General features: G+C 35.4%; 3 long non-coding RNA genes and 1 pseudogene across 4 annotated transcripts; 1 reads left to right on the top strand and 3 right to left on the bottom strand.

Moving 5' to 3' along the window:
* Positions 1-965, bottom strand: part of LOC141519958 (obg-like ATPase 1 pseudogene) — a 1,187-nt pseudogene extending 222 nt beyond the window's left edge.
* A 22,116-nt stretch (positions 966-23,081) lies between these two features.
* On the bottom strand, positions 23,082-28,230 carry LOC141519959 (uncharacterized). Its single transcript, XR_012477484.1, has 3 exons — positions 27,803-28,230; positions 26,174-26,265; positions 23,082-23,247 (listed from the first exon to the last, which is right to left on the bottom strand). It is a non-coding gene; the product is annotated as an uncharacterized LOC141519959 (long non-coding RNA).
* A 13,798-nt stretch (positions 28,231-42,028) lies between these two features.
* Positions 42,029-53,295, top strand: LOC141519960 (uncharacterized). Of its 2 annotated transcripts, none has more exons than XR_012477485.1 (3): positions 42,029-42,135; positions 43,037-43,099; positions 52,322-53,295. It is a non-coding gene; the product is annotated as an uncharacterized LOC141519960 (long non-coding RNA). The 2 variants fall into 2 exon arrangements; XR_012477486.1 differs by lacking the exon at positions 52,322-53,295 and adding an exon at positions 43,273-43,904.
* A 15,887-nt stretch (positions 53,296-69,182) lies between these two features.
* On the bottom strand, positions 69,183-177,127 carry LOC141519961 (uncharacterized). The gene is made up of 3 exons (XR_012477487.1): positions 176,820-177,127; positions 160,147-160,363; positions 69,183-69,609 (listed from the first exon to the last, which is right to left on the bottom strand). It is a non-coding gene; the product is annotated as an uncharacterized LOC141519961 (long non-coding RNA).
* Positions 177,128-239,835: the final 62,708 nt, after the last annotated feature.

Genomic DNA, 239,835 nt, shown 5'->3' on the forward strand with positions numbered 1-239,835 from the left:
TGGTCCATGCACCTACTTCATCTGGGCCTGCAGTGAAAAAGTATTCTAGTTGGAGAGCTGCATATCCAGCCTTAATGATCTTTGGCAAAGCACTTTGTGTCACGTTCTCTTCCAGATACTTCTGTTTCTCCTCTGCACTCATTTCTTGCAACTTGAGTTCCAAGGCCCCACTAAAAGGAATGACCAAGGCACCTGGGTCATGCTTGTCTACCCACTCTTTAATTTTTATCAACCATTTGTTTTTCTTTCTAATGTAGTCCTTTTCTGAAAGGTTAACCAAGTAGATCATTGGTTTTGATGTCAGAAACAAGTGTTTATTCAACACTTCAATCTCTTTGTCATTCCAATCATGATAGAAGTGTACAGGTTTCTTTTCATCTATAACCCAAGTTTTTATTTTGCACATTGTATCGTATTCAGGTTTTAATTTCTTGTCTCCTCCTCTCACAGCAACCTTTTCTAGTTTATCTACTATGGGCATAATCATTTCCTCATCTTTAAGTCAAAGCTCTTCATGTATTATTTCTATGTCTCGAACAGGATCCACACTTCCTTCAATGTGAGTGATTTCATCATCTTCAAATGATTGCATTAGATGAAAGATTCCATCGCAGGTGCTTATATGAGACAAAAAGGCATTTCCTAGTCCCTGTCCAGCATGAGCTCCTTTCACAAGGCCAGCAGTATCGACTACATTCAAAAAAGGCTGGAATTTTGCTTGGAGGTTTGTGATATTGGCACAAAAAATCAAATCTATCATCTGGTACAGGTACTCGACTCTCATTAGGATCAATAGTGCAGAATGGGAAATTTTCTGCTGCTGCCTGACTCTTTGTTAGAACATTGAAGAATGTAGATTTCCCAACATTTGGTAATCCAACAATACCAATTTTCAATGAAGTCCCAAATCTTCCAATGATTGGATATGGTTTAATTCCATTACCACCCTTTTTGGGGGGCATCTTGCTGAGGCGATGGCTGTGACACAGATCCCTGGCGTGTGGGGAGATGGCAGCTGATGGGAGCGAGAGGAAGGCAGAGCGGAGCATATTTCATCTATTTTACTAAAAATTTCTCAATTATTTTTTAATCTGGTCCAGACCCACATAGGTGGTTGGGGACCTCTGCTGTAAGGTCCCTTCCAGCTTTGAGAGTATATTCATTGCTTTCCATTAGTGAGAACAACCCCACTAATTCAGACTTAGTAATAATCTATCTAAAGCAGTGAAAAAAGTCTGAATCACAAAATAAATTTTTCTTAGGTTTTTGCAAGGCAATGGGGTTAAGTGACTTGTCCAAGGTCACACAGCTAGGTAATTAGTAAGTGTCCGAAGCTGGATTTGAACTCAGGTCCTCCTGACTCCAGGGCTGGTGCTCTATTCACTGCACCACCTAGCTGCCCCCAAATAATTTTTTTAAAAAAGGATTCAATTGTATTAGTTTCCAGTGTATTCAACAAATAAATTAGGCTGTATTATTTAATGGAACTCATTAGAGTACCCATTTAAATGAAAAGTAAGCATGTTTTATAATTTATGAATTAATGTTCCTATAATTTTTAAAATAAAATTTATTATTCCTGAAGTATTTTCATCATTCCCTCTATAATCTTATTTATTCTATTAACTTTTATTTCCTAGAATTGAACTATCTGCTACAGTACAGAGGAACTGAACTTTGTATGAGAGGAAGGAATAGTCACACTGATGTATGGTTCTGTAAGTCATTCAAGTAAATATCACCAGTTATTTCAACTCTCTGGGCTTTTCTTCATCTATTAAATGAGAGAATTGGACAGGGTGGGTTCAAATTCAATTTAATTTAACAGATGTTTATCAAGTCCTATGTATGAAGTACTATACTAGATAATAGAATTGTCCAATGCTAACACTCTGTATAGAAGTAAAAGAAAACCAATACTACAAAGTTTAAAATTATCACAATTTTCAAATAAGTTGAGTTCAAATCAATAAGATTTTGTTTACTATTTTTCTAAAGAAACAAATAGAACATGATAGATCATTTCACTTGCATTTACTAAGTACCTTCTGTATGTATGATACTTTTACTTCCATCCGTATTACATTTCTAGGTAGTATAAGACCCGTCAATCATTTTGTGAAATTATTTTGGGCATGTCCCCTCTTTACTATTGTCTTAAAGGCAGCCTGGAAAGTTGAAATTGGCTTTCAGCTCTATGGAGACCTATCTTTAATTGAAGCCACAGAATATTCTTTATTTTTCCTTTATATCATGGCCCTTGCCTGATTAGAGTCTTCATTGTGCTTTTGTCTGTGCTCTAGAATGCAAGCTCTGGCATGCATTGATTTGTGGGAAATAAAAACATTCCATTTAAGCTATGAAAGGAAACCATATGTTATAAGACATGGTGACTAACTGGGCAGCTAAATGAAGAGAATGGACTTCTGTAAGAGAATGAGAATATTTGTGATTGCTATAGGGAAGGCAAATAGGTGAATCCTATTATCTGGGAGCAAGGAAAAATCTACCTCCAACTTGGTAAGAGGAGAAAAAAATGGCAAGAGACCGGCCCTAGGAAAATACTGGATCAGTACTTACAAAGAATAAACCATTTTTAAAAATACCTTCCTTTAAATGAGAAACCTCTGGTTTCTGGATAAGAGATCACTTTGGTATCTTTTCAAGAACAACAATGCTTCAAGCTTCCTTATCTCAGTTTACTTTTTTTTTAAAAAATAGGGTTAATGCCTATCATTTAGATTTTTTTTTTTTGTGCAAATCACATGTAAAATTTGCCAAAGTATGATGGGCATGTAAGGTGCCATCTTTTGTTGTTGTTCAGGCATTTTTTGTTGTTGTTGTATTTGACTCTGTGATCCATATGGGATTTTCTTGGTAAAATTACTGGAGTATTTGCCATTTCCTTCTCCAACTCATCTTACAGATGAGATTTAGGCAAACAAGATTAAGTGATTTGCCCAGGATCATGCAGCTAGGAAGTGTCTGAGATTAGATTTGACCTTGGGAAGATGAGTCTTCCTGACTCCAGACCCTCTAGTAGCCTGAGGGTATCATTACTTTAACTTATTCAGCTGATCAGAAAGGCATAATATGGGGAGATGACTTTAAGAATTAAAAAGGACAGAGTTCAAATCTCATCTCTGACACCTCTTGGTTCTGTCATCCTAGGCAAGTCAGTTAATTTCTCAGTATTCTAAGCGACTTTCTTAGAATATAACTTCCACATTTCTAGAAAGTTCCCTCATCTAGTAGTTCCCTGTTCCTACTGAGGAAAACATCTTTATACTAGGTAATTTGGTTTCAGTATATTTTGGTTTCAGGACAATACCAGTTTTACTGAAAGGTTAATGCATATGCATAACTAGTCTTTTCTTCCTTACTGGGATAAAGCATTGTTTGTATCATAAAACCAAAAAAAAAAAAAAATCCCTGTTGACTGATAAAAAGTTTGAAGTGACTGATTGAAACCCTCTTTTATAAGGGTCAACTTTGCCTTTTCCTTTTCCAAATCATCCTCTACACAGTCACCAAAATGATATTCTAAAACCTAGATATGACTATGTCACTCTTCTACTCAAACTTCTTCAGTGGCTCCATTATCTCTAGGATAAAAGGGTACAAAATATCCTTGAAGGGCTTTTAAAACTCTCCAAAGTGTGGTTTCACCTACCTTTGAATCTTATTTTATATTACTCCCCTTTATATGTTCTTCATTCCAATCAAACTGGGCTACTACTATTTCCTGTATTTGATAGCCCATCTCCAACACTTGTATGTTTGCACAAGCTGACTGCTATGTTAGGATTGTGTTCCCTCCCTACACTTTAAAGTATTTAATTTCTTTTAAAGGATTGTGTTAAGATTCCACATTCTACATAAGACCTTTCCTGACATCACCATTTCCCCAGGTTACAATTGCTTTCTACCCCTTAAAATGGCATTGTATGCACTTTGTGTTTACTTATCTCTATACAAGTCATATCTCCCTACCCCCTTCCCCAATAACATACAAACTCCTTGAAAGTCAGGGATATTTCATTTTTTTTCCCTTTGTATCTGAAGTATCTAGCATAGTGCCAAGCAATAGTAGGTTTTTAATAAATGTTTGTTGAATTGAATCGAGCTGAATGCCATTAGGATTTCCAAAATAGGGAGTGCTAATTTTGATTGCTTCCTAACTTGGAATTATCTTTAACTCTCCACTCTCTCTCACAATAAAAATCTAATTAGTTGCCCATTTTGTCAATTCTAGTTCTACAACATCTCTCTGTTGCCTCTTCTCTATATAAATGACCATCACTCTAGTCTGAATACATTATCTACTGCCTGCAATAAAGCAATGATCTCCTAATTGGATATCTGGCTTCTGGTCCCTTCCTTCCTTCAATCCATCCTCCATACAAATGCCAAAATAATCTGCTTAAATCAAAAATCTAATGATGGCACTCTTCAAGAATCCTCAGAAGCTCCCTATTGCTTGGGATAAAACACAACTTACTCAGCTGGCATTTAAACCCATACAAAATTCAAGTGCACCCTTTCTTTTCTTTGTATTTAATTTTTCTTGTTTATTATGAACTTGAACATTTTGATATTCAAAGAAGAAAAAAATTGTACACAAAGCTGTAAATTTCTGTTACTTTTGGTTTTTACAAGTGCATATTAAATTTAACCTGCTCTGTTTATCTCTATTCCTTCCTAAACTTCCTTCTTTTTGCTGAATATTTCAAAAATATTTTAGTGATGGCCTTATTGATAGTCTCATTTTTTCTTTTTCTTTTTTTCATCTCTATTACTGTTCACCAACTCCCCACCCCCTACCCCAATGCCAATTCTCCCTTAATAAATAAATATCATCAAAAAGAAAAAACCTCTCTGACCGCTCTGGAGCATGTTCCAGTTTGTATCTCTCATCCATCATCTCAGTGCCAAGAAGTAAGGCATGTTGTATACTCTGTCTTTTTCTGAAGCTGATTAGTCACTGAAGCAATTAGGGTTCTAATTTTTTCAATGTTGTTTTCCTTTATATTGTTATGGTCATTTTAAAAATGGCTCTGACAGGGGAGGCTAGGTGGCACAGTGGATAGAGCACCAGTCCTGGAGTCAGGAGTGCCTGAGTTCAAATCCAGCCTCAGACACTTAATAATTACCTAGCTGTGTGGCCTTGGGCAAGCGACTTAACCCCATTGCCTTGCAAAAAAAAAAATTATTTTAGGGACAGCTAGGTGGCACAATGGATAAATCACCAGCCCTGGAGTCAGGAGTACCTGGGTTCAAATCCGGTCTCAGACACTTAATAACTACCTAGCCATGTGGCCTTGGGCAAGCCACTTAACCCCATTGCCTAGCAAACACCTAGAAAAAAAAATGGCTCTGGCTCTCTTGTTCTTATTTCTTTGAACTTGTCATTTTCACCATTTCTTACATCCAAATAATATTTCTTTATTTTCATATTCTACAATTTGTTGTCCAATTGATGGACACACACTTGTTTCCAATCCTTTGCTACAACAAGGAGTGCTGTTATACATCTTTTTATGCATGCTGGGTCTTTCTCACTATCTTTTACCTCTTTGGGACTATATGCCAGATAGTCAGTGAATTAACATTTATGAAGCACTGTACAACATGAAGATGATACAAGAAAGGCAAAAAAGAATCCCTGTTCTCTACAAGTTCACAGTCTAGGAATAATATTTGTAGGTATTCAAGTTTAGGTGGTCCAGTGGATAGATTACTGACCTTGTCAAAAGTTTGAATCCTGTGCAGACACTTGCCACTTACTAGCTGTGTGACCTTGAATAAGTCACTTTATCCTCATTGCCTTGCCTCCTGGGCCATCTCCAGTCATCCTGATTCATATCTGACCACTGGATCCAGATGGTTCTGGAGGAGACAATGAGACTGGTGATTTAACACGGCCTCTCTCACTCAGATCCAATTCATGTGCTTGTCATGACATCACCTCCCTGATGTCATGAAATTCTTGGAAAATGAAGGACAAACTATTCATTTAGTGAAGGGGGAATGGAAAGGGTCTTAGTTTTTCCTAATGATTATATTAATTCACTAGTGTGTCTGTCTTTCCATAGTCCAAACAACAATCATCGCTTTCCTATTTTTTTGTTGTTTGAAATATTTTTTCCCTTTGGTTGTTACTGGTTTCCCTTTCCACACTCTTCCTCCCCTCCACCCTCAAGATTCTCCTTTACTCATTTTTCATGCTAACCAAACTTATTTATAAGTTTATCTTTGAATCTGACATTCCTTTTCTAGGTTCCATGCCTTCTCTTTGGTTCTTCCCTCATGTGTTCTCCCTCCTCACTTTTGCCTTATTGGGATATCTTGAATCTTTCAAAACTCACCTCAGGTCCTGTACCTACCACTTCCCACCCACCTCAATGGTTAGTGCTCTCTCTCCAACTGCTCCCTCATAGCAAATCATCATCATCATCATCATCTTTTTGTATTTCCTTATATGTTTTGATGGGGTTTTTTTTTTGTTGTTGTTCTTTCTTGAAGAAGATCAAGACATCAGGGAAGTGATGCCATGACAAGCACATGAATTAGATCTGAGTGAGAGGGGCTGTGCTAAGTCATCAGTCTCACTGTCTCCTCCAAAATCATCTGGATCCAGTGGTCAGATATGAATTAGGACTACTGGAGATGGCCCTGGAGGCAAGGCAGTCAGGGTTAAGTGACTTGCTCAAAGTCACACAGCTAGTAGGTATCAAATGTCAGAGGCTGAAATCCAATTCCTGTCTTCCTGACTCCAAGACCAGAGACCTATCTACTGTATATCTACCTGCCCTTTCCTTTATAAACCCCCAGTAAAAGATAAGTTCCTGGAAGGCAGTGATGCAGGGGAAAGATGAAGAGAATTGTGAATGTAGAAACTGTGTGGAGATGTAAATTGATTACCACCTACTCTTGAGATGTAAATTGACTGCATGGAAAAGATATAGAGAATTATGATTGTAACGGAAACAAAATTTGTAATCTTAAAGGCTGCTTATCTTGTCAAATTGGATGGAGATCGCTTAATGTAAAATTTGTGTGCTGATCTCCTTAGGCTTCACCTTCTACCTAATTCAAGGTCCAGTAAGGGGAAGGTAGTTCACCTTTTGCCCTCTGGATGAGAGGCAAGACATAAAAACCTGGGTTGAATTCTGCTCAGGGCCATCAGTCTTCTCTGACCTGCTGGTCCAGATGCTTGGCTGTTCTCTCTCTCTCTCTCTCTCTCTCTCTCTCTCTCTCTCTCTCTCTCTCTCTCTCTCTCTCTACCTACCTACCTATCCCTTCCTATGTGTTGTAACTTCTTTTAATAAATTTTTGTTTTATTTTCATACTTACTTTCCTGAGTCTGAATAATGATTCCCATGGGCAGAACTGAATTGAAGTAGCCAGGGACTACAGACATATTGTCTTTATATCTCTAGTGTCCTAGGCTTTGCACATAGTCATCTTTTCATAATGTCTTTCCTTTCCTTTCCTTTCCTTTCCTTTCCTTTCCTTTCCTTTCCTTTCCTTTCCTTTCCTTTCCTTTCCTTTCCTTTCCTTTCCTTTCCTTTCCTTTCCTTTCCTTTCCTTTCCTTTCCTTTCTTCCTTTCCTTTCCTTTCCTTTCCTTTCCTTTCCTTTCCTTTCCTTTCCTTTCCTTTCCTTTCCTTTCCTTTCCTTTCCTTTCCTTTCCTTTCCTTTCCTTTCCTTTCCTTTCCTTTCCTTTCCTTTCCTTTCCTTTCCTTTCCTTTCCTTTTTTCTCCTCTTTTTCTCTTTCTCTTCCTTCCTTCCTTCCTCCCTTTCTTTCTTTCTTTCTTTCTTTCTTTCTTTCTTTCTTTCTTTCTTTCTTTCTTTCTTTCTTTCTTTCTTTCTTTTTCTCTCCTTCCTCTTTCCCTTCCTTCCTTTTTTCTTTTTAGACTTAAAACCTTAATAACAATTGTTTGTGAATCTGAAGGTTCATTTGAACTTTGGAGCTCAGCAGGCACAGTGTTATTTGGTCATGCTTCACTTGGTAAACTGGGTAGAAAAATGCACCAAACAAGGAAAGATCTTTGTAATAATTGTAATGTCAACGTTTGAATGCACTGCCACTGGTCTGACAACCTGGGTTTCTAAAAGACACGTAATTATGCTGGTGTCGGTACAAATAAAAAAGGGGGCACGGAATGTCTCGGTCTCTGGTCTTTAAAAATTGCCATTAAAAAAATCATACTTTATTTTAATTCAAGGACATTTTTATACCTCAGTAATAAATTACCATTTCAAAAGTACTTTAACCTGCTGAGATGGTTCATTCCACTAATATGGGCAACACCATGGCCTCGAATAATTAGTGTAAATTGCCTTTGAATAATACAGAGCTGGGAACAACGTTAACTTGCTAGTTCTTAATGCTCCTTGCAATACAGGATGAAGAGTCCTTAATGGGGCCTGGAAAAACAACTAATACCTATAAATCAAAGAAGAAAAGCCGTTTTTTTGATGCATTTGTGTGAGAGTGTGAGTTTTAAACTAAATTGTTAACACTCCTCCCTGCTGAGGGTCATGGATTAGCTAGGGTGGGAGATTCTTTAAGCATCTTTCACACTGACCAGAGGAGGTAGGGGGTTTCAAATACAAGTGTTTTCTTAACCCTAATCCCTACCTCCCTGACCAGTCTAACTCCTCTGAATTTCTCTCTAATTAGGTGAAGAATTAGGAGGTGGATAAATGTGTTTGAGGATGAGGATGGAGTGATTAGCTTTACTGCAGGCATGATAGTGATTTTTAGGCACTGCTGCATTTGTTTCAGGCAAATAACTTCCCCCCTTCAACCCCCCCCCCAACCCCCATAGCCTAGTGTCCTGGAAGTATGTATTTAGAGGCTGCAGCAATCCCCTCAGAGGGGAACCAGGGAAGGGAGGGGGAAGGGTATTGACTAAATATTTTCACCTTCCTCTGTTCTTATTCAATTTTTCCCCTAGTTTATTCAGTATGTAACTTATAGAGCAGCTTTCCAATCCCACCCCTTACAATGTCCTGGTTATTATAATTATTTGTGCAATCTAAACAGAATCTAATAACCTAATCTAAAAATGTATTCTCATGCAAATGATCCTTTCAGGTAGAGGGAAAAAGGACACATTTCTTAGGAACTATCTGAGATAAAGCCATTTTGACGCATTTTCTGCATATGAATAGATACTGCTTATAACTTTTTTTTTGAAAAGACATTCTTTACTGAAGCATAATTTTAAATTTTAAATCATTTTAAACACTTCTTGAATAGCCTGGTACACTGGTGACATTGCCAACTGTTGCAGGAGATGACAGGCTCTCCAAGGCCACTTTGTCACCCAAATTAGATTCTGTCCAAATAATTAAGAAACAAAGAGAAAACTATGTCTTGCTTTTGACCTTCATCTGGCCAGGGAGAGGTCTGGTGTTCAAAGTTTTCTCTTGACTTTGTCATGTTACCTTAATTTGGACCTCAAGGCCAGAGTAGCTATGTGCATTTTGGCTTTGCTCAGTTTATCCAAGGAGCTCAGTTTATTGAGATAAGCACACTTTGAGACCCAGTCCTGTGGTTGCCTTTCAATGTCTCTTTTCTTAATCTTGTCTCTCTCTCCTTAAACTGAAGCATATCTCTCTTGGATTGTAACCTGTCTTCCTTTTTCCAGTATTACATTCCTCCATAAATTAACTTGCCTAGGTTGCTCTATTTATTTTCCCCTAACATACAGATTGGATTGGGTCTCTCCTCTACATTTCTACCACATAAAATCCCAAATCCTTAATTTGACATTTGAGGGACTCCATGATCTAGCCACAATTAGTCCTTATTCTCCAAACTAGTTCTTTACTTCCCTTCTATAGATTTTTTTGATCAGACTATTCTCTCCACTTAAAATGCTCCCCCTCTCCCTATTTCCCCCTTCAAGGTTCAGCCCAAACATCACCTCTAGGAGCTCTCTTCCACCTCCCCAAGACTCAATGCCTCAAGGGCAAGTTAATGATTATTTTTCAAATTAATTCAACAAATTTTTTTTGGAGTATTACCATATGACCATCCTGCACTGCCTTTTGGGAGTGATGGTACAAGATGAAATATAAAAACCTACTTTCCTCACAATAATCTGTGAGGCAGGTAGGTGTGCAAAAATTATTACCCTCATTTTATAGCTAAGAAAAAGAGGTAGCAAGGAGTTATAGATAATGTAGGGACCTGGTCATATTTATTTAGGAAGATTTGGGTTCAAGTTCCATCTCTGAAATACATTGGTTATGTGACTTTGGGAAAAATCACTAAATTTCTCAGTGACCCTAGACAACTCTCTATTACTATAAATTGCAGAATGAGTGCCAATCTGTATTGATATGTTTCCTTTGGGAATTCCCAATACAAATGTGGTACAAAAACAAAAGATGAAGAAACTGATGCTTAGGAAGTAAAGTGACTTGCCTTTGATCAGACAGCTAAATACAAGGGAAAGTTTTTTTGAAAGAGAGGTCTTCTGACTCTAAATTCAATCCTCTGTCCACTATATCACCTTGCCCTGCTGAAGTTTAGAGTTTAGTAAGGGAGGTCAGACAGGAATATAAATAAGGGTTATATAAAATATGTAGAAGAGATAGGTGGTATAATGATTAGAGGATCTACTTCTCATCTAGAAAGACCTGACTCAAATGATGACTGTATTTTTTTTAGTCATTTATATTTATGTCCAATTTTTCATGATCCCTTTTGAGAGTTTTCTTGGCAGAGATACCAGAGTGATTTGCCATTTTCTTCTCCAGTTCATTTTACAGAGGGGGAACTGAGGCAAACTGGGTTAAGTGACTTGCTCAGGGTTATACTGTTAGTAATTGTCTGAGATCGTACTTGAACTCAGGTCTTCTGACTCCAGTTCCTTCCTGCACTCTATCCCATATGGCTATATAACCATGGGGAAATAATTTAGCTCTCAGTGTCTAGGAAATGCTCAAAGGTTATAAATTACAGATACATCTCTCCATCTGCATTAGTAGAAGAATTTCACATAGGGACTTCTTACCCTAATGAAATGCCAGTTTTGTAGAGTTTGGAGGAATAGTTTGCAGGAATATTTGAAAGGAAGAGGTTCCTTTTTGGGGAGGAGGTATAGGAGATCTGGAAATCTTCTTAGGAAGGTAGCGTTTGATATAGAATAGAAAACCTGAAAGAAAAAGAACATGAATATTTATAACTAACATTTATTGAGTTGCAACCACATTTGTTGGAGGAAAGTTAAAATAAAGACAAACTCTTTTAAGTAGCTTCTGCCCTTGTAGGAGAGACAAGACAACAACAAAGGTAACTTTATACACAAGAGGGCAGCTAGAGCACTTAGTATAGAGTCAGAAAGACCTGTGTTCAAATCCAGTTCAAATCCATTTACTATATGACCCTGAGCAAGTCACTTCATTCAGTTTGCTTCAGTTTCCTCCTCTGTAAAGTGAACTGGAGAAGGAAATGGTAAACCACTCTGGTATCTCTGCTAAGAAAACCCTAAATGGGGTGAAGAAGAGTCAGGCATGAGGGAAACAACTGAACGATAATAAACAACATGCCTGATATTATTTGGCAAAGCCTTTTAGAGAGTTACAACATACAATATTAGGTGATCTGACATGGGAAGGTTAAGTGGAGGAGATGACATTTGAGCTAGGCTCAAATGAATAAAAGTTAATGTGATTCCATTCTCTTCTTAAAGGGTCCCTAAAGGTCTAAGAGAACAGCATCTTTTTACTTTCTCAAGGCGGAAAATACTGAGGACAGTGATCAAATTTTGAAGTTTTTGGAATTAGTTTTCTCTGGGGAGTGGGGGAGAGAAGAAGCCACCCCTGACTCTGTAAAAAGGACTTTATGATTTTTTTAAAGTGACTCAGAGAGATGTGATTCAGTGAGTGACTTTGTCCAGTCTAAATCCAGGCTCCCCATTTCTGGACTTAACGTGTAGGTACATGAACAGACAGCTAGCCCAAGAATAGGCTTTGATGTAACACTTTTCCCTCTAGAGGGCATAGCCACCTTTATTTACAAATGCATTTTTCAACTGAGTTAATTGTTCTTTTCCACCTCTACTAATATGGCAATACTACATAATACCCAATTACACTCTACAAGACAATCACACTATATTAGCCAGGATTATGTTGTCTCCTGATCTTATCAGCTTTGTCCCTAAACTACAGAAAAGATCTAAAACAGGCTGTTTATTTGGCTTGGACAAACCTACCTCCCCAACTTCCCCCCCACCCCATCATTCATCACAGTCATCCAGTTTGCAGTTAACACACTGAGTGAAGCACAGGGTTAGCAGGCTAAGCGCACATACACAACTAACAGGCTATTTCTGGATAGTGTCCTTGCTTTATCTTTATAAATAAGCTTTATCATCTTTATTGCCAGAGGAGAATTTTTTGTGCTAAGAACATCTTCCCCATCCCAGAAACAAGAAACAGATGATATAACCTGAGGATTGCTTTTGTTTGTTTATTTATTTTAGTTTCGTTAACATGATAATCCAGGAACAATTTTCTTACCAACTACTTTGTGAAGCAAATACTCATGTGTTTTAATAGAAACAATTTAAAAGAGTATCTTAGGGAAGGTCCATGACTCTTTTTGCTAAAGTTTTACCTATGACAACATATTAGAATGGGGAAGTTTTTTTGTTGAGCCTAATGGAAGCCCTTGATTCAGTTGAACCCACTCAGATGAGATTAATTGTAATTGAATTTGGAACTAAAATTTACTATATCCAACACTAGATTGTTCCACATTTGTTAATTCCTACTTTTATATTCATTAATTCTTGTAGTCAAATTCCATGATTTCTTTGGTTTAGGGAATCACCTTGCTGTGTGTGTGTTTGTGTGTGTGTGTGTGTGTGTGTGTGTGTGTGTGTGAAACTAACCTCCAATTCAATTTCATGATTCACCTGTATCTATGACCAATAAGTCCTAGAGAATTAGTTACTGAAACACCAAGATGTTAAATGATCTGCCTGGCATGAGATGAGAATCAAAATTCGAATCCAGATCTTTTTCACTCCTAGGCTAATCCTTTAACCTCCAGAAGAATATTCTTTTTTTTTTTTTTTTTTTTTTTTTTAGGTTTTTGCAAGGCAAATGGGGTTAAGTGGCTTGCCCAAGGCCACACAGCTAGGTAATTATTAAGTGTCTGAGACCTGATTTGAACTCAGGTACTCCTGACTCCAGGGCCAGTGCTTTATCTACTGTGCCACCTACCCTCCCCCAGAAGAATATTCTTTAGAAAAAAATTATTGTTTTTAACATCTTCCCTTTTTTTAAAGAACACATGAAAATTAATAGGAAGTCAGATTATTATCAATATTTTAAAAATAGACACACATGAAAGAATACAAATGATTTTCAACTTTTGTTTAATTGCACAGCATAGTGGGAAGCCCCATCAGCAAATGGGAAATAGCATAACTTTTGAAAGCAGAAATCCATTATGGTATTTATGGTCAAAATCTGATATGATCAAATATTAGGTCCCCCAGTAGAAATGTCTGAGTGTCATGAAGTAAACTTGATAATTGTGGAAATACGTTTAACACAGCCAAAGAGAATAGCAAACCAGGAGATTAACATTTCTGTTATATAATTACAAGTTCAAGGGGTACAGCTTCTTATCATCTTGGACTAAGTATAGAAAGTCGAAGTGATCCTCTTTAATTTGTAATTATTTTACTGAAATAGTAGGTCTACCAGTCTGATTCTTCCCCTTCTATGCTAGGAGACATTGGTATGCAGGATCCATGCTTGAAGCAATGGTACACTATCAGAGAAGGGCATGTTTGATTATTCCTTAAAACCAACTAAGAGAAGTTAATCTCATTGAACTTCTTTTTATTCAACAAAAGAGTTAGATGTTTCCAAGTCTAATGTGACTATAATGTTCATTAAATGGACTTCTTTACACCTTTAAATGGATTAACTGCACATCTTTACAGTCTAATTATTATACACATCATTCAAAAAATATATCACAGATCTAATAGGGTCTGATAAAAGCCCTTTCCTTTCACAACTATGGAAAAGAACACTGCCTTAAATGAATGTGATCTTCATCTGGCTTACTTTTTTTTCCCTTCAAAAGGGCATATGTGGCTGTAGAGGGGGAAAGAAGGTAAAGCACTGAACCTGGGAAATTTTTCTGACCTCATCATTTGATTTTAGAGATTTAGTATCCAACTCCTGCTGGTGTCTTCTCCTCCTCACATCCTTGTGCCAGGTACATGGCAGGTTACTCCCATCCTGATCAAGCCGGTTAATGACTTCATCCTGTCTGAAACATCACTTAGTCAGATAAGAGATAAGTTATGAGCTGCCCTAATTTAGTCTCAAGGCTTTAGGGGTAAAGCCCTTTACTCCTTGTTCCTTTGCTTAGACTTTCCCTGAAAGTGTGTGGAATGGCTCTCCTTCACCTAGGCTTGAAACTACCTTTTGAGGAGATAGATGTCTAAGACCAATGTCCTAGTTATAAAGAACATAGGGAAACAAGAACTGAGTTTTCTTTGAACATGTTGGGATGCCCCATTCTGATTCCTGTCTCTTTTATAAGGTTAAATGATTTCTCTATGACAAGAAATGTGATAGAATCATGTTTTGAATCCACATTTACTGATTCCAAACCTATCCCATAATTTTCCACCAAAAGTTTTTCTCTCTTCTGCAAGTGGCAGCATTAAACTTGAGAGGCTGTGCCAAACTCCCTATATTGTTCAGAAGTACTAGACACTACCTGGCTCAAACAGATTTGAAGTACCTTAAGCAATTGTCAGGACTGTTCTCTCCTCAGAATCTTTATCTTCAAGGCTCAAAGCCTTCCTTTATTCTCTTCAGTTATTGGTGTTAAATCTAGCCTCAGCAAGTCAGAACTCAAACAAATGTTAATCTACCAATCTTTTTTTAAAAATCATTTGCAGTTTAAAAATTTGTAGTTAGCTTCTGCACCCTGTGATATAACCAGGGTAAGGAAAGACAGAAAAAGGGAACCCTCAGGGGAAGATCCAAAGAATAAGTACTAAGATAGTATGGGGACTTTAGCTCATCCTCTGACAGTTTACCTCATTCCCCAGTCCCTCATGTGGGAGACAAAGTGAGGATGCCTATATAAAACTGTGATATCAGCAAAGTGTACTTGTCTCCTCCCATGTTTTGTTTTGCTCCTGATATATACTTCCTTACGTGAACAAGATTCAGTGTTCCATTCTTGGCCTCAAGTAGCTGTCATCTCAGTTAAGCTGTTACCAGCTAATAACAGTTTGTGGTCTATCTCCTCCCAGAGGGATTTGTTTTTCAAAAAAAAAAAAAAAAGAATACCAGATATCAAAAAGCTAGTTGTATTACCATGATCAAAATCTCTAAATTGAATAAGATTATATGAGACCATCTTCTGGTTCTCTTCCATCTCTAACAACTTTTGATCTTTTTAGCATGATAGAAAGTGCTAACAAGAAATTAAAGAGACTACAAAAGAGGAAAATACATTCAAGGTTAAAAGAGAAGGAACCTCATGGCAGCCTTGTGGTATCACACTTCCAGAATTGGGTCCACTCATTCTGCTTCACAAGCAATGTTAGCTTTTCTAGAAGAGGTAAGAAATTCCTGCCAATTATAGGGTAATTAAAACTGAGAAAGATGCTAGTCATGGGAGGTTCTGTCTTCTTCTAAATACCTCAAACTATTCTTTATGCTATAGGTACTAGATTCAGAGTTTCTACAGACTATATTCATCTGATGACCAACCCTGCTTGATATGGAGTTAAATATCAAGTTAAGAATTGTATTGTGTGGTCGACAGTCCTTTGCATACTCAAAAGGGGGAATGCACTATGCATTTCCTAGAAGTATTGTGTTTGATTCAACTTCTATACTCTCAGGAGACTTCCCAACTTCTACACTTCTCAAGGGACCAGGAAAGTGGCTTACATGCAGCTACTAAATAGATATTTTGTTTTTTTCACTTTGTTTTCTTGTTATAATGTACTGTTTATTTGCTTATTTCATATATATATATATAATCTGCTACTATGGAGAACTGAATACATTATGCCAAAAATCATTTGATTAAGACTCAATATATATGCAGGTGAAGGAGGGAGCTGAGTCTGCCAATTCATGGGGACTCCACTATATTGTTTAGATAATTTTGATAATCCACATATACCATATACACATGACTCTTTCTTACCACTGAATTGTGATGACTTTGGAAGAGAGAGTGAGGCCAATGACTTTGTACACATGAATCAAAAGACATCATCATACTATTAAAGTGATGTTGTTTTTGGTCTTCTTCAATAATGAAGGACAAGAACCAACCCTTCAACCAACCAATCAACTCCAAGGTACGTTATCATATAAAGAGAAGTAGAAATGCTAGAGAGAATAACTGTCTGTGAACCATAATGAGCTTGGACTTCTTCAGCATTTCCAACCAACAGAGCAGATGAAGGTAACTGGCAATGACAGTGTGGTCTACTCAGCTAGGTCCTCCTGTTAAATAGAATCAGGATAGTGGCTAGCAGTGCCACCTGGTGGTCAAATGATCTATAATGCCTACATTTAAGAGACAGAAATGAAGTCAAGAGTAGGGAAAATGAGTAGTGTGGTTGATATTTGAGGAAAGAAGCATCAAAGATCTGGATCTAAGCTCTATTTCTACTACTTATTAGTCAATTCAATCTTGAGCATATCATTCAATAATTCTCACCATTGTATTCCTGTTTTCATCTCTAAAATGGAGATAGTAATATATGATCACATTTGTCAACATAATATCCTATTCTCTATAAAATACTTTCTTTATAATTATCTTCTGAAGTGTGTCCTTTTATGTATATATCAAATATTACTTTGAAGCAAGAAGTAGTATTCCATCTTACATAATGGAAAATCAAGATTCATAGAGATGATTTACTTAAGATCACACTGATTATAAAGTGGTAAGTTGACACTTGAACTCAGTTCTTTTAAATCAGAGTCATAATTCTTGACCTTCTAAGTCTAGAACTTTTTCTTGATGTCATGGGATAATTGTGAGGATCAAATAAAGCAATATGCAAAATGCTTTGTATATAGAAAGGGAAGCAAGAATGACAACCATTAAACAGAGTAATTATTGTTTACTTCAACTACTAGTCAGTCATTTTGTACATATATGAGGTTAGTACTTTCTAATTCTGAGTCATTAGAGAAGGGAAGGGAAGAGAAAGGAAGGTTTCCCTGAGTTAGCACTCCCCTGCTCATAGTTTGAAGCTATATAACATAGTTTGAGGTCACAATCTATCCCTTAACACTTTTGGTTTCCCTCACCACAATCTGTGGGGTTGTGGCAGGGGAAGGAAGAAATCATTAAGAAATAGTCAGTTGCATTGAGATCTTCCAAGGTGCCAAATATTATTTAGTTAAATCATTTCAAATCAGTGTTGATGTAAATTACCCAATAAGCAGTTGTACCATAAAACCGAGAAATGCTCCATTAAGAATTCATGTGAACCAGAGAGCCACAAGACTCTTTTAAAAAGCCAGGAAAATATCCCCATTGTACAATTAACCAAGGTATCATATTAAAACAAATATTAGCTCTTTATTGTACACCAGGTACTTTACACCAGTCTCCACAAATATGCCAGACTAATAAATTTCAAATGAAAAAGTAATTGGGTTTCCTTTGTGAATCATAAAGGTTAAGAGTATTTGGCTAAGTAGCATCAGGGAATACACTTTAAATTCTTTTCAAATAATATTTTCTTTGAGTCATATCCTGGTCTTGGATAAATTCTACATACCCACTTATCACAAATGTACATGGCAAAAGATGATTTATGTGTATGGAGAATGCATATAGTAGGCTTTGTTCTACATAGCATGGTGGCAAGCAAAATTTTACTCTAGAGAAATTAAAAACTTTCCCAAAGGAATAAGTTATCCTGATTCAGTCATCTTTCTCAGTTATCATACCCAATTAATTGCCAAATCCATTAAAAACAAAGGGCATAATGGATTATCAGGAGTAGGGAAGTCAGGAAGATTTGGATTTAAATCTCTGCTTCAATCACTATTTGCCATCTGACCCTGGGTATTAATTTCCCCAAGATTTAGTTTTTTCATCTGTAAAATGGGAATGATAATTCCTGGAGCACTTCCTTTTCAGAGTTGTAAGATTCAAGTGAGATGATATATTTCAAATGCTTAAAGTATTATATGAGCATCAGTTCTTATTATTCTATTTCAATGTTATTTCTTTTTTATGTCTAAAATAAATTTATTTATTTTTGAATTTTATAATTTTCCCCCAAATCTCACTTCCCCACTCCCCACAAAAGGCAGTCTGTTAGTCTTTACCTCATGTTATTTCTTAAACTCGCTGCCTTTTTTCCATCTACAAGATACAATACTAATTCAGACCTTTATCACCTAAACTATGGTAACAATATTCAAACTCCCTGCTCCCAGTCTTTCCTTTCATCAATGTATAGTTACTTAAATAATATCCAAGGTCAACCATGTTATTCCTTCTGAAAAAAAAATCTTAAGTTGCTCTTTATTGCCTCTAAAAATTGTGTACTGACTTAGTCTAGAAGATAAGGGCCTTGACAATTTGTCTTATTCTTGTTTTCCTAGCTTTAATTTGTATAAGTGTTAAGATGCAATCTATAACAGGATATTTACCTGTGAAAACCTGCCTATTACTTTATCAGATTTTCATAAAAATGACCTACACATAGATGATTTAAAAAAATTGGTGGGAATGCTAAAGTAGTCATATGGATCAATAGTTATAAATATCCTTGGATTATCTTCTTGGGGCAAAAATATCTTCTAATTGTGTGACATCTCCTTTTCCTTCAGATATAGAGTCTCCTCCAACATAGACTTACTTTGCTTTCTTTGGTGCTATTCTTACTTCCTTATAGAACTCACTAATGACTGTGATGCTAGAATTCAAATTTAATTAATATTATCTTGATAGATTTTTATATATTTTTTTGGGTTTCTTTACAGATGATCTGGTTTAACAGTATTTAGGTAAAGTCTCACAGTAAACTTTTTTCAAAATCTCTTTTCCCCTCCAATTTTTGCTTCTCTAGGAACTGATATTGATAACAATCTTCCACCATCCTCCTTTGTAAGATTTTACAAAAGTGATTTTTATTTTATACTGACGTTGCCCTCATCCACCATACTTCTCTGTTTGACAAGATGTCAAATATTTTGTTGACTTAGGACAGGGGCCGCAGTACCGTATAAGACCCTTGAAATCGTTTGGTCTGGCATTGCCACAACAACTGCAAACAGAACTTGAAAGTAAATAAATCTATCAACTTTTTAAGGATGAATTAATTAAATGTTTGGCCAAATAAAGCAGGCTAATTTTAAGTTGATAATTTTGTATGGCCAGTGAATGATGTTATAAATATCCAAATAGGCTTTGGCAGAAAATAGTTTCTCCACCCCTGACTTATTTGATTCTGGACTTTAGAGGCCTCCTTCCTTGCTTTACTAAGCTTCCATAGGAAATGATACTCCATGGAGATGTTCATTCATTCATTCATCCATTTCCCATTTTTTAAACTCATTAGCCCATTTATGAGTCAGGTAGGAATTATTTTGTCTGAGAACTTTTTCTGAGACACACACACACACACACACACACACACACACATCATAAACATATTTACTTTTGAAAGCTATTGTTAAAAGAAATCTAACTGCAAAATTTACAGCAAGAGAATTTGTGCCTTCTAATTTGTCCATCTGTTGTGCTCAATTCCTCACACTCAATCCAGTCAATAAGTATTTATTATGCACTCACTATATGTTTCCTTTTTTAATTTTACCTTTATTTGTTCTTTAATGTGTCATGGATTTGTTCTTTGCTCTGACAAGTTAATGATATAATTGTTCATTTCCTCTTTACTAAGATATAATACATTTTCTGTTTTGTGATATTGTTATTCAATTGGTATACCATGCCTTCTAATTCTTTTCTTGAATTGTTCATGAGATATAGGTAGAGCTTGAAATTAGGAAGTTCTGGATCTTTATAAGCCTCTTGATTTTCTTGACCCTGAGTCCTATTGTCTAACATATCTCTTGCTTTCCTGGATAGTTATGAAAGGAAAAAACAAGTCTAACCCCAAAATATATAAGAAGGAAATTTGTATTCTTAAATTTAATCATGTCATATTTTTAATTCAATAAATTCAACAAACCAAAAGATATTTATGTGTTCTAAGCATCAATGAGGAACCAGGTAGGGTCAATAAAGCATAGTAGATAGAGAACTGGCCTTGGAGACAGAAAGACCTCCAATTTCAAGCCTTATCTATGCATAAATTTACTATTTGATTCCAGACAAGTCTTCTAATCTCTCAGTCCTCTAGGCAATTCTTTAAGATTTTAACCTTCAGAGAAAATGAGTGTTCTGCACTGAGCTCTACCTATCCAATGAAATCATAGGTCTGGTTTGCTAAGCAGAGCAGGCCCTGCCTTCAAGGAATTTAACTTTATCGAGAAAGGCCTTATGCATGTTTACAGAAAGGTCCTAGGCAGCTGGGATTCAACTAGGGATTCTAAAAACTAGAGGTGAGCTCAGAGTACATGTCAGTTAGGGAGAATGGCCTTCATAAAGATACAAAGACAGAAGATAAAATATTGCATGCAAAGAATAATCAAATGACCAATTTGGCTGTACTGTAGAGTGAATGAAGGGAAATAATATATAATAATCCTAGAAAGATAGCATTGTCAGGCCAGATTGGGAAGGGCTTTAAATGAGAGCAGACTCTGTGCTTTCTTCTAGAAGCAATAGGGAGCCATTGAAATTTATTGATCAGGGGTCAATATGTCCTTCAGGAAAATGACTTTTGTAGTCAATATGGAGGAGGACCTTTGGAGAGAGGTTTGAGGTGGGAAGCTAATTAATAGGTTATTAGTCAATCAGTGGGGAGAGGGAGAGTAAGAAGCCGTAGATGATTTCAAGATTTTGAATCAAGGTGCCTGGAAGGAAGATCATATTTATGACATAAGAATGTTGGATTTTGATGGAAAAAAATTAGCACTGTTTTGTACCACTAAGAGGTAAAATGGACAAGACTGGGCAATTATTTGGGCATATAAGATAAGGGAGAGTTTTCAATCTGGATGCCTAAAAAGATTTGTTAAGTGTTTATTATGTGCAAAGTAATGTGGGATATGTAAAGTGAAACATAGTACTTGCCTACAATACATTCATTATAGAATATCATAGTATCTTTTTTTTTTTACTTTAGGGTTTTTTGTTTTTTTTGTTTTTGGCAAGGCAAATGGGGTTAAAGTGGCTTGCCCAAGGCCACACAGCTAGGTAATTATTAAGTGTCTGAGACCAGATTTGAACCCAGGTACTCCTGACTCTAGGGCCTGTGCTTTATCCACTGTACCACCTAGCCACCCTATAATATCATAGTATCTTAAGAGCTAGAATGGAACTTGATAATTATCTAATCCTTCCCTCATTTACAAGTGAAGAAACTGAGGCCTCCAAAAGATAAAATGATTGCCCAAAGTCAACTAGAAAATTGATGGAAGAGCTGGGACTCTAACTTCAATATCCACTCTCATAGTATAGCATCCCCCACCACCCCCTATACTATGTTGACATGCACAAATATTACCACAAAATAGAATGTGAGAAGTGTGTGGTGGAATATGCTGTTAACAATGTGCTGAGAGATCTAGGAAGGAAAAGATCTTATCTGGAGAGACTAAAGCAAACTTTTTACTTAGCAAACTTAGCACTGGATCTAGTCCCTGAAAAATGGGTACAATTTTAAAAGGGAGGGGGGAGAGAGATGGGAAATATATTCTCAATAATGTTTGTGACGATGGCTGCCATATTTATTGCTCAGCAAAAAACAGAGATTATTGCTTCAAGACTTTTCTTTAACAAGGCTTTCTGTGGTGTCAGTGTTTAGCATTCTAACATTTATTTGATTTGTAAAAATCTGTAAGCTTTTATTTACATGTGTCCAGAGACCATTGTCAGCTTCTGGATGCTTGGGGGAAAAAATGGCAAAATGCACTTTAAGGAAGTTACTTTTTGGATAATTAACATGTGGAAACCATACTATACAGTATGTGAAAATGATAAGTTCACATTGAATTTCCAGAGGGTGGAGGCTTATATTTCATGCAGTAAGACCGTGACAACTCCAGTTGACGGAATAAATGGGATCATTATATTTCAGTCTCCAAGTAATTATCAGAAATGAAGCTTTGTGAATTCTTTCCTAATGGGGCCACCTGCCACCGTCCCTGCCTCGCTTCCATAATAGCATTTTGTTTCTGAAGATTTTGATCTAGTTTTTGCTCTTCCAATTGTTCTGGACTTAGTTTCTCTCTCTCTCTCTCTCTCTCTCTCTCTCTTTCCCCCACCCCCACCCCATCTTGCTATAATGAAGAGATGACTGGGTGCCTGGGTTCCCCACCCTTTTGTTGATGGGGAAGCTGTGTGTCCAGAGGGCCTATGGCAGGTATGTAAAGTGGTACAAAAACCAGGTGTTCAACCATAATTATTTGCTTATTGGCAGGCTTGATTGCTGAAACATCCGTTGTTGCGATTTGACAGTGATTTACTCCGGGGACCACCCCCCTCCCTCCCCTCCCCACCCCAGCCCCCCCAGCTCCCCCCCACCCCCTGCTGCCAGCTGCTCCGGACCTGTGCAGGCTGAGCTGGGCCGACTCCCGAGGCCGGCCGGCCCTTGGCTGCTCAGCCCGCGTTGTTGATTTGTTCATGGACTTTTGGGGTGACGAAGCCCCTCCAGAAGCCCTCTGTGGCCCGGCCAGCCCAGGAAGCCAGGCCCAAACCTCATCCAGCAAGCCCAGCTTCTTTCCTCCGAGTCTTTTTGGAACGAGCTGGTGTTTCATTATAGAACTCGTTTTTCCCACCCATTCCATGGACAGAGTCATTTCCTGAGCACCTACTTTGGGCAAAGGCATTGCTATATCAGAGGACCCCAAACTAGCCCAATCCCCCCCCCCCCCCATCTAAGTCCGACTCCAGAGGCCATTGATTCTTCGATGGATCCCTTTGAGGAGAATACACTTCTTTCTCTTCTTTGGAGAGTAAAAAGGATTATGTCGGATGCTTCTAAATAACACGCATTCTTTCTGAGACTTGGATGACCCTCCGGATATTTTCTGCCTGGTTTGTCACAACGATAATGGATCTGTTTTAATAGACAAAGCTCTGGATGAGCAGAGGAGCCACAAATAAGGACCTAATTTAATAAAGACTCTCATTAACTCCTGCGTATTGTTTCACTTCCCCCATCCCCAGCCCCAGCCCCAGCCCCAATCACCTTGAAAGACAGTCATCTAAGTAGGGATGTGAAAAGTAATTAACAGAAGTGGGGGCTTAGAGGGAAAGGGGCAAAATAAGAACATTTTAGTCTAAGTCTACAGTGTCACAAATGTTTGGTGAATGCAAAAACTTTCCTTCTTCAGGTAATCACAGTCCAGTCAACCTGATCCCGTGGTAAACATTTTGGAAAATGTTAACTAAATAAAAAAATCAAAACCAAACAAACAGAAAAGCAAACAAAAACCTAAATAAAAATAAAAACAAATAAAAAAATCTTCCCACCAAAAGAAACGCTTCTGTTTTGCATCAGTAATAAATGAGATGCCTGAAATATTAAATCAATGACCAAAAGCAGAAATTAGAGTGCATGAAAATTCACCCACCTAAAACCAAAACATTGAACAGATAAGAGGGGAACAAACAAATAAATAAATAAAACCCATTAGAATTGCTCTCTACCATTTCTCTGCTCATTCCCTGCTATTGGGGGGAAAGTCACACTTTAATGGTTTTCCTGCTTGAAGTCCTATCTTCTCAAACATTTCCTAAGTGTCCAGATAGATCTGCTCTATCGTCCTCAGTGAGGCCCAGTTTGACAGTGCACAGGAACATCAGTTCCGGAAGCAGCTGAACTGAGAGCCTTTCATTTTAATGCAGCAGATGATTTGATTCTGACCACAGCCCCCCAAATTGACACCTGTTGAAATAACATTGGAACCACATTTGTAACTAATCTCAACTGAGATGTCAACTCAATTAATATTACAATATGACTACCCACCAGACAATGTTGACGCAGAGCTGATGTTCCCAGTCAAGTCTGGGCTTGTTGTCGGTTACCTGACAAGCCCGGGAAAAATTAATACTAAATATAAGGTAATTTAATTAACTCCTCCTTTCCCAGAAGGCACACCCAAGTGCTTTGGCTGCCCAGAGGCCTTCTAGCAAACAGAGGACTGTTTTACCTTGTGTCAGTAAACACTTAATGTGATGATATTATATAGGTTTTAATGGACATTGTATAGCTAAAGCTGTTTGATATCCTTTCCTCACTAAATCTAAGAGTACATATTATTTTTCTGGTCTCTTAAAAATAGAATGAATACAAGTAAATTTCTATAGGAAATCTATCAAGGCCAAGGAAGTTTCAGGAAATAAATATATCTCTTGGCTTTTAAAATAATCTTGAGAGAAAGAAAAAAGGGTATGTGAATATTCAAAAGGGCAGAAACATATTTTGGGAAATAATTTCAATATAAAGTGTTTTTTTGTCACTGCTTGACTTCAGAACTGACTTGTCATCACTCTTTCAGGTCTTCTCAAAAAGGCAATTCTTTCCAAAAAAAACTCCTCTTTTCCTCCCAACTTTTATCTCAGCAAAAGCCTGTCCAGGAGTTCACAGGAGGCAACTTGGCAGATCTCCCTAATTGGGCATCAGTATGTTTAATTATCCTTGACTAATTTTCACCTTCTCACTTTTAGTCAATAATATGGACCTGTGGCAACAGATTACTAAAGTCCTTGGCTGTCAGCTAGAGCAAAACATGGACAAGTTCTCAAAGGCTAAAAGAACTAAGGATAATTTTAGTAATGTGATGCTCTGGATGTGTCAGAAGATATACTCTTTAAGTTGTTTGTCTATAGTAGGAATGGGTTTGCATCAAACTATGATCTATTCCCTCAACTGATTCCTATTTGGTATGACCAATGGTATGACAGTAGGCATGTAACTCCTGACCACTGGAACATTGTTTTCCCTGGTTCAAAATCACTTGAATTCTTCCATCACAACATGGTAGCCCTATTATATTAGAGCACCTCTCAGATTATTGCCAGCTCTGCCTTTGATTAACTTGGTGGTATTGGTAGCTGAGTTACTTCTCTGAGTCTAGGTTTCATATCTGTACCTTGAAAAGATTAAACAAGACAATCTCCAAATTCCTTGCATTAACTCTTTGATTCAAATGAATCTTGGTTCTTTTTATCACCTTTTAAAAACTACTAAATATCAGAATAATCTTCCCCAAATACTTAGTGAAGGGATATTTAGAAATATTCCCTATATTCCTTACATAAGAGTCAGATTGATCTCTGGATGAATAGATAGATAACAATAGAACTACTCTTGACCTCAAGCTTCATTTCTTGTGTCAGGAGAAGATGGAAAAGCAAATTTGCCAATGGTTAATCGTCTGTCTCCTACACACACAGAGCCATGGAGAGTGTCTATGGTTCTCTCAAAGCCAAGTGGAAAGCTCTTCAACAGTTCATATGTTTCCAGCTAAATTCCTACTGAATTAGTGAACTTTATTTCTTAGAATTGACTTGTGGTTTCAGCTGAAAAATGGATTCTGAAAAGGACTTTATGGAATCTTCTCTAAAAATGGCTAAAGACATCTGAAGTCTGCAGAAAACAATCAGTAACTGTCAAGAAAAAGGTAGTTTAAGGCCATGTTCCATTCTTTTAACTAAAGTTCAAACCAATACCACTGATGTGGGCATTACTTCTTTAACATCATTCAAGAAAGTTTATACAGAAGTGGAATAAAAAGCAAGTCTGAATATGTTTAATGTTACCATCTTGGATGACTTCTTAGAACAGTGGGTCAGGCCTGAGATGGCAAAATCCTAGCCGCTACTAACTACCACCACCACCATCCCCTCTGAAAACACTTCCCATACATCCTTTTAAAGAAGAGACCCAGGCTTGAGAAAGAGGGGAGGGGTAGAGACTTCCTTCTCCTCAGCCCAAAGCTCCTTCTTTGATCTTGAATTTTGTGAAAAAGGCTCACATTTTTTAATATCATAGAGAAGGTACTTCAGAAGAACAAGGTGAAGCAGTGGTGCCCAGAGGACAGTCAGTTCTCTCCATTCAGTGGCAAGTCTGCAAGGGTACAATGAAATTATTCAAGGTATGAATGCCAATGGAAAAAAAAATCAGAATTTCTGAAGGAGCTTGATTTGATTTATGTTGCCCACAGAGGAGCCAACTAACTGGGGACAGATGCTGATTAATCTTTTCATAGCAGAATTCTGATCATGTCATCTCCTGCTCATAAACCTTAAATGACCTCCTCTTGACCCAGAATTACCATATCTCTCATTACTCCCAATCAGGAATTCTATGTTCTAGTTGAATTATAGCACTCACTGTCCTGAGACCCAAGGGAATTTTTTTTAGCTCTGTATGTTTGCTGATATTTTTACAGTGGCTAAAGTGACCACCCTTTTCCCACCTCTCCCCAGCATCCAACTTAAGTTTAGCCAATTACTATCTTATCCTTCAAAATCCAGCTCAAATGTTAACTCTTTCCTTAAACTTTCTTATGCCCTCCCATAACTGAAAATGTCTTTTCACTTGTTTAAACTTGGGTACACCTCTTGTTACTATTTCACATCATACCTTGTGATTTAGTTGTATGCATATCATCTCCCATACTAGACCATAAACTCCCTAAGGGCAGAGACCATGACTTCTTTTGCTTTTTCTCTCTCTCTCACACACCCATGGAACCCAATGTTGGGGCACACAATAGATACTAAGTAAATGTTTGTTAAAGGGGAAAAATATATGAATGAATGGAGTCAAAGCTTAAAAATATATACATATACAGGAAAAGAATTTCTGAATTATCATGCATGGTATGAATTCATTTCACCTTGAATGTTTTCAAGGAAACCTGTGGTTCTGTGATGCTGTGCAACATTATTGAATCACAGTCATGACCCAATAAGATGCAGGGAAGTACCTTCTGTATGGAGCTGGTCACTTTCCTTAACCATCCAGGAAGGTGAAAGAATTATGACATCCTTTTCTAGAAAAGGGACCCTTTTGGGCTCTTTATTCCTATATAGCCCTCCATCTTGTAAATTAATCTAGTTTTCTTGGAATAGCTATGCTCAAAAGTCATGGGCTTATTACATCTTTTGGGGTGAGTCAGAAGAGAGACAAGACCACCAGCCTTTGGGTGTTTACTTCTTTGCATGACTTTCAGACGACAAGAAATAGAAAGTGGCAGTTACTGAGAAGCCAGGGTGCCTTTGATTCAAAAGGGAATGTTGTGGAAAATCTATTTTAAAACTCTATGTGGGGAGGAAGAGGCAAAGAGGGGAGCCAGAAACTGGCATGTTGTGACAATTAGACCACCTAACAATAGGCTGCCTCTATCCTTTAGAGGATGGCACCGTGAGCTTATGATGAATGACAACAGCTGGCAGATAGGTGCACAGTTTTTCAAAGGGGGAAAAAAAATCTAATTTGTAAACAATCAACATCTTAACAAGCTATAAACAGCCCATCCTGACTCCTAGCAGATTTACTGATGCTTGAGTGACTAAAAATCACAATGTTTTTCCAAACCCACTTCATTAATTTGTGGCCTGGTATTCATTAGGACAACAAGCCTCAGGGGGCTACTTACAACTTCGCTTCCATCATAATGATGATGGCCTGGGGTCCACTGATGCTTCTAGGTGGGTGCAGTCCCTGGGACACCCAAGCTCAAGAGCAGCTTCCTTCCATTCTCATTGTTGCCAACCCTGCTTGTGACTTAAAGAGAAAGAAATTTAAAAAGAAATATTTTTTCCCTAAGAAAAATTTTGCTTTTTCAAAAATAACTGATCATTTATCACTCATCCCGGATGAGCGATTGCCATTACATTCTGGATGGATGCCTCTTCTCCATTGCCCCCTCCCCCCGAGGGAAATCAAGAAAAACAAGATTCTACTTGTCTGGGCCCACAGAGACTCTGAGGAATAACTGCGATCCTCACAATGAGCGGCAGCAACAGCCCCATATACAGTACTGTAAATACAAACCCTTTCTGCCGAGTGGCAAAGAATAATGAAGTAATTAGGTGAGCCATTATCAGCACCTGTGACTCTGATTGGTACAAGCACGTTTTGGCGCTTTCTTATTATTAGGCTGGCCGCAACAATAAACACATTTTTGAAGTTACATAACTTCCCTCCTTCCTGCCCAACCTCCCTTTCTGAACTGCTTCAGTAGCCGTTCAAAGAAAACCGGTGGCTGGCGACAAGAGTTAAGCTTGTAAATGGCACCTTTGGCTGGGTGTCTGAAAGCCCGCTGCCCTGGGTTATTCTGGGCAGCCTGGTGGCAACAGAACTTGGGTCAATTAGATTCCCTCTCTCCCATCCATTAGGGTTAATGCACTTTTAATTAGCACTTGATTTGCAGCCGATGAGGTACCATTTAACGTGCCATTTATAGACTCGAAACCCTTTAATGTCCCAAATATAGACACCAAACCACAAGACTGCTCGGAATGTGAGACAAATGAGGGGATGGAAGCTTTCCAGGGCAGCTTGTTGTTGGGTTCTAAATAACAACGGGTGTTGAGAATCTCAACCTGATTCATTACTACCTGTGTGTCTGACTTTGCCATCTAGAAGATTGTTCAAAATCTCTCTAATTCATCTTTAGATTTCTGTGGAAAGACAGGAGCCTCTCTCTCTCTCTCTTCTTTGAGGAAGGATCAGACAATTAACCATTATTGATTACTGGGCAGTCACCTTGTGCTTAGTAAGCATGATGCCAAACCCAGGTTTGGGGTGAGATGCAGTTAGAAGATATGACCTCTACTCTTAAATCCCATTTCAATTAAGGAGAGGTTATTATCCCTTAAGGAAGGTTCAAAACTATGTTCTACCAGAGGGGAGAAGCAAATACTCCCAGTAATAAAACAAAACAAATTAAATGTGAGACTGATTTTAAGAAAAATAGCAGGGTTTATCTTCATACTGGGGTGTTAACATACAAAAGTCCTACATAGTTCATCTTAAATATAACTCTAATGCTTCATGCCTGGTGGCTGAGTCCATCCAACATGAGCCAGTGTTTTTTGGACTGGCCAGCAGGCATGCTGGAGCTTTCCTCAATGCTGACTTCAATCAACAACAATCTCTAAGCTGCCCTTTGTGGGCAACATTTCCTGTTTATTCAGGTGACCATTGTCTATCAATGCCTTTAAAACTATGTTCTTGTGAGCATTCTGCCAAAAGATTCTAGGGTTTTTACAGATTTAAACTGGTCAGGGAGGATGATTTATTTTTCAAACATTTGATTTTGATGATATTATTTGGTGGTATAGGTTTAGCTAGCTTTCATATATGTAAACCAGTGGTGACATATAATACTAATTAAAAAAACAACACTAAACTCACTTCATAGTGTTTTTCATGTTGCAAAGAGTTCAACATGCTCACAAAAAAACCCTGTAAGGTGAATCCACATTTTATAGATAGGGAAACTGAGGTTCAGAAAGATAAGTGACTTGTCCAGGCTTACACTGGCAGTAAGTGTGTGAAGTATGATTTTTCCTGACTCTAAGTCTAGGTCTCTAAACAATTAGGAAGTTATTATTGCTGCTCAGTTTTAGCATCCTAGCTGACTCTTTGTTATCCCATTTGAAATTTTCTTGACAAAGATACTGGAGTAGTTTGTCATTTCCTTCTCCAACTCATTTTACAAATGAGGAAACTGAGGTAAAGAGGGTTAAGTCCAGGACACATCTAGTAAGTGTCTGAGGTTAAATTTAAACTGGGGTCTTCCTGATTCCAGGCTTGCAAATCTATCCACTGTGTTACCTAGGAAGTTAATCCAACCAATTAATCAAATATTTTGTGTAATATGCAGTGAAATAAACTGAACTAGTTAAGGCAGCTAAGTAATGCAGCCTATGATTAGGAGGACCTGAATTAAAATCAAAACTCAGTTACTATTCAGTCAGCTAGTAACTCAAATTTTTATCTGCCTTAGTTTCTTCAACTGCAAATGGGATAATAACACACACACTATTGCTGTGATGATCAAATGAGATATCTGTAAGCTCTTGGCACATAATAGGCATTATACAAGTATTTACTCCCCTCCCCAACTAGTATTCAGAAAATATGGGGTCTAATCCCCTCTACCACTAATCATTTGGTTGTGTTGCCTTGTACAAGTCACTTTCTGGCTCTGGATCTCTGATTCTTGATTTGTAAAAGAATGAAAATATCAAATGAACTCCAAAGATCACTTTCAGATCTGAAAGCTGGACCTGAAGTACCACAAAGGCAATGGGCACTGGGGAAGAATACATATACATATTAGCTTTCTAGAACCTTACAGGCTAATTGTAGGGTCAAGATGTGAAGCACATGATCTAAATGCATGAAAAGTTATCCAACAGAATCCAGTCTGGACAATATACGCTATAGAAACACAGAGGAAGGAGATATCACTGAGAGTCAGGGTATTTAGGAAAGGTTTTCTGAGACAGTTCAGTGAAAAAAATAAGTTCTAACTCATTCAATTAAATATATTTCAAAAATTTCATTTAAAGATTTATTTGAGGAAAAGATAAAAAAGAAAAGCTCAAATGGAAGATAACTGAATAGAAGCTAATTAATCGCAATATATGTAACTGATGTTCCTCTACTCCAAAAACCTTCAATATTATAACTAGGGTGGGATGAATGGAGCTTTATCCCAGAGTATAAAAATTAAGAGTGTTGAAAGTATTGAAATTCCTTCTTTAGATAGACAGAATCATTGAGCTTAGCACTTAATAAGAATAATTAGTTAAGAAGAAAACTTTAGTATTCTTTTTTATTTTCCTCTTCTCCCCCTCCCAGCCTAGGTGAGCTTCCCAGGGAACTGGCCTCACTCACCTTGTTCCCCCTCCTCTCTTCTACCCCTCCCCCTGCCCAAGTATCCTGTGTCCCTATGGCTTCTGTTTCCTTTTCACTAGGCCTCTTTGAATATAGAGCTTTTCGCCCCAAGGTTCAAGATCTCTCCTACCCTCTACCCCAAGTGGATTTATCTTTAAATAGATTTGAAGACATTTTTCATACTGTTCGTTGCAGGTTCACTTTATGATACTTTGCCATTCATTCGTAGTAAAGGCACGAGAAGGATTTTGGGAAATCTACAAAGTTTAAATTCCTTCCTATCTCAGTGTGCATGGCAGTGAATATTTGGTCTTCCAGGCTTTGCCTCCAAAACCTTCAGCTGGTTTCTTATTCAACTGCACAGTCACTGCATAGATAAATATTTTGGAGTGTGTACCCACTTTGAAAATACAACTTATTACAGAAAACAGAAAGATGACTTTCTGCAGACACTTAAATACTTAGGCAACCGTCAGTTCTAAATGTTCACAGAACAGGTTCCTTTGTTACAGAGCAGCTGGCCTGTTTATGTTCCTCGATTCTGGACAATGTGCTTCCTTGGGCACCCCTTGAGCAAGTTCCAGTGACTACAGCTGTAAGTTTGCGTTGTTTGACTCAATAAGTGATTTCCCAAATACAATAATTGGCTTTTTTATTGAGAGTCTCTTCTTTAAAAATATTTTTAAAAAAGGAAATCAATACTTGGAAACACCTTAAAAGCACTCAAAGCAATCAACTGTAGGTTAAGGCCATAGGAGTGAAAGTGTTTGAACTGGATCTAATATTCTTTCTGCCTCTCAGTTGACAGATTGACATTAGTTCAAAGGAAAACAGGAAAACCTTTTTAGCTTTGCCATTTTCAGGGGACAAAAGCTCAGATTTATTTTTTTTAAAGCCTGTATAGAGAAATGGACCCTTTATAGGCTTTTATTAACATTCTAACCTAATTCACTGTCTTGAATTGTTATAAAATAACCATGAAAGCAATGATTTTCAAGCAATACATAAAATTATGAAGAAAAAAGGAAATGTACAGAAAGAAACTGATAGAGAAATTAATTTTTCCCTGTTTCTTAGATTCCTATGCAATTGATTTGGATTCATTTTGCTTCATTCAACTGTTGAGCATTTAATGACTTTAACCCCTGATCTACTGTACTAAGCCCTTATTTTAAAAAAGAATAAAATGCATTTTTCAAAGTTTATTCTCCAATAAATGCTGTCGCTCCCTTCCAATCATGCTGCTATTTTCTATATGCACACTAACTAAAATACTTATTGCCTTGTGATTTTTTTTTGAAGGAAGAAAGTAACTTTCTCTACTGGCTTTGGGTGACTTCATTCCATTTTTATATATTGTTGTTCATTTTCTTTTTATTAGAACGTACAACCAAGAAATGAGGGAGTTAAAAATAAGTGAGTCCTAAGTATGAAATACAATCAATCCTGCCTCTCCCCACACCCCCAACCCCAAAGGGCTCCTGCCAGATACTGCTCATGGAGGGATGAGTTTGCTGTATGCACCCCCTTCCCTTCCAAAGGTGGGGTCCCCTCGAGGACAGCCTGCTCCCCCGGGGCAAGCTCGGCCATCCCCGCTGCTCAGTTCGGCGCAGGGCCGCACCGAGGGTGCCATCGGATGGGAAGGCGAGCCGCGGGCATCCTCGCCGGTCCTACCTGTCGGCGCCCGGTGCCAGCCCGCGGGCCGGCAGGCTCTCCGCGTCTCGGCGGCTTCCCAGCTCGCCCGGGCGCCAGCTCCCGGCCCCGGCTCCCGGGCGCCTCCCGCCGCGCGCACTCCGCCGCAGAGCCGGGCTGGAGGATGCCCAGCCGCGCGCACTCGCCTTGGGGCGAGCCTCTCAAATTCGAATCTGGAGAACAGCTTCCAAATCCCCTTTTCCTGGGAGTTTCATGCCGATCCACTAGATGGCGGTTGACACCCATTTGTGCTCCTTGCTTGATGGCAACCTGAACTTGGGGTCCACATTTGAATGAAGCTCTCTTAAGAGATCTTCCCTGTTAGGATGCTGCTGTAGTTGTAGTCTTTGGTTTACAAAAGAATGAAACCACATAGAACCCTGTGCCTTTATTTATCTTTTCCCAGAACTGTGGGCCAGAGGGTTGAATTTGAAGAAAGAAAGGGTCCATTTTATCATAAAAGGGTCATGGGACAGATTATCTAGTTAAACCTCATTTGGCTGATAAGAAAACTGAGCATCAGAAAGGGGGGAGAGACTTGCCTAAAATCATCTGGCCTGTAAGTAGAAGAGATGGGATTCTAATGATTTGGGGAGGGGTATTATTAAAAATGTAAACCTCATAGAAAAATTCATGCACAGCATCTCAGTAAGGGGCCCTTTGAGGTTGGGGTTGTTTGGGAGAGGTAGGATTGATTGTATTACATGCTAAGGACATACATAAACTGTGTAATGTTTAGGAAGTTTTTGAACAAAGTCAGCGATTAATTTAAACTTAAAAAAATAAGGAACCAAATTTTAGCAGCAATTTTAGTCATGTGTGTAAAAATGCTGAAGAATTCATTTTAGCAACATAAAAGATACAAGTCATTGGAAAATAAGTAAGTTTATGCCATTTCATACAACTTTTTCACCACTATAAACATATCATCATCCAATATGCCTCTGGACAAGTTTTGAAATTTTGGAATTCACTTCCTGGGAAATTCACTTACAGAGGTGCTGGGTCTCATCTTCCTCACCTAAAATAAAGGGGTTGGACTAGATAGTTTTGAAAATTTCTTCCAACTCTGATTCAGTCTCAAATTCTTTTATTCCAGGAGATGTAAAACATTTTGTATCAAAGGAATTAATTGTCTTGAATGATGCCATAGAATTCATAACTGAAGAGATAACCTAATGATAATTTGAAATATGCTCAAATAAAGATTCTTCAATGTCCCCTATTTGCTCCAAAAATATATCGGTGAAATCTTTCTAGAAGAAAGGTAAAATAGTGACTAGAATTAGGAAGACTGTTAAAATGCCACCTCTGATTCATCCTAGCTATGTGACTGTGGGCAAATCACTTCTCAGGGTTCTAAGTCACTCCCTAAGAGTACAAGTTAAGGAAGTGCTACTACCCTGCATTGGTGGGAAAGGAGGTCCCTTTTGCCAGAGAAACCACAAATCTGAACCAAAATCAAATCAAATCTTTGAAGCAGTACTTTCTGAAGATTCCATTTTGTGAATGGAGTTTTTTTTAATAGGATTCTACCTTAAAACCTTATGGGAGGGGGAGGCTAGGTGGTGCAGTGGATAAAGCACTGGCCCTGGAGTCAGGAGTACCTGGGTTCAAATCCGATCTCAGACACTTAATAATTACCTAGCTGTGTGGCCTTGGGCAAGTCACTTAACCCCATTTGCCTTGAAAAAAACCTAAAAAAAACCTTATGGGAAGAGGAAGAGTGATATAGGTATGTACAAGGTGATGGGCAACCTGGAGATTTAGTAGAAAGAGAGCTGTATAGTCATAGGAGCTGGGTTCAAATCCTAACTTGGATACTCATTTCCTATATAACTTGAAGTAAATCACTCCATTTCTTTAAGTATCAGTTTTCTCAAGAGTGACATAGAGTTTTCTGATTAGTTGATCCTAAATTCCCTCTCCAAATTCTCTGACTCTGATGTGATTTAAATACTCATGTTGTCAGTTCCTACTTGTAAGATCTTGACAAGACCTTTCTCAATCTCATTATCTTTATTTGTAAAATGAAATTTTTTTTACTAAATCAGGGACGTCAAATAGAAATAAATATGGGGCCACTGAATTGTAAATTATTTAAAAATAATAAATTGTTAGTAATCATAACTTGGGGCTACACATTGACAGAAAACTACATATTAACAATATGTTTTATTGTATTTTTACTTATTTTTTTGGCAAATAGTTCACAATTAATTTTTTTTTGCTTTTTTTTTTGCAAGGCAATGGGGTTAAGTGACTTTCCCAAGGTCACACAGCTAGATAATTTTTAAGTGTCTGAGACCAAATTTGCACTCAGATCCTCCTGACTCCAGGGCCAGTGCTCCACCTGGCTGCCCCCCCCCCCCCCCCCCCCGCAATTGTCTTTTAATCTGGTTCTGACTGAGTGTTGCCCCTGGTTTGATATTTATGGACAAGATGATTTGCCAAGGTACTTTCAAGCTCTAATATTCTTTATTCAAAATCTAGTAGTATACAAATTCTATCCTCTAGCATTCAAAGTTATTTTTTTTCTTTTTTCAGTCACTATTTTGGATAAATCTCCCAAAGCTATTCTTTTTCTTTTTTTGCTGCCACTACTTCAGATAAAGGGTAAATGGTTTCTGTCATCTTTAAAATGACTGGTTGTGCTCTTAAAAATAAGAATCAGCTCCACTAATTTCAGGTAATAACATTTCCAGGTAATTTTAGGTAAAAAAAAAAGCAAGGGAAATGTCCCATTTATTCAGGAAATTGTGTGGTAAACTGATGGGGTAAGAGGGAGAAAAGGAGATTGCTTAAAAAACAGTCCATCCTATTAAGTTGTTTGTATTCAACTTGTTGGAAAAACTGTAGTTGGGTCCTTTGAAAGGTGATCTTTCAAGCAGCATAATTTTAAGAAAAACAATTTTCTTTGAAACAACAAATCTTTGAGCAACAGTAACATACTTAGGGAGCTAGAATGTCAAATTCCTTTTTTTGCATCTTAGCTGAAAGTTTAAGTCATTTAAAGAGGTGAGTCTGGTTAGTCAGTGTAGGCAATCCCTAGCCAGTCTGGTAATCAGGACTCTTCATGAAAAGATCGGAGGAGTGACATCAGATGTCAGTGAAATAGTTCAGAATGCTCAGGGAGAGACAGTTACCTTCTCAACAGCAGCACTACTACCAACAGCAGTAATAACGACAAAAGAAAAACCCCAACAAATCTATCATTTAAAATACCATATAGTTGAAAAGATAAAGCTGGATGAGATAGTTTACAACAGTCAAGAAGAAATTTAGCAGTCCATGGACTGTGCAAATTGTCTGTTAAGTGGCTCTTTATGGTTGAGTAGAATCCATGAGGGTTTTATCTTGAATTTTTATCAAACAGCATTCAGCAGTAACTGGTTGCCCGAGAATCTAATTTAAAAAAAAAATTCTATGTTGTGTTCGTATCTTTTCAGGACATACAATTGAAGCTTTGGTCCATTAAACCAAGCTACCTGAACAGCAGCAGGCATTGTTTCAGAGTTTGTGTTAGGTCTAAAAATAAAGGGGAAAAAACACTTTCAAGATTTTGTCTAATTTTTTTTAAAGGAATCACAACTTCCTAAATTGTTTATCATTTTTTTCATGGAGGTCTGCAATCAGTTTGAGAGACAACCATTAGAAATGTCATTGCAATTTCCTCTAGGGCCACCACCCCATTTGGATGAAGTGGTCACATTCAGAAAACTCGGGCCAGGAGATTAAAGGCATTAGCTGCAGCATTGCTACTATGGGTGCATTCCTCTCTAGATTAAATTTAAACATAATAGCTAACATTCAAGTACAGATCTGGGAGCCTGTTTAATCTCTAAAAACATATAATAATAATAATAATAATAATAATAATTTAATAAGCATTTATTCATCACCTACTATGGTTGAGATGGTGTTAGGCTCTGTGAGCTACAAAGACAAACCAAATCTTTATCCTCAAGGAGCTAATTTTCTTGTTGTATGTGAGAGAAGGGGGATAGGATACAGTGTATACATACATGCATACATATATATATATATGTAACAAGCAAAAAGTAAAATGGGATTCTGCTTCTGGAGCAGTAACTTCTGATCCATTAAACACAGTTTAATTTCAGGTTTTTTTCCCCAAAAATTCCCTCCAAAAGCATGTATTATTATATTCTTTCTACTTCTTATCTTAAAGGCATATTAAAACCCAGTTTAAAATTACAGACTCTCAGATACTTAAAATTAGAAGGGTCTTTAGAAATCATCTGGTTCAAACTCTTCATTTTACAAATGAAGAAACTCATGATAAGAAGGCATTTGACTAGATAGTTGGTTTGAGAAAGTGTGGATAGAATACCAGTACTGAAGTTAGAAGAACATCACTTCAGATGCTTACTACCTTACTTCAGACACGAGACCCTGTATAAGTCACTTAACCCTATTTACCTCAGTTCCTCATTTGTAAAATGAGCTGGAGAAGGAAATGGCAAACCCAATTCAAAATCTTTACCAAGAAAACCCCAGTGGGGGGCACAATGAAAAAAAATGTCTGAATATGCATACATAGGTAGAGAATATTCTTTCTAGATTCAAAGGATTTGCCCTCAAATTCTGCCACTGATAGTTACTACCAAAGTGACCTTGGTCAAATTGAGCCTCAGTATTCTTAAAATGAAGAATTTTTCTAAGGAATCTCTGAGGTCTTGCTTAAGCTCTAGCTCTATGACTCCAAGTAGTATACAGGAAAGGAAACCTTGGTCACAAATTTTTCTTATTGCCATCATTTCTACTATTGAGATATTCTTTCTTTCTCAGATTCAGAGATTTAGATTTGAAAGGGTCCTTGGGGCAGCTAGGTGGCACAGTGGATAGAGCATCAGCCCTGAAGTCAGGAGTACCTGAGTTCAAATAGACCTCAGACACTTAATAATTACCTAGCTGTGTGGCCTTGGGCAAGCCACTTAACTGCATTTGCCTTGCAAAAAAAAAAAGGTCCTTGAAGTAATTTAGACTAGGAGGGATAGTTCTGTCACTTGCTCACAGTCACACATGATAGTTCAGCATAGAATATGGATTCAAACTCAGAACTGAAACTTAGAGATCTAGGATACTTTCTACTGAATAATGTTGCCTTTGTGGTCAATGTGGTGCAGAAGAAAAAATTCAAATTAGCATAGAGATCTGGGTTCTAATCTTTAATCCTCTCCCCAACTGTATAAATTTACAGAAGTGACAATTGTTCTTTTGTTTTTTCTAAATAGATTTTTCTTAATATCTTTTGTTCTTACATTAGTTAGTTCCCTTATGTGTGAACTATAGGAAAAATTAAAGCTATTCTTCAAATTCTAAATAAATGCAAATTGTCTCTGTAATGAGAAAGCTGAACTACCAGATCTCTACAGCATTCTGAGCCTAGAATCTTTTGGGCCTCTAGATAGTTATGTTTTCCTGTCTTCAGGTTTCCTAGAAATTGAAATACCCTTAGGAAGGCTCATATTTGAAAGTTTTAATAGCTAACTTCTTAGTAGAATTTAGTTAGCAATTAGATAAGAGCAAGCAAGGTCCAAGAAAACAGGACCTCAGGATGGGAACTGGATAAAATCTGGGAACTTTTGGGTTCATGATGATGACCTTGTAGTAAATCATAAGTTTAAGACTTTTCCTCCTAATTCTAATCTCAGTTAAAAATACATGAAGGTTCAAAAGGAAAAAAATGGGGAGGGAGGGGTGCTACCAGTTCATTTAAGTTTTGTAAGTATTTATTTAATGATTATTTTATGCCAAACACTAGGCTAGGAGTTGGGAAAACTCTTCAATAACACCCAAACCAGTCCTTACTTTGAAAGAACTTTCATGCTATTGGTGAAAAACAAGTATCCAGATATATTAATACAAAAACCAAATACAAAATAATTTAGAGGGAGAGAAAAATACTGACAATAGTGGAAATAGGGGAAGGCCCATGAGTTGTACTTGGAAGGAAGCTAGGAATTCTATAAGGTGAGGAAAAGGGGGAATAGTTTAGACATGGCAGGACATCTTGAAGAAAGATATAAAAGAGGAGATAGAGCATCAAATAAGGGGATCAGCACAGTAGGCCAAGAAGAGGCATAAAAATGTGTCTCTGTTAGCAAATCCATCAATCAATAGATCAGCAAACCTACAAAGGTGAGGCAAAGGAGAAAGCAGACAGGCCTGGAAGTCAAAAGAAAGAGGTTTTAGTCTGAAGTTCTGCTACTAATAAGTTGTCTGATTTGGGACAAATCCCTTCCTCTCTCTGTTTCCACTCATAAAATAAGAGGGATGGGGGGGGGGGTTGGGCAATCTGATCCTTAAGGTCTCTTCTGGCTCTAATATTCCTTTGGTGACTTTCTGATTTATTAAGCAGTGATTATGAACAAGAGGCTCTGCTAAATGTGTGTGCATGTGGACTTTGTATTTATTCAGTTCATATTCTGATATATGTTTACGTCTCCTTCTTATAGAATGGAAACAAGCGCCTTGAGAAGAGCTACTGCCATATTGGCTTTAGACTACTCAGAGCCAAACAAACTCCCTAGCATAAGTAGACACCCAATAAATACTTGGTGATGGTTTGATGGAAGAGACAGGTTTTTCTCTCAACCATCACACAGGCTCTTTGTGGAGACAAGATGCAGGTGAGGTGACACATGAAAAGACTTTTCTGGGTCCTGTGAGTGGTATAGGTGCTCCAGGTCAGAGGAGGGAGTAATCACTGTGGGTTGGGGTGATGGGGGAGTCTTTATGAAGAGATGAGACTTGAGCTGGGCTTTGAAGTTTCCCTTAACGAGGAAAATTCATTGTCTTGCCCCCACCCCCACTCCCTGTCCTTTGCAGTATTGGGAGCAGGATTCCAAATCCATCTATTTGGGCTTAGCTGAGACATAAAACATATTGTTTAAGGCTTGGATGGCTGGAATGGGAGGGCAGCGAGGGGGCTAGATTTATTTCTGCATCCTGTCTCAGGAGCTGGTACTTTCAAATTTGAAGTGAAACTTTCAGATCTACCCAGCTGTCCCCAAAGAGCTGTTAAGTGCTCTGAGAAGCCAGGAAGGGGGACGCCACAATGGCCATGTATCCAGCTGCTGCGTTAGGGAACAGCTGAACTTCAAAAGAAGAATGGGGTCTACACATGGACAGCTGGTTATGTGTGTGGGTGTAGTGGGGGGCACAGATTAGGGGAGGGAAGCTGGTTGAGGAGCATCGTGAAGAGAAACAGGGGAACGCAGAAGAGAGATATGGAAGGAGATGAAAGTATCTTGTAGTTGTCATCAAAGAGCTTGTTTGTGTCATCAGAGAACAGTGGGATTTGTGGGCTGGGGGGCGCGCTGAAGAAAGACTTGTTTTTAAAGTAATATGTTCTGAATTTAAAAATTAATACTAATGTAAAATTTTCCTGATAATACCTTGGGTATCCATATAGAGAAATGGTGTACTTGGTTGAAATTCTCTTGTGGACTACCATATAGACTAGGATAGTGGCAAGAATATTGGCCCTCAAGTCAGAGACCCTGAGTTCAAATCCCACCTCTGATGTTTACTAGCCATATGACTCTGGGCTGGGGTTTCCTCATCTCTAAAATGAAGAAGCTGGATTAGATGGTCTTGGAGATATCATTCCACTCTCGAGCTATGCCACTATGTGATTGTCCCTATTTTTTCTGGAAATAATAAGCAATACTCTTACTACTCCATTGGCTTGCTTTGTGGGACAATTTCAACTATTATTCATCTAAGAGTCAGGTATTTTAGGGAGTCTGGCAAGAAGTAAGGGTGACCATCAAACAAGAGGAAATTTACTGATTTGGGAAATAAATGTATTATGAATGTCAGCAGGACATTGAGTGGAAGATCACAAAGCTATATCTTAACCTGTTCAGATAAAAAGATGTTATCAGGAGGAATACCTTTTAAAAAAGGTCAAACAAGTAGGTGAAGGGGAAAGGAATAAACAGGTATTAAGCACCTATTATGTTTACTGTGTGGAGTGCTTTACAAATATTATCTCATTGGATACTTACAACAACCCTGCCAGGGACATATTGTAACTCCTAGGTTATAGTTGAGGAAACTGAGGCAAACAAATTTTAAGATACTTGTCCTGCATCACACAGCTAGTCAGTATTTGAAGTAACATTTGAACCCTGGTCTTCCGACTCCAGGTCTAGGACTGTTCCCTAATTGCCTAGAATTGTAGAAAGGGAAAAGTGGATTAACAAAAATCTCCTGAACAATTAAAAAACTCAAACCAGACACCAAAGTCTACCATGTGGACAAGGGAACAAGGGAAAAATTGGATGGAGCTGATAAAGACAACTGAATTTCCATCACTGAAGCTATTCAGTGCTCAGAGGAACCTCTTCAGTTCAGGTTACTTAGAAATAATGAACTTGGCACTAATAACATACATGGGAATGGGTTAAGTGACCCCAGTCAATGTTCCTTCTAGGCCAAATGATTCTATAATGATTGACCCAGGTGGCCAAGCAAATGTCTCAGAGGATGAAAGGCCATTTTAAACTGTATTCCAAGACTTCAGCTGCCAGCAGTGCTTTGTCAGTATTTGGACCATTTTCAAGTCATTTTCTGTAGTCAAGGACTGTGGCAGGAAGGGCTATCCAGGAGCCAGCTCAGGTCAACTAAAGTCAGAGGCTGAGAATGGAAAACTCCCTAGCCAAACTCAAGGTACAGTGGTGGTGGTGGTAGTGTTGGAGAGGGGTTGTAGTTAGAGCAAGGATCTGTTCCTAAGGATCCCTGGGAGTTTTCTGATGATCCTCAACCCTAGAAAACATTGTCCACATTTTATAGGAGGAGAAAGGCATTTCTTTGATTTTTTGAGTTTTGTTTCATTTGGTTTGCCAAGGGTGGGAGAGTGTGTCAATTGTAGGAGATCTAACCCTCTTTCCTTTTTCAATGATTTAGACCAAGTCTAAAGTCATCCTGATCCCCTCATTTAACGAAGTGCTTTCTGATCCCAGTGTCTTAACAGCATAACAATACCTGAGAAATTTTTACATTCTGAGCAGCATTCCCATTTTCTTCCCTTTCTCTGTGATCTCTCTCTCTCTTCTCTCTCTCTCTCTCTCTCTGTCTCTCTCTCTCTCTCTCCACACACACACACACACACACACACATACACACAAACACGTGTGTGCATTGAGAAGGTAGGATTTCCTCTTTCTCCATCTTTGAGGGCTAATATAGAGGCCTCCCAGAAAAACAGAAGTGAGAGCTGCTCAGAGATCTTAGAGACCAGCTGGTGCAAGAGATTAAATGACAGAGTAGGGCACTGGACTGCTGACTTGATCTGGTGGAAAGATAATTGCAAGAAGAGTCAGAGGAGCGGGATTTACATTTTACTTCGGTCAGGTAAATCATATAACCTTGGGTCAATCACTTTCCTGGGCTTCAGATGAGGTAAGACTTGATGGACCTCTGAGGTTCCTTCTAACTTTAAACCAATAACCCAGTGACATCTGACTGAAAATCTAAATGAGATACCTAAATGATACTTATATATTGGAGACTGGATTGGCATTAAATAAACCAAGGTTGTGAGAGGGTCTAAAACATTGGGGTGATTAGAGTGATAACAAAGACAGAGATCAAGAAACAAGCAAGTACAGGAAGGACTTTCAGATTGATTGTCTAGTTATCTATGCCTGTGTATATTGCTTCTGAATTTTCTCTTTTATCATATAAATCAATCTTGAAAAATACACCTGTAGAGTTTGTGACAGAGGAGAGATAGGGAAGAAGGGCCAGTTGCTTAGAGTTTTAAGCATCTCATGGAGATAAGAATTTAGGGGTTCAGGTCTAGGAATAAGTGAAAAAATTCCCTTGATTGCTAGAGGTTTAGTAAACAGAAGGCTCTGTGCACTGGAACTAGGATTAAGATACTTAAAGATTTTCGATAGGAGCCCAGGCTGTGGGAACAGGGTTTGATTGTTTTTTGACCTGTACTCTAGCAGTCTTCGTCATAGGCAGGGAAGTTAGTGTTGGGGAAAGAAAGACCAAAAAAAAAAGTGAGCAAATATTTCTTATTTAGGATTGCACACTACAGAGTCAGTCAGAGATATCACATCATTTTACTTTTGGAAATTTGTAAATCCAATCCCATTTTGTCATGCCTCATTAAGACATCTTCAGAAAGAGAAGGGAGCTTGGTTAAGGTTACAGTACTAATCAGGGATGAGCTGAGTTGGCTGCCAGGGAATATTTTGCTCTTTTAAGGCCTACCTTATTTACTATCTCTCAGTGTCATTTGCAGGACCATCTGTGGGCAGACTGATGAGAGATTACAGAAAAAAGAAAGGAAGATGGATGGTAGAAGGTAATCTCTCTCTCTCTCTCTCTCTCTCTCTCTCTCTCTCTCTCTCTCTTCCTCTCCTTTCCCCAACCCCTCTCTCTTTCTTTCACACATAACACTCACACATACACACACACACACACATATACACATACACATATTTTTCTAATCATTCTTCTTTTCTTATAATATCAAAGAATTTAGAGCTGGAAGGAACCTTAAGGATCATCTAACGTCCTTTTCATTCTGGATGAGGCAATTGAAGTTGTCTTTCCCAAGGTCACACAGATTGTAAGTTATTGTTGTTTTTTCTTCATCTTCAAAGAGGACCAAAGACATCACAGGGTGATGTCTTGACTGGTGAGTGAATTGGATTGAACTAAGGCAGAGCTGCACAAAGTCATCAGTTTTACTCTCTCTTCCAGAGTCCTGGTAATCCAATGGCAAGCCAAAGTCAAACAATTGGAGATGGTCCTGGATGCATCTTGCTGTCTTGGATGCTTGTCTAAGTTGTAAATGTGTCATAGCACCCACTTCAATTGATTTCATGGTCGTTGGAACAAATTGTTCCCATCTATCCATTCTTTTGGAGGAAGTTTTCACATTCTTGTGTTAGACATCTCCCTAACTCACCAATCAGTGAGGGTTTGAGGTCTGTCAAAGGGGATTCACACCTGGATCACCTTTAACTCCAAATCCACTTCCATCCACTCTCCTTCCCCACTCACAAACCCCAATATCTCTCATTATATTTGTGTGTAAAAAAAGCTAGAATAAAGATATTTTTTGATCACTGAGGGTTTTTAAAAATACAATTTTGTTTAATAAACTGGGCAATAATTTTAGAGGCATAAGACACTCTAAAAATAACACGGACTTAAAGAAGTTGTAGTTACTTAACTGCCTACTGTGTTATTGAAGGTCAAGGCCAGACCTATCAGAATCACTCCCATAGTCTGTTTTATAATTACAGGCTTTCTACTTCATTTCCTATCTCGAAGGAGCCAAGCCTGGCTTTAAATTGAGCATCACTGCTCTATTATTTGAGTTCCTTTACATCACTATAAATGACCAGCTACACTTGATTCGAGCTGTCCAAATATTCCCTAACTCTGTAATGTCCACAGAGACGGCTAGTCAGTCACAGAGCTGACAAGGTAAACAGAGCCGAGGGGGCCGGCAACCTTAGACTATTTAGTAGGAAGACTAACTGAAGAGTGATGACCCACTTCAAAGTAATAGGCTGGGGACGACATGTTCAAATAGGATGTTATCATCAAAGTCTCTATTACCTCCTCCTTGATGATTCTCACCCTCAAAGTTCAGTTTTCACAGCTTACCTTTCTCATAAATAAAGGTCTGTCTTTGATGATTAAAAAACAATCATTGTGAAAATGCATGTTGTACAGGAGAGAAATAAAGTTGTGGTCAGAAGTAAATACAGAAGTGATTTGGCTCAAGAGTAATATGAGGACTCAAGTGAAATGCTTGGCAAAAATTCTCTCCAGTGATAAGAACAAGGCCCCTCTTCCCTGGTAGGACAGCTTCTGAATTTTCACAGATCTTCCACATATGTTATCTCATTAGCTTCTCACAACAATCCCGTGAAGTCCGTAAAAGAAGGAAAATGATTACCATTTTATAGATAAGGAAAAACTGCTGGAATAATCATCGAACATCTGAAAATTGTCCTCATTTTCTATGGCTTACAAAATATTATTGTTATAACTCTGTATCAAGAAGTCATGTTACAGTTTTCTAGTTCTTGGTAGACATTTAATGATTGGTCACTGATTGTTTTTGTTGTATTTTATAATTTGTTGTTTTTAGGAGGGATCTAGGGACCTAGTCAATTCAGGGAATTTTGAATTTTTGACTAGTGCAGATTAGCAAACTGAAAACAATTCTCAATTTGATCATATTAAGAGAGTTGCTTGCAGGTAACTGAGAGGTGAATTGATTTACTCAGCCAAGTTCACACAGCCGATGTGTATCAGAGGTCAGACTTTGATTTTCCAAACTCCAAGACTATATTATCTTTTGCTGCCTCTATAAAGTTGTTAAGGCAGCCAATTAATTTGATAGTAGGAAATAATGGTGCTAGCTTCTACATATATTGTGCTTTAAGGCTTCTAAAATATTTTTAATAGAATGCAAGCTCCTTGAGGTTGGGGACAGTTTGGATCTTGCCATATTGCTTGTTGAACTTTTAGTTTTTTCATTTGTCATTCAACTTTCCATTTTTATGTGTTCTTTCCCTGAAAGGAGGGACTCACATTTTTTTTTCTGCTTGTGTGCCTAGTTTCTAGCATGTGAAGCACTTCTTAACAAAATGCCTTTTTGCTCATTTATTCATTCATTGTTCACTCAAAGAGGCTGAGTAACTTATAAGTAACACAAGACTTATTAGTAGAAGAGTTGAGTCTTGAATGATGCTCTTTTAATTCTTAAGTTAATGCCTTTACAATATGCATCATAATACGCAAAGCTCAGAAGACTCAATAAATTCATAATATGAACTTGATATGTTTGTATTTTATAGAAAATATATTGGGGCAAACACTAGACAATAAGTCAATGTACCTGGGTTTGAATTCTGCTTCTGATATTCATTATCTATGTGAACATGAGTTCTCTAGAAACATCAGATTTTGCTTTATTACTATAAAATTTGTCATCCTAATAATCAAAAACAACAACAAATCAACAAGCCAATGCATGACTTGCCTCTTGGCGAACACATTTTCAGCATTTCTGAGAATCTGTCATCTAGAAGGAAACTCTTCTGATTTCTATAACCCTGCCAGAATTGACCATAAGAATATTTGGTTGGAATCAATAAAAATATGTGGATTTACAACTTTTCCACCTCCCCCCCTTCAAAAATACCACACCATTCCTCCCCCCAACTCATGAATCATCTTTTGAAAGTCTTGAACTGTCTTCTGATTCATCATCTGGCCCCAAGCTGGTGAAACAGAGTTTGCTCTTTGAGTTTCTGATTCCTTTTGCACTGTGGAAGCATTCAGACCTGACAGCATTTCTTCTACCTGCTTTTGCATGTATGGCGCCCTGGAACATTGGAGTGGGTCTTGGCAGCTAATAATGATGACATGAGATAGGGTTCATCCTGACCTCAGAGGACAGAGAAAGTTCATCTCAGCTGCATTTCTCCCCAGCTGCAGCAGAATCAGACGTGACTGAAAGGTCTGGTGAGTCCTGTTCTTGACTGCAGCTTGGAAAGAATCAAAGAATCTCTGAATTAGAAGGGTCCTCAGAGGCCATGTAGCTCAATCTGTACCTGATCATGCATTCCTTCTACAAAATACCTGACAAGTGACCTCTTGAAGACTTCCATGAAAGGAGAACTCTTGAGAAAGTCATGTCAAGAATTCTGCAAAGACCAGGACCTATAAGCTATGGCAGATGGAATCAGACCAACTGATTTTATTGTGTGGATAACATAATACGTCTTCTAATATCTTCTTAAATATAGTCACCTAAGAAAGGGGATAGGTATGTTATAAGGGGCATTCCTTTCATTTATGGATCAGGCTAGATGGTTTCAGAAGTTCCATATAACTCAGATTCTTTTGAACAAAGACTGTTATTCAGATACTATTATGTCTTTCACAGAAGATTCTAATAGGAAAGGAAGAAATCAAAAAGATTAATTTGGCATAATATTGAATATATAAAGATCACACAATGCATACTAATTGTCCATGTGACACTGATTAGGAAATTTCTACATGGAGATTGAACTCTCTTCAAACCTTGCTAGTGAAAACTGCTCTTTTCTAAAGTTTTCTATTACTCGAGGGAGTAAAACCATCCTGAAGCTCACAATTTCAGTGTCATATTTACCTTCTCAATCTCACTCACCCCCATGTATCCTCTTCCTCTCTCCATAGCATGTCTTTCACATCTTACACAACCATCACTTTGGTACTCTATTCCAAATCCTCATCACCTTTCACCTGAATTATTTCAATGGAACCCTAATTGGTCTCCTGTACTCCATCTTTTATTTCTTCACAACCACCAGAGATTTCTATATAGTTCAGGGGTGATGATAACACTCTATTCCCTGTTCTCCCCTAACATTGGACAAATTCCAGTGTCCTCTTCTGACCACTAGGATCAAGGACATATACTTTTGGCTTTTAAACCTCCTAACACTTGATCCAATGACTTTTATAACCCAATTACACATTATTTGGACAGCTGAATAGTACAGTGAATAAAGCACTGAGTTCAGAACCACAAAGACTCATCTTCCTAAGTTAACATCTGATCTTAGACACTTACTAGCTGTGTGACACTGGGCAAGTCCATAATCCTATTTACCTCAGTTCCTCATCTGGAAAATGAACTAGAGAAGGAAATGGCAAGCCTACAAATGGCGGGGGGGGGAGAGAGAGAGAGAGAGAGAGAGAGAGAGAGAGAGAGAGAGAGAGAGAGAAAGAAAGAGAGAAGGAAGCATTCCAGCAACAAAAATACACTGAGGTATGTTTATGAGAGAAATGAGGCAAGAACAGACAGTTTGGGACCAGATAGTGAAGGAGGATACTGAATGCCAGGTTGTCTGAATTTTATTCTTTTGGAAAAGAACTATCAAAAATTTTTGATTAGGGACATAAAGTGATATTTTAAGATCAGTCTATTAATGGGTACAGATCCATGCATTTTCTAGTATTCAGTTTTATCTTGTTAGGTTTCCTCTATGAGACTTACCTTACTAAATATTGACTGAGGAAAACTCTCTTCTCTAGTCAGTGGTTAGCAGAGAACTATTGGACCCATAGCCATTTATTTCTGTTCCCCTATGCTGAGGAAGAGTTGGGGTTGATATTTCCAATCATCATGGGCTACCAGCTACCAGCTACCAAGAGTGGCTACAGTATCATTGTCTGTAGGTATGACATAAGAATCACTTCTATTTCTTTAGCCTTTTGAGATTGCCAAAATGCTTTTCTTCTATCAACTCTGTGAGGTAACATAGGATAGTTGAAGGATCACTAAACTTGGACCTGGGCTTGAATTATGGGCTCTGACTCTCATTAGAAATGTGACCTTGGACAAGACCCCTTTTCCTCTCTACCTCAGTTTCCTCCTATGTAAGTAAAATAAAAGGAGGGGATTAAATGATCTCTGATGTAATTTGCAGTCTACTTTTTTCCCATTTCAATTTAAGACCTAATTATTTTATCAGATACTGGGTTGCCAAAAATTGATATATTCAGTAAAATGTAAACTCCTTGAAGATAGGGACTGTTTCATTTCTGTCTTTGAGGTCCTAATACTTAACAGCAGAACAGATTCTTAATAAATACTTGATGAATTGAACTGAATTATAACTATCCTTTCCTGTTCCCTCCTCCTTCACTATTTTTTTAATGAATTGCTAGCACCAGAAAGTCTTGATCTTTTACTAGCTCAGTTCCTTTTTCCACCCACCCCTACCCCCCAACCCCCAGGCTGTCCCAAAATTGGGTATTGAGAAAAACTTTCAGGACATTGTTGCCTCAGAGGGACAAAGCAGACTGTTCTTCCCACAGCTACTAACCATAAAATTAAGAGGAGCCTGACAATTAATTTTGTTTGCCTGACTTTAAATCTATTAACAGCAAAATGCCTGTTTAAATCATTCTTTTGTAAGCATATTTGTAAATAATACTTTAAAACACTTCATCTGATGACACTTCACTGTAGCTGAAAGTTACCAGACTGAAGATGTGATTTATGTTTTGACAGCATTTAGGTAACTATTTACCCCCCAACAATAGAAACAGCAATTGACAAAATTAAAAAAAAGAACGCAGCCCAACAAAAATTAATTTGCACCAGATTTAATAGCTTCTCGAGGCAGATCCAGTCCCTCCTGAATAATGAAGTGCATTCTGCTTGTGGTGTAGTGGAAAGGCCAATGAACTGAGGAATTAGGATACCACAATTCTTATACCAGTTTGCCCCTTTTTGGACCTGTTTCCTCATCCAAGAAATAAGGGGGGGGGGGAACTGGATTACCTCTACATTCTCTTTCTGTTCTGAGATTCTATGAACATCCAGATCCCCAAATATCTACAGACAGACCTGGGTATGTGGGGGTGGGGTGGGGGTGAGGAAGGCCACATAAATAAATGGAAATTTCTAACAGGGACATGAGGATTTTCTTTTTCATTTTTTAAAAAACTGGAATAAGGCACGAGTATAAATTCCAAAAAGAGCAATTTATTTAAGTCTATCATTTTTTGGCAACACAATAGAACGCACATTGGGATGAACAGCAACAAATCACTTCGCTCCCCACTGTCTGTTTGCTCCACCATATGTTGTGGAGAATACAATTCACATGCTGAAGTTTTGCCTCCTTTCAATGTGAGAAAGCATATTGTGATATCAGCAGCCTGGTCACAGAGCCAACATTTAGTAGGGAGGTGGGGACTGAGTGGGGTTGGGGGGGGAGTAGGGAAAAAGAGGAAGCAAATAGTAGAGGGTCGAATAACTCTCCCGTAGGAACTGAATTCAGAGCAGGGAGTTGTTTGGTGATGCTTAGGTAAATATGGGCCCCACAGACAAGTCACTCATCAGCACTTCACATAATACATAGGTGCTTGTTGGATGAATGAATGGATGTAGGATGAATGGATGAGCAGTAAGATCTAGGCTTCATTCTAGCAGGCATCCTTCTCTAATCATTTATTTCCTTTTCCCAATGGAAATAGTATCATTTCTTTTTTTTTGTTATTTTGAATTTACATCCACATATTAACTCTCATGATGCACAGGACTTTGAAGAAGATAAAAGTCTGTTTTACCTGTGATTCCTGGAGTAGCAAAGAATTCTCTGATTTGAGAAGGCTGAGGTTCAAGCCTGGCTTCTGATACATGCTCACTGAATGGTCACAGGAAAATAACTTAGTCTCTCAGTATTCCTGGGAAATTATTTAAGACAAAGTCTCTATCAAGAGAGGGGATTGTCATAGTGGGAATTTGGGACATTGATGAAATCAAGGGTGCAGGTTCAACAACTCTTCCTATTCTCACCCCATCCTAACTCTTTCATACCCAAAGATGACATCATTGATTATCATTAGGAAATGAACTTGACATTGATTTTCTAGTTAAGATCTAAATAAGTTAGAAAATGGATGGAGGGGGTGGCTAGGTGGTGCAGTGGATAGAGCACCGGCCCTAGAGTCAGGAGTACCTGAGTTCAAATCTGGCTTCAGACACTTAATAATTACCTGTGTGGCCTTGGGCAAGCCACTTAACCCCACTGCCTTGCAAAAACCTTAAAAAAAAAAGAAAATGGATGGAGATGTGTCATATAATTATTATAGAGAGCTAATGGACAAGAAAACTCAACCAATTCAGGTCAGCATCTGCCCTGCAACTTATCGTCTTAGAGATTTTCCTAGAAAAAGGGAAAGTTAACTAACTTTCTCAGGGTCACACAATTAGTATGAGTCAGAAGTATGATTTAACCCAGTTTTCCCAGACATTGAAGCTAACTCTTCATGCCCTAATCACATTGCATCCTTACAAGTCAATATATATATATATATATATATATATATATATATATATATATTCAAAAAGTCATGTAATATTACAATTGGTTGGGGCCATCGTGACCACCTGTTATTTTATATAAGAGGAAACTTACCCTTGGAACAGTTAAAAGACTTGACTAAGGTTACACAGGTAGTGGCAAAACCAGGATTAGTGACATGGTCTACTGATTCTTAAGTCCAATGAACTTTCTATTCTTCCCCAGTTTAACAGTACAACTGTCCTGGGGCATTCATGGCCAGTAGAAAAAAGAGATGGGAGATAGGGCAAAAGAGGGTGGAGAAGTAATTAATGTGCAAGGCCAAGATGCAGATTATGATTGGAAATTTTTATGGGTTGTTAGGCAGCAAGGTTTGCTTAGGGAAGTTAATATTAAGTCTGTTGCAAATTAATTTTGGTTGGTCTACATTTTCTTTTTCAATTTTTCCATTGCATTTATATAGAATTTATATAGTCTCCTAACTTCAAGCTCAGTGATGTTTTCACTAACCAATATTGTCTCTCACTTACCTGGTCCTCTTAGAATTGATGGATTACTTTTTGTAAAGTTGTTGGCAATGGTTGGTCACAGATTAGATTAACTCCTATGTACCTATTCCTCCATTTTAATTTTAAAGGTACATTTTAATCATGGCTCCCTATCTGGCAACATTAAGAGGTGCATATTAGTATAATAACTAAACTCATAATTTTAATTCATTACCATTATACTAAAGGACTGACCCAGACCACAGGCATGTTTTATATATATATATATATATATATATATATATATATATATTTATATACATATATATATCATACATACTTTCTTTCATTCTTAAAATGATTAGAAGAAATTCTCTGTGGAATTTCTTTTATGAATTCCCTCTCATGTATATGGTACAAATATTCCTGAAAGAAAATAATGCATTTTGGAGGCATTGTACACCTATTTTGAAATCCCATCAGCGAACAAGAAAATTTCTGTGCTTTTATTCATTAACAAATATTTATTAAGCATATGCATGGTGAATAGTGAACTGGCCTCAGAACCAGAAGATCTGACTCATACCTTGACTCATATCCTGGGAAAGTCATGCAATGTCTTAGTTCTTTAGGCATCACCCTGGAACTTTTGAGTTGCAGAGAAGATTCTAAGGTCTTTATTGGTAGCTTTCTATACCAATGACATCCCTATCCCCATGTGGAATACAACAGAAAAAAATGTGACCCCCACTTTTGAGGAGCTTACAATTTAGTAGGTGGAATTGGTTACCCAAATACAAAGAATGTGAAGAAAGTGTATGACTTTAAATTGGAAGGAAAATAAATGCATAACAATATCAAGTCTAATCATTTTCAAGTTTTCTCAGGGAAAATTTTGGGTTCTTTGCTACTCTAAGAATTACAGGTAAAACAGAATTTTGATGTCTAGCCCTAGGCTGTGAATCCAACTGCTTGGTTCAATTAAACCAAACAGATGTGGGGGAAAAAGTGAGACTGGGACTTGGAATATAATTCTAAATGAGCTTTTTGGGGTTTTTTTCCTTTCTATTACAGATTTTAGACTAAGCCCTCTTATTGCCTAAAATCTGCAACTTGATACTAGGAGCTTGTCAAAATTAAGTGCGTGCTTTATGAGTTTACATTTTTACAGTCTAACTGTTTTTCTTTGATATTTGACAGGGACGAAGGTTCCCATGTCATCTGGCCTTGAAGTATCTTTAGAACTTTCTCCGGACCAATTTGCCTGAGCCCAAGGTTGCAGTGAATTATACGATCTTCAATCTGCCTGCCCAGCCTGCTTGCCCTTGGGCCCACACTTGAGGGCTAACACCTGTTAGCTGGACAGACCAATTAATAAAAAAAAAATTCAGTAAGCTGCCAAAAATCAAAGGTAAAGGATAAAAATATAATTTTAGCTTTTGAGCTCCCAGAAGTGACCTTTGACTCCCAATGCCTGTGTGGCAGGAGAGACAGGTTTTCTAGATTCCTTCTCTCAAGATGCTTCTCTTGATGTTGCCAAATAGGGAGCCATGATTCAAATGTACCTATTCCCCCATCATCGCACTCATGCATAATTGCTCACACTGATATCCAACTGAGATATTCCCTGAAAACAAAACAGAACAAAAAAAAGTCAAAATTGCCAATTTCCACAACACACCCCTCCCCCCTTTAAAATTGTAATTGGAAGCTCTCAAATAACACGACAGTGCATCACTTGTAAGATCAAATGCTATTTCCTTTAAGAGGTGGCAGTTGGGGTTTCCAGTTGATGATTATAATTTGGCATTTGTTTCAAAATATGTCTGTACATTAAATAGATAACTGTGAACTTCAAAGAACTAAACACCAATTGTGAGCTGGGGCTCGGCCACACATAGAGCTCGGCTCCTCTCCCCATTCCTTTGGTAGCCGAGACAAGGTCACTGATCAGGGTAATTTGTAGGAAAAGTCAATTTCTCAAGTACCCGAAGCAGGTGTTGGGCCACTCTGTGACAATTTACTGAATCCAAATTGAGGAAGTTGAATAGAGCAAAGGTTGTGACCCAGAGGAAGAAAGAAGGAAAGCAAATCTCTTTGACTGTATTTTTAACTCCTTTTCAACTGAGCCATCCTCATCAAATTGGGGCTGCTAATGCTCCCCAAATAAATAAATGAAGAACAGAATGTCTGCCTCAGATCGCTGACTTTACCTGATTTCTTTGACCAAAACTGAAGGTTTCATGATTCTTTCTTAGGAATGCAGTTAAAAAATAAGACAAGTTTACAGGAGCTAAAGCGTATCTCCTGCAGATGAGTGCTTTGGTGCAAAATCAAACCCAGGTGTTGAAACGTTGCTGTGTGTGTGTGTGTGTGTGTGTGTGTGTGTGTGTGTGTGTGTGTGTGTGTTTAAGACATGCAAATTTCAATCTAAATTGGTATATTCTCCCACAGTTGTGGAGAATATAGAAAAAAGTGTCAAACTGTTAGGAAAGGAAGAAATAATAAGAAACACTAGAAACCTCAAGGGGGAAAGGAAAGGGGTGAAAAAGGGAGTCCGTGTTCTCTAGTTGAGGGTCACCCAATTCACCAGCGTGTTGTGGCCAAAGCTTTGAACTAGAGCTGTAACATTTCCTAGGCTTGTGATCTTGAGTGGGTGCCATTCAAATCAGTTCAACAGACACTTATACCTATGATGGGCTAGGCATTATGTTTGACCTGGTCAGTCTCTTTCTCCTAGGAGTTAGTCCCAATTCTAAATATAAAGTAATTCTTTTGAAGGGAAGTGGGAGTGGGAAGGGATGAGAAGTAACAAGTGAAGGATCAAGATAAAAGGTAAAGAAATAATATTTAAGTCTAGTAGGTTAACCTCCCTGGACTTTAGTTTTCTATTGCGTAAAAGGGCAGTAAATTTGCAATATTGTAGTACAGAAAATGTCTTGTGCATAGTTCAGCCGTACATGAGTGCTATTATTAGAATTTTGCTTCAACTTCATTGTAGGGAGATCCAAGGAAGGAATCTCTATGAAAGTAAGTCAACTACTATAATGGCTCTGATATGTTAAGTGATTTGCCGTGTCACACAGCTCTCAGGTGTAAGAGATTAGACCTGGACTGAGGTCTTCCTACTTTAAAGGTTGACCCTCTATCACATGATTTGACCTCTCAAGCTATTTGATAATTCATCAGGCAGAAAATATTTTTTTCCTCATTCCATGGCTTCCTTCAGATCTGAGCTAAAATCTTTTTTCTACAAAGAAGTCTTTCTTGATCTTACTTAATGCTAATACTTCATTGTTGCTTTACTTATCCTGTCTATGTATATGTGCATAAATATATATAGGTATATTTTTCCTTCCTTGTACACAATTATTTCATGTTGTCTCCCCTATTAGACTGTGAGGTCTTTGAGGCTATGGTTCAACCTTTCTCTGTCTCCAGATATGAGGTGAGCACTTCATAAATTGACTGCTTATTGACTGACTCTCTTGCCCATCAAATAATCTTGTATGTACTTCTCTGTAGATGTTTTAAAATTCTCATATAAAAGCTAGTGAGTTCATTTAGAGAATTATAATGTGTTGTTACCTTTTAATGGGGATATAAGGAAAGGCAAAAGACAATCCTTGCCCTCAAGAAGCTCACAGTCTAATTGGGGAGACAAAATGCCATCAACTATTTTTGAACAAGACATAAATAAAATAGTTGAAAATCAACAGAGGTGGGGCGGCTAGGTGGTGTAGTGGATAAAGCACAGGCCCTGGAGTCAGGAGTACCTGGGTTCAAATCCTGTCTCAGACACTTAATAATTACCTAGCTGTGTGGCCTTGGGCAAGCCACTTAACCCCGTTTGCCTTACAAAAAAAAAGTCAACAGAAGGAAAGCACTAGAGATAAGGAAGATCAGGGATCAGCTTCCCTTAGAAAAGGAGATTTTAGCTAGATCTTAAGGAGAGTCAGGTAAGCCAAGAGGCAGAGATGAAGAAGAAGAATGTCCCAAGTCTGGAGATGGAGTGTGTGTGAATAGGAAACATTGGGTGGCTGGCTTAAAAGAGAAGTTAGCACTTCAGCTGAGTCTTGGAGGAAGAGAAGGATCCTGAGAGACTGAAAAGAGTGGGAGGAGTATACATGAGGAAAAATGGGCAAATACATAGAAACAGGAAGAAGGAATGTTGAGTTTCAGGAACCTCTTATGGTATCTTCACTTGGAATGGAGAGTGTATGGAGGGGAATGATGTAAACCAAGACAGCAAAGGAGGTTGGAGTCAGACTATAGAGAACTTTAAGATATAGGTCATAAACAAAGATAAAGAGTGGGAAAGGACTTTAGAGGTCATTGAGTTCAGCCATACCAATCCAATCCAATCCAATAAACATTTACTAAGCAGTATCTACTGTACATTAGATCCGGTGCTAAGCACTCACTTTACAGGTTGAGAGATGCCAGATGCATCAAACATTTAGTAAATAGGTGAGGCACTATTTGAACTGAGGACTTCCTGACTGCAAACTCACCTAGCTTTATCCACTATACCAAGTCTAGGTTGAAGAACAGTTAGAAGACACAGTGGATAGAGTGCTGACTCTGAAGTCAGGAGGATCAGAGTTCAAATTTACCCTCAGACATTTTCTATTTGATTAATGCCTTCTGAGAAGGAGTCTACACTCTTCTCCAGACTGTCACTAGTCTCATATCACCAAATGCCTGCTAGTCGTTTAGATGTTTCTTTAACACCTCAAACTCAGCATGACCAAAATATGAAATCATCTGTCCCAGAGACTCATTCCTTACTCCAAAACTAATGTTGAAAGCAAAATTGTCCTCATAGTCACCCAGAGGCATAACTTTGGAAAGATCCTTGACTCTCCCCTCTTCTTAACCTTCCTCCTCCCCTTCCATGTCTATTTACATGATTTCACATCCTCCTTCTTCTCTCCATTCCTATCACTACTCCTTAGTTCAGGTTTTCTTCACCTCCTACCTCAACTCTGCTCATCTTCGTAGGATTCATATTTATAACTAGAACAGAAAATAAGGATAAGTAGTACCAAACCCTCATTTTATAAATAAGGATAGTAAGCTCCAGAGAAAGAAAGGTACAAGCTCTCATTAAATCTCTACACTAAGTTCTTTACCAATTTTATCTCGTTTGATCTTCACCACAACCCTGGGAGGTAGGGATTATTATTATTATTAAACCCATGTTACAATTAAGGAAATTGAAGTGACTTGTCCAGATTAACTGACTTGCCTAGAATCACATAGCTAGTAAACATTTCATGTTGGATTTGATCTCAGGGTCTTCTCAGCTCCAGCCCCAGTATTCTATCTAATCTGTCACCTAAAATGTCTTAAAGTGAAATGACTAGCCCAAAGAATCACAAAGAATCAGCTGTAGAGGTAGTATTTGAACCCAGGGTTTCTGACTAAATCTACTCATGATGCTTTTACTAATATTAATTAACACTTATTAAGAGTCAGTGAATAAACATTTTTTTTAGGTTTTTCAGGGCAAATGGGGTTAAGTGGCTTGCGCAAGGTCACACAGCTAGATAATTATTAAGTGTCTGAGGTTGGATTTGAACTCAGGTACTCCTGACTCCGGGGCTGGTGCTCTATCCACTGCACTACCTAGCCACCCCAATAAACATTTTTTAAAGAGCCTCTAGTGTGCCAAGCGCTAGACAGGCAAAGAAAGGGTTCCTGACCTCAAAATGGGGGAGACAACATGTAAAGAAATTGTATGTTCCATATTTACAATGTAGACAGGAGCTAACCAGCTAAGAATCTCAGAAGTGATGCTTTAAGGGGAGAGAGATGGAGAAATAGAGCCCGTCAAAGACCTCTAGCAGGAAGCTAGATTTAGGTTGAGTGTACAAATGTTTTATTAGTATCTTCAGACTTTAGAGTCAGCACTCCATCCACTGTGCCATCTAGCTGCTCTCCATCCTAGACTTGGCATAGTGGATAGAGCTAGGTGAGCATGCAGTCATGAAGGCCTGAGTTCAAATTTTGCCTCACCTATTTACTAAATGTATGAAACTGGGCAAGTCATTTGACATCTCTCAGGCTGTAAAGCTAACATATGGAAGATATTGATTAGTGTTTATTGAATTAAATTGAATTGGTATGGTTGGACTCATTGACCTCTAAGGTCCCACTCTTTATCTTTGTGTAAAATAAAATACATAGGATTACAAAGGAAACCAATTGTATTGAAACATAGTAATCAATTTTTTTTAATATTCCACATATCTCAAGTTAACTCCCCCCCACCCCTCTTTTGTATGGTTTCTTGAAATTTTCTTTGGATTTGACATATGGGGAGGACAGTGACAAATACATTAGACTTGGACTGATGGCCTTCATTTTGTCCTGCCCTTTAATTGAATATGCCAGATTTCCTAGTTTCATTTCTCTTTGGAGCACGCTCCTGGCTCATCCATCTTGCTAAAAACACTTTACATTTTTGCAAGTCTAGCTCATGTTCTGCCTCCTCCCATAAAGCCTACTCTGATTCTCCCCTCCTTTCTTCTTTCTCCTCCTCCCTCCTTTAAAAATACTAAAGTATTTTTTGGACAAAGTTTTCTTGACCAACCTGGATTTCTTCATAATCTCAACAGCATTTACTTTATGTTGCAGTTATTTGTGTACATGGTATATCCCCTCTAATTTTACTGAATTTGATTGACATGTGAGGGGTGCGATGAACAACCTCCTGTCAGTCATCAACAAGCACTGATCAAAAGCTTACCAGGTTCTGGTAAGTTAGGGAAGGGGAGGAAATGAAAAGAGACTAAAGGCTTTTTGTCCCTGCCTCAAGGCACTACATTCAAATGAGGAAGGAAAAGAAATAACTAGGAATATGCAAGCACTGCCTCCCGCCCCCCCCCCCCCCCCCCCCCCCCCCCCCAGGAGTAGATTTCGGAAAGGCTTTCTTGTGCAAAGAGAGATTTGAGCCAAACAAACTAGGGGTCAGTGGTGAGGAGAGGGAGAACATTCTAAGACTGGGGAGCAACCAGTATAAAGAAGTCAGGAGATGACATGTAAAATTCACCAGTCTAGCTGAATTGGAGATTTTATAGAAAGGAGTGGAATGAAAGAAGACTGGATATACAAGAAGAAGTTGCTATTCCACCATAGAATTCACTCCTCACTTTTCATCTTTGAAGCCAGGTAGTGTAGACTAATGCCAAGACCACTGGATTCATGGTAATAGGAGTTGACTTTGATTCCAAGCTTTGTCACTTTGCTACTTATCTATAGAAATTTTTATTTCTAAAGATTTATATTTATGCATCACAAATAAGATTGTGTGAAAAATATTTTAAAATCTCTTAAGTGCCACATAAATGAAAATGGTTCTGTTCCTTTCCCCAAAATTTTTCAGCGTTTATATATTTTAACATGCTTTCCAATTGAGAGCCACTGGCTTTTTTGATTTAGTATTGCAACCCTATTTGTAAAATTTTTTATATATATACTCCCAAAAAGTATGTATTTACTTATTTCTTACCTAAATAAATTATTATTGTGCTAATAAATTATTCATGTTAAAAACACAAAAAAGTAGAAATGAAAAAAGATAATTAGATGAACTGTTTTATGTGTTAATGGTTCAACACATCTTTTTTGCTCTTACTAAAATGTTATCAAAGATTTTTAATGAGAGCAATATCCTTATTTTTGAAAATCTTTAATACTTTTGACATGGAAATTCAGAGTCTGGTTCTGTTTGTTTTATTTTAATGTTTGGTTTTAATGGCTATCAGTATTGAAAAGATATTTCACAAACTCACACAACTCGAAACGGAAGAAAGTACATTACTAGTCGAACTTACTGAATCATGCTGACTCTTTGATCTTATCAACTAGTTATATAGTTGAAGTTTGGTTAATGAGTTTCCATTTTACCTGATATCAATTGTTCCTGAAAACTAATCAAAATGTGTTGTTGTTTTATATTTTATTTCATTTTATTATTATTTTTTTGCAAGGCAATGGGGTTAAGTGGCTTGCCCAAGGCCACACAGCTAGGCAATTATTAAGTGTCTGAGGCCAGATTTGAACTCAGGTCCTCCTGACTCCGGGGCCGGTGCTCTATCCACTGCGCCACCTAGCTACCCATGTGTTTGTATACTTTCAAATAATGGGTTCAAAACCACTTGAAACTCTTAATGTAGAATATTTTAAAGCAGGTTAGACAATTATATTTCTATGCTTTCTTTAAATGTGCTAATGAAAGACTGTTGTAGAAGCACAGGAAAAAAGATAGAGTGACTATTCAGGAGAGAAACCCAGGGTTCCTGACTCTAAATCTACTAATGATGTTTTTACTAATATTAACATTTATTAAGAGTCAGTAAATAAACATTTTTTAAAGAGCATCTAGGATGCCAAGTTCACCTATCCTCTGTTAAATTCTTCAGAAGGGGCGGCTAGGTGTCACAGTGGTTAGAGCACCGGCCCCGGAGTCAGGAGGACCTGAATTCAAATGTGACCTCAGACACTTAATAATTACCTAGCTGTGTGACATTGGGCAAGTCATTCTTAACCCTATTGCCTTAAATAAATAAAACATAAAAAAAATAATTCTTCAGAAGTCAGGAAGGATAAGGCTATCAGATCTATAAAGAGATCATAGCCAACTTTGAAGAGAACAGTTCCAGTGGATTTAAGAATCAAGACTATTAAGAACTTGGGTTGTTGGGAAGTATAGTGGAAATAGATTTGGGGCAAAGGACAATGTCATAAGATATGCGATTTATATTGAATCCCATTCACATCTGCTTATCTTGTGCTCCTCATTTGCTCTTTTGAACCAAAAGAAAGAAAAATGGGGAGTTGGTCACTTTAAGGACCATAAGACACCATTTGCTAAGGGGCAAGTGGGATAGTCAGAGGTGATCTGGAGGAGATGGGGGCCAGGGGGTTAGCCTGCTGTGGCTACTATGCTCTGCCTGGTTTGAGAGTAAGTTAAAGATCAAGTTAAAACTAGTCTAATGGGCCCAATTTGGGGGGAAGGGAAGAAAGAGACCAGATTGTAGAGTCATGGAAGACAAATTATAGAAGGGAACAGAGTGGGAGACCATTGAGTCATGACAGGTGAAGGTGTGGTGTGGGGTGGCGTATTAGAAACAAGCCCAGGATTTGCTGTTAAGTGACCCATGTTCCTACCCACTGTTTAGTCAAATCAAGGTTCTACTTTTGAGACCACTGGTCTTGGGCATAATATATTGGACTAACTCCTTATATTTGAGTCTTCCTAGGCTCCTAAAGTCATTTATTTCCAAGTATTGATTAATTCGTCTTTACCTACTTTAGTTAGAGTAGTATCTATTACTTGAATCTGTTATGGCATCATCCAAATCAAATTGTGATGGTATCAAAAAATATAATACATTTTCAGTTATGTCTAAAAGTCAAGAAGTTAGAATCCATCCAATATCAATATTTATTTTGCTGAAACTAAAGCTAAAATCCCTCTCTTTATTATCATCAGAGTCTTGTTGAAAATTCTGCAGGAAAACAAAATGCTTATCCCAAATTGCTCAGATTCAATTAGTCTGAGTCATCTTGGAATTTAAATGAGTCTACAGATAAAGATATTTGCTTTCTGTAATTTTTAATTGTAAGATGTTATTATTTTTGCTTCTCAGAATGTATCATCTGCTTAAAATCCAATAAAAACAATATAGTTGCAAGACTGTTAAAGAATTGTCCATTTATGCTTCCATTCTTTGTCTCTTGAAGCCTGGAAGCAATCAATAAAAGGAACTAGGAAAGGTTATAGGAATGTCTTTTAAAAAAATAAAAAACAAGGGAAACATATCTTAGACGTGCATGTGGACTTGAGTTGATTAGCCAGACAAATAAACAAACATGGTCAAACACACAAATAAAAGTCTCCACACCTGCAGGAATGTGAGATATGTTTAAGGAGGCTTCATCTCTAGGAAAACGGCACTGATTCACTTTTCAACACTGGTGGCTGGTCTCCAAATGCAGCTGGTGACATTATTTAGCCTCCAGCTAGGTCAAAGCATGGCAGAACATGAACAGAGGAAGAATTGTTTCTTCTTTCAGAGTGAAAACATGGTCAAATGTGATCTGATCTCCAGCTGCAGCACTGCCCATGTACTGATTATTGGGCTAAGGAAAGCTTTCCTCGAAAGATATTGTCCACTGCTCATTTGCCCACCTTCCTTCCATGAACTTACTTTAAAAAAAAAAACCCACATTATCCTGCCCTTATTAAAACAATTCAATGTTATGAAGAGGCTGAATGGATGGAAGGTACATCAAGAATGCAAAACTCTAGGATTTGTGTGAAAATCCTTAAATAAAAAAATGATTAGGCTTTGTCAGAGGCGCCACCAACTGGAGCCAAAAGCTAGATGAGGGATATGATTAATGAATTATAATGTCAATTCATTGAGCCATGACATTAGTATAACACTCATGTAAGCAGGAACTAATTATATGTGGAAATAATCATTCAAACCAAGAAAGGCATTTCCTATCCATTAGAAAATATCAGCCAGAATTCTGAATACAAAGCTTCTAATACTATTGGCTGAGACACATTGATTCACTACTAAGATGATTTGTTTGGATGTGTTAAATGTTGGGGAGCACTGAACTTTGAACTATGGTGTGATCAGAGATCTTGCTTTCATGATAAAGAAAATACTATAGCATTCCAAGTTATTATAATTTCACATATGCGATTCTGAAACCTCATTCGTTTTTGTGTTTTTTCTAATAACCCAAGTTGAATTTGATTACCATAAAAGATTTTTTTAAAAAGATGCTTATCTAGGTTTTAGGAAAAGGGGGAAAAACAACATAGTCATTATTGTTCATTTATTTTCCTTATTGAGCTAATTTAATTATCATATAGACACAAACATTAGCTTCAGTACTGGGCTCCTCACATCTGTTAGTAAAGATTTGATTAGGGCTACACAAATGTGCTAGATTATACTATCTAGTTGGTGAAATTCAAGCCACCTGGATATTTTAGCAACATCAATAAGAATAATTCTCTTTTTCAAAATCAGTAAATCCAAGCTATATTAAAAAGAATTAATTAATGAGGGCCAGATAGGCAAAACAAACATTTGACAATGAATCATATTATCAAAGGTTTTGTGGGAGATCCCTCTCAGCTTATGTTTAGATGTCAAATTATATTACCAAAACTAAACAATCTGTTAAAATGTCTTAATGCAATAAGTCTCTTACACCTTACATTTTTCTAAACATCTTTACTTGCTAAGTTATGCACTATTTAATAACATAATTATTAAACATAAAATTAAACTATGAGACTAACAACATTATAAGGAGACTATTTCCACCAGAATTTCCTTAGATATTATTCTAGGATCAAGTGTTTTTTTTTTGAGAAGTGAGAATTTGATGGGGGGGCTGTTGGGGAGTTTGTGTGGAAGAAAAGAATATGATGAGAAGACTATCTTTAAAGTTAACTAAGTATGAAAATATGGCATCAAGAATAAAACATAATTCCCTTATGAAAGACTGCAAGAATTTACTGCATGCTACTGAATATGTATTTAATTCATGTATATATATATATATATGTATATATATATATATATATGTTCCTAAGAGTTTTTTGGAAGATGAATCATGCATGCAAAATAGACTTTAAGTTGCTTTTCTAATTATATGAAAAAAAATTAATTTTTAAAAATTGGTTCCCAATTCTCTCCCTCCCTTCTTCCCCTCATCCCTCCCTGACAAGGCAAGTAATTTGATGTTTTATATGTATATATATATATATATATGTATATATATATATAAATTCAGTCATGTAAGACATATCTCCATGTGACTCATATTGTGGAAGAAAGCACAGCAAAAAATCCCCTCTTAAAATTAAGTAAAAATAGTGTACTTCAATTTTCCTTCAGAATCCATTAGCTCTTTCTCTCAAGATGAATAGAGGAATAACATTTTTCATCATAGGTCCTTTGTATCACTGAGAATAGTCAAGTTATCATTCAGCATTGCTGTTACTGTGTTCAATGTTCTGTTCACTTCACTTTGCATTAGTTCAAGTAAGTCTTTCCAAGTATTTTCTGTAATCTGCCTGCTCATTATTTCTTATAACACAATAATATTCTATCACAACCATATACCATAACTTGTTCATTCATTCCTTAATTGATGGAAATTCCCTCAATTTCCAATTATTTGGCACCTCAAAAAGAGCTGCTATAAATATTTTTGTATATGGTCCTTTTCCATTTTGTTTTTATGTCTTTGGGAGACAGACCTAGAAGTGGTATTACTTGGTCAAAGGGTGTTTTAGATGAGGCAGCGAAGTTTAAAAGAGGGGAAGCATTCAAAATTATAGGTAGATAAAAGGCAGAATCACAATTTATTGTACTGAAGTGCACTGGAAAGTTGCAAACAAAGCACCACATAAGATGTAAAGAGGAAGAACTTCTGGCCAAAGGGTTCATGAGAGAAAATTTCATGAAGACCACATTTGAGCTATTCCTTGAAGGATAGTAGCATTACAATCAGGAGTGTGCTGGAGACAGTTCCAATTGACTCGAGAGCCAAGAACTGATCACTAAATTTTCAGTGTAAGCATTTATACCTCAGACATCAGGAAACATTTTAAATTGGTGTTTGGTTTGCTATTTTGATGATTGTCGAGATTTAAAAAAATAATGGAGAAAATGTTAATGAGACAGATTAAATGTAAAAGTAAATCCTGTATAATTTACTTCCCTAGCCCACTGTTAAACATTTACCATGCAAAGGCAGGGGGGGAAAATTCTCTCCAGACATAAGGGACAGTAAAATCATATACACAGAGATAAGAAAGAGTAGGGTGACTTCAAGAAATGTTAGTACTTTAGTTCTACAGAATTCAGAATTGTAGAATATATGAAAGGGGAGTAGGATGAAATAAGACTGTATGAAAAATGTGGTTAAGTTTGAAAAATAATGAAATAAATATTCCATTTATATCATTGTCTGAGAATTAAATCTTATCTTGATTTATAATGTTTCACCTTTCCCAGTACACTGAGCAAACCACTGATCTTAATCTTCTAGGGAATATGTTTAACAAATGGACTTTGTTCAAATACCAATATTGGGCATTTATGTGACCAATACTGATTTCCTTTTGCTTTCCCCCCACCACATTATTATTTTTAATGAGAATGATAGAAATAAGTTCCTCCAAAAATACAGAAACGGAAAAATCAGGTCTGTATCTATCTCCAGCAACTAACATACCCTTCTAAAGGGTTCATAAATGAAAAGGCTTTGTAATCAGTGCTCTACAACTGCAAAGGACAACCATTGACAGTCCAGAGAGACATGATTGATGAAAGGGAATTGGATGTTTGAGCCAAAATGGACCATCATTAACTAGCTGAACCGAATAAATGAAATCGGGGATGCAAAGGGGCAGTGGGGCACATTCTTTAAAATGTGGACCCAACTTTCAGGATGTGTGTTAGTGAAAAGGAAAAAAAAAAGCCATTACCTAATGGCTCCCAGCTTGGAAAGGTGAAATAACCCTCACTATATTTCCCCGTCAGCAGCTCTGTGTTTAGGTTGATTGGCACCCTCCACACACAATATGCTGGGTTTGCAACTTTATGTCAGCCATGAATTCTCAGGTCCCAAGTTAAAAAAATTTCCTTAACAAATAAATGTAGAAGAAAATTCTGATATAGTCAACCTATTTTAAGGAGGGGAGGGGTGGGGCCTCAGATTACCAGTAAATTTTTATATAATATTTCCTCTATTGGGCTTCAAGATATGAATGAGATTGTATATGTGTGTGGATATGTATAGCATAGTATAAATCTTGTTTTATCCTTAACCTCTCTTGGTCTTAGTTTCCTCATCTGTAAAATGGAGAGTTGGATTTGTTAACCTCTAAATCTCTAATTCTTTGATCCTATTCCCTTGAGATGAAGATACCTTTAAGATTTGTTCAAAGACTTTTAAATTGGCCTTTTAAAAATATGCCAAATCAGTATATTCTTGATGAAGTTGTCAGTTGCTCGACTACAATAATTATTGATTAGAGAATTTACAGAATTTACATCGCCACCAAAAAATCCACACATGATTCATTGAAATGGAAAGCCTTTGTCAAATTCAGCCAATAACATTTCAAAAGGGAAGCAAAAGAGGGGGGGAGAGTGAGTGAGTGAGTGAGAGATTATTATTTTAGGTCAAGGATAACAAAAGTATGAATGATTCAGATGATCACCTTCTGAACTTTTGTCAGGAAGGCTTGAGCTGTAGGACAACGTAAAGTCTTAACTAGAACATGTGCAGGTGGCCAATTCTCAGCTTTAAACATCTTGAAACATTTCACTGCTGAGCAAATGGACTCACTATGTCTGAGAGAGAGAGAGAGAGAGAGAGAGAGAGAGAGAGAATGCTGGCAGGGTAGGAGGGGTGGTGGAGGTAGCATTAGGGAAGTACAGAGGATAAGAGTAAAGGCATAAATTCAAGAATAAGTCTGAACCCCTAAAAGGTTAGGATTACAGCATCTCATCATCTCTCTAATAAACTCTGATTCAGTAGTTTCCTCCTAAAATTTAAGCTATCAAATAAGGTTAGCACAGATATTAAATATTGCTTCCCATATATTCTTGATGTAATAATTTTAAGGGATTGGGGTTACTATGGAGACCCCAGAACTAATGGATAAATTTTCCTTTGGTAACCATTCCTCTGATATCTAGTTTCTCCTTATTTAAACCAGATGACAGACACACAGTCCACTCTCAGACCTTTACTTAAAGGTTTTTCAGTTACTAGAACCTACCAGAACTTTCTAACAGATATGAGTTTTTTCAGAATCTTGGGTCTCCTCTGCACCATGATGTAACATTAGAGGAAGATTTTAGCAAAGGTTGTTTTTTCTTGAAGGTAGAAAATAATGTTTTACCTCTCTATAGTATTGCATTTTTTCAAAGTGCTTTACAATGTGTCATTTCCTATAGTATTTATGGCAAGCCTGTGAAATAAGCAAAACAGGTAGTATTGGTACTAATTTACAAAAGAGGAAACTGAGGCTCATAGCTATACTATGACTGCCTAAAGGTAAATAACTAGATAATGTTGGATCAGGGACTCAAACTTGGAATTCAGATCTCTCTCTCTCTCTCTCTCTCTCTCTCTCTCTCTCTCTCTCTCTCTCTCTCTCCATAAACATATATACATATATCTGTGTAGTATTAAGGAATGATTAGCAAATTCAAGAATTAGCATTCTGTGTATGGCTCTGTTGTGAAGGATAAATATTTGTCAGCTCAAATAAGATACTAAGCATCAATTAACTGATTAGTTGATCAACTGAAAGAATGAGATGATTAATCTGCAGAAGAAAGAATACTATTTGAAAGGTTGTTACATGGAAGCATTGATTGTGTCAATGTGAAACTATTGACTAAGCCTCCATCACTGCTTGTAAAACGTGTTAAATTCCTACACATTTGTTTTGTAGTACTACTGGAAATAATAAGAGAAATGCAAATTAAAACAATTCTGAGATTTCACCTCACACTCAGCAAATTGACAATGATGAAAGACAGAAATAGTCAATGTTGGAAGGGCCGCAAGAAGACATACGTGCACACTAATACATTGTTGATAGAGCTGCAAACTAGTTGGAATTATGTGAGAAAAGTCACAAAATTATTCATATTCTTTGACCTAGAGTTCCTGTTACTGGGAACCTTCTACAAGAAATATAACATCATTGGCATCAATGACTACCTTATCAAATTTGCAGATGACAAGTTGGGAAGGATAGCTAACATACCAGATGAAAATTCAAAGAGATTTTGATAGGTTAGAGTATTGAGATAAATCTAATAAGATGCAATTCAATAAGGACAAATATAAATTCTTATACTTGGGCTCAAATAGACTTTCCTAGTATAGGAATCAAGGCATGGCTAGGCAAAATTTTGTCTATTAAAACTCAATATGAGTCATCAGAGTGATATGGAAGTGGATGTGGTGTGGAGTGTCCTAATTTTACTTTGACTTGAATGATAAGAAAAATAACTTTTAAGAATGAGAAGGTGATAGTCCCATACTGATCAGACCATGTCTGAGGAATTATATTAAGTTTGGGGTACCATTATATAAGGACATTAAAAAGATGAAGAGCATCTATTCAAAATGATGATAATTTAAAGATGTTATAAAGGACCTTGGGTTCATATTTTATGAAGATCAATTGAAAAACTGGGGGGAATGATCAGTCTGAAGAAAAGACAGAGAAGAAAAGGTGATAAGTATTTGAAGGACTAACACACAAAAGGATCATAGAATTAGAGCTATAATGAACTTGTGAGGTTGACAAACCTCCTTTTCTCGTCTCCTTTCCCTACCTTTGCAATTTTATAGGTGATGAAACTCAGGAATTAGACTTGTTCTGTTTGTTCCCAGAGATAATAACTAAGAGTATTTGGTAGAAGTTGTAAAAATGAATTTAGCCTTAATACTGGAAAAAATCTTCCTAAAAATTAATTACTCAAAATAGAAATGGGCTACTTGGGGAAGCCAGGTGGCATGGTAGAGTAGCGACCCTGGAGTCAGGAGGACCTGAGTTCAAATCCATCTCAGAAACTTAATACTTACTTTACTGTGAGATCTTGGACAAGTCACTTTTTTTATAAGAATTATCTAAACCAAGAGCAACCTATACCTATGCAATTGATTTTGAAGCTGATTTTTCAAATCCATGTCAACCTTTACATTGATCTTTCTTGAATTTTATCTTCCTCCAATAACATCCTATCTTGATGTCTCATGATTTTATAGAAGTAATCCTGGTTTCTCAAAGAATATGTTAACGAACAGAAACAAATTCTGGCTTTAAGTTTGGTCTTGGTGATGGATTGTAATTCATTTGTTGTCCAAGGACCAACCCCAGCTAAATTCAGAGAGATTCATCTCTGGTGTGACCATGGAGAGATGGATTTTTCAGTCATAGCAACTCTCAAAAAACAACTTCTAAATAATTGAAGGCTTTTAATCTGTTTCACTGCCATGGATCACATTACAAAGTTGTAAAATACAAACTTTATCTCATTAGTTGTAGTCGTTTGCTGTTTTTGAACTCTGAGTCAATCATCCAAAATATTACCTATCTTTCCTAGGTTTATGTCAATCTCAAATTGGATAAAATGCTTTCATCTTATTATCACAGCTTAAGACAAATTTACAAAAGCATGTGAATTCTTCCTATTCTGCTTTCACTTAATTCTAGTAAATAAAAGATTGATGAAGGGCATACAGATATCAGAACTTTCGTAAACTGACTCATACAAAATATATACAAAGAGAAGTTTCCAGGACAAACCTGGACCTCGATAAACCAATTAATCCTTAAGGCTGGAGGATAGAACACACTATTTTATATTTATTTGTCCAATACATAGCCCTTATTTGATCTTTTGCAATAAATGTTTGAAGGACAAGTACATGGGTAAGCAAATGATTTTGGATAAGCACACGATTCCACCTCTACTTGATCTACATTGCGATCAGTCGCTGACCATATACTGAATGAAACAAAAACTTAAGTTAAAGAATAACTGGCCATAAAGAAAGAATTAAAAGTTACATTGAATGCTTTGAGAAACTGGAATCTATTTCCTTTTGAGAGAAAATGGTATTTAATTCACTGCCAGGAGTTACAAACTTCTACTTCCAGTGTTTGTGCTGATTTAGATAGCCTAATTGAAATCAGTTCAATGAATACACAGATTACAAAACTCAGTGTTACTTTTAAATGTCTGGGTCTCCTTCGGTACCTGCCACTGGTTGCGTGTGTAAACATTTACTTTTTGGTATTACTATTATTAATGTATAACATTTCAGATGTTTCTTTCCATAGTGGAGTCACAAGTATTGATTTATCCATCATAGTTGTTTTGTAATATTGTTCTATGTTAATATTTTCCTTTGCCATATAAGGAAATTCAACAAACTAATGACAAGTGTACAGATAGGAATTCATCTGTGACTCTTGGGGAAATTATGTTAATAAGTTTCATAAAGATAGAGTTGATTTGAATCTTTTAACCCATCTTGTCCAATCCACTCATTTTATGAAAGATACTGAGGCCCATATGGGAGAAGTACCTTATTCAACCTCAGACTGACCAAATATCCAATACAAATTTACTGTGATTATTGTAGACCATCAGATCTCTTTGTAGACTACTTAGCACTTAGTAGTCTATTACATGGGATATCATGTTATCTATATTTGCTAAATAGATGACATTGGCCAAAAAGCGGATCAGAGATTGAGCAAGAATGTTTTAATACAATTCCTCCCCATTCCTTGAAGAACCAGTCAAATCATGTGCCCAGTAGATGAACATCTGCTGTGAAGGGACAAGCTCCATCTTTTTCTTGCTTTACAGAACTCTTTCAGGTCCCTTGCCCAGGCTCTGTGAGGAAGATAGATAGCAATAATTAGCCCCATTTTGTAAGTGATGAAATGAATTCAGAGAGATGAAGTAATTTACTTAGAATTACTTGATTTAGAAAGAGGTAAACACAATTTTTCTGATTGTCTAGTTCTATTTCTACCATATAACAAGATTTTCATTTGGGTTAGCAATCAATAGATTGGGAGGTGAACCACTACTGCTTAAACATGAAGGCATGATTGAAAACCACTATTTTTTCATTTCCACCATTCTTTTTTTTCACCCTCATCTTTCCTCAACACCATGGTGAGGTGTATGACATGATATAACATAACATGATATATGATATAATAAATATAATTCTATGTAATAAAATATAACATACCATAATATAATATAATATAATATAATATAATATAATATAATATAATATAATATGTGATATAATAGAACATGACTGACAAGATATGATATGCTAAAATATAGAAATAATACTTATTAAAGTAGAAATCAGAAGACCTTGATTAAATACAAAGAAACACACAAAATTTCAACTGTTAGAAGAGGAATGTATTTGAGCATATGACTTGTAGTATGTTATTATGATGTACACCAATAAATTAATGCAAACTATTTTAAAATTGCCTTTTACTAGGTGGGTATCTCCACACTCCTAATAACTTGTTGCCTCATCAATAAAATGGGAGTAATAATACATATAGAAGTATTAAAGCTAAAAAGGTCCTTGGAGGTCATGTGATCAGAGCATTTATTTTGTACCTTCCTCAAAGTACTATAGAATTGTGTTATGATTGTTAATATATAAGACAGCTGATGGTGCAATCAATATAGCTCTGGGCCAGAAGTCAGGAAATTTGACTCAGATATTCAGCTAGCTATGTGATCCTAGATAAGTCACTGAATCTCTTTCTCAGCTTTCTTAACTGCAAAATGGGACTAATAAAAGCACCTCCCTCCCAGAATTGTGATGAGGCTGAAATGAGATGTTTATCAAGTACTTAACACAATCCTTGGAGCATGGTAGGCACTTAATAGAGACTTTTCCCCTTGTCATCCATTCTCCCCCTTAATGATTATAATGTTCTGTATTTAGAAGAGGGGATGGGTAATGCCTACTCCATAGTGACGACTAAGTTGGGTTTGTTGTTTGGTTTTCTAAAGTGATGAATTAATAATAACACTGAACCATGTTGGAAGAGCACACATGCATCTGAAAGTGGTGTGGGTGATAGAAAATGCCATCAGTTCATTTATTCAAGATCAAATTCATACATTCAAAATATAAAGAATATCATAAGATTCCTCATAGAACCTGAGACATACTTTTCAAGAGGATTAATGTACAAAAGTCAGATAATCCTCCTGGGTTGGATAAATAGATCTTATAGAAATTCCTGTGGCACATTCTCCATGAAGAATTTCTTGAAAATTAAATTAGCAATAAAATGAGCTTTCCTTGAGGTAAATTGAAGTTGGTTTTTTTTGACAAGCTGTTTTCAACTATCCTAATCCTAATCGGATAGGCTGGCAAACCCCATTGAAATACAAGAGACTTTCAAACCTTGCATCAGGGTTGAGGGGAATCTATGTCTAGGTAGACGGCTAAGAGAGTGAAGAAATGAAGACACAGTTTTTATAGAGACCTCATCCAAGCTCAAATCAGGAAGCAAGTCTAGAAAGAGAACTAAAGTTGAAGAAAAATGTCCCCTTGCCCCTTTCTTCAACACAGAGGTAGAAAACTATGGCTGTGGAATGTTGCATATAAAGTCAGACAAATGGAAAGTTGATTGTATGAAAAACATGTCGGGTTCTATGAATTGCTTTTTTTCCTTGTTTTTTTTTTTAGTTTTGGTTAAAGGGAGAGGTCATTGAAATGGGGAAAAGGTATATTCAGAAACAAATGTAATATATAAAGCAAAAATATGATAAAAAGATACATTTTTCTAGAAATCTAAAAGTATAAAAAAAAGGTTCAAGGAAATTCTAGTGCTTCAGCAGAATAAAAGTTGCATGAATTGGTGATTGTAACAAAGAACCATTGGTAAGGAGGGGAGTAGTTGAGATGAATGGAAAGATCAGACTATCCTCCCCAGCAAACACAAACTATCGAGGGACCCTCCTCTCTGATTATGCAGTCGCAAAACCGAGCTGCCTGTATCAATGATCGTCTTCAGGGCCATGACCTAGCTCAGGGGACATTATGGGTAGGAATAGGCTATGCTTGAAATTTCTTCTCTGCTACAAAAATATTGGGCCTGGCCAAGGTCAACATCAACTTCTCCCTCTCCCTCAGGTACTAGGACTATCTGAGCCCGGGAGTGAATCACCAAACTGTGCAAATATTTTACTTTCATATATCATCTGTAGCAAGTGTAATACAGAGATTTAAAGGTAAATAGCTGGAGAAATTGCAGTTGTGTTAACTGAATGACATTCCTATCATCTCAAATCAAACCCTGAAGTATACAATCAAAAGCAAATACTAGCTACAGGCAAAGCCCTTTCTGAAGGGTCTTTCAAAATATGTAGCCACAGATCCACTTTGGATCTTCAAATAAGTGAATGAAAAAATAAAATAAAATAAAATCAGTTATCCTGAGAGTCAAAGATGTCACTGAAACACATATTTTCTCATCACTGGCAAAGAAGCCAGAATGTATGTATGAGGAATTAATATACTTTTCTTTTGGAGCAAGGAAAAGAGGATATTCTAATAACAGAGAAACCCAGAGCTACTGAAAGGATGTGAGTTCAAGTTTTCATTTCATTTCAGTCCCACTTAATGAATAGTTGGGATTGTCATTTCTTGAAATAGAATAAAATATCAAGGCTGAAAACATTCAGTCTGATACCCTGATTTTACAAAGGAAGAAACACTTTCTCAAGGTCATAAACAAATTAGTAGAAGAACTAGGGTTAGAGCTCAGGTCTATTCTCCACATTGTCACATGTCAGATTTTCTTCTATAATGCTGAGGAAGGATAACAGGTCTGGGCTCCAGAAGCAAAAGCCTACCAAGTCTCAGATTGAGATAAGAAGAAATACCCCCTTTTCCTCTACTGCCACTCTCAAATACATACATCAACAAAAATCCACAAAAGCCAAGTCAGTTATAAGAAAGAATAAATACTAAGAAGAGTAAACTAGGAATTAGGAGTGCTAGAACCACTGGCAATAAAAGGCTGAAGATCCTCTTCTTATGGAAACATAAGATCTGGAATAGTTTGAAATGTATTGGGTTGAACTGTTGAATTATGGAGATCATCCTGAACTTTTGTATTTCACCTTGAGGCTTCTGCCCTGAGTAGGTTTTAATTAGAAGATCTTCAATGAAGGTAAGTTATGGGACTAAGAACTAGATTTTGTCCCAAAGAGATGAATAATCATAACCATTCAGTATGATTCCATTCAACAGACAACTATTATAAAAGACTCTGTTAAGCAGTGAGGATACAAAGATAAAACAAAAGCACTGAAGATAAAACAAAAACTAAGGTAGTCAATATTGTTTTGTTTGTTTTTATCTTTATATCCTTAAAGATGGGGGGGATGGGAGGGATCTAGGGAATGGAGAAATGAGATAAACAACATTTAAATTAATACAATATATGATGAGGAAGCAAAAAAGTACCAACATCTAGGGGAGTGAGAAAAGACTTCTGTAGGAGGTGTCTGGAGGGTGAAGAAAGGCTTCCTTTAGGGGATAGCATCTGAGTTCAGGTTAGAAGGAAATTAAGAATTCAAAGAGGCAGAGCTCTGGTAGAAGTATATTCTAGACTTATAAGATCTCATTTGCAAAAGCACTAAAGCATAAGAAATTCCCAATTCAGGAATAGATTGGGAGGTCAGTTTTGTTGGAAGGGGAGTAGTGGAAAATGAGTCTGGAAAGGTAGACAGGAACTAGATTGCAGGGAGATATAAATTCCATATGTCTAAGAGGGAATAGAGTTACTGGAGATTTTGGAGCAGGGGAGTGATTAGGCCATACCTGTAGTTAAGAAAGATTATTTTGGCATCATTGGGGAGAATAGATTGGTGAGAAAAGAGACTGGAAGTCAATTCAATTGGGAGGCTATTGAAACAGTTTGAACTCAAATGTAATAAGAATAAATAAATAAAATAAAAAATTTTAAATTATTACTGCTTTCTTTGCTATAGTTTAGATTAGAGGGAAGGGAGAAACTGAAAGTAGGTGGTGGTCAGGTGAATGAACAAAAAGAGAAAGTTTGGAGAAAGAGATAGAATCTACAAAACTTGTGAACTGAATGAATGTGGCAACAGACTTCAAAGAAAGAACTGAGCAAGAGTCTGAGACAACTCAAGCAACCAGAAGGATGATGATTCTTTCAAAAGAAGCAGGACAATGTGGATATGGGGGTGGGTTTAATGGGAAAAATATGAATAGATTCTAGATGTTGAATTTTAGAAGCATTTGGAGATGTCCAATGGAGATAGCTCAAAAGGTAATTAATTTGGGATTGAGATTAGGAGAGATTTAGGCAGGATATTTAGACCTAGAAGTCATCTATGAAGAGCCTGAAAAAATTTTTTAAGAGACAAAAACTGATATGAGATAATAACTGAACAACAATTCAAGAAATTCACCAAGTAGGAGAATGTGGATGAAGAGAAAAAGGTCGTGGTCATTAGGGAAATCCCACAGATAGACATGGATAATATAGAAAACAAGACTGAGAACAGAAGAATAATACCAGGAAAACTAAGGAAAGAGAGACTATTCAGGAATAAAGGTTTAAAAAAGGATGAAGAGTGAGAAAAGGATTTAGCAGTGAGGAGATCTTGAATGGATTTGGAGTGAACAATTTCAGTTGAGTTATAAAATTGGAGCTACATTGAAGGGATTGAGAAGTCAATAGAAATAGAGTAAAGGATTGTAAATTGCTGTTTCGTAGGAAGGGAGAAGGTACTGTTTTACACCGAGTGAGATCTGATATGTCTAACACAACCCCTCAGAATCCCTAAGTAGCCTAAGTACTTGGCTCCCTCTTTTGCTCTTTGGGAGGATTGGATTTAGGGGAGAAAGTCCAAGGGAAGAGGTTAGAACTTATGATAGCCCACTCTAACTCTAATTTGATGCCTTGTCTGATACCACATTAATTTGTTGTGAACTGTTATGGTATTGCACCACTGAGGTTCAGTTGGTTCTCTGGTTCTGGTCCAACTCTGGCCTAGACCCATCTTCTCCCTGCCTCTCATCCATCACAGGGGGAGGTTCTGATTAGCTAGAATGCAAGTCTTCCAGGTAGACCTTTTTCTGTGCCCAGGAACCTAGATATCCCAACTGAGGAGGTTTAAACATTCTCCTTAAACAACAATCCTCATTCTCCTTTCTGGAACTGGTTCTGATGGGCAGTTCTCACCATGGTGAAGGCAAAGTGGCCTGAAATAAGAGAAAATACATGAATTTTGCTTCTCCAACTCCTGATGGAACCTATAGTGTTTGCTGAACCGTCTTACACCCCCAGCTTCTTGTGACACCAATTTGATCCCTCCTTCTTATCTCTTTTTACTTTTCTTTCTCCCTTCTCCCCTTCTAATCACAAACCAAATCTTATTGATTTTATATAACCTCGTAGATCTTGTCCCCTCCTTTACAATTCCATCATAATCACCTTAAATCAGCTTCTAATTGACTCTTACCTAAACTACTGCAATAATTAAATCCTCTATTTGCTTCTGATTTCTTCTTTTTTCATGTTCCCACAATGAGGAATCCCATTTCCTTCCTCATAAGCCAGTGGACAACATATAGACCTGGGTACTTGTTGGTGGAAGAGGAGTAGAAAATAAAGAATGGTACTGATGATCAATTTTGTTTGCTTCAGGTGTTACACCCACAGAAAGGCTCTGGAGCAGTTCCCTAGGTGGACTTGTTATGCCAGGGACTCTAACAGTGCTGATGTTGTTGTACAGTCATGATTCTTCATAGCCCTGAGGATCATAAGGCCTTCCACCCTCCACAATCTCCTGAAGTCAGTCCAAGCTCATGCTTGTTGCTTCCATGACCCTATCTATCCATCTTATCCTCTGCCATCCCCTTCTGCTTTTGCCCAGTAAGTAGAGTGAAAAAAAAAAATCTCTGCGCCATGTTGGATATGTTTGGGAACTGTGAGAGATGATTACATCTTTCAGCTGAGTAAACAATCCTCTGATGCTAGTCCATCCCTTTCTTTAGTACCTTGAAGAGATCATCCCATTTATATTTGAAGTCCCTGGCCCGGAGCTTTCAAAAGTCCTAAGACAGAAATGCAAAGCTTACTTCCTTTTCATTCTTTCCTTTTTCTTGGCAAAGCCCCTTCCAGTGGCTCCAGATCCAAACAGGAAAGATGAAAGCCCTTCAGATGCTCTTACACAATAATCCTCTCATTCATGAGCTTAAAAATTCATCACCCTTTCCTATCCTAGATTTGTGACAATCCAGAATGACTCATTAGTGACAAGTATAACCTTCTCTGGAGCCTGAAAACTATAACACAACTATCCTTTTAAACTGGGGACACAGAAGACCTGGTCTAAGGGATCACATCTAAGACATTGCAAAAGAAGACAGTTTCTTATTCGTGATGTGATTTTTTTAGAAGACATTGCCAGTCAGGTAAGTTACTTAGCTATGATTAAACAAATAAGATTTTGTTCATTTCAGTAGATGAAAATATTAATAACTTTATACATTTTTTCTCTCACCAGGAAAAAACCTCACCCTCAATGTATATTAGATAATGAAAACAAACAGAAAACTCATAACAATATTTTCTTTTGTACATTACTATATCCTCACCTAAACTGTAATCACAAGCTGGTACTTGCCTACATCTATCTAATAATTTTCTTTTGGAATTGCACAAGTCACTTTTACTGAGCAATTCTTCTTACTCAGAAGAAAATCAAAACAAGGTGTTCTCTCTTACAGACTTAAATCAGATCTATAATGCACTTGCATTCTGTAATGCTGAACTGGTCTTAAGGTGGCAAGCTCATTTTGTTCCCATCAATTTCTCAAGCAGATAATCTTCTCACCTATTTAAACATTAAAGGAAGAAAGAAAAAGGAAGGATATGCATTTCTTCTAAGTATCATATATTCTGAGACATTTCATTTCATATGCTGGAAACACAACAGTCTTTCCACAGAAGGACTTGAGTAATGATAATGATATCTTGAGTATATGTATATGTATATGTATATATATATATACATATACATACACATATATGTAAATCCATTTAATGGTTAGAGATGCATTATATTTAATCTAACAAATATTTGAATGCTTAATTGTACAAGAGCCTAGGATGGGTACTGTTGTGATTTAAGGGAATAGTAAGACCTATAGTCATAGAGATCTCGCTCACAACTTAGTGTTTGAATGGTGCCCTGAAGAATGGATGGGATTTCTATAGAGGGAAAGGATATTCTAGGAAGTAGAACGCAAAAACACAAAGGCTTCAAGATATTTGGTTAGCATTAAGTAGTTTGGTATCATGTAAGCATATATGCTGGTATAAAAATGGGAAAGTTGGAAAGTTAAGTTGAAGCCAAATCATGAGAAAGCTAAAGACTGGACTTTATTCAATAAAAGGAAGTCACTAAAGATTATCAATTGGAGCTATACCTTTAGATTTTTTGATAGAAGTATGTAAAATGGATCAAATTGGGCAGAGATTGAAGTCAGGAATACTATTGCTATAGTCTAGAAAAGAAGTGACAAGGGCTTAAAGGCAGCAAACTCAGTAAAATGTAAAAGATATTAAATTTATTTTTTAGATTAAAATATTATTTGGACTCATTTGTGCCCTTTTCTCGATCTCTATCACATCTTGAAGATTGGGACTATGTTCTGGTCTTTCTTTTTCTCCCTAAGACTTAATACAATATTTATTAATCACTGGATAATTGACTTAAGGTGCTTATAATTAATATCATAGTGCAGTCAAAATACTAGAAAAAAGGTAGGGACTCTTCTGAGCTCTCTCTCAAATTTCTCTCCAAACAACTTTAATATAACAACATAAAATAAATTCTGGAGCAGCAGACCTTACAAAAGGATGGGGTGACATAATTTTCCAGCCTAGGACAATTTAGAAGATTGGCAGGAAAGTTCTATTGTACTGAGGTGGGAGTGGAGTGCAATCCAACCTAGATGGACTTGCCCCAGCAAACCAGTTAGCAGGCCTTGGAGACCACTGAGTTAGAAATAGTAGCACCTAGAGCTCTCATCCTAGACAGTAAAGGATGGGTTAGAAGGTTAGAACTAGTTAGGAGGAGATTTTAAGGGTCCCTTTGTTGACACTGAGTTGCATTGACCATATGTAGGTAGATCTGGGGGGGTTTAGTTCTAGGACAAAAGCAGAGCAGTTTTTGCATACTAGAGTTTGTGGTGGCAGGGGAGTTGGGAACCTGGTCATAATTTCAGGTGGAAAAGAATGTTTGTGATCACAGATAAACTGAAAACTTATAGAACTCCAGAACTAACTCTGAAAATATTATCAAAAAACCTAAAGCTTGGGACAATGTCCCCTTCCATCCCAAGAGCAGAGGCCAACTTAAATTTAAAGTTAAAAATTAAGAAATAAGCTAGAAAAATGAGCAATCAATAAAAAAGAACTTGACCACAGAAAGTTAACATGTTGAGAGGGCAGATCAATACACAAACTCTGAAGAAGACAAGTCAAAACTGCTGTATCCAAATTCTCAAGTAAAAAATGTGAATTGGTCTCAGGTACAAAAAGAATCTCCAGGAAAGTTCAAAAAGGTTTCTAAAAATCAAATAAGAGAAGTGGAATAAAAAATGGGAAGAGAAGTTAATATGATGTAAAAAAATCATGAGACAAGAGTCAATAACTTAAGATACTAAAGAAAATAATACCTTCCAAAAAACAGAAAAAGTCAAATGGTAAAAAAAGGCACAGAAATCCACTAATCCTTATAAAGGAGAACTGGCCAAATGGAAAAGAAGATCTAAAAGTTCATTAAAGAAAATAATTCCTTAAAAATTAAAATTGGGCATCTGGCAGCTAATGGTTCCATAGACATAAAGAAATAATAAAACAAAATGAAAATTATGAAAAAAAATAGAAGACAATGTGAAATGTCTCGTAAAAATAACTGATTTGGAAACTACATGGAGGAGATATAATTTAAGGTAATTATTGAAGCTTTTACACTGCAGGGAAGAGATGGAAGAGGAGAGGGAGAGCATTTATTTTCATCAGAACCGTCTCAGAGAAGGGATAATATATGCAATCAATTGGGTACAGAAAGATATTTTTGCCTTACAGTTAAGTAGCAACCATGATCAAAAAAGAACCTGCAAATCATCTTTAAAGAAATTATTAAGGAAAACTCTCCTATTCTGGAACCAAAGAGTAAAATAGAAATAGAATCTACTTATCATCTCCTGAAAAGATTTCAAAATGACAGTTCATAAGAATATTATTGACAGATGTCAGAGTTCCCAGGTCTAGGGGAAAAGATTGCAAATAACCAGAAAGAAACAAATCAAAATTTATGAGGCACATTCAGGGAATCACAAGATTTAACAACTTCTATGTTAAAATATCAGATGACTTGCAAAATGATATTCTGGAGGGCAAAACTAAATAATCCCTTAGAAGAAAAATTGATATATAATGAAATTGAGGATTTTCAAATATTCCTGATGAAAAAGACTGAATGAATAAAAAAATCTGACTTTAATAGAAAATTCAAGAGAAGCATAAAAAAGGTAAAAAGAAGATATCATAAAGCATTCAATAAGGTCAAGTTTTTTGTATTCCTATGGGTAGATGATATTTTTAACTCCTAAAATCTTTTCTTATTATTAGGGCAGTTAGAAGAAGACATAGACAGAGGGCACAGGTGTGAGTTGACCATAATAGAAGAATAACAAAAAAATTAAGGGATAAGAAAGAGAAATGCACCAGGAGAAGAGGGGAAAGAGAGATAGAAGGGGAGTAAATTAACATAAAAAAGGAAGAAAAGAACTTCTACATTGGAGGCGAAGATGGAAGTGGAGGGAGAGGGTACTTGAATCTTATTCTAATCAGAATTGGCTCAAAGATGGAATAATATATATATATATGTATATATATATATATATATATGTATGTATATACAATCAACTGGGTATAGAAAGTTATCTCACTCTCCAGTAAAGTATCAGGGAAAGGAGGAAAAAAAGGGGAGAGTTATTGGAAGGGAGAGCAGATTGGGAAAGGCAGTAGTCAAAAATCACTTTTGAGGACAGAGAAGGTAAGAGGACAGAGAGAAGGATAAAGAGGGAAAAATTAGGATGGAGTTAGCAATCATAATTGAAAAAAAATTTACAGCAAGTTTCTCTGATAAGATCCTCATTCCTTGGGGCAGCTTGTGGGAGCATCAAGCCCTGGAGTCAGTAGGGCCTGAGTTCAAATGTGATGTCAGATACTTGATACTTACTAGCTGTTTAGCCTTGGGAAAGTCACTTAATCCTATTGATTCACAAAAAGAAACAAACAAAAAAGATCCTCATTTCTCAAATGTATAGAGAACCGAGACAAATTGATAAGAATACCAATCTGTAGGAGGCCGCCCCACAGCATACCTACTGGCCTTGCAGGACATGAGATGAAGTCCCATAGAGCAAACTCCAGGATATAGGCCAAGGCAAACCTTGGTCGCCTCAAATCCTCGGCCACAAGGAAACTGGGAGGCGCCCCCATATCTACCCCCCATATCTACCTATCTACTTCCCTATTTCACCGGTCCCTCACTTGACAAATTTCTGCATAGAGAGTCGACAAAGGCAATGCAAGAGGCTCAGGCCAATCTGATATAGGCCTCAGGAGATCCTCCCATACCCTGCTTCCGCATATAGAATATAGCAGATAAGCTTACATATGCAGAAATAAATTGGGCTTGCCCCCTCATCGCCTGTGTGAGTTGTCTTTCTTCGGCAGTCCCCGATGGTCCACAGAGGGAAGAGCCCTGCCCGACAACACCAATCATTCTCCATTGATGGTCAAAATGTATGACAGAAAAGGAAAATGAGAAATGTTGGAGAGGATGTGGCAAAATTGAGAAACTAATGCACTGCTGGTTGAGGTGGGAAATGATTCGACCATTCTGGAAAGCAAGCTAGAACTAGGATCAAAAGAATATATACTTCTACTGGGTCTGTCTACCAAAAAAAATTTTTTAAAGGAAAAAGACTCATATGTACAAAAATATTTATAGCAGCTTTTTTTTGTGTTGACAAAGAACTGGAAATTGAGGGGTTGCTCATCAATTGGGGAATGACTGGACAAGTTGTGATATATGATTGTGATAGGATACAACTGGATTATAAGAAGTTTTAAGCAGGCTATGTTTGGAAAAACCTGGAAAGACTTACATGAAATGATGCAAAGTGAAATGAGCGGAAACACAATAACATTGTACTCACTAACAACTTTATTGTAAGATTCAACAACTTTGAATTCTCAGCAATACTATGATTTAAGACAATTCCAAAGAACTTTGTGACTGAAAAATGCTATTCATTTCCAGAGAAGATGGAAATTGCATGCATTCTTTTATTAAAAAACTTTCTTTAATTGTCTTGGTCTGTTTCCTTTCACAACATGACTAATATGAAAATATTTTGCATGACTATATATATGTATAATCGATATCAAATTACTTGCATTGTCAATGAGGTGGTAGGGGAGGAAAGAAAGGAAAGAATATAGAACTCAAAATTTTAAATGAATGTTAAAGATAGTTTTTATATCTAATTCTGAAAAAATAAAATTTTAAATTTTAAAAACAAAAATTAAAAAAATTAATATCAAGTTTATTTTTTCATTTCAATAAATATTAAGAAATGTATGGGTAGAGTATGCTAGGCCTTATTTGTGCAAATGCTGAATTTGAGGTTCTGGAAGAATATTTAAATGGAGATACTCAATAAGGGACTGTAGATAAAAATGACTTTAGTGTTATAGATTGTAGAATAAACCTCATAGATTCGATATCTGAAGCTGAGGAATGAGAGAGAGAGAGAGAGAGAGAGAGAGAGAGAGAGAGAGAGAGAGAGAGAGAGAGAGAGATGATGATGATGATGATGATGAGAGGGGAGGAAAGCCAAGTATTGAAGACTGAAGATTGGAAAATGCCTACAATCAAAATAAGGGAGTAGGTTGAGATACTAGAAAATGAGACAGGAGGGTCCTGTGCCACAGAAGCCATTGGAAGAGATAATTTTAGGAAGGCGACAGTGGTTAGTGTCAAAGTACAGAGGTTAAGGAGAATGAGGATTGAGAAAATATTATAATAATGCAATTTATTTATATCAATGATCAGTTAATATCAATTGATATCAATTAATAATTATATATTATGATCGTTGATATGATTATTATATGATCAGTGAGAACCTTTAGAAGAGCAGTTTCAATAGAGTGGTAGGAGGAGATACATTCCAAGGGGTTGAGGCACAATAGTAGAAATAGCAACTTAAGTAATCTTTTAGAGATGTTTATTAGTGAAAGGAGAGAGTTTAAGGGGTGGTCAAAAAAAAGAGTATGTGCAGAGATGAAGGATAAGGAACCAATACAAATGGAGAATTTAAAGAGGAAAGAGGAGAAGATAATGATGGTCTGAGAACCTGAAGGGAATCAAGGACACAGGTAAATGACTACTCCTTCCTTTGAAGCCAGAGGAAGGGAGAAGATAGATGAAAACACAGGGAAATAGCTTCTAGGTACATCTTTTATGATTTCTTCTATGTGTAATTGCATTAATATCTATTTACTCTTTTTAACCTATCAGGATACAGCTCCTAGTCTTTTTCCTCTTCTCCATCTTAGAAAATGCTCAACGCATGTAAATATATGTTAAACTAAATTTCACAAACTATTTAAAAAACCACTTTTGCAACTCTGAACCCAACAAATACTAACTAGTATAAGCATTTTCAATAGACAAACTAGAACAGGAGAAAAAATGAAGATGAGTATCTATATTACATATAGTTTGCATTCATTTTTACATGTATAATCAAATTCAATTTGTAACTTTCACAGGTATCTTAATTGGATTTCCTCTTGACCTTCTTTCTGTTCTTTTCTGCTTGTTCTATTTAAAAAATGTTTTCCCAATCAATTTTTCTTTCTTTTTCTGTTAACCATTGCACTAACTCCTCTCTCCTTGTTAATACCACATTGAGGAAAAAAAATAGAAAAACAAAACCTTTGTAACAGATATGTATAATTCAGAATACATATTCCCACATTTTTGTGTTCAGAATTGTACATCTCATGCTGCATTCTTGAACCCTTCACCTCTCTGTAAGGAAGTGAGTAGCATATTTCACCACTAGTTCTTTGAAATTGTGGTTTATTATCACATTCATCTGTGCTTTTAAATTTTTCAAAGTTGCTTTTCTTGACAATATTGTTTTTATTATATAAATTATTCTCCTCGTTCTGTTCTCTTCATTCTGTATCAATTGATACAGCCTTGCCAAGTGCCTCTAAACCATTTTCCCCCTTTAGTCTTATGATACTATATAGAATTAAAATAAAGAAACTGAAAAGAATCTTATTTTGCTTCAGTTAAAATAAAAAAGGTAGGCATAGCAATCATGATCTCAAAGTTAAAACAAAAATAGTCAATCAAAAATGGTAAGAAGTGAAATTACTTCTTGCTAAAAGGTATCACAGTCAATGAAATAATATCCAAACCAAACATATGCACACCAAAAAGCATAGCAACTAAATTCTTAAACAAAGAGTTTAATGAGTTACAGGAGAAAATAGTAAAACTATACAAGAAGGAGACCCCAACTTTCTCCTCTCAGAGGAAATCTAATCATAAAATTTGTATGAAGGAATATAAAGAGATTAATAGAATTTTGTAAAGGTTAGATTTGCTAAACTACTGGTGAAAATTGAATGGGAAAAATAAGGAGCATGCCTTTCCTCCATTGTATATGGCACCTTCACAAAAATTGAGCACGTATTAGGGCATAAAAACCTCACAGACAAATGAAGGGAAAGGAGAAATATTAAACATACCCTTTTTAGACCATGGTTCAATAAAATTATATTCACTAAAGAGCCACTGAAGCAACTGATGAAGAGCTAATTGGAAACTAAATAATCTGACTCTAAAGAATGAGTGAGTCAAGAAATATATGAGATAGTACAAGAAAACTTATGGGATGTAACTAAAGAAGTAGTAGGGAAAATTTTATACCTCTAAATATGTATATCAATAAGGGAAAAAAGCAGATCAATGACTTAGGCGTGAAATTAAAAAAACTAGAAAGTAATTAAAACCCCCAATTGAATACTAAAATGGAAAGTCTGGAAAACAAAGGAGAGATTAATACAAATGAAGTTAAAAAAATCAAACTAATAAATAAAACTAGAAGTTGGTTTTATGAAAAACCAATAAAATGGATAAACCATTGTTTGCCCTCTGTACATTATTCATTTCTGATTTCAAGAAATATGGGTCTTTTTATTTCATTATGATTTTCAGAGAGTCCAATCATTCTTAAATTACTTCTCCTTGACTTTTTCCTCAGCTCAGTTGTTTTTGATAGTTGATAACTATCATTTCTTCTATTTTTTCAGGCTTTTGATTGTGTTTTAATAATTCTCATTGTCTTACAGAGTAACTGAGTTTCTATTTGCTCTGATTTAATCTTTAAGGAGCACATTACTTGAGTAAAATTTACTACATTTTTTGCTGCTATTTATTATCCTGCTAATTCTTCTCTTCAAAACTCTTATAATTTCTTTTTAAAAATTTCATACTGGGGCAACTAGGAGGTGCTGTGGATAGAGTACCTGCCTTGGAGTCAGTAGGAACTGAGTTCAAATCCAGACTCAGACACTTAATAATTACTTAGCTATGTGACCTTGGGCCAGTCACTTAATTCCATTGCCTTGCTAAACATTTATACTTCATTTATCCCAGAGATCTTATAATCTTGGAGCTCAGTTCATACTTTTTTAATTCTATAAGACTCCTTTATAGTTATTCTCAACTTCTGAGTATATCTCTTGGATATATATTTATCCATACATTTTTATCTTGATTTTCTGTTTTCTTCTGTTTGCATCTTTAGCCTTTATTATTTATATGAGAACAGGGTAATATTCTATCTCCTTTTGTATTTTTGAGTAGAATAGTTAGGTCCCATTTGATTCTTACCTTGATCACCTCATCTCCTGCCACTGACTTCCATTCCCCTAATATGTCTGATCTTAAAAGTGCTGGTTGGTTTCAGAGTCTATCATCCTAGATTAGAGTTTTCAGGACACCCTGGAATATCTCAGGTCATCTTGCTGCAAATTTCTATCACCTCTAGATTATTATCATGCTACTACTGTCTGTCCCATCCCCATATTAGTAGACAGAATGGTTAGTATTAGAGTTTTCTGATGTTTCTGGGACATCTCAGACTGTGGCTTGCTTTTCCATTCATATAAATTGTGTTAGAGTTTGAAGTACCCTTGAAGAGTCTCTGGTTAAGGAACTGGTCTTTGGTTTACTTACCCATGTTCACAATTGTTTCTTTGATGGGTAGGGTCCCTCTCAGGAGACTTCTTGTGGTATATGTGCAGTCCTGGATTAAAGCTTTTTCTTTGGATTTCTTGATCAATATTCATCCTGGTGATATTTTTAGAACTTTTCTGGATTATATTGTCAGGGAGCTGGTCTCTTTTATGATCTTTTGTGCAGCTATCTTAACCATAAGTATTGTCCTCTTTTTCAATAATAATATTTTACTAAAACTGCTATATGGTGAGACATCCTCAGTCTTTGAAGAACTAAAGATAAAAATCTCACAAAGAGCAATTGAGAGGTCCCTGGAAGGTATTAGCAGAATCTGAATTTTAACCAAAGAGGAACTTCAAAGAAGAATAGGTGGGAGTAAGGAACATTGTCAAGCAATTCTATGTTAGAAAGAAAAAAATGGTCTGGTGAAATGTTGAGTGAGTAAGGGATAACAGTTATACAGTCAGAATGTACTCCCTTTAACTTTGTATTGTTGAAAGTTGACCTGTTATGTTAAATACTTGAGAGAACGTAGACAAGATTTACACAGGATGGGCAAGAATGGATGGGGCACAGTCTATATTATTGGAGATAACTTCTTTGTTGTTGAGACCAATATTTTTCTAATAACATTGTTTAAATAATAGAATATCATTAGGTATAGGGGAAAGGAATATAGGTGGCACCAGTAGGCTGCAACACATTAGCAACCAAAAATTTTCATCAAAGATATAATTAGAAAACTGGTGGAATAAATGTGGTAAGAATGAGTGATGGGCAGTCCACATACTTTGTTAAAGTCTACCCAATGTCAAGAAAATTGGAGGAATATCTCTAGAATATCAGATAGATGTGTTATCTTGCAGAAGAATATGGACCAGAATCACAGAATATGGGAACACAGGTGTGAGATTTAATTATCTTCATTGGAAAAGGTACCCACTCAATTAAATCACATATCCAATGGTGTATCAAACTAACCATGTTGTTTTAATACCAATATCCAGAGCAATCAGAGTACTTAATATTTCTCTTCTTTCTGCTCCACTTAGGATGAGATGGTACTGATGAGAAGACCAAGGAACTACTCTCAATATAGACTTTTCAATACATCAGAAATAGCATAAGCTTATTATCATTATCATTATCATTATTATTCTAGACCAATGATTGATGAATGGAATTCCCAATGAGGAAACACTATTCAATTGACAATTATTCTGCAATTTTCAGCATAAAGTCAGTTAATAAGCATTTATTTAGAGCCTACTCTGAGCCAGACACTATACTAAGAAAGAAAAAAAAAGATTGTTTTCAAGGAGATGATGATTTAATGGAGTCTCACTGAGAGTTTAAATGACTTGCCCAGGGACATAGCATCAATATATCTTCACGGTGAGACCGGCAGCAATGCACAAAGGAAAGAGCAGAGGCTCTAGGTTCTACAAGACAAATTCAAATCCTATCTCTGCTGTTACCTATGTGACCTTGAGTAATTCACTTGACTTTTCCTGGGCTGAAATTTCCTCATTTTAGGAGGTTTGGATTAGATGACTTCTGACATCCCTTCTAGCTAGATCCATGGACTTTGACCAGGAATTTCCTGCCTACTTTTTTCAACTCTAAAATTCTAAAATTCTCGATTTTTTAAAAGCATGTCACCTTCTAACTATAAAACATTCTATAAATACAATAAGGTATTACCATTATCTTTATACAGAACTGAATTCTGTTCCCAACATTTTGAAGATCAGAATGGTCTGAGGCTGAGTTTCAAGTTATTTCTTACTATTCCTTCAAGGAAATTTGGACAGGGTCATATTTTGAACATATGTATAAAACAGCATTCCATAATTGATTTATTAACATATGAGGTCATGTTTATGATTTCTTTCTGAAAAATTTAAAAGCAAACTATAACTGCATAATCCTATAAAATCTATTCATCACAAACCTGCTTCAAAAGTTCATAAAGAGCACCAAAAGGGCCAGCATATTGTATTTAGTTACGGTTGAAACCTCTGCTCTCAAGGATAAATGAATACGATTTGTATTTGCTATGGATAAGGCTCTGGTTTATTCACATTGTATTACATCTCAGGAGAGCATTTGCTAAACAAGTCCAAATGGCAAAGAATGAGAGATCTAAAAAGAAATGCAAACATCACTTTTTTTTCTTAGTCTGGATGAGACAGGAATGATTTTTAAAATCCTTCAGAAAAATACTACATCTTCAAATGCTAAAAAAAAAAAAGCCTTGGAATTTCTACAAGTTAACTCCCCTCCCACTCCATTCATCTTTAAACATTCAACCATTCCTTGTAATTAAAAAAAGGAAAGAAGGAAAGTGAGGTCTTTGGCTTGCTAAATCCCTCTAATTTAGACTTCATGGATCTTTATATTCCTATAACTTACTTATCATCATCTCCTGCTGATTTTGGTGGTTAGGCCATTGTACACTGGGGAAGGTTGAGAGACCCTAATATTCACCCGGGTTGACCCCTGTGGATGTGACTTGGGGGGGATTCCATCAAGGCTCCCCAGCCTAGAGGACATTTTTCCCCTTTTATTTTCTAATGTCTAAAATGGATTTAGTGGATTTGAAGATGACCATAATATTTACACTAAAATGTACATGATTGATAGAATATCTTTCTTAGAAATGAATTGTGTGGTTCAGCAATTTATTAGTTGCATCCTCTGTATCATAAATTATGCTAGGCATTATAAGACAAAGATAAAAAATCCCTGACAACATGAAACTTAATATTCAGTAGATTTCACTTGGGAAAAGAATATAAAGCAGAGAGCAGAATCAGGATTCAAACCCATTGCCTCTGATTTTAGTGCAGATGTTTTCCTACAATACTCATATTACTTCTTCCCAGGCACTGAAAACAAGTGCTTTGTAAATCAATAAAACCCTATAGGACCATGAGTTTCTATTATTATTCCCTTGATGGTTACAATATTCTAATTCAGTCTAGAAATGTTTTGGAAGAAAGGAGATTTATGGGTCTCAATCTCCTACATTGTATTCCCTAATATTTGATCTTCCTTTCTGAAGAAGATTGTAGATGACACATTTGAAGGACATTCTTTTGCTGCAAGACATGAGAATCTTAGAAATTAAGTCCTCACTCCTCTTATCCTGGTGGAAATCAATTGCTGTGGTCTTTAGTTTGAATTGCATATGCTGGCTGCCTTTAAAGGGAAGACCCCAAATTTGAATATTTATTACAACAAAGTATAATTAGAGAACCAGTGACATGATGGGGTGATATTTTGACTTATGTGAAAATTAGATTTAAGAGAGGCAGAGTAGCATAAAATCATCAGTCTTACTCTCTCTTCCAGAATCATGGAAGTCCAGTGGCAAGAAAACAATCAGGATGATGGGTGATGGCTCAGGACACAGCTGATATCTCTGTTATCTTCAATGTCTGACCAAATTCTAAGCAACCCACAATGCTGTTTCGGTCACCTTCATGTCCTTTGCAACAGATTGCTTTCATCTGCCTATTCAACAGTAAATTAGTGCTTGAAAGGAAGTTCCATTTAGGAATCCTAGGCTACATAAATACATATATACACCTATAGAGAGATACATATATGCATATGGGTATGTATAAATACATGTATATAAAATATACATATATACATGCATATATATATATTTACACACAAGTGTGTGTGTGTGTGTGTATGTGTAACAACTGTTATTTTAGAGATCAAGGAGCTTAGTAAAACCAGGTATTTCATATCATGAATTACAAAAATTTGTGATTGTATATATATAGACATTTGATTGCCTTGTAAAAATTTCATTGGTATGGGACATCCACAACATGGAATATCCCTCTTCTGATGCACATTACCAATTTTCCCAGAACTTACACTTTGAAAACATTGTTTGGAGCACATTTAATTCATTTGACCTTGTCATGCAACTAGTAAGGGCAAAGTAAACTAGAATTTGAACACAGGTCTTCCTGACCTCCTGGTAGATACTTTGACTAGTATAGTTTGTTCTCTCTTACATAAAATAATAAGAATATATATACAGAGACCCACAGAAAGTTAATATCAAAATGACCCTTAGGGATCATCTAATCTCTATTATTCAGAGAAAGAAAATGCGATGTAGAGAAGTGACTTACAGCCCAAGATCATTTGGTGAATTAAGGAAAAAGCTAGAGTCTGAAGTCTGAACTAACTTCTTGAACCATAACTTCTGACTACAAGATGAAGCCTCTTATCTTTCCTTTCCCTTTTTTCTTTTTTTTTAGTTTTTTGATTTCTTTATTATTTTTTTCCAATTACATTTCAAGATAGTTTTCAACATGTATCCATTTGCAAGTTTATGAATTCCAACTCTGATTTTTCTTTACATTGCTCCTTTTCACTCTGCCTCTGATAATTTCTTTTTCTAAAAACATTTATTTATTTATTTAAAATTTTACAATTTTCCTCCTAATCTCACTTCCCTCCTCCCATCCCCCACAAAAGGCAGTCTGTTAGTCTTTACATTGTTTCCATGGTATACATTAATCTAAGTTGAATATGATGAGAGAGAAATCATGATAATTAATTTCTGATTAGCCTACATATAGCTTGCTTTGTTTATGTTTGCATATTGTCTTCCCAATTAAATTATAAACTCCTCAAGGGCAGGGATGGTGTTCTGCTTTTTTTTGCATATTCTGTTCTAAACAAAGTGTTTAATAAAGTAAGAGTTTAATAAATACTTATTGACTGATTGATGTGTGAGTGTGATAGCTAAAGTCACCAAGATATCCAAATGTGCATGTAGCCCAAAAGAGATAGCAAAGTATTTTATAGAATTTATAGAATTTTTTATTTTCCTTTTCATATAATCAGTGTTATCATTGCCAATATAAAGAGACAGTGTGGTACATGGAAAGAGCACTAACTTTGTAGTCGTAGGACATGGATTCAAAGCTTAACTCTTGAAAATGAGTGACTTTAGTTGCTTTATTCTCAGGACAATAGTATGTTATTGTTATAGGGAAGAGTTCAAAGTAGATGATACCAAGGGTCTGCTACTTTCCAGCAAAAAGAAGCCTAAAAAATTAACACTGCAATCCTTGTGTACTAACCAGGACTCAGAGGTTCAGCATGTAAGCAGCATCAATGAGAGTGAAGCTAGTTAATAATATCTTAAAATGTTAAGGAAGTTGAATTCTAAGTAAGAGTTTCATCTACCAGGAAAAATTTCACTTTCCAGAAACCCCAGATTTGACTAAAATGAACAGGAAAGATTTTGGCAAAATCCAACAAAAATCTAGAAACTAGAAAGATGAAAGGCCTCAAAATCAGCTATTAGAGGGAAAAAAAGATGAAAATTGGTCATTTTAGCAGTGAAATGAGAGAAACAAAGAAAAAGAAAAAAATGATGGAGGTTAGGGAAAAGAGAACAAAGAAGGGGATATAATGACTGAAATGGGAAAATTGGCAAATTTTCATCCAGTGGGTATTCTAAAAGTAAGATTAGCAGAGGTTTTTTTGTTTGTTTGTTTTGTTTTGTTTTTAGGTTTTTGCAAGGCAAATAGGGTTAAGTGGCTTGCCTAAGGCCACACAGCTAGGCAATTAAGTGTCTGAGGCCAGGTTTGAACTCAGGTACTCCTGACTCCAGGGCCAGTGCTCTATCCACTGTGTCACCTAGCTGCCCTAGAACAGCTTTTATTGCTATCCTTCAGTTGTTTCAGTCATCTCCAACTCTTCATGACCCCATTTTGAATTTCCTTGACAAAGATACTAGAATGGTTTGTCATTTCCTTCTTTGGTTTAATTTACAGATGAGGAAATTGAGACTAAATGAATTTTTTCAATCTTGCACTGTTGGCAAGTGTCTGAGGTCAAATTTGAACTCAGATCTTCCTGACTCCAGGTAGGGCTTAGGTTGGCCCTTGGGGTCACATTCTACAAATGGGAGGGTCAAAAGTGATATTCATTGGGAAGAAAATGGGAGAAACTCTGTGTATACATGTGTGTATATGTGTGTGTGTGTGTGTGTGTGTGTGTGTGTGTGTATACTGCATCCAAGATATTTTTTAAAATTATCAATCTGAGAGCCATGCTGCAAAACTGAAGAAATTAACCCAATTTAAAACAATCTGTGTTCTACAAGCTTAATGGGAGAAATGAGGGGGGGCAGGGGTGAGGGCAGAGATAAAAAAGGGGAAGTAGGAGAAAAATCAACTATCCAAGGGAGCTTTATGAATAATCCCCAAGAGCATTCAAAAATGCATTCGACAGAAGAAACACAACTTACAAGGATTTAAAGAGCTTTATAACACAAACCATGAAATCTGGACTATGGAACCATTCCTGAGTCAATAGAATCCTACCAAATAAATAACTCTAAAAAATAAGTCCTACAGCAGAACCAAAAGATAGTTTTTAAAAAAACAAGTAACAACATATTTCATCACTGCCTCAACTCCCTTGACTCCCAGTTTTGATTCTAAATATTTCCACTGCCAAAATGTCCCAGAGTATCATATACTCTAGAAGTCAGGGACTGTCTTTTTTCTCTTTTTGTATTAATCTCAGTACTTAGCACAGTGCCTAGAACATGATAGGCATTGAATAAATATGTATTAAATGAATAGACAAAATTGTACATTCTTCCCTATTGTATGCATCATTTAGATCTTTCCCAGACTCCTGCAAAGGTAACTCTTGGGAACTGAAACAATAACTATCAATTGATCCCAAATGATCAAGGAACTTTGTCCAGAATAATATATGATTATAGATCCAAAAGATGAGCAGAAAGGCAGTTTTAGGATTAGATAATATGCTGGAGAGTGGGAATGAAGATTATTGGACAGCAGAGGAAAGTAAATGAAGGAATAAAACATACCCTCTTTGAAGACTAGAATAAGTTGGAGTTGGTCTGTGGCAAAACAGTCTGGCAAAAAATAGTGAGCACATAGAAAAGACTGATATTTAATGAAGTCACCTACCCATCATCTCCAGTTTCTTTAAAGAAGACTTTGTTTCTTAGTGTTTTACAGCATCCAATTTACATTGCTTTGTTGTTCTCTCAATTTATAGTTAAATTTATTTTGTATAGTTTTTTTTTTCTGGTGCTGTTTACCTTACTTTGCATTTTCTTTTGCACCTCACTTCTCTGCATTAGTCTTATTCATTATTTTTTTTTTTTTAGTTTTTGCAAGGCAATGGGGTTAAGTGGCTTGCCCAAGGCCACACAGCTAGGTTGTTATTAAGTGTCTGTGGTCAGATTTGAACTCAGGTACTCCTGACTCCAAGGCTGGTGCTTTATCAACTGCGCCACATAGCCTTATTCATTATTTCCACTTCTTTCATTCAGCACAATATTTTTGGCCAATTCCCAATGAATGGGCATCCACTTTGGGCCTACAAAAAAATACTACTTTAAACACACACAAACACACACACACACACACACAGACACAAAACAGAGCAGGCAAAATCTAAAAGCACTTATTTGCAAGGCTGTATTAGAGTTAAATTCCAGGGAACTATAGATATTTTCCTTGGTGTGGAAAGAAAACATATTATTTTATGTTTTCCTTACTGAAATTCTATTAAAAATGAATATGAATCTTATGGGAATTTAAGCTTTGCACACTGCCAAAACCATTTATAAAGTTGGGATGCTTTTAATATCCCCTCGAAGGCACAATTAGGACTTGGAAAGATCACTGAAAGTTGAAATCAAAATATTACATTTTTTCTTTTTCTCTACCCCCAGACTTCTTCAAGTCTGTTTCTGAGAGTCTGAAAATCTTATTTGAATTCATCTAAAGTTTGTTCAATTTAATCATGTTGAAGTCAGCCTACAAGGTCTCCCTCTATATCTCTTTTTCAAGCCCAGTCATAGCTGACCAATAGGAGCCAGTTTTAGATTATGTCTTCCCCCTTAAAGTGACTTAAAAGGAAGTTCCTCCAAATGAGGAAGGAGTTGAAAATTTATACAAACTTCAAGAAATCTGGAATTAGAGAAATTCAGCTGACTGAGCCTATAGAATAAAAATGAACTGTTTGATAAATCTAAGCAGCAGAAAATGCTGACAAATGGTGTCTTTGTACAAGAGACATTAACACTCTTGACTGTGAAGGTGAAAAATTGAACAGATGGCAGCTCTAGATGCAAGGCATACATTCTTTATTTCTACTTGTGTTTTTCTTAAACTTTTATTTTAAATTTGGTGCTAAGAACAAAAAAGTGTGCTGATAGCACCAGTTAAGGATGTGCTCATGCAGGCTTCTCCCTATGAGTCTATTAATATGGTTCTAATTCAGCTCTGAAGAGCCAGTCCTCTTCAAGTTCCCAGGCCTTTCCTGAGGATTGGTAAAAGTCAGTGAAGATTCCAAGATGAAGCAGGGCAGAAAAATATATAGTTTTGCATCAACAAATTCTGATTCTAGTTCTATGTGCTTCAAAATAGAAATCCAAGCCAGGTCTTCCCTTTTTATATACACTTTGATTATCATCATTCATAATTATGTACTGAGTATGTGTGGGAAAGGCTATGGACTACACAAAGAAATATACTCATCATAATGGTAGTCCGGATCTTGTTACATATGAAGAATAATCTATGAAGGTAATGGAGGAATCATTGAGTTATCTAAAGTTCTTAAATCTGACAAGTAAAAGGTTTATAAGATCATCAATTTAGGGCTACAGAAGACCATGGAGGTCATAAACTCAAAATCTCTCAGTTCAGAGATGAGGAAACAGAAATTTAGAGAAGGTTGGTAACCTACCAAGGTCAAACAAGTTGTTAAGTAGGGCCAGGATCCTCAACCCCAAATCCTACACTTGTTCCATTGTACATTAGCCATATTTTAGTCAATTGATTGAAGTTGAAGGGTTAAAGAAGCTTTCATGTAGAAATTTTTGAAAATTCACAAATTCCATTCCCTTGTGTTCTGTACTGTAATTAAGTTACTCATCTGACCATTTTCTTTTGGATTGCTGCTCAGCTGATATCTTTTCATTTGTATGTCCTTTCTCTTTCCAACTGTAATGCAAACTCCTTGAAGAACTGCTTAACTGTTATTTTTTCATTTGTATGTCCTTTCTCTGTCCAACTATAATGCAAACTACTTGAGGGCAACAAACCAACACTGTCTTGGGTATCTAACCCAGCACTTTGGTTGCTATTCAAGACTTATTCACATGTCCATATAATAGTTTATAATTTGATACCAAGAAAACTATATGAGCAATTGAACTTTGCACATGCCATCCTTCATCCTAAGGTCTGGAATGCTTCTTCCTCATCTGCTTAAGATTTCAAGACTTAACTCACATGCTATCTTCTCCATTAAGCCTTCTGTGATCTGCCATGTTTGTTTGAGCACTTTATTTCTCTTCCTCCCTCCCTCCTCTCTATCTCTGTCTCTCCTTCTCTTTGTCTTCCTCTCTCTCTCTCTCTCTCTCTCTCTCTCTCTCTCTCTCTCTCTCTCTCTCTCTTCCCTGTCTCCCTCCCATTCCTCCTCCTCTGTCTCTCCTTTCTTTGGAACACCTGTCATCCTTCCTCTCTCTCTCTCTCTTTCTCTTTCTCCTGCCTACCTTATGTTTACTTATCTGGGTATGTGCTTACACACACACACACACACACACACACACACACACACACACACACACACACACACATACTGTACCCCTCCTCTATTAAAGTAAAAGTTCTTGAAGAAAGGAATTTCTTCATTTTTGTCTCAGTATCCCCAGGGTCTAGGATACTACCTTGCCTTATATATGACAAGATTTCCATAAATATTTGTTGAATTAGGTTGAGTCTAGAGAGGGGGGGATAGTTTTAATTTAAAAGGCTTTTGTTTTGTAGCAAAACAAAATAAAATCATTTGGAAGGATAAGTAGCCCCCAGTTGATATTTACAATTGCAAATCTCTACATTTTTGGTAATAGTCTGGCATGTGGGATGCCCCCCCCCTTTTCCTTTCTGTTGGCTTCAAAAAATTCTTTTCTCTTTTTTTTAGTTTTTTTTTTTTTTTTGCAAGGCAATGGGGTTAAGTGGCTTGCCCAAGGCCATGCAGCTAGGTAATTATTATTAAGTGTCTGAGACCGGTTTTGAACCCAGGTACTCCTGACTCCAGGGCCAGTGCTTTATCCACTATGCCACCTAGCTGCCCCTCTTTTCTCTTTTTTGGGGGGAGTGGGGTAAGATTGGTGGTCCAGAATTACAATTCAGCTTTCTCTCTAGGGATGGAAACTTCTTCTACCAATGCATGTCCATAGTTCATCCATAATTCATTTATGTAGCAAACGAGATATACATATACATATATATATATATATATATATGCACCATAAATCAGGCACTCTAAGAACTATATGAAAATTGTCTAATTTTATCTTCACAATAATCCTGTAAGGTAAGTTCTATACTATTTCCTCTTTACATCAGAGGAAACTGAGGCAAACAGTGGTTAAGAGACTTGCTCAAGGTGACTCAGTGTTTTAGCCCAGATATGAAATCAGGTCTTCCTTCCTGACTCCAGGTTCAGCTCTCCAACCACTGCCCCATCTAGGTGCTTGTGACATAAAGAAGTATAGTGATTGACTCATGGTCACAAAGCCAGTTGGTGTTGGTGGTTGGATTTAAATTCTGTTCTCCCTGACCACAAGGCAAGCTCTCTATCCACTAAGTCTTGTTGCCTTTCTCAGAATATATCTTCTTTCACCTAATCTAGAACTTTCTGCAGAAGTGCTCAATCCATTGGCTCTCCTACCTCAATCTCCATTAAGATGGCCACTATCTTCTACCCCATTTGCACTGGGATTTTTAAGGGAAAAAAACAACTTTTTTTTTTTAAAGTTTCTTTTTCCTTTTTTTAGAAGGCATTTTCTGTGACTTGACTAAACAGGGTCTGGGTCTCTGAGCAGAATGTCGGCTTTTCAAAGCTTAAATTATAACCATCGTCCCTAAGCTGCATGTTTGTTGTAAATACTTTGGAAAAACCCCTCGAAACATTTAATTCCTGGAATGAGATGTTCCTGGGGAGTACACCAACATTACATGTCACTGAAACCTTTTATTAAAACAAGGCGGTTGTTAGCATGTACTGGTAATGATCAAGCTTGTGGGCATTTTAAATTAGAGCTCAGAAGTTAAATACACACAAGGCTTTGGGGTTTGGTTTGCGATCTGCTTCAACAAAGTCTTCACCTTGTAGCTTTTTTGTTAGTTTGTTTTATTTTGTTTTGTTTGTTATAGCTCCAGTTACTTCAGTTCTTAATTGTGAGACTAACTCACTGTTTTCAGTATGGTTTAAAAACTATGTTAACACATGATTTTCTTCATGGGGCAGTTGCGACTCCTTACCATAAGGTGTCTTGAAAGTGTTCTTGGGTCGGCCAGTACCACAGTGACCCTAGCAGATGTACTGTGTGGGGGGGTAGGGGGTAGGGGGTAGTGGGGTAAGGGAATGAGGGAAGGGGAGAGAAAAGAGAAGAAGAAAGAAGGGAAAGGGAGCCCTAGATTTCTTCTTAAGGTGGTTTTCATTGCCCTCTGTAATGCCTGGTTGAACACTTCTTCAGAGACCCCACCCTGCCTCCTCCAGCTCTTTCATCCTTTTCTCCTATCTCTAAGTCTTAAATAACAGATAAGTAAGATGCTAGAAGGAGAGGAAAGAGAGGAAACTAGTCAAATTAAGTTCTTTTTTTTCACATGCCCTTCCCTTATAATCATTTACGCAACTAATATATGTCAGACACTGTGCCAGGTAAAGCGATACAAAAAGAAATATTAAATAGTTTTGTCCTCAAAGACTCCCAGGCAGCAGATGTTTGCCCTCAACTCCATCTCCTCCATATGCCCCACCACACACACACACACACACACACACACACACACACACACACACAGCTCATATACATACACATGTGCAGACAAAATTATACACACCTGCATTCTTACACACACACATAAACATTCTTTAAGCCTCAGTACTTTGTGTTTTGTACAGTTACAAGGAAATTACAATGTAACACTTATGATGTGCATTACAGTCATCTCGGCTTATGTTCTATTTCCCTATTAAAATATAAACTTCACAAGGGCATCTCTTCTAAACTCAACTTTTCCTCTTACCTTGCTCAGCAAAGTATAATGGTTATAAGGTAGACCTTGAGTAGAGAAGACCTAAATTCGAATCCAATCTCTGTTTAATATTAAGTTTGTGACTATAGACTAGTCTCTCAGTTTTAATTTTCTAGTCCATGGGGCAAATTTCACTAGATTGTTGTGAAGTTCAAATGAGATGATATGCATAAAATTCTTTGTAAACTTCAAAATGCTCTCTAAATATTGATTAATCATTCAGTCATGCCTGACTCTTCATGACCCCTAGCACCATACTGTCCAGGGAGTTTTCTTGGCAAAAATGCTGAAGTGCTTTGCCATTTTCTTCTCCTGTAGATTAAGGCAAAGAGAGGTTAAGTTAGTTACTTAGGATCACATAGTCAATAAGTATCAAGGTTCAGATTTGAACTCAGGTCTTCCTGATTCTGGTGCTCTATCCACTGAGTCATCTAGCTGCCCATTGCCTCCTCTTTAACTGACTTCCATCAACTCAGGATATAACTTTTAAGCACTTTCTAACTCCAAGATGCAATATTCTAGGACCTAGTTACTCTCAACTTGAGTTTTATGGGCATTGCACAGATAAATAAATATATAATAACTTCAAGAGAGAAAGAGAACACTAATCAAGGTGATTAGGAAAAACTCATGTCACAAGAAATGCTGGAAATGGGGTATGAGGGAAATGAAGGACTCTAAGAGGTAGCAGTGAAGAGGGAGTACATTCCAGACCTAGGGGACCATGGATACAAAAGCATGGGGATGATACAGGGTCACATTTGGAGAATTGCTAATAGACCAGTTTAAGGGAAATGGAGAATATATGAATGGGAGCAATATGAAATAAGACTGGAAAGGTAGGTGGGAATGAGAATACAGACCTAGCATTAGAAGCAAACCAACTTCTCTGGTCTGTCACACTTTACAGAAGAGGAAACCAAGGCACCCACCACAGTGACTTGCCTTGGGCTACACAGTTAATTAACATCAGAACTGGGATTCAGGCCCAATTCTTCTGATTCCAAATTCTGCGCTCTTTCTTAGAAGATCTTAGTTGACAGGCTGGAGATTTTTTATATTATCCTAGAGATAATGGTAAGCCACTAAAGATTTTTAAGTTGAGAAATAACATGGTTATATTTGTACCATTGGAATAATAATGTTATCCTCAAATGGAGAGTGAATTGGAGACTGTAGGGGTTGTCCTTCTAGGTGGAAGTATACAACCCAATTAGGGATCTATTGAAATAGCCTGTGCAGTGGGGCACAGTGGATAGGGCACCAGCCCTGGAGTCAGGAGTACCTGAGTTCAAATCCGACCTCAGACACTTAATAATTAACTGTGTGGCCTTGCGCAAGTCACTTAACCCCATTACCTTGCAAAAAAGAAAGAAAAAAGAAATAGCCTGTGCAAGGGCCCAAACTAGGGTCAAAACTACTAGTAGAGAAAAGGGGAGGTGTTATGGAAGTAGGCAAAAATTGTAAACTGCTTGGCCAATGTCACTATCAAGATTAACCTCAAAAACAATAATTAAGCAAATGAATGGCAGAAGGTATCTTGGTATATATAGCACAAAAAACTGGATTAGCCTCCATTCTAAGTGGTACATTTTTCTTTTATGTAACTGTCATGCTCATGACATACATGTTTTTTTTTCCTTCCAAAGATACTTTTCCTTACTTACACTGGGGTTCTGCTTTGTCACCATTTGTGTGGCCTATTTCATAGCTGTGTCCTTTTGTTTAGGAAACAGCTGAAAGATTCTCAAACTGAAGAATAAGGCATTAAGCACAGAGACTTGGAATGACCTTTTCTCCTTGAAGAGACTGGGTTTTCCTGTTTGGCCCCTGAAGTTTCTCCAACTAGAATCTTTCATCTACCCTACTATAGGAGTCCCTTAAAGTTCTCTGCAGCTCTGAAATCTTGCTCTTTACAGAACAAGATCCTATAACACTAAACAATAGAAATTCTGTCCCTTGGGATCTCATCTTCCAGCAAAGCTCCCTTGAGAACATAGGAATCCAAATACAAACTACACTAGGGCAAAAAGGAACAAGGTCCCTATATTTTCACAAAATTTGAAGATAGTTTGTAAAAATCATGTGGTCCAACTCACTCATTTTCCTCATGAAAAAATTCAAAGTCCAAAGATATTAAATTACTTGTCTAAGATCACACAGGTATAAAAGGACAGAGGCAGGATTTTTACTCATACTCTCAATTCCAGAAGCAGTATTCTTTCCCCTAGGTTTCCGAAGGGAGAAACCTAGGTAAAATTGTAATTCATTAGAAGGGATGTGAGATAACAAATTTTCTCATTTGCACTATGACAGTGGGTGAAAGCCAGAGTCTTTATGCTAAATAGTTGTGGGTTTTTTCCACTAAATTATCTCATGTAATAATTCTTAGTAAAGCCTCCAATATATACAAATATGTCTCATACCTAGCAAATATTTTTAAATGTCCTCTCAATTTCAAAGTGTAAGTCAAATCTCTAAAACATGATTTTATAACCAATGGTTAGTACAAATGTTTTGATAACCTAATTAATTCCTTATAAACAGAAATCAATATCTTTCTAAATTTCTACTAAAAGATCATATATTACCAAACCATGTAGGTATCTCTAGTTCAATATAACAGGGACACAATATTTTCAGTTCCAGTCACAAGAAATGCTTTAATTTATCCTATGAATGGTAAACAGGTTATTTTTTAAAAATCAACTTTAAGGAATATAACTGCTTAATTAAAGAATTTATAAATTATCAGAGCAGCATGAGATCTTATTTGAGATCCACATTATAGGTAAGAAACAAAGATCCAAAGGTGAAGTAACTGATTCAAGTTTGCGAAGCAAGGAAACAAAAGATGCAGTTGTTAGAGCTTTTGAGTTGGACTCGGGAAGATTGATACAGGCTGTGTGACCCTGAGCAAGTTATTTAATATCTAGGTGCCTCAGTTTCTTCAACTGTAAGTAAGAGATTATAATAGCGCCTGCCTCCCAGGGTTATTGTGAAGATCAAATGACAACTCTAAGTTAGAATTCTTAAAGTGCTGTTTTATAAATTTATTGCTGGCTGTTATTATTTTGGGTAACTAGCTGTCACAGTGGACCTGGAATCAGAAAGTACAAATCTGACCTCAAGCACTTACTGACTGTGTAACCCCAGACAAATTACTTAACTCTGATTGACTTAGTTTCCTCTTCTATAAGATAGACTGGAGAAGGAAATGGCAAATAACTCCAGTATTGTTTTTGCCAAGAATACCCCAAATAAGGTGACAGAGAGTCAGACACAACTGAACAACATTATTATTGTTATTATTACTATTATCAACAGCGGTAGTAGTTTTAGTAGAGATGGTGTCAAAGGAAAACCTCAAAGTCAGGTCCCCAGTATCTTTGTCCCAGCATAATACTTTTCAAAATGGCTCTTTAAAAACTGACTTCATTTTAATTATGAACAAAGTTCACTGATAGAAACATAGCCAGTAATAATGTTGCTAACAGGAAGTATTGGCCTCCTAGTTTATTGTACTAATAATAAAAGGAATAAGTTGGGTTATTGAATTAGGTTTTAATCATAAATAATGTGAGCTCTTATCTCTATACTTATTGCTTTGGTGTGGGAATAAAAGAATTTGTTCTAAGTGCAATTTATGCTGTATAGTGATTATTTCTTTTACTTTCTCCTTTTGAGGGGAGTGAGGAGTCATAGAAACCCTAGAATCAAAGGTGAATTTATATTAAGTCATTGTAAATGGCAATCCCAATTTGCCTAGGGAAAACCAAGATGACAGGTAAAGGTCATTGATTTTGGTATTGTATCCTCCATCAAGTATTGCCTTATTGACCATTGTACTAGACTAGGGCAATTTTGTCTGGTATAATTTGGGGATTTTTTGCATTTGAAGGATTCCATTGCCAGAATTCTACTTCCACCTAGAATTCTCATTCTTGGACACCTTGGTCCAAAAGGATCCATTAGGGAAAAAAATTAACATTTTTCCTCTCTTTTATTTTAGATTTATATTGGATAGTCTGTTTTCAGTGTGACCATACCTATGAAATTACTTATTAATTGTTGCCTTTGTTTAGTCTTACTGATTGATATTCATATGTATATACTTTTGTCATTTTGTTTTTATTGTCACTTATTAGACCTGCTGATATTACTCTTACTTGTTTGTTGTCATACAATGTGTTCTGTGTGTAATTTAAATCTTTAGTCACTGAACCCGTTGGTCAAGGCATGGTTTGCATCATGTTATATCTATTGTATACACTTCTGATGTAGTTTTTCACTCCAAGGTGAATACCTGTAATATTTAATTAATTACTCTTATTCTGTTATATATCAAAATTTATTTTATTTATTATTATTTGTTATTAATTTTATAATATCTTGTAGTATTCCAAATATCAAACTTTTACAAGCTGATGAAATGTTCACAGGGACTCAGAAATTTTCCAGGCCAAAATTGTTTGAGTTTTCAATTGAAAGGTGATAGTCCTCCAGTGGACCCCAAGTGCCCAGCCTATACATTTTGGGAGCTGGTTTGAGATTAGATGAGAAACTCATGGTTAGGTTGTTTCCATTTTTTCCCCTTTTATTAATTGCTTGGGTTTTTTTTCCTTCCCCTTCCTCCACTTTTTTTGCTTGAGTTGGGATAACACTCATGAAGTACTAGGCAAACAATAAACTGGAAAAATGATTGGTAAAAATATTCTTTGTTTGTTGAATCTGCATAACTCTGTAATTGGGGATGCTTGGATTTCATTGAATATTTTTAAAAATAAGGAACTGGGAAAGACATTAAAAAAGAAAAATGCTTCAGCTTCCTTAGGACCCTAGAGAACTGTTTTGAAATGAAGGTATGGATAATGAGTTCAAAATATAACCTTCCAGATCCTGAGGACAGCAAATATTTTAATAGGAAAAAATGTGGTACCCCCTTAGAGTATACTGCATTGACATTCCATTCAAGGGCACAAATTGCCTACTCTTTTTTAGAGCAAGTGTAGTTCCTAACAACATCTTGTTGGTCATGATGCCTGAGAGGCTTGTACTTTGTTAAGACCAAAGGGGATTCTCTTGCTGGTGACTTTCAAGCATAAGAACCGGTCTAGGCTGTCTGGAGAGTTGGGTTAGATAAAAGTAGATCAGTCTGCCATCCTTACCATATCCAAAGTTCCATTCTCTTTCTATTGTGTCTTTTTTGTGTATGGTCTTGTGGGATCTCAAAAAGAAAATAGTATCTTCCCTCTTTTTCTGACACCAGAGAAGCAGGAAAGAGAGAATAAACTGAAAACTGGTGGGAGTGGACTAGGAGAAGAGCTAATTGCCACTGGAGCTGTTGTTTTGGCAGTCATAGCAGGAGATACCAGCACAGAAAAGCACTTGACTGTTTGAGTAGACAATTCCAATGTGGGGAATGGTCTTTAGACACCAGCATCCAGGAAAATCAAATCATAGAACCAGAGGGACTTTAGAAATTATCTAGTCTAAATATTTGATTAGAATGTCTTCCACAATATATCCAACATGGATTGGATCTCTAATGAAGAATCCCCTACCTCACAATGTAGCCCACCTAGCTGCCTCCATAGAAAATGCTGGGAAGGTGATTCATCACTAATTTAATAGTTATGTAGATTCTCTGGGACAGCAAGAGTGACTTGTCCATAGTCACCAAACCAATAGATAACAGAGGCAGGTTTTGAATATAGGCATTCCCATCTACAAGACCCACCTTTTATTTGCTAAATCATACTACTTCTTATTCTAATCCATATTTCATTTGAAAATTTGTGAATAACATTGTGGATCACACCAGCTAACTTCAATTACCCAGATCTAGAAAAAAGAGGCAACCATAGTAGAATGAGGTACTAGATAAGAACTGAGTTTGAATTCTAACTTTGTTACCCTGGGCAAGTTTTTTTAATCATCTATAAGCATATGCTTCATCTCACTGCCCATCTCTATATCATGCCTCCTTTCCTCTAGTCTTCACCAGTACTCCTAACTCAAGCTTCAACCACTGAACCCTAGGCTCTACATCTTTTCTTACTTATTTAAGGCAATGGGGACAAGAGTGACTTGCCCAAGATCACACAGCTAGGCAATTATTAAGTGTCTGAGGCTGGATGTGAACTCAGGACCTCCTGACTCCAAGGCCAGTGCTCCATCTATTATGCTACCTTAGGTTCTACATTTTGCTCTCTCTTAGAGCTTACACCATTCTAGTCTAGATCCCCATTATACTGCTCTTCTCCTCTTTCCTCCTCTTTCAACTCTATCTCTATCGAATCAATAATAATCTGATCATTCCTGGAAAGGACTTCTGAATCAACTGCCTGAAGATTCCAATCACCATTCCCTAGGACTTCTTGATTCAAAGTAATTCGCCCTGGTCACCATTCCCTATAGATGTGTTTTTCTCCATTAGAATACAAGCTCCGTGTGGGCAGGAACTGGTTTTGTTTTAGTTCATTGCTCATCTTTTTATTTCCAATGATAGTATAATGCATGGGACACCATAAGTAGTTTTGTTCGTTTTTTGTTCTATTCTCTGTATTTCTTGTCCCATTGTTCAGACTATTTAATTATATTCAATTTTTAGCATCACATTTTAAGAAGGAAGCTTAAAAGTCAAAGTGTTCCAATAAGAGAGACCAGGACAATAAATGCTCTTAAGATCATCTCATATAAGGATTGGTTGGGGAATTTGGATTCTTTAACTTAGAGAAGAAAAGTATTAGAGTTTTAACAGTTGTTTACAAGTGCTTAAAATGCTGTCATCTGGAAGAGAGATTAGAGTTGTGCCTGGCCCCAGAGAGTAGAACTAGAAGCAGGGTAAGTTATTGAGAAGTAGATTTAAATGATATAAAGAAAAACTTCCTAATAATTAGAACTCTCCTGTGGTGGGATTCAGTTGGTTCACACCAGTTGGGCAGAACCAATCCCTAATTTTATATTGAGTTAGGAGAACCAGTTGTTAAAGTGGCACTTGTAATCAGGTTCTCCCTAAGGCGGGGTACCTAGGCAGTCACCAAATGTGGAAATCATAAATTTGCATTCTTACTCTTTCTTAAACATTCATTTGCACAACAGGGTTTTCTAAGCACCTGTAATAATGTTCATTCCTTCCATAGGGAAAAAAAAATGATAGAACTATACATGTAATATTTATTTATTCATTTCTTAAAGCTCATTATGCCTTTGATGAAACACTACATTTTAATTCTCTTATTTTTGTTACTTCAATAAACATATAACATAAAGAGAAAAAGTGCCAAACAACTGGGGATGAGAAGCTGTCATTTGTTTCTGCTCTATGTTACATCCAAAATTTCCCTAGGATATTATGAGTGCACTAGTGTTCCCTGAACGGTGAAAACAATAGGAAGCTGGGACACAATGAACCAATAGGAATATAGATTTCAAGGATTATTTTATCTTCCATTTCAGAAGTCATGGAAGTAAAAGAAAAAAAGAGTTAGAATGGGTAGAATGAGTTTTGGTTCTATATATATTCCAATGTTGGCTGCTATGGTCACATGGCTACTTTCACTCCATAAAGATATATTTGATTACTGTGAGGAATATAATCTAGTTTTGTGTACCTCTTTTATTGTTCTTATTTGAGTATTAAATGCATGAAATATTAAACTACCTTCTGCTTAAAATGATCATTAGGTCAGAGAGCCAGTTGTTAATTTATTTGGCTCTCACCACTGAAACTATCCAAAAGGAGATTAGGTTGCCTAGGAGATAGTAAATTCAGCTTTCATAGAGGATCTTCCATATAGATTGTCATAAATGTCATAGAGAAGGTTCTGGTTCTAGTGTAGCTCTGTGTCTAGGGTTCTATGAACTTGTTTTAGATTTCTATATACATACATATATATATATATGTGTGTGTGTGTGTATATTTATGTGTGTATGTATTTATATGTTTATACACAATACACTCATATATCTACATATAAGTGATAATGCACATATAACAAGCAAAGTGATTTCTTTAAGGTTACAAAACTACTAAATAAATGGCAAAATGTAAATTTGAAACTAGATCTAACTTCATATTCACTGCTCTTTTTACCAGTATGGTTCTTAAGAAAATTCCCTTAAATTATTTTCAGTATTGATGATGTCAAAGCTAGCAGGAAAACAAAATTATTTTTCCAAGTAAAATCTAACCTTCTGTGGTACACCTGTTTTCTAAATCTGACCAGTTTAAATTGAATTGGAATTGATCATTACTCCCTAGTCCTTTGCAACTGGGGACCTGACAAAGAAGGAAGCAGTTTTTTATAATGTGTTGCAGCATTGTAGCTCCTAGAAGGCACTTTTTCCTATCAGGAATCTTGGTTAAGATTAGTTATAGATCATTTTGTAGCTCTTATAAAGTGTAACCTTTAAGTATTTTCCCCAAATGAATGTTTCTTAATACTCTAGATCATAATCTGAAGCTGTCAGGAGTTGGTTTTTCCATTCTGTTGGTAGGTTTTTATGTTGCTAAGAATATAACATTGGATTGATTGGACTCATTTTCTTTCAAATGTTCAGAATTCACTAATTCTTCTTCCAATCAAGAATTAAACTGGCAAGTGAGTAGTTAGGAAAGTTGGCTACACATCTGTAATTCTCAAAAGTCTGTGTACAAGAGAGCTCCCTCTCCCTTCTAGTCAGATGGTTTCATTTAAGAACCAAAGGGTCAAGGGTCCTAGCATGACCTCATCAAATTAGGCCCAACTGAGAGAGGTGTTTAGCACAACAGAAAGGAAATAATCTGAAGGACATTAAATGCAAATGAAATTGCCATCTGCAAACTTCAAAAAACACCTGATCTAAGAAAAATAAATCTCCCACTTAAAGATAAATCTGAAACCTTGCCCCCTCCCCTCTTGCTCCAGATAGACACAGAAGTTTATTCGTGAATCCGGGCTATTAATAGTAGAATCACAGAATTCAGAACTGATAGAATTCAGTTAGTCTGTTCCCTTTATTTCAGTAGAAACAGAGAAGTAAAATCAGCAAAGTTGCTAAGCTAGTTTATGGCAGAGCTGGCATAGCCACTCTTGATATCCCTGCTCTATGAACAGTACCATATTCATTTCTCTGCATCTCCTCTAATACATCAGGCTAATTCCCTACTCTATGATACCCCTTCCCCTAACCAAAACCTATTTACATTAAATATTCCTTTTTTCTAATTTCTTCTTTGTTTCTTTCTTCTTTGAACAAACTTAATGATCAAACACAAAATTCTAATATACAAAAAACAAAAATAAAATATAAAACCATTAACTTTTACTATGTAGAGTCAGTTAAAGTGAATATTGAATTGCTCGAACAAGATTTAACAAAATTGGTATGTTTGCATTCGCTTCCAAACTTTTTTTGATGTCTCCTTTGCATTTTATACAAATATACCAATATGCTAAATTATTATTTTTAACTCTGCCCCAATCCCTAATTCATACCTTCCCCTCAAACATACCTCTTTTATAACAAACAAATTTAGTCACACAAAAAATTCAACACATTGGCCATATCTGAAATATATGCCTCATTCTTTAACTCTAATTCATCATACCTACTAAGGAGAGATGTTTAAACAGTAATCTCTTGAAGCTGTGATACATTGACTTGAATTCCAAAGACTTTCAGAAGTTATTTTCCTTTATTTTATTATAGTCATGTAAACTATGTCTTTGTTCTGGTGGAACAGGGGATAGAATACTGTCCTTGGAGTCAGAAGGACTGGTGTTTGTATCCAGTCTCAGATACTCGCCATATTCTAGCTGTATGACCTTGGGCAAGTAACTTAACCTTGATTGCCTTGAATCCAGGATCATCTCCATTTGTCCTGATTCATATCTAGCCACTGGACCCAGATGGCTCTGGAGGAGAAAGTAAGGCTGATGACTTAGTCTAGCCCCACCTCACTCAAATCTAATTCATGTGCTTGTCATGGAATAGCCTCCCTGGCATCATGTTTTTCTTTGAGAATGAAGGACAAACATCAACATCATGTCTTGGTTTACTTGTTCCATTATGCATCAGTTCATACACATCTTCCTAAGTTGCCCTGAGTTTCTTATATTCACTATTTCCTACAGTGCTATAATATTCTCTTGTTACAAGATATTAAAATTTGTTTAGTAATTCCTAATTTGACAGATACCCACTTTGTTTCTTCATCTTTGCCACCACAAAAAAGTTCTGCTACAAATATTCTTTTGTAAATGATTCTGGGTCCTTCTCTTTCTTCTTGTCCTTTTTGAACAACTAGTCTTAGTACTGTTAGATCAAAGGATATACAGCTTGGTGGTTTTTGGAGTATAGTTCTATATAGTTTTCCAGAATAATTGGATTAATTCACATCAATAATATATTAATCATGCCTATCCTCTCCAAACCCTTTCTATGTCTTCTTTTTTTCCTATTTACTAATCTTATAGAAGTTAAATGAAACTTCAAAGTTGCTTAAATGTGCATTTCTCATTGTATTAGTGATTTATAGCATTTCTTCATATGACCACTGACATTTTGCATTTCTTTTTTTCCCCTAGGTGAAAAATGGAAGAATTATCATTATGTAGCTTTGTCCCTTTCATTTCCAATCTTTACAGTACTTTCTTGAAGTTTCTTTTTGTTACAAGGTAATTTGTAAAAAGGAGTATTAAAAACCTCCACTTTTCAAAGAAAAAGTCAGCAGGTGGTGCTTAGGGGGAGAGACTCACTGTCCAAGCCCTAGGGTAAGGAAGAGGTAAAGAAATTTAATCACCCTAGTTTAGTTGTGAGCAACTAGGGTCATTGGTTGGGATGGTCTTGACAACTACTTTCACTCCATTTGAATGTTCTATAAGTCTAATAAACAAAAACTCAAAATAGTATTTTTTTCCAATTACCTGTAAAGATAATTTTTAACAAGATACCCTAGCCTCATTCTGAAAGAGCAGTAACACTTTTCTGAGCCAGTTGAGACTGCAAAGCTGCCTGCAATTATGTAAACGGTATTGGAAGAGAGTGATGGTAGAGTGATAGTCTCCTGGCCTCAGTGAGAGACATGAGACAACATCAAGTCACTTAAGGCATGAAGAAATAGAACACCACAGGGACCTAAAAGCAACAACAAATGTCCCAAATAGGAGCAGAGAGATTGGTACAGTTCTGGTGCCTAAGGTCCAGAGCAGAACTGAGAACCAGAGCTCATCCAGACCTTTACTGTGAATCATATAGATGATAGAGATTGCAAGGGAAGGTAGATTAATTTCTTAAATTCCTGTAGCTATCCCAAGTCATTTCCTTATTTGGTAGAGAAACTGGATACTTACTGGATAAAATGGGATCCATGAGAGGGAAGAGTTTCTTAATTATTGAAGGATTTGAATATGAATTTTTTAATCTTGTTTTATATTCCATTCCTTGGTAGCCTCAGTAATTTATGGGGGAAGTAAAGATCCCTAGGTAAAAGTTCAAACAAGTCAGATTCAGATATTCCCAAGACAGGGACATGTTTCACAGAGTATTAAATATTGAGACGTTCCTAAAATTGATCTGGGTTCTATATGATTTTAGAACTTTGCTAATTGGCCAAGTAGCTGACTAGAAAATATGAAGGTAAAAGAGGGAAAGTTGAAATGTAACCCTAATCCTTTGCTTTCAGATTATTTCAACTGGTTTTAGATACTATCTATTTCAGAAGCAAAGAATGAAAAATTTAAGATTATGAGTCCATGCCCTTTACACATGAGATTTGGTCAATTCCTGTGATACCAGGAACAAAGGCAGTATTTCTTTGTGTGTGTGTGTGTGTGTGTGTGTGTGTGTGTGTGTGTGTGTACATATATATAAATATATATATATATGTATACACATATATATTCTTTTTTTTAGAAATAGTATTTTTTTCAATTACCTGTAAAGATAATTTTTAACATGCATTTTTTTAAAGTTTTTTTGCAAGGCAATGGAGTTAAGTGGCTTGCCCAAGGCTACATGGCTAGGTAATTATTAAGTGTCTGAGGTCGGATTTGGACTCAAATACTCCTGACTCCAAGGCCAGTGCTCTATCCACTGTGTCACCTAGCCACCTCAACATGCATTTTTTTAAAATAAAATTTTAAGTTCCATATCTAAGATAGTAAGCAATTTGATATAGGCTATATTTGTATCTCCATATTAATCATGTTGTAAAAGAAGAAATATTTTGCAAAATGGAAATAAAAATATGAAAAAATAAAGTCAAAATAGAATGTCTCATTCTGCATTCAGATTCCATCAGTTCTTTCTCTGGATGAGGATACCATTTTCCATCATGAATCTTTCGTACTTGTCTTGGATCCTTTTGGTCCTAAGAAGAGCTGAGTCATTCATAGTTGATCATGACACAATGTTGCTGAGACTGTATAACATGTTTTCCTCGTTCTGCTCATTTCACTGAATCAGTTCATGTTAGTTTTTCCAGGTTTTTGTGAAATCTGCCTGCTTGACTTTTGTTATAGCCCAATATTATTCCATTACATTCATATGCAACAACTTGTTTAGCCATTCCCCATTTGATGGACATCTCCTCAATTTCCAATTCTTAGCCCTCACAAAAAGAGCTGCTATGAATATTTTTCTACATGTTGGTCCTTTCCCTTTTGTATGATCACAAAGGCAGTATTTCTAATGATTGACAGGAAAGGGGGATATGGAGAGAATAATGCCTCAGAACTGGGAATGCATTGTGATTTCTGATCCACAATATTGCTTCCATTCAATATTCTCTCTTGAAATGAGAAAGGCATTGTAAAAAAAAAGAAAAGACGGGATAAAACACGCAAAGTTCAAAGTTAATAGAAATTAGATAGCAGAGGGCACTCAAACTAATACTTCAGAAACTTTACCTTTAAATGAAGGAGAAGAAGAAGACAGAACAAGGGCATATCTCAAAAAATAAAATATAAAATTAGAAAAGTCTGGAAAGGAAGAGAAATAATGAGGTCAAAGAGAACTTCTTTAAAATAATTCATTAGAAGAAAACAATAGGAAAAAGAAGAAAATGGAGAAGGAAGATTTTGAAACACATGCTTAAGTAGATAGGGAAAAAGAAGGGACAGTAGGAGAGTAGATAAGAGAGAAAATAGATAATAGAGAAATTAGCAACCAGTAAATTCAAAGAACTTGGGATATGTTAGAAGATGAGAGTAAATGAGGGGGTACCTTTGGGAAGTGTTTAAGCATAACAATAATGTAAATAAAACAAAATCTGAGACAGAATACTGATTTAAGACTTTAAGATGTCCATATTGAGAAATAAAAGAAGAAATTCAGTGGAGAGTGCAACTTTCAACTCCTGTTGCTCCTTTTTCTGTTTACTTCAGAACTTCAGAGGGAAAATAAAGAGTGAAAAAAATTTCTACATTTCTCCATCTGACTGAATATTTTCCATCTTGTGCTGAACTTTCTTCAGCTCTAGCTCCAACATCTTATGAGGAATGGCAATGGACATTTTCACACCTGTTCATACCCTACACATACTAATGATTCTGAACTCTTCATACAAAAATCTCTCCTCATTCTCTATGACCTGATTCCTTATTTCCACCTCCTAAATCTTCCCACCCGCAAAATGATTATTTTTTTTTCTTTATTCCCCATTTGAAGTTCATTTTATTCATCTCTATGACCCAATCAAAATACTGGTAGCTGTTGTCTACAGACTTCCAGGTCACTTTCCTTTCCTCAATGAATGTGGTACCTAGTCCACACTTTTTCTTTGCTCCTCCACTCCTGCCCTCATGTTAGAATACTTCAGCAAACATTGACTCTGCCTCAAGCACCCTAACTGCTCAATTTTTCAACCTTCTTACTTACAAGTTACCCCTCCTCCCCACCTTAATCTCACACAAAGATGGTCACATCTTTGATTTTGCAATCACCCCAAAACATACCACCTCTATGTTCAGAGACTCCCAAATCCACTCATCTGATTTTTCACCTTTCCTTCTACTTTTCCATCCAAACCCATTCACACTATAACCTCCAATTCCTTGACTCCTCGGTTTTTCTCCAAGATCATCATTTCTACACTAATTACTCTCTTCTTTTCCCCCATTTTAACCCCTTGATGAACCAGGTCAAATCCACAATAACTCTTCTCTTGAGTCCCTAGCTTCCTTATCATTGAACTCTGCTAGTCCTCAGCCTTGGGTGACTCCCACTATCTTCTGCCTTTGCTCCTACACATACTCTATTGAATGAAGGTGGAGAATATCATGCAAACATTCTAATAGGATACATTTCAAAATTATTTTACACAATCTCACCTGGATCTCACTGATCTAAGGTAATCCTGCTATACTTCCCTTATTAGCTTTTAGCCCATAGCAGCTCTTCCAAACCTTTTAATCTCTCCCTAAACCTCACATGGTTCCCTTCCCCTTATTATCTCAGCTAAGAACTTTGCCTGATTATAGGAAATGATAAGCAAGGTGTTTTTCAGAAAAACCTGGAAAAACTTACATGAACTGATGCAGAGTGAAGCGAGCAAAACAAAGAGAACATTGCATAAATTAACAGGAGTGTTACACAAAGATCAACTGTGGATGACTTAGTTAATCTCAGCAATACAATGATCTAAGATAATTATAAAGGATGTATGATGAAAAATGCTATTCTCTCCAGAGAAAGGACTGATGGAGTCTGAATTCACACTAAAGTAAACTTTTTTGAAAAAAAAATCTTTCTTTTTTATTGTTTTCTTTCACAACATAATTAGTATAGAAATAAGTTTTGCCTGCCTGCACATGTTTAACCTTTATCAAATTGTTTGTTGTCTCATTGAGGGTAAAGAGAGGAAGAAAGGAAAGCACTTGGAACTCAAAATTTAAAAAAAATTGTTAAAATTGTTTTTTTAATTTAAAATTAGAAAAAATAAAATAAAGCATATATATTGCCATATATTTTACTGAAGGATTGAGACTGTTTACCATGAGCTCTCCCTCCTCTTTCTCATCTCCTATGACTTAGGATGCCTTCTGCCACTATCTCCTTTTTCATACCTGTCTCATGAAAAAGTGGACTTGCTTTTTATCAAGACTAACACCTCTACTGCATAAACAACTTCATTCAATCTCATCTCAGTTATCTAGCTTCTTACTTCATAATTTCTCTGAAATGAGCTCTCTCCAAAATTACCAATGATCTCCAGATTATCAAATCTAATGATCTTTTCTAAATCATCACTCTTTGTAATCTTTAACACTGATCACCCTCTTCTTAGTTTCTCTTATGTTTGGGGAAATCACTCTTTCTAGGATCTCCTGAAACTTTTCCTTCTCAATGTTCTTTGCTGAATCCTCATCCTGATCACACCTTCCAAGTATAGGTGTCTCACAGGGTTCTCTCCTGGGTCCCTTTCTCCCTCTCTACTACTTTACTGGGTGATCTCACCAGTTCTTGTGATTTAATTATCATCTCTCTACTACGGATTCTCAAATCTATTCTGCTCTAACCACATGACTGACCTCCAATCTATCTTGTATCCTGAATTGCCTTTCATACTTCTTGAGTTAGATGTAGCCATCTTAAGACTCGGTATGTTTCAAAACTGAATTCATTAACTTTTTCTCAAACTCTTCGCATCTTAACTTCCCTATACCTAACAGTATTTTGTTTTGTTTTGTTTTTTTCAAGGCAATGGGGTTAAGTGACTTGCCCAAGGTCACACAGCTAGGCAATTATTAAGTGTCTGAGGTTGTATTTGAACTCAGGTCCTCCTGACTCCAGGGCTGGTGCTCTATCCATTGTGCCACCTAGTTGCCCCTTAACTTTCCTATACCTAAATGTCATTCCTGATGCCTCTATATCTCTCAGATTTTGTATACAATTTGATGTCAAAATCTGTGAATTTCACCTTTTCAACATGTCAAATATGCCCTTCTCTTTTTTGATCCTGCTAGAATTCTGGTGCATTTGTTTTTTTGCCTAGAATATTGTAATATCCTATTGGTAGGTTTGCCTGCCTCAAGTCTCTCCCCACTCCAATCCATTCATTATTCAGCTAACAAAGTTATTTTCCTAAAGCACAGATCTGATCATGTAATTCCCCTATTCAATAACTCTACTGGTTCCCTTTTCTCCAGGAGCAAAATATAAAATCCTCAGTTTGGCATTTGAAGTCCCTGTATTCTAGCCTTTCCCCCCTATTTTTCCAGTTTTCTTTTTTCCATTAAATTTATTTTATTCTGAACTTAATTGAAACCAGTATTTTTATATCAAAATTTTCATATCAAAATCTATTATGTACATCTTGCTATTCCTTTTAAATATATAATAAAGTGGTCATGCAATTCCCCCCCACTTTTTTCTCTCCCCTCTCCTCCCTACCAAGATATAGCTACCATTAAGCATAAATATGCATATATGTGTATATACATTTACATATATTTTAATATATGTAAACCATTCTATACAACTACTTATCAGTTCTTTCTCTGGATACAGACAATATTTTCCTTCACATGTCTTTTTTTAATTTGGGTATCTATAATAGTAAAAAATACTCATTCACTCAAAGTTGTTCTCAAAAAAATATTGCTGTTAATGTATACAACATTCTCTGAATACTGTATTCAATGGTTCTGATCATTTGATCATTCAATGGAATGATCATTTAATTCTTCATTATTTCATGCAAGTCTATTTATGTTTTTCTAAGCTTTTTCTTTCCAGTTTTCTTATGCCTTACTCTATGTCATGTACTTTTTGAGTACTTTAGTTTCCCTGGCCTTACTTTTCTATGAACAATACACTCTATCTCTTGACTCTGGGCATTTTCTCTGGATGTCCCACATGCTTAGAATATTCTCCTTTCTCATTCTCCCTCCTCATCTCCACCTTCTGTCTTCCTTGGTTTCCTTTAAGTTCTAATTAAATCCATCTTCTTTAGGAGGTCCTCTAGTTCTTTCTTCTTTTAACTACTTTTTATTACTTCTGTATATAGCTTCTTTGCATATATTTATGCTGATTCTCCCAATTGGATTGTGATCTTTTACATGGAATGAACTACCTTTTGCCTTTCTGTATCCCCAGAGCTTAGCATAGTGCTTGGAACAAAGTAGGTTCTTAGTAAATGTTTACAGACTGGATAAAAGGGAATAAAAATCACCATAAAAAGAAACAAATGGAGAAAAATATATGTCTGCTATTCCTAACTTTAAATGTGAATGGATCAAACAATCCAATAAAATGAAAAAAATCATAGAATAGATATAAAGAATATAGATATAAAGAATTTGTATATAAACCAACGCAAAAATAAAAATATACAGAATCATAATAAAGGATTGTAATAAAATTTATTATTAAGGGAATAATCATTTTAAGTGCCTACTATATGCCAGACATTATGCTAAAGGCTTTACAGTCATTATCTCATTTGATCCTCACAACAATCCAGTAAGGTAGGTACTTTTATTATTCTAGTTTTAGAGTTGAGGAAATTGAGGAAGATAGAAGATAAGTGACTTCATTAGAATTACTTAGTAAGTACTGAGGTGAGATTTGAACTCAGATCTTCCCAACTTGAGCAATCTATCCCCTGAGCCACTTAATTGCAAGAGCAGTAATTGTTCTACCAGATAAAGGAAAAATAAAAATTGATAATATCAAAATAGACAAAAAGGAAAGTCATATTTTTCTAAAAGAAACCCTAGACAATAAAGAACTTTAAGTATAAAAGAAATATTTTTCTTATGTCACTTCCATTCATCAAGTAAAATAATTGAATTACAAAAGACATAGACAGTAATATAAAAATGATAGACAAGTTCATCTTTCTCAAAGTGGGACAAAACATAAAAGAAAGAGTAAACAAAAAGGGAAAATACAATCCTGGAAAAAAATTATAGGTTAAAACATTTGTGATATCTCCTGAATGTGAATGCTAAAGAAAGACTATATATTTCTCAGAAACATAGGGTGACTTCATAAAAATTCATCAAGTGTTAATGTGAAGAAAAATTATAAATATAAAATACCAATGTAGAAATAATGAATACATTTTTATAGATGATAATTCATTAAAATAGAGACCAATTCAGAGAATAGGAGCAAAGGATACTGACAAAAAATGTAAACATAACATGATACTTTGATTAATGAGTGGGTAAAAAAACCCAACTAAGAAATAATTAAATGCAATAAAAGAAAGTGATAACTTTGAGGATATATAACAAAAATTCCCAGGGTACTAAAACAGTTCTCAGGGGAAAAAATCATTTCTCTAGAAAAAATAATAAAGTAGAAAAGAAGATTAATGGATTGAATATATAATTTTAAGAATTAGAAAATTGACAAAAGCATCCAGAATTGAATAAATAAAAATGAAATGAGAAATAGTTAAATGAGAAATAAAAAGACTAAAGATTGATAAACAAAACTTGAATCTACTTTTTTTGAAGAAAAAACAAAATCAATGAACTTCCAACTCATGTAATCAAAAAAGGAAAATAAAATTAGCAAAATAAAATTGAATTAAACAAAACCATAAAAAATGAGAATTGTCAGAATCTATTATACACAGTAAGATTCCAGAATATTTGGGAAATTAAAAGAAATATACCATTAATTTAATTTGTTTTAAATTTAATATGATAGAAAATAAAAATGTTAAATTATATAATTTCATAAAATTAAAACTAGTTTTAAATGAACTGCCAAAGGAGAGAAAATCTGATATTTAATTAAATGTTTACAGAGTAATGAATACTTCTTCTTACATATATAGTTCCCCAAAATTCAGAAATTCACTAGAGAGCTTTTGAGTAGACAAAGTCTGAATATTTCAATTTGGGGGAAGGGAAGATAAAACATGAAAAAAGAGCTTTATACCAATGAATATAGACTATAATTTTTAAATAAATTCCTAGAAAAAAGATTATAAAAATATTTAGAAAATTATTGACTTTTAACAAGTCATATTTTTATCAGAAATACAAGAATGAATCAACATTAGGAAAACAAGCAACATCATTAATCATATTAAATACAAAATAATCTAAAAAGCATGTTATTGTATCTATAAATGCAGGAAAAGTCTTTGACAAAACAAAACATATACTAAAAAAAAATCCAAAGCATAAAAGGGCCATTTGTAATATAGAAAAAAACACATATTTTTAAAATATCATCAGTCAGCATTTTTTGCTATGAAAAAAACCCCCAAAACTTTCCTAATATTTACATGAATTAAGCAAAACTATAATTCTTCCTATTGTTATTTGAAATAGTGCTAGAAATGCTAAGGATATAAATAAGAGATAAGAAGATATAAAAGATAAGAAACAAGGGATAAGAAGCATAAATCAAGGCAAAGGGGCAGCTAGGTGGGACACTGGATAGTTAGGAGGACTTGAATTCAAATCCAGCCTCAGACACTTACTAGTTGTGTGACTCTGAGCAAATTACTTCACTCCAATTGCCTCACAAAAGAAAATAAATAAATATGGGTGAATAGGATATAAACTTAGCCCTACTTCTTTATAGCATGATGTTTTTTCTAGAAAACCCTAGAAAAGCAGTAAAGAGAAAGGGAATAAGCAAATACAAAGCACCTATTATGTGCTAATCACTATGTTGTTTTTTAATAAATATTATCTCATTTAATTCTCACAGCGACCCTGTGAGGGAGGTACTATTTTTATCCTCATTTTACAGATGAGGAAACTGAGGTAAACCGAGATTGAGATACCTGGAGAAGGTCATGCAGTGTCTGCCAAAATTGAATAAACATATGAAAGATTTTGTAAGTCACTCATAAGAAGAGAACTATACATTAAAACAATTCATTATTGATCTTGCAACTAGGAAATTATCAAAGGAAACAAAAGATGGGAACAACAAATATTTGAGTGACCATGGAAAATAGGCAGATTAATATGCTATTGATGCTAAACTAATTTGAGATTATGCTAAGACAATAAATCAAATGTCTATACTTTCTGACTCTGCATAGACTCCAAGAAGGTCAAAAAGGAAAAGATCCTCTGTTTGTGTGTGTGTGTGTGTGTGTGTGTGTGTGTGTGTGTGTGGTTTCTTTCTCATTAGAATATAAATTCCTTGAAGGTAGGGATGATTTTGATTTTTTTTCTTTGTATCTCCAGCATCAGTGCCTGAACATAGTTAATACCTAATAAATGCTTGCTGATTGACTAGGTTCTTTTCAAAGCTTTGTTCCCCCTCATAACCTCTTTTTTATTCTTTGTTGTTTATAATTTGTTGGAATTCCAAGAAAAGGAGAGAAAGACACTGAGCAATTTAAGATGTTTGGTAACAAAAGACAGGTGTTAAGAGGAAAAACAGTTAGAGAGAATGCTACTTAGATTCCTTGTGAAGTCTCCAGGTCCACTGGGATCAGCATATTGTGCATTTAGGCTTATAGATGAAGCAACCTGAAATCTTTTTCTTTAAAAGCTGTATCATGAGATATGCTTAGTTATGCCACAGGCCAATGAAGAAAAACAAAGCACAAAGATACCCTCTGACAGCTCCATCAATGATGTAAAAATAATGAACTCCCAATATTGAAATACAGCATATTTTCTTTTTAGCAAAGTTGTAGCTGAAATATGCAAAAAAGAAATCTGGTCTCCAAGGGACTACTGGTCTATAGTCAAGTATTTTCAGTCTCAAAGCATTTTTTATGTATTAGTAGATAAGCAAAGACAGGAAAAATATGAAGATTGGACCTAAGTTGCATGGGAATTTGACATCTATTATTGTATTTTGGTTTTGTGGTTGGGAAACTAAAGCATACCTCTTGATGCCTGGAACTCCAGAAAACTCCTTGGAGCTAATGATGATTCAGGATAGCTTCATCAGCTTGTTGATCACTAAGAGAGGAGGAGGTGGATTTCGGCATGAAGCCCAACTGTCATCTATTTTCGTTTTGAGATGACAACACTTCATCAATCTCATGACATCTTAGAAAATGGTCAATCACCTCCCTTTCTTGGAACTGGTCGGCAAACAACAAGCCAGAGGCATTTGTTAGCAGTGAAAAAGAAGTTGGTGCAGGTAGCAAGGGATTTATAGATTTGAGTACAGCAACACAGGCTGTTGGGGCTCACATCTGGCCACAAGATGCTTTTAAACAGTTTGTTGGATGAAAAGGGCTTGGTCCAAAGAGGTCATGGTAGGTTCAGTGGTACAACAAAGGGTGAATACTATAGTGAAAGTCAATAAAATGCTATCCTTGCTTCTTGTTTCCTTGAAAGGAAAGAAGGAAACTTGTAAGCTTGTAAGGATGTCCATATATGTAATGTATATGTAATATATCTATATATATTATATATACAACAAGGTCATTTAAAGGTTAGTAGATTCTTAGACGGCCCCAAATTCAGTAAATTTCTTTTTTCAGACAATATAAAAAAGGAAAAGTTTGTATAATGACACAGACATAATAAAAAGGAATCAGAAATAGGGAAAGTCATGTCATTCAAATTCTAAAGAGCCCTCATTTAACATCACTGAATTAAATGAGATATGTAAAATCACTTGAATATTGCTTAGTTTCATAATGCATGGTGATTTTTTCTTTTTTTATTATTAATTAATAAAACAAGAATTTCCATAACATATTATGATAAAAAGGATGATTGCACATGAAAGTGCAAATACACTGTGCATAATTTGATATTCCTTTGAAATGTGTAACAAAATTGTCATTTAAATTTCCTCTTTCCTACCCTCCCCCCTCTTCCCTAGAGATTGCTACCATCAGAAAACACAAAACACAAACATAGATATATATGTACATATATAACACATATAAAATTATTCTATACATATTTTTGCTTTTTTAGCATTCTTTAAAAATAATTTGGGATGCTGAACAAGATGAACAGAACCAGAACATTGTTCACCCTAACAGCAACATGGGGGTGATGACCAACCTTAATGAACTTGCTCATTCCATCAGAGCAATAATCAGGGACAATTTCAGGGTGTTTGTTATGGAGAATACCATCTGTATCCAGAAAAAGAACTGTGGGGTTTAAACAAAAGCCAAAGATTATTACTTTCAATTTAAAAAAAAAATTCTCTTATGTACTACATAATTTTCCTATTTCTAATATTTTATTTCTTCCTCAAGGATATGTTTTTTCTCTCAACACTTTCAAATTTGATCAATGCATAGCATGAAAAAATAATAATTTGAGTGTTTATAATATTCAAAATAATCTTTCAAAGTTGTTCTTAAAGCAGTATTACCATTTTTATATATAATGTCCTCTAGATTCTGTTCATTTTACTCTTCATTATTTCATGCAAGTCTTTCCATGTTTTTTCTAAAATTCATTTCTTAAAACTAAAATGATAAAAGAGAAAGTGACAAATGTTGGAGGGGATGTGGAAAAATTGGGACACTAATTCATAATAGATGGAATTATGGACTGATCCAACCATTTTGGGAGCATTCTGAAATTGTTAAATTAAAGAAATATTAAACTATCCTTTGACCCAGCAATACCATTATTTAGTCTATTTCTGAAGATAATTAGGGGAAAAGGAAAAGAACCTATATATTCCAAAATGATTAAAACAGCTCTCTTTATGGTGGCAAAGAACTGGAAAGTACAAGAATGCCCATCAATTGAGGAATGGCTAAACTATGAATAGTGATTTGAACCTTTTTATAAAAGTTGAGAAAGACTGAAGATTGTGGAAATTAAATTGTGAAATTAAAATGTGACTTGGTAGTCAAATTTATTAGTAAACAACCAATTTTGTTTCCTTTGAATCTGATGTTTCTTTCATATATTACTTTTTTGTTGTGTGGATCAAAATAGTAAGAGAGAGAGACAGAGGCAGAGACAGACAGAGACAGAGAGACACACAGAAAGAGAGAGAGAGAGAGAGAGAGAGAGAGAGAGAATGTGTGTGTGTCAGAAAGAGAGAGTCAGAGAGACAGAGACAGAAACAGATAGATACAGAGACAGAGAAAATGAGCTTCACTATGCTAATAGAGAGAGGCACTATAGTATAGTTGGAAAATCAACACTGGGCTTGGAATTGAAGACATGGATTCAAGTCTAGACTTAGTCACTTACTATATAATCTTAGGCAAAAACTACATTCTAGTCATTTTCCAATGAGGATACTGTTGAACTCTATAAACCCTCTGGTCATTTTTGAGCTCTAATCCACAATGATTCCTCTGAAGTCTATTATTCTATGATGTTCTTAACTCAAATCTGCTTTAGCTATTTGGGAAAATCCAGAGAATATTTCCCAGTACATCATTTAGAGTTTGAGAGATTCCAGAGAAACTCTTTATTCTATGTAAATGTTGTAGTAGCCGCCACATCTAATAAAATTTCTGCCAACAAAATACTTCATAGATGAAAGTAATAACAAAATGGCCTAGAAATAGGAAGATGTTAATGGAATCTTTTGGCTATGGAATGTAAACTTTCTTGCCTTTGAATCTCTAGGGCCTAGTACATAATAGTTGTTCAGTTGACACAACTCTTTGTGAGCCCCATGTGGAGGTCACAAACTATTAGTATGGTTTCCCATTTCCTTCTCCAGCTAGGTCTTCCTGACCCAATGCCCAAATGCTTTGTCTACTGCATGCCCTAGTTGTATTTTTCCTGATAATGCTCTCCCATATTGACCTTTCCTGGGGCTGATCTACCTTGCTGATTGAGGAACTCTCACTACCCTTTAGCTTTAGCTACTCAACTCCATCATCTTCCTTCAATGTCTTGTATGTAGGTCACTGCCACTACTCCCCACCTTTCCACTCCTTGCTCTGAGAACAATAATCACATCAATATTCCCATTACTTCTGAACAATGAGGCATTCACTGAGACTTTTAGGGTTGTAGTTCCTAAGCATTGGATTGGAGCTAGGAAGTTGTTCCTGGTGTTCAGTCTTGTCCAACCAATGTTACCCCATTTCAGGAAGATGTGTCCTCCTGATTCCAGGACCAGCACTCTATTTACCATATTACTTGGCTGCCTGGAGTTAGGAAGATTTGTATTCAAGTGTGGCCTCAAATGTTTACTAGCTGTGTGACCCTAGGCTTGTCACTTAAGTTTTATCTGCCTCAGTTTCTTCATCTGAAAAATAGGTATAATGATAGCACCTACCTCCCAAGATTATTGTGGGAATAAAATGAGATTATATCTGTAAAAGCACTTTGTAAACCTTAAATGTTAGTTAGCTATTGTTATTCTAGGTAGATTAGCAACTGATTATCCTAAGGCTCCACTCATTATTTCTAACTTTACACTTCCTTCACTGGTCAAGACTCATCTGTATGAAAGCTTCGTGAGGGTAGAGACTATTCCTTTTGTAAATGCATCTCTGGTACCCATCAGAGTGATCCACACATGTGTATTTTCATTCATTCAATGCTAATATTTGGAGTTCAAGTTCTATTGTTTGGGAATGTTGAGATAAGGTGAAATTCATAAGTGGATTAGATGTGAACGACTTAGCAAAAAAGAGAAGTTTGCTGTTTCCTGGTGTTTGTAATTTTACAGATATTTCTAGGACTGTTTTCCCCCCTTGGATTTTTTATGGTATGCTCCTGGTATTACAGCATTTATGAATTATCTCATTCAATCCAATCCATCCAACAAGCATGAATTAAGCACTTTCTATATGGATGTAGCTAGGTGGTTGAGTGGATAGAGCACTGAGCTTGGAGGCAGGAAGATCTGAATTTAAATCTGGTTTTAGATACTAGCTGAGCAATGGCAAACCACTCCAGTATCTTTGCCAAGAAAGCCATATAATGGAATCAGTAAGGATCAGACACATCTGAACAACAACAACAATAATATGCAAGGGATGGTATTAGGCTCTGGAACTTCAAAGATAATATGAAAAATGGTACCTGTCCTCAAGGACCAGATATGACTAAGTGCGTAGAGGAACTCAAACTTGCAGCAATTTTCCCACCACATACCATTGTAAAGAATGTTCCCACTAGAATCGTTTTTCAGCAAACTTGATAAATGTTTTTAGCAAAGCATTACTTTATTCCCCAACTTTGAGGTGGGAGCATTAAGTGTCACAGTATGAAACACATTGTTAATTAAAGCAAAAGTATGATTCATGAAAGCCAAGACACCCACACTAAGACACCAGAATACTGGAAGCTTTGTGCTAGACAATGTTTTGTTGTCGCCTTCTCCGATAACATACTTTAGAAAATAGATACTTGTTTTGTATATAAGGACATTGGTATAGTACAAGAGCAGTGAACTTGTAGTCAGAAAAACCTTGGTTCAAATTTCATTTCAACCACTTTTTTGTGACCCTGGGCAAATGATTTAATCGCTTTGTACTTCAGTTCTCTCTTGTGTAAAATGAGGGCAATAGATTTGATGACTTCAAGGTCAGTCAATCCAAGTCAGTCAAACATATACCTCAGGTACTATCTTAAGTACTAGAAATTCAGAAGGAAGGTTTTAAAAGAATATTTTCCAAAAAATTCACATCCTAATGCAGAAGGCAAAAATACTACCAAGATAAAAAACATTTTTAGTTGTTCTTTTCCGGTTTTTTAAAAAACCTGTCCAATTCATTGATTTGCTCTGTTGATGCAAGCATTTAGAGATAAAATTTTCCACTGTTTACTGCTCTTACTGTATCCCATAGGCTACTGTGTAGTAAAAAATTACAGACTTATTGATTTTAGAAAAACATGAATAGATTTGCCTAAAATAGTGAAATAAATGAATAGAACCAAGAAAATGTTATATTCAGTAAAAGTAGTAGTTTTAAGAACAACTTTCAATGACTAGGCCATTTTGACTATTATGAATATTCAAATTAACTACAAAGGATGTATGAAAGAAGATACTATTTGCATCCAGAGAAAGAACTAATAGAATTATATATATATATATATATATATATATATATATATATAAATTATATATATATATGGAATGACTTTACAAACACACACATAGCTGTGTCTGATGGTTGCCATCTCTAGGGTAGAGGTAGAGGGGAACAGAAGAAGAGAAAAGGGAAAAAAAGAAATTTTCTTGATAAATTTATTATAAGTTAAAAGGAATAACAAAAAATAAATAATAGATTTGCAGTTTCACGTGCAATTACCTTTTATTATTCTGTTATGTTATGGAAATGCTTGTTTTATTTCATAATTTAAATTAATTTCATAAAATAAAAATAACTTTTTTTTTTAAAAAAAGATACAAAGATACAAAGCATTAATAGAAGAGAATAGCAGGAGAGAAAATATTAGTAGCTAGGGTGACCAAAAAAGACTCTGGCAAAAAGTAGTATTTGAATTGAGTCTTTTTTTAAAAATTTATTTTTATTAAAGATATTATTTGAGTTTTACAATTTTCCCCCCAATCTTGCTTCCCTCCCCCCGCCCCACCCCCATGGAAAGCACTCTTGTCAGTCTTTACTTTGTTTCCATGTTGTACCTTGATCCAAATTGGGTGTGATAAGAGAGAAATCATATCCTTAAAGAAGAGAAGAGAAGTCTGAGAGGTAACAAGATCAGACAATAAGATATCTGTTTTTTTTTTCTAAATTAAAGGGAATAATCCTTGCACTTTGTTCAAACTCCACAGCTCCTTATCTGGATACAGATGGCACTCTCCTTTGCAGACAGCCCCAAATTGTTCCCAATTGTTGCACTGATGGAATGAGCAAGTCCTTCAAGGCTAAACATCACTCCCATGTTGCTGTTAGGGTGTACAGTGTTTTTCTGGTTCTGCTCATCTCACTCAGCATCAGTTTATGCAAATCCCTCCAGGCTTCCCTGAATTCCCATCCCTCCTGGTTTCTAATAGAACAACAGTGTTCCATACATATACCACAATTTGCTAAGCCATTCCCCAATTGAAGGACATTTACTGGATTTCCAATTCTTTGCCACCACAAACAGGCTGCTATAAATAGTTTTGTACAAGTAATGTTTTTACCCTTTTTCATCATCTCTTCAGGGTATAGACCCAGTAGTGGTATTGCTGGGTCAAAGGATATGCACATTTTTGTTGCCCTTTGGGCATAGTTCCAAATAGCTCTCCAGAAGGGTTGGATGAGTTCACAGCTCCACCAACAGTGTAGTAGTATCCCAGATTTCCCACAACCCTTCCAACAATGATCATTATCCTTCCTGGTCATATTGGCCAATCTGAGAGGTGTGAGGTGGTACCTCAGAGAAGCTTTAATTTGCATTTCTCTAATAATTAATGATTTAGAGCATTTTTTCATATGGCTATGGATTGCTATGATCTCCTCATCTGAAAATTGCCTTTGCATATCCTTTGACCATTTGTCAATTGGGGAATGTCTTTTTGTTTTAAAAATATGACTCAGTTCTCTGTATACTTTAGAAATGAGTCCTTTGTCAGAATCATTAGTTGTAAAGTTTGTTTCCCAATTTACTACATTTCTTTTGATCTTGGTTACATTGGTTTTATCTGTGCAAAAGCCTTTTAATTTAATGTAATTGAAATCATCTAATTGGCTTTTGGTAATGTTCTCCAACTCTTCCTTAGTCATTAACTGCTCCCCTTTCCATAGATCTCAGAGGTAGACTAGTCCTTGATCTTCTAATTTGCTTATAGTATTGTTTTTTATGTCTAAGTCCTGTAACCATTTGGATCTTATCTTGGTAAAGGGTGTGAGGTGTTGGTCTAATCTAAGTTTCTACCATACTAACTTCCAATTATCCCAGCAGTTTTTATCAAAGAGGGAGGTTTTTATCCCAGTGGCCTGACTCTTTGGGTTTATCAAACAGCAGATTACTATAATCCTCTCCTGCTGTTACACCTAGTCTATTCCACTGGTCCACCAAACTGTTTCTTAGCTAGTACCAAACAGTTTTGATGACTGATGCTTTATACTATAATTTTAGATCAGGTAGGCCTAAGCCACCTTCTTTTGCACTTTTTTTCATTAAGTTCCTGGAAGTTCTTGACTTTTTATTTCTCCATATGAATTTACTTACAATTTTTTTCTAACTTGTTAAAGTAGTTTTTTGGAATTTTGATTGGTAGGGCACTAAACAGATAGTTTAGTTTTGGTAGAATTGTCATTTTTATTATATTAGCTCTACCTATCCATGAGCAGTTGATATTTGCCCAGTTATTTAAATCTGATTTAATTTGTGTGAGAAGTGTTTTATATTTTTTTTCAAAAAGATTCTGAGTCTGTCTTGGCAAATAGACTCCCAAATATTTTATATTGTCTGAGGTTACTTTGAATGGGATTTCTCTTTCTAGCTCTTCCTGCTGTTTCTTGCTAGACATATATAGAAAAGTTGAGGATTTATGAGGGTTTATTGTATAACCTGCAACTTTGCTAAAATTGCTAATTGTTTCCAGTATTTTTTTGGATGATTTCTTGGGATCCCCGAGTAGGCCACATTGTCATCTGCAAAGAGTGAGAGTTTTGTCTCTTCCTTCCCAATTCTAATTCCTTCAATTTCTTTTTCTTCTCTAATTTCTGATGCTAACATTTTTAATACAGTATTGAATAGTAGTGGTGATAATGGGCACCCTTGTTTCACCCCTGATCTTATTGGGAATGCCTCTAGCCTCTCCCCATTGAATATAATGCTTGCTGATGGTTTCAAATAGATACTGCTAATTATTTTAAGGAACAGTCCATTTATTCCTACACTCTCTAGTGTTTTTAATAGGAATGGATGCTTTATTTTGTCAAAAGCTTTTTCAGCATCTATTGATATGATCATATGATTTCTGATAGGTTTGTTGTTAATATAATTGAGTATACCAACAGTTTTCCTGATATGGAACCAACCCTGCATTCCTGGAATAAATCTTACTTGATCATAATGTATTATCCTAGTAATGACTTGTTGTAATCATTTTGCTAAACTTTTATTTAGGATTTTTGCATCTATATTCATTAGGGAAATAGTTCTATAATTTTCTTTCTCTGTTTAAACTCTTCCTTGTTTAGGTAACAGTACCATATCGGCTTCATAGAAAGAGTTAGGCAGAGTTCCATCTTTCCCTATTTTTCCAAAGAGTTTATATAGTATTGGAACCAATTGTTCCTTAAATGTTTGGTAGAATTCACTTGTGAATCCATCAGGCCCTGGAGATTTTTTTTAGGGAGTTCAATAATGGCTTGTTGAATTTCTTTTTCTGAGATAGGGTTGTTTAGGTTTTAATCTCTTCTTCATTTAACCTGGGCAACTTATATTTTTATAAATATTCATCCATTTCACTTAGATTATCAAATTTATTGGCATAGAGTTGGGCAAAATAATTTTGAATTATTACTTTAATTTCCTCCTCACTAGTGGTGAGTTCACCTTTCTCCTTTATGATACTAGCAACTTGGTTTTCTTCTTTCTTTTTTAAAATCAAATTGACCAAAGGTTTATCAATTTTATTGGTTTTTTCATAATACCAACTTTTGGTTTTATTTATTAATTCAATAGTTTTTTTGCTTTCAATTTTATTAATTTCTCCTTTGATTTTTAAAATTTCTAATTTGGTATTTGATTAGGGATTTTTGATTTGTTCTTTCTCTAATTTTTTTAGTTGCATGTTTAGTTCATTGATTTCCTCTTTCTCCAATTTATTCATATAAGCATTTAGAGCTATAATATATCCCCTGAGAGTCGCTTTGAATGAATCCCATAGGTTCTGGTATGTTGTTTCATTATTATCATTATCTAAGATAAAATGGTTAATTCTTTCTATAATTTGTTTTTTGGTCCACTCATTTTTTAAAATGAGGTTATTCAGTTTCCAATTTGTTCTGGGTCTATATCTCCTTGGCCCAGTATTGCATATGACTTTTATTGCATTGTGATCTGAGAAAGATGTATTCACTATTTCTGCCTTTCTGCAGTTGATCATTAGGTTTTTATGTCCTAGTACATGGTCAATTTTTGTATAAGTTCCATGTACTACAGAGAAAAAGGTATATTCTTTTCTATCCCCATTCAGTTTCCTCCATAAGTCTCCCGTATCTAATTTTTCTAACAATCTATTTACCTCCCTAATTTCTTTCTTGTTTGTTTTATGATTTGATTTATCTAGATCTGATAGAGGGAGGTTGAGGTCTCCCACTAGTAGAGTTTTGCTGTCTATGTCTTCCTGTAATCCTTTCAGCTTCTCCTCTAAGAATTTGGGTGCTGTCCCACTGGGTGCATATATATTCAATATTGAAATGACTTTGTTGTCTATGTACCTTTTAGGAGAATAAAGTTTCCTTCCTTATCTCTTTTAACGCTATCTATTTTTGCTGCTGCTTTGTCTGAGATAAGGATTGCTACCCCTGCCTTTTTTACTTCATCTGAAGCAAAATATATTTTGCTCCAACCTTTTACCTTTACTCTATATGTATCTCTCTGCTTTAAATGAGTTTCTTGTAAGCAGCATATTGTAGGATTCTGGTTTTTAATCCACTCTGTCATTTGCTTACGTTTTAAGGGAGAGTTCATTCCATTCACATTCAAGGTTGTGATTATTAATTCTTTATTGCCCTCTGTGCTATCTTCCCTCTGTTTGTATTTTTCCCCATCCCCCCCTTTATTCATATTCCCCTGTATTTTGTTTCTGAATACAACCCTCTTCAGTGTGTTTGCCCTCCTATATCACACCCTCCCTTTTCTTTCCCCTTTCCCTTTTTCCCCTTTTCCTTTCCCTTCCTTTTATTATTTCCCCCCTTTTCCCTCATTCCCCTTCCCTTTCTCCATCCTCCCTTCCCCTTTTCCCCTTTCAATACTTCAAACGTTAGATATTTCATAAGTTACCTGAGTATGTGTATGTTGACTTTAAGCCAAGTCTGTTGAGAAGATAATTCAGGTGTTTCTCTTCTGCTCCCTTCATCCCCTGTATTACCATAGGATTTTTGTATCTCTTAGTGTAATGAGATTTATCCCATTCAATCCCCTCCCTCCACCAGTCTCTTTCCTGTCTCCCTTTTTAAGGAGGTAGTGTTTTTTTAGATCATTCTAAGTCATAGAAAATTCTGAGTATCTGTCCCTTCTAGTTCAGTATATTCTATTGAATAGAGTCAAAATTCCTGAGAGTTATTAGAGTTTTTCTCCCAAGTGGCGTTAAAGCCAGTTACATCCCTTTAGATAGCAGTCTCATGGATAGGTCATGAATGTCCATCATTTCTGGCTAGGTGTATTCTCTCTATTAGAGTTACAATTCTCAAGATTTATGAGAATCTTCTTTCCCCCATGCTGGGATATAGCCAGTTTCAACTTACTGGATTGTATTTTTTTTTCTTTTACCACCCTCTTCCCTTTTGTTTTTTACCTTTTCATGTGTCTCTTGGAACCTCCTGTTTGATGTCCAAATTTTTTGTTTAACTCTGGTCTTTTCATCAGAAATTTTTGGAATTTTTCCATTTCGTTAAATGTCCATCTTTTTCCCTGTTAGAGAAGGCTCAGCTTTGCAGGAAAGTAAATTCTTGGCTGCATTCCAAGCTCCCTTGCTCTTTGAAATATCTTGTCCCAGGCCCTTCAGTCCCTTAATGTTGATGCAGCCAGGTCCTGTGTGATCCTTACTGTGGCTCCTTGATATTTAAATTGTTTCTTTCTGGCCGCTTACACGATTTTCTCTTTTATCTGATTGTTCTGGAGTTTGGCCACAACATTCCTTGGTGTTTTCATTTTAGGATCTTTTTCTAGTGGGGATCGATGTACTCTTTCAATAACTACTTTGCCCTCCGATTCCATGATATCAGAGCAGTTTTCCTTCACTAGATCCTGTAATATTAAGTCCAGGCTTTTTTTCTCTTCAATGTTTTCAGGAAGTCCTATAATTTTCAGTTTGCTCCTCCTCGATCTGTTCTCGAGGTCAGTGGTTTTGTTGATGAGGTATTTTACATTTGCTTCTATTTTTTCTATTTTTTGATTTTGTTTAACTGACTCTTGCTGTCTCATGGAGTCATTAGTTTCTGTAGACTCCATTCTTTTTTGGGGGAAGAAGTTTTCTTCATTAACCTTTTGCAACTCCTTTTCCAATTGGTCAATTCTACTTTTGAAAGAGCTTTCCATTTGACCAATTGAGGTTTTGAGAGAATTAATTTCTTTTTTCATTTGCTCATTTGAGGATCTGAGAGAATTATTCTCATTTTGTATTGGTCCAATTGATGATCTGAGAGATTTATTCTCCTTTTGTATTTGTCCAGTTGTACTTTCTAAGGTTTTGTTTCCTTGTTGCAGGGTATTAATTGTCTCTCCCAAATTTTTAAGCTCCTTCCTCATTTCTTCAAGGAATTCTTTCTGTGCTGGAGACCAGATTGTATTCTCCCCAGAGGTTCCAGGGCTCTCTGAGTTAGGGTCTTTCCCTTCCAGGAATTTTTCTATGGATCCACCTTTCTGCTGACCCTTCTTCATTTTGCTAAGACCTTGAGTAAGGGGGGTGGGGCTAGTTCACTGGGGCTTGGGAATCGCTAAAGGCTTTACTCACTGAGTGCAGTTCCTCTGGCTGGCCAGCAGGAGGTGTTGGTTTCTTTCTTTGGAGTGTTTGTGACCTTGACTGAGGTCTCCCTTTGCTTGAAGGGAGGGGTTGGATCTATTGAATTGTTTTGTCTTCAATCAATGGTGGGCTTTACCCTGGCCTGAGGTCATTCTTCAGCTAGGCTCGTTCTTCTGCTCACACACCTGGGTCTGAGGCAGAAGTAGTTTGCATTTGTTTGTTTGGGAGGAGGTTTGAGTTGTAATGGGACCAGAGGAGCCCAGGATGGTGTCCACAGCTCTCCTGTACCAGAACTCTCCCCCCAGCCCCGTCCCCAAGCTCCAGGGGGACAGCACCAACACCAGCACCTCTGCTCCCCCGCAGACCCAAGCCCCTGTCGTCCAGCCCCACCCCTGATCCAGCAGGTCCAGCTCTTGGGCCCTCAGACTCCCGGCTCCAATTCAGCTGTTAATCTGGCTGATCCGGGGCTGATCCTCCCTCTGAGCCCAGACTCACCCGCCCGAATTAGGCCAAAGCTGCTGCTGGAGACAAATCCTGAGGTAGATGTTCTTTCTCCTGGCTTTTCTTTCTGGGCTTTGTGGGTTAGGGTTAGGGGGATTTCTTTTAAGAGATTTGTTTCATGTGATAGATGGGGAAGAGATCAGGAGACTTTAGAACTGTGCCTGTCTTTTCTCCACCATCTTGGCCAGAACTGGAATTGAGTCATGAAGGAAGTCAAGGAAGAATCCATTTACTAAGGTTGAGGAGGGAAGAGTAGAGTATTTCAGGTATGACAAAGAGTCAGTAAAAATCATAGAGATTAGAGATCAAATTTTAAGTTCCAGGAATAGCAACTAGGTCAGTAAAACCAGGATTGTAGAGAAGTAAAGTGTGAGAAGGTAGAAAGGAGTAAGATTATGAAAAGCTCTAAATGCTCAACAAAAGACATTATATTTGATCACAAATAAAATGAAGTCAGTAAAGTTTGATACATAAGGACTAAAACAGTCAACTAGAAAGATGATGGATTAGAGTGGGGAGAGAGTTGAGTCAGGGAGACCAGTTAGAAGGCTATTGCATCAGTCCAAGTGAGAGAGGCAATGAAGTCCTAAAATAGGATGATAGCTATATGAATTGAGGGAAGGGGATATTTACAAAAGTTGTCATAAAGGTAAAAAGGAAATAAATAAATAAAAATATGGCAATGAACTAAATATATGGGATGAGTGAAAATGTGAGGAGTTGAAGTTGAAACAGAGATTGAAAGCCTGACTGTCCAAGAGTATGGTAATGCCTTTGATAGCAATAGTAAAGTTGAGAGGAAGGGAAGGGTATATGAAGAAAGATAAATTATTGGGATTAAGATGCCTATAGAATCCAGGTTAAGATGTTGCAAAGGGAACTGGTAATGTAGTTCTGTAGTTTAGGAGAGAGACCAGGATTGGAAGTAAGTGGAATACAAATACTTCACTTATCACAAGGTAATAATAGGAGTAGGTAAAGAACCAGAAGATGTAAAACTATCTGAATGAATTACTATTTCAACCTCATATATGCCCTATTGTTTGATAAGTAAGAACTCATAAAAATTAGGATAGAAATAGATGCTGTTTCATAATAAAACTGTGAGCAGAAACTTTCACTACTCAGAATACAACAAAAAAAATGGAAAACCTTGCTAACAGAACAATCTCTTAATTAACAATCATTCATTAATCTCTATCTATGTGCTAGGTGCTGGTAAATGGGATAATATTTATTAAATATTTTCTAATCTTTTGTTGCTGTTGTTGAGTCATTTTCAGTCATCTCTGATACCCTATTTTTTTTGGCAAAGGTACTGGAAAGATTTGCTATTTCCTTCTCTGGTTCATTTTACTTATGAGGAAAATGAGGCAAAAAGGATTACGTGATTTGCCCATGGTCATGTAGGTAATAAATATCTGAAGTCAGATTTGAAGTCAGAAAGATTCATTTTCTTGACTCTAGGTCTTGTTACTATATCTACTGTACCACTAATTTCCTTTCAAGACTTAGCACTATTTGATTCTTAGAATCATGTCCTTCCCTTTAATGGATTTTCATTGTACTGGGGAATAGAAAATGTTCAAATACATATAAATTTAAAAATCTTATATGTGACCATGATCAGGTAGGATTTGTACCAGGTAGGCAGGGATGGTTCAATATTATGAAAAAACTCAACATAATTGAATGTATCAATAACAAAACCAACAGAAATCATATGATTATTTAATAGATGCTGAAAAAGCCTTTGACAAAATATATCAATTCCTATTAAAAACATAGAGAGTATAGAATGAATGGAGTTTTCCTTAAAATAATAAACAGTATCTAAAACCATCATCAAATATTATATGTAATGGGTATAAACAAGAAGCATTTTCAATAAGATCAAGGGTGAAACAAAGATGCCATTATCACTATTACTATTTACTATGGTATTAGAAATGTTAGCTTTATGTCTCTGAAGTACCACCTCACTCCTCTCAGATTGGTCAATATGACCAGAAAGGTCATATGAGCAATGTCGGAAAGGACATGGGAAATCTGGGACACTGAAACCTTGTTGGTGCAGCTGGGAACTCATCCAATCTTTCTGGAGAGCAATTTGGAATTAAGCCCTAAGGGCAATAAAAATGTGCATACCTTTGATCCAGCAATACTACTCCTGGGTCCTAACCCTGAAAAGATAATGAAAAAGGATAAAAACATCACTTGGCAGAACCAGAAGAGCATTGTACACTCTAACAGGAACATGGAGGTGATGATCAACCTTGATGGACTTGCTCATTTCATCAGAGCAAAAATCAAGGACAAGTTATGGTATCTGCGATGGAGAATGCCATCTGTATCCCGAGAAAGAACTGTGGAGTTAAAACAAAGACTTTGGTCTTGACTTTCACTTGGTCTTTGACTACTACCTTCAATTTAAAAAAAAGTTGTCTTATGTACTGTATAATTTTGCTACCTCTAGTACTTTATTTTTTCCTCAAGGATGTTATTTTTCTCCTAATACATTCGATTTTGATCACTGTATCACATGGAATCAATGTAATGATGATCAGACTGTCTTCCATGGGGGGTTGGGGGAGGGAAGGGAGGGTGGGGGAAAATTGTAAAATTCAAAACCTTGCAAAAATTGATAGATAGAAACTACTATTGTATATAATTAGAAAATGAATAAAATATTTATTTAAAAAGTTAGCTTTAGCAATAAGAGAAGAAAAAGAAATTGAAGGAATTAGAATTGGCAATGAGGAAGCAAAGCTTTCTCTTTGCAGATGATATTGACTTGAGACTTGAGAAAGTCATCTTAAAAACTACTTGAAATAATTAACAACTTTAGCAAAGTAGCAGGATATAAAGTAAACCATATATATATATATATATATATATATATATATATATATATATATATATATATATATATGTGTGTTGTGTCATTGGCATTTCTATATATGAACAGCAAAGCCCAAGGGCAAGAGATATAGGCTCTTTTCCTTTTTGTTTTTCATCTCTTTTGAAATAAAAACCTAAGTAGTAGCATTGCAAAGTCAAAGGGTTTACAGTCCTGTGGGCAATCATTCTACTGAATGATTGAATCCATGCCCAACTCCACCAGCAATGCATTAACATCTCATTTACCTACATCCCTCCAACATTTGTCATTTTCCTTTACTGTTCTATTAGTCAATCTAATAGGTAACAACTCAGAATTGTTTTAATATGCATTTCTCCAATCAATATTGAGTTAGAACATATTTTTAATATGGCTACAGATAGCATTCTTGTCTGAAAACTGTTCATATCTTTTGATAATTTATCATTTGGGGAATGGCTTTTATTTTTATAAATTTTAATCAGTTCTCTGTTTGAGAAATTAGACTTTTATCAGAGAAATGTGCTTCAAGATTTTTTTCACAGTTACTATTCTTAATTTTATTTACCCCTATCCTATCCCCCATCCCTATTTATTCTATTCTCTTTCACCCTGTTCCTCCTTAAGAGTTGCTTCTTACTAGCAGTCCCTCCCCCAATCTGCCCTCCTTTCTACCACCACCCCCTTTTTCTTATCCATTTCCCTTCCTATTTCTCTGTAGAAGATAGTTTTCTATACCCAATTTCTATACCCAATATTATTCTCTCTTTAAGTCAGTTCTGATAAGAGTAAGATATACTCACCTCTCCTCACCAAATCCCTCTTCTACTCCACTGTAAAATTTTTTCTTGTCTCTCTTATGTGAGATAATCCACCCTAATCTAATATCCCCTTTCCCTTTCTCTCAGAACATTCCTTTCTCAACCTTTGTTTCTTAAGATATCATTCCTTCATATTCAATATTTGTGCCATATATACTCCTTAATAATGAGAAAGTTCATATGAATTTTCAGTATTATTTTCTCATGTAAGAACAAAAAGAGGGGTAGCTAGGTGGTGCAGTGGATAGAGCACCAGCCCTGGAATCAGGAGTACCTGAGTTCAAATCCAGCCTCAGACACTTAATAATTACCTACCTGTGTGGCCTTGGACAAGTCACTTAACCCCATTGCCTTGCAAAAATTTTTTAAAAAGAATAAAAACAATTCAACATCATTAAGTTCCTTATGATTACCCTTTCCTGTTTACCTTTTTAATGCTTCACTTGAGTCTCATATTTGAAGATCAAATTTTCAGTTCAGATCTGGTATTTTCATCAGTAAAGTTTGAAAGTCCCCCTTTTCAATGGATGTCCATAGTTTGCCCTGAAAGAATATGCTCAATTTTGCTGGGTAGTTGATTCTTTGTTGTAATCCAAGCTATTTTGTCTTCCAGAATATCATATTCTTTAACGTGGAAGTTGCTAAATCTTATGTATCCTGACTGTGGCTCCAAGATATTTGAATTGTTTCTTTCTGGTTACTTGTAATATTTTGTCCTTGACCTGGAAGTTCTGGAATTTGGTTATAACATTCTTTGGAGTTTTCATTTTGGAATCTCTTTCAGCAGGTTATTGGTGGATTCTTTCAATTTCTATTTACTTTTGGTTCTAGACTATCAAGATGTTTTGCCTTGATAATTTCTTTAAAGATGATGTCTAAGCTTATTTTTTATCATGGCTTTCAGGGAGTCCAATAATTTTTAAATTATCTCCCCTGGTTCAATTTTCCAGATTAGTTGTTTTTCCAGTGAGAGATTTCACTTTGTCTTCTATTTTTTCATGCTTTTGGTTTTTATGATTACTTGAAATCTCACAAAATCATTGGTTTGCATTTGTCCAATTCTAATTTTTAAGGGATTATGTTCTTCTGCGAACTTTTGTACTTCTTTTTTCCAATTGATCAAGTTTACTATTTTTTTAAAATTTTTATTAAAGATATTATTTGAGTTTTACAGTTTTCCCCCACTCTTGCTTCCCTCTCCCCCACCCCCAACCGCAGATAGCACTCCGTCAGTCTTTACTTTGTTTCCATGTTGTACCTCGATCCAAATTGGGTGTGATGAAAGAGAAATCATATCCTTAAAGAGAACAGAATTCTCAGAGGTAACCAGATCAAACCATAAGACATCTGGGTTTTTTTTCTGAATTAAAGGGAATAGTCCTTGTACTTTGTTCAAACTCCACAGCTCCTTATCTGGACACAGATGGCACTCTCCTTTGCAGACATCCAAAAATTGTTCCCAATTGTTGCGCTGATGGAATGAGCAAGTCCTTCAAGGTTGAACATCACTCCCATGTTGCTGTTAGGGTGTACAGTATTTTTCTGGTTCTGCTCATCTCACTCAGCATCTGTTCATGCAAATCCCTCCAGGTTTCCCCAAAATCCCATCCCTCCTGGTTTCTAATAGAACAATAGTGTTCCATGACATACATATACCACAGTTTGCTAAACCATTCCCCAATTGAAGGACATTTACTGGATTTCCAATTCTCTGCCACCACAAACAGGGCTGCTATAAATATTTTTGTACAAGTAATGTTTTTACCCTTTTTCCTCATCTCTTCAGGGTATAGACCCAGTAGTGGTATTGCATGGGTCAAAGGGTATGCACATTTTTGTTGCCCTTTGGGCATAGTTCCAAATAGCTCTCCAGAAGGGTTGGATGAGTTCACAGCTCCACCAACAGTGTAATAGTGTCCCAGATTTCCCACATCCCTTCCAATAATGATGATTATCCTTCCTGGTCATATTGGCCAATCTGAGAGGTGTGAGGTGGTACCTCAGAGAAGCTTTAATTTGCATTTCTCTAATAATTAATGATTTAGAGCATTTTTTCATATGGCTATGGATTGCTTTGATCTCCTTATCTGTAAATTGCCTTTGCATATCCTTTGACCATTTGTCAATTGCAGAATGGCTTTTTGTTTTAAAAATATGACTCAGTTCTCTGTATATTTTAGAAATGAGTCCTTTGTCAGAATCATTAGTTGTAAAGATTGTTTTCCAATTTACTACTTTTCTTTTGATCTTGATTACATTGGTTTTATCTGTGCAAAAACTTTTTAATTTAATGTAGTCAAAATCATCTAATTGGTTTTTAGTGATGTTCTCCAACACTTCCATAGTCATAAACTGTTCCCCTTTCCATAGATCTGACAGGTAGATTAGTCCTTGATCTTCTCATTTGCTTATAGTATTGCTTTTTATGTCTATGTCCTGTAACCATTTGGATCTTATCTTGGTAAAGGGTGTGAGGTGTTGGTCTAATCTAAGTTTCTTCCATACTAACTTCCAATTATCCCAGCAGTTTTTATCAAAGAGGGAGTTTTTATCCGGGTGGCCTGACTCTTTGGCTTTATCAAACAGCAGCTTACTATAATCCTCTCCTGCTTTTACACCTAGTCTATTCCACTGGTCCACCACTCTATTTCTTAGCCAATACGAAACAGTTTTGATGACTGATGCTTTATAATATAATTTTAGATCGGGTAGTGCTAAGCCACCTTCGTTTGCATTTTTTTTCATTAAGCTCCTGGCAATTCTTGACTTTTTATTTCTCCATATGAATTTACTTACAATTTTTTCTAGGTCGTTAAAGTAATTTTTTGGAATTTTGATTGGTAGGGAACTAAACAGATAGTTTAGTTTTGGTAGAATTGTCATTTTTATTATATTAGCTCTACCTATCCATGAGCAGTTGATATTTGCCCAGTTATTTAAATCTGATTTAATTTGTGTGAGAAGTGTTTTATAATTGTTTTCAAAAAGATTGTGAGTCTGTCTTGGCAAATAGACTACCAAGTATTTTACACTGTCTGAGGTTACTTTTAATGGAATTTCTATTTCTAGCTCTTCCTGCTGTTTCTTGCTAGTCATATATAGGAAAGTTGAGGATTTATGGGGGTTTATTTTATAACCTGCAACTTTGCTAAAATTGCTAATTGTTTCCAGTAGTTTTTTAGATGATTTCTTGGGATTCTCTAGGTAGACCATCATGTCATCTATGAATAGTGAGAGTTTTGTCTCTTCCTTCCCAATTCTTATTCCTTCAATTTCTTTTACTTCTCTAATTGCTGATGCTAACATTTCTAATACAATATTGAATAGTAGTGGTGATAATGGGCACCCTTGTTTAACCCCTGATCTTATTGGGAATGCCTCTAGCCTCTCCCCATTGAATATAATGCTTGTTGATGGTTTCAGATTGATACTGCTAATTATTTTAAGGAACAGTCCATTTATTCCTACACTCTCTAGTGTTTTTAATAGGAATGGATGCTGTATTTTGTCAAAAGCTTTTTCAGCATCTATTGATATGATCATATGGTTTCTGATAGGTTTGTTATTGATATAATTGAGTATACTAACAGTTTTCCTAATATTGAACCAACCCTGCATTCCTGGAATAAATCCTACTTGATCATAATGTATTATCCTAGTGATGACTTGTTGTAGTCCTTTTGCTAAGATTTTATTTAGAATATTTGCATCTATATTCATCAGGGAAATAGGTCTATAATTTTCTTTCTCTGTTTTAACTCTTCCTGGTTTAGGTAGCAGTACCATATTGGTTTCATAGAAAGAGTTAGGCAGAGTTCCATCTTTCCCTATTTTTCCAAAGAGTTTATATAGGATTGGAACCAATTGTTCCTTAAATGTTTGGTAGAATTCACCTGTGAATCCATCAGGCTCTGGAGATTTTTTTTAGGGAGTTCACTAATGGCTTGTTGAATTTCTTTTTCTGAGATAGGGTTGTTCAGGTATTTAATCTCTTCTTCATTTAACCTGGGCAACTTATATTTTTGTAAATATTCATCCATTTCACTTAGATTATCAAATTTATTGGCATAAAGTTGGGCAAAATAATTTCGAATTATTACTTTAATTTCCTCCTCATTAGTGGTGAGTTCACCTTTTTCATTTATAATACTAGCAATTTGGTTTTCTTCTTTCTTTTTTGAAATCAAATTGACCAGAGGTTTATCAATTTTATTGGTTTTTTTCATAATACCAACTTTTGGTTTTCTTTATTAATTCAATAGGTTTTTTGCTTTCTATTTTATTAATTTCTCCTTTGATTTTTAAAATGTCTAATTTGGTATTTGGGGATTTTTGATTTGTTCTTTCTCTAATTTTTTTAGTTGCATGTTTAGTTCATTGATTTCCTCTTTCTCCAATTTATTCATATAAGCATTTAGAGCTATAATAGATCCCCTGAGAGTTGCTTTGAATGAATCCCATAGGTTTTGGTATGTTGTTTCATTATTATCATTATCTAGGATAAAATGGTTAATTCCTACTATAATTTGTTTTTTGGTCCACTCATTTTTTAAGATGAGGTTATTCAGTTTCCAATTTGTTCTGGGTCTATATCTCCTTGGCCCAGTATTGCATATGACTTTTATTGCATTGTGATCTGAGAAAGATGTATTCACTATTTCTGCCTTTCTGCAGTTGATCATTAGGTTTTTATGTCCTAGTACATGATCAATTTTTGTATAAGTTCCATGTACTGAAGAGAAAAAGGTATATTCCTTCCTATCCCCATTCAGTTTCCTCCATAAGTCTACCATATCTAATTTTTCTAACAATCTATTTACCTCCCTAATTTCTTTCTTGTTTGTTTTATGATTTGATTTATCTAGATCTGATAGCGGGAGGTTGAGGTCTCCTACTAGTAGAGTTTTGCTGTCTATGTCTTCCTGTAATCCTTTCAGCTTCTCCTCTAAGAATTTGGGTGCTCTCCCACTGGGTGCATATATATTCAATATTGAAATGACTTTATTGTCTATGGTACCTTTTAGGAGGATAAAGTTTCTTTCCTTATCTCTTTTAACGCTATCTATTTTTGCTGCTGCTTTGTCTGAGATAAGGATTGCTACCCCTGCTTTTTTTTTACTTCATCTGAAGCAAAATATATTTTGCTCCAACCTTTTACATTTACTCTATATGTATCTCTCTGCTTCAAATGAGTTTCTTGTAAGCAGCATATTGTAGGATTCTGGTTTTTAATCCACTCTGCTATTTGCTTACGTTTTAAGGGAGAGTTCATCCCATTCATATTCAAGGTTATGATTACTAATTCTTTATTGCCCTCTGTGCTATCTTCCCTCCGTTTGTATTTTTCCCCCTTTCCCCCCTTTTTTCCATATTCCCCAGTATTTTGTTTTTGAATACCACCCCCTTCAGTGTGTTTGCCCTCCTATATCACACCCTCCCCTTTCTTTCCCCTTTCCCTGTTCCCTTCCCTTCTTTTTGTTATTTCCCCTTATTTCCTCCACTCCCCTTCCCTTTCTCTGTCCCCCTCCCCTTTTCCCCTTTTACTTCTTGAAAGGTTAGATGTTTTATAAGTTAACTGAGTATGTGTAGGTTGACTTTAAGCCAAGTCTGATGAGAAGAAGATTCAGGTGTTTCTCCTCTACTCCCTTCTTCCCCTCTATTACCGTAGGTTTTTTGTACCTCTTAGTGTAGTGAGATTTGTCCCATTCAATCCCCTCCCTCCTCCTGTCTCTTTCCTGTCCCCCTTTTTAGATCATTCTATCTAAGTCATAGAAAATTCTGAGTGTGTCCCTTCTAGTTCAGTATATTCTGTTGAATAGAGTCCAAATTCCTGAGAGTTTTTAGAGTCTTTCTCCCCAGTGGAGTTAAAGCCAGTTACACCCCATTAGATATCAGTCTCATGGATAGGTCATGGATGTCCATCATTTCTGGCTAGGTAAATTCTCTCTGTTAGAGTTACCTTTCTCAGGATTTATGAGAGTCTCTACTTCCCGCCCCCCACCCCCCATGCTGGGATATAGCCAGTTTGAATTTGCTGGATTGCAATTTTTTCCTTTTACCGCCCCCCCCCCTTTTTTTACCTTTTCATGTGTCTCTTGAACCTCCTGTTTGATATCTAAATTTTCTGTTTAGCTCTGGTCTTTTCATCAGAAATTTTTGGAATTCTTCCATTTTGTTAAATGCCCATCTTTTTCCCTGGAAGAGAAGGCTCAGCTTTGCAGGAAAGTAGATTCTTGGCTGCATTCCAAGCTCCCATGCTCTGCTAAATATCTCGTTCCAGGCCCTTCGATCCCTTAAAGTTGATGCAGCCAGGTCCTGCATGATCCTTACTGTGGCCCCTTGATATTTAAATTGTTTCTTTCTGGCTGCTTGCAGGATTTTCTCTTTTATCTGATAGTTCTGGAGTTTGGCCACAACATTCCTTGGTGTTTTCCTTTTATGATCTTTTTCTGGTGGGGATCGATGTACTCTTTCAATAACTACTTTGCCCTCTGATTCCATGATGTCAGGGCAGTTTTCTATCACTAGATCCTGTAATATTAAGTCCAGGCTTTTTTTCTCTTCAATGTTTTCAGGAAGTCCTATAATTTTCAGGTTTCCCCTCCTTGATCTATTCTCGAGGTCAGTGGTTTTGTTGATGAGGTATTTCACATTTCCTTCTATTTTTTCTATTTTTTGATTTTAACTGACTCTTGCTGTCTCATAGAGTCATTAGTTTCTGTAGACTCCATTATTTTTTGGCGGGAGGAGTTTTCTTCATTAACCTTTTCCAATTGGTCAATTCTACTTTTGAAAGAGCTTTCCATTTGACCAATTGAGGTTTTGAGAGAATTAATTTCTTTTTTCATTTGCTCATTTGAGGATCTGAGAGAATTATTCTCATTTTGTAATTGTCCAATTGATTATCTGAGAGATTTATTCTCCTTTTGTGTTTTTCCAATTGTACTTTCTAAGGTTTTGTTTTCTTGTTGCAATGTATTAATTGTCTCCCCCAAATTTTCCAGTTGATTTTTAAACTCCTTCCTTATTTCTTCAAGGAAGTCTTTCTGTGCTGGAGACCAGATTGTATTCTCCTCAGATGTTCCAGGTCTCTCTGGGTTGGGGTCTTTCCCTTCCAGGAATTTTTCTATGGATCCTCCTTTCTGCTGACCCTTCTTCATTATGCTAAGACCTTGAGTTGGGTGGGGCTGGTTCACCTGGGCTTGGGATCTCTAAAGGCTTTACTGAGTGCAGTTTCTCGGACTGGCCAGTAGGAGGTGCTGGTTGCCCTCTCTGGGTTGTCTGTGACCTTGGTTGTGAGGCCTTCTCCCTTTGCTTGAGGGAGAGAATTCGAGCTATGGAATTCTTTTGCCTTCAATCAATGGTGGGCTTTACCCTGGCCTGAGGTTATTCCTCAGCTGGGCTGGTTCTTTTGCTCACACACCTGGGCCTGAGGCAGAAATAATTTGCATTTGTTTGGGAGGAGGCCTCAGTGCAATGGAGGCTTGGGCTCAGAGTTTCTCAGACCTGAGGAGCCCAGGGATGGTGTTCACCGCCGTCCTGCACCAGACCTCTCCCCGCAGCCCCTTCCCCAAGCTCCAGGGGGACAGCACCAACACCAGCGCCTCTGCTTTCCTGCGGACCCAAGCCCCCTTCGTCCAGCCCCACCCCTGATCCAGCAGGTCCGCCTCTCGGGCCCTCAGACTCCCGGTTCCGATTCAGCTGTTGGTCTGGCTGATCTTCCCTGGGAGCTGAGACTCACCTGATGGTACTCAGCTAAGGCTGCTGTGGGAGACAAATCCTGAGGTAGATTTTCCTCTCCTGGCTTTTCTTTCTGGGTTTCCTGGTTCGGATTTCTTTTAAGAGGTTTGTTTCATGTGATAGATGGGGAAGATATCAGGAGACTTTAGAACTGTGCCTGTCTTCTCTCCGCCATCTTGTCCAGAAGTCAAGTTTACTATTTAAGGAATATTTGTCTTCAGTGAATTTTGTTTGTGTGTGTGTGTGTGTGTGTGTGTTTACTAGTCTTTCTCGTCTGTGACTGCCACAAACACTCTTTTCTGCCTTGGAACTGTGTGGAAGGTTGCAACTTCTCTTCAGTCACAAGTTCTGGTGTTCCAGTGCTCCTCCTCTCCCTGGGACTGCAACCCACGACTATGACTCAAATCTGAGTATGGGCAAAACAACAGTCCAGCCTCAGTGATAGCAAAGAGATCCTGGTAATCTCCTTCTGATTTGCTTATCGTTTGTAGGCTGAGAACTCTGAAAGCAGTTGCTAATTCAGTAGCTCCCAAGACCTGCTTCTGATTTGCTGGGGTCGGACTGTGTGACCTATTCTGGACTGGAATCCACTCTCCCCTAGTAATACAGACTATTCCTGCTGACCTTCTAAGTTGTCTTTTGTATCTGTGGATTGAGAGTCTGGAATCCTCCACTGCTACCACCAATATATTGACCTCCCTACCTATTCCTGGATTTCTGGGGCAGATCTGTGCCTCTCACTCTGGTGCAGTGGACCTTTCCTGCCAATCTTCTAAATTTTCTTGGGCAGGAACATTGTTTTACTCCTCTTTTGTGGCTTCTAACACTCTAGAATTTGTTTGGAGTCATTATTTAAAGGTATTTGGAGGAGTTTGGGAGAGCTCAGAAGAATCCCTGCCTTTACACCACCACATTGGTCTCACCAAACTTTTCTTATTCTAGTTTTATTTTTTTCATCATTTTTCTTAGACATTAGTATAGTTCACAGTCTTCAACAATCTGTCCTTGTAAAGGTTTTACAGACAAGTTTATGTTCTAAAGCTGTGCTCTTTCTGATAGACATGTAAATCAAATTTTTGTTTTTGAAGGTACTTTTAAAGTTCTTTTGGTTTACTCATTATGTCAACTAGTTTAAGTTGGTTTAATTTCTTTTTTCTGGTATATTGTCATTTTATTCATTCATTCATTCATTTGTTTGTTTGTTTGTTTATTGGGTTTTTGCAAGGCAAATGGGGTTAAGTGGCTTGCCCAAGGCCACACAACTAGGTAATTATTAAGTGTCTGAGACCGGATTTGAACCCAGGTACTCCTGACTCCAGGGCCGGTGCTTTATCCACTGCGCCACCTAGCTGCCCCTATTTATTTTCTTAAATATTTCCCAATTACATTTTTATTTTTTAAATTTATTCATTTATTTTGAATTTTACAGTTTTTCCCCTAATCTCACTTCCCTCTCCCCACCCCCACAGAAGATAGTCTATTAGTCTTTACACTGTTTCCATGGTATACATTGCTCTAAGTTGAATGTGATGAGAGATAAATCATATCCTTAAGGAAAAAAAATAAAGTATAAGAGATAGCAAAATTACATTCTAAGGTAACTTTTTTAATTAATTTTTTTTTCTAATTTGAAGGTAATAGTCTTTGGTCTTTGTTCAAACTTCACAATTCTTTCTCTGGATACAGATGGTATTCTCCATTGCAATACTCCAAAATTGTGCCTGATTGTTGCACTGTTGGAATGAGCAAGTCCATTAAGGTTCACCATCACCTACATGTTGCTGTTAGGGTGTACATTGTTCTGGTTCTGCTCATCTCACTCAACATCAGTTCATGCAAATCCTTCAAGGCTTCCCTGAATTCCCATCCCTCCTGTTTTCTAATAGAATAATAGTGTTCCATCACAAACATATACCAGAGTTTATTAAGCCATTCCCCAACTGATGGACTCAGTTTCCAATTCTTCGCCACCACAAACAGTGTTGCTATGAATATTTTTGTACAAGTGATGTTTTTACCCTTTTTCATGATCTCTTCAGGGTATAGACCCAGTAGTGGTATTGCTCGATTGAAGGGTATGTACATTTTTATTGCCCTTTGGGTGTAATTCCAAATTGCTCTCCAGAAAGGTTGGATAAGTTCACAGCTCCACCAATAATGTATTAGTGTCCCAGATTTTCCATATCACTTCCAACATTGATCATTGTCCTTTCTGGTCATATTGGCCAGTCTGAGGAATGTGAAGTGGTACCACAGAGATGCTTTAATTTGCATTTCTCCAATAAGTAGTGATTTTGAGCAATTTTTCATATGACTATGAATTGCTTTAATTTCCTGTTGGTTTAATTTCTTTATGAAAATAGTTTAATGGATGTCAATCATTTCTTTTGTCCATGTACTAACCAAAAGCATTTAAATATATGAGATTGGATTAATTATATTATATTTTTCCATTTTTTTCTAACACATTAATAGTAATCTTTGCTTACTACATATATTTACATATACAGTTAATTCAGGAAGAACTTCCACATGAGCAATAACTCATTTAATGTACAATCTCTTCATTTTCAGTGCGGGGGGGGAAGAGCTGTTATTCTGTGTTTACTGTATTCATTGCCTTTTGGTTCTTCTCTCAATTAGTCCAATATGTGAAGGTTTTTCTTAACATTGACAGTAAACTGCAAATTCTACTAGTTACTTCTAATAAGGAGAATTTATGGACAGGATAGTCATTCAGTGCAACATCTTTTTCTTTTCTGTCTTCAGCCATCTACTCTAGGAACCTTCTATCTACTAACCCAATCCCAATTTCCTACCTGCAGCAGAGAGGAGGTTGAAGTCATTAAGGAATTTTACAGTTTCACAAAGGAAACTATACTCTACTATTACTCAATTCTGGACCCGACTCACTGCTAATTGGAACTATATCTATATAATGATGGAGAAGTTCTATAGATTGTCCAACTAGTTGCCCAATAATCTGGGCAGTAGAAAGTCTCATTCTTTGTTGTGGTCGGTTTTTCTTTATAGATTATGAAACCAAATTGTTTTTAATTGTGAGAGGTCCTACCCATGAGGCTCTACAATGTTTAGGGATGTGAAACAGCGAACACATCATATGCAAAAAGGAGCAACTGTAGGACCTCACTTTCTCTAGGTGTGAGTCATGGAATGCTATCTCCACAAAATTGAAAAATGGATATATTCCAAAGTGGATCAAAGAAGGACATGGTAATTATGAGGTGGTAACAATTCTTTGTAAACAAGGAATTATAGAGTACCAAAGTAAGGCACGTCAACAAATATATATATATATATATATATATATATATATATATATATATATATATATATATTCAAAAAAGGAAATGGATTGGTTATTTGTCAAAAATTAGGAATAAACTATGGATAATCCATTTATCACAGTGGTAAATTTTCAGTGTCAAAAATTGAAGAAAGGCACATTGAATGAATATATTATGGTGAACTTATGAGAAGAGAGAGACAGGAGTCCCATAGGCCTGGAGGAGTTATGATTTATATCAATGAAGTGAATATATGCTTTGGAGAGATAGTTTATTTAAATTTTTGAGTTCTTAAAAGCAATGAAACTGACTGCTGGAAGTGTTGTGGAGAAAAAGATATGTTCATTTGTTGCTGGTAGAAATAGAAGCTATAAAATCTCTCTAGAGAACAGTTTCACTCTTCTAAAATAATTCTACCCATTGACCCCATAATTCCATTGTTGGGAATATGCTCTGAAAATGTTATTAAAATATTTTTAAAAATTCACTTCACAGACTTTCAAAACAGAATGATGACCCCATTAGCTCCCATGGGTTTAATTATCATAGTTAGGTAGATGAGTCTTAAATCTATATTTCTAACCCTAATCTCTTTCATGATATCCAGTTTTGCATAAGTAACTTTTATGTAGACACTTCAAATTGGAGTAAATAGGGACTCAACATGTCTGAACATTACTCTCCCTCCCCCCCCCCCCAAAAAAAATCTACCTTTCTTGCAAAATTCTCTATTTGTCTTAAAGGTATCATTATCCTTCCAGTTACCCAGATTTGAAATGTTGGTGTTATCCTCAACTTCTCATTGTGATTCATTCTACATGTCTTCTTAATAGCCAAACCTAAATATACATGCCTCCACAATATCTCTTGCGTCCATCTTCTTTTCTTACTATTAACAAAATAATGACCCTCATCACCTCTCTCCTGAACTAGTATAATAACTTTCTGATTAGTTTTGCTATTTTAAGTTCTCTCCCTTTCTAATTCATTCTTCACATTTCTGCCAAACTGATTTTCCTAAAATAAATTTTTACTATATCACTATTCTATTTACTATATCAGTATTTTAAACTTGTAGCAGCTCCCTATTTTCTTTAAAGTAAAATATAAATTCCTCTATTTAAAGGCCTTTCAGTTTGGCCTGCCCAATCTTATTGTATCACTCCCTAGCTCTACCCATGCACACTATGGTACAGTATAACTGACTTTATTATCCTTCAACTCTCCATCTTTCACTGTTTTTTTAAATTGTGTCTGGAATACACTCCCTCCTCACCTCCATCTCTCAGAATCCCTAGTTCCTTCATGTCTCAACTAAACTGATACCTTCTACATGAGCTTTTCCTCATCCTCTCAGCTCTTGCTGCCTCCCTCCCAAACATTTTGTACATAGTCTTGTATATACTTTATATGTGATTAGTATATGTACATTTTGTATATATTAATTTTGTATATAATTTTTATATTCTGTATATTTTTATATATTATATATATATAATTTTCATATATATACATTCATACACACTCACATGCATGTTGCCTCCCCCTACTTGACCTCAAGCTCCTTGAAGGCAGGGGCCACTTTTGTCTCTATATCACATCATAGGTGTACCTTCCTCAGTCTCCAAATTTCTCCCAATGCCTTCCTTTATAAAGGGCAGAAATTGGACTTTCTTGGTTCATTACCCTCTGCATCTGCTACTCTGTCTAATTTCAACTCCTTTGAACAAGGTGCTCCCGTGCTAGGTATCCTCTAGATAAATCTCTTTCTTTCCTTCCTTCCTTCTTTCTGTGATCTTCCTACCTTAGATTGTAAATTCCTTGAGATTAGAGACTATTCTTTTTTTAAAATTATAATTCCAAAGTTTAGCACAGTGCTTGTAAAACAGTAGGAAATAAATGATTATTGTATTGGATTAGATTAAGATACTTATTGAGCGATAATTCAAAAAAACTGGGAAGCAACTAGGGTGTCTAAGTATAGGGAAACAGTAAAATAAATTATGTTACATCAAGGAAATGGGATACTCTAATGATATTAAGATGAACAAAGAAATATGGGAAAATCTTTATAAAATAATGCAAAATAAGAAATAGAGAATGACATAAACAATAACTGACTATTTAGGAGTCACAATGAATGAATAAAAAAATCTTGATGGAGATATAGAGGAATTAACTGAGTAATTGTTAGAATTTTTTTATGCTTTGAAACCAATTACTTTTAACATAAACATTTCTCTGTTTGATTATATTACTATAAATATTGCTTTGAATAAAACATTTAATTTTCAAAAGGATATGATAAATAAAATTGAAGTCATGAGCTCCAACATTTTAAGCTCTGCAATGGGGAACTTTATTGGACATCAGCGAGGTTCTAAGTACAAAAATACATTCATTTTCAAAGTCTACCTTAAAAAGCCCTGAATGTTAAGATTTTCATCACTAAAATTTATAGAAATGTTTAGCTTGAATAATTTATGTTCTTCAATTTAACACATCTGCTTTTCATTTAGTTAAAATAACTTTAGTACAATGTCTTTTTAAAAAAGCTAGTAGCACTTACTAGTACTTGGTTGGCTATTACTTTGGCTTAAAAATTTACATAATCTCCTTTATTATTCTGCATTATAAATCCCAAATTGAAAAACCCAAATTGCTTACTCTGTATTCTGACACTATAACATTCCCCAAAGTTCAGGACCAAGTTTTCAAGAATGACTTTTGTTCACTTACTTAAAATTGACCGATTTCATGAAACTAGGAAAAGAGAGCTGAAATTTCACTTCAAATTTTTTTGTACTTTCTTTGGTGTGCATTTTATCTATAAATGCAAATCTTTCAGGTGATTAATTCAAAAATATTTTCCCTTTGTGACTCCTCTTTGGATGTGTAGAGGTCAGTCATACCCTAGTTCTAATACTGATCAAAACAGAATTTTTAATCTTCTCCATTTATCTGATGTGAGTTAATTTTTCCTTTCTTAGACAACCTGGCTACTCTCTGCTTTCAGGGGCTTCATTAGTGAAACATTCAATCAGATTTAATCCTACTGGAGCTCAGCACTCCTAAAACTTTCCCCTAGCATTAACCCCCCACCCCCACCCCCCATTAGCTGGGATTATTACAGCCATGTTCCACCATTTTTAGCCACTTGTGACTTTGTGATGTTGTCTACCCCATTTTCTACTTCACAGTGAATCTTGAATGAAACTTCCACCCTAGAATTCCTTTTTGGAGTTCCAGGGCATAAAAAAGAGGAGGAAATCTTGTTGTTCTCTTTTATCTTGAATCCTGTCACAGTCCCTGAAGCTGTGCTACTTTTAAGTGCTGACTAGGATTTCATAGTCTGATCTATCCCATCAGTGTTGCCAACAGTCAAAAGATGCTCATCATCTTCTTTGGACCCCAAGACCATTAGGGAACTATGATTTTATGTCAATGATGAATCAAGTTTCTACCTAAGCAAATTGAATAAAGGTAAAATTTCTCCATTTCTTTTTCCATTCCTTTTTTTCCATCCCTTCCCACCCTTCTGTAATTATTTATTCTTTCCACTCTATTCTTCTTGAGTGGGAAAAAAGTAAGAAAACTATTTTTGAAAAAATTGTGACTATTGATAATGATTACATAACACTTTTCTTCAACATTTTAAGGATTTGTGATTTCATTAATGTGAGATTACCTCTACCAAAGGATATTACAAACTCTCTAAGACTTAGATAGTCTTTGAAAGTTGCTGGGGGAGGGGGGAATCATTATCTTTCTTCTAATCTAAAGATGCGTATCTCTGAATTTAGCTAGGCAATTCTTGAGATAACTGATAAATTATGATCAGGTATATATCTGAAGTCTTTCCAAGTTGACAGAACCAGCCAGAACTTCAGTTTCACTGGCAAGTCTTTGAGAACTCGAGGTCACCCCCATTCCATATTAAGATTTCAGAGAGTAGGACTTCAATAGATGATATGATATTTAAAACTTCATTAACCAGTTTCCTCACACAAACCAATGAAATAGGCATGGTAAGTCTTATTCTTTTTTGATGGATGGAGAGAATGAAATTCAGAAAGTAATTGAGACTCTATATCACATCATAGGTATATCTTCCTCAGGTGCACGAGCATTTATAAATGCCCAACAAATATCTGAGGATTGCTTAATTTAAAAACAATACTATTCTATCATTTATAATTTTATGTCCATATATTTATTAGTTAAAAAATCAAATTAATAATAGTGTGGGTATTCTCACTGTTATATGGTACTTCTAAAAATACTCACTTTGTTCAACATGTAGAAGAATTTAAGCTCAGTTCTTCAGGAATATAAATGATTATTCCATGGAAAGAGCTAAGAATTTAGAAGGTTTATATTCTAACTCTGGTGCTGCTAGCTATGATTCATAATTATTTTCTCAGTTTTTCCCTTTAAAGTAGCAGACCAGAGAGATCTAAACATGATTCAAATAGTGTTATTGTTAGACCAAGAAGTGGCCATTGCTTCTATTGCCATTAGCTTGAAGCAAGGTCCTCAACTATGCCTGTTTTGTTTTCACATCAAACCAACTCTTCTTCCCTCAATTCCCACCCCCCCACACCCTGTCTCTTTCTAAAAGAAGGAAATGTTAGAATTGAACCCCTGAAATGGGGGTTCTATTTTGGGACTATCAAATTATCATTATGTCATTCAAATGGGAATTCAATGCATTTTATCAGGGTTAAACAATGGGACTAGTGCTCATGCTAATTAAATTTGAGATCTGGGAGCTCCAAATCATAGCAGAGATGATATATCCAAGCCAGCAGTAGGTGATAAAGTCCAAGTTAACCTAAACTTCATTTCCACGCTTTTTTTCAAGGCAATGCACTCTCAAAACTGTTGTCCCAGTGACCCAAATATGTTAGCACTTTTCCTTAATATCAAAGGACAGGCTGACTTTCTTGCTGTGCCATTTCAACACAAGCATAACTGACAAATGGTATAAATAAGATTTATAAGCTTATAAGTAATTATTCAGAAACACATTAACCAATTGGCAGGTTATGTAAAACCTTTACTTCCCATTTTTACTTTAATAATAGATCCCAAAAGAGTTGGTTTGGCCCAGTGGCTACAGTATTGGGTGTGGAATCACAGATCTTAATATACATTTATACATTAATATACAATTATACATTGGTGTTGATGAAGGGAGTTTCCACATTAGTAACTCCCCACTTTCACAAAATCTTTGATCTGTTCCATATTAGTTTAACTTGGATTCCCAGCCAAGTTTGGAATCTTGAGACTTAATTGGTGGGAAAAAAAATTCTGATCTGATGCTGCTTACTGCAGGCCTGGTGAAAGGTGGAGTTGAGATAAGAAATTTGGAGAGGAGAGACATTCTTCATTCCTTCGAGACACACACACACACACACACACACACACACACACACGGTTTCCGAATATTTTGGGGAGAAGAAAAGGAAATGTAGATATTTAGGAAAACCCAGAGCACCAATATGTCCCTGATTTCAGTTTACTTCCCTAGAGACTTTTAAGGAATTTCCCAGTGAATGAGATCAGGGTGTCTCTTTTGATTGAGTGAGCTCTCACCTCACTACCATTTAAAGAGTTCATTTACTCTTGTGTATTTTCTAACATATTCTGTTTTTAAAAAAAAATTCTTCAATTTCTGCTTGCTATTTTCTTGGGAAAATGAGTTTATTCATTATTTGTGATATTCTCTTTGTAATTAAAATTTGGGAAGCAGCTTTCCCTTTACCCTTTTAAAAAAACATGGAAGCTAGTGGTGTTTTGGTTCTGAATCAATTATTTCCCTAAATCAACCATATTTAGGAGTTCAGATAGATATAAATTCAAATGTAAATTCACACAGCAAGGTAAATATTAAATATCTAAGGCCAGATTTGAACTCAGGTCCTCCTGACTCCAGGACCAGTGCTCTATCCACTGTATCACCTAGCTGCCCCTAGAGCTATCTATTAATGCCTCCTCTTCAAATGTATTTCTTTTTAAATATTTTTTCTTTAATAGCACCTTAATTTGTGTTTACTTTAAAAATATTTTATTTGGGGGAAAGCTAGGTGGTGCAGTGGATAGAGCACTAGCCCTGGAATCAGGAGGACCTGAGTTCAAATCCAACCTCAGACATAATTACCTAGCTGTGTGGCCTTAGGCAAGCCACTTAACCCCATTGCCTTGCAAAAAAAAAAGATAAAAAAATTTTATTTGATTTAATCAGTCAAAATACATCTTCTCACCCTCTCATAGCCCCCCAATAAAAGATGCAATAAAAACAAAGTATTATACTCAAGTATAGGGAATCAAAACAGATTTCAACATTGCTCATTTCTTTTTTTTTTGTTTATTTATTTTATATTATTACAATGATCTTGTTATGAGAGTAAAGATACCCCCCCCCAAGAAGATGAGAAACCTCAAGAATAGTGAGAGAGAAAAAAAATGTACTTCAGTCTGTGTTCAGATTCCAATGGCTCTGTTTCTGGGGTGAGTTGTTTTCTTTATCATAAGTTCACCAAAGAAGTTGCTTCAGTATTTTTCCCTACAGTTGCTATTACTAGCTGTATTTCCCTCCACTCTATCCCTTCCCACTCTCATTTATTCTATTCTCTCTCTCTCTCCTTTCACCCTGTCCCTGTTCAAAAGTGTGTTGTATCTGAGTACCCTCTCCCAAGATCTTTCCTCTCTTCTATCAGTTACTCCCCCTATTCCTTTGTTCTCATTTTTCTCTAGGATAAGATAGATTTCTATACCCTATCAAGTGTGTATGTTACTTCCTCTCTGAGCTATTTTTGATGAGAATGAGAGCTCATTCATTCTCCCTCGCCTTCTCCTGTTTCACTCCATTGAAACAACTTTTTCTTGACTCTTATGTGAAATATCTTAGACCCTTCTTCCTCTCCTTTCTTTTTCTCCTGGTACTTTCCTTTATCACCCATTGACTTCATCTTTTTACTATATTATACCATTATATTCTGCTCCTTCCTGTGCTTTGTCTATTTATGCTCCTCCTGACTGCTCCTATAAATGAGAAAGTTCATATGAGTTATCAGTATCTTCCTCCCTTGCAGGAATACAAATAGATCAACACCATTAAGTTCCTCATAGTTAGTCTTTCTCATCTACCCCCTCTATGGTTCACCAAAGTCCTGTACTTGGAAATCAAACTTTCTGTTCAGCTCTGGTTGTTTCAATAGGAAGGTTTTAAAATGCCCTGTTTCACTGAAAGTCCATCTTTTCCCCTGAAAGAGGATGTTCAGTTTTGCTGGGTAGTTGATTCTCAGCTGTAAATCAAGATCTTTTGCCTTGTGGAATTTCATATTCTAAGCTCTATGAGCCCTTAATGTAGATGCTGCCAGATCCTGTGTAATCCTGACTATAGAACCATGGTAGTTGAATTGTTTATTTCTGGCAGCTTTTAGTATGTTCTATTTGACTTGGAAGCTTTGGAATTTGGCTATAATATTCCTGGAAGTTTTTCTTTTGGGATCTCTTTCAGGAGGTGATAGGTGAATTCCCTCAATTTCTATTTTACCCTCTGCTTCTAGGATCTCAGGGCAATTTTGCTGTATTATTTCTTGTAATATGAATTCTAGGCTCTTTTCCTAGTCATGACTTTCAGTTTAGCCCAATATTTTTAATTTATCTCTCCTGGATCTGTTTTCAAGTTTGGTTATTTTTCCAAAGAGATATTTCAAATTTTCTTCTAATTTTGAGGCTTTTTGGAATAGTTTTATTTCTTCCTGATTTCTTGCAAAGTCATTGGCTTCCTTTAGTTCTATTCTGCATTTGAAGGAGCTATTTTCTTCAGAGAGCTTTTTTATCTCCTTTTCCAGCTGGTCAATTCTGCTTTTTTAGGGAATTCTCCTCCTTTGTCTTTTGTGTTGCTTTTTCCATTTTGCCTAAACTGGTTTTTAACATATTATTTTCTTCAGTATTTCTTTGTACTTCACCAAGCTGCTGGTTTGGTTTTCATGATTTATCTGTATCACTCTCATTTCTCCTCCCAGTTTTTCCTCTACCTCCCTTAATTGCTTTTCAAAATTTTTTTTTAGTTCATCCATAGCCTGAACCCATTTTCTATTTTTCTTGGAGGTTTTGGATACAGAAGCTTCAATTTTGTCATCTTCTGAATCTTTCATGGGACCAAAGTAATTTTTTATAGTCAGAGTCTTCTTTTTTCTTTTGTTTGCTCATTTCCTCAACCTATGACTGATTTACTGCACTTCCAATGCTATGGTGGGTTGGGACACCCCACTGGGACTTTAATTCCTCCAAGATCTTATGAGAAGCTTTGACTGCTTTCTTGCCTGTGCTTTGATTTGTGGGTGACCGCAGGCCCTCCCCTCTGCCCTGGAGCTGTGAGGAGAGTCCCTGATTGGCTATGATGGTATGGAAGCCTAAACTGCAACCTGGATTTGGGTCCTCCCTGAGGGAGAGCAGAGGGACCTCTGAAGTCTTCCTCCCCCCCCCCTTACTGTCTTTGGGCTGCACTCTGGACTTTCAGGCTGGCTTCCCCAATTCCCGCTGCAAGTTCTCACTGCAGGGCTGCTCTGAGGCTAGTGCTTGCTCTGCACCAGAGTGCAGCAGAGTTCTCTCATCACCCCTTCAAGCTGTTGCCAGTGATCCAAATGCCAGAAGGTCTGGAAACTGCCCCCTCCACCTTGGACCCAGGTACCCCTAGGTTTCTAGGTATTCAGCCTTGAGGCTGTCCTTGCAGAGGTTTTTTCCCAATCCCCGTGAAGCAGACCTTTCCCGCCAAACTTCTAAGTTGTCTTGGACTGGGAAATTGTATAATTCAGTCTTTCTGTGGGTTCTCCCCCTCCAAATTTTGGCTAGAGTCATATTTTGATGGATTTTGGATTTTGGGGGAATGAGTTTTTGGGAATTCCTCCCTTCATGTAGCCATCTTGGCTCCACCTCCAACAATGCTCATTTATCAAAAAAAATTATACGATTTTCATTCTGAGTTTTCACTTCTCTATCAGATTGCGATTAGTATGTCTAATCATTATACCTCTAGAATCATGATTTGTTGCTTTGCTTTGCTAATAAGAATTCAGCAAAATATTTTCCATCACATTTAATAAGATAATTTGTTCCCCAACAGATAGAAGACTAAATTTCAAAAAACAGTAACAATTTTTTTATATTCTTAGTTAGAATTTGTTTTGCTTTCTCTTGATCTATCTTTTCTCTAATTCTCTCCTCTTTTTCCTCTTATTTTCCTGTCAAGTGAAATGTATATAACTCTTTAGGTATATGTGTATAGTTTTCCTTTTTTGGGGAGATTAGTTCAGATGTAAGACTCAAGTATCGGTCACTTTCTCCCCTTCTCCCCTTATATAGACATCTCCTTGCTTGTCCTGATTATATAAGACAATTTTCCACAACCTTCTTTTCTGTTCCCCCTAGTGTATTCCACTCTTCTCATTTTTCCTTTTTTTAACCCTGACCTGAATTTGGGTCTGAGCAACAATAGAATGCTGCTAAATTCTGTCCCATTATCCATCTGGAAAACTGTTGGTTCATAGTAGCAGAATTTCATCTGGAAATCTTGAATTTGATGTCCTTTTTAAAAAATAAGATCATTAAGACATAACAGAACCACTTCTTGGGCCTTATCTAACTACATTCCTTCTATGACCCCTGAAAATGATAGGGCATAGAGAGGACTCATGAGTCATCTTACCATATTTGAATGTAAGCAGTTCATCTTTGGTTAGTCCTTTATCATAGTTCATCCCTATTTACCTTTTAATATTTCTTTCCACTCCAGTGTTTGAACTTCAAGACAACTTAGAACTTTGAACTTCATGTAATTCTATTCTTTACAACAGGAATGCTTGGGAATCTTCAGATCCATTTTCTCCCTGCAAGATTTTATTCAGTTTTTGTTGAGGAAGTTATTCTTGTAAACCTATATGCTTCACCTTCTGGGATATTGTATTCCAAGTTCTCTTCTTCACAGTGATGACTGCTTAATCACATGAGATCCTGATTGCGCCTCTGAAGTACTTGAATTTTCCCTTTTTGGGTCCTAGAGTATTTATTTCTTTGGTCTGGAAACTATGTTTCCAGGACTTTTCATTGTGGAAGTTACCAGTAAAGCTCTGGGAAGTATTCAATGAGGATTTATTGAAATAGAGTGTCTAGCTTTTTTTTGGTGATTATTAATCTTTTTTTTCCTTGATTTGTTTTCCAGATAAGCTGTTTTATCTATGTGATATTCATTTCTTTATTTTCAGTCTTTTGACTGTTTTAATATCTCTTGTTGTCTCATAGAGTAATTGTATTCAATTTCATCCATTCTCATTTTCAGGGAGTTTGTGGTTTAGGCAGGATTTTGCATGTTTTCTGATAGGCTATTAATTTCCTTTCTAACTCTTTCTTCCATAATTCTTATTTCTTTTCTAATTTTTAAAACTAAATTCATAATTCATTTAAAATATTTCTAAACTCTTTAAAATCTCTCACTTTATATCATCTTGTAATTCTGGTTGAATTTTTCTCAAATTATGTCTTGCTCTGAGATGCTGCTTATAGTCATTTTCTTTGAAATCATTCTCTTTTTCATGGTGTTTTGAGTATTCCTTCTTCCATAATAGTTCTTAATAATGGAATTTATTTTGGCTTATTTGTTTACTCATTCTTCCAGTCTATTTCCTGACTTCAGATGTGATTTTAGGGTTGTGTTTTATACTCTTCTGGAAGGAAAGTTTAGATTGGTCCTATTGCTTCTTATTTGGAATGAGGAAAATTATATAATTCTCAGATCTCAGGGAGAGGACAGAGACTTGTAGGCTTTCAGTGCTTTCAAAATGGCAAAGTCTGATTGGTGCCCCTCTGATCTGAAACTCCTTGACCTGGGTTTGGGTTTGAGCAACAACAGAATGCTGCTAAATTCTGTCCCATTATCCATCTGGAAAACTGTTGGTTCATAGTAGCAGAATTTTGTCTGGAAATCTTGCCTTTGGTGTTCTTTTATATAACAAGGTAGATGCTGTAAATAAGACCCTGATCTGTGACTGTGATCTGAACCACACTGCTACTACTGGTTTCTGAATTTCCTTCTTTTTTAAGTACATTACCAAGGGTTTCTTTATCTCCCCATGTGACAGTTCTACCCAGGAATTGTGACACCTAAGTAGTAGGTGACAAAGCTGATAGTCCCTGTTCCCATTGCAGTGACCCTGCACAGTGCATTCTTGACCCAACTCATTCATTATGTGACTTTTACTGGATTTCTCTATCAGAATTTATTCTGGTACATTTTCTAGATTTGTTTGAAGGAGTTTGAGGAGGTTAGCTCACCATACTGCTCTCTACCATCTTGCTCTTTTGGCTCCTGGTCTCCCATACTTTTCACCATGTATTATTTACACCTCTTCCATGGGTAGCACACACTTTACTTTAGCACAAGGGCTCATAAAAATTCTAGCAGGAAGAGATTTGAGAGTTAATCTAATTCTTTATTCTACAGATGAGGAAACTGAGACCAAGAGAGATTACATGATTTGCCTGAGGTCACACATAATATTACTAGTAGAAAGCTCAAGCCCTTTGACTCATTCTAAATCTACTTCCTTCTCAATACTTATCAGGAAGTAATAAACTAACTTAAGAATAGGAAAGAGGAAAAGGAAAGTCTTTGGAATCAGCTGGAGCAGAAGTTGGTTGAAAATATTAGCTTAGCTAAATAGAGTAATAGCTTAAATCTTAAAAACACCTAATGGTTACAAAGTGCTTCTATGTATACTGTCTCATTTGTCCCTCCCAAAAAAGCCCATGAGATATGTAGGGCAGATAGTAGGGGAAATACCTGTTTTATAGATTAAGGATTCAAGGTTCGGTGATATTAGGTGATGAGTGGTAAGTGAGAGACAAGTGGCTCCTAAATTACGGAGCTGGTTCTCTCAAATTCAGGTTTAGTGTTCTTTTTGCTATACTAAGTGGATAGAGTGCTGAGTCTTGAGTTAAGAAGACTCATCTTTCTGAGTTCAAATCTAGTCTCAGACTCTTACTAGCTATATGACCCTATTTCACCTAACTCTATTTGTCTCAATTTCCTCATTTGTCAAATGAATTGACAAAGGAAACAGCAAACCACTCTAGTATCTCCCAAATGAGCAAAAGCCCAAATGAGGTCATGAAGAGTCAAAAACAACTAAAAGAAAAATGACCTAATTACAATTTTATTTATGATTTTATCCTGACTCTCAGTATCATGTACAATTGAAAGTTAAACTTTTAGTTCCATTTTAGAAAAAAGAATGGTTATGCCAACATTTTGTTCTTCCAAAACATTGAGTATTTTTAAGTTGTTGGAGCCATATAGCATTGCAGGGAGTAAGGTCAGTATTTATATATTTATGGAAGCTTGAAATTTGTGAGCACCAGTAGTTTGGAAACATTGTGTATATTACCAGCACTACCAACTTAACTGTGTATCCTAAGGCAATATATAGAAATTATAGAATCTCAGAGCTTAAAGTGACCTCAAAAGTCACTTAATCCAACCCACATACATATAAAGAAATGTCCTCTATGTTGTCCCTGGTCAATGTTTATCCAATTTAAGGTTTAAGATTTAAGGGTGTTTACCTTTCTGATTTCAGTTTCTTGTTCTGTAACAGGGAAAGAGAGTAAGACCCTTTCCAGTTCTAAAAAATATATAATTCTTTTCATTTCTATATATTTGCAGCTATGGCTGCAAATTGACTTTTTTATAATTCAATCTCTTCCCAGGATGGGGGGGGAAGAAGTGTTACATTTAAATATGGTAATGTGACTCTAGATTCTAACAGGAACTTAGGATGTATAGGATCCCATTTGACCTAACACTAGATAGACTTAGAGAGACTTCCCAGAGATAATCATGGACTTGTTTTCTTTCTAAACTTTAAATTAATTTCTATTTAAAAAAAAGATTAACAAGCCCAATTTTTAATTAAATCCTATATTTTAAATTCTGTGAACAATATTATTTAAAACACACTTAATCATTGTATTTTGTTGTTTTGGATTAGCTGTTTAAAGACAAAAGACTTCTAGTTCCAATTAACTGCTGCCAAAAATTAATTTAAGTAGCCTAATTGACAACTTGCTGTAAGCTACATAAATTTTTGGCATTTAACTTGAGCAGTTCCTAAAAGAGTAGGATGTTTAACTTTATGCTCTGTTAGATACCAAGAAGAAACCAATCAGTCAACAAACACTGTTTGGTGTTCAAGATCCTGGGAGAGTGTCTTGTATCCTCTGAGATGCCCATTTTATATGCCATAAGTAATGTGTATCCTTATGTTTCTCTTCATTTATGTGGGATACAAATAACATCTGCAGAAGTAAAAATATTTTATATTTTATATTATGTATGGAAGGAAGTCCCTGTCCTCAAGGAACTTACAAAATATTTAGGAGTTAGCATGGGCAACCCATATGAACAGTGGACACTGGAAAAAGCATGAGGGTTGCTTCAAGAGGGATTTTTCACAAGATCCAAAGTAGGGAGGAAGCTTGGAAAGAGAGTAATTATCTGATACAGAGTATACCAGGCATAGCAGTAGAAATATAGATATAGATGCTATCAGATTTGGTCATTATAGGGCATTTTCAGATTAGGATATTATTCATGATTTGGGTAACCTAGGGTAACATCTTTTATTTAGTGTGGTTTGTACTCAAGTAGTAAATAAACCAGTCAAAAAGGGTATATTAAGCATCTACTATGTGCTAGACACAAGAGATAAAAATACAAAATAAAACAGTCCCTGTCCTCAAGGAGTTTACATAATAACTGATATGACTCACATAACAGAGAGCAGAACAAACTGGTAGAGTGAGGGACTAGGAAATTCTGCCACAGATATTGTTTAGCTTGTGGCCATGGGCAAATCACTTAAACACTCTGAACCTCAGTATCTTCATCTATAAAATAAAAATGACTTACCTCATAAAGACTGCTTCAAGGATTTGAAGAAATAAGATGTAAAACATTTTTCAAACCTTTATGTGTTCTGTAAATTGTTGTTCATCCTAACATTCTCAAAGAGGACTAATGACATCAAGAAGGTAATGACTTGACTTGCAAGTGAATTGGATTTAAGTGAGGTAAAACTGTGCAGTCATCAACTTCACTGTCTTCACCAAAGTCATCTGGGTCCAATAGTAAGACATACATAAGTTTGACTGGAGATGGCCCTGGATGAAGTGGGAGATCTTGGTCTTTTTAAGCTAAGATCTTTTCCCAGTCTCTGGTTGTCTGGAGCAATACCCATTCAGTGATTAAATGCTAGGTATTGTTCATTCTTCATTCTCAAAGAGAACTAATGACATCAGGAGTTTGATGTCTTGACTTGAAAATGAATGTTCTACAAATCTTTAGTTTTTAGATTCACATCTTCATTATCTCATTATAAATTTATAGTAACCATTTAAGGTAAGTCACAAATATTATCCCCCTTTTATAGATGAAGAACCCCCTTTAATAGATGAGAACAAATTATCCACCTAGTAATCACACAGAATATTAGAGTGGAAAGGAAATAAAATGACAGAGGCAAGAAGAGCTCAGGGAAGGGTTAATGAATAGTTGAAGCAGAGTTAAAAGGAATCTTAAAGTCTGTCTAGATTGCCCCAAACTTTGAAACTTATCTGTGATATCCCCGAAAATTGGTTACAAAGCCTCCATTGAAAGTCCTTTAGTGACTGGGAATTCCTAATGGTACAAAGATATGAAATGAGAGGATGACAGTACAAATCTTGACTCTACCATTTACTATGGTCTGGGTGGCCTTGGAAAAAGCATTAACATTCAGTTCCTTATCTATAAAATCATCTGTGAGGTAAGAAAGTCATATCAAATCATGGTTACCTCATGTTTAGTGAAGAGATCAAGACCTGGGGCAGATTAATAAATCCATCAACAAACATGTATTCATCATCTCTTATGTGCCTATGTTTGTCTCTGGGGACACACAATCAGATTTGAAAAGTGTCTGATCTCAAGAAACTTTGGCCCACCTGATAAAAGGAGAAATTAGAAACAGAAGCACTTTTTCTTTACCTGCCCAACTTACCAAGAGAGCCAGGAAGGAAATAAATTGCACCCGGTCTTTGTTTTCTTTTGAAACATATGTTCTTCGTTCCTGTGCTGGGTCTTGGATTCATCTTGTAGACAAAAATGGCACAATGGTGTCACACTGATGACATGATACTTCTGTGCGCAGTAAATGTAGCCTTCTCAGACAAGAAAGCATTGTGTCTCACCTGGAGATACTCCCCACATGGACTGCCCTGCTGAGGACAAGAGAAGGAATCAATATCTCCCTCAGAGCATTCACTGAATTGCCAAGACATTGTCAGTGTCAAATACAAACATCTCATTTTTACCTAAGAGAACACTGGAATTTTAGATAAACCTCATCTTACAGTGAGCCTGAGAAAGAAAAGCCCTATGGGAACAAGAAGGATGGGCATTTTATGGATCTGCTCCTGCAAAAGATTTCAGGGACTTTCATAGTATGATTTGTGGTAGCAGGAATTCCCTCCACTATTGCAGCTACCAACTACTCAACAACTTAGAGCTAGAGAGAGATCTCTGATTTGTCCAGGGTCCTACAATTTATGTCAGAGGTGGGATCTGAGCCTGGTGCTTTCTGATTCGAGAGCACTTTTATCTTCTATATCACACATTGCATCCCTTTCATCACCAATATAGAATAGTAATGCATTTTTGAGGGGGCTAGTTTTTAACATGAGGAAAATATTGATCTGGGTTTCTTTGGCTAATAAAATGGAACTCAATGACTCAAGTGACTCAAAGAGAAGCAAAACTGAAGAACTCATGGCTCAGGCTTTACAAACAAGTTTCATTGAATGCATAACATATTCAAATGGAAGTAACCTTTAGACATCATCTACTCAAATACATTCACTTTACAGATGAGGAAACTAAGGCACAGATAAAGACACTCAACCAAGGTTACATGATTAGCTAACAAGAGCTGAGCCTCAAGTCCAGGTCTCCTGGTCTCAGTTCTGCTGTGGATTTTTTTCCCACCACACAGGCCTATTCTGCCCAAAGTCATTAGTGATTCTGAGAAAGCAAGATAACAGGTGAAAAAGCAATCATACCAGAGGCAGTACCACAAGAAAACTTACCAATATGATGATTTTACAACAGAACATTGCCACATTTCAAAAGGTTTTGACTGGTTATAATATAATAATGATATTACAGAAGAATGGTGCTCCTTAAGGTTAATATTATACGATATAGAGTTATGTCATGCTGCTGCCTGTTTCTGGACTTTTGCAAAGTTAATCAATAGAATGGTGAGGGCAGAGGACTAAAATACATGGTCCCTAACTCATTTTTGCTGCTCACAAAGCCTTTATGCAGAGGATGATGTTCCTTAAGGAAGCACGATCTATTTCTAAACAGTTTATTGCAAGGAAATCTCTTGAATAAGTTACAATGGGGGGAAGGAGAAGTAGGTATTTCCCTTTCTTTCAGTTAAATTCAAACAAGACTTATTAAGCATTAGTTCCTACAATAATTACTATATATCAAATACTGTACTAAGAGCAGGAGCTACAAATAAGCAAAGGACTGCAAGAAGGGCAATTGATAGGAAATGAGAAATATGATGCCATGCACATGGTTCTTTCAAAAGGTGTAATTCTTGGTGAGTTGTAACCGGCCTGTTAGTACTTATACTAACCTCTAAAGATAAAGGGTTTCCCCAGATTTTCTGTTCTGTTATTGAACATGACACTATTCAATTCAATTCAATTCAATTGGATAAGTATTTATTATGTGTTGATTTTATGCAAAGCATTGATTATAACAAAAATCAAACCATTTCTGCTCCAAAAGAGTTAATAATTTTAAAAGTAAGTCACAGCTGGGATGTTGGAAATTCCCTGCAGTAAGAATTCATCCACAGAGCTCACTCACCAAAGAGCAGTGTAGGCACTGTGCTAATGTTGGAAATACAAAGGGCAAAAGACAGTCCCTGTCCTCAAGAAGCTCACAGTTTAACAGAAGTCAATATACAAATAACTATTTATGAACAAGTTAGATCCAAGATAAATTGGAAATAATCATCAGAAGAAAGGTGCTAGAATTAAAGTGAAATGAGTTAAGGCTTCTTGTAGAAAGTAATCTTTTGTTGAGAGTCAAAGGAAGCCAGGGAACCCCAGAGTCAGAGTTGAGAAGGTAGAAAATTTTAAGTATGGGACAGTCTTTGAAAACACAAGGAATTTCAAAACAGAGTGCTTTATGAGAGAAATAGCAAAGAAGTAAGTATCACTTAATTGTCTAGCATTTGGGATTATTAAAATATAAGAAATCTGGAAAGGTAGGAGGGGCTTTAAATGTCAAGCAGGATCTTATTTTTGATTTTGGAGGTTATGGGGAGCCACTGGATTTTATTAAGTGCATATGGATAGTTATGTGGTCATATCTGTGCTTTAGGAAGATCACTTTGACAATTGATTTCAGGATGGAATGGGATGGAATGCAGAGAGATGTGTCAGACTGACCAACAAGAAGACTATTGCAAAAGTCCAGGCATGAGATAATGAGGGTTTGTGGTAGCTGTGTGAATGCAAGAATAAATATATGAGCAATGTCTCAGAGATGGAAATCACAAGACTTGCCAACAAATTGGATTTGTATGGTAAATAAGAGTGAGAATTTGGGTGGAAAAAGGCCATTAGTCTTGAAAATTAGATCATTTATAATTTTGGAGAGAGTAGTTTCAGTTGGATGAAGAGGCTATAAGCCATACTGCAGAGGGTATTATTTTGGAAAACAGTGAATGGAGTAAAGTGAAGTAAAGGTATAAAAATATTTAATTCCAGAGTCAAAAAGGAGCCAGTGGAATGAATTGAGTGAAGTGAGAGAGAAGTGACATGGTCAGAGCTATGCTACAGAAAAATCAATTTGGCTGATCTTAGAGATGATCAGAGAGGGAAGAGATGTGAAGCAGGGAATTCAGAAAAGAAATGCTAACACTATGTACTGAGGAGGATGTGTGAGTGGAGAGAAAGAGATAGATGTAAGAGACATAGAACAGAGGTATCCAACTCAAATAGAAATGAGGCCACTAGATCATTTTTAAGGACCCATGCAGGTTCATAATGACTTAGAAGACTATATATTAATGTAAATTATGTTTTATTGTATTTTTAATTATTTTGTTAAATATTTCCCAGTTATATTTTAATCTGGGTCAAGATTCCTAAGAAGTGTGGTGGAAGTGTTTCCAGCCACCTGGGTCTTCCTTCCCACCTACTCACCCTGAATGTGTTTGACATCTCTGTTGTAAAAGTAGAAATTACAAGATTTGTCAACTATTTGGCATCTCTATTTTAAAATTATTAGTTGCAAGATTTGTCAACTCTTTGGATATATGGAATGAGGAAGAGTGATGAATTGAAGATGATACCAAACAGTGTGAAGGATGGTGGCAACCTCAAAAGAAATAGGGAAGTTTGGAAGGGTAGTGAGTTGAGAGAAAAAATGAATGGTGTGACTGTTTCACCCCAAATGAAAGGAATTGACTCTTATTGGTCACTTCTGTGGAGCCATGATCTTATTCAGGAGCCTGAGGTTGGGTTTGCTGAAGGTAATAGGCATTTTCCCTGTGTCACCTACACAATTGTTACTTTGAGTGTCTAGGCAGAAGCTAGCTTATTACTGTCCCATACATAATTCAGAAGGGGAAGCTTGGAAGCCTGAGAAGCAGAGAAGGGGAAGAGCAGTGGAGTGTTGAAGGATAAAGGTTTGTGTGCTATGGCTATTAGGGGAAGGTGGGATTCATAATTCCTTGGGATCAAGTCACAGCCCCATGGGATCATAGCATTCATTGCCCCCTCTTTGATCACTACTTTTCTAAGAAAAATAGCTAAACAGTGAGGATCTTTACTTTTATCCATTTCTCTTTTAAAGTGTGAAAGTTTGTTTAAATGGGGATCTGCAGTAAATATATTCAATGACTTCTTTATCTTTGCAATTTGGCATTGATTTTGACATAGTTAAAGGTCTAATTAAGCATATATAGCTTATTAAGAATAAGACCACACCTCAATAATTAGTTATTTCCTTCTTGTTAATGTATGATGGATTTCCTTCTTTGGTACTATTGTTTGGTATCTATTATTGTGAGTCTTTCTGACACTCACTTTTGCATTACAAAGAAGCATTGGAATAGGTTTGGTTTTTTTAAAGAAAGTTCCATATATATAATATATAGAGAGATATATAAAGAGAGATAATAATAAAATATGGATCAAATCTCTATTTAGGAAAAAGATTACACTGTAAGTATATGTGTGTTTGTGTCTATGTGTGTGTGTGTAAAGATTAAGAGACATTTAGGAATGAAGAGTGAGTTGACAAAACTATGGGGATTCCATTCACTGAGAATAACATTTATAGTTGTATGATAAGCCTAAGACATCATGGTTCCATTGGTATCATTTTCCATGTCAGTGAAACAGAGTATGCTGCTCATATAGATTATATTTCCTCCTGGTGATTACATATGAATTGCAAGATACTTGGCAAGGTTGGAACCAAACAATGTATGTATGTAATTCATAGGCCAAATACTGCCTTCCCTTGAAGCTTCCTTTTAGTTGTAGTTCTTGTTTGGTTACAATAGCTAAAATTTTATATTCCTTGAGCATTGGCTAGAAAGTCTTATTTCTACTTGGGTTTCTCAACACTGGTCCCTTATTCATATTAAGTTACACAATCTTCTTTGCTTTATGTTAACTCTATTACATATGTTTCTGAGTTTCAATTTAAAAAAATTAAACAAATATTTAGTGAGCAACTATTATGTGTAGGACCTATGATAGGCTCAGTGGAAAGATATGAAGATGAATGAAGCATGACTCCATTGCCCTTCTTTGGATGTCTTCATAATGATCTTAGGAATCTTATCATATTGCAAAGTCAAATCAGCCTTAGTACTCATAGATCAGGACTCTCTTCCCACCTAGAGGGTTGAGTGAAGAGTTTCTTCTCAAATCTTCATTTAAGTGGTGCCACCCAGGATATCTCTTGATTTCTCATCTGAGTATTCTTTGAACTTCTCCATCATACCCCCTACTCCCCAGATAACTACCCCCACAACCACTCTTTTTCAGAATCCTTTTGTGTATTGTCTTCTCCCATCAGATTATAAACTATTTTAGGGTAAAGACTCCTTTTCATTTTTGTATCCTGAGCACTTAGCACAGTGATTGACAGATGGTAACTACTTAATAAATTTTTATTCATAGATTGACTGACCTTGACTGTTAAAAGAACTCACCCTTTAGGAGAGAAAAGAAATCAAGCATAGAAATGCCATAATCAAAATAGGATGTGAAATAAATAAGAAAAGAAAGCATAAGTAAAGACTATAGGAGTTAAGATGAGGAAGATACTCATAGGAAGACATGAAAGAAGAGCTAATTGTCTTTGGTGGGATGGGGCAGTGGAGGAGGAGAGAAACCCAGATAGAAGCATGAAATAAACAATGGGACAGGGAGTGGAAAGAATAGGGAACCTTTTTTTCTGTCAAGTGCCATTTGAATATTTATAACACCGTTTGTGGGTTACATTTGGTCAAACATTTAATTAATTCATCCCTTAAAAGTTGCTAAATTTGTTGAATTTTGAGTCCCACCTGCAGTTGTCTTGGCAATGCCACATCAATATAACCCCTGAGTCAGGGTTCCTTGCTCCTGGATTAGAATACAGACTAGAAGAAGAGGAGTAGTGTGTGATGGGGTGGAAAAGGTAATTCTCAGTCAGGATTGTGAAAATCCTTGGCTAGACTAAATAGTTTGGACTTTTTATATATGTTTGGACAGTGAAATGCCTTGATCAAAAATGTGAACTTTTTTCTCTCCCTTATAATGCCTGTCATTATATAGTCATATCAGTCATAGCTGATTCTCCCTGACCCCATTTGTGGTTTTCTTGCTTTGCCATTTCCTTCTCCAACTTATTATACAGAAAGGGAAACCGAGACAAGGGGAATTAAGTGACATGCACAGTATCACACAGTTAATAAATGTCTGAGTCTGGATTTGAACTATCTTTCTGATTCCTATCTACTACATCATCAAATCCCTATAAACCTGGACAAAATTAAAACTAGGTGCTAGCTACCATTATTACAGGTGATTATAACTCATATTTATATAGTACTTCAAGGTTTATAAAGACTTTCCTTATAACAACCTTGTGGGGTAAAGAATTCAAGTCTAGTTACCTCCATTTTACTGATGAGATAATTGAATTTCAAAAATATTTAGCCACTTGACTTTTGGCAAACAGCTAATAAATATTAGAACTGGGATTTGAACCTTCCTCTTCTAACTCTAGGACCCATACTATTCACTTGCCTTGCTAACCCCTCATATACCCTGCATGGATAGGCATATTTTTCTTTCTGAAATAATGTTATTCTGCCATACAATTTCCCCAGAATTCTCCATTTTGGTATTTTATATCTCAATGAAGTCACAGTTTCCTCAGACTATTAGAAAAGAGTTCAGCTGAGACTCAACCATATGGAGGCAAAAAGAAATTACTGGAAAAAAGAAAGTTATTGAAGAAAGTCATTGGCAAGGCACCACCCCAACAGGTCCAACAGGTTCCCTGATATCATTACAGACTCAGCTAGAGAAGTATGCCTCTCTAAGGAACGGCTAGTATGTCCAGTTTCCTTTAGGGACCTTCCAAGCCAAACCTTTTGCAGAAAAACCCACTATCCATAAAACACAGTTTGAGTAATATCAAAGTGCACAGTGACCCTTGGCTCTCTTCTTCTGAACAAATTGTTTAAAGACCAAGATGTGTTGGGGAGATATCAGGCAGTGGAGAATTAGCAGCAGGTGCTATTTATAGAGCCAATGAGTTCTGTGGAGTTACCTCTGCCCATTGAAAGCCATTAATCTTCTCCAGTGAAAGAAAAAAAAGAGAAGTAATAAACTTAATAATGATTTAGAGTGAAGGAGGAAGAGAAAAGCATTAAAGGCTAATACTAGGATGGATCCACGCCAGGAGATTAATTTCTCCCTGTAGAAAAAAATGCCCCAAACGAAGCACCAGAGAAAATGTGTCCCCTAACAACATACATACACCATGACCAGTTAGCAAATACAAGAAAAAGAAATTGTCAAATAACTTCAAATTTTTAGAAGATAAGTATATATCCTTCTAAGTGAAGTATATACACATATATAAATATGTTTGCATGTTGTTTACTTTTAAAGAACTCAACATTCATATAAAATTTTATAAATCACTTTCCAAAAAACAGTCACATGAGATACAAATAACTATACAAATATTTTCTCCATTTTACAGGTGAGGCTATTGAGACTCAGAAAGGGCAAATCACATGCCCAAGGTTGTATAAGTGATAAACCAGGATTCAAATTTAGTCTTCTGATTTCCAGGCCAGTTATCACTTCAGAATGTTGCTGCTTCTTAAGCAAAAAGAATATGAAATCTGATATTCATAAAATATCCCATCGTATTTGCACTTTTGTGCAATTTTTGGTGTTGTCTCATAAAATAACTTAGTAGCAGTGACTTTTAGCAGTTCTCATAGCAATACTAATACCTGAATGTATACAGATAGGTTATTTGTTTGCACATTATAATGTTGAACATAAAATCTTAAACCTGGAAAGAACCTTTAAGATAATATATATATATATATATATATATATATATATATATGTAAAAGCTTTCATTTTAAGTAGAAACATAGAGAATCTGAGGAGTTCAGTGACTTATCCAAGATGATTCAACTAGTAAGTGACTATTGCCTGGCTCCAACATAGTGCTCTTCTCACAATGCCAAAACCAACCCACTTCTATTCTACAAGATTTTCGAGGAATGGTTTCTATGTTCATATGTAAAATAGATGGTGCCAAGTACGTGTCAGTAATGAAGGCTTTGGAAATAACCATTGTGATAAGGGATTCACATAAAGAATTTTCTCTTTTTTCTAAAAAAAGTCTTCATGGATGGTGAATATAAATAATGGGAAAGAGAAATAGAGAGCAACATAAAGAATAACAATTCCAGTTATGATATGCAAAGGTACATATGCCTGTGTTCTTCCAAAGGAAGTGACATTTGAAGTTTATAAAACCTCTAGAGTGCACCAGTTAGTGGGAAGTATTTTCACTGCAAACAATTCTGTCTTTTTTAATGTTAAGTATCCTTTATTCCTGGACACCACCCAGAGACAATAGAAAGAAAGAGAGACCTGGGCATCCAGGCAGAAAACAGGCCTTGTACCGCAGCCAAAATGAATTTAGAATTCTTGTGCAATACAATGTTAAGGCAAGAGTGTTGAGTAGAAATGTGTAATGAACTCCAAGTGGCTGCTTTTCAAATCTCAAGAGCTGAAAGTGACTTGATGTTGAATGCTGCCGTTGCTTCCACTCCTCGAGCATTCAAGTGACTATGTCACCAAAGAATAACAATGAGAAAGACACAAAGACCACCACTTCAGCAGAGCGTTCAGTGATGGAGACTGGCCAAGTAGATTAGGGTCAATCGCACCATTACACCAATAACTTTATTTGTGACAAATTCTTTTAAAAATGATCTTCACAAAGGCTCCAGGTGAAATAGAAAAAAAATGACTTTAATGAGTCTTAATAAATTTCACATTGTGTTTGTAAAAGTGATTTTGATATTTTAATAGTATGCATTTTCTACAGATATTGCTCTAGGAAAGAAGATAATATAGTAATTATTAATGAAATTTTCCCCATAAGTAGTATGATCAGAAATAGTAATTAATTATATTATATCACATATTGAATATAAGTTGATAATAATGCCCCTTTTCTCATTTTATTCTTACACTTTTGGTGAACTGGATACTATCTCCATTTTTCAAAAGAGCAAATAGATGGAGAACACTTGTCCAAGACTCTTGAAGCTACTTAATGACAGAATCAGAACCATAATACATATTTCTGATTTTCAGTCTAATGTCATAGTGCAGTACTACATATGATGGAACAGGTCGGCTTAGATGGTTAGAACTTGCTAGTAATAAGACAGATGTTGTAGGCTCTGTCCTTGGAATAACTAGTCACTTTAACTTCAAAAATGAATGCCTTAAATTAAAAAGGAAATAAGACAAGATGTATACGGACCAGTAAAGGTATGTTATATGTTATTTCTATTAAAGGAGCAATTCTAAGTGGGATTTGTTTTTGTTTTAATGTTTTTTGTTAATCAATATATATATATATATATATATATATATATATATATATATATATATATAATACCTACTTTGTACTAGGCTAAGTATCATTAAGGGGTAAAAAAATGGCAAAAGATAGCTCTTGCCCTTAAGAAACTCATAGTCTAATGGAGGAGAAAACATGCTAACAATTGTGTATAACCAAGCTATATATGGGATAAATTGGAAATGCTCAAAAGAAGGAAGGCAGTAGAATAGGGAGATTGGGAAGCTTCTGGTAGAAGGATACCAGAAACTAGGAGGCAAAGATGAGGAGGAAGAGCATTCCTGGAATGAAGGACAGCCTGTGAAAATGCCTGAATTCAAGGTATCTGTCCAAGGAACTGTAAGGAAGCTAATGTTACTGGTTTGAAGAGGGTTTGGGGAGCATGAGGGTTGATAGGGCAAAGGAAGAGGTAAGAAGATTGAAGAAATTATTAAGAGCTTTAAATACCAAACAGAAGATTCTCTACTTGATCCTGGAAGTGATAGAAGCAAATGGAGTTTATTGAGGGGTGGGATGTAACATAGTCACACCTGTGTTTTAGGAAGATCAGTTTGAAAGCTGAGTTGGGGAGGTTGGACTGAGGTGAGGAGAGCGTTATGGCAGGTCATTGTTCATATACAAGTTTATAGAGACCTGTATCATTGGGGTGGCAGAGAGAGGAAAGAAAGGGGCATATACAATGTTTTATAAAGGCAGAAATGAGAGGATTTGACAACTGATTGAATATAGGGGTAAGGGCATGTGAGAGACTGAGTGACTCCTAGAATCTGGGTGATTGGGAAACTGTTATCCTCAACAACAATACGGAAGTTAGAGTAGATGCTTTGGTGTAAAAGATGAATTTTATTTTGGATATGGTGAATTTAAGATGTCTGTGAGACATCCAGCTTGAAATATTCAACGGACAGTTGGAACTGTGAGATAAGATACTTACAGAGGTTAGGCCTGGATAAGTAGTTCTGATTATTGACTCTATGGGATTAAGATCAAGTAAAATAGTGAAGAGGAAGAAAAATAAGAGAAGAGACATTCACTGTTAGTAGGTGTGATATGGATGAGGAGATGGAGAAGAAGATGTCAGAGAGGTAAAAGGACCAGGGCAGAGAAGTATCACAAAGACCTAGAAAGAATAGAGTACTAAAGAGAAGAAAGTTTACTAACATGAAGAACAATGAGAAAAATTAGGTTTGACAGTAGATCAGATAATCCAGCTGGACCACAGTGGGAAAACCCTCACCGGTTTTGTTCTATTTGCAGAATAACGGCATTCTCCTCAACTTGATATTTTAAGGCTTTTCACAGTTTATTCACCTTTCCAGGCTTATTGCATATCATTTATCTCCATTCACCATGTTTCAGCAAAAATGGTCTAGTTGCTGTTCTTCAAACTCATGGCCTCCATCTCTATACCTCATGGATTATACTACTTCCTTCTGCTCTTTTGAATTCTTCCCTTCCTTTTAGTTCATTACTACCTTCTTTGGAAGCTTCCAGATCTGCCTGGTGGTTAGTGCTTATCTCTCTTTAAATTATCACGAGTTTACAAATTTGATATTCTATAGTAAAATGTTAGGTCCATGACGAAAGGGATTTTTGTTTTGTTTTACCTTGTGTCCCCAGATGCTGGTATATTAACCAGAAAAGAGGAAAGTCTTCCTTGGATTTTTAAAGCCTTTTTCATGTTATTTCATTTCATTTTTTCCAATTACATGTTAAGATAGTTTTCAACATTCATCTTTTTCTAAGTTTTTGAGTTCCACATTTTTCTATGCCCCCTCCTTCCTTCCCTTTTCCCCATGGTAGTGAGCAATCTGGTATGGGTTGTTCATATATAATCATGTTTTAACAGATTTCCCTATTAATCATGCTGTGAAAGAAGAATCAGTACTAAAGGGAAAAAACATAAAAGAAGTTTTAAAAAGTGAACATACTATACTTTTCTCTGCATCAAGATTCCATAGTTCTTTCTCTGGATATGGATGACATTTTCCATCACAAGTCTTTTAGAATTGTCCTTTGATTGTTGAACTGTTGAGAGAAGCTGAGTCCATCATAGATAATCATCTCATAATGTTGTTAACATGAACACTACTCTTGTTTCTGTTCCCTTCACTCGGTATCAGTTCATGCAAATCTTCCCAGATTTTTCCTGAAGTCTGTCTGCTCTTGATTTCTTATAGAACAACAGTACTCCATCACATTCATATACCATAATTTCTTAGGTCATTCTCCAATTGATGGGCCTCACCCTCTCCCCTCAGTTTCCAACATTTTGACACCACAAAAAGGAAATTGATAAATATTTTTGTTTATGTGGGTCTTTTTCCCCTTTCATTATGATCTCTGGGATACAAACCTAGCAGTGGTATTGCTGGATCAAAAGGTAGCCTCAGTTTAATGTCCTTTTGGGCATAGTTCCAAAGTACTCTCCAGAATTGTTGGATCAGTTCACAACTCCAACTATGCATTAGTCCCAGTTTTCTCATATCCTCTGCAACATTGATCATTTTCCTTTTTTATCATTTTAGCCAATCTGATAGGTGTGAAGTAATACCCTCCAGTTACTTTAATGATTTAGAGCATTTTTCATTTGACTATAAATAGCTTTAATTTCTTCATCTGAAAACTGTTTTTTCATATCCTTTGACCATTAGATACTGATTGGATTAGACTAAGTTAATTACTCTGTTCTGCATTTTCCTCTCTTTCTGCATTTCTGTAAACTGTTCCCAATGTCTTCCTTATTTACATTTGTTGAAAGTCTGCATTTTCATTAGTCTAGTTCATAAACATTTTGTCTCCTGATTTCTGCCAGCTGAAAATGATTTCTTCCTGCTCAATTTTCCTAAAGATCTTTGCATAGAACTTTTTTTGTCCCTATAACATTTTACCATGCATTATTCCTTTTTGTGCTTATTTGAGTATATGTAATATTTCTTCAGAAGAGTTCCTTGAAGACATGAATTGTGGCACTTTCTGCCTTTGCACCCTCCTTTCCTAGCCTAATATTTATGTTGTTAAATTGAATAGATTGAATTTTGCAACTTTATAGAATTGTATAATCATTAATAGTATTAATAATGATAGTATTGTTATTCCAGTAAAGATTAGATTATAATTCTGACTTTTTCACTATGTAGAGACATGAACAAGATATTACAGACCCACCCAGGCACAAAAATCATATCATACCAAATATCTACACTCAGAGTACATTCAATTCACAAAATGTACCGCAGCTTTTCTATAACACAATCCATTCCACCATGGAATTCAGCATGACAAGTCTGCCTCTAACTAAATCCAAGGGGGTTTATTACCAGAAGTAGCTAAAGGATCTCCGTATGACAGCTTCACCAGCCACAAGGACTCATGGCAGAAATCCAAAGGAAAGTGATAAAGCCAGGCTCTCCGGTAAATTCATTCTTTGCTCCATGAAGTGCCACAGTCATGCGATTAGATTTTTCTTTCAATAGTCCTTTCTTCTAGGTGTAATAGCAAATGTACCTCATTTGCATCCTGTCCTATTTTGAAGGGCCTTTTAAAATTGTTGGTATTACTTGCTTACTACCAGAGAAACTTTCGGGACACTTGATCAGGCTGTTTGCTTTGAAGGAACAAGGATATTTCTATTTCTAAGTATGCAAGATAATATCTTTCTAATGCCCTTTTAAGAGGCTATGATGGGTAACAGTGGTCAAGCTGTCAACTTAGGGAGTGTATTTTTTTAAAAGAAAATAATTACATTTATACAGTGATAGACATCATTCGACTTTTACAAGTGCATGAGTTAGATATTGTAAATATTATCATTTCTATTTTACAGAAGGAGAAACTGAAGTCCAGATTATTAAAGATACAGCTCAAGGTCAAAGAGCTCCCTAGAAAATGATACAACCTGGACTTGAACAAACCAAGTCTTTTCTTACTGGATCATACATACTACTTCTTTTCTTACAACTTTAATGATAATAGTAGTTTACATTTATATAGTACTTTATAGTCTCTTGAGACTATAACAACCCTTTGAGGGAAGTAGACCATGGTGCATAATAATGTGCATTTTCAATTAAGAGACACTATCCAATTCAGAAGTCTATCTCAAGATTGCAGAAACCAGAAAAGACAATTGAATAATTTAGATGCCCTTGGGCATAAAGAATTATTAGCAACTCTAGAAGAAAACCCAGAAGGCAGGCAGACAGTGTGTTATAAAGAAAAGAACATTGTGTGAAGAGACCCAGATTCAAATGATAGTCCTCTTACTGCCTTTATGACCTAAGGCAAGTCATTTCACCTCTATTGGTTTCAGTTTCTTCATCATAAAATGAGAGGATTGGACTCAATTTTCTTCTATGATTTATTATAACTCTAAATTACTTTTTAAAAAGTTCCACTTCTTAATAAAGGTTAGATGACCATTTTTTTAGGTTTTTGCAAGGCAAATGGGGTTAAGTGACTTGCCCAAGGCCACACAGCTAGGTAATTATTAAGTGTTTGAACCCAGATACTCCTGACTCCAGGGCTGGTGCTTTATCCACTGCGCCACCTAGACGCCCCTTAGATGAACATTTTGAGGATATTTCTTTTAAGGGATGAAAGTTCATTCCAAATCAAAGCATCTCTGATTCTGGGATTATTAATCTGAGAAAAATGATAAACTGCTTGAAGGTAAGGACTAAGTCTTCTATAAAACTTATTTTGTATTCCTCCAACAATGTGGGACATAGTGGTACTTAGCAGAGACTTGTTCTTTTTTTAATTCATTGAAATGATCATTCAAACATATATATATATATATATATATATATATATAATATACATAATGATATGGGTACATACCTATATATGTACACATATGCAAGTTTATATATATATGCATATCTACAGTATTGGGAAATAAGTTAAGCTCTTTATTCCTTTGAATTTCCAGCCTGCTTGTTTATTCCCAGGTTAGAGAATTTTGCTGCTATTAAAGCTACTCCAAAAGTTTTGTAGTAAGCATATATATATATATATATATATGTATGTATAATATGCCATTATTATTAGTAAAATTAGCAATATTAAAATCATCCAACATTTATTAAGCACATACTGTTTGACAGACATGCTGGGCACTGAAGATAAACAGACAAAAAGAAACAGTTGCTGACCACAAAGAGCTTATGTTATAATAGGGGAAATAAAATATATTAATATAATTAAATATGAAACAGGTATAAAGTAAATTCAAGGTAATTTTTTGGGGGTAGAAAAATACTAGCAGTTGGGCAGGGGAGGCATCAGGGAAAGCTTCATGTAAGAGGAAGAACTTGAATTCTGAAGGAAGCTAAGTATTCTGAGAAGTCTATGTGAGATTGGACATTCAAAAAAACCTCCAAGTATTAGAGGCAGGAGAGAGGAGATTACAGAAGTGGCTGCTGCCACCACCTTTACTGCTATTCTTTGTTACAACTACCACTGCTTTCCTTCTACTTTTCTCCCATGCTTCCATCCTCTGAACCTTCACAATGCTATTCTTAATTTTTGGAATACCTTTGTTCTTGTATTTCAACCTTCAAAGTCCATCCTCAAATATCCAGCTCAAATATAAGTTCCTTACTAGAGTCTTCCTGGATTTTTCTAATAATGTGATTGGAAATATATTTTAATTATACTTTTGATATATACTTATTGTAAATTTAACATATATTATGTCATATTATATTTGTTTACATAACATATAATCACTACTCAGTCCTTCTACATTTACTCTTATAGCATAATATATTTATTCTTCTTATGTACTTAAAATATTTTATTTTGTATAGTGATTATTTATATATTGCTCCATCCTTGCTAGATCACAATCTCCTTAAGCGGGGGAATCATGTTTTATTTCTCTTTTTCCCTCTCCTAATACTTATTATGAAGCATTGCATATATTAAGCCCTTATTGAATATTGAATGAATGAATAATATTTTGCACCAAACATTTACTTTTTGTACATCTTTACTTCTAATACAAAAAAAAAATAACATTGGTTCTTGTCCTGTAAAATCCATTCCTATAGTCATAGTAAGATTTGACAATACTATACAATTTAACAAACTATGTAAAAAAGCAAGTCTAAAAACTTCACGAAAAGAAAAATTCTTCATTCAAAGGAATGACAAAAGAGAGGAAAGAAGCCAATCTAACTCTAGAGACGTCCATGTTAATGTAGTTTCAGTGATATTGGGAACACTCAAATGGAAATGCAGATTAACTTCTCTGAAATTTATAGAGAATTGCCCATGATACTCATAGTTTAAATGATTTACTCTAGTTAACCCAACTAGTATGTGTTTTAAAGGTAGTTTTCATGGCTGAGGCTATTTCCCTATTAACTATACCATATTGCCTTTCTTCTGTGTTAATAGAAAGAGGAAAATCAAAGCATTTCCATTCTTTCTGCCTTTGTTAAATTTCACACACTTCATACCTACACTCATCTCAACATTTTATTCTAGATAAAAACATAAGCAATCCTGAATTATTATACATTACTATAGGATATTATACTGTCTTTTCCCTGTTGACTTGTTTTTTTTCCCTTTTTGAAGGCCATCAAAGTATGTGAATACTACCAAAAACACAGCTATTCTGGAGATCTCTGGTTTGTGAGGGGAACATTCATTAATTAGAGACTGCTCCCTTCATCTATGAGAAGTCAATGGGAGTTTAGGCAGTGAAGAAACAATGAGGCTGAGAGAGAAATCTGAAAATACTCTTGTACAGAGACATAGATGCAGTTCTGACTTTATGAGAATCTAGGTGAGAGAGATGACAGTAAGTTATGGCAATTCTAGCAAGCAGTCAAGGCAAGAACTACATGGTCACCGAAAAGGTAAGAATTAGTTTTGGGGGGTTTTGTTTTTTGTTTTGTTTTTTTGTCAAACAAGTCCTGAAATTTTATGTCTAAAAATGTTTCCCCAGGCTGTCCTTCTTTGTTGAAGGATCTCAAGCAGTAAAATAGTCAATAAATCAGCATCTTTCTACCATTTGCCCAAAGCAGGTGGATGACATGGTTGTATACAAGAATGTGTATCAGAAATGCAACTAGATCTAAATCACATGAATTAAAGACTCAATAAGATCCCTGAAAAGAAGGCTGTTGTATCCAACCTGGGATGCTAACACAGTCTGCAGAACAAAGAGGATCAACTTTTCCAAAAGCCTGGTTAAAATGATATAGCAAACAGTTATTATATTAGACAGCAAAAAAGGATGGATGATGAGGGAAGATTACAGTTGCCTGCTTTCTTTTCTAGGTAACAGATAGGACTACTGTTCCAGAAACTTTCTAGAAGGGAGTAAGTTTGCTAAGAAAGTTCAGTAAGCCACACCCAAACCAAAAAAAAAAAAAGGACTCAAAGTGAGAGACCTCAAATTTAAATCCCGATGAGCCTCTCATCCTGCTTGCTACTCACCTCTTTTTGATTCCTCAAAACAGAGCCAGTGTCCACATTCCACCTGTTTCCATCAAGGAAAAACAGACTGAGTCTCAGCTCTATTCACAGAGCTAGTTTCCCAGGTCCGGACAGTTACTTGTTTCACTTAAGCAAAGCTGAATAGCAATCAAAATAAACCTCAGGGCTTGGTTCCAGAAGCACAAGGTCCAATCCATACAGCCCAGGGCTCTTTAAAGCCCTCCTATAGCACTGATATTTATGAGATCAATATGTGTGCTGTTCAGAAGGGCGACATCACACACACTCACAAACATTCACAAAGTGGGCTTCTGTTGTCAGGATGAAATGAGGCAAGTCAGAGGAACTGGTTTGCTTCCAGGCATCTCTAACCTCATGATTCAGCCCTCTCCAAGTCCCCAGGAACTTAAATGACTGCTTCTTCCTTTGCATATATTTATCTCTGTCTGATGAAGAATGTTTTATGATTGTACCTATCAACTTGACATTTTGGAGCCTCCCTTGATATATCTTGCAGACTATTGATTTTGGCTACAGGCATGTTTCTTTGACTAATAACTAGTCCCCAATGCACTAGCTAAAATAACTGCCTTTAAATTTAATTCTCATGTAAAGTATGCCAAGTCATCGGCATATTTTGAAGAATTTCCACCAAGTTAGTAAGTTCCAGATATTTGTTTTTCAGGTACTTGACAGGAACATAGACCAAGAAACAGAGAAAATATGCACTATTATACAAATAAAAGATCCAAGAGATTTTAGGAAGACCCCACACAGAGTAAATGGTATTATTCTGTCTGTAATGATATAGAAGGTTTTATTTTTTTAATTAAAAACTTTTATAGTCATATTATAATATTATTCTTGGAAACTTAGAACACAATATTTAATGAATTTCAAGTCATGCCTAGTAAACATTATCATTGCTGTTTAAAGACCAGGAAACTTAAAAAAGAAAGGTTTTTGTCAAATGTCATAAAGTTAGTGGTTTATCTGGATTTAGAATCTGAGAATCCTTACTGATCTGAGGATTTTGATCACTAGATATTGTATCAATCTATCAGAATGCTGGGAATACTAGATCACTTGGTATCACTGTCATTTGTAACATCTCCAGAAATTTCTTTCTCCTATTCTAAGTTCCTTGATTATTTATGTAACTGAAATTACTTTTAAAGCCCCATTAATGCAAAAATGTTTGCTTTTGAATCTGTAAAATAGCATATCTATTTGCTGAAATATAAGTAATTCTACTTTATTCTCATGAAAAATATATACGAAACACCAGCTTCAACTGAAAGCTTTGATTTGATTGGCTGGCAAGAATTTTAGAACATTTAATAATTTCACAGAGAGTCAATCAACAGAGGTTTAATAACTTCTTTTTATAAGAGAAATTCACTGCACCTAATAATACATGTATGATTTAAAATTTACATGTGTATAATTTGAATATTACATATATGACCAAATATGTGTGTGTATACACATTCCTTTACATATTTCCTCTATTATTTTCATTTTAGTAACCCCTAACACTTTCTGGAATGAAGCATGAGAAGTGATTTTCTTTTAAAAAACAGAATTAACTAAAGAGTCATGAAAATAGGATCTCTTCAAGTTTTAAATATATGTTACTCTTCATTTGACTCTTTTCCCTTTCTTCCCAAATTTCTTCTCAAAGTTTCAAACTTTGAGCATACAGACATGTCATCCACAGTATAGTATGCAGTATTTGTTCATTCATTCATTCTACATTCATACAAAAATGACCACATGGTTTACTCCACATTATTCTCCCCCATGCCATTTTAAAAGAAAAAGCTTAGTTTCCTGAATGACACTTTGGATATCTTAACTGATATAATTTCATTACAAAAATGATAACACTGACTTCTATATACCTGTATTTGCTTATGTGGTAAATGTATTATTTGAAAAGGGAACAAATGCATGAAACTGAAGGATGCTTTAGAAACAAAAACCAAAAGCAATCTTAATGTTAGTTTGGAGTTGGGTTAAATATCACATCATGACATGCTTTCATTTTTCAAGTCAAATATGTTATTTAATTCAATGAATATTTATCCATTCCCTACTTTGAAATTAACAACAATAATAACATGCTTATATCTACTTCCTATGAGAGGCTGCTTGGTGTAGCAGATGGAAAGCCAAACTTGTAGTTAGGAAGATCTACATTAAAATCATGCCGCTGAGATATATACTAGTTGTGTGAACATGAACAAGTCACTTAACTTCTCAGTGCCCCAGGCAATTCTCCAAAATTACAAGTTGCAGATGAGTTACAGAATTACATTGCTGAAGGAGATTTCCATGAGAATATTGTACATCAGTGAAATCACAAGTTCAGAGACCTCTTATCCCCACCCACCAAAAAAATCTATAATTTAAGATTTATAAAGCACTTGATAGATGCGAGACACATTCAACTCCTTTAAATAAGTATGATCAACTTGGTTAAATTATAAGTAGCACCAGCAGGAGGGATTAGACAGACACAGCCACTGAAGTCATTCATTCTAGAGAGATTCCCTACAGGATCTATTAGATACATTAGTAGGTAATGGGATTCTGATGATGTCAAATTTGTATTGCAAAAATAAGAAGGAAGGAAGGAAGGCAAGAAAGCAGTCCTCAAGACCTAGATTAATGCTTGATTTTTTTCTTTAGAAAGAAAAGCATAAATTCATAAAAATGTCAATTCTCTTCTCAACCCCATACATATTTGTTAAAAATATCACATATGCTTAATATATCTATTTTGCTTAAAGTCTAATTGCTCAGGGGTGATTTACAATATCTCTCAAACAAACCCCCATTAATGGAAAAAATATTTATCTAATTGGTGACTTCTACCTCAAATCAGAAATTTCTAAGAAAATTACAAAGATATCCTTGCTCAAAAAGTTCCTCTTTGTATCTCTTAATGTTCCTAAATACAGTCTTTCCTAGTTCAATAGTGAGTGTTGGTCCTTGTATTCAAAGATCACCAAACTATTTTGTTGTAGAGAAATTGATTTTCTTCCCTTTAGATATGACTCCTGATTGTGTGAAGAGCCCAGATGCATTAGCATTTGCAGATTTGTAGATAATAGTTACATCGGTAGATGCTGGTATGAAAAGGAATTTTTTTTTTTAGTTTTTAATTATTTGCATGTAAAGTTTTTACAAAATCATATCCATCTAAAATGGAGTTAACTCTACCTGAATCAAAATGATGTGTAGGAGGAAATTTATTTAATAAAAAAACTTTCTTCCACTTATACATTTACATGTTCTCATCTATATCTACACACACACACACACACACACACACACACACACACACAGACACATATTTACAATGATTGCTACACATTCGTGTCCACGTAAATATACTCATACTATTTAGTTATTTAAGGTCTTAAGGCCACCTTATAAAAATAATAAAAACTAAATTTCTTTAATAAATAAAATTTCCCTACTTTATGCCAAATAATATTCTCTACTTCAATGTTGAAATATCAGTATGTAGTATTTATCACATAGGATGCTTATCACATTTTACAAATATAACTTTTTTATTTGTAAAAATGCATATCTCCAGGGCTTTTTCTGGTTAGGCAGCTGAGCTTTATTAAGAGTAAAATCTTTTTTTTTTCCTCCCTTCTTCTTCATCTTCTTCTTTAGATCCAATTGCTCTCCTGCACATCATTTTGGGTTAGGTAGAGCTAACACTGTTTCAGATGGCGAGAGGCAGCACAATATGGTTATTTTTTTTAAAAAAACCTTTACATCCAAATCATTGAGAAATATCATAAAGTGTGACTCATCACATCTGCATCAAGTTATGAAAAAAGTAAGGCTCGTTAACCTGCTGTTTGAAAACCAGAACACTTTTATCAGTTCATATAATTGCTCACCCCTTATTCACTGCTCAACACTGAAGGGTTCTTTGCCTCCTAAGATCCCACTAATTGCTGACAGATTTGATTTCTCTGGGACAGCAGGAGTCCTGTTTCTGGCCTTTACATCAAGTAATTGCTTTATTTTTCTCCCTCTGCTCTAAAAAACGGAATTCCCTTCTCCCCTGCTTGAACCTCTTTAATGGCTTCTTTCTCTGTTATTAAATCCTTGCCATTTAAATCACATTTAGAGATGTTTTGAATAACTGATTCCAATTACCAAGGCTCTTACCAAGAAGCAGCTGAAAACGCAAGTCATTACTTGCCCACAGACAAGCAACTACACCTTGCAGCAAAGTCTCTGGTGAACTGTATTGTGTTTCTCCTCAGTAAGGTGCAATTTATACTCACAGGAGGCTGATATTCAACAAATATACAGCTGCCGGAGTTCGCCTACCCTATCATTTGCACATAATAGATATTAGATTTTATATTTATTTTATAAATAGCACAATTCCTTAAAGAAACCATTCTTTTCTTCCTGTAGTGGATGAGTTAGTTCACTTAAAACAACAGTAGAGATGAGCAGTTGACCGATAAATGACCTGTGTTTGGCCATTCTTCAAAGATCTCATAAAAAAAAAAATATGGTGGGCCAAAACAGAACATGACGATGGATCTCACATTCTTGTCAAGATGCAAGATGTGGCTTGGATTTTGATAGATCATGGCTTCTTCCTTTCAGAGTTAGACATTTTAAAAACACAACTTTTCATTTTAAAAATGATTATTAACCACACTTGCAGTTATCAAAGCTTAAAAAATTTAGTGCATATGAAGAATTTTGCCATCAATATGACTATACCCTCATTGTCCTTATATTATTTGGTACTTTTAAAAGGTCCATTTCTCAGACATAGCACTTGCAAAAATAAATGATAAAGCCACCCCTTAAAAATTTGATATTTTGGCTGTCAGCTATTTTTTCCTAAATTTCCTAAATTAAATGTTATTATTTAAAAGTAAAGCATTTCAGGCAGGATTTATTTTCTAACGAAAAGCATTTCAATAGCCTAAACATATTTTATACATTTTCAGGATTTTTTTTAAAGTTAATGTGCCAAATTGCCTATTAATGGTATAAACACATGCATAAGGTTTCATAACTATCTGATATAGCTATAATTAATGAACACAAAAACAGGCATGCAAAGCTAATTTTTCTAACTTTATTATTTAACTATTTCAAAGGAAGGTTATTGCTCATTTTAAACTCTAGATCATTAAAACTTTTAAATTGTCTCTCATCCTTTATATGTGACATTCAAATGATCAAATATTAAGAAACCAGCATATATAAAGATATGATCCAAAGTTAGTTAATATCATTTAGGAAAACAATATTATTGTTATTAATCTATTCTTCATAAATTACCAGATTTTCAATCTTTTTCAAAAGCTCTGAGAAGCTGAGTCCTAGCTAAAACTAGGGAAAAAAAGGAAAATGCAATAGCTATACCCTTAGCATGTTGCTAATTCTTTCAAATTTTAGCTCCTTGTGAATTTAAGAGATTTTTGAGACAGTTGTATTACTATTTGACTAGCTTCAAGTCCTGACAAACAATATTAGAATTTAAAAGAATTTAGATGTGATCTCTGAATGACATCATCTCTAAGTATGTTTTCAAGTCACATGCTGCTTGTGATGTACTCAAGGAAAGCCAATAGGCCCTAGGGTGATTGGCATAGTAGAAAGAAAGGAAAGCAGATAAGCTTTCCTGGATTTTGTCTGTCTCATTACACAATATTGCCTTCTAAATTATTTAAATGTGGCATTTATGAAAAGTACTACCTTGGAAGCCCCAGAAACTATACCCTTCCATTTTTGCCTGCAACAGTGATGGCAATACACCTTCCATAATCTTTATTATTAATGTACTTCTAACCTAAAGTCCATTAGCTACTCTGTCCCTGGAACAGTTTTAAAACCAGTATTGAACTTACTTATCCATATTGAAAAAAGCTTTATTAAGGTAATAAGTGCATATTGGAGAAACAGCAATATCTTTAACCACCCTCTATTATACAGAGGTAGCCCTCTGCTTCTCTCTGATATTGTCAGAGGTTGATATCTTATTCTCATGTAATACTTTGGTGAGCAGCTAATTTGAGATGATTCTTCCCAGAACTGCCTGCCCTTCCAATGAAACTCCATTTCATCCCATTCCTACCAGAAGACCATCTGTAGCAATGAAGTTCATTTATCAATGACTAAGAAAATAGAGCTCCACACTTGGAGTCCAAAGCCCTGAGCTTGAGCCTCAGTTCAATAGCTTCTTCTTTGATCTTAGTCATTTCTCTCTTAGTAGCTGTAGCATTCCAGTCTATAAAAAGAGGATAATAATACTTGCATTGCCTTTTTTTATAAATTTGTGGGAAAAGGCATTTTGTACATTTTAAAGGGCTATCTAAAAGTAGGTTATTGTTGGGAAGCTAGGTGGCATGGTGGATAGATTGGTGGCTAATGGAACTAGAAATACTCATCTTCCTGAGTTCAAATCTAACCTCAGATACTGATTAGCTGTGTGATCCTAAACAAGTTATTTAACGTTGTTTGCCTAAGTTTCCTTACAAAATGAACTGGAGAAGGAAATAGACAACCATTTTAATATTTTACAAAAAAAATATCTCCAAGTAGCATCACAAAGAGTTGGACACAGATGAAAAAACAACAAAAAGGTTTATTATCATTTTAAGAACTGAGAAATGAACCAAGGAAGGCTCTTTGATGTATCCTGAAGGGGGAAGGTATTTATCACAGAAATGTTAAAAATATCTTGTGTATATGGGCATATATATATATATGCATTTACATTTATGTTTACATTTACAGAGAATTATATACAAACACACACACACACACACACACACACACACACACATATATATATATTAAAAGTTCACAAGAGCCAGATTAAGAATAGCTAGAATAGATGATTGTGTGATCTCTTCCAGCTCTTTTTCCTAGTAAAATATAGTTGTGAGGATACTAAAGAATTCTTGAAAAGTTAAAAAAAAAGGCATGGACTATCTTTGAAGGAATCTTAGAAATATCAGAAATTTTGGAAAGAAATATAGAATCTTAGATATGATTTGAAATCCTTTTAAAAACACATCAGCTTTTCAAAGGCTAAGAGCCAGGTCCTCCTGAGAGAGGCAGTATGACACAGTAACTAGAAGGTCAGACTTGGAATCAGGGAAACCCTGAGCTCGTTTGGCCTTTGACATATGGGTAACTCACTTAAACTTTCAGTGTCTCAGGCAATGTTTAATACTGCAACTTAAAGATCAGATGCTATTCTGTACTAGTAAAAGGAATTTCTACAGTAGTTGTTCCTCTAGGGGATCAAATCATATTATTGAAAATAATAATTATTAATAATAGTAATAATAATAGCTAATATATGTGCAACAACCCTGTGATGTAAGTTCTATTATTATCTCCATTTTAAAGAAGAGGAAACAGACTGAAAGTGGTGACTTTTCCCAAGTCCATATAGCTAGTAAAAGTTGGTACAATAGATAGTGTGACAAGAAGACCTGAGTTAAATTACAGTCTCAGGAATTTATTAGCTATGTGACTTTGAGTAAGTCATTTAACCCTATTTACCTTAGTTTCATCAACTGTAAAATGAGCAGGAGAAGAAAATGGTGAACCATTCCAGGATCTTTGCCAAGAAAACCTCAAGTAGAGTCATGAAGAGCCAGATGCTATTGAAGTGACTGAACAACAATATCATATAGATAGTAAAGTGTTTTCTAGGAAGATTCAGTCTCAGGTCTTCCTGATTTTACATTCAGCACTCTAACTATTAAACAGCCTATGCTTATAACAACAAAAAGAATTGAATCAACGACTTCTTCTCTAATCCCAAAGGTTTTTTTTCAATATACACCAAGGCCAATACTGATAAATGGAATAGCACTAATTCTTAAAGCAGGATAAATTGAATTGTTGAATGAACACTAAATGAGTTAGAGGATCAAATCCCACTTTTTATAGTTACCACCTACATGACCTTAGACAAGTTATATAACCTCCTGGACCTGAGATTCCTCATTTTTAAAATAAGGGGATTGAACAAGAAGATCCCTGAGGTACTTCCCAGCTCAAGATTAAATTATCCAGAATCTCCCATATAAGCAAAAGGTATAAGATCACCTCACTTAGATACTAACAATGAATTCTGGAGTGGGACATGAAACAGTATGTATGAGTTAATAGAAATATATCAATTCATGTAAAATAATGGGAATTGAATTGGGAACAGGAAATTGAGACTCTTTAAGTCAATTCTGCTTTGGGTGAACTCTATTACTTTAAACTATCAAATCAGTTAATGTCTAGCTGAACACCTTCATCTGGAAAACAAAGATGTTGGGATAAATGTCCAAAATCTTTTCAGCTCCAAAGTTCAATAATTCTAGTCTAGATCCACCCATTGCTTGTCATTGCCTTTCTACTTAAGAGAAGCTCATAGACCTACATGAAACATTTCTGGGTACTGGAAACTATTTGGCAGGCAGATTGACTGAGTGGACAGAGAGCCAGCTTCATTCAAGGAAGATCTGAGTTTGACAATATGCTGGCCTTCTGGCCCTGGACAAGCATCACTTAACCTTCGATTGCCCTAGACAACTCTGGCTGCTGAGCCAGTTTGGTAGAGGATACTTCTCCACTGAGAATTTGATAACCTAATGAAATGACAGGAATCCCCCTCCCCCCCCAGAAATGTCCACCCTTTGCATAAATTTAAGGAGGCAGCAGTAGATATTTGTGTGATATTCACTTGTCACCCAGTTGGATAGACATTGCCATTATTTCCTTCATAATTCATTTCTCTAAGTTCCTCTATAGCTCTAAATACTAACCACTTAGGACTAAGTAAAGACCTTACTATACCATTCTAAGAGTTATACAAAAAATGAGTATCTGATGTTAGGGAAATGAAGTACAATTCTGTGGAGCTATTGATTTTTACTAGTAATCTGTAGCTGTCATCTTGTCTCTTCTAGGCTCTCCACAGGGATCAACCAACTCAACCCTCAACTTTTATGTCTGACAAAAGACCAGGTAGGTATTTTGAAATTGCTGGCATTGCAATTGCCAAGAAAATGGCAGGCAGTTTAAAAAAAGATCTCTGGACTTGAATTTGTAGCAAAATAGAAAGTACCATAAAAGCATACTACTGGTGTTAATCAGATTAGTGGAACAATTATTATTTAACTCTTTCAAACATAGTGAGATAATGTGAGACTTGACAGTCTTTACTTTTCTCATCTGTGTGCCTAATGAATATTAATTAAAACATTTTCCCAGTTTAAGTTATGATGGGTGCTTGTGTACACCTTACAGACAATTAAGTTTCGGAATAGGGTAGCTTGCCCAAGTCTCAGTGTAAATCATCATTAGAATTGAGAACAGGGGGTAGCTAGGTGGTGTAGTGGATAAAGCACTGGCCTTGGAGTCAGGAGTACCTGAGTTCAAATCCGGTCTCAGACACTTAATAATTACCTGTGTGGCCTTGGGAAAGCCACTTAAACCCATTTCCTTGCAAAAACCTAAAAATAAAAAAAGAATTGAGAACGAATGCTTGTTTCTCTGTTTCTACATCCTTCAAAACAATCTATTGGAATCTGCTTGTGTCAGCAATGTCTTCTTAAACAGAGTACTATGTGGGTAAAAAGTGCAAGATCAGTAGTTAGGAATGGACAGGTGGAGTTATGCAGCAACCAGGTGGTACAATGGATGGAATACTGGCTCTAGACGCATCTTCCTAAGTTTAGTTCTGTTCTCTGAAAGTTACTTAACCTGAGTAAGTTATTTAACCCTGTTTGCCTCAGTTTTCTCATCTGTAAAATGAGCTGAAGAAGGAAATGGCCAACTGTTCCAGTATTTTTTTTAAAGTTTCAGTATTTTTGCCAAGAAAACCCCAAACGGTATCATGAAGAGAGTCAGAAACCACTGAACCACAAAAGTGTTAGAAAACTTGGGTTACAGTTCCAGTTTTGTCACCAACAACTTGAGCCTCGATTTCTTCATCTTTGAAATGAGATTATTGGTTAAAAAAGGATTTCAAAGTTCCCTTCCAGCCTAAAAATTATTTTCTTCTTCTCCTATATATCATGCTGACTTGTTCTTCTGACTTCATACGGACTACATTTGGAGATGTCACTTCCCTAATAGTCGGTCTAGAAAAGTTGCTTGGATAGCAGCACTCTCAGATGTAAAGTTTATCCTTTAACAAGAAGAATTTTAAGCAAAAGAGTCAACCTGGTTGAGGATATAGGCCAGAGAGATCATGCTCTAATGTTTTGATCTGATATTACTTCTTGTACATTTTCTCAATGACTTTTAATTGGCCAGACAGAGCACAGTCAACCCCTTGAACAATCTCATTTATTTCAATATCTTTTCTTGCTCCTGATGTAAATGTTTTTTGGGGCAGATTTGGAAGAACTAGGACAAGACATTTCGACTATTGCCTGAAGGCAATTTGCATCTCTTAAAGACGAAGAGGCAGAGGTTAAGCATAAGCTGAAACTCATCATTACTTATCTACTATGGGGTTTTTATATATCATTTCACATGAATGCATTTTTAAAAGTCAAATATGTGATTTTGAAAGTCAAATATCTACTAAAGAAATTGGACTGACCCAAATCTGCCTTCAGTGTTTAATGGGGAGGATGCTGTAAAATTCTGAAGCAATCTTGTTTTCCATACAACATAGTCTTTTTTAGCAAGAAAATCTTTCTTTCTTTGCTCTACATTCTTCTTTGTATCCACAGAAATGTCTGATTTGGCTTGGTAAGAAGTCAAACAAACTGTTCTCATCATAAGTGGAGCAAGGAAAAATTCTTTTCATTCAAGTTCTGGGTTCAGGAAAGATTTGTGTGAAAACATTCTATGAAACTATAGTTTCTGGCTACTGTGCTTTTGTGACCTAGCTGTAGAAAAGTTATTTTCTACTGCATCCAACATGAAAATAATGGAGCATGAAAAAAATTCAGTCTATTAAAGTGTTGAAAATATAAAAATGCTTATAGAGGATTTTTTTGACACATGAATGATCATGCACATATAAGGAAAATACCTTCTCTTCTCTATTTCCATCCTTCCCCTGTGATTGTGTCTTGTCTGACTATCAAATTTAGGTCATAAGCCTACTAGGTTAGTACCATGTCTGAGTCTGAATCCCACTACCTTTCTGATGCAAAGTCTATATTAAATCACATTTATCCCTGGTGCTCACACTAGAAGAAAATAAATCTGAAAATAATAATTATGAGACTTAAAAACACAACATCAATAATTGGGGGGAGAAAAGAACAGTAAAAAATTACATGATAATACAAATGCTTCAAAGAATGTTTACATATATTACATTATTGGATACTTTTAGATCTGAGGGGAGGAGGAAAGCAGATAGATCTTACTATTTTCATGTTACAGATAAGGAAATAAGAGTTGTCCCAGGTCAAAAAATAATACCTTAGAAACATAAAATTATCCAATGTTATGGTGGAAGTAAACCTCAGAGATGATCTGATTCAACTTCCTAATTTTATACTTGAGAAAATGGATTTTGAGAGGTGGAGGGAATTACCCATCTCATGGGAATTCTGAGACAGAGTAGGAAACTACCATATAGTTCTCCATTCAAGTCAACAAGGGTTTGTTCAGACTTACTGTTTGCCAGACTCTGTTTGCTAAGCCCCTACTCTTTCCATTACACCAGATTGTACATGTGATATGTGAATTATGAACTTGCAGTGAGGGTAGGGTCTAGTGGCTTAATAATCAGAGGAAAGAACTGAGAATAAGGAGATGTGGGTTTTAATACTAGTTTAAGAGCCATGGGAACTTGGACAAATAATTTCAAGCCTCAGTGCCCCAGTTTCCTCATTAAAAAAAAATCAAACAAAAACATGAGAGAGGGTATGAAGTAGTAGAATACTATGTTAACCTTAGTAAAAAGTTTTGTTGCTCTTCAGGTGAAAAGCATTATGGAAGGGTTTAGGATGGTTGATAATGGCTTCCTGATTTTTAAACAACCTTTGGAAACACTTAAGCCTTTTGATTGTCTTGCCCTTCTGCTTTAAGACACCAAGAGACTTAGAAATACCAACCAACAAGTAAATGTCAAAAGATGAAAAGTCTTCCCATAAGCTCTGTTTTTCATAAAAATATAGATTTAATAAGTTTCTAAAGAAAAACAGAACGGTCATGTGAGGACCGTGCCAAACTTATAAACTTTGACAGTCCTGCATACTGAGACGAACAAGCCAATGTATTTCACAAGGAATAAAATACATTTTCTCCCTGAATTCATTGAAGGGGGGAAAAAAAAACACATCTGTCCTAAATTTCTTTGAAAGAGCAGACTGGTTTTCAGTTCCTTTGAGGGACTCTGCTGAGTTTGCTAGTTTATCTTCATTGAATTCACAACATCATTGTAATGCTATCAACAGACAAAGTTGAAGAGATAACTTGAAAACCCTTTTTTGTTTTTTTGTTAAGCTTTCAGGGCCAAGAAACAATATTTTCTGACTCAAAGTGCATTAGACCTTGTAAAATGAATTCTACTGTTAAGGGTGTTAAATAAGTAAATTATTAGAGGCATCAATAGACAGAGCATAGGATTTAGAATCAATAAACCAGGGTTCAAATCCCAACAGGATGTGTGATTTTGAATGTTTCTGATCCTGTTTCATTAAGGATTTCCAGTTATTTCTTCAACTTTGTCAAGAGCATTACAGCAACGTGAATTTATCAAAGATAAACTAGAAAACTCAACAGAATCAAAGGAACTGAAAATTTTCTGGGAAAATAGGGAGGTAATTTATGTAAGTTTGTTGAGAGTTAAGTGAACCAATATATCTCATACACTATGTAATAATAATAATAATAATAATAATAATATAAACATTTATGTAGTATTTACTCTGTTCAAGGCATTGTTCTTTGTAATTATTAATTCATCTGATCCTCCAAACAGTCCTAGGTTATCACCATTTTATAGATAAATAAACTGAGGTAAACAGAGGTTAAGTAACTTGCCCAGGATCAGAGAGCTACTTACGTGTCTGAGGTCATATTTGAATTCAGATCTTCCTGACACTTAGCAGCTGTATGACCCTCTATCAATCACTTAATCCTCTTGTTCTCAGTTTTCTCATCTATAAAAAAAAAGAGTGGGAGAAGATGGCAAGTCACTCCAGTATCTTTGCCAAGAAAATACCAAAGAGTCAGGTAAGACTAAAAATGACTGAACAATAACAACTTCCTGACTCTGGGTCTGGCACTCTATCCACTGTTAACTGCCCAAAAACTTTCAGTATTTTTATGATTTTAGATTTATTATTAGATATGCGACTCAACTTATCTCATCATCCTAGGACTTTAGAACAAATTCAAACAAAAAGCTCCTAAAAATTCCGTATTAGAGATCCTTCAATGTAATTTGCCGAGTCTAGAAGTAAGAAATGGAACCAAAATAGCATGGTAGATTGAGAACCAGTCTTGAAACTACAGACCTGTGTTCCAGTCATGTTTCTGACATGAAATGGCTCTTTTACCCCAGGTAAGTTATCTTGACCTCTTTGAATATTCTAGGAAATTCTCTTAGACCATGAGGGGCAGAGGAGATACTAATGTTCATTGATAAAGGATGTATTCTCTCCTGAAAGTTTCCTATATCTCTGAAATCACAGGTTCAGTTTCTAATCCTTATAAGAATGGAACCTAGAATTTAACAATATAAGTCTATAAATCAGTGTTCTTTTTATTTGGTGGTGATGCTTCAAGATGATGCTCTCTATGTTTATCTGTGTGGCTGAAACAGATTTCTATTCAACCATGATCCTATGTCCAAAGAACCTCTCAACTGAACAGCTGGATCATTCTTAAGATTATAAGATCAGTATAGTTTATTTAATCATTTGATCATCCAAATACATCATAAAGACAAAATTATCTGACAATAGTATACAACAATCAAACATATATGTATATGTGTGTATATATGCACTTATTGAATTGAATAATTTTTAGGAGAAATATTCTATCCATATTGAATTGTCATTTTTGTACATAAAATAATTAATTCCATTTTCATGCTCATATAAGTTGAAAAAGTGTTATTTAGGACAATACTATTTTAGAGATTTTCCCTTTCTTTGGAACACAACAGCAATGATGTTTGTTCAATATTTATAGCTACTTTTTGTGTGTAGGATATTTCATTATTTTAAACATTGCTCTTTAAATAAAAACCAAAATACAGAACTTGGCTATTATGAATTTACAATCCAGGAAATTATTTTAGCTAGAGAATCTTAATATTTGCATCCTAAATTTTAAAATATATCTTACCATCAATTTCAGTTCATTTGTTAAATTTCTTTTCTATTCTGAAGTTTCCACTCATATCTTCTCAGCCTTGACCAACCTACTCATTTCTATTGACAAAAAGATTCCATAGAATGCTAAGAAATGAGAAACCAAATGGATTTCTCTTTTATCTTGCTTTAGATTTTTGTGGGAAAAGGTTGCAAAAAACTAAGTGTTTTTCTCAAGTACAAAATTTCTGAATCGCCTTTTCTTCTATTTTGAGTTAGTAGATATTAAGCAGTCTATACTTAGGTTTTTACAATTCAGAGAACTCTTGGATCCCTACTGATGCAAACTTGAAACTTATTTATAATTTATGGATTTATCATTTATAACTATTGAGCCAGTAAGCCCCCAGATTCCAAGAATATTAGTTTAATACCCCCTTCCCAATCATTAGCTCTATTTCAAACTTCCCACAATAGCCATAGAAGCATCCTTTGAAGTCTCTACAAAGTAATAAAAGTCCTTGAAATAATCATAGAACTCAGCATTAGAAATTATATCATTTTAATTAATGAAAATGACACTAAAGGGGGTCTGTTATCAACTGCCTTGCTGCTATATTCTAATCATTACTACTCTCTTCCATTGGACTTCCAGCTAAAACTTCTTATATATTGTGTTCCCAATAGAATAGAAATATGTTGAGTGCAAGAAAAATTTTACTTTTCTAATTGTATTCCAAATGCTTTGTAAAAAATAAGTAATTCATAAATATTTTGAAAATGTGTTTATTTGTTCCCTGAAAAGTGAAATGTGCTGCCTTATAATAATTTGAGTTTCTTGTTTTTGAAAGTGTTTGAGTAGAGGTTGAATGGCCACTCTTTAAGAATGCTATGGATAGGATCCCTGATTTGGATATGAGGCTAACCTAGATGAAGTCCAAGGTCCCATTTACTTCCAAGACTTTGCTATTGTTTTCAAAATTCCACAAGAGTAGAAAACATTTTTTAAAATTACACTACAGTTTTATCCTGAGAGAAAGTTAGGGAAATGCTTTCTCAAAGAGACCAGTGTAGGGCAAAAATAGTCAAAAGGGTATATAAAAATCTATAAGGGAAGAAATGATCTGTTCAGACAAGAAATCCAGGAAAAAATACTGGTAAATGAAAATTGACTCCTCATTGAAAAATTGCCTGGAAATGGTACAAAAAAGCAAAAACAATGGAGGGAATTATGAACAGAATATATAATTCCACTACTATGAATGATTCATGTAACAGGAAAGTCTTATTATGCATTTAGAAGGATTTCACATACGTTTAAATAAATAACCCTTACTTTTTTCTTAAAGATATAGATAAGACTTCCTGAAATCCCCAAATGTTATGATTTTTGGAAAGTTTCCAAAATCCCAAAGCTTATATGACCAAAACTAGTACCATCCGAGAACATGTCAGTCATGATTTCTATTGCATATAAGTTGCCATGATTTGTTTCATTTCAGGTGTGGTATCCAGAGATTTGAAAATTCTTCAAATTAAATAATCATCTTTTTTTGATAAACAAATCTAAACTGATAATCCCTGAGGGCAATAGTATCCAATCATTTCAAGACTTTGCCTTGAGTTTTCTTGGCCCCTTTCCTAATATTTTTGTTCTTTTCCTCCCCTTTCTCGTAGTTCATATCTTAGCTTTGAGAAGATCCTCCTCCTTTCTCCCTTCTATTATTCCCTAGGCCATAAAGCATTTGTCAACTCTCCCTCTAACTGAGCAAAATTTGGCAGAATTTCCTTCAGAATTATTGATGCCTTCTCTGATTTGGCCAGAGGGATTAACCATAATAGGACACAAAATGCTCCCTCCTTCTGAAAAGAAAATTGAATACTTGGATGATAGCATCAGATAGAAATAATATTAGCACATAATCATGTTTGAAACCTGACACATCCTGCTCTCTTCAAGAGAAAGAATGATTCTTTTTTTTAAATGAAGAGCTCACCATGTGATAAGAACTCTAAGGAACCTATAACAGAAATATCCCCTGTTGTCATGGAGCTGACAAACTAAAGATGGTTAGTTAGTAGTCTTATTATTTAACAATACTTATTGTAAAAATTATGTAGGGTGCAGCAATGACAATCCAGTTAGACTTGGGGTTGGGTTCCCAAAGACAATGCCAGATCCTGCTGAGTGAGCTAGAGAGCTTTGTGGATAGGCCTGGCAACAGACTTGATTTCTGGCATCCAAACATCGACCCAACTAAATTTGGAGAGACTCCTTACCAGAAGGTTGGCTGCTAGGTAGTGAATTTTTTTTTTGGCTAGAACAACCCACAAAGCCCATTTACTAAAGCCCATGCCTCAGGGGTTACAATCTGTTTGGTAAAGGAAACATCTACATCAATGAAATCACAGGATTGAGTTAATGAAATCAGAGCATCAAAATGAGTCACAATTACGTAGGAAAAATTATTTTCATTCCTAGCCACTGTGACAAAAACATGTTGAAGTAAAAAATGTATTTGAAGACCAAGCTCCAGTCCTGGTTTTGCTGTGTGATTTTAGGTAAACTTTTTCTCTTTTCTGTACTTCAGGTTCAACTTCTATTTTTTTTTTAAAAAAAGGGTTAAACTGGATGATCTCCAAAATCCATCACTTTATTAAAATTATGTGGCAAATGTGAAAGAGTTCTTAGTATATCCTTGTAGTTTAAAATTCTTCCTTCTTTACAAAAGAAAGTCTTTTCTCTTTGGAAGATCATAAAACCCGTCAAAAAGTCTTGGTTTTTTTTTTCCTCCTTTGCCTTGCTCCTTTTTCCGGTTCCTTTCTCACTTAACATAATAAGCAGACAAGTAACCAAAAATTGACCCAACACAGTGGTAAGCAAAAGACTTTTATAGATGTATATTGTTCCACAAAAATTCTCTTGTTTGAGAACTATAGTAACTACAGTCAAAATCAGTATATACATAAAACTAGTTTGACTTGAATAAAAGATACCTTTTTGGAGCTAACTCCTAGCAAAATACTTCACCCAAAGAGACAGTTTTAGATTTTTCACCTAAGGACCTATGCTACAATGCTGTAATTTCCCTTGAAAATTAGAATTCTAAAAAATTTTCAGAACAACTTAAATAATTAACTTAAAATTTACATAATTGTTGTGTCTGAATAAGGAAAGTTCCATGTAGAATTGAACCTTTTCCAGTTAAAGGCAATGAAAGATATAAAAATATTCTTGAATAAGGATAAATTTTATAGGACTTGAGGAAGAGAATATGCAGACCATTGGTTTATAGTGAATTATCTCAACTTCTCACTTTACATTATACTATTGGATTACTCGAACTCTTCAAAGTTGGGAACTAAAGAGTATGTGGACTATTAAAATAATTTAGGTTTATATAGTAATCAAATATTTTCAGATATAAACTTCTAACTGTTCCTTAGAATGACAAATGTAGGCAGGGGAAGAATTATCATATTAGAAATAAAGAGATGGAGATTGAGAGGTTTGGTGACTTAAGTGATAAATGATGAAACCGTAGTTCAAACATATCAAACAAAGTACAATTATTGTTAAATTAGACATGGATATAAGCATATATTTCTATTACATATACCCTCAAAAGTAAATGTATATGGAAATTGAGGGAATGCCCATTAATTGGGGAATGGTTAAACAAGTTATGGTACATGAATATTATGGAATACTATTGTTCTATAAAAAAACCATAAATGGTTGGACTCTAGAGAAGCATGGAATGAATTACAGGATCTGATGCTGAGTGAAGGGAGCAGAACCAAGAGAACATTGTACATATGAACAACATTATGAGATGATCAACCCTGATGGATGCAGCTGCTCTCAGCAGTTCAGAGAGCTAGAACAACCCTATTAGAATGGCTATGGACAATGCTATCCCCATCCAGAGGAATAAAAAGAAAACAAAATAAAAATTTAAAAATCCTTCAGAATCTGATGAACACTACATTCACCTTTTTTATAAAAAAATATCTTATGTATTTCTTTCCCTTAATGCTAATTCCTCATACCAAAAATAACTAATCTGTAAACATGGTTAACACAAATGTATATTTAGAGGCAGCTAGGTAGCACATTGGATAGAGCACTGACCCTGGAGTCAGGAGTCCCTGAGTTCAATCCAGCCTTGGACACTTAATAATTACCTAGCTGTGTGGCCTTGGGCAAGCCACTTAACCCCATTTGCCTTGGGAAAAAAAGTGTATTTTCAATATTAATCTGACTGTTTGCCACTGAGGGGAGGAGAGTAGGGAAGGAAATTTTGTAACTTAAAAATATACATATGCATATGGATGAATGTTGAAATACCTTTATAATATGTATCTGGAAAAAATAAAAGATCAATAAAAATAAATGTATATATGTATATTTACATTTTATGAACAATATCCTCAAAAAAGATTTATTTTTCACACAAGTGATTAAAGTTCATCTAAGATCCTCAGTTCTCCCAATTCTCTTTACAATCAATCTCTCATAAGGTAAAACAGCTTAAGAATCACTTCTAGGTGATAAAGTGGATAATATGCAAAGTGTAAGAAAGTCTCATTTTCAAACCTGCCTTGGATGTTCTCTAGTTCTATGATTCTGGTCAAGTCATTTACCTCCTTCAGCATCAGTTTCCTCATCTGTAAAATGAGGACAATAATAATAATAATAATACTTACTTGAAAGAGCTGTTGGGCAGACCAAATGAGATAACATATATAGAGTTTATTGCAAACCTTAATTTAAGGATGAAGAAACTAAATTTAAAAATTAAAGATGGAGAGATCAGTAAATCAAAGAAAATAGTGATGAGTACAATGTGCTGGATGAATGCTATCTACTATTCCTCAATTGGAAGGCCAGGTCATTTCAGGTGTCACTCTCAATCTCATTTAAGAAGAAAGGAAGGAAATGGGCATCTATTAGACTTCCACTCTGAAGTGTTTTTACAAATATTATCTTATTTTGTCCTCACAACAATTTCTGGAATGTAGATGCATTTATTATCACCATTTTATATTAAAGGAAACTAAGGCAAATACAAATAAGGCGACCTGTCCAGCTAGTAAGTGTTTGACATTTGTTTTGAATTCATATCTTTTTGGGTTTCAGGCCCAGTCCAAGACTTTATTCACTACAGCATGGTAATTCTATCTTTTTAAATCACTTCCTAGACCATTTTACTTTTAAGAATCCCATCCTACTCAGCTCTAATCCTATCTTTCCTTTTTAACCATCCAATAATCAATAACAATCTTGGACATGTGGTAACATTTTCATGTATAGATAGTAAGCAATTTGTTCTTAATGAGTCCCTTGAAATTAGTCTTTGATGTTTACCTTATATTTCTTTTGGTTTTTGTATGTCAAATATTCTAAGTTCAAGTCTTTTTGCAACAAAATCCTGAAAATCTGGCAATTCATCGAATGTCTATTTTTTTTTCATTCAGAATTATGCCTAACTTTGCTGGGTTTGATATTTCTGCCCAAATTCTTTTGCTCTTCAATATGTTGTGTTCCAAGACTTGTGGTCTTTTAAAGTAGCCACTACTAAATCTTGTATAATTCTAATTGTAGCTCTGCATATTTGAATTGTTTTTCTTATTATCTTAATGTTTTCTCCTTAACCCAAGGGTTTTGGAATTTAGCTATGAAATTCCTGTCAGTTGTCTTCCTAGGATACCTTTTAGATGATGATTGGTGATTTCTTTATATTTCTACTTTCCTCTCTTGTTCTAACACTTCTAGACAATTTTGTTTAATTATTTCTATTGTTATTGAATTAAGATTCTTTTTTTGATTGTAGGTTTCAGGCAATCAGATTATTCTTATGTCTTTTCTTCTCATGCTATTTTCCAAATCTGTTGTTTTTTCTGTATTTCACCTATTCTTCAATTGTTTCATTCTTTATATTTTGTTTTGTCATTTCTTCATTTCTAATATTTGCTTTTTTAAGTTTTATTTATTTAAGGCAATGGGACTAAGTGACTTGCCCAAGGTCACATAGCTAGCTAGGCAATTATTAAGTGTCTGAGACCAGATTTGAACTCAGGAATTCCTGACTCCAGGGCTGGTGCTCTATTCATTGTGCCACCTAGCTACCCTTATTTCTTTTTTTTTTAGTGTTTTTTTTTGCAAGGCAAACAGGGTTAAGTGGTTTACCCAAGGCCACACAGCTAGGTAATTATTAAATGTCTGAGACTGGATTTGAACCCAGGTCTGACTCCAGGGCCGGTGCTTTATCCACTACACCACCTAGCTGGCCCCTTATTTCTTCATTTTTTATAGCTTCACTGGATTTCCCTTGCTCAATTCTGATTTTCAAAGAGTCATTTTTTCCTTAAAATTCTGTATCTCCTTTTCCAGTTGATTTACTTTCTTTTAATAATTTTCTTGTTTTTCTTGGATAGTTCTTATTTTCATTTTAAGATTTTCCTCAGTCTCTCTTATTTGATTTTTTTATTTATACATGTCAAAGGGGTTAAGTGATTTGCCCAAGATCACACAGTTAGGAATTAGTAAGTGTTTGAGCTGAATTTGAACTCAGGTCCTGACTCCAGGGCCAGTGCTCTGTCTGCTTTGTCACCTAGCTGCCCCTTTTATTTTAATTTTAAAGTCTTTTTTGAGTTCCTCTAAGAATTCTTTTAGAGCAGGTAGCTGTTTGACATCACTCTTTTGATTAGGAGAGGCTTTTTTTTTTGTTTCACCATCTTCCTCTGTAGAGAGCCCCATTTTCTATTCTTGTAGTAACTATTTATGGTAGCATTCTTTCTCCTCACCTGTTCCTTAAAAAATAATGAGAATCTCATTGTTATAATCATCTCTAGTCCTGTGGGTCGGGAGATGGTACCTCTGCCTCGGGAACTTTGTCCTGAACCCTTCCCCCTCCTAGCCACAGCTGGAGTCCTTCAGCAAACTGTGCAGGAAATGAGCTTTCTCCTTGAGAAGCCTTCAGTTCTGCCCTCTGGTCTAGGATCAAGACCAAGAACTCAGTTCTCAGTAAATGTTGACAACTAGTAGGGTCCCTACTCCACTGCTTCCACATTCATTAGGCATATGCTGGTTCCTTCTTGCCCAGGACCATCTCTCCTGGACAGCTGAGCCTGGTGCCCCTTTTGTCAACAAAAGTTCCCTCTCTTCTCCACCCCTTCCCCCATGATGTCTGACTTACCACACTGACCAGGTGAAGATTCCTGTGGCTGAGGCAGAAGCTACCTCCCAACTGAGTGGAACCTCAGTCCCAAGATCTTTCTTTGGATCTTCTCCAGTTGTCCACGAAGAAACCCTGGATCTTCTCTGGTTGTCCCAGAAGAACCCTGTTTCGTGATACATTTTGTTCATTTTTATCACTCGACTTTCACCCTGAGGTTTTGCTTTTTTTTTGACTTATTAGTGGAAGAAATCTGGAGAGCTTGAAAATTTCTGACCTAGTCCACCATCTTCCCCAGTATGTATATTCTGCAAGGTTTTCTGTCCAGGTGCAGCAAAATTTGATTCTTCCTTATAAATAAAAATTTTTACATAAAATTTTGCTATGTAATTTCTTTCTGTGTTGGATGTGTGCCCATGATGCAAGTCACTCAATTTAGTGTCCTAGACAACCCTCTAAATTTATAAATTACAGGTGAGTTGCTAATCTGCATAGAAGGTAGGTGCTTCTACATTGGAAGTTTCTAATAGTGATGAAGTTACAGTCTAGTCTGAGAGGAGGAGATAGGGAAGGAGGAGGAGGAGGAGGAGGTGGGGAGAAGAGGAGGAGAGGAGGAGGAGGGGAAAGAGGAGGAAGAGGGGGAGGAGGAGAGGAAGGGAAAAGGGGAAAAAGGGAGGAAACAATCAGTAATTATGTGTTTTAAATATTGAAAGTTTTAATTCACTGAGGGCTCTGTAAACCACTTCTAATTCTAGATGCAAAATTGGGGTTCTATGGAATTATCACAATGTAACTAATAAATATCCAACCTCACTATGAAAAGACTCTTTTCTCAAGCAAATGATAATGATGGAAAAATTGAATGTTTCCTTGATAATCATATAAACTGACTCCTTTGTTAACATCTGAGTTGTGATACTCATAAAGAAAAAGCATATTAGGCAGGAGTTTTCTAAGGGAGTATCTATGTTCTGCAGACCTTGTCAAAAATGTGCCAGGGCCTCTTCATATGTTATCATCTTCTGGCAATTTCTGGAAAGGAGTACAAGAATTATATAAATCTTTCTTTGTCTCTTCTCTTCTCTTCTCTTCTCTTCTCTTCTCTTCTCTTCTCTCTCATCTTTTTTTCTTCCTCTCTTTTAATGAATATTTAATTATTAGTCTATTATTAGTCTATCATCCAAAGGACAATAAGGAGAGATCTGAAACACTTTGCAAAGAAGTTCAGTTAAAGAAAGAAATTAAAGAAGTGTGTAAGAAAAAAGGAGGATGAGGGGCGGCTAGGTGGCGTAGTGGATAAAGCACCGGCCCTGGAGTCAGGAGTACCTGGATTCAAATCTGATCTCAGACACTTGATAATTACCTAGCTGTGTGGCCTTGGGCAAGCCACTTAACCCCATTTGCCTTGCAAAAATCCTAAAAAAAAAGAAAAAAGGAGGGTGTACTAAAGTGAAATATATTGCTAGAAAGCCTATATATTCCACTGATATCCTATTTGTGTTTAAGAGAAAGTAAAGAAGGGCTTAACACACGAGGTAGACCCTCCTTTATGATTTTATAAGAAGACAGGAAGAGAATGGCATAAAATGGGCAGATATTAATGAGGTGCAAAATATTGAAAGAAATATTCATATTGATAATACTACAATTCTATTTGAATAATTAAATAATTAGGTTATAAGTCAGTATTTACATAGTCAAAATGAAGTGGTATAGCCTTCATATTTGCATAGTGCTTTACAATTTACAAAGTTTTTTTCCTGGCAAATATTTTATCTGATTTCTAAAACTTTGTAAGATAGGCAGGAAACTATTATCTTTTTTTAACAGATAAGGAAACTGAGGCTTAGAGTGATAAAGTGGTTCATCTAGTTTGTCTAGTCCTAAGGAGAAGAGTCATTGTTCAAGAGGAAATTCAAGAATGGTCAACCAGGTAAACAAATCAGAAGTTCAAATTAGAGAGGAGTCAAAAGTGAGAAACTATAAGTCCAAAACCCATAGTTTATACTTCTTAGAGTCCCCTTTAATCCCAGGAGAAGCCAAATTCCCACAGTAATGCCCTTTCTACACTCTCCTGCACATATCATACCAAGGTACATCACTTTAACTTAGAACAGTATTTCCCATTTGGGGGTTTTAGCAATGGTCTATGAGGTTTCTGTTAAAAATTCTTTTCTTTAAGGTTTTTACAAGGCAATGGGGTTAAATGGCTTGCCCAAGGCCACACAGAGATAGGTAATCATTAAGTGTCTGAGGTCAGATTTGAACTCAGGTACTCCTGACTCCAGGGCCAGTGCTCTATCCACTGCGCCACCTAGCCGCCCCCTAAAAATTCTTTAATGACACCTTTAGCAATTGCCCAATTATATACTAAAACAAATTTTCTCTCTGTCAATAAGCATATGCATGTTTGAAGCTTTGTAAGTTTGTTTCTACAACAATTTAAAACCATCATGAAATATACACGACAATTTTGGTGTTTGTGCAGTGATTTCATCAAACTCTGTTTCTGACTTAGAACACAATGTGTTCTTGCAATTTCTCAATCTGTCATCAGCATTGCCACAAGGTTCAAATTGTAGTACAAATCAATTCCCAATGGATGGTCAGATGCACGAACATCCCCCTCATTGTCATTCGGCACACCAGAGTAACTCTCTGATTCTCCTGTTCCTCTCTAATCATACTTTATCAGCCTTCTAATCACATGATCAAGATATTAGGAACGTTTGGATTCTTGCAGAGCAAATCTCAGGCTCCTGAAAATCATGATCATTGGACATTGGTGTTCCAAGCCAATCTGAAGCCAATATTTGATTATTATAAACTTTCTGCAGAAATAAACCTTATATTGCCCCTCACTGCAGTAATAAGGTTGTTTTCCAATCTAAACTTATCCTCCATTCAGTTTACTAATTTTCTCTCTGGTGGATTTTCAATCCCAGAGTTTGGAAGACAGTATAACCAGTGGAGAAATGTAGAAGAAAAGAAAATTAGGTTTAAAGAGATACTTTCCTGATAAAGGTTTTTTTTTTTTATACAGGAACATTATTTAAAAACAAGGCAATATTTGAAGTGGACTTTAAGAAATCTTTTATTTAACAGACTTGCCATTATTAAATAATAGAAAAGTATATTTTTAAATTGTAACTAGCTATTCATTTTTAAATTTTAAACAAATTAAAATAATAAAAAAATACATTGCTATATGCACAGCAGAACATAAGAGGATTCAAAGTATAAAGCCATAAATTTCCATTTCCAGAAAGCTTATTTAATAAATACTACACATTGTGATCAGAGTTGTTCATCTTTTCTTTGCTTCCTTGTTGGTTGTCTTTTGTCCCTCACTGTGCACTCTTTACTTTATTTTTCTCCTTCCTTCCCCCACCCAAGAAGGCTATAATTGAGTATATATACATTTATATATAGAGAGAGACACATACATACATATACACACATATATATATCTATATGTGTACCTGTACGTCTAAATGCATGCATATACACATACATATTTGTAGATATTTATAATCATATACATATGTACACAAACATTCACAAATATAGAAGATTGTACTATTCTTATTTCCACTTATCCTCTGTTTTTCTGAAGGTAGATAGCATCTTCCTTCATAGGTTCAAGTCTTTCCATAGTTTTCTAAATCTATCATTTCCTCTACCACAATAACATTCTACCTTATACTGACTGATTATTATAATGACTAAAATAATATTGATTAAAATGGCTGAGTGATTATTCATTTTCATCAATTGGTTATGGGACTAAAAATAGAGTGAATTTCCAGCACTAGCAAAAAGAGTTTGCAAAATTCTCTTTAACATTTTTACCACATATGTGTGTGAGTAAGCATTTTCACTTTATCCTTGTTATAAAACAAAATACTAAAATAATTTCATTGCAGAACAAGATTTAAGACAAGATTTTACTGGTGTTAAGACAAATATTGCAAACCTCTTTTTTAAAATAAAAAGTTCAACATCAAAATTAAGGTTATGTGTGATTATTAAGTTAGGTTAAACATCTAAATTATAACAAACATGAAAGTGGTATTTGTCTTCCATAAAATTTGTAAAATACATTTAATATGAAATCTTACAGTTAATAGTAAGCATATGAGATCTTCCTGGATTACTCCTTTTAATTCTTACTCTTATATAATGTAAAATTTAATACAAAGTTTTTTTAGGGAGCAAAAGTTATCATTGTAATTATTATAAGCACTTAATGAATAAATCTAAAGGGATCTTCTGAGTAAGGTAATAAATTATCCTGTGTGTTCAACACACATGTTTTGTTGTTGTTGAAAGGGAGTCAGTCACAGATTAAAATGTTGAGGACCACTGGCTAAGAGTATCTTAGAATCTAAGAACCATTATTTCTCTCTAGAGTAGCCAACATAAGAGCTAGCAAGCAACAAAATATTCATGCTATCCATGGGTTCTACTGGTATTTTTGTCAGCCATCAACTCATTTAATTTGATGTAGTTTTAGCACATTAAAAGATTGTTCCCTAGTACCATCAGTGATGTCAGACACCATCAGAAACCACTTCAGAAAATCATTGCCTGTAGCCAGATCAAAAGGTGAACACCTGGAAACTGGCAGTGCTAGAAAAACAGAATAAATCATGCTTTCTTTTCCACCTCTAAGAAATATGTCTGTCCCTTTTTGTCCTAAAGAATGTGGCTATTTTATTAACAATTTTTAAAGTACCTTCAACTTACACATAAAATAATTGAATGACAATAATATTTTTTTTTAAATCATGAAGTAGAGTGCCTCCTTAAAGTAGATATATTTGTATTCTCTCATTCCTTTTTTGGAGAGTACCTAATCCTGAGAAGTTAGTATAATGGGGAGGGCGGGGAATCCAATAATAGATTAACTGTCAAGCTTGTATTTAATAATTGCTTTATATTTGAAATGCATAACTCTTATAAAACTCAAATATTTTAAGGAAATCTTTAACAAAATACTGTCCTTGTTTTTAAATGGTTTAAGAATATTTGGACATGTTGACCAATTGATCAAAAAATTCACTATTTTTTGCCTTTTTTCCCTATTTCATCCCACATGAATGAAAAAGATAATCTATGCTATCACCCACCTAATATTCTAACTATTGTGATTTTTATATGAAAGAGAATAAAAAGAAATGTCAACTTCTCCTTCAATTCCTCCCCACACACACACCTCTGCTCCCCTAGAAATATACTTGAAAGTCATAGAATTGTTATTTGAAAGGGTTCTTAGAAATTTCTTAAACTCATGCCTATATTTATTAAAAGATTTGCCACAAGATCATACAACTGGTTAGCAATAATCAGTAGCAAAAACTTTTTAAAAAATATGTACAGAGCATCCTCAAATCCTCTAAAGGGCTAGGGTTAGATTCCAGATTAAGATTACTTCCAAAATGTGAATGGATATATATGTTCTTTAGCGTTCTTGAATAAAACAATGATTAAGATCATACAATAAAATGAATTGTCTTATTCATTTGACCAACTTTTATTGAATTCCTACTATGTGCCAGATAATGGATGATGGATCACAATGTTTGTTACAGAATTTGATACTACTGATCATCTATTTCTCTGGGATACTCTCTCCTTTCTGCCCTTTTATTTGTTTTGTTTTGTTTTGTTTTGTTTTGGACAGTATATTCTCCTAGTTCTCCTGCCACTTGATTTCTCAAGTCAACTTTGCTGAATCTCAGTCCAAGTTATGTCCACTGAATGCAGTGATCCTCCAAAATTCTGTCCTAGACCTAATTCTACTCTTCCTTTTATTACAATTACTCCCTCCTATATCATGACTTTCCTCATTGCAGTTTTGATATATCACAGGTTAGCATAAAACATTAAATGGGAATTTTGGAAAGTTTTGTGGAAGTTGCAGACAACAAGCAGAGACCAGCAGATGACAAAAAAAGGTTTAGAAATTGAGAAATGTATCAAATTTAAGTACAGTATTATATAATATCAACATATTTAATTTTAAATACATTAATAATTTAGACTTTTCTGGTATAAAGTTGTTATCTTCAAGTTTTTGTTTCTATTCAGCCCACAAATACAATCTCTTGCCAAGTTTTATTATTTCTACCTTCATATATATATATATGTATATGTATGTATATGTATGTATATTCTCTTCTCTCTACCCATCCTGTCACCACCTGGAACAGAACCTCATCACTTAACACTTGAAATATTTGTTTTAAGTTGGTCTCATTATCTTAGTTTTCTCCCCATTTTACTCCAACCTTTATTCTAATACCAAAATGATATTTTTCTCAGTTCTGACAACATCATTCCCTCATTTAATAAACTCAAATGGCTCCCTATTACTTCCAGGATCAAATATAGAACCATCTGTTTGGCAGCTAAAGTCCTTCACCATCTGTTCCCTTTCTACTTTTCCAATCTTCTTATACACTCCCCTCTACCTATTCTACTAGCCAACAGCCCTGACCTTTTCCCTTATCCATTCACATAATATCTCCCAATTCTGCATCTTTGCATGACTTGTCCCCCATATTTGCAATACTCCCTTTCTTTGCCTCTATCTCCCGGTTTCCTGGGCCTCCCTCAAAACCTCAGTTTAAATTCTATGGTCTGTAAGAGACTTCTCCTGCTCCCTCTCTAACCTCAGGGCCTGCCTTCTGAGAATACCCTTCATTTACACCATATATGTCTTATATGTATATAGTTATTTGTATTTTGTCTCTATTAGATTGTCATCTCCCTGAAGGCAGGAATTATCTTTATGCTTTTGCCTTTTTTATATTCTCAGGGCTTAACACAAAGTCTTGCACAAAGTAGGTATTTAATAAAATCCTTGTTGGTTGGTTGACTGACTGTAGATGGTGCAATGGATAGAGCACTGGCCTTGGTTACTCAGTAAGGAGGACAGGAATTAGAATCCACCCTCGGACACTTAATACTTACTAGCTGTGTAACCCTGTGTCACTTTACCCTGGTTGCCACACATCCAGAGCTATCTCCAGTTATCCAGATTCTTATCTGGCCACTGGATCCAGATGGCTCTGGAGGAGAAAGTGAGACTGGTGACTTAACCCAAATCCAATTCACTTGCTTGTCATGACATCACCTTCCTGAAGTCATGGTCTTCTTCAAGAACGAAGGACAAACTATCATGATAAATCTATAAGGCAGGCACCAGCAAAGTGATCAAAATGATATTCAAAGTTAAAGAATGAGGAGATAATATAGACCCTGAGAAGGTGCAGATAAGGAAAAACATAATGGAGGAGACAGTATCTTATCTGAGTCTTAGAGGATTAATATAATTTCCACAGGCAGAATCTGGGGCAGGGAGTGGCATTCAAGGCATAGAATCATTTTAAGTGAAGGCAGAGAGGATGAAAAGTAGGGAAATATGTTTTGAGTGGTGAGTTTGACTTGGAACAGAGGGTACACGAAGGTGATTTGTTGGAATCAGATTTGGAGGAAAAAGGGAATACAAACAGAAAAAGATACACATTTGGTATATTTCCTGTCAGCAAAGATACATTTCAGACTAGTTCGTCTTAAAGCTGTATGGGAAAAGGAAATAGGATGTGGGAAAAATTAAGACTATTTCATTTTTATCACTTGAACATGGTTTATCTGAAATTTTGTGAACTTGATATGCTATTGTGTTAATGAATCAAGGCTGTGAAGTTCAAAAAAAGATGGTTTGTTTGAAATTATGGTACCAAATGTGTTTCCACTTTAGCTTTTAAAAAAAAAACAAATGCTTTTGGGGCTTGAAAAAAAGGGGACGGTATAGAAAGAAAACACTTTTAAATTTTATTTTAACATTCAGTGCCTACTACTCAGAGTAATTTGGTTCCAGTACACTATGACAATCACATCTGTCAGATCTCTTTTGTATGCATCTTGGTCTTGAAGGGAACATTCAAAATTGCCCAGGAAGTTTTTGTTCCTTAGAAAAATGAACCTGCCTCACTACTTAAAAGCCTATTTCTTCCCTTGAAAGGAAATGGGATGAAAATATATTACAAGCTATACCATGGATTCTTCTGGCTCAGGGATGTAGAAGTGGATAATTAAACTGAGTAGATCTACTTTGGTCCATGACAAAAAAGTAAGAAAGTATTTCTAAGTGTACTGTCTTGCTTTCCTACTTCATATCAAATGGTCTGAAATAAATCTAGTAACAACAGATTGCATTAGTGTTTTTTTTTCCTTTACTTTGGTTGTGATTGAACCAGAAATGCCCTGGAGCATCAAGGCATGGGTTAATAGTTTTGAAATAATGAATGCTAAACATACAGAAGCTTTCCAGTGTTTTAGAGGGAAGAGAAAGAAAAAAGATGAAGACAGGAGGCAGCAGAGATGGGCTGGTATTCATGTTCTTGATGGCCTCCTCAGCTCAGAACCTTATGCAAAAGTTTCCATCTTTTAGATACCATACAGTAATGAATAATGTTAATAATAATGAGTCCCTAAAGTAGTTACATTCACATGCACATTTTCACTAGGCTGAAACCAATTACCATATTTCATATAATCATAACTTCAAATAGTACAAATTCAGAAGTATGTGACCCCCTTCAGTAGATTCACTGTTTGCACTAATCAAGAGGTAAGTATAAGACTTTCAAATCTAAACATGCACAGGAGCTGTTGGCAGCCTTTGTTTGTAAGTAAAAACCACAGCGATTTCCCTTACTGTCTTTGCATCTAACTCACGTGAGCAAGCAAGTAAATCTATTTATCCTTAGGTATCCCCTCATTTTGAGCAAGTAAATGGATTCTGAGTGCATATTTTCCTAAAACATACTTCTAGGACAATCCAACTCTACCATATAGAAACTAAATGTCAAAAGAACACTAGATTTCAGTTCCCAAATCTAACACTTAGTCACTGAGTCTCTGGGCAAGTCATTTAATTCCTCTAAGCCTCAGTTTTTTCATATATAAAACAGATATAATAATATTTGTTCCATATAGCTTGCTGTGAAGAAATCCACTTGACTGGAAAAATGCTGTAATAATTCATAAATTCATCCATCTATCCATCCATCCATCCACTCAACAAACATCTATTAAGGGCTTTCTCTGGGTGCTAGACCAAATATAAAGATAAATAAGATATAGTCCTTGACCATTAGGGCTTAGCAGGGAAGAAAAATACATGTATAGATATATCATTTTAAATGTAAGTGCATAAAAGTATATGAAATGCTTATGAAATCAAATGAAAAAGAAATCAGTTCCAGGTTGGAAGATTCACAGAGTTGATATTATAATTTATTTTATTATTATTATTATTACATCATTTATCATCTCTTTGACAGGATTCAAACACATTCCTATGACAAGTCACTATCCTATTATTCTCTGATATTTAATGCTATGTGCTATTCTCTCTCTATATATATATGAAATTAATGTTTTTTAATATTTGGATAGTCTTAGGGATGTAAATTCATCTTCTATATGTTCACTGAAATCATCTTTGTGAGAACTACAGTAACAGTAACAAGACATTTATCCATTCTATTTCCCCAAGTTGACCCTCTACATTCAAATACAAGTAATTTAAAATAATATTTCCCTATATTAAATTACTTTATTCTTTGCACATATTTGGTATTTACACACATGCACACACACATATACATATTGATTCTCCTAATAAAATCTTCTTGAGTGCAGTGATTTTCATTTTTATCTTTATATACATTGCAACTAGCACAATGCTTAGAATATCGTAGGTGTTTAATTCTGATTGATTGATTAAAATATTTTTATTTTCGACTAATCATCAAAAATTACTTATTATAAACTTATATGCCAAGCAATGTACTAAACCCTGATAATGTTCATATATATATGTATAGGCAGAAATAAAGAGAGTCCCTACCCTCAAGGAGTCTATATTATAATGAATTAAGACAAAATGTAAAAGGAACCTGGAAGGGTAAGGGGAGAGGAAGATGGGGGTACTCAGCACTGGAGTGTTAAAGAGAAAGTCAAAGATGAGAGTTATAAAGGGGAAAGGTAGGTAACTGGGGTATACTCCTTAAAATGAAAGATCTGGGAGCAACTAACCAACTGGCAGGGCTTGGGGGAAAGGGTCAGTACAATTTGCAAAATATAGTGTGGAATGAGTTTAGAAGGTGAAAAGATCTGGAGCCTTATAGAAAAATCTGTTGTATAGAGGCAGGAACACAGCCTACAGAGGAATGAGCAATGATGCCAACATTTTCAAAAATCTACAATGTCAGGAATGATCATTTAATTTTTGAACTGTAAGGTCATTTCATATCTTCATTTTTACATGAAACAGTTTCAGCACAATGAAATAACTTGCTCTAAACTGGAACCTGAATCTTCTATCAGTTCAGCACTTTTTCCACAACATAACACTATCCCTTTTTCTGGCTAGGAAAATGCCTATTCCCAAAAGCTTCCAAATACCTTAGATTTGGTTATCAACATTATTGGCTATTCCCAAAATCTTCCAAATATCCTATATTTGGTTATAAATATTGTAAATGCAATTTACATATATATAAATTATATATAAATATATAAACAAAAAGTTAAAATTTCATCAACCCAACATACATTTCTATATTTATTAACTCTATCCTTCAAGAAAAATGTTGATATTGACTGCTAATATATATTCCAGATTTCCTTACTATAATCATCTCAGTTTTCTAGGAGTATTCAAATGATTTACCATTTTTTGTAGTTAAAAGCTTAACATACATTATTCTTGTAACAAATGACATACCATGAAAAAGGCACTATAGGAAACCAAACACCATTCTTTGTATTATTGAAGGAATTTATGTCAGTATTGTATAGAAATAATTGCTACATATCTTTAGTTAATAATATTTTTAAATCATCCATGCTTTCTATAAATGAGATTTTACTAACCACTTGAACTATGTTACCACAATCAGGAAGGCAGAGAAGATGAGCTGTAAGAAATGAGGATAGCAGCTGCTGCTAACAGCCCCTGATAAAATTAAAAGTTTTTCTCTACAATAAGGTTCAATTAGGTCAGTTTATAAAAATAGAGGCTTCCATAGGATGGACTGGTAGGAGACCACTGAGCTTTCTTGAATCCACCTCTAATATAGTACTCAACCAAGGTTCTTTTGATCTAGATTTCTGTTGGTGTTAAATTATGACCATATAAATTTGCCTAGTGATCAGAAAATTTTGTTATTATTATTCAGTTGTTTCAGCTGTCCTCAACTCTTTGTGACCCCATTTGGAGTTTTCTTAGCAACGATACTAGAGAGGTTTGTCATTTCCTTCTCCAGCTTATTTTACAGATGAAGAACTGAGACAAGGTTAAGTGACTTGCCCAGGATCACACACAGTGTGAGGTCAGTTCTTCCTGACTCCAGGTCCATAGAGCCCCCTAGGTATGATAGCTAGAGTCATCATTTTATCTGAATTTCATAACAAGATGTCTTCTCTCTCCCCAGCTCCCAGTGTGATGAACTATCTACCCATGACATATCTTTCATGCATCTAGAGATTCTTCAGGTCCTCCTTATTTTCTTTTCAATTTTCCATTCAGAACCCTTGAGTCATTCTGAGATCATTAAGGTGGGTTTATTCTAATTAGCCAAGGTTGCTTTCTGTTGTGATTATGTTAGGGGAATTTCACTGAGAGAGCAGTGAAGCCCCATAATTGGTAAAACCAGAGAAACAGGAAAAAAATACAGCTTCAAAAACACTTTTAAAAAATTCAGTAAGCAAATTACAAACTATGATTTATATGCTTGTACATACTCATAAAGTAGGCTTATGGATTTTTCATCTCTGGTGGGTTTGGGGTTGTCCTTTTATTTTAAAACACCATCTAGATCTTTTATCTTCTTTTGGAATCCCCTCTCTTAAGCATGGAGGTTGATCTCCAAGTGCTCTTAAAATTGGATCATTTTCAGCATGGCTTTCTTTTGGTCAGGTCCAGGTATTCTTCCTGATTTCACTTTCTTACATGTTATTTCCTTGTGCAATTGGGAGCACGTTTATATATCCTAGTTGACTGTAGTATAATTGTCTTAAACACCTCTTAAACATGTATGTGTGTGTATATATATGCACATATATATAGAAATATTGTTTAAAAACACATATACCCCATATAATTTCTATAGAATTCTGTGCTGCATGTGAAGGAAGTTTCAGCATGTCTTATGAAGGAGAGTAGAGGAAAGTTGATTGTCTGGAAGTCAAAAAGGGTTTATCTCTAATCCTTGCTCTGTCATTGATTCATGTATAAGTCTCTGTACAGCAGTAATCATTTGTGTTCATAGAATAGACCTCAAGGCAAATCCTCATTCTTTGGAGAATTGTTGAGGAAATTGTCCATTCTGAAGAGCAAGAAATAACTTTGAAGAAAGGAATGTGCATGGGTAATTGTGAGCCGTTTCAATCCCTTTAGATCTTTCTATAGCCCTCCCTAGATACCATACTTTGATCCTATCTTAAAAGCCAGGTCTATATAATACAAAGCGAACCACAGAGATAAGAATTATCCAGTGAAATCTGCTATGTAGCAGAATATTATTATTTTCTTCTCAGTAGAATCTTCAATTGTCAAATGAATTTAAGTTCTCTTAACTTTGGACTATATAGGATCGTAATGATTTTTCCAAGGAGCTCCAATGTTTCTTCTCTCATTTTTTCTACTCAACATCTTTCTACTAAATGTAACCCAAGGCATAACTGGAGACAGACTATTTAGTTGAGATGCACAAGATGTGCAGCATGGTTTGATTCTGAAACCAGATGGAGTGTCAATACTTTCTCTGTCTTATATTCCCTTGAGCCCTAAACATTTGTACAGTATTCCCAATTTGAGTAGGTTATAAATTTCATGTAGTCCAGGGTAATGTCTTATTTATCCATTGTATATTTTCCAGCATCTGGTTAAATGTTTTGCATAGAATAGGTACCTGATAAATGGTTTTGAATGAGTTAATTAATGTGACAAATGATTTAATATCTGATTATCCTGATTCTGCAAGTTTATTATGTTATCTAACATTTTCAACTAGTGTAACATTATGTGAAGAAAGAAGACCAAGCCTAATGTGCATGGTTAACAATTATAAATACAACTAATTTTAAATGAGTCTTAGTTTAAATAAAAATTCCTTTAATTGGAATTTTGCAATTTTTACACAGAATATATTGAATCAATGTGTGATCTTGATCAAACACTAAGACAAAAGAAATGATGAACATAATAATTCAACCTTTCCAGCAATTGAACCTCATACTTTGAATTTCTTCTGTAGAACTCAAGGCAAATCCTTATTCTCTAGAGAATTGTTGGTAGCAAGTTATTTTCAATGACTAAGTTTGAATTCCAACTGAACTATGGTTCCTTTTAATAATAATAATAATGACAATAATAATAACAATAACAACAATAATTTGTAACACAAACTTCATGCAATGTGCACTGCAAAAATTCTATACATAATAATATGAGTTATGTATCAAATTATCTTGAAAAGGTGATGGGCATACTTAGACTAGAATTTTGAAAAGTAATTTTTACACGTGGATCCAAATAGTAGGATACCTAAATACTGTAATCTCCAAAACTAGAAGTTGCTATAACTGTTATGAAAGAACAAATTGTCCCACAATATTTGACAAATTATGAAAACATTTCAGTACTGGCACACATTAATATATGCAGCTACTACTATTGCATAGTAAAAGTGTGTGCCAAACAGTGGAGGTGGATGGGGGTGGGAGAGAAGGGAGAAGATAATCAGGAGCTTATTATTAATTCAACAAGTAAAACACTTGAAAGTACAATATTATTGGTTTTCTTTTTTTTATCAATACAAAATTTTTTGCATGTTCCCTGGAATTTTTTTAAGAGAGATTTTATTTATTTTGAATTTTACAATTTCCCCCCTAATCTTGCTTCTCCCCGCCACCCAGAAGGCAGTCTGTTAGTCTTTACATTGTTTCTATGGTATACATTGATCTAATGTGATGAGAGAGAAAACATATCCTTAAGGAAGAAACATAAAGTATAAGAGGTAGCAAAATTACATAATAAGATAATTTTTTAAAATTAAATGTAATAGTCTTTGGTATTTGTTCAAACTCCACAATTCTTTCCTCTGGATACAGATGGTATTCTCCATCGCAAATACCCCAAAATTGTGCCTGATTGCTGAACTGATGGAATGAGCAAGTCCATTAAGGTTGACCATCACCCCCAAATAATATTGGTTTTCAAAAAGCCCTTGACTTAGGTCTAAATTTATAACTTATCTATATCCTGCAAATATATAAAACAAACCCATGTATGCTATGAATTCTAGAGTATTTTATTTCCACATGAAACTCAGTTGTCTTTTTAAATATGTCATCAACACAATAATGTCAATAAAATATAATATAAAATGTAGCATTTTTTCAGGAAAACAGTTCAGGAAACCATATCTATGATGGCTCTGCCTAGCCTAATGCTTCTCCTAAACAATTAAATATGCCTTCCAAATTAAGAGGAACTTGAACCAAAACAAGTTTTTAAAAATACAAATGACAATCAAACTATATGGTTCCAGTGAAAACATGCATTAAACAATTCCTTCACCTCATGGAATATTTCTCCTATGATATCAAGAAGTTATTTGGGCTCAGTAAATGTAAAATCATAAACAGATCAATGAAAAATGAGGATTGAAGATTTTGAACCTGAAATTGCAAGTCATATTGAACAAACATATGAAAGCTATGTTTATGAATAACTTGGTCAGATATACTGAACATTATATCAAATATAAAAATTATGACAGAATGTTAAGATACTGACAACTTGAAATTAATGCCAAATGGAGAAAAAATTAAGCAATTAATAATAATTAATAGAAGTTTCAGTGAATATAGTTTCAGGGGCAAATAAGAATTGGTTTTAGGTTCAAATTTAAAATTTTCAAATTCAAAATTTAAATTTTATCTCTGTTCACTCAGAACCTATGTTGTATTGAACAAGTCACTCCATTCTGTCATCTATAAAATGAGATGGTTGGTAGAGATAGCCTCTAAAATCACTTCTACCTCTAAATCTGTGACAAAATGGACCATGAAAGAATTGAAAAATAGACTTACAAAAATGTACATAATATTAATGAAACAAGGTCCATCACTTAAATCCATACATTTCCTTGCCAAAAAAGAGGATTGATATGCATGTTCAGAAAATATGATAGTTTTTTTAAATCTTCAGAAATGATTTTGAACCAAGCATATATTTCTTCACCAAGTAAGAGTCAAGTTTGACTTTTCTTGAATGTCATCAAAGTGGTTTATCTCCAGATTTGGTACCTTGAAACTGCTAAGATTCAGAAATAGAATCAAAAGATTTTCTGTGAATGAATCCACATGAACTCGGGCAACAAATGGCTGGTATGTGTGTTTTTATGAATATTGAAGAGATTATGATGGCCATTTAGGATCAGGTCATTACTATCAGAACTTATAGAAATTATTATTAAGGAGACTAAACTTAGCAATTTGGATTATAAAAGTTATGAAACACATCGCTTCAGACTACAAAAGTATAGCCCTATTAAATATCTAGCTAAACATGACCTCAAGACTTGAACTATTCACTAGCTTACCATGCATACCTTATGTATATATATTAGATTCAAATAATTAGAAGATCCTTAGATTTCTTGGTCTGATAGCAATCCTCATATTATAGAAACAGATCTCAAAATATGCCAAAAATATCAAGAGTCCAATCAGCAAAATATACTGGAACTAGAGCATGATCACAGATCAGTCTGTTGTCTACAATATAGCAATCACAATGACCCATAAAAGGCCAAGAATGTTTTAAATAAAAGTCACCATTACAATCACGCCTAATGTGCAAGCTAATAAGAATGAAAAACTTTACTGAAAGAAACAAAATCAGGTGGGAATAGTACAAAGCATATATTATCTTCCCTATCCTTTATGATATTGGAATTATATGAAGGATGCCTTCAGAGATAATCTTTTACCCATTTGTTCAATAGTCCACAATTATATATAAAAGAATCCAAGTAGGATAGCAAATTATAATTCTCTTTCTATCTGAATTCCATCAAAAAGATGGAAATGAGGTAATGATAATGAACCAAGGAATATTAATACTAATAAGTATTTATATAGTGCTTTACAATTTACAAAGCCATTTATACCGATTATTTTATTTGATCTTCTAGTAACCTTGTGATATTGTTATACAAGCCCATTTTATTCTACTCTTATTGATGAAAAACCTGAGATTCAGGGTTTTAAGTAACTTGGCCCCTGATCATACATTACATATGGTAAAGTAAGAATACAAAGTTAATTCCTCTGATTCCCAGTCTAATGTTAATTGTATTGGTTATATTCTGCTGCTTATATGTATTGGTTGTATTCAGTACAGGTCATTAGAAGAGGCTTTTTGGTAAGGCAATCTGGAATTTCTTTAGAAATTTTTTGTTAAGATTCTGATTAGCCCTGGTCTTCAGATCGGTGGTATATGAATCCACAGTGCATAGTCATGCTTTTGAATATGATATATTAAGCATGCCACAAAGTTATTTCAAACAAGGTCAAAATCAGTGCTTAATTACCCTGATAATAGGCTTTAAATGTGATGTTTTCTACATATAACTTTCATTGCTATATATTTATGTAACATTTTTAAAAGGTAACCTTATAACTGATAGGTATAAAGAATCCATATGCATACCCACATTCATATTTTCACAATCTAAAGGTATATGACATGAGATAAATTGTTTGAATTCTAACATAATCCTTGAGTTTTACAATGGATGGCTTCAATCAATGAAAACATAGGGGAATTATTCTTTAAAACCATGAATTCACAACTACAAAGCTTATTTTTACTTTGTTATTATTAATGCAATAAGAGGTTTTACTTTGACCCTCAGATCATAAACATGGAAAACATTAACAGCATTATATTGACATGTTCTGTGCCTCTCTATATTTTTAACTGTAGCCTCCCGATAAGTTTGAAGGAACCAAAATGCCACCAAAGAAAATCAAACAATTCTTTCAGACAAAGCTCAAGGAAACACACAGGTCTAAAAGACTACAATTGAAGCAGAGGGAAAGTGTTAGAAACCATCAATGGTTATTTAATATTTTTAAATTATTCAAAATTAAATTGCTTTCAAATTTTAGAAGCACTCTTTTCTTTGACATGGAAAATTACCCAAGCATTTGGTAATCTGTGCTTCATAATAGGCTATATACCAGGGTTGCAAAGACCTTTCAAAGTTACGCTGATGAAAATTTCCTCATATTGTTAACTTGGTCTTTTTCCTTTATCACATTCCTATTATGGTAATATGTTCAGAATGTCAAAAAAAAAGAATAGGACTTGCTACAGTTTTAGAATATAACACTACCACATATACTTTAATAAGGCAAGATGACTCTTAATATATATCATGATTGTTTTTCCAGAAGAATTTGATACCTTAGATTAAGTTTTGACTAACTCATAATCAAATAGGAATCTAAGCCTCTAGATCATCACCAATTAAGCCTTTATACCCATAATGATGCATAGCAATTGGATACTTGTGTAGTGGATGTTTTGTGCCATATCACTTTATAACACTGCATTGGGTTTATTAGACTGCAGACTAAAATTATTGGTAGATATTTATAGGGAAATTTATAATATAATATGTCTTTCAATTTACCAGTTAAATAATTTACCAGTCTTAAACAAGAATGATAATTCACTAAAGCAAGAAATATGATAACAAGCAGAAGAAAATGGTAAATATTATTGATAATCACCATTTATTGTGTATTATATTCCACACCTATGGTATACAAGGTATTCTTCTAAGCACTGGAAATTCAGAGACAAAACATGACAGTGCTTATTTTCAAGGAATTTTCACTATAATTGTGGAGAAGAGAGCTAGTGATAGGATTAGATATACACAGATAAATGTGTTATGCAGTATGTGATGCATTAACAGAAACATTGTGAATTGATCAACTATGATAAACTCGGTTCCTCTCAACAGTTCAGTGATCAAAGAAATTCTAAAAGACTTGTGATGGAAAATGCCTTCCACATCTAGAGAAAAAATGTAGAGTTTGAATGCAGACCAAAGCATACTGTTTATTTTTTAAAATTTGTTTTATGTTTTTCTTTCTTTCTCAAGCATTTTTCCCTTTAGTTCTGATTCTTCTTTTACTACATGACTAATATGGCAATAGATTTTTTTAAATGTGGAAAGTTATAGAGATCCTGGGGGGGGCTGTCAATAAAAAAATTTAAGAGGGGTGGCTAGGTGGCATAGTGGATAAAGCACTGGCCTTGGAGTCAGGAGTACCTGGGTTCAAATCCGGTCTCGGACACTTAATAATTACTTAGCTGTGTGGACTTGGGCAAGCCACTTAACCCCATTTGCCTTGCAAATATGTAAAAAAACAATTAAGATTGGGATCTGGTTTTCTTTCTTTCTTCTTTTTTTTTTGATGGGATGGGGAAAGAGAACCAAAAAGACTTAATGGGAAAAGTAGCCCTGAGCTAGCCCTTGAAGGATGAGAAGGATTTAAAGTTAATAATAACAACAATAACAATAATAATAACATTAAATTTCCACACTTTTTAAAAGTTTACCAAGGTACTTTCCATACAACAACTCTGTGAGCTAGATTGAGGCAGAAAACATTGGGTTCCAGGCATGGAAAATGACTGACAGGAATTTAGAATATGTAAAGGAAAAATAGGGTTGTAAAGGTTAATTGAACCTTAAATATAAAGGAAAAAGGATCCCCATTTTATTCTTTAGGAAATAGGGAGTCGCAGAAAGTTTTTGAGCAGGGAGATTAAACAATCAACCTATTAGTCAGATCATTACTTTGGAAGATATTTAAGGTGTATTACAGAAAGTGTGAGAATGGAAGTATTGATGCTTAGTAAGAAGATTATTATTAATATTATTCTACTGAGAGATGATTGCCAGAACTACGTTTGTAATAGCATGAATGGAGAAATGGTAGTAAACACAAAAATTATAGTGAAGCTAGAATCAATAGTTTCATATCTCTAGAGCTATCAGTTACTCAGAGGCCACGTGTAAGACCATATAGTCCAAACACCTCCTTTTATATATGAGAGAAGTGAATTAATTGATTAGATGGAGAGGTAGGAAAGAAGGGGCAAGTGAAAGGTTTTTAACACTAAATGACTTGAGAGATAATCACCAATCAACAGAAATAGTAGATTGTAGTAGGGAGTAAAGATTTTGGAGGGAAGATGAGTTCAGAATTAAACATGTTGAATTTGAAAGGTTAGGAGGACTTACAGTTGAAGATGTTCAAATGGCAAAAATGCGAGGAAAAAAAATCTCATGGAAGAAATGAAAGCCGAAGAATTTTGAGAATCATATGCTTGAAAGCAATAATTGTAGTAATGGAAGAGGGTGACAATGCCAAAGAGCATCAGCACCATGGCCAGAGGTAGTAGAAGTAGGAAGGTAGGCCAGTACTATGGAAAAGAAAAATGCTGAGATCTCAAATTGAGCCTAACCATTATCATCATGGCTATATGAGAAGTTCCAACGGCACAGGGAAACTTAAGAGAGGGAAGAATGAAATTTATTGCTAGTAGTTAGCATATTAAACATTACTGTAAAGAATCTAATGGGCAAATTTTGTTGTTTGTAGTTGAGTCTAGTTGACTCAGATCTCAGAGAAATTCAGTAGAATGATGTGAAAAGATTTCAGAGGACTGAGAAATAAATGAATGGTGAGAAAATGGAAGTAAGGAGAATAGACTATTTTAGAAGTTTATTAGTGAAAAGAAGATAGGATAATAGCCAGAAAGATAGTAGGGTTGAAGGATAGTTTTTTTTTTTGTTTGCTTTGCATTTATTTTTTAAATTATGGGGAAAATCTAAAGGGGAGCAGGGAAACCTATAGAAGAAAAGAAATTTACAATAAGAGTGAACAAAAGAATCATCAAAGGTGCACATTCCTATTTAGAGTAGTTATTAGTGGATATTAGAAGGATGACGGAATAGAATGCACATATGAAAAAATTAGTTTTGACTAGGAAAAACATTTCATATTTTTAAATATAATAGATATGTTGAAGTTTGTAAACCAAAGCAAATTTCAGTCAGAGGCCTTGGATTTAAATCTTAGCTCTTCCATTTATTTATTACTTGTATGACCTTTGGTAAGTCACTTCAGTTTCATGGGTCTCAGTTCATCTCTAATATGAGGGACTGGACTAAGTCCTTTCCAGATTTAACTCTAGAGTATGATGATACTATTATATATATATAAAATTGTGAAAAAACAATTGTACCTTTAAAATATTTTAAAATGGCAATCAAATTTAAATATTTATTTTTTAGCTTAGTATAAGGTAAGTACAATTTTGAAATATTTGTCTATTTCCAACTGAGATCATATTAGCAACATGTAATTCTCCAGGGGCAGCACTGGCCCTGGAGTCAGGAGGACCTGAGTTCAAATCCGTCCTCAGACACTTAATAATTATTTAGCTATGTGACCTTGGGCAAGTCACTTAACCCCATTGCCATGTTAAAAGAAAAAAAAGTAATTCTTTTGTTACACTAGATTAGTTTTCAACCATGAATGCAAAGATAACATTTCAAGGACTAAATACAGAAATTCATTTGATCTGTGAATATTGATGTTTTTAATGGCAGCAAAGGACTTCCTAAGTCAAGGAAATATTGGTTGAAATTGAGCCATCTCTAAAAGGGATAAAATTAAGCTTCTCACTTGGAGTGAGGTCTAGGTTGAATCCATGTCCCTACCACTATCTAATTATGTGTTTGGGCAAAGGTATTAATAATTGTTCACACATATGGTACTATACAATTTACAAAGAGTTTTCTACAAAAAAAAAATCATGTGCTAGTGTGTTTCCAAATGCCACCAATTTATAAAGGAAGAAAATTTCCAAGGTCACACAAATAATATGAGGCAAGATATAGCTGTGATGGTAGTCAAACCTAGGTCTTCTCATTTCAAGTTTGGTGCTCTATTATATTATGTTTCTGTCCTACTCCTCTCTGGACTCAGTTTTCTCATCTGTAAAATAGGGTAGCAATGTACAATTACCTCAGAGGTCTGGAGTGGGGATCAAATTAGATATCATATAAAATATTCTGTAACCATAAAGTACTATATACATTTGCATTGTTATTATTAGTGCTACATAAATATTGAGAATAAATATATAAAAAAAGAAGGAAATAATGGGTATATTGATCTACTTGAAAGTCATGAATGGACCAAATGTAACTGGCATATTTGTAAGTCCTCCCAAAAGCACTAAACTTCCTGAACCCCTTGATCAAAATGATTATGAGGAAGAGTAGTGGATTCCTTGTAATACCATTTACAATACCATATTAGCTGTAGCACAAATGCGTGCATATACTAATTTTAAAAGTAGGACAAATATACTAGGTAACATATCTTAATTTCAATTATGTGAAACAGGTAAAATGAATTCTCAGTTTTGATTGTATTGTATAGACATAACTTTTGAGTTTAAAAGAAATTACACCTTTATGAAGTTAAACGTGATATATTTATTCTTCAAAAATCTCTATTTTTTAATATCTTATAACTAAATTATAAGATTTTATTCTTCTGGGCTTTTAAAAACATTTAGCAAAACAGTCACTTGACTCTTAACATTTTCCCTCTTGAAAACAAATTTATCTTTATAAGGGGTTTGAAGTGATAAATACTCTGAATATAAATTAATATTTCACAGTGAATTCACCATGGTTATCCAACATGCACCATTAGCATGTAATAAATAGATGTTTAAAATATTTGCTCCTAGAGGTCTTTTCTTGAACTTAAGCATAAGTTATATAAACAGTTGAAAAAAGATTTATAGTTATGAAGAGGCCTCTATGTCAAGGAAAGTTTTATGATATGCTCCATAATAAATTAGCAATAAATGGATACAGGTGACTGTGGAATTTATGGCCTTTAATGTTTTAATACTTCACTAAAGAAAAACCAATTATTAAGGTCTAAAGGGTAATACAAGAATACCATCTACAAATTGTCAAATTAAGAGGTTGTTGCTAGGAATCTCAAGTGGGAGTTTTTCTATTCTGCTCTACAGAGGAAGCAGATACAAATAAATACAAGGAAACCTGATGACCTCAGGTATTTGAAAAACCAAATGCAAAGAGAGAGAGAGAGAGAGGGAGAGAGAGACAGAGACAGAGACAGAGAGACAGACAGAGAGAGAGAGAGAGAGAGAGAGACAGAGAAACAGAGAGAGACAGAGACAGAGAGAGAGAGAAACTGGCAAACAGAACTAAAGACATGGAGAGATAGAAACAAAGAAATGAAGACAGAGAAAAAGAAAGGGACAAAAAGGCAAAGTAATAAAGAGAGAGTCAGAAAAAAGAGAAGGGAGAGACAGGGATATAAAGACAGAGAAAGTTAAGCAAACAGAAATATAGAGACAGAGACTGTTGGGCAGATAGAAATGTTGACGGAGAGATAGAGAACCTTTTCAAGATTTCCGGATAAAACATAGCAATATTTGATACTTCACTTAAGTGCCCTTTAAAAAACAAACAACCTAATTTTGCTTCAAACCTCTAGTAACTCTCATTGTCTGTTTTCTCCCCTACTGAACATGGGAATATCTGAATATAAGTGACTCCTTCAAAAAAGTTCTCTGCCTGAAAATTCAATTTTCAAGTACTTGCAATGGACAATCTATCCAACTATCCTTGTCAGTGAAAAAAAATTCAACTTAAGTGCTAATAGTAAAGGAATCCTCACTTTTATCTTTTGTCTCTTGGTAAAACAAAGACCAAATTGAATATGCCCAAGGTGGTTGTTTATTTTTCTTAGGAAGTTGAGGTGCTGAAATGAATGGGTTGGGTGATTGGTTTGAGGGTGGTGCTAAGAAAAAAAAAGTGAACCTCCTTTAGATGGACAAGAAGTGAAGCAAAGTTGTAGATTAATGGATTAGAAGTAAAGACTTTTAGGTCTCTGTCTTTCATTGACTATTTGTGAAACCTGAGAAAAAGTCATTCCATTTTCTCATCTAGAAAGGAGGTTAATTACACAAGATTTTTTTTATTAAGGGCCGTATTAGCCTTAACAGTCTAAGGTTCAACAATTGTAACAGTAATCATAAAGTATCGCTATATACTATTTCAAGTAATTCTGTTGTGCACTGTTATAGACCTTTATGCTAAATGTTGATGTGTAAATGTGTGTGTTAGAAATAAAATGCTGTTTCCATATTTGATTCATTTTGTATATTGGGTCCCTTTTCATTTGCCCCTTTTTAGGGAAACCTTATATATGATCCATAACCCCAAACTATAAGTAAAATTGTCCCTAGGATATTAGGATTGAGGTTTTATGAAGCAACTATAGGAGAAAAGGGAACACAACCCCTTCCATTTGAGGCCAGGTTCCCCCCAGCATAGATCTGGGGGTTCAACCACAACCTAGATCTTGAGAACAGAGACACTTTAGTAGAAAATTCCCCAACATCTATGAGCCAGGTGTGATTCCTCAGTGTTAAATTCCTAAGCAATGGCAGAGGTTTTGATGAGCATCAATGCATGTATCCACACAGATGAAAACATGAAACATTGAAGTAATAAATTTAAAAGACAAGAATTTATTTATGCATGGTAATATATTGTCATAAGACCAGCTCTCTCCTTAGAAAGTAAAAGTATTATAGAGAGATATCAAACTGAAACTCAGTTGAGGAAGTTAGAGTGTGATTGATTTTAAAATAAGTACATGCAGGGCGGCTAGGTGGTGTAGTGGATAAAGCACCAGCCTTGGAGTCAGGAGTACCTGGGTTCAAATCCAGTCACAGACACTTACAATTACCTTGCTGGGTGGCCTTGGGCAAGTCACTTAACCCCATTGCCTTGCAAAAACCTAAAAAAAAATAAGTACATGCTTAAAACACTCAAAGTGATATTGTCTTAGACTTTTTGTGAATCTTTCATCATTTATATTCTCCTATTATCTCAATCTCCTGCTTAGCTCAAACTATGCTTCATCAGCTATCCCTTGAATGTGATGGTCCTTTAGTAACAATTTATGCTTCCAATCAAAATTTTATCTCTTGCCTCTGATGACTAAACTTAGTTAATTAGTTAATCAATCCCTAGTTCTGCCTTGATTGTTTCTGGTCTCCATCTGAGCAATGGCTTTCTGACTATGACCTTTCCTTGTCCCCTGAATCAATAAGCTTTAGCCTGCACCATGTGGGATTCCTAGTTCCCACCCACACTGGATTCTGCTATCCAGAGGCTTGTGAAAGTTGAAAGAAATGTGTAGGGCAATAAGGCTACAGGCCACCAAGAACTAAATTATATTCCCTAAAGCTTTAAAGGCATCCTTTGACCATTACTGGGAAATTCTACATTTTGTTTTCCATATGAAGGAGTTCATTATCTCTGTTTGTTCATCAACAATGTATAAAACAAATTTCTAAAGGCCAATAATGACTCACAAATTCATTTAATTAAATTTTGTTTTACTTGATAATAAAAAAATAATAAAATATCAGCTTGTCCAGCCAGACACATAATTTGCAATAACCATATTTCTCCAATAAAGTATGAAATCACAAAACAAGTTAGTCTTGCTTTTTAACAGTACTTTGTTTTAATTTATGTTTTGAATGTATCCTAAAAAAAAAAAATATATATATATATATATATATATATATATATATATATATATATTATTCACCAAATTCAGTGTAATGGTCTGCCTTGTGAGATTTCTGTCACTGTATATATTCAAACTGAGTTGCATGATATAAATTACTCACCAAATGCACTTGTTCGATTATACATTTGTTGGAATCTGAAAGTTCATGTCTTTCTCTAAGTTCTATAATTCCAAAATCTATTGAATAAACATGGTGGGAGTAGGAAGAAAATGTCAGCACAAAGATTTTTAATGTGTTTGATAATCATAATATTGTTTGTAACAAGAGTGATCAGAATGTAGGACAGAGAAAGAAAATATATTAGATATAAAAGAGCTATGCATTAGAACAGGTTTTAAAGGGAAAATTTGAACTCAACCTTGAAAGAAATAGAATCCAAAAGATCTATGAGGACAGTGTAATATACTATCATTCTGTACTTCATTAGAGACAATTTTTCTCCTTACTTTAAATCATAAAAAAAAAAGGATTGAATTGGACTACAGACTTTTTGATGAGACAGACTCAAACAAAGAGTACTTGACAAGATTCCACTGTTTGGTATATAATTCAAGGAGCTCAAAGATGAATAATGTATAAACAAAAAAGTATTGATAGTAACATTTTTTATCATAATAAAGATTTGGAAACAATGAAAGTACCCATCAATTGGAGAATAACTTAGCAAAGAAAAAGAAATATAATGGAATATGATTATGCCACAAGAAATAGCAAATAGGAAGAATTCAGAAAGCACCCTGATGCAGGGTAAAGTAGCAGAACCAGTAACAAACAAAACAATAATGTTCATAATAACTATGTCATGTAAGTGGAAAGAGTAAAAAGAAAAAGGAAAATTGAACACAATGCAAATATAATATCTATGGCTTGCCCTGAGGGACAGTTGGGAAAACATATCTCCATTTCTCCAGTGCAGAGGTGGGAGTATGATTTTGGAAAATTAGTTGATGTATGGATTTGATTTAAGGAATTACTTTTTTCTCTTCTTTTTTCATCTTTGTTATAGGAAATAATTCATAGATTAGGGGAGTAAAAGGATATATTTAGAAATTAATGTAATGTAGAAATAAAGGGCATCAAGGACAACAAAAGATTTGGAATCATCAATACTAGAGGGATTGTGGTATGACAGACATACTTGAACATTATTGGTGGATCTGTGACTTGATCCAGTCATTCTGGAAATTTATTTGGAATTATGGATTGCTTAGAGTTATACCCCAAGGATGTGAAAAACAACAAAATATGGCCCCATATAAACCAAAATATTTACAGCAATTCTTTTTGAAGGAGCAAAGAACTAAAAAAAAAAAAACACCTTAGAAGTCATCTAGTCCAATCTTTTCATTTTAGTGCTAAGGACAATTGAGACATTAAGAGGTTAAGTCACTTGTCCATAATCACATTGCTAATGACTGAGATAGGATTTGAACTCATGTCTTTATTATTCCAAATCTTGTATTCTATTCACTACTTAACAAAAGGCAACTCCTCCCACTTCTCTGCAAAGATGGGGGACAATGGATTGGCAACACTACATATGTCAGACTTTTTTCAATTCATTCATTACTTTTTAATTCATTACTGAATTTTTTCTTTTCTTTTTATTAATTATTAAAAGGAACAGCTCTCTCTGAGAGGTGGGAGGATGGATACATTGGAAATATAAATATAAATATAAATAGACCAAGAAAATATAGTTTAAAAAATAAAAACATGAATAAAAATAAAATAATTTTTAAAAGAACACAGTGTCAACAAATTTGAAGAATCTTATAGTAATAAAAGTATCTTAAAAAGATACCATAATTAAGAGAAAGAATCAGAAGAAGAAGAATTACAAGAGGGGAAAAGAACTGGAAGTCTTGGGGAAGAGCATGTTAAGGAATAGAAAAAAAGTAATGATAAAAATACAGAGTTAAAAATTAGAAACCTGGATTTCAGTGTTGTCTTCTCTCCTAACTTATTGTGTGATCTCTGACAAATACTTCTTGAGAGAGAGAGAGAGAGAGAGAGAGAATAATATAATATGCAGAAGACTGAGTTTAGAATAAGGATGATCTGGGTTTGAATCCTACCTCAAACATTTATTGGAGGTCACTGAACCCAATTTCCTCATTTTAAAAAATGAGAAAACTGAGTTACAAAGAAGTTAAATGACAGACAAGAGAAAACAAATAGTGAATGAGAATCATGTTTTAAGACTAGGGCCTCTGAGTTCAAATCTGAGCCTCTTCCCACTACTTTCATAGAGCAAGTTGTCTTTTTTTCTCTGAGTCAAAATTTTTGTGGTGATTTTATCACTCACATCATTAATATAGGACATGAAAGTCAACATAATGTGTTCAGTAACATGGTCACTATTTTAATTAGTGACAGTTAAAAATTGGAACTCCTTCTTAATAGCTAGAAAATTCATCATCATATCAACTATATTATAAAGCATATCATTCTATTGCCCATGCTCTAATCCCATCCTATATAGTTTCAATGAAGCAATAATTCAAAAAGTTTATTCCTTATTACTTAGTTGTTCTTTTAGAGTTGATTTCAAGGATGTGCTTCAAAGATAGGAGTTAAGAAACTGTAGAGTTTTCAGATTTTTTTAATTTCCAAAAAAGTTGTAATTGAAAAGGTGAAACTACTAAAAATGTGACTCAGGTAGTGACTGTAGTTTGGAAAATGCCTTAAAATTTTGAAAAGATCTATAAAGTAGAATGTGATTTCTGAAAAAAAATTTGACAAGCACAAATTGTAGAGACATGTATAAATGGCAAATACTACAAATACATTTTTATGTTTTTGAAATTCTGCAAAGATGTATTATGTGTGTGAATGTATGAACAGAATTTATAGATACATATCTGCAGAATTTCATATATGCATGTATACATATGTTTAATGAGTAGAATTTCACATGTGCATCTATACATATGTTTAATGAGCACATGTGTGTATATGAATTGTGATACATGCATTACTATTAATGTACCTTTCAATTAGGCATCTTAGAATGTTGGAATAGAAGTCAGGTGATTTAGTTCTGCAATTAACTAATTATGATCCAAATTACTTGTATCTCATTTTAGAAGTAAAGGGAGTGACTTTTTTTTTTTAAACAGGACTTGGAACTTAGAGACAAGAAAATGGAAGCCTAAGAGAAGGTGAATAATTTCTCCAAGTTTGTGCAGTGAAATAATGGCAGAATTAGAATCCAGGTTCTCTTGACTCCCAATTTTACAAAGTGGAAAATACTTTTAATAATCCCATATTGAAACATGAATTTTAAAAAGTTAATGCCTTGGCTTAAACAGATGAGAACAAGAGCAAAAGAAAGATGAAACCCCCATTATTATGTACTTTTTCTGTTAGTGCTGCTATTTATACAAAGTCAAATGTGACACATTTAATTTTTTTCTGGAGGATAACTTATTTTTTTAAATACACAGAATCACTATAGGTGTAATGGAAGGATTTATGTCACAATTGTCAATCTAGAACCTTGGCACCATCCAGGCAGGAATTAAAAGCATACAGACTCTTTGTATAAAAGGTTACAGTAACTCTAGGTTCACTAACAAAAGGATAACAAGCTGTAAGTGGTTTGTTGTACAATTCCAATTTATTTAGTTGCAGTTAAACCTTTTAATATTGCTACATGTAACTCATGTCAATATGATCATTTGTTGCTGCATTTGGTGGATTCTATTATGTCAAACACTAGCTCTGTTGAAAGCATCAGTACTTTAAAGCTAGCTAATCATACATTGTTTATATCCAAAAGCATTTTCTTTTAATAAAAACAAAGTCAAGAAATAAGGATTTATTTCTCAGATTTGGATGTTTTAAAGTGCATAGTGTGCATGGAAATTCTATTTGGACATTATGTTTCTCATTGATTTTTCCTCTTTGTCTCAAGTTAATAAAATATCTTGTAAACATGTACCTTCACTGCAGTAGTTCTATAAGCCCCACTAAATAAACACATCTTCTTGATATAATAAAATTTAGAAAACTTTGAGTTTTCTTTCATATAAATGTATCATGTTACACTTTACTAGGTAATAAAGTCTCAACAAATGAATGTGCCCTTCTTTTCACAATTTGAGCCTTTGTAAATGTACATGAACTCAACTCTGATCCCTTAGATGAGAAGATGTTGGAGAAAGAAAAATGTATGTCTTCTTTTAGTCCTGGGCTCAGGGTCAGCAGCAGCTGACTGTCTAGAGAGGGCAGCAGGGAACAGAGAGGACAGGACAGCCAGCCATGCAAAGTTCCCTGCTGTTCTTTCCTACAAACTCCTGCAGGTAGAGTTAATGAGGTTAACAAACCATGGTTAAAGCAAGAAAGCCTATGGAGCTGAGTAGAACTGAGGAGTATATATAAATCAGGGCCAATTACCAGAATACCTGTCCACAGGGTTAGAACTAGCACAGATCTCGATCCCTAAAAGTTAGATATTTGGATTTAGAGATCACCAGGTCCAATCTTCTCATTTTATAGAGAAGAAACTAGGGAGCCACAGTGAAGGCAAGGGATTCATCCAATTTCAGATCCATGGTTCAATCCCATCTCTTAACTCTAAGGCTAGCATCCTTTCTACTGTACCACACTATGCTACTTTCCCTACAGTAGGCCACTGCTTCACTTTTATGAACAGAGGCAGTCCTTTAGGACTCAGGACAGATAGCAGGGCTTTCCATTCCACTCCCAGAAAGCAAAAGCTTGTATGGGATCTACTACTTCTAGCATATTTTTTGGGTACAATAAAGTGATATTCTGTGTGACATTCAAATTTTATTACAAGTAACATTTAAATATTGAAGAATTGAACTAAAAATCTATCTTATAAAATGTGGGACATAGATATCGGTTTCTTCAGACATTACTTTCAGCCAAACTATTGAATGGTTGATCGAGTATTGCTGATGAAGAGCCTCTGATTTTAGATCCAGTCATTTCTGACTTACCATACCTAAAAAGGAGATTGCTGGACTTGAGCAGAAACCAAGTTAACAATGACCTTTCTTTCCTCTGAATTTTCATAGAACTTATAATATTCCTTCTTGTTTTTTATAAACGTTGTAACTTCTCCAATAGATCTTAGGAGAAGGATATGAAATGTTTTGAGAGGCAGCATAATGTGGAAAGAGAACTGGATTTGGAGTCAGAAGATGGTTCAAATCTTAGATTTGTTTTTTGAGATTTGTGTGATTTTAGACAATTCGTTTAATCTTGCTGGACCTCAGTTTCCTCTTTTGTAGAACAAAGCAGCTTGATTAGTCACTAAATTCCCTCCTTGCTCTAAATTTGTGATCCTGTGTAAGAACCTCAAAAATGGGATCTATAATATGAAAAAGAATTCCCTTTACCATCTAGTGAAATATCCAAATGTAGTTGATAAAGTGCTTAATGACCATTTATTGAATTAGCAAGTATATTAAATGTTGAATCACTTGTAATAAAACTTTAATATGGTACAGCATGTCACTTCATTGTACCTTAAAGGCTTGATAGAATAGAGTAGAATCCTGTACACCTATAAAATCTTTTATATTCTGGGAATGGAATAGAAAGCCCTGATACCATTGCCCCAGCTCACTAGTCTGAGCCCCAAAGGGCTGCCTCAAGTCACATCTTGCCAGAAGATGACAAACTAAAAAATCCATTACCTTTGATTCTGTTCTTTGTGTGTCTTCTAGTTGAGGGGTTGAACTTCTGGAGCCTAGTTTGGCCTAATTCATCCTAGGAAATCTCTTTGCTGCCTTGTGATTGGATTCTGCTACATTTAATGAACACATTCAAAAGGAGTTGTGTGGAAGGGTCAGAAAGAAGGGGGAAGTTATATTTTGATTTTATGTATAGAAGCTTCAGGTTTTTTTTTTTTTTAAGAACCAGTCATTCCCCTGACAGCTTCCCTGAGTCACTGCCTCTTCAGCTGATTGGGCTTCCCAAAGCACTGGACCAGATCAGTTGTTTCAGTTTCAGTACCCTAGAGAAGGTTCTAGCTTTAGCAAAACCAATGTAGTTAAGGGGCAGCAACATAGGCTAGTCTTACAATTGTTTCCATGAGTTGTTTGTTGCTCACAGACCTGGTAGTCTGCCAAAATCTTTGTGCAGTTGGGAAAGTATGAATTTTTTTTAAAGAAAAATTGCCAAGCATTAAAAAAGTTTCCCAGCAAAAATATGCTTGGTGTGAAGTTGTGCCTGAATAAACATTTTTGTAAATGTTTGCTTCTCAAAAAAACTGCATTGCAGATGTGTCTTAAATAACAAGGGCATATTTAAACAGTGTTTTTAAGTTTACAAAAACACTTTCCTCAAAACTGCATGCAATAGAGAGAGCAAATATCATTATCCCCATTTTGTGGATTAGGAAACTGAGACATAAAGTAGCTATGATTTATCTATGGTCACACAGCTAATTAACATTAAAGGAAGGTCTTTTGATTTTGTATTCAATCCTATAAAATCATACCAGCTGCTCCCCACTATAGATAAAATTTTCATGTCACCAGTTTTTGAATTACAGCAAGGTCTTGATTAACACTAGTTTAAATGATGCAAACTTCAATTTAGTGTAAAGACAAAAAATGATACCAAGTTGCATTTAATGCAAGCCTAAATTCAATTAATATGACCCATACAAGGCAAGGGTGTTCACACCTTGCTTTGTCTTAGATCTACCATTTTCTAGTGTTGCATGAGGATAAGATGTGCTGCTATACACATCACACTGCATAATGTACCACATTGACAACAGTGGTGTTCTTTGGTTTGTTTGTTTTTTTTACAAGAGCCCTTAATAAAATGGGAAAAGGAAGGAATACTTTAGAAGGAACTCAGAAACAACACCAACAAAAAAGAATTATTACATGAGAACAGAAATTACAAGAATTATTAAAAGGTTGTTTTATAACATAAGAACAAAAATTTGGTACAATTACATGACCTGAATGTGGTTATAGTAACATTAAAATAGGACAAGATGTTGGGATGCCTGATTCTCTAGTTTGGAATGACATGCAGGTGAAATCAAAGAAAAGGACAATGTTGCATCAGTTTTTTTTGTGATTTGCAAATGACTACAAAGAAAAGAAATGTTCAAATGATTAAAATGAAGCATCTTTTAGCTTTGTGAATAGAAAACTGCTATAAAAAAAGCATTCCTCTTAGCAAAGCAGTCAATCAGACAAAAATTTCAAGCTTATGTATTTATTGCAGTGAAAGAATACGGAAATGAAGTGGATATTGTAAGACTCCATGGCTCTAAAAATTAAGTTCAATTACATAATGTTAAAATTATAGAAGAGACAGCCAGTGCAAATGAGGTTGTAATAGCTAAGTATCCTGACGTTTTGAAGAAAATAATTGAATAAGATGACTACTCTAATTAACAAATTTTTTATGTGAATGAAATGGATATATTCTGGAAAAAAGATGCCTTCTAGAACTTATATTTCTAAGAAAGAGAGAAGGGCTCAATCTGGCTTTAAAGTGCCTAAGGATTTCCTAACACTTTTGGGAGGGGGATAATGCCGACAGGAAATTTAAATTAAAACCAATGCTTGTTTATTGGTCTCTAAAATCTTCCCTCTCTCAGAGGCTTCAACTAGCACCAGCTTCCAGACTTTGGTGGTCAAATAGAAAACATGGATGATTTAGGCTGTTTTTGAAAACTGATTTTCAAGTTATTTGAGGTGGGGTTCTGAGAGGCCCTTAGAATACTCTTAGCTGAGTGTTCCATGAGCCTTGAAATATTTGCTTTGAAAAAATTAGAATGTTCAAAGCAGGCCTGAGTTGCCTGGATGCCCCAGATAGGAATAATGGAATAGGACCCCAGTTCTATTTTGTTGATTTTCAGAACCAGGGTCATGATTAAAAGGGATGGCTGGGGGCATTAATATTGTGCCACTAGAGGTGAAATTCTTGAGACTGGTGCAAAATGGACCAGAAAGAAGCATTTGTCAAGAATGTTTTCATTAAGCAAGAGTGAAAATTGGTGGTTCAAAGACAATCAGGTACTGTTTTAATTTCGACCATAAATGATGCTAACTAGCAATCTAGTAGCATTATCCCATGATCTGCCAGGAAGCTTCCAAGAAACCAAAGTCTTTGAGTTCTGAGGGAAGTATGATTGAAGAGCTGAGAAAATGACTATATTGACCATTAGACCATCAAGAGACAAATTTGGATCGACCACACTGTCACAGCCTGGCATTGTTGTAATAATGTGGCACTTCACTGATATGGCAATTAACCATTTTCAAAGTCCAAGGACTTCCACAGAATCCCGTTCAACACCAAAAGACCTGTTTCTTATCAAATCAGTTAATGAGGTGAAAGAGTTATGGAAAAGTGAGAAGGATGCCTTTGCACAACATTCCCCTCACTATAAGAAACATAATGAGCAAGCCATGCCAATATTCATTGATATCATGGTTTTCTTTGATTATGAGAGACAACGAACAATCAATTAATCAAGTTATTTTTGTCCTAGTTATTGCAAAACATTGCAAGGACAACAAAATATTTAGAGCATGATTGATTTTAGATAATGCCTCAGATTAGTTAATGAACCAACTATATTTGGATCACTGTGTGAGGATAAAAGAATGAAAATTTAGGGAGATATGGATAAAACTCTCTGGAATCTATCTGCACATATATGAAGAGTATAAAGAAAGGGAAGCTGGTTCATTCTGTGCTGCTAAACTATTTTCAACAACAATAACAAAGTTTTCATTATATTATCAGTATAGGCTTATCTTTAGGTGTAATTAATTAGGTGTATCTTTAGGTGTAATTTCTGTAATTTTAAAAATTTTGCTTTCTAAAACACTTGAATCAGAAATGCATTTTTCTTATCTTTTTGGCTATGTTATGATTATAAACAGAAAAAACTTATTTACATTTTTTGATTGTATACTTCTATTAGACTGGAACCAATTTAATTTTGCTTATAACTTCAAATAATATAAATTCAAAAAATAAGACTGCTTCACTGGATTTATTATTAGCAATAATTAGGATCTAGCTGCAAATAAGTTTTGGACAATCTCTATATTTTCATGGAACCTGCTATGGGAGCATAAAACAGAACTCTAAGATGCAGTCCCTATCTTGAGGGAAGCTTTCATAGAATATCAGAAATGCATCATGTAGTCAATTCTCTTATTTTACAGAGGGAGAAACTGAAGCTGAGAGGTAAAGTATCTTGATCTCTATCTCCCATTCATCAATGAATGGTGGAGTTTGTATCACAGGAAGTTCTTTTGGCTAAATAAAAGAAAATTGTTGAATCTTAGCACTCCAATGTACCTTAGAGATGATAGTGTCAGTCCCTTCATTTTATAAAATGAGGAAACTGAGGCCCACAAAGACAAAATGGTTTTTCACAGTCACATGGGCAGTAAATGAGGGAAATAGATCTAGAACCTAGATGGATTCATTCTTTTCAATGGAGAGTTTACAACATGGGTGAAGAGTTAAGAGACAGATAGAGAGAACAATGAAAAACATAAACTCAGAGACAAAACTATATCTTACAAAAAGTATAACAAATGGAAAATAAAAAGAGATACTAAAGAAAAAAAAGTCAGGTTGTTTGGAAAGCTTCAGAGTCAAGTGAAAAGGGAAGGAGAAAGAAAGGAGTATATACAGCATACTGTGCCCTGACCAAGGAAAATATCTATTTGTTTAAGTACCATATCTAAAGATAGTTTTACTATTGAATGTGACAAGATGAACAAATGGTCTAAGTTTTGCCAGTGGTAAAATAAAGAAAAAAATTCCTTAAATGCTTTTACCTTTAAACAATAACAAAGCAAAACTCTATAATTTTAACATATGAGCTCCTATGCAGTGATCAACAACAATCTTGAAATTTCAGTCAAGTTCTAACAATGAATTAACTTTTGATCCAGGAAAAACCTCTTTATTTTACTATTTTTGTATGATGATTTAATAGGATTTCAATTCAATCTTCAAAAAATAGGCACTTCCCCATTGATGTGGTTAGGTTCTGTTCAAGGTGTGAAATTAGTACGTGACAACACCAAAAAGGGATATTTCTTTAATATTGTGCTTTCATGACATGTCTAGAAGATTATTATTCTTTGGGAGGAATCCAAAAGAGCATAGTGAGAAATATTTATAGCATATGAGTATAATAAAAAATATTTAATCATAGACTAACAATAGCTTGAACTAGTAGGACATAGTTTACATTAGATCATAGGAATGAATATCAAAAATACAGGCAATATTTTTGAAACAACAACCAGCAGTGAAAAGTTTATTTATAATACAAACCAGATACTTCAAAATAATTTGTGGTTTGCTTAATTCTTACCGTTCATCCTATATTCTTTTGAATATGCCAAAGGAAGGCACCCGCGTAACTGCATCAGATGGTTTTGATTTAGAGCCTGAATTTTCACTGAGATGAAAACTCACTGCATGAGAAAGAAAATCACATAATTTTATAAACAGATTTTTCCCATCTAGATATATTAATTGGGGGAAAGAATTAATAAAATAAATTATTGTTTCAATATTCTATCATTATTTCTTAACAAATAATTATATGTCCTAACAAAGACTCACATTGCCTCCAATGAGCTCTGCAATTTGCCCTCATAGAAAATCATTAGAGTAACAAAACCAGCTGCATGTAATAGAAAACAAATGATTTATGATGTTACTATAAGAAACTACTTTATTTCACATTATCATAAAAAGAGCAGAACTGAATATTTGCATAACAAACATAAGAATCCAGGAAATTCCAAATCTATCTCATGGGGGAGGTGAGAGAGATATTTTAATAGGCATTAACACTAGCAGGTGAATTTAAAAGTCATCTGTATTACAAAATATTGCCAGTCTGCAGAGCAATACTACTAGCAATTAAAACTTGCCAACTGACTATTCATATATTGAAAGCAAGAAAGATCTAAATTATCAATAGTGAATAGAAAATAGGATGTAATTCTTAAAGTAATATTTGTTTCTTTCTCATAATACTTATTTTCCAAGACTCTAACATTTCATTCCTTTGAATACAATATATTTTCATTTAATTTCAGCAAGAATAAAAAGGTAAGCACATTGTTCATTTCTGATTGAGGGAAGAGTTTGTATTTGAACCAAACAAAACCTATGTCTTTAAGATAAACTGTTTTTAAAACATTTTACCAAACTAGAGCATGATTAGCTTTAAGTCTTTGGGTTGAAACATATGATTGATATTAGGAGGACTCAAATATTTTTCTCTCATATTGAACTTCTAAATTGACACCATAGCTTTAGATCAGTCACAGACATTTTGGATCATTGATTATTTGAACCTGGAATAGTAACTATATATTGAAAGGTATAGTCTATGGACTAAGCACATGAAAAAGTCAAAGATGTTTTGAAATGAAATTATGTAGAATCATCTAGTGATTGTGATAAAATCTTTAGCTACTGGTTTCTAATTACATTATTGTGGTATTATATCTTATTATGTGGCATCTTACATATATACTATATATGCATATATTATATTTATATGTACAAATATAAATTATGTGGTATATCAATGGCAGATGATATAGAAATGCTATAAAATATGAGGTTACCACTGAATCTTGTAGAGACAGCAATTGGCATAGTAGATTGAATGCTAGGCTTGGAGCTAGGAAGACCCAAGTTCAAATCCTGCATCACTTACTAGCTGTGCAATCCTAGACATGTCACTTCTGTCTGCATCAGTTTCCTAAACTGATAGGAATAATAGCACCTTTCAGAATTCTTATGCCACCTAAATGAGATAATTTGTGAAATGTCAAGTTCTATCTCTGGAAATGTTCACTTTTGAGGGTAGTTAGGTGGTTCAATGGATATAGCATGGATCCTGAAGTCAGGAGGAACTGAGTTCAAATTTGGCCTCAGACACTAGACACTTTATATTAACTGTGTGATCTTGGACAAGTCACTGAATCCCACTGCCCCACAAAAAAAAAAAGAAAAAAGAAATAGAAATGCTTATTTCCTTTTCCCTTTGCACTGTACTCAACTTCTTGGCTAATAAAACGGTTAGCTATCTTTCCTTCCTGAAAATTGGTTATTTTTATTCAGATGTTTGGGGCAAGTCAAAAAGTCAAGTAAAAGCCAAATGATTCAAGTAGCTTTTTCCCTGTGTCTGCATCTCTATTTTTTTCACATATTCATAAATCTTGAGTTTGATGTTGGATGGAGATACTTCATAAAAAAAAATCCTGCCAAGAGGAAATACACTTACACTTAATGAAGTGTTAAATTAGTTTTCTATGCCTCAGATGGATATCATCTGAAGGCTATTCCTGTGATGGACTTAAAGATTGGTACAATAGCCAGTGATCCTCTTCAGTATTTTGAATCTGAGTTACTAAAAGGTTTTAAGGGTCAAACATAATAACTCACATTTTTATAGTGCTTTAAAGTTTTAAAAAACACTTTCCTCAGAATAACAGTGAGAAATATTCTAAATATTCTAGGAAATGAGGAAATGAACATTCATAAGGGGAAGGGGACTTGTCCTATATCACCCTGCAAGTAGAAGTCAGCCATAGAATTCAAACCAAGGGGTTCATACTCCAAGGTCAATGCTCTCCACAATATGTCAAAATGTCAGAACTTGAGAGGAGGTTTTTGAGTTTTTTAACTTCATGACTTTTGACTTTTTTATTAGCACTCTTTTTTAAAATCTATATACATTGTTATCATAAAGGCACCTAGGTGGTTCTGTACATGGCTGGTCTAGGAGTCAGGAAGATCTGAATTCAACTACTGTCTCAGATACTAAATGAGTGACCTTGGGGAGTCATTTGCTATCTCTGGGTCTCAGTTTACTCTTCTGTAACATCATGGCTTTTAAGTTTCCTTCTAAGTTCTAAATCTATGATCTTTTGAGTTTTTAAGTCAATGGTAACAAGGCTGATTTCTGAGTTAATAATTGGGCCTGAAAAGATAGCATGAAGAAGAGATGAAATCTGTTCCTAGCTACTACAGCTACTGTCCTCATTTGCAAAGCATGGAACATTTCTGATCAAAATGTACTTTCCTGTTTTGTGTTATTATCATATTTAGATAACCCTTGTTCTTTGCTAGTTTTGTCAGGAATTAATGGATTTGATGTACTAGTTAAGTTTCTTTAGTCTGTTAATACCATTCCTTCTCTGGGCCCACTTCATATCATCATCCACCTATAGTTAATTGTCCTCTTCTCATCTGTCCTTCAGTATTAAAGCTGAGTTACTACCAACAAAGTCTGAACAAAGATAAATTAGGGTCTTCTTGTTGCTAAGTCTCTGAATGTGGTTGCTAGCTGTCCATGCTGAGGACACTCCGGAATAAGGAACTTTTCCTGACATCTTTGTCCCTGACAACCTTGAAGATGACACCTCTGGAGAAGCCTTCTAAGTAAACCAGAAGCAAGTACAGGATTATTTGAGGAACTTGAAAAGTCTTTAGTTTAGGTGATAATTCAACCTTTCTTTTGTGCTTTACAAGAACTGATTTTTTTCCCCCTCCATTTTTAACATTTTCAAATACTACCCAGCAAAAAATAAAATGGACTAAAATTTGTATAGGAAATGTGCCCCCCCCCTAATTTTTATTTTTGAGATCTTCACAAATTTCTATTTGATAAAGTAAATGAGGGAATTTTTTTTTGAAATGCTTTAATTTTGCCCTAAATATTTAAAACCTAAACTAGCTATAAACTTAACACATTTCCATGCACAATTAATTCAAGCTATCAACCTCATGGCTTGGAGAAGTGAGCTTAGAAATAACATAGTACATCTTGGAGTTCAGAAGATTTGGGTTCAAATCATGCCCTTATATTTAGTTTCTATGTAAAGAAGTTTAAAGGAAAAGTTAAGTGCCAATTCTAAGTCTCCGAACTATAAATCTTTAAACTTGATAAGCAATGAAGTGGCCCAGTGGACTGAGCGCTGTGTCCAGAGAAAGGAAGATATGAGTTTAAACCCAGCCCCTGATACTTATTAGCTGTGAGACTCTGGGCAAGTCATTTAAACTTTGCTTGCCTCAATTACTTTATCTGTCAAAAAAATGTTAATAATCTTACCTCCTACGATTGTCATGAGGATCAAATGAGATATTTGTAAAAGTGTTTAACACACAGAATAAATCTGACACATAATAAATCTATAGGAATGTTAGCTACTATCTTCATGGTTTATTTGCTCATAGTTACATCACTACAAGGAGGTAGAGTCAAGGTCCAAATCCAGTTCTTCTGATTCCAGAGTTTTCTAAGCATCAGTTTTCTCATTTTCAAAATTTGAGTAATAATTCTTGTAAAACCCACTCCCCTGCCCCCCCCCAGGATTGCTGGGAGGTTCCAATGAGTTGTATAAAGGTTTTGTAAGCCTTAAAGAATTTTATAAATGTCAGTTACTATGCATACTGTTATTTCACAAATGAGAGCTTTGGTACATTGTTCTAATTATTAGCAATTTAGAGCATTTTTCATATAACTGTAGAGAGCTTTGATTTCTTCTGGATACTGCCTGTTTGTTATCCTTTGACCATTTATCAATTGGGGAATGGCTTACATTTTTATAAATTTGATTCACTTCCCTCTATATTTGAGAAATGAGGCCTGTATCAGAAAAACTTGCTGTAAAAATTTCCATCATTTTCCTGCTTTCCTTTTACTATATTTTCATTAGTTTTATTTGTATAAAAACTGTATCTGCTTTTGATTTACTTATCAATGTACTATATCTTCCAGGATAATATAAATCCCTTGCAGGAAAAAGATTTTCTTTGGGCTTTGTATCTTCAACATTGCTTAATTTCTTACATATAATAAGTACTTAATACATTTTAGATTGAGGCTACTTTGTTTAGATGCAGGGTTAATTTTTCCCAGTTTTTAGCTTCTCTGAAAGGTGTATAACATCTTAATTATAACCTAGATCCAGATACCTACTGGATCTGATGCCCACGTTCTTTAGCCAAATAAAAATCAGATATACCATATTATTTACACCAAACAGAAAAGATGTTTCTGATATGAATCTTTGAAAAATTTAGTCAAGACTGGTAGAGAAGTATTGAAAAAGTCTTAAAGCCAACAACCTTTTCTGAGAAGAGATCCTGAGATTTGTGAGGAAAGTGCTTTGTAAAGTGCTATAGAAATGAGCTATTAATTTTTAAAGCCTTTAATCTTGTCAATAATAACTGGTGACCTTTTTTATATTCCCCTAGAAAATTTGACCTATACCTGAGTGCCTCTCCCCCTCAGTCTTAAGTGGTTTATTGTTAGTGTGACGGCTATCTTTATGTAGATAAGTTGAAATTTGGACCTAGAAGTAGAGTTCATTTCTTTCCAACACAGCTGGTTCTAATTCTTGCCCTTGCTACTTGGCAAACTCCTTTTTGCAGTTCAAAAAGATCTTATAAGATGAGCATAAGGGTAATGTATGTGCAGTGGAATTCCCTCTTTGTTATTGTATGGTTTGATATCAACTTTTCTTCACATCATAACATATTTATATTCTCTATCAAATTATCTTTTGAGAAGATCATAGGATTGAGGGATGTTCATGTGGCCTAACTCCCTCATTTTACAGATGAAGAAACTTGAGTATCAGAGAAGTAAACTAACTTGACTAAAGTCATACTGAGCATAAGTGGCAAAATTGAAACATGAAATGAGGTCTTCTGGATCTATTCCTTTAGGTAACCTATGGTTAATTATGATTGCTTAGACTAGATTATCCCTAAAGTTAGATGCTGACTAATAATTGGGTAAGTTTTTAAGACTTTATACTAGTGGTCAAACTTCCTCATAATGTAAACTGTAAATGCTACTCTGTCAAGCTTGGGCAATAGAGAAATGTACTTATCTATTGGTTTCTTCTTCTTTTTCTTTTTTTTTTTTAAGGTTTTTGCAAGGCAATGGGGTTAAGTGGCTTGCCTAAGGCCACACAGCTAGGTAATTATTAAGTGTCTGAGACTGGATTTGAACCTAGGTACTCCGGACTGCAGGGCCAGTGCTTGGTTTCTCCTTTCTTAAAAGTTGGATCTCATCCAGGAAATCTTTTTTTTTGGGAGATTTCCAAGGATGGAACTAGGCATGCTCTGTTTTAATTTAGTGGGGTCTTATTAAAGAATTATATGTAGAAAAGGTTACATTCATCTTATGGAGCAGCATGGTAAAGAGAGAAGAACATTCTCTTTGGAATTTGAGGACCTGGATTCAAATTCATCCTCTACCTTATTAAATGACTTTGGGCAAATAACTTGATTTCCCTGAGCCCCATTATCCTAACTCATAAAATAACAGTTGTATGGTTCTAAATTGATGATTGTATTTGAAATTTAGGACAGGAAATATAAAATTTTATTTGATAAAGAAAAACATTTTCAAATGAGGTCATTTTCAGGGTTTAGCACAGGACTTTTGAGTTGAATTTTGTTTTAAAAATGCAATTATGGAAAATATAGAAAGGCAAAGGGAAAAATAGGTTGCATCAAAACCTAAAGGAGTAAAAAAGAGAGTGAAGAAACATGAAATATTAGAGAGAGGGAGAAATAAGACAGTTTATGAAATTTTAGTCACCTATTTTTGATTTTCTCTTAATTAACATTTACTTGAATCACAGGCATCTGGATACAAG

Source organism: Macrotis lagotis, chromosome 4, assembly GCF_037893015.1.
Source record: "Macrotis lagotis isolate mMagLag1 chromosome 4, bilby.v1.9.chrom.fasta, whole genome shotgun sequence".
In the NCBI taxonomy this organism is placed as follows: Eukaryota; Metazoa; Chordata; class Mammalia; order Peramelemorphia; family Peramelidae; genus Macrotis; species Macrotis lagotis.